A 273,980-nucleotide genomic window follows, 5' to 3' on the forward strand; every position below is an offset into this window, starting at 1 on the left:
AGGAGGCGATCGCTGACCTTGGACCCCCGGCTCTTACGTAAATGTGTCATTGAGTGCTGGAGTCACAGCACTCGTGAGCTCCAACCTTGTCCCATCCTGGGCTTGGTGACCCCCCAGCCCTTTAAACAGTTCATGTCTGGACTTTGGGGATTCCTGGCCCTGATTCAGCCCCTCCCTTAGGCATGTGCTGCACTGAACCCACGAGCTGTCAGCTCTGATGGGAGCTGCAGTTCAGGGGAGGATGGAGATGCTGCAAAGGGATGTTGATCTTTCAGATGGGGAGGGCGGGAAGCTGGATGCTGCAGTTATGTTGCCCCAGAGCCAGGCTGTTCCCCAGGGATTTGTGTTTGCACTGGCTTGGGGTGGCAGCTCTCCTGCTTGAGAGCCTTATTCCACTGAGCCTCCAGCCCACGTGCAAGAAGAAGCTGAGCTGCTGCTCAAAGGATGACAAGACATAGGTTTATTTTTCATCCATGCAAGCAAACAGCTGGGCAGAAGGCAAACCAGGATGTGCTCCATCCCTCCCCAAACTGCCCTCTGTCACTCAAGTCTCCGTGGCTTTGCCCACAGATCAGAATTGGCTGGTGGGTGACCAGGCTGGACTAGCTCCAGCCCTGGGGACAGGGGCAGCTTCTGATGGCTCCGTGCCTGCCGGAGCCTGAACTTCTCTTTCCCCTGATTCAGACATTGACAAATAAATAGCTCTTCTCTGCTCTGGCTCTTGCATAGTGGAAAGGAATGTCTGACCTGATAGGAGAGAGGAATCCTGGGTTGTGGAAACTCATGGCTTCCTTGGCAAGTGTGCCCACGGCATGGCTGCCAGCTTGGCCAAGTGCCCATGCTTGCACCCTGTCTATGTTGCCCTGCTGGTGGCTGCCTTATTTCAGTTCCATTTCTGAGCTGGATTTGAAGGCCTTTCTCCTGGCTGAGAAGAACTTGACACCCAAGAAGATGGTGGTGATCAGGAAGATGAGTGCCAGGGCGAGCAGGACCCAGCCACCTGCTGTGGCTTGACTTTTGGTCAGGAACATTCCCAGGAAATCAGTTTTGCTGGAGTCATCTTGGGCTGGAAAGGAGAGAAGTAAGAGACGTGGTTGTTGCTGGGGGCTCTGGGCTGTGGTATATTGGGTCACCTTTGCTGGTCTCTTGGATGCCCTTTGGCCTGAGCTCCCTGAGGAATCAAGGAGAATCATCCAAAGACCTTGTGGTTTTTGTGATGGCCAAGGGGAACCAAGAGAGCTCCATTTCATTCTGACCCTAGTGAGGGCAGAGCCTTGGCGAATTGTGGACGTGCTGTGCTTTGTGCTTGGCTGAGCCCTGCATACCTGTGTAAGGAGTCCAGCTGTACTCGGGCCAGCCCAGGACCTCCCCGTTCTTCTCGTTCTCTTTCTCCAGCCACGTCATGAGTGGCTCGAAGTAGCTCATAAGGGCCTCTGCTGACATGTTGGGCTGCCCTGTGATGAGCTGCATGGCTTCGGGCCACGGCTTGCTGAAACCCAGCTTCAGGGCATCCCTGTGGCAGGAGAAATCAGCTCCAATGTATTCCCCATCACTCTCTTGGCTGCCAGCCCCTCCCTTTCCCTTGGGACTCTTAGTATCAGCATCCCTGGGTACAGTCTGACACCCCAGAACCACAAGGCTGCCATCCTGGAGCACAGGGAGGGATGGTTGTCTTGGAGGGAAGAGGGGTTTGCATGGATTAAAACCCTCCAGTGAATCCAGCCTGATGCAGAGCAGTCCCTGGGTGAAAGGGTTAATTTTGCAGGTGCTTTTCTCGAAGCAAGGGGGTTGCTTTCCCTAAGGAACTGGGGGCTGGGAGGAGGAGGAGGGAGTCTTCCCCCTGCCAGGGGCCTAGCTACCATCTAGTGGCTGCTTTTGCAATCACAGCGCCCAGCCCAAGGTGTCCCTGCCCCAGGTATGGGATGGGAGGGATGACCAGGGGCTGCATTGCCTCCTGTCATGTTGGGCTGGCTTTAAGGTATTTGGGGATTGGCTTCACCCTGCCCACACACCTACCCCAAGATCTTCCCAGCCTCCTGGGACTGGTAGATGTCACAGGTGTGCAGGGGACCCTTGTGCCCAGCTGCATCACAGAGTGCCTGGTGGAACTGGAACTGGATCACAAAGCTGACGAAGTACCTGGTAGAGAGGGATGAAGAGATGGGACTGGACCTTACTATGCCTATGCAAGAGAGGATGTGGCTCCTTTCATTCTCTGGTTGCACCCGTCCCAGTCTGGGGGAGCATCGCTGGCTACACCTGCTTCAGCTCAGTTCAACCTGCTGAAGCCATTTCTCCCACAATGATTATATGTTTCTTGGAGTGGATGAGCTCATCTTCCTTGGATAGGGAGAAATTCCCCTACATCCAGACTTCTCTGAAGCTCTGTCAGGGTCTCTGGAGCTGCCCAGCCCTCAAAGGATGGTACCACTAGCCATGGAAAAAGGTGTCATCACTGGCCTCTGACCTGGGGATCCTGCTTCTATGTCCAACTGGTGTCACTTGTGCCCCAGCCCTGCTGGCTCACCTAATGTAAGGGACGTTGGCAGGGATATGAAACTTTGCCCCAGGGTCAAAGTCATCTTCAGACCTCAGTGCTGGTGGGCACAAGCCCTGGTACTTCATCCTGGGTGAGAGAGGGAGAGTCAGGCCAGCTTGGGGAGGAGGAGGTGGGGTAGAGTGGGAAGGAACATAGTGGGGTGTGAGGACAGAGGGAAGGGTTGTGTATCTCATCATTCCATTGCAGACAACTGGACCACAAGGGGAAAACACCCAGCGGGATGATGGCCAAGGCCCTTGTCCCAGACAAGGGTCTGAATTCAATCCTACCTGAGGTTCCACCACTCCTTGTTGTACTCATTGTCCTTGATCCGCCCATCAAACACCTTCCACCGCCACTGGTCCATGAGGTACCCAAAGGGCAGGAAGGCGATTTTATCCAGGGCGATGCTCATCAGGTAGTTAATATCACTTTCTGCTCGGGGTGTGAAGATGTGAGCAGGACAGTGCTGTATCCACCTCTCCTCCCTCTGTGTGTCATTCTGCCCCAGAACTGTATATCCCCAGCAGGTCCTGTCCCCTCCATTCATGCAAAGCCACCATGTATAACCCTGAGCCCTTCAATGTTGTCCAGCCCCTCCTGACCATTTGCATTTCCAGCTGTTCCCATTAGCATCCCCACATTTGCTCTTTGTCCCTCCAGCTCACCTTCATTTTCCATGACTTGGTCCAGCAGATTGATGCTATGCAGGTGTTTGGGGGTGGAGACAGACAAGGCCATGACATCCCCAACAGCCTCATGGAAGCCAGGGTTGGCCCCATCACGGAAGGAGACAGGCTGGTCCTTGTACTGCAGGAAGTACTGCACGTGGCCCATCTCGTGATGAACTGTGATGAGGTCATCCATGTTCACCACGGTGCACTGCTTGATCCTGGACCAGGACACAAGGGTTGAGGGAGAAGGAAGGGCAGTGGTGGTGTGAAAACCTCCAGGAACCATCACATCCCCTTGACCTATTTTTCCTTTTTATGTGCCCCCTCCCCACATCTGATGCCAGGCCAGGCTGGCCCTACTCCGCTGGGTTGGTCTCTTCCTCCTCCTGCATCTCCTGCTGTCCATTCCCTGTTCATCAGTTTTTCCTTCCTCCAGGGCAGAGCAGAGCAGAGCAGAGCAGGGCAGGGCAGGCATGGGTTGCCCTCCATCCCCCATGAGGACTCCTGCCAGCATCTTGGGTACTAAGGGAAGTGCCATAGTTGGGGTGCCACAGCCACAGAGCAAGATACACTGTGGTGGCATCAGCCCACGTACCCTTATTCTACAAAGACACTTTCTGCCCCAGCACCACATCAGTGGTGTCCACCATCTGCTCCCCATGGGCACCTGAAATCCTTGCGATTGTAGAAATCCCAGGCCGAGGCATGACACACCACCTCCCGCCCATCTGATGGCTTCTCGATCATGGACTTGTCCCAGAACTCCTGTGGCATGGGGATGAGGCCCAGAGAGGTGAAGAAACGGTCTGACTCTTCAAACATTTTTTTTGGTGTCCAGCCCTGGGGAAAGAGCAGAGAGCTGGTGAGAGGCAGATGGGGTGCTGGGGGCTGTGGAATGATGGGAGGACAGGGGTAGCCTTGTTCTGGGCAGGGGGATCTCCTGGAGTCAGCTAGACCTGGATCCAGGTCTTGGCATATAAAGGTAGGGAGAATACAGATGAGGCATGGATTTTTTTTTTGCAATATTAGAGCATTTGGCTCTAACATGGGTGATGGCAAGAGCCAGCAGTTGCTGAGTCCCAAGGGGTTTCCCCAGAGCAGAATAGAAAAGCACTGACCTGTTTTTTCATGGCTGGGGTGGCATCCACCTTGGTGGCATCTGGGAAAGGTATCACCAGGTCGAAAATGTTGGACCATGACTGAGCCCACATGTTGCCTGGGAAGCACAGAAGGATGGCACATGTCAGGAGGGAGACAGGGAGAGGAGAGCAACCACTTACTCCCTCCTCCTGCACAGGTGGATCACCCTGCCTGGTCCCTGCCTTGCCTGGTCCTGCCATCTGCATAAAGGCAATGTTGGCAGGAGCCTGTCCACGCAAGAGAGGTCAAATCATGCTGAGCGTGCTGCCCTTCCCTGGGGCAGATTGGCCTCTACAGACCCATCCCAGGGGACCTTTTCCCATCATCCAGAGCTGAACAGAGACAAGTTTTAACTCTTGGTATGGCACAGAGACAACCACACCTGATGGGAGACACAGCTTAGCTCAGACAGAGCTCTTACCTAGCAGATGGGCAGGGATGGGACCCTTCAGGTTTATGTGCTCTGCACCATACTTTTTGTAGAGGGCTCGGCGTACATAAGCATGTAGGTTGAGGTACAGGGGCTGCAGCTGCAGATACAGCCTCTCCAGATCTTCCTCAAAGGTGGATGTCTCATACAGGGATCTCCAGTAGGCCCCGTTGTCTTTATAGCCTGTGGTAGGGCAAGAGCAGAAGTTGTCAGACATTGTCCTTCTTGGACAAAACTCTGTCTTGCTGTTCAGACACTCCAGGTCCCTCCATATCTGTGAGACAGTAGATCTCCTGGGAGTTAGTGAGACCTCCACACCCTTAGGATTTTGACCCCCACCTGTATGAAGAGCCCGATCCTCTGCTCACAGGGAGTTAGGGTCGTGGTGGGCTCAAGGGGAGCAGGGCACTGACCATTGAGCACGGCTGCCTTGTTGCTCAGTTCCACGTATCGCTTGTAGTTGTTCCTCATCTTCTTCCCAGAAGCATCCCGCCAGCCCTTCCAGGCAAAGAGGAGCTCATCATAGTCCCGAGAGGTGGCCATGATGTCTGTGAGGTCTAAGAGAGAGTAATGAAGCCACTGTGATGCTGTTGGATGGGCTGAACAGGCGCAATGGTTCTATACCCAATGTGTTGCTTGGGGACCATCACAGAGAAGCTGAAAGAACCTTTCATGGCCATTCTTCATGCCCCAATTAAAAAAAATCCCTTTCTTCTGGGCCAGTGCCAATGCCCTGTGGGACACCCTGCTAGATCTTACCAGGATCCAATGGGTGACAGGTTTTGTTCTCTCTGCAGACCTTGGCCACGCTGTATGTGGTCTCCATATCTGAGAGAAGGGTGTTATACTGCAAAGGAAATCAGAGTATATAAACTGGTTATCCTTGCTCCTGATATTGGAGGATGTCCCAGCCCATCGAGATTTTTGTGTGTTTTACTCTGGTCCCTTCCAAGATCACTCCAAGTGACACTTCCAAGTGTCACTCCCACAGAGGCAACATGGAGTCAATACTAGAGGGCCTGGGGCCAACAAGCATTGTGCCATTGTCACCCAAACATCCAGGCCCCTCTGCAGCCTGGGATAGGCAATGTTTGGGTGGGATACCCTGAAGACAAGGATTTTGGCTTTGTGTAGAATGTACCAAGCTATCACCTTTTTCAAGGCAGATGGTGGCTGCCCAGTGGCATTTCTTAAATTTTGAGAGAAACTTGTGTCTCTCACATAGAGTCATCACTCTCTCACACCCTCTCTTGCTCTGTCCCCTTGCCACTCACCTCCTTCAGCTCATTCTCAGGTAGGGCTGCCCTCTCAATGACACTCAGCTTCTTGAGGATGCGGGTGACACTTTGGTCCTGGAAATCTGAGGTGTCAAACTGCCTGGCCCTCATGCCGTACTCCAGGGTGTGCTTGGACATGGCCAAGTTCTTCTCCAGCTACAATGAGAGAAGAGGAATTACTTCAGGGAGAAGACACAGGCCACCACTAGAAATACCATCTGGCATCCCAGGACTGACACCTTCCCAATAGCTGCCTTTGTGGGTACCTCATTGGATGATGAGGGTTTTCAAGGAAAACACACCTCCTGGGTGAGAATGTTATCCCTCTATGAGGGGCAGAGGCTGCCCTGGTTTTCAGGGCTTCTGTGAAATGTGCTCTGGGTACCAGCTGCCTTCTCTGGCTGTTGGCTCTCCCAGCACAGCCCCAGGGTCATTCCCATACCATGATCTCCTTGTTGTGGTCGGTGATGTTGGTGTTGTAGGCCCAGGATGCCTCGGTGTAGGCATTCCACACTTCCTCAGCTGTGGTGTTGTACTCAGACAAGAACTCTTTAGCTTGTGCCTCATCTGCTATTTTGTCTAGAGGAGGAAATAAGTGGGGGAAGAGACGAGAAAGGTCAGGAGAGTTGCAAGAGCACTATCCCATGGAGAAGCCATAGTTAAGCTCTTCCCAGAATTGCAGGTCCATTGAAGGATGCCACAGCTTGGGAGCAGGCTGAGCTAAGAAATTAGGGAAGAGGTGCCCTGCTGGGGTGTCCCTTCGGACAGAGGAAGGGACAACAGGACAAGTTGCATGCACTAGACTCTCCCACGTGAGCACAAAGGACACAGCTGAGAAGAGAAACTCTTCACACCATGACTGATGACATCATTACACAGCTTCAGACAATGGCACCTGCCTCCTGGGACGCAACACCCTGTGGAATTTCACTGGAGCTGGCTATTTCTCTTTCCTGGTATGGGGACCACCCCACCCACCCCATACACAGCCTGCCTGTGGATTAATGATGTCCCTTGGGGGACCTCTTCCTGTCCCTCCCCGGACCCGGGATGGAGCTGCAGCCTTACCAATGCCTTCAGGGTAGCCTTCAGGGACAGGGGGACGCCAGTCAAACTCAGGCCAGCCCAGGACCTCGTTGGTCTTGTTGTTCTGCTCCTGAAGCCATTTGGTGACAGGGCTGAAATACTCCAGAAGGGGAGCAGCGTCCATCTGACCCATGCCAGTGAGATTCAAGAGGATATCCTGCCATGACTTCGAGGACCCAGCTTTCAACACTTCCCTGTGGAGGAGCAGAAGAGTCAGCATGAAGCCCGGGAATGGATGGGAGTGAAGCAATGATAGTATCTCAGCTTCTTAAGGGTTGAAGATGCTGTTCCTGAGTGGGACATGAACCTGGGAACTGCCTTGGAAGCCACTGCCTGTCCTGCATGTGGGAACTGAGAATTCCCTGTCACACATTCATGCATTTAACACCCAATCAACAGGAGTCAGCTGTGCTTTAGTGACCTCTTGTCTGGGTGGGAGCTCATGATTGGGACAATAGCAATACTCTGGTGAGGACCACTCACCCCACCCCAGTGCTTCCCTGTAGTCCTTCCTCCCTTCCTCCCTTCCTGCCTTCCTTCCTGCCTTTTTCTCCAGTTCACTTTTCCTTTTTTCTTTCCTTCCTTTGCACACCATCGGCTTCCATGCACTCATCTACCCATGATGATTTTCCTCACCCTCCTCCGTCCCCACCTGAGTTTGGCTCCAGCCTCTTTGGACCTGTAGATGTCACAGGTGTGCAAGGAACCGTTGTGGTTGGCTGCCTTGCACAGTGCCTTGTGAAACTGGAACTGGAGGATGAAGCTCACAAAGTACCTGCCAAGGAAGCCCATGAAGGTTAGAACTGGGGACAACGGGAAGCAGACAAGCCAAGAGCTCAACCTCACCATTTGTGGTCCCCAGTGTTGGGAGATCTCTATGTCTATGAGTCCCTGCCCACAGAGGTGATCCCCCACCCACTGCACCCCAAACCTTGGCCCCCTTGCCAACATTTCCTCTACCTGATGTAAGGAGTGTTCCCCGGGATGTGGTACTTTGCTCCAGGGTCAAAGTTGCTTTCATTCCTTGGAACTGGAGCACAGATACCCTGGTATTTGGTTCTGTGGACAGCAGAGAACAACAGCCTGAGCATAGGAATAATAAGGGATCAGAAGAATCTAGTCAAAGAATGGGAAGGCTTGGCACAGTGCTGAAGAAATACACACAATTAGAGCATGATGCCATATATATCCATCCATCCATCCATCCTATTCTACACACCCACCCATCTATCCATTGTTCTTGCAACCATCTCTGTGACTACTTTTACAGTTTTTCTTTCCTTTCTGCTTTCTTGCCTCCCTTCTTTGCACATCCCCAGCTTCCACACCCCCACACACCTTTGGTGACTGTTCCCTACCTCAGATACCACCAGTCATAGTTGTAACGGCTTGGCGGCGTGTGGCCACTGAACACATTCCAGCGCCACTGGTCGATGAGGTAGCCAAAGGGCAGGAAGGCAATCTTCTCCAGGGCCATCTTCAGCAGGTAGTTGATATTGCTCTCTGCATGAAACAGAGCCTGAACCAGGCTGGAAAGGAGTCTGCATAGACAGCACTACAGGCACCGGAATTTTAGTGGGCAAGAAGGTGGACAGATCCGGATGAGAAATGGGGACAGCATTTCAACATGCAACCTTGCTTCTAGAGAAGGCTGTGTAGGACACAGGAGGTTTCTGTAGATACAGTTACTACCTGGGGCAACATGTGCCTGTTACTGAGTGGGGACAGTGATAGTGACAAGTGTGGTGTCCCCTTACCCTTAGCCCAGCTCTCAAAGTTAAAAGGTCTCTGGTGAGTGCAATTCTTCACACTTCCAACCTGGGTCCTCAAGGTGAGGGGGTTTGGGGGAGTTTAGTCTGCAGTCACACCATTGCAAAGGCTCTGATGGTTTAGACTCAGAACCAGAGTAAACTCTAGGACAGTCACCACCGCATCATGAGTAGCAAAGGGGATGGTGACATATGCTTTTTCCCTCAAGGAAGTTTGGGGAAGGAAGTTTGGAGAAAGACCTGCTGGAGATGCAGCTGAAGCTGTGGGGTCAGAGAGTAGTTGGCAGCACTGCCCTGATGGGCTATTGGCTGCCATCACTATGATGGCCTGGCTGCCAAGGGCTGGCAAGTCAGGTAGCAATGGCTTGAGGCAGAGACCATCTGCTTCATTGTATTTATGCAGCACTGGCCCAATGCTCTTGGCTGTTGTGATGTCTTTCTTGTCATAAAACTTATTTAATGACACAGCAGGAGGATCCCAAGACTGTCCCTCCTCCTCCAAGCAGCCGCCTGGGGCAGGTCTGGGAGTGCTCAATTTCCTTTGCTACCATCTGCTTTGATGTGTTGGCTGAGGGATGTCAGGTGGGAGGATGAGGCTCTTGACAAGCTGGGCAGTGCCTACAGCGACAAGTCCTGCCCTGTTGTACCAGCCGGACATGTCACCCACTAACAACCCTCATGACTGTGCATGGAAGTGCTTGGTGCCACCTCCACAGAGCCACACCAGGAGCTGCAGTGGTGGATGCTTCTTGGAGAGGGAGGGAGGAGTGCTGTAAAGGTCAAATCCAATGAAGCACAAAAATGTTGTTTTCCAGTTTGGGCTCTGTTGGTGAAGGGAAAGAGACAGACAAGCTCTAGAGGACATCCCTCCTGCCTCAGGAGTGAAGAGACTAGAGCCAAGAAGGGCTCTACATGGACCCACGGAAACAAGAAAGGGTTGTGCATAGACCCATGGAGACTAAAAGTCCTACCTGAACCATGGAGATGAGAAGGGATTGTGGCAGCTCTGGGCTGTATTGCCAGACTGCAACCCACCCTGGCATGTCTCAAACCCTGCCCAGTGCCACAGGCAGTGTCAGTGCCCTCCAGGTCACCCAGCTGTCATACCTTCATCCTCAGCAGCACTGCTGAGGAGGCCAATTTTCTTGAGGTGGCTGGGAGTGGAGACAGAGAGGGACAGGACATCGCCGATGGCCTCATGGAAGCCAGGATTGGCCCCACTGCGGAAGGACACGGGCTGGTCCTTGTATTGCAGGTAGTACTGGATGTGGCCCATCTCATGGTGCACTGTGAACAGCTGCTCCATGGTCACTGACGTGCATTGCTTGATCCTGCCGTGTGAAAACAGCATTGCCTGAGCCGAGTGAGGGACCCTGGCTGCCTGTACACTCCCTTGACAGGAAGGACTCCCCACAGTCCCAGAGAGGTTGACAACACCCCACAGGGTAAGGGAAAGTGGAGGGGAAGACAGGGTAGCATTGCCAGTCCAGATCTCACCTCAGAAAGCACCATATTGGGCTGCATGGCCAGGCTAGGGGTATCCAAAAGGGTGATCCTCAAGGGGGATAGGGGAGGGTCTCGCCCTGTAGCCCTGAGTCCTTGCATGTCCCCACAGACCTGAAGTCCTTGCGGTTGTAGAAGTCCCAGGCTGAGGCATGACACACCACCTCCCGCCCATCTGTCGGCTTTTCCAGCATGGACTTCTTCCAGAATTCAGTGGGCATCTCCAGAAGCCCCAGGGAGGTGAAGAACTCCTCTGAGACTCGGAACATGTGGGTGGCATTCCAACCCTGGTGGGCAGCAGGCAGTGGGTTATGGCTGAGGAAGGGGCTGCCTGTGCCCTGGGCATTGCCTCCAATGGTCCCCCAGCACTGTGGGAAGGAGGCGAGTTGCTCCCAGGGACTGACGTCCTGCCCCTCTCTCTGTGATGGGGAGGCCCAGCCACAGAACTGGTGTGAACATCCTTAAAAAGTACCAAGCAGTGGTGCTGGAGCTCAGCAAGGGCAGCAGGGAGCAGGACTGATACCCAAGACGTGCTTGGAGCTGTGTGATGGTGTGAATGCAGCAACGCGGCCCCCAGCCTGGGGACTGGCAGCAGTCCCAGTGCACTGCCTGCTTTTGTCCACCTGCTGCCTCTTTGGTCATTGCCAGAGATGGAGTAAGATAACTTCTTTGTCCCTTCCCCTCCCAAACTTGGGTTTTCTGCTGTCCCCTGTACAAGTATGAGAAATTACTCCCATGAGGTCAATGTCATGGGCCAGCCTTGGCAATACCCTCTGCTTTTTCTCCCTGGTCCCCTCAATGAGTCCCTCAGCCCATCACCTGCTGCACCATGCTGCTCGTGACATCAAGGTTAGGCTTCTCAGGGTAGGGGATCATCAGGTCATAGATGTTGTTCCACTGCTGAGCCCACATATTCCCTGAGAAGAGAAAATAGCTAGAGTAGAGCTGGTGGCAGGTCAGAAGAGAAACACAGAGATTTCTGGGACCTCTCTGGCCTTGTGTGTGCCCCTCTGACACCACCAGCACCCCTGGGCACAGGCTGGGGGAGTCTCATCTCTTACCCAGGAGGTGAGCAGGGATGGGACCCTTCAGGTTGATGTATTTGGGCCCATAGTGATCATACAGCTTCCTCCGGACAAAGGCATGCAGGTTGAGGTAGAGTGGCTCCAGCTGGGTGTAGATGCGCTCCAGATCCTTCTCAAAAGAGTCTGAGTCATACCAGGAGCGCCAGTAGCTGCCTGTGTCATTGAATCCTACCAGGGACACAGGGAAGACGTCTGTCTCCAGACCCCGATGGCTGCCCCCACTACCCATCCCCAAAAGGTGGGAGCAGGGATTGACAGCAGGACTTTTCCCCCTTCCCCAGAGTGCTGGTACTTGGGAAATAGAAGTTGGATGCCTGGCTGCATGTGGGGTGGGGAGAGCAGTAGGGCATCCCAGTGTCCCAGTCCCGATTTCCACCCCAGTTCCCTGGGGATCTGCACGATTTGTACCATCCATCTTATAGGCGTCATTGCTCAGCTTCACGAACTCCTCATACTTGGGGCGCAGCGGGTTCCCCGCAGCGTTGTGCCACCCCTCCCAGGCGTACAGCAGCTTCTTGTAGCTGCGAGAGGTGGCCATGACGTCCGAGAGGTCTGGGACAAAGGGGACAGGTAGAACATAAGAAAGCAGCAGGGGAGGGAGGCATATGCCACAGCTCTGCTGAGGTGCCACCACCACCACACCAGACCCAAGTGCCCATCCTCACACTGGGACAATCCTGATTAGTAAGAGTAGCATATGCCAGCCCCAACCCACTAAGGATGTGGGGACAAAGTCATGGTTATGGGATGCTCAGCAGCTGGCAGGATCAAGGGGACAGGGACCATACCTGGCTCCAGATCCCAGCAGGTGCCATTGGGCAGGCACACCTTGGCCGTGGAGTAGATTTTGTCCATGTCACTCAGGATGGTGTTATACTGTAGGAAAGGAAAGGATGTTGAGGCTGCAAGGGGACAGGAACAGCCCTTCACAAAGGATCTACAGGCTTCCCAGCTCTGGAGTGTGTGTGTCCAGATGGATGTGGGGAAAGATTTGTGTGTTTATACAGCACAGTTTTGGTGAGACAAGTGTGTTGTCACTCAGGGTTTTGGCATGGTGGGAGCAGGGAGGCTCTTTGGGGCAGACTATCCTTGCACAGCCAGGCTTCAGAGAGGGGCTGTTTATAAAGCTGTTTGTCAGTGGGGCTGCAGCACAGGCTGTTTATCTAAATGGCTTAAAAAAATAGGAAGAAAAGCAGGAGGATGAGGGGGATTTATTTCTGTGAACTTCAACAACAGCAAACAATAGCAACAGGAGGTTTCCTGGAACATGCCTGGGAAGCCCATTCCCAGGGAAGGAAATTCCTCTGCTCCGTCCCTTTCTCCACTCCCATTCCTCTGCTCCAGCTGTGCAGAGGGGATGGAGATGGGGACAATGGTGGCTGTGGGATAGAGCTGCCCAGGGATGGGCGAGACATGAGTGATGTGCAGGGAGGAGACATGATGTTGTCTGTTATTTGGGAGAAGGCAGGGATGGGTTTCCTGGAAGGAACCGGGGCCGACAGTTCTCCGGAAGGGATTGCATCACTAGACTTTGCCAGGGTTTTGCTGAGAATGGCTGTCAGGGAGCTGTGGCTCAGGATGGAAGTGCCTGTCCCTGTGCTCATGTAGAGCAGAGTGGCTGCCAGCCTCAGCCTGGGCAATATTTTCATGCATGGAAATCAAAATTCAGGTAAACTGCCTTAAAAGCTCAAGAGCATGATGGGGAAGGCTCAGGATGTCCTGATGTCCCTAGTATAGAACTGTGTCACCAAGGCACAGCATTCCTTGTCTGACGGGGGGACCCAGGAGCCAGGCAGCTGCATCAGCCCTTCTTTTCAGGGGGCTGCATACCTGATGAGCCCAGAGGGGTTGAGACAGCTGGCTCCAGCCATGGGCACAGCCTGGCTGGTCTCCAGGTGATGCCCAAGACTGCTCTGTGTAAGCAGGAAATCTCCAGTTCCTACGGGGATAGCTCCAAGATACGGTTAGGGCTGGCTAATAGGGCCAGAAGGCACCCCACATCCCCTGAAGAGAGCACCCCATCTTCTCTATTATTGTGTAGAGGCCTGTGACACCCTCCAAAATGCAACAGGTCAGCAGCAGAGTCTGGATGCTTGCAAAAAATCCCTCTAAGGCATTTCACAGCGCCCCAGACATACTCAGGGCTTTGCCATCACCTTGCCTACCTGCTCTCTCATCTCCAGGGGCAGGTTGGAGGGTCCCAAGGTCTGGATGGATCCAATGATTTTCCTCAGCTGGGGGTCACTGAAGTTATTCCACTTGTCACCATAGAGTTCCTTGGCTTTCTTCCCCCATAACTCTGTGAAGTTCTGCTCCTCCAGTGATGCCTTGACCTGCATGGTGAGAGGGGACATGGGGGCTCAGGACCAGCCCTCGGACATGCCACCACCCAGGCAATGGTTTGGGGGCCAGAGGCAAAATCATGAGGGCTTGTGGGAGTCAGAGGTGACAGGACATGGGGTGACAGGCAGGGCTGTCCCCAGTCCATGGCACCCATGGATAGAAACAGCAGCTTCCATCTGGCACAGCAGTGTCTGCAGCCCCTGCTCACCTGTGGAGCTCCTGACGAGCACCCACGAGGATGTTCTGTGAGGGTGTCCTGGAGGGAGCTCCAGGGTCTCATATGGGATGGGAATGCTGGGATTGGGTGTCCAGGCCATGTGGTCAGGGTGTCTGGGTGCTCCTAGGTTGACTTTGACATCTGCTGGTCCATAGTTTTGGAAGGAGCTCTGAGATCTGGCTTAATTTTATTTCTATTCCTGCTGCTTCTCACTTTCACAGAAGCTCAAGAGATAACTATAGAAGTGCCACATTCACCTTTCTCCTTCCTGTATGTCCTGTAAGTGTGTCTGTACACTTCTGTTTCTATGTTTCTCAATCAGCTACCTGCACCCTGTGACCTGAAAATGACACATCTGGGGTTCACCCATTTGCTCTGAGTCCCCAGTTTGGGGTGTCTCACTGCCACCCAACTCCAGCCAGCCTGTCTCCCTTCCTGGGGCCATGGGCTGGCAGTAAGCTGCTGGCACTATGGGGTGTTATTTAGGCAGCTGCAGCTATGGCTGCGGTTTTGGAACGGGGTGCATTGCAGGTGGTTGTATCCCAGCCTGATACAGTGTCAGCTGTATTTTTGGGAAGCTCTGATCTTTTAAGAGTGTCCTGGCCCAGTACAGGTGGAGTGAGATGGTGCAGAGTGCCTGGTGAGTGTCCATGTGCCATCCTGGTGTGATTTATGGAGCTCATTATCTGTGACTTGTGGCATTTTTAGCCTGGCTCCAACACGCCTGGTTTGTTTTATTTTAATCTTCACATTCCCTCAGCAGGCAGCAGGGAAGGAAGGGAGTTGCGGTGTGGCAGAGTTGGAGGCTGCCCAGGGCAGATACCCATGCAGCTGTGGGACACGGGGGTGGGAATGACATAAGTGCCAGGTGCCCCTGGCTACCCAGCACTGCTCCCACCGCCTCCCCTGGACATCCCAGTGCCCACAGCATCACTGGTATCATCTGGCCCCAGTCCCTCAGCATGCCAGGACATGCCAGCCCCACAGACACCCTGCTCTTGCATCACCCCTCTAAACAGGAGATGCCTTTACCCCTTCCCAGACCCCATGCAGAGCTGGAGGAAGCAGAGTTCAGCTGTGTTTTGTCTTCTCCTTGAACAGGCGTCTGTGCTTAGTCAGGCAAATTGTACCCTAAACTCTCCTGACAGCTCCAGTGGAGTGAGTTGAGGCCAGTGGTGCTGCCTGAGACCCCCTTGCCATGGCCATGCCCACCAGTCCTGGCCCTTCCCCCCCACGCCTGGGATCTCTCTCTGGAGGGGATGCCCCTGCAGGGGGCTCAGATGCCCCTTGACACCCACAGCCTCAAAGACTCCCTACCAAAACCTCCACCCCGTCCCTCCCTGCTTGTGGGTGCACAGTGAAGACTCAGGATGCAGCTCAGGACACGGGGACTGTCTTGGCCCAGGCATCTGCAGTAGTTCTGCACCCAAACATGAGCAGTCCCCAAGCCCCACTGCCAGCCTCTTGCCCAGAATCCCAGCTTGTGAAAGATGGTACATCTGTCTGTCTGTCCAGCATCCCTCTGTACATCCCTGCCCCTGCCTTTGACTTCCTATCTTCATTTCCCTTTGTCCCAGGGTTCCCTTTTGTCCCAAGCCCCAGAGCTGCCCATGCACTGGTGGCCTGACTCAGCCCCTCTTGTGTTACGGATGCATAGGGTTCACCTGGCCCAGTGCTCTCCCAGATTCCCCAAATGCAGCCTTTTGGGTCCTGCTGTTAGTTGTTATTCCTTTAGCAGTCAGTGACTCCCCATCCCACCACACCTCCCTGCTGCCCCATCATAGACTGAGCTCAGGGGTTCAGGTCCCCTCCTCTACCTGTTCTGGCTTAGGAGCTTTGACATTGCAGGGAGCTCCTGGACATGATCTTCATACATTTAATAGCACATCAAAGAGGGGAAAGCTGGTCTGGAAATGCCTTTTGAGAAAAGTCCATGCAAGGTGCTCTCCTGGCCCTAATTTTGGACTCAGTATAGCTAGGATGTTCCTGCTCTGCCCCAGGGTCTCCAGCCCCTCCATATCTGCAGCTGGAGCTGGGTGCCTGCCCAGACACCACATCAGCTCGACAAAAAGGGCTGGAGGGGCACCTAGGCCCTCTTCAGTGTCCTGCCAAATTGGCAGTGGCCGGACCTGGCAGTGATCTTTCCCCTGTGCAGGAAGATGCATTTCCTTCCTGCACAGGGCACACTGTGCTCCCATCCCGGCGGGATCTGTAGGGTTCAGGGCAACGTGTGGCAACTCCTGTGCGATTCTGGGATCGCCGAACACACCACGGTCACGTAGGGGCTGCACTGCCCTTGTGCACCCTCAGCCATCTGACTGGCAGATGTACCCCACGCTGCGTGCAGCGACTTGTCCGTGACACCACGCTGGGGCCACCGGCAGCTCCTCGAGCACTGCTGGGGCCAGGGAACCACCGCAGCCTGCCCAGGCACTGCCATCCCCTGGCCTAGGCTGGGCTGCAGCTCACCCGACCGAAAGCAGACCCGGAGTTGCTCCAGCTCCCTGCTCCACTAAATACAACCCGGACACTAGCAAACCCCTGGGAAGACACAAACGTGCCTGTGCGATGTCTGCCAGGTATGCGTGTACCTGGGCTGATGTCTATTCCCTATAGCCTGGGCTGCTTTCCCACCACTGACCCAGTCCCTGTGGGCTGAGGACACGGGGACAAGAGGTGGCAGCCTCAGTCCTAATGCCACCCAGCTGCTTGTGCACTTTGGGCTCCTGGTGTCTGCCCCGAACTAAAACCCTCAGCACTGGGATGTGGTGACACCAGGCAGGGACGGGGACAATTGACACCTGGCCCAGTTCTGCAAAGGGGGCAAGTGGAAGGTGGTGGGAGGAGGGAATCACCCCTAAAAATAACCTTGACTCTGCTCTGGGACTAGAGCTGTCATTCTTGGGCAGAGTCTCCCTGAAAACCAATTTGGGGCAAAACCCTGCGGCTCCTGGACTACAAGTCCCAGCCCTGGTTTGCCACTCCGAGATGCTGAGACAGGAGCACGCAGGGAGAAAGGGAACCACACCAAGTGTCTCCACCGTGACCCAGCCCCCCAGTCCCCACTGCTGGGGACGCCCCCGTGGTGGCATCGCCCCTGTCCCGCCACCCACCTGCAGAGCAGCATTTTCCGCCGTCAGGTTGGTGGTGTAATTCCAGCTGGCCGAGACGCTCTCGAAGAGGACGAGCTCGGCCGTGCTGTTGTAGTCTCTGGCGAAGCGGGTGGCCCCTTCCTCGGTGGGCTCATGCTGGGGGGGCTCGAGGCCGGGCTGAAGGGCACCTGCCAGGCTCAGCCCGAGCAGCAGCCCCAGCGCCGCGGGCATCGCGGCGGGAGCGCTGCACGGAGGGGGCCCCGCTCGGTGCCTTCCGAGACAGCTTTGCCTCCGCTGCCGGCTGCTTATAAGCCAGCAGCTTTCGCGCAAACCCTGCCCACCGAGCCTGCCTTCCCTCGCAGATAAGACCGGAGTATTCAGTTCTCCCTTCGGCGGCTCCAAGGTTTGCGGGAAGGAGCGGGGAGCGAGCGCTGCCTTGGTGTGCGAAGTCCTTTTGGTTCCTGGCACTGCCGGGAGGGAAAGGGAAGGGGCTGACACAGGAGGGAGGGAAGGAGATAGAGGAGAATCCAGGGAAAGGCAGAAAAAAGAGAAGGCTAGGGTGGATGGGGTGGGCGATGTGCAGCTCCATTCCTGCAGGGTTCCAGACCCCTCCCGACTTGGCGCAGGTGCCTCCAGCTCAGCTGGTCCTTAGCAGACATCTCCAGCGTGCTGCCCCTCGGCAACACCCCGGCCACCTGCGGTGGGCCACGAGGGCAAGCACAGCAGGGAAACTGCTCCTGTGGGACACGGCCAAGGTCTGTCTCACTCTGCTTCCTGCCAAAGTGACCCCCTTCCCGGCATAACCTCATTTTTCAAGAAAACACAGTATTTCTCCTGGCTGTGAAGGAAATAACATCACATTAAACCAAATGTTTTGGACTTGGAGGAATTAGGCTGATGACAAATGAGTAACAAAAAGTTCCTTCAAAATGAAAACCAGACCCATGTTGGTGGGCTTGATAATTCCTTTGTTTTGTTTTGTTTTCTGTTTAATCAACTAAATCCCTTTTCCCCAGGGGCTGGCCTCAGCCCTGGGAATGGTGCCTGGGCTGAACTTAGGCCCTGGGCTGACTGACCTCATTACTCCTTGTTGGAGCAACCACCCCATAGGCACACAGTGAACACGTGCCAAGAAAGAGCTTTTTTGGGGGGTGGGAGAGAGGGAAATCCTCTGGACAACATCATGGCCACTTGGAGTGAGTCAATGGGGTGACTCTATAAGGACAGCGTGGCCACTCAAAAAGGGACAAGTTCTCCTGTCAGCACTGGGGACCCTATGGGGTTTGCACAGCCATTTCCAAAAAAAAAAGAATTGACTTAGAAGACTGCAATCCTCTGATGTCTATTAAACCTCACTCCAAAAATCCCAACTTCACACCCTGTTCTAGCACCCTCCACCTGCATAGGCTGATGTGAGCACATGAAAACCCTTCATCCCCCCGACCCCAAACCCATGGGGGAGTCCCCATGGGGGTAGTGCAACAGCACCACTGAGCCTGGACATCATAGAGCTGGAGGCAAAGTCAGCATCTGCCTTCAGCCCCCCTTGCTGACCCCTTTCCCTAGCCACAGTTCTCTGAAAAGTCCAGTTTACTGGGAACTTGGAAAAAAAATGGTTGGTTTGGGTCCAGTTTGGCTGGAGACCAAGCGCCAGTGAATGGAGATTTCCTGCCCCCCTCCAGTCTCCGTTCCCAGCTGCGCCAGGGAGGGGTTTTCCCAGCTCCAGGTCATGGTGCAGCCTCTGGCACCAGTGGGAGTTTCAGGAGAGCAGTGAGGCTAAAACAGTCTGTGCAATTTCTGGTATACAGAAATCCCAGCATATGAGGCCATTAATAATAATGATGATGATAATAATAATAATAATAATAATAATAATAATAATAATATTGCCTTTTCCAAGGCTGATGTGCCCAATGGATGATCCTGCAGGACAAGGGTAGCGCTCCATCCTTTAACACAAGAGCATCTGCTGAGGTTGGTGCAAGAGGGGCTGCTGCTGCTACTGCTGGACTTTGTGCAGGAAAAGAAGTTCCTCTCGAAGGCTGCATCTCCAAAGATGCCCATGGCTCTGTCACCCTATCCTACAAAACTCCAGCTGCATCAGGCAGAAAAATATCCCACATGAAGGAGAGCACTGGCAGGTTATGTGGCTGTTGGGCCAGGAAGGCAGGTGAGATGTTTGCAAGCTGTCAGATGTTTGTTGCTACTTTTGTGCCGCCCCAAATCCATGCCATGCTCCAGCACCCACCAAGGATGGGTTCAGGGTCACCTGTGGGCATCCTGTGGAGCAGCAGGACCAGTCCCTACTCTCCTTGCCCCTCTCAGGGGTGCTGCGGTGGGTGATGGACATCCATCTGCTTCCAGCCTGCAGGCTACCCGGCACTGCCAGCACCACAGACCAGAGGGGCAGGAGAAACTGAAGAATGTGAAAAATGCGTTGCCACGGAGACGGATGCGGAATTGCTCACAGGGGATGTGGGCTGGGGGACGCTGGGTGAGACGTGATGTGCCCGGCAGCTGCCCTGGGCCAGAGGATGCTTCCCATCGGTTTGCATTGCCATCACCACTCCGTGGAGACTTTGTCCTCCCCCTCCCTGGGGCACGTGGGAGTGGACACGTGTGCAATGGCCAGGCTGTCACCACAGTGCATCATCGGTGGTGACCCCGAGCTGGGGCCTCACACGTGAAGGAGCACGGCTTGTTCTCAGCATTTTGGGTCAGTTCCTTGGCTTGCCAGACCTACAAAATCTCCCTGCCCACAGTCAGCAGTGCTGGAAGGGGCACTCACTGGCACAGCCCAGAATTCCCAAAGGAGTTTTGACAGTAAATATTTCTTAGGGGAGCTGCAAGGTGGCTGTGATGGTGGTGTGATGGGAGATGGTGAGCAGGTGTGGTGGAGCAAAGGAGCAGGAATTTGGGGATGGCCCTGGTGCTGGCTGGAAATATTTGGTGATTTATGTGGGTATATCCCAGCCCTAAGGCCCCTAAAGCTTGGGATGTTCAAGCTTATTTTCCCCTCCTTTTATTATAAACCACATTTTTGGCTTCTCCATCCCACAGTTTCTCAAAGGTTTCAAGGTTGCTTCATAACTTCTACCTGATCCATCTCTCTAAAGAACTAAGGAGTTTCTGGAGGTGAGAGAGAGGATTCCCTTTTGAAGAGAAATAATTCCTTCCTTATTTAAACCCCAAAAGAGCTTTTTTTTTGGTCCAGAATGCAGACCTGTGTGTCACTTTTCCTGGTGGCTGTGGTTTCATGGGCATGATGACTCCTGCACCTGTTGGTACAAACCACTGCATTGAGAATTTTTCCTCCCTCTCCAGACCCTGAGTTTAAAGGTGGCTGCTTTATTTACTGACGAATTCAATCAATTATCATAGTGTATAATTCTCTGAGTTGCTTTCCCAGCTGTGGTGATGCTGTCATGAGGGAAAGGGGAAACACCCCCTCCAGTCTAAATTTTTCATCTAAACAAACAGCATTTTTTCCTCATCCTTCCAAAAAATAAAAGAAACATCCCAAGCAATCAGGCTATTTACCATTTATTTCAGACCTCTGATTGCTAAAATAATTTTCAGCAGTTCCAGTGAGTGTTGAGGCTGGTAGAGCCCCTCAATGTCACCTGGGGCAATGGATCTGGGGACCGTAATGGTAAGAGGGACACAGAAATGCTTGCTCCTGCTGTCTGATTGCAAAAGGTCTCTGCTGAGCAGTTTTGGCAACACTGTGAGGCTCTTTCCAGCTTTTTCCTGGATTTAAGGTGTGTTGAAAGACTGGTGTGTCCCCTCTGAGTGGGGATAGGGGGCAGTGGGCTGTGGGGGAGCTCACCCTGGCCCCATGACAGCAAGTGTTGCTTTATCACTCGAAGTCCACACTCAGTGGAACGCAGCAGAAAGCTCCTTATCATCACAATTTCCACCCCACCCCATAAAAGCTCTTTGTAGCACATACCTGCCCTAGGACAAGGGTTTATTGTCCCGGGAAGACTGGACCTGGTGCAGGTGTGGGCACTCATGTGATTCGGGCTGGCTACACGGGGCAGCCTGAGAGGGACCATGTGTTTCCCCCAGCTGGGTGGCTCAGCAGGGCCCAGGGTGAGTGGGAAGGGCATGGACATGTGGTTTTCACCATCAAATCTCCTCAGCCTCATTCCCAGACTGCCACCAGTGCCAGCAGCCCAGGGGTGTGCCCATTGCAAAGAGAGCCCCGAGGATGAGCCGTGACACTGCAAGGCCCTGAATATGCAGCATGCTGAAGGCACTGGTGGGCTCAGGGCTCCTAAATGATTCCCATGTTTTGAAAGGGTCCTAAATAAATGTAAGACCCCAATAGTCCAGCCCTTGGGGAGACCTCAGCCACAGTGCAGAATATGTGCACAGTCAGGAACATCACAGGGCAAGAAATAAAAACATGGCCAGAAATCACTGCTAGTTCTTCATCCTTCATCTGTCCTCCTTCATGTCTCCTCCCTCCACCTTAATTTCTCATCTTCTATCTCTCATCCTTCATTCTTTGTCCTTCATCCTTCATCACTCCATCCCCCATCTTTGCCACTCAGCTAGAGCTGAACATGATACAGGGTGAGCAAAGAGGCCAACGTGTTCCCTCTGCACCCATCAACCCAATAAAACACGGCAAAGTCCATTATTCCCTTTCCTCCCCCCACTCCTTTAATAAAAGAAAACAATCCCAGCCCTGAGGCGAGCGAGCGTGACTGTTCCGGGAGCATTAATCATCCTCTGGGAGCCCGGCACGGGTTATCGCCACTGTTTATCCAAGCTGCTATTAAAAAATCGCCATAAACGCGCCTGAGCCTCTTCTGAAGGAGATGAAGTGTTTGCAGGGGCTGCGCTGGGCTGATTGTATCACCCACCCCACGCAGCAAAGTTGCGTTCCTGGCAAGGAGGAGGACAGGGTGGCTTAATTGCTGTCAGGAGGAGAACCAGAGTCTTTTCCAGCTGATTTGCAGCCTGGGAAGGGTCCAGGTCCTTGAGGAAGCTTTGGCCCAGCTGGGAATTACCTGTTTTTCAGCCCTCACAGCATCCCAGGGAACCAGAGATCAACCCTTTTGATGTGTGTTTAATCCTAAGCCACCCCTCAGCCACCCTCTTGGCAGCCACTGCACTTTCCAACATGACTGTTATTTTTTCTCTTATATTTAGTGAAAGATGGGTAAATTAGACCCAGGTTTGGGGTTTCACATGGAACAGCAGCAGCTGAGGTTGTTTCAGGCAGCACCTTGTCTCTTCTGAGGCTGCTGGGCTCTTGAATTGCAATCCCCCGGGGAGGCATCTTTCAAATTAGCATTTCTTAGCAATAAAAATTTAATTTAGACAGGAGAAGAAAGAAACCAACCAAAAGAAGTTAGATCAGCAAAATGGTAATTTAATAATCTGTGGTGGAGAGAGGGAAGATGCCCATGCCAAGGTGGGAGGCACAGTTGGGCAAGGACAAGAACTGCTGTTTTTTTCATGAATTATCAGTTGATGCTCTTATTGATCCCTGGATTCTTGACAGCCCAGGACAAACCTGGAAAGGGTTCCAGGCTCAGCCAATAGCTGGGGAGCTGGACCAGCATCTCCAGAGCCACTTCACTCACTGATCTGATGGAAGCTGTGGCAGTCCCAAGCACATCTGAGTATCCTGAAACACCTCTCAGCAGCCCTGAGAAGCCTTGAACATCCCTGAGAGGCCTTGGGCAGCCCTGAGCAGCCCAAGAGGTCCCAAGCATCCCCTCAACCTGCAGGTCTATGCCAGGACAGCAAGCACAGGATCTGGTCCCTGACTGACACATCCCCATCCCAGCAGTGCCAGGAGGATTTCATTACCTCCAGCTCGGGAAAGCTCAGGCAGATTTAATAAAGCCATTATGCCCCTGGCAATGCCTTTAATTAAAGAGCTCATTACAAATGGCTGCTCCTCCCTGGTAAGAGGAACTCGGTAGTGAAGTGGCTCCTTTATCCCTGGACCGACTGGCACTGTTGTCCCTGAGCAAACGCTGCCATTGTCGCTGCTGCATGGATGGGACAAGATCCACCTCCATTTAATTCTGTCTGCTGGAAGTTGAGATAGTTCAGCTGGACGCATGTTTATAAACATTTCTAAACCTGTTTGGTGTTGGGTTATACAGTGCTGTTCTCATCGGGGTGAAGCTTTATGTCTCACCAAGTATCCTAAAGAATGAATCTCCAAATCTCATCCAAATCCCTTTTGCAGATTTTCCAAGGGTCTCAGCTGTGGTGAGGGGGAGTCCTCCTTCTGCTCTGCCCACCCCCCGGCCAGCTCATCCCAGCCATGGCACAGCCTGATGGCTGAAGGTTTTCAGTTTATGGTGGCTTTTATGGCTTTAGCAGATGACTCTGGTAAACCATTTTCCAAGCAGTGTAAAGGCCCAGCACAGGCTGTGTGGTGACAGTGACTCCTCTGGCAGCACCATACCCCATATCTCGTAGCTCACCTCCCTCTGCTTGTGGTGGTGGCTCTGGGACTCTGCCCCGGGCTGCAGCAGGGCCCAGACTTTGGCCCTGCTGTGTCAGGTCTCCGTCAGGCTCTGGGGCTGCAGTGGGGTTTCAGTTCTGCTGAATCACGCCATGGTGGCAGTGGTAGGTCCCCAGCTCCTGGGGTTTGTGCCCCACAGCACAAGTCCCTGCTGGTGGGGGTGGGGGGGAGAAAGGAATGGGATGTTGGTGGGGGGTCTCAGCTGGGACTTCAGGTGCCTTTGCTCAGAGTTTCTGTGTGAGTGAGAGCAGACCTGAGTGCCCAAGGGAAGGGCTGGGGGAGCAGCCCTTATAGATATTATATATAACCCAAATATATTATATATACATTAAAAATATATTATATATAATATTACATGTAACCCCAATAGAGGCTGTTACACCTGATCTTCTGTACCACGGGAGCCCCAGATCCCACCAGCCACTCCAAGTCCCAGGATGCTCCAAGCTCCCATGGGTGGTCCAGGGCAGACGGTGTTGCAAACCCCGCCATGAGTAAGGGTGCGCTGATTCCCAAGGGTGCTCTGGCTCTGGGGGTGCCCCGTGTCCCTCCGGGGGTCCAGCCTTAGGGCTGGCGGCGTTCCCACCCGGGCCGTGCCTGGTCTCTCTATCTCCTCCGGGTGATCCAGGGCCGAGGATGCTCCAGAGCCCTGGGCGGTTCTTCTCTCCCCAGGGCGCTGAGCGCCGCGAGCTCCTGGTGACATCTAGCGGTGTCACACACAGGGACGGGGACACGGACACATAGACACGGCAGGGGGGGCGTGGGTGTGGTGGTCCTGGGGTGCTGCACCCCGGGGGACTCTTTCCCGGCGTCGGCCAGGAAGAGCTGAGATGGGGACACCCCTCCTCTCCACCCAGGTCCCCAGTATTCCCAGTTCCCCAGTATTTCCCCTCATATCCTGTCTCCAGGCTTTTTCTCCCTCAGGAATTTTCCACAGGGAGTGCAGGATGTGCCCAGCGGGGCTGGAAGGGCGGTGGGGCAGCTGGAGGTCGGGGGGTCATGTCACTCCTCTGCTATTCCCCGATTTTTCTGATCCACCGAGGATGGTTCCCAGGATGTCACTCCAGTGCTGCTGGTGGGTGCAGGGATGAACCAGAGCCATGCAAGGCCCAAACACAAATTAAATGGTGACAAAGCCCCTGAGCAGGGGACAGTCGTTAGGGTGGTGCAGGGAACAGTCCTTGGTAGAGCCTGGTGCGTCCTGGCCTGTTTGGGGCTGGGGTGTCACAGAGTGCAACAGGGTGAACAGCTCGGGGGTGGGGGCGGGCAGGGTTGGGCGTCACACACACTGTAAGTGACTGACCTCCTTGGGGACTGTCCCCAGAATACAGACTCCACCAGGCGGTGATTCCCCTCTCATTTCGCAGCCCCCTGCCTCCGCTCCTGCCTGCCGTGATACCTCCTTCTGCAGCGATGCTGGGGGTGCAGCTCCCCCTCGCTTTGTCATCGCTCCGTTGCCTTGCCAACGCGGTGGCCCTGTCCCTGCTCAGACACTGTCACCGCTGGGTCTGGCACAGGCAGCACCACTCGGCACCCACAGGTAGGGCTGGGGGACACGGGGGAGCTGCGTGGGTGTCTGCCTCCAACCACCTTCAATCCATCACTCCTGAGCTATGAACTGGAGAGAATCCCCACCCCCTGCAGAAGCCTATAGCCCCCATCGAGGGCAGAGACAGGCCCTGAGAGCCCACTGGCATTTTGGAGAGCCCCAGTCAGAGGCCACAGTGAGGGGCTGTGAAACGTGCTTTTTAGGGCATCCTCCCCGCCCAGGGCACGCGGGCTAGGCAGATTAACCAGAGAAAACACCCACCATAAGTAAGAAGCACTGGATTTTCCCTGGGAGGGTGAAACTGGGGATGTGCTTGGGGGTCCACGGGGGACAGAGGCGGAGAGGGGATCAGGCAGGACCCTTCAGGTCCTGGTGAAGGGGTCCAGTCACTTCCAGTTTTCCCAGCATTCAGTGGTGACTAATGGGCAACTCAGAAGATCCTGCTCCCAACAGGCACACGCTGTGTCCTGCTGCCAGGTTGTGGGTGTTCATTCCCTGTCCCTGCATCCTCAGTGCTGTTGGGGACTGTGTTTGCCTTGTGTGAGTGCCGTGAGGGCCAGATGCCGGGGCAACTGGTGGGAGGGAAGGACAGGACTACATGGGTCCCCATCTGCAACCTCCAGATGTGCCAGCGGCCCCTGGGTGCGATGAGAATTTGGGGGTGGCTGGTGTGAGGCCGGTGCCTCTCACTGTCCCTCCCCAGCCTGGTCCCCCTGTCCGTCCCACAGAGCACCCCATGGCCCCAGGCAGTGCGGCTGGACACAGGCGGCCTTTGCAGTGAAACTTAATGGGATAAACCAATTCCCTTAACCCACTTATCTGGCTGATCCAATAAAGGTGGCTGGGAACAAAGTGTGCATGTAGTCTTAATGCATTCCCTCTCTCCACGCTCCCCCAGTCCTGACAGCATCGTGGGTCCGTCTGCCACAGCTAGCAGGGGGCTCCTCCTCCTCAGAGGCAGTGCAAAGGGGCCAGGGCAGAGGGGGAACGTTGGACCTGGGGACTAGGACCTGTTGTCTCTAGGTGACAGGGAAGAGGAGAGGTGGCTCTGACAGTGGTGGAGGTGGCTCTGACCCATTGAGGCACAGCCCAGCACAAAGCATAATGCAGGTGAGTTGTAGGGGCCATGGGAAGGGTCTCTGGTGTAGCTGTGGTTGGGTGGCATCATGTGTTTGTCCCCCCCAGCACAGATATTCACTCAGCCCCACGTCCCCAAGGACCATTGATTTTATCATGGAGGGGATCCCTTGCTTGCCCCTGCGCTGCCTTCCTGTCAGGGTTTGGGGGTTGTTGTGGTGGTCTGGGAGTGGGTGGACTGGGGAGGGGCTGAAGGTGGGCCATGGGATGAGCATGGAATGGGAGGGATGGGGATGGAGGGACAGTGTTGGAGGATGGAGATGAAAAGGATGGAAGCAGGGACAAGCACCGGAGGACAAGGATGGAGGGGTATGGACAGAGGGACGGTTGTTGCAGGAGGGTTGGGGCAGGCAGGACATAGGCAGGGGCAGAGGGGTTGGGAAAAAGGACGGAAGCAGGCAGGCAGGGACAGGAGGATTGGACGGGAGTCCAGGAACAGGCAGGAGGTGCAGGAGCACGGGGATGGGTGTGCCGCTGCGGCTCGGAGCCACCTCCAGGTGCGGGTGACGCAGCGGGAGCAGGAAGCGCCCGGCTCCGTGGCAGGTGAGGGTGGAGCAGAGGTGACGGACGCTGCTCGGAGCAGGACCCTAACCCAGGACCGGCCAGCCGGGACCTGCTGTCGCTTGGGGCCACTGTGGTTTCGCTGCCCCCACCCCTCTGTCCCTGCAGGCGTCCATGGATGAGGCCCCGCCGCCCACCAGCCCCACCGGGCTCTCGGTGTACGTGGCCGTGTCGCAGCTGCTGGGCCTGACGCTCCTGGCCACCACAGGTGCCTGGCTGGGCCGCTACCGGGGCGGCGTGGCCTGGCACAGCCCCCTCCAGTTCAACGCCCACCCCCTCTGCATGGTGCTGGGTATGGTGTTCCTCCAAGGTGACGGTGAGCAGGACGGTGGGACACGTGCCCTGTCCCCGCTGCAGCCTCCAAAGCCTGGAGCTGTGGTCGGGCAGGGAATGAAGGGGACAAAGTGGTGACAAATGACATGGGAAAGTTGTGCAAGCATCCCTGAGCGATGCTGGGTGATACCTGTGGGTGTTCATGGCTTCTCTGTGCAGCTCTCCTGGTGTACCGTGTGTTCAGGCACGAAGCCAAGCGCTCCACCAAGGCACTGCATGCGCTGCTCCATGGCCTGGCACTGGTCATTGCCCTTGTGGGTGAGCGCTGGGCTGGGCTGGGCTGGGCTGGGCTGGGCTGGGCTGGGCTGGGCTGGGCTGGGCTGGGATGGGATGGGATGGGATGGGATGGGATGGGATGGGATGGGATGGGATGGGATGGGATGGGATGGGTGGATTGGGCAGGATGTAGCTCTGGTGGTGATGGACTCTTCTCTGCAGGCATCATCGCTGTCTTCGAGTCACACCAGACTAAGGGCATCCCTGACATGTACAGCCTACACTCCTGGTGTGGGATGGCCACCTTTGTGCTCTACCTCCTGCAGGTAAGGGGTGGGGAGCCCCTGTCCCTCTGGGAGGGAAGGGACTCTGCAGCACCTGTGACATCCCTGTGTCCCCACAGTGGTTCCTGGGCTGCAGCTTCTTTCTGTTCCCTGGTGCCTCCTTCTTGCTGAGAGGGTGGTACAAGCCCCAGCACATCTTCTTTGGCATCACCCTCTTTATTCTCTCCATCACCTCCTGCTTGCTGGGCATTACTGAGATGCTCCTCTTCAAACTCAGGTGGGTGTCTGAGCTGGGGTGACGGGGTGGCACCCCAGACCTCCAGCCGAGGGATGCCCCTGTCCCTGCTCAGTCTGCGGCTCTTAAATCTCTCCTTGAGGCCTTAATTTCTGCTGCTGCTGAATCACTTACCAGATGATGTTTAACAAGGGGCTAGAACCTGCAACAGCTTTCTTTGGGAATGTGGATAAAATGCCCAGTGCCACTCCCCTGTGTCCAGGTGTTTGCAGAACCACTCAGGACACTAATGTTCCTGAGGCCTCTGCTCTTGCAGCTGGCGGACACAGTGATGACTCCAGCTGCACACTGGGGTCACCCCCAGCCCCAGCACTGTGGGGACAGGGCTATGGGGCATCCCAGGAGCAACTTCCCTCTAGCAGGGAGGGCACTGGGCTGCCTATAGCCCCAGTAGAGGACTGTGCCACCAGTTTAATCTGCTGTCACCAAGTGTCTCCCAAAAGTGAGCAAAACACCAACACTCCACTCTTGCTCTGATTTGGGGAAAGGAACCTTTCCTATGGTGTGTGCCAGGAGGATGAGGAGAGGGTCCCAGCCAGGACAGGGACAGGCCACGATCCCTTAAAGACTGAGCATTCCTCTCCATCCCCTCAGTGATTCCTACAGCCACTTTGTGCCTGAGGGCATCCTGGCCAACACCCTGGGGGTGCTGCTGGTGGCCTTCGGGCTAGTGGTGGGCTACGTGCTGACACGGGAGGAGTGGAAGCGCCCACCGCTGGCAGAGGAGCTGGCCCTGTCTATGGACTTCAAGACCCTGACAGAAGGAGAGAGCCCTGGTGGTGGCAGCCAGTGACATCCCCAGCTCCTGGTCTCCAGCATGAGCTCCTTGTGATGTCTGAAATGTTCCTGTGCACTGTGTCCCTGGTGGTTTGCATCTCTGCCCAGCCCAGGGTTATGAGGACAGCTGGGGAAGGACATGCTTGGTGTAATGCTTCCCACTGGACTTGGCCTCGCTTGGCCTTAATCATCCTAAGCTCTGCCCTGTCCATCCTTTGGTGGCCCCTGAACTCGTCCCAGCCCTGTGGGAATGGCAGTGCTGGCAGGGGCACAAAGAGGTGTCTCTGGGCTCTTCCCCACTCTAGGGATGGAGTGGGAGCAGAGATTTCTGCACTGTGGGCGGCCAAAACCTACAGCCTGTTCCCAGTGCTGGTGAGCAGAGGGGATGTTTGCCACCACTGGGAAGTCCCACTCACTGGTAGCCCCTGACCCTCCAGCATTGCCACATGTAGGGGACACTCCCCTAAAGGGCTCCCTGGGGATTTGGAGTGACCCTATGCCCATGCAGGTTCAGTAGCTTCATGTCTAAAGTGTTTTCTCCCCATGCTTGATGTGTTTGCTCAGTGGATGCTCCCAACCTAATAAATATTTGCAGCTAACCCTGTTCTCCTCCTGACTCTGCCTCCCAGATCAGTTTTGGGGTACCCTTGAGTTCCCACATGCCTCAGAGAGGAACTGCCTTAGGGGCCAGGGAGGGTGGGTGGGTATTAGGGATGGAATTGTCCTGTCCAGCACTGCAGACCTTGGTGGTTGTGTGAGGGACCCCATGGGGACATCTGCAGGGTCTGGCCATGCACTGGGTGTTATAATTATTAGCCACTCTGTTATTAAATGCCTTTTGCTGGTGGCAGCAGTAGCACTGACTCTGTCGCCTCCTGCTCCTGGTGGTCCCCAGGTCCCTGTCCCCACCCCTATGCAGTCACTGTGAGACCCAACCCTCACACCATCATTTCCACACCAAGAAGCATCAGAATACTCCTTCACTGACCCCAGTGTGGGAAAAACAGCAGACCAGACACCATTTCCAAGTGTTAACCATTTATAAATAAGTACATTTTTTCATACATACAGTTTTCATTGTACAGATTACAATCTGTATACATTGGAGGGGGGGAATGCATTCTTTTGAACTTTTCACATCTATCTCACAGCTCACATGTACAGACAAGATAACTCTGCTCAAGCAAATACAGCAAAGGAAAAAATATGTTTTCTTTTTTCCTTAGAGATGAGAGGCAAAGGCCTCTGCTGTTGGCAGGGGCTGCTCTTCCCACTGCACAATATCACAACTGTGTGGTGTTCAATATATCAGAGAGAATAGAACATGCATTGGATAATATACTGTACAGAGAGGAGTCCTTTACATCAGAATTATAGAAAAGCTAAAGGAAAATTTGAGTGTCTTAAAGATCTTCCCAGCAAGTGTCTCAGAGGACGGCAACCAGGGAGTTGTACAAAGCACAAGGCGGGTGTAGTGGACATGTTTGTACCCAACTCAGATCCTCTTGGATGTGAAGACAGAAAGGAGATGGAACGCTGAATGCAACACTATGGCAAAGAAAAGGCTGGACAGGGATGAGCCCGGCAGTACTGGCAGAGTCCACGGAGTCTCTGGTTATCGGTGTAGCAACACAATGGACTTTATGTAGCACGCAGTGCTGCTCTCAGTGGCTGGCTGAGCAGTGCCCAGTGAGGCAGACCTGTGGGGACCCAGCTCTATGTGCACAAGGCTTTCCCACCTACCCATTCCGACCCTGACTTGCCTCCCCACTGCTGCCTCTGGACAGCATCACGCAAAGGGATGAAGTCTTTTGGCAAAGCAGCCCTCTATTTTCACAACCACGGATGTGATCCCATCAGATGGGACCCATCTGCTGACTCCCCAGTACCGCAACAGCTAGAATATGAGCAGGAGGAAGGATACAGCTGGCAGGTTGGGTGTCTGTTGCCTTTCCCTGTGATGGCCATGCTCGCTGTGATCTCTCGGGTCGGTCTGTACCAGTTGTGGTGAGATCCAGCTGTATAGTCAAGAGTTGGACACGAACGCATCTTGCTAAAGAATTGAGCCCTTAGTGGTTTATATTAGAAAAAAGAGTGATTGAATGAAAATCCAGCAATTATTCACACAAAGCTGAAAAGAACGCAGATTCACTTTCAACCGTTGTGCTTTGTGTCCAACACACCACCCAGCAGCCTGCACAGTGCAGCCAGCATGGGGTGAAGGCATTGATTTGCAGAGGTCCCAGCAGGTACAGCAGCTCTTTCCCTAAGCCCTTGGGTAAACACTGATAACCCTGAAGAGTTACCTTGAATTCCCAAGACTACAGCAAAGTACAACCACCAAGGAGCTCGTGGCAGCTCACTTCGACCCCCGCAGGCAAGGAAGGCGGAGGATGAGCAGGCACGCTGGCTTGCTTGGTTCTCTAGATAAGGCAGAGCTGGCACTTCGGTTTTAGCTAGACTTCTCCTGGGTAGCCCTGAATATACTGCAACATTTGTAAAGGAGACTGAATCGCTCCCAGTTTACTACCCACTCTGGTTCCAGATCTCATCCCAGCATGACTCTGGTGTTTGGCATACGCGTGCTCACATGTTCACACCAGCCACATGGTTTTCTTCACAGCTAGGTTAAAGAAAAATAACCAGAAAGTTCAGTGCTTGGACTGATATAGCTGGGCACTGGTGCCACAGCGGACAGACAGATGGACAGAAACACATCTCAGGTTGCTGGAGCTGTCACAGTCCTCCCAAACAGTGACACAGAGAAAGCAGCTCAGGCTGTGCATCCTTTGGAGATGGATCTCAAAGGATCTGTCTTTGTAAAACCCTCCTTCCTAAGCACTTTGATGCCCACTCAAGACTATGTCCAAAGCCCTCTGATGCCACTCCCAGCCTGACTGGGGGGACACTGCAGAGCCCCCCACCATGTTAGTGTCCCCTCCCCTGGGCCACAGCATCCTCCCGACCTGGGAGAAAAGCAAGAGCCAATGAACCCCCACTGAGGGATGGGGCAGACACCCACACCTGATGCTGGGAGAGAAGATTCCAGCTCTGCGGCGGCACACCTGGGTCTCGGAGCAGCCACAGGTGAGGATGAGAGACACCTGGTGGGAAGGTTGGCTAAAGGAAGAGGTCAGCTTCGCCATCACTTTTGGCATTGCCTTCCCCATGCACCCCAAGAATGAAAACCGGAGTTTCAGTATCAAGAACCTGCTTTGCTCGGTGGACCCAAAATCCTACTTGCTCGAAGATGGGGCTTGCCCGTGGTACCACTGCAGCTGGGAGTGACACCAGCTGGCAGCACTGTCCTGCATCTTAATTACTCAAAAAGCAGTTAAATATGTAGCACAGACATACAGGACAGCTCAGTGTCTGAAACTGAGTGTGATCCCACAATGTGGCCTGTGGTTGTCAGACCTACATCTAAGAGGAGAGGATGAAGGGCCCTCAGGGTGAGTTCTGATCTTGTGCTCCCCCCAAGCACAACGGGGCCATGCTAGCACAACACAGAATGACCTCTTTTTCTCCTCATGCAAAGATTAAATCGTGACTTAGAAGACATAAGAGGCTGAACAAGAACAGCTTTTCCAGGAAGAAATGTGCTTCTCACCCACCTGGTGACCACAGCAGCCATCTTGCCTCGACTGTCCATAAGAGAATTGCCGGGAAAGTGCTTTAAAACCACTGCAAATACTTTTGTATTCAAAAATTACTCAATCTGTTGATGCTTATATACAGGAGTCAGTTCTTGTGCTATAAATGTTGTGATTCATTGCTTCGTTTCTTTTCTCTTCTTTTTTTTTTTTTTTGAAAAATACACTAAGAGACATGAGCTGTTTTGCTATTTTTCTAAGTAAGACACTACTCACGCTTAAATATCCAATATTTATCATAGTAACAAATTCAAACAGTAAAGTGCAGCCATTTACAGAGAGAAGAGATGGAAAACCATTAGTGCAAGAATCTGTGGAAAATGTAACACGTGGAATTGTGAAAAAACCTGCATGCCGCAGTGTTTCAAGCCTTCTTCAGCTTCATGGTTGTGTTAAAAGCGTGAGCTGTTTTCTTTTTCCTGTAAAACATCTTCAGAAACTGAAAAGTTACACACAGGAGTGCTGTAGGGGATGTTTTGAAGGACAGGACTGGGAGCAGAAGGCAGTGAGTGGCGAAAGCAAAGCACGAGCAGTTCTCCTGTCAATGCTCCTGGACCACCCTGTTGGTGTGGCAGAGGCGAGGATCCACCCGCGGTCACAGTGTGTCTCACTCGGCCAGATAGAACAGGGACAGGGCTGAACTGGGTTACTTGTTCCTTTCAAAGAAGCAACTAAAGGTAGGAAGCCACTCACTCAGGCAGAAAACTGGAGGATGAGAAGCACTAAGCAAAGTGACTGATGCTGCTCCAGACCCAGGATACGTCTCCCAGCTATGGGCGTGTGGGATGCGGAGGAGAAATCGGTTATTCCTTACAATACAGAGCATGTTATTTCAAAAATGAGAGGAAGAAAGAAAACCATCACACCCCATTTGCAAGGAGAGAAACCACGCACAGAGCTGAGTGTCCTCACGGGGTACCTGCCCCATCAAAGGGGTCCCAGCCAGCCCCCATTTTACAGAGCCCTGGGATAAAGCAAAAAGTCAGCACTGGGTTTCACCTCAAGGAAGAAAACACCAACCTCAATCCAAATTTGCCTTGACAAAGACCAGATGGCCCAAGAAAGCCCCAAAATTGCCAAAACTCATAGAGGAACCCCGCCTTACAAATGCTTTCCATGTGTCTATAAGACACAAGCCTCCCCTGGCCCAAGGTGTGCATGTCCCAGCTTTCTCTGAGCAAATTAGGCAATGAAACAGCAATGAGATGTGCTGAGCCACAGACAGGGGAAAAAAAAAGCCCCATCAAAGCCAGGGTTTGCTTAGAGTTCGGGACCCTGTACTGAGCTGGTGTGAATGGGTGCAGCTGCAGTGATGTGGTGCTGGGATGTGCTCACTCACACCTGCAGAGGTTGGAGCTTGTGATTTGGTTCAAGAAGTCTTGCAATCGATTCGCAGTAGCCCTTTGGAGGTAACGCTCCCCTGCTCAGCACTGAATCGCTCCCAAGAGTTGATATGAGTGAGGTTTGGCATTGGGCAACAGGCACTAGTTTGCTTTAAAACAAGCTACAGCATTATCGCTCTCCCTCCCGTCATCCCACCCTTCACCCTCAGAACAGAAAAGGCAAATTACAAACCCACCAGGAATAAAGGAATCAGTAAAGGAAATTATTCCCCCCACCTCGAAAGAAATTTTCAGCAAATAACTGAAAAATTATTGAAAATTCTATAAAAAGGATTTTGGAACCGGCCCCTGCTTTTCATGTTGTCTTGATGAGACTTGCATTTGATTAAAAAACTGAAAATAATAGAAAAAACCCAACCCAAACTGGGAAATTTCCTGAAATAGATAACATAAATAAATTATAAATAGGTTTCTCTTAACTACAGCTTCTCAAAAAGGAACACATGGTCTCTACCATGTACAGATATGGAACACGGTGTCCCTTTCCAGGATTTTGGGAACAGAGGATCTTAGAGAAGCATAGCCCTTGCTACAGCCCCTGCTCCCTGGCAGGACTGAGCAGGGAAGGGATGCTGCAGGGCTGGGACTGCAGAAGGACCCTTCCTCTTTTGGGACCATCATGCCATGTTCTATATCCTCATCCTAAAAAAAATGTAAAAAAACACTTAAGAATTGCAATTTTCCTCTTTGAATACCATTTCTTAAGTCATATTTTTGCTCTTACTTGCAAGTGATAAATCCCCCCAGATGAAGTCCCCAATACTAACTTGCCCTGTGCAAATGCTGTGGATGAGGTGTAGTCTGCCAGCAGTATGAAGGAGTTGGTGCAATCCCAGTTCATGCACAAGAGGTTCCTGGCCAATTCCCTTGGCTAATTAAAACAAATAACAAAGGGCCAACCTTAATCCCTCAATGCTTGTAAAATGCCCCAGAGCAAAGAAGTAAGTGTGAGGGTACCTGGTAGATACTTGGAAAGCAGCAAAGTGCCGTCTGATCCCCACCCCTTCTGGCCAATGACAAGTCAAATAAGGAAGGAAAGCGCTGTAAACCAGCAGAATCAGGATGGGTATTGTGGGTGTTGTGCATAGCTACTGGTGTTAAATCAAATCACTGAGGATAATCCTCTCTTTGGGGCAAAGAGCCAAACAACCTGGCTGGCATGGGGACCTGTGAATGCATCCTTGGGAAAGGCTCCTGTGGAATTCCCTAGGAATTCCCATCAGAGCTGAGTAAGAAATCACTGAGACAAAAGAAACCAATTTAAATCCAAGGCAATTGTCTCTTGAAAAAGATCTGGTTACCTCCTTCTGTGTAGGGTTATCTCTGGACCACCCCACATCATGGACTAAGATATCCTGGTTGGAACTTTGCTGGAATTGGGCAAACGATACTGGCTTGGCTGATGTTGGCTTCACAGTCAGCTGGGGAACAAAAGGGCTGGGGCACGTGCATGGCTGTCTGACCACCACACAAAGTACTGGAGAAACTTGATCATGTAGCTATCAAAGAGAAATAAAAATAATAATAATAATAGTAATTATAATTATAAGAGTATGCATGGAAATCAAGCTTGGAAGTGTGTGCTGAAAACATGAGGGTCTCACTCCAACAAGTGTCTTTTACACATTAGACTCCACAAATGGTCTCTTTGGTTTGATTGGGGACGTTTGCCCTTGCCTGGAGTCCCTGGAGAGCTGCCTGTACAGGTTATCCTGGTAGGCCTGCGCCACAGGCAGCGTCCTTGCCACCTTGACATCGGGGTACGAGGAGGCTTGGGTGACTCTCTCCAGGAGGTCTCCCCGGGACCCATTGGCCAGCATCCCATGGGGGCTGTAATAGTCTTCCTCTAGCAAATGGCCATTCTGTGCATTGTTGGTTTTGTTATAAAAGGCAATGTTGCTGATTGAAGAGGGCGGGCTAAAGGATTCTGGCTGGGGCAGATTGCCAGGAGATGTAGGACTAATGACAGTGTCCACTGATGACACAGCCCAGGTCCGGTTCTGTTGATGGAGATGGGGGTACTGCTGAGTCCGAGCAGTTTTATCTATGATTCCCATGAAAGGTGTGGTTCGGGAACGGGCTGGCTCGCTGGGGTAGCCCCCTTGTGTGGGTGAGACTGGAGACAGCTCATCGCACGATCTGTCGTAGGCTGGCTTGAGGGGAATCTCCATTTGCTGAATTGAAGCAGAGGGGCGAAAGTTGGGAGTCAGGTTGGAGGTGGAAGAGATGCTATTGCTGGAAGGGGAGAAGCGGAGGCCAACGCTCTGAGAGTGGAGTAGAGGCCTTGGAGTTGGTGGGTGAGGCTTGATTTCGCTGGGATTGACTGTGATGGGCCTTCTTATGAGATGAGACACATCTGGAGAGCCCAGCTGGTTGGCGGGGTGGGAAGAACGCTCCAGGTCAAGCTTTGAGTGGCACACCGGATAGTAGGAGGCGGACTGGCTTCGCCCAATCTGAGGTGTCTGGTTGTATCTCATGCCCCCTCTGTATGCTGAGGATGGTCTCTGTGGAAGGTCTTCTTTGGCCAGCCCTCCATGCTGACAGATGGCTCCAGCGCTGAGACTTGCCTGTACATGCTGCACGGGCCTGCTGTCACCCACAATGCCCCCGATGGAGCCCTGGTAGACCAGCCGGCTCTGGCTGACCCCCATGTCCCCTGATGACGACTGGTACTTGCTGGCCATCGAGTGGGCAACCTGGCTGTACGCACCTGTTGGGATGACAGTACTGGAATGGACGGCAGAGCTGGGCTGATTGCTCCTCACGATCTGTGCCTTGGCTGGCTGCAGCCTCAGCCCTGGCTGCGGCACAGCCACGGGGAGCTGGGGCATCTGGAAGGATCTCTGCGTCATCTTGGATAGCGGAGACTTGGGTCTGCTGGGGAGCTGGGTGACCCCACTGGGTTCCTGCTGGTAGCGGACTGGGGAGCCGGACTGGGACCGATAAACGCTCATGCTCTCTGCGGGGGGACTGGCACGGTACTGCGGGCCTCTGCGAAGGGGAGATGGTGGCGGGCTCTGATACTCCTTCCCTTGGCTTCCGACAGGAGGGGGGCTGAAGCGGTAAGTGGAGCCCTGGTGAGCTGGGGATGTGTGTGGAGGACTGGGTCTGTAATGTGAGTTTTGGTGTGTCGGAGACAGAGCAGGAGATGTGGACTGGTACCCCTGCCTGGTCGGTGAACCCACAGAGCTGTTGGACCTGAAATCAAAGACTTGATGAGAGCTGAGAGGTGAGCCAGAAATATAGGCTGAATCCCTGTGAGCTGGAGATGGGGGTGGGCTCTGGATGATGGGCAGCCCTTGGTTTGGCCTGGACTCTGTCTGCAAGCCAATGGAAACATTTTCTACATCCTGCTCAAGGTATTCCTCCTCAAAGATATCTTGCACAGTATACAGCTCTTCATGCTGGGCTTCAGGTTCTGGCTCCACCGGGAGTGGCGATGGTGGCTGCTGCTGCTGCTGCTGCTGCTGCTGCTGCTGCTGTTGCTGCTGCTGCTGCTGCTGCTGCTGCTGCTGCTGCTGCTGCTGCTGCTGCTGCACCTGCCTGCACTCCTCCTCCACACGCATCAGCAGCCGCTGGATCTCACGGTTGTTAGGACACAGTTTGATGGCCTCATTCAGGTCCTCCAGGGCTGCTGAAAACTGCCTGCTTGACAAAGGAACAGAAATGAGATCTGAAAGTACTCTGGATTTGGATGGAGCTGTTTTCAGAGATTCCAGGGCAATAAAGTGGCTTGTGCATGTTACTGAGGGGGAGATTTGTGATTGCTACTGCTTGCTGCACTTCTCACACGCTGCCTTATGGACCTCCCTTGGATTTATGTTATCCAAACAGAGGGAAAATTCTGGAGACAAAGGGAACAGAGTCCTGAGATGGCACAACCCACAATAGCAAACATGCCTGCCTCTGCAGCTTACGTTAGGGGCTAATTAATTACTCCCTCCAGCATCACCATGAGCTTCACCTCTGTTTTAGCGAAGGGGACACCAACACATTGATCACTGCAAACCCAGCTCACCTCTGCTGTAAACAAGCTCTGACAGAGCTACAGCCACTTACACCACTGAAAATTTAACTTCTGCCTGATGCCAAGACCACACAGCGTCAGGCCTGGCTTCAGAGCTCAGGGGCTCCCACAGGTCAGTGCTCTGGGCAAGGCTTGTCTCTCCAGTTGTGCAGTGGATTTGGCTAACTTCTTTGGAATGAAGCAATCAAGCAATGTGCCAGAGGCTGTGAGCCCAGGGAAGCCTTTGTGAGGGAAAGGCCAGTCTAGGAGGTGTAACAGGGAGGTGGGGCTTTGGGAAGGGAGTTTTCATTAATAGGGTCACTGTTCACTCTGGAGCAAAACTATGTGTTTGAACATGACTGTGATCTGGGGAAACCCACCCAGATGGGGGAAAAAGTCCCCATCTGTGATTCTCCCCCCAGCACCTCCCATCACTGGCTTAATTTTTTGTACAAGCCATCAAAGATCAGGTGGAATAAGAAAAGGCCTCCTTCTCTACCAGCGTGACTTCAGGGTGTTGCTGAGCATAGACTGGGACAGGGAGAAGCAAAGCCCAAGTGGTGACAGTTTCTGTTGGAGAGACCCAAGGAGAAAAGGACACTGGTATGTGGGAGACTGATATCATCTGGAGAGGAACATAGGTCTTAAGGTTCCTCTTAATGTTTTGGGAACAATGGAGAGGAGACTATTAAAGGAAAGGCATGAGGTGTGTGTACAGCCCAGCTCCTCCTCTGTGGAACAGAACGTTATGGCTTCGCCTTCCACATCAGGACCTGCTGGACCTGCACCAGCTGGGCCAGGGGCCCAGCTCCACCCTTTCCTCCAGCATGGAATGTCACACACTGGTGGTATCTGCTGAGCTGGGATGTTTGCACAGAGGGGCTCACATATCTGCACTGCAACGTGAGATATTCTGGCTGCAAATTAAAGAGATGCAGTGGCAGGGTGCCCATTCCTTGTGAAGAAGAATTCCCAAGGAGCCCTGATGCTCATTAGGAATGACAAATGGATCTAATCTCACATCTCTTAGCCTTCAGGGAGGTAGGTGAACAGGTAGGTCTCCAGGAGCTGGTTGTAGTGCCCTGGGCACAAGTTCTGGCTGGAGGCTCCTTGGACAGTGCCTGCCTGCAGCCACTGCTCAGCTGGTAAGCAGCATCTGCTGGGCAGACACAGGATAGAGATGCACAGATTTTAAGGCTAGAGGAGACCACTGTGATGAATGTGTCTTCCCTCTTACACAACAAAGGCCAGAGTCACATTCTGCTTTGAGTCCAAGCTGTGGTCAAATTAAGTGTACTTTGAAAAAGAACACCCCACTTTGGTGCACAGTGTTATAAGAAGTCCAGGCAAAGTTCCACTGAGACAAACCTCTCAAAACATTTGGACTCAGAAATCACCAAATGAGGGAGGGCATTACTTTGGAGTTCAGGAAGTTTGTGATCTCATTAATGAATGTTCCTTGTCCATTTCCTCCTGCGGGGGCACTGCCTGGCTTTGCAGAGTGGGTGCCCACACTTGATGTGACAAGCTTGCAGAGCCTGGCCCCCTCACACCCTTCTTTCTGTCCCTCCTCACCTGCTGCTGCGTTTGGCCCTTGCTCTTGCATAGTAAGCTTCGTAAGATTTCGGTTTCAGCTCCAGTGCTTTAGTGGCAAATTCTTCTGCCATTCCAAAATCCTGTCATTTGAATAGGTGCGCAGGTAAGTGACTGAATAAATTTATAAATAAAAATACATACAGCATGGGAATAAAAACAACTTAGTATGGATTTTCTTTTTGTATTTCATGGAAAACTTAATGGTATTGGAATATTTCACGTGGATTCAATGTCATTTACAGACAGGGAGCTATGATGGCATTTCCAAAGACTCAGGCATGGTTAACGCAAGTTGCTGTCATCACCCACAGAGGCCAGCAAGTCTCACTGTGTCCCCAACACATGCATGTAAATCTCTCTCTAACAACCTACAGTCTTGAGGAAACATACGGACTTGCAGAGGCTGGAATGTTATCTCATGAACAATTTTTTTCCATAGTTGAAAGCAATAGGAAACCTTTCCCATGCCCTTCTGCTTCCCTGAACACACTGATATTCTTCAAGGGGCTGAAGAAAATTGCCTGTGAAGGACAGAGCTACATTAGCTGCCAACAGGACCTGCCTGGCAAAGGCCTATCAATACCACTGTTCCTCACTTGTTCATGACAGCTCACCTGGGGGGATAGTTTGAGAGCAGGGAGAGGGTGACAGTGTGGGATGGGGCTGCTCTGGGTACTTTCCAGGGGCAGTGCCATGAGAGCAGATTATCAGCTCTGGTTTAGACCCTGTCACCACCCTCCCTTGTCTTATCCTGAATGCTTTGTGTCCCACTAAGCTCAGCTGAAGCTAAGCACTTGAGAAGGAGAACTCCTCCTAGTGGAGAGGATTCCATTTTGCAACCAAACACTACTTTGGATTGCTGCACTGGGCTATGACCTGAGCAGCTCTGGGAGAAAGGAGTGAATAGTGCTGCTCCTGATTTGTTCAAAAACTTGTGAAGCCAACCTTTGCTTTGGGCATGCCCTGCCTGGGGAAGCTTAAACTTCTGTTTGTACCTGCAGTAGCAGTTACTGAGGAGTTACTGTCCAACAAACTGAATTGGGAATGCAGTCATGAGACAGGTACCTATATGGTCTCATCTATAGGTGCAAAACCTGCAAGACCAAATACAACCCTCTAAAATTTTCTATTACAAAACCTGCCATTCCCCAGTCAATGATAAACCAAAAATCTTGTCCTCAAAGTACAGTACAAGGGATGGAGCTGATTAGCTGTGAACTGTCTGATTTAAAGAGAAGGTTCACACTTTTTCTCCAAACTGTGTTTGTTCACCAGCATTAAGATATTATTCCCCTGGTTTTCAATCTTTCTTCCTCATAGAAAAAGAAGTGAAAGCGTCCCAAAAGCTCCTTCCCCTCCAAAAGTGTAACTTTTGCTGACTCACGACCTCAGCGATGTCACTTTTTGAGTTTATGCAGACTTCAGTTTTCGGAAGTGAAAGCCCCTGCACTCCAAGCCAGGGAAGGCTGGCAGAACAGGCATCTATCTGCACGAGCTGGTTGCTGGATGCTGCCAGATTGTAGTGGGGAGAGTGACAGGGATCTGGAAGTTCTGGGACGAGAGGGAGTCTTGTGGAGGTGTTTCTAAATGAGTCACTGCCCTGGGGAAGTGCTAACCTAACCCCCTAAGCATATGCTCCTTCATTTGAAATTAATTAGTATTCAGAGAAGCACATCTCCTGGCTCCTCCTCACTGTTGCCCCAGAAATCTGGAAAATGCCTCCACCCCCATGCGATGATGTGAACATCATCATCAAAAGGGAGTAATAAAAAATTCAAAGAGCTATAAACATAGCAATGAATTTTTAATCATCTGAAACGCATACTAAATCACTACTGCTTTGGAATTATAAAATATCAGTGCTCTGTGAAGGACAACCAGGTTACAGAGAGATCTGAGAGGCTAAAGCACGATTGGGGTGGACATGCCTCTGCAGAGGCACCGAGCTGTGGCATTGTGCTTAAGGCCATGAAAAGAGGGGACACTTACATTCATTTTCCGTCGACACCGGGAGAGGTTGAGAAGCAGCGACACCTTCAGCTCACGGAAGGTTTTCAGGTCTTCTCCAAACCCTTCTCTGGGGAATTTTTTCAGAGCATACTGGTAGCGCTGGGCAGCCTCTTTCACTTTACCTTTCTGTTAAAAGGAAAACACGTCAAAACTCCTTGGGTTGGGTTTACTTCCTGGCAGAGAATTCACTCATCAGCCCCACCAATGTTTTAAGTGTCTAAGGAAATGAAACCTCACTACTTAGCTCTTTCTTAGAAAGGAAGGGCAGAACATTTGATCAAAGGAACATCTGAGCTGGAAAGGCAGATGCCTTGCACAAGCTGAGATCTCCCACTTCATACAGAGCTGTCACATTACAGCAGGAAACATGGAGAAATAGTGTTAACTCGATACAACTCCATCTGGCTCTTGGCTTGATGGTCTTTTGAGCTGGGTGATCAGTTACCCATTCCTGGAAAACACCCTCCACCCAAAGCTTAATAGACATCCCAGGAGGGTAAGGAACACAAATTGTGGGACTTTGGGTGGAGTTCTGGGGCTCAGAGGGCAATAGCAAAGATTAATGTTACAGCACTGCCCTGGCTCTGAACTTGGACAAACAGGATGAGATTCACCTCCCTGGACATCAGATGTTTAAAACTCTACATCTGAGTCTTTTAACTGGGTTCCATTTATAATTATTGGCATACAGCAGTCACATTCAAAGGTGTCTCATCTCTGCTATTTTTGGCAACTAATTTTGGGATGGGACGATGTGTAACCTGAAGGGGGGCAGCTGACAGGCAGGGTGAGAGAACGAGGGCAGGATGGGATCTAGGACACAAACAGTTCCTCATGACCGAGACATAAAAATTTTGCAGCTACAAATAGTGAGTTTTAAAAACTTGTAGATTCAGGTTTCTCAGCTGTATCATGTTTCTCTGGCAGGTAACTCCTATTACAATGCCAGCTTTGTGTATTTTTTGCTTCACCCTTAGAGCCTCACAGTGAAATAACTGTTGTACTTCACATTTTGTAAGTGTGTGTAAATCCCCAGGTTTTAAAGATTGGCTTAAAACAAACAGAAAGGAAAAAAAAGACTCCCTAACTGTAACAGTGGAATGTCTCCCATGCGCTAAAGGACATGACAAAGCCAGCTGTGTCCTCACAATCTCTTTTCACTGCAAGAAGTTTATTCCAGGAGTCTTTCTGGGATATTCTATCCTGTTGCTGCGTTCCCCCAGCAGTGAGCCCACTAGGTAGTGACAAGGCTGCCAGACCTGATGCAGTGGCAGAAGCACTCCCAGCAAACACTTAGGTCCTGCTGTTTTCAATGAGGAAATGAAGTGCTGGCTCAAATCCAGAGTAATTTGGCTTTGTTTCAGCTTTGTTGCAGGTTTGTTGAATCAATCCCCTCTTCTCCAACCCCACTAACCAAAACCAAATGGTTTAGAACACAAGGAACTCTGTGAGCAGGAGCTTTTATATGCCATGGGTTAAGGCACCAGCATTAGAATCACAGAACCATTTAGGCTGGGGAGGACCAAGCACTGACTGAACACAGCCATAACTTCACACCAAGTGATGCTGCAAGCTGCACCTGTTCCATGTTCCAAACCCACCCATCTCACCTTATAAAACATGTCTCCCTCCTCCATCAGCTTGCTCAACAGGATGATCATGATGTCTGGTTTGGAGGTTGCCATTGCCCAAGTTGCTGGACCTGTAGTGTACAGGATGCATGATGGGTAAAGAACTCATACAATGCAAGGGTGGTAGGAAGCTGGGCGGAAAAAAATACCCTGGGGTGGGAATTTCTGCTGGAGAGAACAACTTGGCATGGTCAAAGGGCAGAGTGCTCAAAGGAATGAGCTGACAATTCCTCTGACACTTAAATTAGCATAATCCCCACTGTAATGGTTTTCCTTTGCAGTCATTAAGGATAGTCCCAATGGTCTGGGAAAGGATGGAGCCGTTTCCACAAGAGGGCAGTGCTGAATGTGGAACAGGCTGGGATGGGGGAAACAAACTGTAGTTAAAGGAAAAATCAGAGTAGTTACATAAAAGCGTTTCTAAATTCAAATCTATGGAAGTCTACTAGGGAATCTTCAGTTTCACTGTTGATAGGTGGTTTGTGGTTAAGTGGATTGTGATTTCCAGCTTCACAAGATGTGAAAGACTAGAGTAGAAAATCCCTTAAGGCAGAAAAAATTACAAAGGAAAGGTCGTATATAAGTGCTACTGGTGCCAAAGGTGTCATTGGGCTGGGGACACTGGCTCTGCACAGGGGCCACCCTGCAGACCCAGCTCTTGTCTACTGGGAGGGAAGGGGTGGCAAAAATTTGAGGACAGCTTATTAGTGTGGGTGAAGAATAAGTCAAACAATATTCTATAAGTAGATTCAGTACGTTTTGGGGGAAGGAGGTTAGTTTTTGAGTTCAAGTTATTCTCTGCAACAGTCATTAAAAAAATTATTTGAAGGTGAGGTAAATTAAAAGATTAGAGGTGTTGGGAACGCATGCAGGCTAAATCAAACAGGAGAAAGCAAGGCTGACAAAGCTATCAGATCGAAGCTGATGCTGACAGCAATGAGATATACCTCGTGGGCGACTCGGTAACGTCTGACAACCTTCAAAGAAAGGAGAAAACAAGAAGTTGTAGGAGAGAGGGGGAAAAAAAATGGATGAAGGTGAAAAAAAAAAAAAAAAAGAAAGGAAAAAAGCAGCCGTGAGAGGCAGGCAGCGAGGAAGCCAATGCACCAGCAAAATCCCCTTTCACAGGAAAACGTAACGTGAGCAGCTGTGTGGTGCAGTGCAGGTACACTGAGATCTGGAAGCATACACAGAGCAAGTGAACGCAGCAGCTCACAGCGAGGCATGGACAGAGTACACTTGGCAACTCAGACTATTAAAGATAGAAAAAGCATTACCAGAGGAAAGACCTTGCCAAAGAAACAATTGTTTATTGATTAACTTTAGCTAAGTAATATGACAGGAAAAAAAATAAACTCCCCATTTTACTAAAGAGGACCAAGTAGTCCTGACTTGCCATCTGCTTCAGAGTGTGAAGCAGTGGCTGGGGCTGAGGCTGCCTCTGGGTTATACTTATATTTTTTAGGATGCCAGCCCCACTGCTTGAGTCCTGCCTGAGCACAGAACCAATGGCAGTGTCCCCCTGCTCCTACCTATCTTTGCTCCTTTCTTCAGGAGGGTGACGACAACTGAGGTGTTGCGGCAGCCCACTGCTCTGTCGAGGGGCCGCATCCCACTGTAGTCAACGTGCTCAATCATGGCCCCATGGTCCACCAGGAACTGAACCTGCAATGAGAATGCAAATAGTCAGTTCTGTTCCTGGGTGAGACCCCATACACTGTTGGGAATGTAGGATCAGCAGAAGCTTGTTCTTCTCCACTGTCTGGGCTAAAAGCACCTCCATGGGGTCTGAGGGTACACTGTGGGTAGCAGGTCAAGGGAAGGGATTCTGTCCCTCTACTCCATTCTGGTCTTTGGTGGGACTGGAGGGCTGTGTCCAGCTCTGGGGTCCCAAGCACAGGAAGGACATCAACCTGTTGGAGCAAGTCCAAAGAAGGTCATGGAGATGCTCCAAAGGCTAGAGCGCCTCTGTTAAGGAGGCTGGGAGAATTGGGATTATTCAGTCTGCCTAAAGGGGCTCTAAGGTTGGAGGGACTTTAGACAAGGGCCTGGAATGACAGAACAAGGGGGAATGGCTTTAAATTGAAAAAAAAAGTAGGTTTTGACTGGATATTAGGAAGAAATCCTTCCTGCAATGGCAGTGAGGCCCTGACACAGGGTGCCCAGAGAAGTTGTGGCTGCCCCATTCCTTAAAGTGTTCAAGGCCAGGTTGGAAAGTGCTTGGAGCAATCTGGGATACTGGAAAGTGTCTCTGCCCATGTCACAGGGTGGAATGAGTCAGTACTTAAGCTCCCTTCCAACTCAAACTCTTCTGGGATTTCCTGATCAGCTTCTGTGGAAGCACCTTCCCATACGGAGGGCCAGGACTCCATGTGTTTATTGCTACATCAAGCGGAACTGTATGATTTTACGACTTTTACACCAACTACCCATTTTCTCTGGGTGTACCACAGGCCACTCACCACCTCAGCATCGCCGTAGAACGCTGCCAGGTCCAGTGGCGTGCGGCCATTCTTGTCTGCATGGTCTGTGGCAGCTCCGTTCTCCACCAGGGAACGCACCACGGGCAGGTGGCCCTTCAGGCAGGCCCAGCTCAGGGCTGTCAAGCCCTCTTTGTCCATCAGAGAAATGGAGGCACCTGAAAGAACAAGCAGCAGTTCACTTCAGAGCTCTCCCTTGTTTAACACTGTTTACCACAAACCCTCTGCTCAGCAATGACATTTTGTTTTCACAGAACTCTGTACATAATTATTAATTCCTTTATTAACATTTCTCCCACCACAGATCCCATCTCTGTGGCAACTTCAAATACACTGATGGGAACTGTGGAAGCAAATGAGTTGATTCACACCAAGCTGCAAACTTTTTCACGCATACCTCTGAGGGCTTTCCTGGCAAACATCTGAGCAGCATGGTGGATTTGACTTCCCTCATCTGAGATATCATCTTTTTAACTACTTTTTTTTTTTTTACTTAATCCAACAAGATTCCAGCCTGTGTGAGTCAGAGATTAAGACCATTCTGCTGTTTTGGCAGGTCACCATGGGAAATTAAGTCAATTCAGCTCAGTTCTTCTAAAAAAGCATGTATTTTCCCTTCTTCACTTCCCTCCCCTTTACCCAAAAGCACACAATTTCCAGCAGTACCTCTCCCTGAACATTACCCAGTATAAATACAACATTGTGGGATACACTACTGCCAACCGTAAGCCAAGGAGAGGGGGACTTGACATTTTCTTGGACGAGGAAATGGTGCTGCCATACCAACGGGTCAGTACTGCTCCACACGGCATATGGATATGGATATGAGAGCTGAACAGCAGCTTTAAGTGAACACTCCTCCTCATGGCATGAAGAAAACTCCTGTTGCCATGGCAGGGCGATGGCTCTGGCTCTGGAGTGTGCAGAGATGATCTGTATCAGCTTTGCTCCTCCGAGGAGCTGCAGCTGCAGCAGGAGGGATACTCCTTCCAGCAGCTGGGATGAATTGATGCTGCAGTGCTCTTCTCCTGGAGGCAAACTCTAAGCCTCCCAGCATGAGATTCCCTGCCTCTAGAATGTCCACCAAACGTGGGAGTGATGTGAATTTCCTAAACGTTCCTGTTCATCCCAGCTGACACATCCCTGGTCTACACAGGTTGCTTAGCTGAGAGCAGACTAAGTTCTCCCTGCTGGCACAACCTATTTGTGAGGGAGTACAGCACAGAAATGTTTGCTCCGGGTGTGTTCAGAAACCTCCAGTCAGAGCTTTCAACACAGTGTGGAATGTCAGTGGGGGAGGAGGCAAACAGCATCTCAGGCAATCAGGAATGCCAAGGTGGGACATGGGCTGTGAGATACAGGCTCAGGGATGACAATGTAGAATCACACTCATCTAGGTTGGAAAAGACCTGTAATATCATTGAATCCAACTGCTCCCTCAGCACTGCCAAGCCCTCCACTAACCGTGTCTCCAAGTGCCACGTCTTTTAATCCTTTAAATCCCTCCAGGGATGGGGACTCCACAACTGCCCTCAGCAGCCTCTGTCAGCACTGAACAACCCTTTCAGTGAAATAATTATCTCTCCCCTAAAGCTCCCCTAGAGCAACTTGAGACTCTTTCCTCTAGTCCCTTGTTCTTTGGGAGCAGAGTCTGACCTCCATCTGGCTGCCCGCTCCTGTCAGGGATTTGTGCAGAGCCAGAATGTCCCCACTAAGCCTCCTTTTCTCCAGGCTGAGCCCCCTTCCCAGCTCCCTCAGCCACTTACTGTGCTCCAGACCCTTCCCCACCTCTGCTCTCTTCTTTGGACACACTCCAGCTCCTCAACACATTGTCAGTCTTTTCTCATATTGCCCACACTGCACCCAGGAACCTTCACATTCTGAAGCTGTGGGAAAGCCCCTCTAGATGATCCTGAGCTGACCCAAGCCCAAATTTTGCTCAGGATGAAGCCTCATTTAATTCCTGCTTACTCGAACCAGTTACTTTCTTGCATTCAAAGCATCAACATCTTCTCTTGTGTTTTCCCTCTTAACTCTTCTGGAGCAGGTGAGAAAGCTCCTGCAATAGGAGGGAAGCCTGGAAAGCCATGTCATTCTTCAAATTTCCCACTCATTTCCCATCCAGTGGGAGAGACCATACCACAGGGTGACATGGACAGACTCCAGCAGCAGTGCCAGCTGAAGGTCTAAGCAAGCAAACAACAGTAATGCCAAGAGGCTGGCTTGAAGGCAGGCTGGGCATAACCTCCGTGGAAACAGTCAGCTCCAGAGACAGCTCTGGCTCCCAATACAGCCTCTGCTTGACTCCAAAGGTATCCTACATCCTTCAGGCCTCTCTGACCTATTTAGCATTGAGGCAGTCAGACAGGAAAACAAACAAAAGGTTTTGAGGGCAAGTGGCTTAAGGTGATCTCATGGGACTGATCTATCCTCCAGCAGGAAGGATTTAATCTGGGTAAGCCCAATTTGCTTCTGGGAAGGGCTGGGCTGCTCCCTCCCTAAAAAAAAAATTGACTTCAGGAGTTTCTTATGGAATGGCTTGGGTTGAAATGGACTTTAAATACCATCCAGTCCCACCTCCTGCCATGGGAAGGAACACCTTCCACTACACCAGGGTGCTCCAAGCCCTGTCCAACCCGGCCTTGGACATTGCCAGGAATGAGACAGTCACAGCTTCTCTGGGCAGTCTGTGCCAGGGCCTCACCACTCTAATCATAAAAAAATTCTTGTTCCATCTAGTCTGGTGATTTAATTATCCAGAAGGCACTATGAGCCAGGTCAAGTCAAAAAGAAAAGATTGACATTTGGAGCATCTAAAAACTGCAGGGAGTGGCCAGGATGTGGGATGTGTTCTGAAGAGAGGATGCACCCAAAGCTGCAGTGCCCAGGCAGGCAGGGTGACCCCCCAAGGCATGATGCTCAGGTAGAAAAACATCAAGGGATTGATTTTTACAGGAAAATGAGATTCAGAATCGAACTCCTGCCAAATGGAATGAGCATGAGGAATTATTTTGCTTTGTGTCATGCAGATCTGTGAAAATACCAGCTTTGGCAGAGCTATTACCAGGAAGTTTAATTCTCTGTTCACACACACATTATTTCTGGGTGCTCAGCCACAGGTAACCCCAAAATTCTGGGTTTCAAATAGATTGCTGACTGCAACTTTGCTAATAAAATGTGTTTACAAACAGTGACTGTGTTAATCAAGTACAGTCAAATGAGATTTGCTTTGCAACACATTAACTAATGCTTATGGCTTGTGATTCACACACTTTGGTTTTAATCAAACATTGAACAGGATTGTCAATTCCATTTTAATTAAATGCACCATATATCACTGTACTCTGCTCAGGCTTCAGTTAACTTTTTAGGACCATGTGTTACAGTGTATGCAGTGGAGTTTATTAAGCTATTTAGAGAATGGACCTTTTAAGGTAAAAATTTTCTTATTTTTGACTTTTTTTGCTCTCAGTATCCAAAGAGCCAGAGAAACATTAGGTGCATTTGCTGGTGATCTCACTGCCCAGATCAACTTATCTGGTATTTTCAGCCTCCTCTGAACGAGTTAGTCTCAAGCAGCATGTACAGCTCACAGGTCTGGGAAAAATACCCAAACCCTTATTTTAAGTTTTTTAACACAGATTTATTAGTCAAGCTACAAAAGGGGACACGTTTCATCTCAAAGATGGAGAGTGCTAATTTGAGATTAAAAAATTACAGAAGACCAGAAAAGAATTAATTTAATCAATTCCTAAGAAGCTCAAACTGATCTTTGTCACATCCCTGTGCAGGTTACAGCACTGAGCAGCAAGGATCCCACTGGCTGTGGCTCAGGACAGACAGATGGGCAATAAGAAACCTGTTCTTGTCAATTTAAATTGAAAAAATGTTCTTAACAACTATTACGTAAAATATTCAAGTGTCTCACTTTTCGGCTAAAAGGTCAGACACAGGCAGTTACAAGATGAAGAAAATATCCCTTCCCAAAGAGGGATCTTTCCTGGAATAAAAATATCAAATAAAAACACAACAATTAAATGCTTTCTCTAAAAAAAAACCCAAAAATTAAATATCCAACCAAACCAACATTGGCTATTTGTCCAAAATAAAAGGCAAAGAAGTCTCTGAGGAACTGCAGCAATAAGAACTGATGGTGTTCTCACCAGCAGCAAATTGTTCTAACTCATCTCAATCAGGTACAGCAGGAATGAGCAAAACTGGCCCATGTTCCTGCTGGCTGAGCAACTGTCACTGAAGGAGAGTCATCACTGAAATGACTGAGCACAGAGGAGGCTGTGGGTGCAGAGGAGGCTTATCTTCAAAATAATTCTGATTTATTTTCAGCAAGTTTACCAAATCCTTGCCTGTTCTGTTCTGGGGCCTTATCATCCTGCTGGTGCTGGTGTCAAAAATGTGGGCAACAATAAGAGAGCTAAAAATGGAAGCGTCACCACGTGTCCCCAGTCTCGCCTTGCTGCCCTTCTGCAGCGGTGCCAACAGTTCAGCCACATCCTGTGTTCATTTCTGTCTAAGGGGAAAATTTTTCAGTGTGGTTCAAGGGCACATTCTTAACCCACTGCTCAAAGGATCTGTGGTTATTTGTTAACTCAGATGGGTGGTTTTGAGTCTAAGAGCACCAAGCAGACAACAAAACAGACAGCCAAGATTAAGGCTATGACTATTCCAGCCTTGCTGTCCAATGAGCTGGACATGGTGCTCTCCCAGCTGTGGGATTACAATCCACACCCTGATATCACAAACTCCAGCTGAGCTGGAGCTGGTGTGGTGGGATGTACCACAGCTGGTCCCCAACACGAGCTCTAACCTTGTGCAAGCAGAAACTCCACTGTGCCCAGGTGTCCCTCGGACGCGGCCATCATCAGCGGTGTGCGGCCCTGCTTGTCTGCCATGTTCACGTCAGCCCCGTGCGTGAGCAGGAGATCCACGATCTGCAACACACAATGCCAGGACCCAGATTACACGTGCAGACACAGCCAAGAAGATGCCAGAGCCAAGGAAGAGCAGAGCAGACCCCACATTCTAAAAACTCCCACCCCTCCAGGCAAGGTGCTCTCTGGGATTGCTGAATGGATTATTAAGGATTATTAAAAGGAAGGGATATATATATATATATATATATATATGAGAATCCCATTCCCTGGAACTGTTCAAGGCCACTCTGGATGGGAGAAATCTGGGATAGTAGAAGGTATCCCTGCCCATGGCAGGGGGATGGAATTCGATGGTCTCTTAAGATGTCTTCCAACCCAAACCATTCCATGATTCTATGATAACAAGGGACTTAAGCAAAGCTGTCTGTAGCCAGCCAGAGCTTGGGGTGATAGAAGCATCAGTAACACTTCTTTTTGCTCTGGCCATTCCCCAAAAGAGCTGGGGCTTGTTTTTTCCACGCCTATTCCAGCAAGACAGAAGGGATGGCCTGACCCACCATCTCCAGCCACCCCAGGGTGTGAGGACCCCACTGACCTGCCAGTGGCCCTGTCTGACGGCGCTGAAGAGCGGGACAACTCCGCGGCGGTTGGGCTGCGCCACTGCGGCTCCCTGCTCCAGGAGCAGCCTGCACACCTCCAGCTTCCCGCGCCCCGCCGCCGCCGTCAGAGCTACACGAGAGAGGAAAGCAGTCAGGGGAAGAGCCACATGCTCAGTGGAGTGTTCTCCTATCTGGAAACGGGTCTTTCTGCTGGATACCAAAGTGATGGGGCCTGAAATGCCAAACTTGTCTCATGGCAGGCAAAATGAACAAAGAAAATGGGCTGGATTGGTACACTTTCAACTCTTGTCATTTTAGTTCCCTCAAAGGTCAACTCTTCCATGAAAAGTTTACATAATGTCATGGAATAAGGTTGTTTGATGGTTTTCTGCAAGTCACACTGAAATGGGATGAGAACCCCAATAAGTATAAAATAATCTAAAGGCATTTGTGACTGAGGTTCAAGGGGTGTCTGAGGTTCAAATGTGACTGAAGTTCAGGTTTAGCTGCAAAGAAATGCAATCATGAATCTGTTACTCTTTTCCCCACTGCCAAAGCCATAGGCTGTGAGGCCAAATGTATCTGAGTAGGGGGACAATATCCAGAGAAAATACAGGTCTTCAGGCACATGACAAGACCTTCTGCAACCTGTCATTGCCTCAGCCCACCAGGACTACAAGGGAGCAAGTGGGGGATCAAGCAGGAGGTACTGACAGACCCCGCCAGCCACTGATGTCAGTCACATTTGCGGCTTTCTTTTGTCCAAACAAGCACAGAGCAGTGAGATCCAGATAAACAACTTCTATTTTCCATATCCCACTTTAGCCTGTAGATCTTTGAAACCAGGGAAGCAACTGGAAAGCAAAATAGGATGGATTTGTTCACCTGTTTTCCAAGAAAAACACTATTTCTGGGCTTTGTTTCTGGCCAGGGCTGATCCTACCAGCCAGGATCTTTGTGCAAACCCAAAAATATCTCTCATTTTCATATGCTCATGATATTACAGGTGGGTAGAAGCAACATCTGAGAGTTCCTTCTCTGACAAAATGTGCTCTGTTAACTCAGAGGTGTGGTTGAGTTAGAGAACACGTATTCAATCTGAAAATAGTTCCAAGTTCAGGACCTGCCAGTGACTTATTTCAGCATTAATTTTAGACTTTCTGGTTCCTCCCTCTCCCTAACTTTCTGTGCACTTCAACACAGCTCCACTGGCTCCACGCTCTGCTGCTTCTGGTAGGAGTTGGAGCAGAAGGTGGGAGTCTATTTCTGACTGATGTCGCTTGTTTTTTCTTTGCAGTACATTTCTGTGGGTTGGCTGATTACAAGGTGTTGATGGGTTTCCAACTGCAACACTGTTAATGTTGGGGGATTTAATTAATTCCCAATTCTCTTCCATATTATGGCTGAATTTTCTTCTCTTGGGGTTGAGAGACAACAAGAGTTAAAAGAAAAATCACTTTGCTGCCACAAGCAGAACATTCTGCAAAATCTATAATCAGATCCATGTGGGTTTTAAATGTAAGCTACAAATATAGAAGGAGGCAGAAGGATGGGCATGCAGGACTGCTGGGTTCTACTTCTAAACCTGCCTCCACTTGCAATGCTGCAGGTTAATTTGAGGTATTTTACATCAAAATTACTTATGTTTGCAACAATGAAAACATAAATCACTCCAGTGTCTGGTGTTTGTTAAGAAATGTTCTTTGGAGAAGACTTTACCGAAACAGGATAATTTGATTCACAATTTCTCCACTTTCTCTTGCAATCCCTTCTGCCTGCAGTGACACATCTTTCTGCTTTCCTCGGGGTCCAAGGAACTGGTGGGTACACGGCTCCAGCCTGTCCTTTGCAGCTCCAGCTCAAGGGAAGCTCCTCTGCTATTGAGCAGCCAGACCTTGTTCCTCCAGGAGGAACTAAGGAGGATGAAAATGGGCTGGTTTGAAGTTCTGCTATCTGCTGGAGAGCTCCCACGGCCCAGCACAACCAAGGCAAGTTCATGGAGCCCAGCCAAGGAGCAGCAACCAGGATCTTGCACTGGTAAACAGGAATTTTTGTACATTTTGCAGCTTTTCCATGAGGATGTGCCAGAAGGACTACTCACCATGCAATAACCAAGTCTTGGCATAAACACCATACAACAACTGCTGTGTTTCTCAAAACAGCTCAAACACAGCCTGAGACTGGGTTCAAGTCTGGATGTGCCCATCTCCGTCAGTGAGCAATGTCAAATTATGGCCTCCTACACCAGGGACCTGCAACAGCGTATTCTGCTTCTGCTGCTGTGTTTTCTTGTAGAAAAAACAACTTTACCTGGAGAAGGAATCATTAAACTGCCCCTATCCAGCACGAGTGTCTGTTTCATGGCCTGGCAGCAAGACAAACAGTTTGATAGAGATGTTTTCTGCACCTCCAACTCTGATGGAGATAGCATAAGTGACTCAGACACTTTTCTGCCGGGTTCTGATGTTAGTTTTGTCCCAGGGGGAAATACTCCATCTGGAGTTGGCTTATAGTGTGCTGTCAGCAATTCCTAAACTTATGATGTCACTTGGCACTGCCATTTGGATGATATCAGGCTGATACCATCGAGCCAGGCACTCGGCTCTGCTCTGTGGAAGATGAGATATGAGCAACAAGTGTCAAAACCCAGACAAGCCAATATTCAAATTTCAGAGCAAACTGCTATTTTTAGGTGGAAACCTGCATTTCTTTCCAAATTTATTTAAACTCTCTATTTACTTTTGGGAAAATAGTAATAGTAATAGTAATAGTTATATGAAAGTCTTGAGTTTCATATGAACTTACTGACTTGTTTCATGTGCACAAAAGGCTTCTCAGTTTGGTGGTTGGCTCATTTTTACACATTTTCCCATCTTACCTACTACTAATTTTAGTGTGTAAGTGCATATTCCTTTGAGATGGCTTCCCAGTTTGTGTGTGATTTGTCAATCACAAATCCAAATTCCCAATAGTCCCAGTTACTTAGAAACCCCTCTCTGACTGAGAAACTCCTGGATGTCTGGTTAGTCCAGCTTTTGGCATTTTTGAAGGCAGAGGTGTGGGACAACAGAGATGGAAACAGGCAGGCTGGGAATGTCAGAGCTACCCAGGACATGGGATGGGAAGGGAAGGGAAGGGAAGCTACAGCTTCTACAGAAATCACCTGTCTCTCCCCAAAGACTGTCAAAGCTGTTGATCTGTGCTCTCTCTACCTCCTCTTCATCTTTTTCTGGAAGATCGAGCAGGTAGGAAACGATCTAAAACAAAAAGATGTGTCAGATCATGAACTCAAATGTGTTATACAGGGACTGCAGACACCATCACATGAGCTGCTTTGGAATATACAGAGGGAAGGGAACAGTCTCTGCCTGGCACCCTGAGACCAAGGAAATAATCTTCCTGAGATTAATCACTGAACATGCTTCCCTGTACAAGCAAAAAAACCATCCAAGTGTCTTGATATGATAGCACATGATGAGATTTGGTAGAGTCAGTTCCCTGTAACTGTGTCTGTTCTGTTGGAGATGACCTGGTGTGTGCAGTGGATGCAACTCTTGGAGGATGTGAGGCTGAGAGGAGGTATTTGGTAGGAAATAAACTCATCCTCAAGGAAAGAAGAAGGAACAGGGCTGCCAGGAGTTGCTGGAGCTCTGTGGAGGGGACTAATGGCAGTGGTGGGTTGGCACAGGGTTAATGGTTGGACTCAATGGCCTTAATGGTCTTTTCCAACCTAAATTATTCTATACATCATTTTCCCCATCATAAATCTTTGTCAGGATGGCAGGAGGAAGCTCTCTGTCTCTTCTCTCTCCTGACACACAGTCCAAAGTTACATGTTCTTACACTCCCACACTCCCCACCCATGATGGAGGAGCAGTGTAGGCAACAAGTGTCCAGCCATCTTATCCCTGCTTAGAAGTTTATTCCAGAAGTTTATTCTGACATCTTAAAGGCATGTTACGCTTCCTCTCCTGGATGCCTGCCCAGACCACAGGGTTTGCCAAGGGATCTGTAAACACTGGGACAGGACAGGGAGGAAGAGCAGGACATGAGTACTCTGGATTCCACCTCCAGACGTTCTTTGGTGAGTGGGCAGGAAAGGGCCAAGCCTTAGTTTCCCTCCCTGCAGAAGCAGAGTAGGTCCTACCTCAGTGTAGCCCATGCTGGCAGCGGCAATCAGGGCCTGCTGGATTGCGTGGCTCTTCTTGAACACTCCCTGCTGCTGCCCGGCCATGCTCCAGTCGCACTGGATCAAAAACTTCGCTACCTCCAAGTGTCCCCTGAGAGCAGCGTGGACCAGGGCACACTGCCCATTTTTGTCCAAATGATCCACCTTGAAAAGAGATGACAAAATACAATTAAAATCATGAGCAACACATCTCGCTTCTTCAGAGTTTCCAATCCTGAATTCAAAATAATGCCACATGTGCAAAATGTACATTTTTCTGGTAAACTATTGCTTCCATGACCAGAAAACAAACATTTCCAAAGCAAGGTCCCAGGCTCTGGCATTATCTTGGCCACAAATGTTTGCTTTGGGAAAGATATCATTACTTTTTTTTAGGTTTCTTACATTTTCTTCAGACTTAAAGACTACAAAATATCTTTTCCTTTGTGTCCTGAAGTCCAGCATCCAAATTTTCTTGTGGACTGGAATCATACACACTGGTATTGTCTCCTTTAGTAATATCTACAAAAGGAAAACCAGTTTGTTTTCCAGGTATCAGTTCTTTTGAGAGTCCCAGAAGTGCCTCAGCCTGCAGTCAGACACCGTAACGTGAACCCAGTGCAGGCACAATCAGCAGGAATCAGAAACAGTGCTTGACAGCCCTGGAGGAACTTATTTGATTGTATTATGGGGCATGGTTCCCACTTGATGCCTGAATACATCAGCTGGGATTTCTAGATACTATCCCAACAGGGATACTTGGAGAAAACAAGAAAGGCAGGTCAGTTATCACTCCCCTTCAGGTTAACCTCTTCTGTGTTCCGCACTGTACTATTTATCAGAAAAATAACAAATAATTATTATATTAACATATTTTTTCACAGAATCACAGAATGGTTTGGGTTGGAAGGGACCTTGAACACCATCTCATTCCACTCCACTGCCACAGGCAGGGACACCTCCCACTGTCCCAGGTTGCTCCAAGGTCTGTCCAAACTGGCCTTGGACACTGCCAGGGATGGTGCAGCCACAGCTGCTCTGTGCCAGGGCCTGACCTAAACTGCAGTTATATAATACATATGAGAAATATTTCATATATTATAACACATTCATATTAATCATATATCAGTATTTCTCCTTTCTCAACTCCTGCAGTAATCAGTATTGCAATTTTCTTCAAATATCTGTCTTCAAACTACACCAAACTGTGTTTTGGGCTATTTCCTCAGTACTGTTAGGGATATTCAAGGAAAAGTATGAGCGGCAGGACTTCTGTCACTAAACTCTCTAAAAATATCCAACAAAAGCAAAATTCCTTCTTTCCTTCATACCATCCTCACATTATTACAGACAACACAACCCAACAGTCCCTCAGTCATCCTGACATCCATACCAAAACTACACAAACCCATATTTTGCCTTTTGAACTGAAATGAAAGATATAGAGAAACCACAAATTGTTTCCAGGAGGCTCCACTTCAAAAATCAGTATAATCTTCTTCTTTAACAAAGTATTTCTACTTGACTCATTATATACAATTAAAACTCCAAACACTCATCACAAAGCTAAACAAAGGGGATTTTTCTAGGACAAGTCTGATGAAAATTTTTAGAAAATGTGTCTCAGGGAGGTATTTAAAGAATGTTTTGTGCTGGAAAAGCACTGTTGCCATTTTAACCTTGTGAGGTTCAAGGATTTCACCAGAACATCCTTATACAGGTCACCAGCACAGTGTCACTAGGCAGCTCCTACCTCAGACCTGAATTCCAGACACCAATTACTGACTCTCAGGAGTTGGTGTCAGTGTGGGACTTTTAAACCCACTACATTTTAGCAGAAAAAACAACACCAAAAGCAGCCTCCTGGCCTCATCTGCTGGAGGATGTTCCCTAGAAAGTGTTCCATGTCCTGCTGGCAGCTCCTACCCAACCTTGAACAAACGTGGCACAGGTTAGATCAGCTTTTGAGCGATATGGTTTCTTTACCTTGGCCCGTTTCTTGCACAGCAGCACCACAATGCTCAGGAATCCAGCAGCAGCTGCGTAGCCCAGCGGGGTCAGGCCACTCTCTGAAGCAGCGTCAACGTTGGCCCCAAACTCCAGGAGCAAAGCCACCATCTCTGCGTATCCCAGGTGAGATTGGACACACAAAATGGGGGCGTTGTTCAGAACTTCCGTCCGGTAATTCACATTTGCACCTCCTAAAATCAGCAACCGACTGACCTGCACAGGGAGGGAGAGCTGTTGGCTGAGCTTTATGGAGAGACAGGAGATCATCAGGGCGACACCGCAACAGAAACCAGGGCCCTTGGCACATGTCCAAGCAAACAGCAAAGGACATAAAATGCTGAGTAAAAACATCTGCCCAATAGATGGTCCCATTTGATGCAGATGGAGCAGTTTAATCACTTCCCAAGTGGCTAGGAAATGGTCTGAAGGGTGCAGCCGTCCTTTGTTTTAGAACAAGGTCACTCCAGCCCCATTGCAGCAGCTGGGGACATGGTGGGGATAGGGAATCAAAACACACAGCTACAGAGAGCTGTATTCAGCACCCTTCCCATGGGATTCCTCTCTATGGCTGGTTTGGCTGTCCCACTGAATAGCTCCCTTCGCACTTGGCACAAGTGGAAAAGGCAACACTTGATGCTGGAGATTGACAAGGAAAGGACATGAAGACAGACACTGAACTCACCTTGCCTGCGTGGGAAGGACCTGGAATAAACATCCTTCCATGTGAAAAAACCTGTATCTCTGTCTGCAATCCCTTCTGCTGTAGAGATGGGCTCACCTAAGTCAACACAGTCATCTTACCACTGCAAAAGAAGTGCCTGAACCAGCACATGAGCACTGTTGGATTTGGTGTCACCTCAGTGCTCATGCCTATCTAAGCCAGAGCCCTTTACATGTCAAGTTCCAACATCAGTTGTTGCATTCCACATCTTTGGGAAGGAAAAATCCCATTTTGCACAGGTACAAACTCACTGTATGCTCATTGCAACTAAAAGGAGATCCCTGGTTTAAGTAGCAGAGTTGATGAACTACCCCAAATGGTAAAGAGAATCTCAACTGACTAAAGGCCTCTCCTCAGCTCAGGACAAACACCCAGCAAGCTGCTCAGCCTCAGCCTGGCTAGGACACTGGACATGGCTCCACGGAATAGTCTGCATGGTCACTGCCCACTGCTGGAACTTCTTGTGTGAATTCTGAACCCCTCAGCCCTCCCCCTCCTCCTCCAATACCTTTATGTTTGGTGTGTAGAGGTTTCTCAGAGATGCCAAAGCCATCGAAAGACCTTCAGTACTGTAGGAGATCCAAAGACCTTGCAGGATGGAGGAAGACACCCCAACTTTTTTACTCAGACCCTGAAAAAGAAAGTAACTTAGATCCAAGCTTACAAATCTGCTCAGTTACACTGAGCAGAGCCTTCTGGGTCTCTGGACTTCCAAAGAGTTACAGGGCAATAACGATTACACCCAAGATAATGTGACAATTTGACATATCTGACCTTCACAATCAATTAATAAGCTTGCAGAAAATTACTCATAATGGTAATGCAGCCATCTCCAAGGTCCAGCAAAGTCAGGATTTAACTGTGAGGAACCAGATCCATTCAACACCCTCACAAAATGCCATGTTAAGGAGCAGAGATTGCTGCTTTTTTTCTTTTTTTAATGAAGTACACAGTATCTGCTCACAATCAGATAAATTCAGGAACTTTCAACCACAGTCTGGAGCAGTAAGCCCTGGTATCTTATAGCAGATTGTTCCCAACTTTTCTAGTTGGTGTCCACAATCAGGTTATACATAATATATCAAAGGTCCGACATATTTTCCAGCATCCCTAATTGGCAGAGCATCGTTAAACAGGTTTCTCCCTCCTGTGGAAGGAGCCATAATTTCTCCATCGCCAGCAGATGGGAGAGAACAGCTGGATGGAAGAGCAGACGGATGGGATGGCGACTCCAGCAGGAGCTACGCTGTGAGCATGCCCTGAATGCTGCTGCTCTGCTACTGATTTCCCATGAAAGGCTGGTGACTCCATGGAAACTGCACAGGCATCTTTAAACGCACATGTAATTCTGGTTTACATGCAAACCCTGATTTCTGCTTTCTTGCACTCTGGGTGGTCACTTCCAACCCTGCAAAGCAACAGGGCCTCAGTTCCAGTTTCTGTGACTGGAATGATGCTGATGGAACAAAACCAGCAGCACAAGGTGGGATTTGTTTCCTCTGAAGGAAGATGTGTGGGAATCATCATCCCAACCCATTGCTGAACTTGGCTGCAATCTCTAATTCCTCTGTGTGAAAGATAATCTGCAGCATCGCCCTAAGCATCAACAGATTTCTCATTTGAAACAGTTTAATCACCAAAAGAAGCAATAGATTAGACAGGCTCTAACAAATAACAACTCCATGTACTTATTTCTTTAAAATTCAGAGAACTAAACCAAGAAAAATACCTGTTTGTGCTGTGGGAAAAAGAGCTCAGGAATTTGAGCCGCTGTTAAATGCTGCTTTGAAATGAATGACACAACGCAGGACATTAGAAGTCAATATTAAATTTCATTAACTCAGGATGGTGAAATTGGAAAAGGAAAGCAATTTTACAATAAACAGTTAAAACAATTTAAAAACAGTTGTAACTACTATCAAGCCCATAAATAAGCTGCCTGAATCACCATCAGGATCAAGGAAAAGGGTAGCTAATTTGAGAATAGCCCTCTGAAGATAATCACAGATACTACAGAAATCTCAACTGTTGCATTAGAATACATACACAAACATATATATGTATATATATATATATATATATATATATATATATATATACACACTTAGGTATTAATGCAAGACATAAAAGGTGACATTTATCCTTTAAAGAAAAAGTACATTCAACAGCATTATCATTCAGTTACCATTTAGGCAGAAGCCTGCCCTATTTCTCATTTTACAGCTTGTATCTTCCTTTTCTAATTCCCTCTTCAGAACTGTGGAGCAGAGTGAATCCTTCAGCAAAAACAAATCCCAGCTGCATACAACATCAAACCAAAATACCATCAGTGGTTCCCACTTCATTGGGACCATCCAACATGAGACCAGTGTATGGCCTGATAATTTGAACATTTTTGCCAGCCCCCACAACGCCAGTGTTCAAATAGTTGGTTTTTCCTGTTCTGTCTGTCAGCATCTTTAATTTTCACCTTATCACCTTTTCTGCTATTTGGCCATTGGCACCTTACAGAATCCCAGAATTACAGACTGATTTGGGCTAGAAGGAGCCTTACAGCCCATCTCATTCCATCCCCCTGCCATGGGCACTGACACCTTCCAGTAGACAAGGTTGCTCCAGGCATCACCCACTTCTGTATTACTGACACTTTAAGTCATTTAGGATGAAATTCAAGCTTTCTCTTTGACTGATTTGCAAAACATACAAATACATCAGCCTGAAGTTTGGGTCCGCTTGTGTCACAACTACACATTTCTCTTTGTGCCCTTTTATTCCATGACAGGCTTTTCAAGTTGGCTTCCTGTATGCTCCCGTTAAGATTAGCAACTGGTTTAAAAGACTAAAACATTTCTACTTTTTCTTCCCCCTAAACTGTTTGAGGATGTTTGTGTTTAAAAGAGAATACAAAACCATCAGATCTCAGCCAGCAAGTAAAGATGGGAACGTGAAAATGTCTTCCCACCCACGTGTCAGGTCAGAACTCTGTGCATCACTTACATTTTTTAACACCTGGAAATTACAAGTGTTCCATCATCACCTTGCTAAAGTACCAGTGGATTCAAACTAGGAAGGACCGGAGAAGGATAAATAAATTTTCTGCTCTGTTTTATCAAAGTTTGCCTCTATACCTAGCTCTCAGTACTCCCTGGCTGGTCAAAATGCTTTAGCTCCAGTTTAATACTCTCCTGGCTTCCGGATAGGTACATAAAATGGAATTATAATGCCACCAGACCTCCATAAATACCTTCAAAATTAGGATCTTTGTGTCTGCAGAAAGATCTTTGTGTCTGCTACTGTAACATGGCAACTTGAGGAAAAACACCCTGAACTGATGACCTGACATGCTCCCTACTTGGCAGAAAGCCCAATGCTACACTGGTAATGGCTTCAGCAAAAGATTAGCCAGAATGAAAGGCCTGAATGGGAAAAAATGCTTGTTTAGAAACAAATACAGTTGGTAACAATTTGTAAAGGTCTGTGCATGCACTCTTGGAAATATTTTCTTTAAAGAATGCTTGAACTCTTTAACATGGTCTGCAATATTCCAGCCTAGAGGACCCTCCTTCAGAAACTGCTGCTGCTCTTGTTTCACTCAGTAAACACTCACAAATCCTGAGTAAATACTTGTTAAAATAAGCAATGAAAATAAATATATTCAAGGAAAAGCAAAATACTAAGTTACAATTTTTAAACACCTTCAAAACTTTGTAGTGCTTGCAAACAATGCTCTGTTATGCTTATCAATCACTGTGATGCTGGTCCTCCTGCAATGTTGTAAACCAAAGGATTTTGCTGAGTGATGAGGAACAGAAGGCTGGATTGACATTTGTCATATACTAATTGGCATTTTCTACTATTGTAAATATTGCTCAATTAAACCTGGAATCTATTGGAAACCTGTCTACTTAATGAAAGTTGTCATTTGCTCAGAGTCTGAATCCCTGTTAATGGTTCTCACTATGGACATGTGAAATGAAGAAGGTTTGGAACCAGTTTCAGACGTAAATGCAGCTGAACAGTAAACAGGGCTGAATTTGGCTTTGGGAATGTAACTGAAAATGTGAAATTGATACCCTGAGGGATAATGCACCAATCTGGGGGGTCTTCCCTTTGGCTCCAGCCATCATCTTCCCAAACAAGCAGACTTTGCTGCTACACCTGATGGTAAATTTGGCATAGGGAATACAATAAATGAATCCAAAAGAACTGACACAAAGCAGAAATTACCTATTTGCTCTAGGAGCAGAAGCCAGAGTGGCAAGGCCCTCAAGTCTATAAAATCATATAGAGACCAGATGAAAATACAGCCTTGCTTTTTACTAGTGTTAAGCACCCACAGGTCCTAACAGTTGTAAGAAAATCTGTTATTTCCTGTGACCTTACAAATACACCCTGTCATTCCCACCTTCTGGTGCCTGGGCCAGCAGGAAGAATGATAGTTTATGGGTCATATTGATACTCACATTCAAGTTTGCCTTTCAGTTGCCCAGGTCTTAAATGTCTGTGTGAAGAGTAAGATGGACCAATCAGCCAATTTCAACAACCATCAAATTTTACTGTTACAACCTAAATTTTGCATTAGATTCTCCAAAACCGCTCCTTTTAAAAGATTTCCTTTTTTCTATATGCTGCTACAGGTACTTATCTTTCAGGGCAAGAAGCAACTTTTGGTAGAAGAGCAATTTTAGGTAAGGAGGCTATCTGCTGAACTTACTGTCTGAAGGAGGGTTTAATTTTAAGGATTTCTTAGATACCATGGCCGATTTTCTAAAGCTCACTTCTACGCGTTTCAGCAGCCTCAAGCAATCACACTTCTTACAGCAGCCCCACGACAAGACGAGACCGAGTGCTGCCAGTGCTGTGGATGAGATTGGCATAAACCTTCATTTGAATTTTTGTTACCTTAAAAATATGTGCTTTGAGAATATGATGTCCCAGTTCAATTGTTTGCTGTCTATTTAGTTTTCCTTCTTGCCGGGAAAACCAGAAGGCAAGCAGTGTGTGGCCACTCCTAAAATCAGAAGAAAAAGTATGTTAGTATTCCTTATTACACCAACAAAACAACTTTTGAGGACAAAAATGCTAATCCTTCAATCACATCCAGCTTTGGGAAACGGAGCTCGCTGAATTATCACTTGTAAACCAACAATTAATTGCATCCTTTATTACAGGTGATCACTGACAGCTCAATGCCCCTTAGACATCGGCAGACAGCAAAAAAAAATCCAGTATCTTTTCTATGAGCAGATGTAAATTTAGAAACACCAGAGGTACAATGTCATGAAAGCTGCAGTGTTACTTTTATAGTCATTTTGCAGAGGAGAACCACATTTGAAAAGCATGTAACCAACCTGAAGCCACTAGAAAATGCCACATGTAAAATATCCACACCTTGAATAAAATGTCCTTTAAATTACACCTGCACTCACTACCCTGTGGACAGTCCCATGGAATGAAACAACTTTAGTTCTTTGTAAAACTCCTTCTAAACATATTCTCCAGGTTTACCAGAAATAAAAACCCTTCTGGCAATGCCCTAACAGATTGACAACCACAGCAAATTAACTGAACTGCGCACCAAGTCCTGTTCAAGGCAAAACATAATAAAATAGACATTAACTTCTGTTGCTAAAGGTGATTCTACTGACATTTTTAAACCTTCAGGCATTTATAGATTTCCATATTGTAACTGTGCAAGTTCAGCATGGCTGGGTTTTCTCAAAGATGCGAGAAGACTCTCCACAGAGACACAAAACACACATGATGCAAAAGTAAGAAATTTTAATACCATTTCTGTTTCAGATCAGCAAATACTTGATCCTGCAGGTGCCCCAGGCACATGTGGATGCTACAGCAGGAGATGCAGCGAGCAGGGCAGGAGCCAGAGAGGCTCCATGCTGTGTCAGACTCAGTGGTCTGTGTGATATTCTTTTGGTTTTACCAACAAAATTATATTCTTCCTTAAGCCCCTGGCTGCTCCCAAGGGAGTCCTTTTAAGCCACTTCATTTCTGGAAGTACGTAAAAATGTGACTGCACTAAAAGTAATCAAACCCCTTCCAGCCAAGGAAAATAAAATATGATATCAAACGTGGTTTTAAAAGGGCTTTTAAGGACAGGAAATGTTATTAGCTCATCCCTGCCTGGTAAAGCAAAGAAATACTTTGGATGGCCAAACATCTAGTAAATATTACACAAGATAGAAGCTTTCCACAGCAGTGGGGATTTACCAGCTCATCCCTATTCAGGGTGAATTACTGACCATCTCTAACTCGGAAAAAAAGTGAATGACTTGTTATGCCCTGGCCAGGTTTTTGGCAAGGTGCCCCCCGAGCCTTGCCAATGAATCTCCTTTTCCATCAGCAACACATGGATTTGTGTGAACAGAGCCCAGTGATGCTCTGTCAGCCCTCGTGGTGCTGGGAAGACAGGAATGTGCCTGCTGGAGGAGTGGGATGAAAAACAAATCGTATTTTTCTTATGAGGCAGGACTTGATCCCCAGGTTTGCAAGATGAGAGAGCACCACATCCCATTTACAGGTAATAAACTGTTGCACTGTGTGGACTTCTGTGGTGCTTCGTTCCAAAATGCAGCTCTGTTTATAGAGGCACCATCAACTCAAATAACTTTCCTGAAATGATTTTTTTGACTGATAGTACTTTCACTCTTAGGGTGACTTGGCCATAAAAAGAAATTGAAGAAAACCCCCATTTTTTTGCCAAAAAAAAAAGCTGCTCTCCACACTTTGGCCTGGCACATGGCCTGTGCTGGGATCCATTGCTCCATGCTTCCCATGACTGGAGGAAAAGCCTCTCCAGATGGTGACTCTGCCCATCACAACACAGCTTTGGTGCCTCAGCTGAGGGCTGAAAATCCATCACGATGCCCTAGTGCACAGGGCAGTGCCTCCAATCCCATGCATCTGTGCTGTGAGAATTCTCCATATAGCACCAACAGAAGGGACTACACATAAAAAGCTGGAACAGAAGGGCCCTGAAAATGGTTATAGCACCTTGACTTAACCCCAGCTTGTTGCCTCACCTTCCTTTGGCTCTCCCCCTCTTTGGAATGCAAGGAGAATGTCAGGTCTCCTATTAAAGGAGATGGATAAATGCATTTGCTCATTACACTGGTCAACCTCTGGGAATGCCCATGGGAAAGAAAGAGGAACAGATCAGAAGGAAACAAGTGACTAGGAAACACAGCTTGAGTGTTGCCAGATACTGCTGGAAATCAAGTGGGATGGCAATTGCTGGATTGAACCTGGCCCCATTCAGCCAGATTATGAAAATTATGTAAATGCTGTAATACACTCTGTCCATCCCAGAAAGTCACCAGATTCACAATGTTGCAATGGGTTTTGAGAGGAGCCAAGGTGATCCACCCAAAGGTTGGTGGTGAAAGCTCAAGAACTTGCAGGACAAGGGAGCTGGAGAGAGACTTTGGACAAGGGTCTGGAGTGACAGGTCAAGAGGAAACGGCTTCAAACTGACAGAGAATAAGTATAGATTAGATTTTAGGAAAAAAAATGCTTCCCTGTGAAGGTAGGAAGGCCCTGGCACAGGTTTCCCAGAGCAGCTTGGCTGCCCCATTCCTGGAAATGTCCAAGGCCAGGCTGGCCTGAGTTTGGAGTAACCTGGTCTAGTGGAAAGTGCCCCTGCCCATGGCAGGGGCTTGGACTGAATGGCCTCTAAGGTCCTTTCTAACATAAACCACACTAAGGTTTTATGATTCCATGATTCAGCGCCATCAGCTACTTCTCTTTCTGAAGAGATTCTCAGGAAGGGATCAGAAGCTGCATCTTTCTGCTCCAGACTGTAAGCAGCTGTGCATAGGGACTCTTCAGCCACGCCACTCTGCCTCTGTGTTCCGCATCCCAGGAGAGCAAATAATACCAGGTTTTTGCTTGTTGGTGAAAAACTCTTTGAGAATGTTTAGGAAAGCTCTGAATGGATCTATAACTGCATTAATCCTAAGCATGAATTGAAAATCCAGAAGCTTCTGAGGTGCCTGTTCTTTGCAGCAAGAGCTGAAGTGCAGCTCCCACCTGACACACCAGTCCAGGTTCCTCAGTCAGCTCCTAAATTGCTTTTCAGCTGCAGTTGGAAGGGTATTTACCTGAATTTAATTATAGACATGACTTTGGTGTTATGAATAAGGCATGTACTACTCCAGAATAAAGTACAGTATTCATGAGTAAATACATTACCTCTGCAATGCTTCCCAGACCTTGGCTTTCAGCTGCTTGATAAATACTTGTTCTGTCAACATTAATTGGAAACCAAACCAGACTGCAACAGCACAGGCTTTTTTTTCTTTCATACAACAGAGTGGCAGTAATGATTTCTACATCAAGGAGCTCAGTGAAATGATATGCTTTGAATTTCACAACTGCAGAGTTTATCATCAGAGATTTTTCTATTTTTAATGTAAGATTTATTTCTTTTTAAATTTTTTTTTTAATGAAAAATTAATAGCCCTGCCAGCTCAGCTCCTAAAGCTTTAATCTGCTCTCTGTGCCTGTAACAACTCCTGGAATGGTCAGGAGTCTGCCTAGATGGACACATACGTGTGTGTGTGTGTGTGTGTGTGTACGTATATACATATACAGAGTGTGTTTATACATACATAATTATATATGTCTAAGCATATTTATTTATTTATTTATGTAAAAAAGACATAAAAATGAGTCTCTAATCATTCCAACACTCCAAGTGGTATGAACCAGTGCACACCCACAGCAGATCTAAGGAAAGGAAGAAAAGGCCACACACAAGATTATGTAGAATTATGGAATGCTTTGGGTTGGAGGGGACCTTAAAGTCCATCCAGTGCCACCCCCTGTGATGGGCAGGGACACTTTCACTGTCCCAGACAGCTCCAAGCCCCATCCAACCTGGCCTTGGGCACTGCCAGAGATCCAGAGGCAGCCACAGCTTCTCTGGGCATCCTGTGCCAGGGCCTCACCACCCTCTCAGGAAAGAATATTTTCCTAATATCCAACTTAAACCTACTCTCTGTCAGTTTGAAGCCATCCCCCCTTGTCCTGTCACTCCATACACTTATAAATAGATGCTGGATTTGATCTCTACACAATTGCTCCCTTATCCACCCAAACATGAGTCATGCAACTCCGGGTACAGAGCAAGATGATGCAGGATGTTGGTACCTCAAGCACAGTCCCCAGGTGACCCCATTCCTCATGTCACAGACAGAAAAGGACAAAGTCTCACTGACAAAATACTGGTGTAACCAAAGAGCAGTGAAGGAGAATGATTAAATTATAAAAAAAAAGAAAAAAAAAAAAAAAAAGCAACTTCCAGATCTGTGTGTCATTTGAACGCTTCCAGTTCTCAGGTAAAAAATATTTTAAAGGGTACAAAATTACTCCAGTGTTAAGGCATTGTAGCACCAGAGTGAAAAACAAGCAAAAAATAAATGGGAGTCAATCCTGTTCACTTCTAAACCTACCAAAGTCCAAATTCCCTGATTTACACCCACATCTCCCTTCTTTCAGCTAATCCCATGAAAACATTCCAGAATCAAGAGATCTGACACTGTGCCCAGTGAATCTGGTCTTCAGAAGATGTGTATTCACGTTTTATTCAGCTATGCCAAGTGTAATGTCATAACTGCAGTGCAGAGACTGATGTGTGCTCTGACAAAGCCCAGAGCCTCTTCCTTTGCAGAAGGATATCTGGATGCCTGTCTTGCAGAAAAGCCAAGCTCAGCTCCAAGAGCCACTCTTGAAGGAACAGTTTATCACCTAAATTGATTTATTGATTTTTTTGTAATGTAGTTTCCCTCTGATGTTATAATAGCAAATTAACTTGGAAGGAATTCACAGTATAAAAAAAAAAAAATCAAACAAAACAGTCAAGGCTACTCTCTCAGGCACTGCTAGAGGACGATTTTGCTCTAAAAGTGGGTCTTAATATTTGAGGAACAAAATAACAGGAAGAAATTCAGTAACATTTCTTTCTTCAATCAGTTTCTGGTTAACTCCACTCCTCTCTTCTTGGTGGCTCAGAGCCCACAGGATGGATTATTCTGTGAATATTTTCTTCCATTTAGACGTGAAAATAGCCCAGTAGACAGATGTTTAAAGTCCAAAAGAAAAGAAAAAGAGCAGATTTTATGAGGACAGTAGCTTAAGGTACTAAATATATTCAACCCCCTGCTGCATCCCAATGCTGAGGTTTGCATGCCTAATGAGCCAATTAAAACAAGCTGCTCTACTGATGTCCTTTATGGTGGTAGTGATCACATTGCTCTCAATCTCATCTGTCATCATTTATAATCTGTCTGCCTTTTCTCCTTGTCTCTTCCAACTGACACTGCAGCTGCAGCTCTGACTGCAGTTCAGGAGAAATCCTGCAGAAAACTCACTTCACTGCACTGCTAAATCCCTGTTACAGATACCCAGCTTGCTACCAATGGCTTCAGTAACTTACTTGTGACCTCTGATTTCTGCGTGAGATTAGAAAGGGACTCCAAGACCGCTGGAGAGAGACACTGGATGAAGGTCTGGAGTGACAGGACAATGGGGAATGGCTTCCAATGCCAGAGGGCAGGGGTAGATGGGATATTGGGAAGGAATTGTTCCCTGTGAGGATGGTGAGGTCTTGGCACAGGCTGCCCAGAGCAGCTGTGGCTGCCCCTTCCTTGGAAGTGTCCAAGGCCACTTTGGATGGGATTTGCAGCAACCTGGTGTAGTGGGAAAGTGTCCCTGCCCATGGCAAGGGTGGAGCTGCATGGGCTTTGAAGTCCTTTCAAGAGAAATCACTCCATGATTCTTTGACTAGAGTTAACATCTTGAGATGCTGGAGATGTGAAATTTGCACACAGATTTCCTACACTCATTTTGTTGAGTTATTGCCCATTCTTTTTACATTTCAAAATGTACTGGGCTCCAAGTCATGCAATCAAAAAAATTTTTTTTTGCAAGACATATGGGAAGCCTAAAAGTTTTATTCTCAGAGTCAGCACTCCATACTTGGTGAACAGAGAACAGATTGGGTTTGCCTCTCCAATTTACTGCAGGACATGATGATGGACTCATCTCTGTGAGTCACAAATATGGCACTCACTAAATACGGCTTAAGGGGTAAATTAAAAGAGTGAGAAATGTTGTACTCTCATTCCCATGCAATGGGTGTAGAGGAAGTTCTGCCCTAAACAACAGCTCAGCCACCACTTCTACCAAAATTAGAGCTGTGGAAATGACCTTGAACAACCAGATCCCATGGTTATCTGGTAGCTCATTTCACTAACTGAGTTCAGGCCTTTCACAAGTGTGGATGACGAAGACAGCAGGCTGGGCAAGGAAATAACCTGACCTCATGTATTTTGGTGGCACATGGCATCCATGGCTGGGGATGGCAAAACAACCAACAACATGTCCCTTGTGGCTGCGCTGACGTGGCAAGTACTGCCTGTACCTCTGCCTGGGGCACTCAGAAAGCCCACTGTAAGCTACAGTACTTGCAGAACTACAAAACTGGTGCTCTGGAGCAATGAAAATGACATTAAGAAAGGTAGTGTAAAGCAAAGCTAAATAATGATGGCAGCCCCTTGAGAGCTAGCGCTGCTGCAAACCAGTTTGGAAAACCTAATTATTCCATCTCTGGCCCCACAAGGTACTAGTAGGCACTGCATTCAAATAAATTCTAAACCCATTATTCTGCCTCACCTTGAATTTAAACAATGCCTTTGCTTTGCTGAGTAAAATCCATCCCTCATGGATGTGGAGAAAACAATTAAAACCTACCCTGGGTTTTGGTGAACACTTGATCACTTCAGTTAACAATCAATCTGAGTGTATTTTAAGAGTTTTTGAGAGTCTTATAATAAAAAAGAGAAAGTCAATTAATCTGTGTAATGCAAGGACCAACTCCCCACTTAAAGCTGTTCGTTGTATCCCTGAATTGTTAGAAATATCACTTTCACCAACTTCTTTTTCTCCTAACTTTCTGAATGAATTATCTTTACACTGAGGACTGTTATTTGTCAATCAGATTCAGCATTCCATCAAAATAAAACAAAAACCCCTGATTTTGCTCTAAAGCCTTCACTCTATCATTTTGCTGGGTAACAGATAAAAACATTAATTTTGTGTAGGAAAAGTCTCCACTTGCAATGTGATCCCAAGAGAAAAAGGAGAATGTAAAATACATACAGTGTTGTACTAAAAGATAGCTCTGACAGAAACCATGGCAACTTGGGTGTTAGATGAGAGCTGCATCTTTCTGCCTGGATCCCTGCTGCATGTTTATCCATGCCATGTATCTTGATATAGGGTTTTAGGAACAGATTTGGTTTATGGATGTAGAAGAGGAGGGTAGATGTGAGGAAGTGGCCTTGCTGTGGGTTCATAAAATGCGTGTCCTTCAAAATCCACTGCCCCAGCAACAGCAACCAGGAGCAGACAATGCCAAAGGCACCACCTCTTCTGGTGTCACCTCTGCCAAATTCCAGTCCCACGCAGGTCACTCCCTGGGGCAGCACGTCCATGCCTCACTGACCCGTAGGCCAGTCCAGGGACAGAGGTTTGGGGTTCAGCTCACCTCAGTCAGCAGCTAGAACAGGCCAGATGAACTGCTCCAAAGACTCGAGGACACGGGAGTGACTGCCTGAGCAACAGACACCTGGATGGCAAGCCCCTAAAATTAGGTGAGGTTTGGCTTCACCAAGGTAGACGTGAAGCACTTGAGGTGAAGATCTAAAATGCTTCATTTTGTTATGGTCCTGTGGATGCTGGGACATCCCCATGCACCACAAAGAGCCTCTTCCCTCAGCCACCACTACCAGCACACACAGCATTGGTTGGTCCAGTGCCAAGCTGAAATACAAAAGCCCAAATTGGGATAGTCATACAGGTAACAGCATGGAGAGTATCTTTTTCCCACCTTAGCTTTCCTGAACAAGAAAAGAAAATAAAATCTGTGTATCTGCTTCAAAGCCCTGTGTGGGGTAGAGAACCAGCCTGGAGAGATTCACTTCATCCAGCCCTGTCAATACTGGAGTCGTCTCCTGGGGAGCCCATCATCCTGAGATTCCTCGTAACTCAGCTGGAAGAGATGCTTCCCAGACAATTCTCATTTGACCTAACGCAGCCTTTTTGCTCAGGATGAAATGAATCACTCTAATTTCTCTCCTCTGACTATAAAGCAAGTCTCGACAAGTAACTCAGATGTTTATACTTAAGCCTGGATAAAGTAATTTCACTTCTGGGGTCCCTATCTGACTACAGCTCTCTTACTGCCTTGACAGGGCAAATCACTTCGTTTCTTTCTTGCTCACAGCCCCTTCAGCAGCAGCACAAAGATGAAACATTTTATTAGTGTTATAAAAGCATGGAAAATAATTGCACTGAAGTTTCTGATCAAGTCTGGGCAGAAAGAAGCACTGCATTAGAGCAGAATTTAGGTTTAGAAATACAAGTGTAGGAGGAATGTGCAGTAAGAACCATTTTATCCATGCACCAGTCACAAAGGATTGAGTCTTTCCCTAAAATGTTTTATGTTATTTGTTAAGGAAACCACTTGGTTGATGTGCTGGCCTAACAGGCTGGCGAGGTCATTACTGCAATGCTGGTTAAGTGCTCTGACAAGTGTCTCACTGGAGCCCTGTGCTAAAACACGGAGGGGCTGGGAGGGGTTTCTCTCTGGGGAGACCAGCAGTGAGAACATTACTCTTCAGAGCTAATTAGCCTTTGCTTTGGACAGCAAATGCATGATGAGGGTTCAAAGAAGAGGGTCAGGATCACAACGGGCTAACCAAAACCCCAGAGGGTGGAGATCTGCTGTTTTTCTTCAAAGCATAGAAAAAGACATTCTCAGACATTGTGTTCCTCCTCTCCCCTCCCCTCTTTTCCATGCTTCTGTGAACACAAAAACTCGCTCTCACTAATAAAATCAGGAAAATTATCCCAGCTGCAGTGCTGGGATATGAGTGGACACAAGGCCCATTATCACAATTTCCTTAGTAATGGCCTCACACCTGGACACTCTGTCAGGGTCAGTCAATTAAAAGCAGCTTCACAAACCCACATTTCACTTCAAAGCTCTTCTCGCAGGGAAAAATATCAGCCTCGGTGACCTTACTCTTCACGTACTGACATGGTACGGTCAAACTGTTCCACGTCCGACAATCCTGAGGATGCTCTGTACAGTTGTCATGTCTTCTCAATTCCCAAGCGAACAGAAAGAAATCCATCTGGCTGTGAACAAACCAGATGCAGACAAATTTTCACAGGCTGCTGCTGTGAGCTCTGACAGTGGCCAGCTCTGCTTCTCTTCCAAGAAATAACATGAAAAGTCATTACTTATCTTAATTGTTGCTCAGGGTTTCCCATGCTCTGAGCTCAGTATCAGCTGGACAGGAGGATTTTGAGGAGTCTCATAGCTCAGGGATCTTTCCCTACTAATCTCTGGATTGTATCTGGTTTCATTAGTTACCATTAGAGCATAACACAATTAGTGCACATTATACATCAGAGATACATGTATGTATCCATGTATGTATGGGCTCATGCCCATGGTAGTGAGAGCCTGTTGATGCACTGGAACTTCTTTTTGCCTGTGGGAAGGAGCTAAGCCAGGTCAGCTCTGTGGGGATACCCTGCTTGCACAGAGCATAAGCGGTCCCCGTAAAGTCACCATTAATTTCCTCACATTAATGGCATATATGAGATGGAAAGTGATACCTGAAAATCTTCTAAATGGTCTTGAGAGCAGCATGATGTGCTTGTGATGCTTGGGAAAGGCAACACCAAACCCAAATGTTGAGCAAAAAATCTTTCTGGTGGTTTGTTGAGTGAACACGGTCTGACTTGTGCCTTTGCTGATCACACGCTTTGTTTCAGTGCAAAACCATCTAAAATGCAGCCCATTTGAACTTCCTTCTGAGTCTGGCATTCTGAGAGTGTCCTTTCCCACCACTGTGAGGATGAAGAGAATTTCTGGACCCACAGTCCCCAGGTTACTCAGCCATAGGCACTGCTACCACCCACAGCATCCAATACACACCCCACCCACCAGGGAAGCATCCTGCACCTAGTAGGCGCTATTTTCATGGTAATGATGGAAAGGAATCATTTGGAAAGCAGTGATTTTTCTGAGTTGCTCTTGTTAGGGATCGTTCTGGCAGGTGCTGTGTGATCGGTGAGAATTGCCAGGAGTACTGGCTGCTGTCCCCTCACCCAGCTGATAGCAAGCTCTCTTGCAGCCAGGCCACAAAACCAGTAGCACCAGGTGGGAGTGATTGGGATGGAGGAAGCTCTCAGCTCCACTGGAGCAAGCATCACACAGACACTGCAAACAGGGTAGAACAGCATTACGTGAAGCACTCAGTGACTTCCAAGTCAGGATATTAAATAACTCTTTGATGGATCTGAAGGCACCTGCTGCTGTGAGATGCTTTATCAAGAGCTCACTCAACAGGAATATTGTCAGAACCCACTAAAAACAAGAAGATGCCTAATGAGAGAAGCTATTTGGTATTTTTCTACAGCCCGTTTACCTCAAAATTTAAAGTGGTAAATTACTCTGACACCACTAACAGCCACAGCTGCCTTAATCAGTCAGCAGCTTTCCAGATCCAGCAGATACTATGAGATTGTCCTCAGACTGACCATCAAGTCACTGACACATCCTTGAATCTGTTTCCCTAATTATTATAATCATATTTTAAGAAATGTGCAGAAAAATGGATCAAAACTTACAAACTACAAGAATTAGAATCCGATTGCCCGTTTCCACTTGTCACTAGAAACAAAAGTAAAGCTGATAATTTGGCTTAGAGAATATAAATCTAACTGTGATTAAATTCTGTTCCCTGTGAGCTAAGCCAGGAACTCAGCTTCTGTCAGGATAGATTACAGATGCATTTACAGTCCAATATCACTACAGAACAATTATGCTCTTTATTTTGTTTTCAGCAAAACATTTAGTAGGACTTCAAGAAGCACAACTTGAAATAGAAGCAGCTGAAGAAGATGTATCCACACTACCCGTCTTTCCACTTCTTATCTTCCACTTCCTGTGCTTTTGAAACCTTTGGAGAAAGGGATGATGATTCCCCTTCTCCAGGACTGAGCCATCAGTCAGCTCATCAGACAGCTCATGTCATCCTAAAGATGACTGTTAGGTTTGCCAACTCAGGTGTGTGCCCAGAGATGCTTGTTTCTTTCCATAAACAGCATAAAGAGCTCAGGTGATCAGGACAGAATGTAGAGACCTGTAGTGTACACAGAGCAAAGCTAGCTTTGCCCTTCAGGGCAAGACCACAAAGCTAGCTAGCTAGTTAGTTAGCTAACTGCAGCCACGTGCAACCTTGGAAAATAAAATTATTCACATAACAGTGCAGAGTAACACATTGGTAAGCACCGATTTCTCAGAGCATTTGCTTACCTTGGATCACAAAGAAACTTGGTTTTTTCACCTTCTTCTCTCCAAATAAGCCATTCTCGGAAAGAGGGATGAACAAACATTCGCGTCATGTCTCTACGTTTGATAAGAAACATAGAAAGGTTCTCCATCCTCTGCTGAAAGTCCTCCCACTCCAAAGTGCCCTCAATGTTACCTGCATTAATGGCCTGAAAAATATGTTCATCTGTTAATGGGTGCAGAGAAGCCACTGCTACGTTCAAGAGAGGCATGACCCGATCAAAGGAAGACTGTGTTGGGAACTTCATATTGCACTGCAACAGGTACACTTCGGACAGGGACACCGGGACCACCTTGTAGCTGGAGCTTTTTAGAACTAGGTATCCTTTCTCTATGAGATCAAAAGTAAGTTTCAGGTATAGGTAGGACCCTTGACTCAAGGTCTTGAGGTGAGAACTGAGTTTGCCAAATGTAGTGTTGTCCATTTTGCCGTTGAGCGAGATGTTGTTCTGGATCTCCGAGCTGCTGTGTATCCGATGAAGGATGTATGACTGCAGATCCTGGTCAATGGCTTCATTCTCTTCCAGTCTATCCAAAAATATTCTGTGGAAGGGCAACAGCTTAATTATTTCCTACAAAGAAAGAAAGACAAAAAAGATACTCATGCTGGCAGTGTTTTACTATTCGTTAAGTAAATTAAATTTCTATTACAATAGCACCTTTGAGACTCCTTTAAGACCTTCCATCAGGGCAAGAACACAAACAGTAGTTTGTGCCCACAGGGCCTCACTTTCTCATCTATAATCAGGCAGGTTGTGTGTGAAACATGGCTGAAATAAGTTTTTAACAGTACATCCATGCAAAGGGCTGGTAAATTCAGACAGAGCAGTGTCCTTGTTATTCCTATCCCTCCCAACAGATTCACCTCCCATCCTTTCTGCTGTCCTTTCAGAGGGAATGGACATCCAGATGACAGATCTGAGGCCACAAGAAACTTGCTGAAGCTGAGACCAGGAACCTCCCTGGGAGCATCCTTCTGCATTCCACATCCACAGATGAACGGAAACATCAGGACAGATAATAGTGAGTATTTTCCAGTGCAAAGCAACTGTGTCTGTCTGCTGCAGGATGCTGCGCTCAGGGAACGCTCATCTACTGAACTCCCAGATTCAGCATAAACCAAAGATCATCAAAGGCCTCTCCAAAGAAACTCTTGCCTCATGTGCTCTCAGCTTCTGTGAGGAGAGGAGAAGTGAAGTGATGGAACACATCTGTATAAGGTTAGCTCCAGAAAAGCCATAAACTCTCCAGCAAAATAGAGGGAGAGCAGACTTAAGCAAACTTAAGCTGCAGTGAAGACTTTGGGGATACAAAAGCCCTAATTAAATGAGGAATTCAAGCCATCAGGATGCAATTTACTTAAAATTACAAAAATATTTCCTCCAAATGATATTTAATTTACTCCATTACTGAGCAAAAAAATGGACCCCAGCACTGAACAGCAAATAGACTGTGCTCTCCTGGATCTTGGGAAGGAGCTGTCATTCCCAGTGACAAGGACTATGTGGGGGCTGGCTGCCCTGATGGGGCTGGAACCAGACTCAGCTGCCTGCTGAGCTTCCACACCTGCTCACCACCACAGTCTTGAGCTGAGTAACGTCTTGGCCTAATCAGACTGAAATCATCATGCTTTGGGTCACACTGAAAGGAATGAAGATCCCAATTCCTTTGCCCTTCCACATGGAGCTGAGGATCTTCTTTGGCTGCACAGGCTGACAGACACCAGGCCCTGCCTTCCTAATGAGTTGGGGCTTATTAGCATGTGAGCTGTCTCATGAAATGATCTGAACTGTTTGCTGATGAACATTTTCGGACATGAATAAGTTCTGATGGATTAGACTCTTCCAAAGCTGTAGGGTGAGCCTGGGGACATGGATGTAAATCCAAGAATAAAAAAGCCAAAAGGATAACCTGAAATAAAGGGTCTTGAGAAAATCCAGAATATCCAGTAAGATCTTGTTTACTAAAGTCCATCATGACAATGACACAGTTTATCCCTCTTTTGGGTCTCAACATACCTGTAGACTTGTCCTGACTGTCACTACCAGCTTCAGCCAGGAAGGGAATTTTCCAATCATTTTGCTCAGGAACGATACTATGGTATCTCCATAATCTGGCTTGTGAAACTCAGCCTCATTTAAACCATCAATTAATATAATGAAATCTTCATCAGGGATCTTCCTCTCTGATGGAAAGAGAAAAAGTATTCATTGGAAAGGCTATAGACACTCAACCATAATGTACTGCAACATCACTACAGAGTTTTAAACCATGACCAGGTATTGCCAAAGAAGAAAACACCCACAGTAGCAGCACTTTTTTAATGATGCATTAATTGCATATTGACCTTTACAGGTCATCTTGTTGCATCCTCCAGCTGGGGAAAGGGACATCTTCCACTAGACCAAGGTTGTTCTAACCTGGCCTTGAAAATCCTACAAGAAGTAAATCATGGACTGTTTAAACAGGATTTTTTTGCTGCTGGAGAATATAGTAACCCAGGTGATGCTGACAGTGCAGTCATTTTTTCTATGTCAGACACTGAGAGCTGAGTATGGTGTTACAACTAATGGTAGAGATACTTTTGGACTTGTTTCTTAAGCTCAAGGGGTTTTCTTCTCAAAGGCAATTTTGCCTAAAAAGACCCAAAACCAGGTGTAAAATGTGAAATTTGAGTCTATTGATGGCATATGCTATTCACATACAGCAGTCACACTACAGACTCATAATCTGTAAAGTACCATAGATAAACTCCTGCTTTCAAAAAGCTCAATATTCCCAGCAGCAGGTGAGTTTTTCTCTTTGACTTAAAAATTGCACCAGAAACTTTTCTGTAAAACCCCAGCACAGAATATTCACTGACGATGAGAGCCAGTGGTCCCTGTGGTATTCCAGGGAGAACAGACATGAGCAAACACTGTGTATTTGGGACTGCTGAGCATCTTGTCCTTGCCTTATGTCAACACTGTTGCATTTATTTCCTACTGCACTGTAAACATGACAAAAACGTATTTTGCACTAAAATTACCCTAGCTGCTTTTTCAGTTAACTTCTCAGTAAGATTTTTGGGTACACTAGAAAATATACTTTATTCCTCTCTGAAATCTTGGAGTGAATGTAATGCCTGAATTTTATACCCATATCTCATGTTCCTCATAAAGCCTAAGGGAGAGAGGAGAAAGCAGGGAGTAGGGGAAGAATTAGAACTTTGTTCTCCTACATGTTATTTAGATTCTTTGACATTAAATATGTATTTGAGAAGCATACTTCCTCAGCGATGCTCACCGTTAACACCTGTGCAACAGCGTTGCCCCTGTAGCACGAAAGCTTCAACAGCACCTTGTAAAAGGCCTGCTGATATATTTAGAGAGTCTTAAATATTATATATTTTAGAACCAGTTTCCAGATACTGTTCATCTTGTTAGAAAACACTTGGTGCAAATTAGCTTGCCAGCACTTCAACCAGGAGGTTTGAAATCTGTGAGTCCTGGTCAGTGGCTCTGTTGGAGCTGTGTTGAGTGCAGAACCCAAGAGGAAAGGAAAAAAAAAAGGCTTAATATAAAATTTTTCCACTTCTCAGAACTTAGGGCCAGAGAGGGGTCAAACTCCTTGAGAAGAACTATAAGAATCCTTCGAAACATTCTGAATTCAAGAGCTGAAACATTTCCCAAGGAGCTACTGTAATAAACAGGAATTATTTTCCTTTAGAGCAGTAGTTCCTCAATCCTTTTTCTTTTTGCCAAGAGTGATGATAGTAAAGAGCAACCACACTCTTTCCACAATGACATTTCTCCATGCCAGGAAAACCCACTGCTGTCATGCTGTGCTGGCTTTACATATGCTTTGTGCCTGGTGGAACTGGGCAGGTTGGATCCAGATGCTGCTGCTCAGAGCTTGGACACATTTTTGAAGAGCTGATTTGAACATCAGGGCTTTGAATCTGGCAGAAGTTGCCTCAATTTCATGTTGGATTTTACACTGTAATGTGTAGGGTGGTAACAAAATTATCTGAACTATTTTTGTAGCCAAGATGCAGCAAAGGCACAGTAATAAACATGATTCTGAAGGACAACAGTCTTGAACTCTGCAATGCTCTGACAGTTTTCATGGCAACAAGAAAGATCTTAAATTTAGTGACTGTCACAATGAATTAGTTATAACTTGAAGAGGGGAGAAAGAAAAGAAGACAAAATCAATGCTGTATTAGAAAAAGCTCTACACCTGTTATCAGTATAAGGCTTGTAACCAGCTCCCCCAGAAGCTTTACATAGGGTGTCTATGGACTTTTATGATAGCAGTCATTTGGTGAAAGCTTCCAAAGCTAAATAGTGGCAGGGAAAGGGAAAAAAAGTCACCCCTACACAAATAAATCAGAACATGTTGCTGTAAGGAGTACTGTGAATGGAACTGGTTGCTTGTTTTCACCTTGAGAACTACAAGGACATGTTTGGGATATGAAAGAAGCCAAGTGGCATACTGGGAACAAATTCTTCCCTATGAGGGTGGGCAGGCCCTGGCACAGGGTGCCCAGAGCAGCTGTGGCTGCCCCTGGATCCCTGGCAGTGGTGGCACTAGGTGGGCTTTAAGGTCCTTTCCAACACAAACCATTCCATGATTCTCAGTCTTCTTAGCTTCTCCAGATCCCACCTCTTCTCTTCAGCTCGAGAAGTGATTCAGACAGATTAATCCATTGCTTTGTTTAAACACCCAGATCCAATGTCATTTTTAGAATCACAATAAAAAGAGGTGCATGGGAGGTTGGGGCAAGCACAGGGAACATCAGTACCTTTGTGCAGGTTCTCCAGGGGCTCCAGGACCCCCCTACGGAAGGAGGCCATGGGGTCCTGCACACAGGAGCGGAGGCTGAGCAGACTCTGCAGGTGGGGCTCACGCAGCAGCTGCTCCCGGTACGCGACGAACTGCGGCGAGCGGCAGAGCAGGGCGGCCACGTTGTGCACAAACTCGGGCACCAGGCAGGTGTATGCGTTGTCAGCCTGGCAGTAGTGATAAGCTACAACCTAGAAAAGAGAAAAGAATGAAAAGCTCTGTGTCTTCATCAGAGCCACGTCAGGACAGTTGGGTTTTTCCTTTGGCGAGTTTGATCTGTTCTGGCAGGTGAAATCTTTAAGAGCAATGAGTGTTAACTACCCATGACAAGAATCCAGACAAATCAGTTGGTAAAAACAGGCACTGATCCTGAAAAATGACTGGACCTCCCACTTGAGGAATAAACGGAATTAAGCTGTAGCTGTTTGCAGAGATGGTCAGTGACAGTAGTTAAGGACTTGGTGCCAGTAATAACTTGTGATTGTTTTCTTGAGCTTATTCAGAAAACCAGTGATACCGTCTCAGGCCATGCTGCCAACTTTCATATTTTCTTTTGCAATATAAAAAAGGCCCTCAAAAATCTGTCTCTGCCTGAGATTCCCTTGGAAAGCTGCTCTGGCACCACTCCAGCCCAGCTTCTCCTGCTCCCTTGATACCTTCAGCCTCAGGCACTGCCTGCTCATTTGGAATGAGCCTCTGCCAGGGCACAAAGCTTTTCTCCAGCTCCCATTCTGGACTGCGTTTTCTTTTCAAATATCACAGAGTATCCAAAAATATCCCAGCAAGGCAGGTGGGAGCAGTTCTGTACCAAAACCACCACTGCCCTGGAGCACTGTAGCACAGAATGTTGCAAAACAGCATTTCTGAACTTGAGAAGGACAATATAGCTGAGAACACTGTGCAAAAGAAAAGCTCCTCGGGGCAGCTGGGATGAAATGTGCCCATGGCTTTGGACACAATGAAGGCTTTCTGTCTTTCCACCTGCAATACCTAACCCTTGGATTGGAGGGTGGCCAGGGCAGTGAAGGATGGTACCAAGGAATGAACACACCAGGCTGTGAGGTCCTCACCCATTGCTGGTTCAGCACTGGCTTTTAATTTTCAATTTGAAATTACCAACGGGGTATAATGCAGTAATTTCCTTTCCCAGTCAAAACGAGGTGTGACACATGCAGTGATGAGAAAGCTGGGCTGTTATTTCAAGCATCAAACCCTAATACATGTATTTAAGCTTTAATGGATACCTCTAAATTCCTTAAAGAATTCTTCCTACCAGCCAGTTAAAATATAATGAATTCCCTTAGAGAACAGCACTATGTAAAGCAATTATTAAAAAGGTAATGATTTCTTTTCATCAATTCTATTTATTTGGGGATTATAACTTGTGCATTTCACAGAATGAAGTTGGGAAGGTGCCATTCCTTGGTATCAGGTTCCACTAAAACAAGTTACTCTGATTTCCTATGCAATTGGTGTGTAGACACAAAAATAAAGTCTCTTTTAATGAATAACTCATCCTTAAAATAATACCTCTTGTGTTCATGGCCCATGAACACACCTCTGAGTGGTGTGAAAATGGGAGGAAAACATGATGGCAGAGGTTTTTTTCCAGGTGTCTGTCAGGCATAGAAATGAAAAGTCACAAGAAAACCATTTTTCTTGTGGAGAACTCTCCGTGGAATGACAAGAGAAAACTCCTCTCTCTACAGAGACTGATGAAAAGACTATTGTATAGTTGGTACTGCTTTAACATCTCAAGTTTTGTCTCTATGGTGTCGGTTGGGAAAGGAAAAAAGGTTGGGTGGGAGAAGAAAAGGTTTCTGGAGGTTTTATTCTGGTTTCTTATTCCTGTAGTTCTGTTAATAAACTTTCTTTATTCCTTTTAAGTTTTAAGCCTGCTTTGCCCTTCTCCTAATCCATATCTCACAGCAAAAGATGAGTAAGTACTCTGGTGATTTTTAGCTAGTACTAAAAACCACCACACTCACGTACATGGAGCTGAGTGGGAAACAGGTATCTCATGCTCTAAAACTTTTCAAGGTTTCCAAGCCTGTTCCAGCCTTGGGAATGAGACCAGCTTAATGTGAGAAGTGAGTGCAAGAGCTCCAGGATGGCCAGCGGCTGGTGTGGATGGGACTCACTCCAAACAGGTTCAAACTGTTCTTTCTATCCTGTATTTTCTGAATGCCAGTAATGCTCTGGGAAAGGTCCCTTTCCAATTATTTCACTTTAAATACTTCATTAATCGTTCAAGGTTAATTTCTCTGGGAAGAGGGATGGATTACCAGCTTCACTGCTAAGGATGCTCTTCTAAGATATATGAGACCACATCTAGACTTTGCTCAGCATCTGAAATGACCACTCTCTGCTCTAATCATGATTTGGAGGAAATTTTGATCTCTCCTCCTTTTTCTTGACTGGATAAGCCAAAAACCAAAAAAAAACCCAAAAAAACTCCTTGTATATCCTGGAAATTAACTTTTCACTGGAAAAGGTGTGCTCTCTCTCTCTCAATAAAAGCTTAATTTTCCACAGATCCAACTATTTTGCTTTAAAATAATACTTGAATAAGTTCCAACCATGCCATATTATAAACAAAGCCTTGAGTTAAACATTTATCTAAATAAAATAATAATAATAAAGTAAGTGAAACCACCAGGGAACATCATATGGTTTCAAAAGTATGGGCATGCCTGGATGTTGTGTTCAGCAAATTGTTATTTGTGTCTGATACAATTTAAGACAATTTTTCTAACCACAGTTTCAATTTGATCTTTGTCATCCCATTGCACTAAATTCTATAAACATTAAATTAGACTTCCAAAACTTTTCAACCTTTATTTCAGCTATCAGGCTTGTTAAATGATTTCCTCATTTTGAAGTTTGACTAAATTCAAACCACTGGATTGCAAAGCACAAAAGGCCTGTAAGCAACCCTAAAGCAAGAAGTGGGTTACAACAAAGGATGGGAAAAGTAATACCTACATCCAGTCGAGTGCTCCAAGTACCAGCTCATGTAATTTTTCTAAGGGCTGAAAATGGAGTTGAGTGACTCCATACTGAGAAACCAAGGTGTTATGGTTTTTGTACTGAATATCAAATGTCTGGAAAAATAGTTTCCTCTCTTGCTTGAAAAGGAGCTGCAAAATAGTTAACACTTGTATGATGAGTATTTTACTTCCAAGGACCACCCCCCTCTCCTAAAATGATATGTGAAGTCCAGCTGGATACACTAAAATAGCATATTTATCATGAGCTTCTTGGTAGCTCATTTTTCTAAAAATTAATTATGTGTTACAAGACTTGAGGAACACCAGATGTGGGGACAGAGAGCACAGTGAACGGACCACAGCCAACACGACCCCATTTCCTCCTAAAGTGGGATCAGGGAGCCTCAAAACACTCATTTACTCTGAAAGAACATAAACTTCATCTTTGTAACTGCCAAAGCAGAATGATGAAGACATTATTTATATTCTCTCTAGATGTTTAACCCAGTAGGTCTTCAGGAGTCTCTTCTCCCAGCCCTTCCAACACCAGTCATTGTTACTCTCTCTTTTTTGCCACAATCACATCCCAAGTCTGCCTTCATCCAGCCTCATGTAATCTTCACCTTCCTGCTGTGCAAAGGAAAGAGTTGCTGGATGAAGGACGTTAAAAGCAAAACAGCTATTCCAAGGAAAATGGAAAATGCTGGTGGATGAGTGGGCAAGAGGCACATGAATGGAGCAAGAGGAAGAGGGTGAGAGGGCAAAGGCGAGGGAAAAAATGAGACACAAAAAGGTTTGTGTATCAGTCATCAAGTAAAGAGAGTGAGAAGGGACTGAACTGTGAGGCAGGAAAAGAAAAGAAAGAGATGGGGAACAAGTGGCATGGCAGGAGAGGGAGAAGATGACAGTAATGGGAAAGGCTGGAAGGACAGCATGAATATCAGAAGAGTGGGAGGGTATGGAGATGGCTCAAGAGAAAGAAGTTATTTTTAATTATTAGCATAGGCCAATTTCAAGCAGTTCTCCAGCACTGCTTCTGAAACAGAATCTACTCTATTTAGGCAGCATTCCTTTGCCATCACACCTCCTTTGTGGCTTGTCTTGGCTTCCTTCTAGAAGCATGTTGTGCAAGGACAGCTAACCCCCCTTGGACCAACCTCTCCCGAGCCCACAGCAACACCCCACTTCCTCCAGTGCTCCTAAAGGGCTTCAACATTGTATTTTAACCTTTAACAAGATTTTTTTTTTTAACCCATACAAAATAGCTTCAAATAAATGCAGTGTAACACTTTGACCTGCCACTATGCCACATGCCAGGCACAACGCTGGCTGTGCTAATGGAAATGGCCGTCAGCACTGCACATGACTGTGACCCAGGATGTGGCACATGGTGACCCAGTTTATTGGGAATGTGCATTACTTTTACATAGCTGAGTATGCTGGAAAAAGCCCTTTGAAACTCATTAGTGGCCCAGGGCATCGAGGTTCAGCAGCAATGAATGCCTCCACCTCTGTGTAAGGTAGGAGCACTCTTTTTTTTTGCCTGCAGCAATGCTAGTGATGCTTTGAATATGGCTTGGAGGAATGGGAGAAGAGCCTCTGGTGCCACCAGCTGTGTTCAGCATCAGCAAAATGCACTAATGCAATGGATGTGCAGCTCCTCCACCAGCTGCTCTGCACAGGGTATGACCCATTAGTGCAGCTGAGCTGGGTTTCAGGTCCATTTGTTTAAGTGCTGCTACCACAAGCCACACAGCATCCAGAAACCCAAAGAATAAAGCTGTTCAACATATTAGTTAAAACTGGGTAGCCAATCCATTAAAAATCCTCTGTGAGTAAAGGATAAAGGATAAAGACCTTCAGGGAAAAGGGAAGGTCAGCATGGCAGGACCGAGTTGAGCTCCTGCTTGCCAGTCAGCAGTTCCTTAGCTCTAAAATTAATGATTTGTTCATCTCTGACATTAAGGGCTAAATGCAAACTTTGCCTCCAAGAATTTACTGTACAGAAACCAGGCAGAAAAGTGCAACCCTGAGTAATCCAGAGCAGGAAAAGCAACTGTTTGTTCACCTTTCATTTCTGTCATCATAGATACATAACTTCTGAATACTGGGATAAGTGACATTTGCAGAGGGAAGGGAGTGGGTGAGAGGACAACGAGATTCCCACCAGCATTCTAGAGCTTGTGCCAACCATTACCTAAGACTGTTTGTATATTATTAATCTGCTTTTGTAACGATCTGCAATTCTCTAGCACAGTGACCTCAGCCCAATCTGAGAACATCCTGCTCTGCTCAGTGCAGGCAGAGGTGGAACATCTGCACACAGCTTTATCCAGCTCCTCACATATGGTTCATCTAGCTCCTAAAATAACCCTGACAATTGTGGTTGTCCATCACTGTCAACACTTTCTTCTGTACTTCAATTCTGACTTCAGTGTAAACGTGACTATAAAACACACACATCCAAGAAATACTTTTCCATCCAGATTGACCGAAGGGTTTTTCCCTTCCTTTGGCTCTTTTTCCTTCAGCCAGTTACACAAAACCTATTTAAGGAGAGCATCAGCAACTCTTTTTTTATTCCATAGCTACTGACATAGGAAAATGCTGTTCCTTTCCCCCTCCTCCAGTGCTAAAGGGCATTCCAGTCTTTTTTCTCCTTCTTTTCTTTTTTGTGTTAGACTTTGGAAAGCCTTAAGCTTAACTGCATTACAACACTTATCTATATGAAGGTTTTTCCTAAACTAAACCCATGAACTCCTGTTGGAGAATGTGGCATCAGACATTCATATTTAGAAGCAGAATTATTTTAACCAACTATTTTTACTATTGTCTACTAGCCATTTGGTGGTTTTCCTCAGCTAAGAGTTCAGCATTTTCAATGCCTCAAAATTCCCATGATGCCTCAAAAGGCAAGACAGATATGCGTGATCAAATTTCTGAAGGAGGCGACTGCATGCACAACAAAGAGCTACATGCTGTTATTTTAAGGGATTTCCAATTCTGTTGCCAGGTCAGTAATCCTTTTTCCCCCAGTGTCACTCAGAGACATCGAACCCCACAGCTGTGGAAGGACAGGGAGTGTTCGTTTTATCAAGGAGGACATCACCTGGAACAGCTCTTTCCAAGCCAATCAATTCATCTGGGGTTGACAGCAAGGATGTCGATGTGCGATGCTGAGTTGTGCTACCCAGGAGGCCACTACAAGTGCACTACGCACGTGACTCCCAGCTATCAGTTTGACAAACATCCTTAACCATTTTATTTGTCTTTATTTTTCTTCCTGAGGCTTGATAATCCATCAAACTCTCTGTCTGTTGTGTGCAGCACAGCCCTTCTGGAAAAGGTTTTGATGCAGTAAACCAAACTGCTGTTTATGACAAAGAATAAAAAAGAACATGGAGCTCAAAAAAATTGATTACAAAATTGAACAAAACAAAAAGATCTCATATTTTTTCAGAACAACTTGCATTCAGGGCAGGAAATAAAGCTTTGAGTGAGGATTTAAGCATGTGCTTTATTTCAATGCATGTCTTCATCCAACACACCTGGAAGTCACCCACTCTTCCTAAATAACAAACCACTAACACCTGGTTACATGTCCCTTCCAGCATCATTTATCCAAGGACTATTACCTGCAGAGATCACTTTTCTTTTATGAGCCAGGGAATGGGAGTGAGGCAGATGAGATGCTGGTCTCCAAGGATCCCAGAAAGGGTAACAGCAATGCTAGGAAGAGACCCAAGGCCTCCCAGTGCTGAATCAAGCCGTGCTGCTGCTCTGAGTCATCCCAGGAACTGTTTGCTGAACACCATGGAGCTTTTTGCAAATTCCATGTGCTGTGTCAGCAATTTGGGCATAAGAAGCGATTCCAAGCGCTCTAAGGTCAGCTCATCAGCCTTGGCATTGATCCGTTCATCAAGGCCTGATGTCTGGAAGCTGGGGACTGTTATTTCTAGAATCTGCCTTCATTTACAGTAGTGGAGATTTACTGGGAGATTAACGACCTTGCTCCCAGTGGGTAATCCTGCTGCAGACACAATGGGCAGCACATCTCCCAACCTCAGCTGTTGTGTTCTGGCAGCAACACACTGGATTTACTCTACAAAAAAAAAAAGTGGCTAAAGGATGAGCAGGACCTTAAAATCCTTCCTAAAGAGTCTGCAGTCAAGGTACAACAACCTATTTTTATTTTAATTTTGGCTGTAAGGGTTGTTTTTAGCTCTTTCTCCAGTGATAAGAGATGTCAAAAAACACTTCAGAGAGTGATCTATGTTGTGGATGTGACACAGTGTTTGAAAGATCCATATTCTTTACCTTTTCCAGGAGCTAAAACGGCATCCATTTATCAATTACATACCCAGCAGGATGACTTAAGGACTCAGGGGACGTGATATATGAGGCATTTTAAGCAGAGATAGCACACTTTACTGCCCTTTCTGGTAGTCTGCAGAACTTCAGATTTGCAAAGAATACAATGACTAATGCATTCTGAACAAAAACAGACCTGGGCATTGCATTCCTTTCAAGAACTCCATGTGGAAGGGGAGAGTATCAAATCTTAGTATTTATTTATGCAGCACATGCTCCCTGCTTGGCCATCTGGGTGCAGCAGGAAAGCAGACAGGACAAGACAGTATCTGGCACAAAAAGCTAAGCAAAACACATCCTGGTAATAACTTAAAACAGAGACTTCTCTTGCTATTTTCCTCTCCGAAGTGGGAGCAGGTGACAGGAAAGCATTAACTGCTCCCATCTTCCCAAAAGGTGGAGGAAGAGCAAGACCAAACTCCTTGGATTTCAAAGCAATAGAATGGCACCTTCCCACTACCACAGAGTTAGGGTTAAATCTCAGTAACACAATAAAATTTAAGGTGTAAATCTCATGTACATAATTGACAGTGTTCCATATAAACCTCTCCTGCCATAACAGCAAGTAATTTGTGTATTGTTCCAAAGGCTATGGTCTACTTTGGAGAATTTTCTGAAAAAATCCGAAGTGCACACACAGCATTTACCCTCAGCTTGTGCTTTCCCCAGGTACAGTACCTGCCCTTTTCAAACAAAACACTGGGCAATTTTGTTCTCAGTGTTGAAGAAAAAACACAATTATTTCAGTAATTGTGTCATATCCTAACATTTGTAATGAGAAAGTATGGTGGCTGTGAAAGACAAACCCTCAAGAGTAACAGGGGAGTGTGTTTGATGCACTGGGAGTTTCGCTTTTGAGAAAGAACTTTCCTGGGTAATAAACTCCTTCCAGAAGTCTGTCTCTCTCAGATCCCAAAGTGAGCATTTGAACACACGGATTTTCCAAGTGACATCAAGCAGGAGAACTTCCAAGGACCCCCATTAAAACTGCCATTTTCCCAAGGAAAAGCCCTGAGCTGGGTGTTTGTGTACCTGTGAGGCCAATCTCCGCATGGCCTCCTCCTGGCGCCGGCGCATCTCGGGGGTCCCAGGACAGCTCCCGCTCGTGATGGACGGGTGGGCAGAAGGCGGCTGGGCCAAGGGCAGCTCTCGGTTGGCATCCACATCTGTCCAAGGAAAGAGGTTAGGACGACTGCTAACGTTATTATTACAAACCAGGCAGCTGCTGCTTCCTATGTGTGGCAGTTAAAATACTTCCCACAAATACTGTGGTTGGGATTTCAGGGATATCCAGGCCAGAGGCTTCTCAAGAAACTTCTTTTGGAAGCAGGAAAGGAAGAAAAAAGAAAAAGCCTTGATCCTGTCTTATTCATCTTCCCCACTGTAATTTCACTGACTTCTAAATTATGACAATAATGCAGCAAACTGGGCCCTCTGGCAGGCTCTGTCTTCAGGTCTGGTGGATTTCAGTGCAAAGCTCTCCTGCTCTGCACTTCTGCCCGCAGACCTTCCCTTGTTATGAACAATCGCTGGTAAATTTAGTTCCAAGTCCTCCTTCAGCACAGACAGCACATTTTTCTGAATTACAGGCCTATTTTCTAACATAAATGAATTAAGAGCCCCAGCTAATACAGCCATCTGAAGCCCATTAATTTGATCAGGAGGAGAGGAGCAGGAGCAGCACAAGGATCTGGAAAAGGCTCACAAGCAAATAATAAATTACCCTGGAATCATCTCTGGCAAGTTTACCTGTGTTCTAGCGCATTTTAGCTGCTTCTTTTTCCTGGTAAAGCAGAAATTTCCTTTACCAGCAGATTGCTACAGAAGCTCATCCACCTGGCCTTTGTGGATATCTTTCTCAAAGGATTTTTATTTTCCCTCCTAAGTACTCATATGAAGGATTTTTGAATGACATCACAACATGCAGCACTTGGCGATGTCTAATTATTTATTATTTTAAGAACAGCAGCATTCCAAAGTACAGTCTGTGCTGGCAGAGGATTCTCCTGGACTGGGTTGCTGCAGTGCATGCCTGAGCTTGATGGGAAATAATCATGCAAACAATGACCCATTTAATGGCAAACAACAGAGGAGGATGACTGCTGCCTCCAGAATTAAACCCTGAATGTGTTAGAATGAAGCACACTCTTGATTCTGAGCATAACACCACTGTCACCTGTATTCATTTTCTGAGAGAGGAATTAGAACTATGAGGCTCTATTGAAGCCAGTTTAATTGCACAACCGCTGTACCAGTGTCAGACCACCTGATTAGCACGTATTAATTAGCACAGTTTTAATAAGCAGAATAGATTTTTTTTTTTGGCATGTGGAAAAAAAATGACAAAGAAACTTAGCACAAAATCAGAGATGTATCATAGAATATCCTGAATTGGAAGGGACCCTCAAGGATTTTGCAGAATAGTTATTATCTTCTACAGCTAGACTAGTACTTGTGATCTCTTTAGGAAATCAAGTCAAATTAATTATTGATTCTGAAAGTTTCCATCCTAATAACTAACACTGAGGAATCATTCAGCTTTCAACTCCATGGACACACCACAGTGAACTAAACAAAGTATTAGGTGAGATCAAGGATCTTCATCATCTATGAACTAAGGGTACAGGACACCTCCTATGAGAAATCCAGCTTTTAGTCCAGAAGGAGTTAAGCACAGTCATCTCTTAAATGTTCACTACCACCCTAAGCAGATTGGGGATACACACTCACAGCTGGTGCACTGCAGAGCTCCAGTTAGAATGTAGAAACAAGCCCTGCCTTTCACTACACATTGTTCATTATTACTCTGACAAGTAATACTGTTCAACATGCCAACATTTCAGTTCTTCCAACAAGGCAAGAGCACAGCATTTCAGTAAACAGATTTAACTACACATTCACTGACATACAGTGACCTACACCCTTAAAGATACCTTCAGGTACCTAACTCAGTATTTTCAGTCCTGTCTTACTCACTTACTGAGAGCTGAGTGACTTTAAAATGTTGTCATCTCCACCTGCAAACCTGTCAGCGCGTAGAGATGGGAATTGGATAGGTCCAGAGGAGGTAGAGCAATCTTGGGTCTTGAGCCTACATGGGCTCATGACCTGCATGGAATATTTATACCATTATTCAATGAGATAAACAATCCGTATGGGAAAAAGAATGCAGGGGGCATGGATTCATCATCACAGAATACTAGTTGCCTGATCTGGCTGGAGATGTCATGAGCAGGGGGATTGGACTACATGACCTTTAAAGGTCCCTTCAAACCCAAACCATTCTGTGATTCTGTGATTCTAAAATTAGAGTGTTCCCAGGCAGAGAAAGTTTGTGATGTTTCTAAGCCAGACAAGTCACAGACAGACTACTCTGACTCTTCAAAAGGTAACTTAGGAACAGTAAAAAAGCCGCCTGTAGCAGTAGGTAGAGGGACTCAAAGAGAGCTGAAGAGGGACCTTATACAAGGGTATGGAGTGATAGGACAAGAGGGAAGGGCCTCAAACTGAAGGAAGGTAGATTTAGATTAGGTATCAGGAAGGAATTGTTTCCTGTGAGGGTGGAGATGCCCTGGCACAGGTTGCCCAGGGAAGCCGTGGCTGCCCCATCTCTGGAAGTGTCCAAGGCCAGGCTGGATGAGGCTTAGAGCAACCTGGGATAGTGGAAGGTGTCTCTGCCTTATGGCAGGGAGTTGGAACAAGATAATCTCTGAAGTCCTTTCCAATCCAAACTATTCAGGGCTTCTATGACATATTTCTCAAATGTCCTTCCTTTGCTTGACAACAAAGACTAAGCTGATTTCTTGGACCTGAAGAGAAATGGGGTTATTTCACCCCAGACCACTCTAAAAGCTGACGTAAAAGCTCTCTGAGTTTTGGAGACCCATGTGCTGCTGTGCTTACGTTTTGGAGAGGCGTGGGGGCTATCTGAAGCAATCTGCCTCATCCTCGTGCCATGGCAGCTGAGTGCAACCAGCCTGGAGATGATGGCAGTTTTGCCGAAGCCGATGTTCCCGACGATCACCACCCCACGGTTGACGCTGGCGTTCGAGCTCTGCAGCTGTGCATCGATCTCGTGGAACACCCAGTCGCGGCCCACAAACACAGACTCGGTGGTGATGCTGGGCACCTCAAAGAGCAGCGGCTTCAGGGAGATGTCAGGGGGTCTGTAGGGTGCGAAGCGCACTGGAATGGGAGATGTGGGAAGAACATCAACATCCACGCCATAGGGGAAAGCAGAGTTTGGAAATGGATGTCTATCTCACACAAAAATCTTTCCGTTACGGAAGGTGAAAAGAAAACACAATTCTGGATCACCCACAGGCTCATTGTGAAAGCATCTGTCGCATCCACAGTATTTTCCAACAAAGGCATTGAGGATTTACAGGGAGTAGCTTGGAACTGGGGAAAAATTGTGGCTGGAGAAATTAATTTTCTCTTAAATCCACCACAGTCAAAGGCCCTGGGCAAAATGCTGCACTCTGCACAGCAGCTCCTGGGAGACAGGACTGATGGTTCAAGACAGAGACACACAATGTGTGTTCACTTGTTCAATCCAATGAGCCCACAACAATCTCAGCACCTGTGTTAATTCCATCTAAACAAAGTTATTTCAATTCTTCTGAAGTAAGTTAAATCAGACTGCTGACAGGATATTCCTGTTCAGCAATTAAAACATCTTCTTTTTTCAGAACGAAAAATGATGTTTTAAAGCACCATAAAGTTATCAAGAAGAGTAATAACTACTTCCCCAACAGACCACATGTGCTGGTGCTGATTAAATACTGTGCAATTTCTGTAGAGCCCAAGCAACACATTAAAATACAGAACTGAAACACTGCCCACCATATGCAGCCAGGCTCTGTCCTGTGGCTGAAAACTTCAATTCAAGCAACCCAGATGTGGGTGTATTATGGTAAGCTAAGCAAATATCTGAGTTTATTTCCTTTACTTGCTTTAGACTGCAACTTTTGGATAGTAGGGAGAATTTCTTCACCTAAAGGGGTGTTCAGCCCTGGCACAGGCTGCCCAGGGCAGTGGTGGAATCCCCATCCCTGGAGGGATTTAAAGAAATGTGTCACTTGTGGACATGGGTCAGTGGTAGCCTAAAGCAGTGCTGGGGGAATGGTTGGATTTGATGAACTTACAGGATGCATTTCAAACCTTAATGATCCTGTGATTCTCTCAAGTGTCATCTTAAACATCTATATCCATTGGGATGAAACCAGTTCCTTCTTCTCCCCTTTGTGCCTGAAAAGGCTAAACTATTTTTTAGTGTTTTTAAGAAGCACATGAAACTCTCTTACCCGCAAGGCAACAGTATTGAATACATACTGTGAGGAAAATCCCTTGAAAATTAGAAAAACAGTTTAGGGAAAGCATACCACTGCCTATTACATATAGAGATCCACAATATATTGGGGGAGTGGGAACTATCCTCTCCTTCATCCCAAACCTCACCCAAAAATCTTGGTTCTTCCCATCCTGCAGCACTGCTGACATTTGCTTTTTGGAGAAAAAACCCATGGTACATCATAGCCATCAGTTTATGCCTTGGGTTACAGCAACCTGAACAGCCTTAAATCCCCAGGGATGAAAACAGAGAAAGCAAAAGTTGCCTTCCCCATCCTATTAATAACTTGTTACTGGGATGAATCCTTGTCACACTCAAGCGTTGGGATTCCTCTACTGCTTCCCTGCTTAAAATAATTGATTTAACAAAAACCAGCAGAGACAGTCTTCCATTTAGTCTCTCTCACTATGATTTTGAAACACTGGGAACAGACAGCGGGCTGTAATGTGTCCCCCAGCAGAGGGCCAGGAATGTCTCCGCTATTTCAGCCCAGTGCCAAGACTAGGGCTATTAAAATTAAACACAAGTTTAGGATTTCCAGCTGGAACAAAGAGCTGCTGTTTGTAACAGCCCAGATTGATGCAATTTCACAGCAATAGCTGCAAAATGCATCATTTCAGACAAGAACACCCCCCCTGCCCCTTGCATATGCAATGGCATGAAAATATTTCCGAGTAGTGATGGTTTACTTTTTCACATCTCCCTCTCCTTTTAAAAGCAGCACAGCAACTAAGGTAGGATCAGAAACAAATTTTAAAAAGTTGAAACACTGCTGCTGTTCTCATGCAACTGTCACAAAAAGGGAAAAAAACAAAACAAAACAAAGCACAGGAGGAAATATGTAGTGCTACAAGGGTTTTAAAAGTGTGTCTGGAAAACAATTTGATTCTGTTCCTACAATAAAGTTGAATGTTTTGGATGCAATCACTGCAAATTACACAGCCTTGGCAAGCTGCTGCCTCCGAACATATGGAAATTTGGTCTGTCAAACTTTGTTTTCTTCACTTACTGCCTGCTAATGCACTTCTAGAACTGCCTCAGCAGCCAGGAGGATTTCATTACAGACTGCCATCCAAAGCTCACAAACCCACTCTTTGGGGGCTCATGTGTTTGGTACATAGCCCAGTACCAGGTCGAGTAGGCTGGGTGAAAACCCAGCCTGTGCCTTCAAGCTCCCCATTTCCTCACGCTAAGATGGTGGGCTCTAAAAAACCCCCTAGAGAACAGGAAAGTTTCACGTATGGCCAAAAGTAACCTCTCCTCTATGCACAGAGGAGAATAAACCAGTCTCATGGGCAAAGAAACAGTCTGAAAATATCTCAAATGAGCTTCCTCAGCCATTTACTCATCTGTGCAACAAAAAATGATGGGCTGAAGCATTAGCCTGGTGATCTACTGCAGACTCCGGACTGACACAGTGACATCTTAAGCACGTGGTGGAAGACTGAGCTCAGATTAAAAGTGGGATGTAAATTGAAGGGTGGGCCGAAATCCCAAGGACATGGAACAAGTCAAGCAGGAGCTGCCTGGGAATAAGCAAAACAGTAAAATGTCAGTCCTGGCTACTTTTCTCATTGCTAATGTCTTGTTTGTGTAATTTGCCACAAAGAGCCACAGAAATTTCCCCTCTCAAAAGGCCTTTTAGAAGTCAAAGAGCTGCCTGAATACGGGCATTGTGAGCATCCTTACAAGCGCTGGCTGAGCTGGTGGCCCCGTCACTGCACTAGGCTCCCTCCACACTGGCACACTGCAGAATGCAACGGGAAACTGTAATCCCTGGCCTTGATCAAAAAAAATAAGGCAAAAAAGTAGTAGTCTGTAAAATTTCTCATTTTAAATAACTTATCTAAGTATTAATCCTGAGGAGACCAGGTGAGAGCTGGGGGTACTCATCCTGGAGAAGAGACAAGAGAAGGCTCTGGGATGACCTTATTGAAGCCTTTTGGTGCCTAAAAAGGCTCCAAGAGAGAGGAGAGGGACTTTGGACAAGGGCTTGAAGGGACAGGACAAGGGGGAATGGCCAGAGGGCAGGGTTAGATGAGATACTGGGAAGGAATTGTTCCTGGCAGGGTGGGCAGGCCCTGGCACAGGTGCCCAGAGCAGCTGGGGCTGCCCCTGGATCCCTGGCAGTGCCCAAGGCCAGGCCAGACACTGGGGCTGGAGCAGCCTGGGACAGTGGGAGGTGTCCCTGCCATGGCAGGGGTGGCACTGGCTTTAAGGTTCTTTTCAGCCCAAACCATCCTGGGATTCTGGTTTTCACATGGACATGGATGCGGTGGCTGCTGCCCAAGGGCCCCGCTGTGCTCCTACCTCGCAGGTCCTGCTGTGCCCGGGCGCTGGCCACGCTCTGCCGCGGCATCCGCAGTGATGTGCGCAGGGGAGTGTGTCTCTGCTCATCCAGGTAAGCCAGATCTTCCAGGTGGGCTGAGCTGGTGGCTGCCATGAGAAAGCAAAGAAGTACATCACACCCGGCGTTTGGATCTCACACTCTGGTTATTGCATTTTTCAGTTTTTAATGAAAATACATGGAGATGTAAGTACCTTGAGACAACAGAGCTGACACGAACCAAGTACCATTTCCCCTAGGAAGAAGTACATTGTTTTGGTGACTTTTTCTCATGCCTCACTGGCATTTGCTCTGGTCTGTTCTCCTGTAGGTGTTTCCAAATAAAAGAAGATATATGGAAAATGGAGACATGGACTCTCTTGTACCTGGTCTCAGTTCTGCCAGTCACAAACTCAGTCATGTCTCTGCAAAGCTGACAGAGACAACATTTCCTATACGTTAAAGGCACAACTCACTGGTGCAGTTTATGCTGACGCCTGCCATCTTTTCTTCACTGAAGGGGCAGGGACACCTCCCACTGCCTCAGGCTGCTCCAGCCCCAATGTCCAGCCTGGCCTTGGGCACTGCCAGGGATCCAGGGGCAGCCCCAGCTGCTCTGGGCACCCTGTGCCAGGGCCTGCCCACCCTGCCAGGGGGAGACCGTGTGTAAGAACTGCTCCTAGTTGCAAACTGCTAAGTGACAGCAGGGACACAACACATTCAGTGACTGCACTTTGTAAGCTGCTATAAAAACGGGTATTTTTGTGCTGTTTTGTAAGATACTTGGGGAGAACCTTAAAAAAAAAAAGCCAAAAAGAAAAAAAAGGAGGGAAAAAAAACCCAAACCAGCAGGTATTAAGTGCTGCTATGCTTTGCTTCCCAACCAATCATGTATAAATTCAACTGCATTAAAAAAAAAATAAAATAAGTGAAGAACAGCCTGCTTTAGCAAAGCTGTGAATTCATGATTACCTTAAAATGTGGAATACCATGGAATACCACTAAAAGAAAGGCAGCTTTTTGTCCCACTCCCAGCTACACTGTCTCCACACTTACTGATGACCTTCAGGCTCAAAATTAATATACCTATTTTCTGGTGGGTTAATTTTCAGTTGGATTAGTCAACTAATCTGGTTTATCAAGTGCTTACCCAACCAGTGTGTCACTGGAGCAAGGACATGGAATTGGTAGCTCAGCATTAAGTCTTTGAGCAATGTTACATTTGCAGACAGACTTAAATCAACCCTGAAACTACACTTGGTTTCCCTTTCCCATCATTCAGGCACAACGATAATGAAGTTAAACTGTTTGGGAAAACCACACATATAAATCCATTACCTAAACCCCATAATTTTCAGGTGCCATAAGCATATAGGAGCCAATATGTGATATTTTGATGATAAAACATTAAGCCAAATCTCGAATTCTCATTGTGGTTACTTCCATGATTTAATCTCAGGGATATCTGATTGTTGGGTGAGAACCATGAATTAATGCCCTTGTCTGTATATAATGTATGTGTTGTAGAGTTAGAATATATGTAAATTTTGGTAATAAGTTGATGATATGGGGATAAGGGGTGGAATGTCCTGGGGTGACTTTATGACACTGGTATCCCCAATTGCCTGGTTTATATTACATATTAAGTTCTGCACCTTTAAGACTGGCTCTGAGAGCAAAGCGGGGAAGAAGAAGCTGCAGTTTGTGTTGAAGGAAAACATCACTCCCGCACATCCTCTCCTGGACTGTGGTGTCTGCAGCACGGACAGACAGTGAGACACAGCTTCTCTTTTATGGTTAGTTAGTTTTAGCTAGCTGAGGCAGAGGAGTTCCCTGGACTTTTTTTCCTTTTTCCTTGGATCTGTTCAAACCTGCTCTGGACTGAAAAACACCCAGACAAACCCCTGTGGCCCACCGGGGCCTGGGCCTCGGCACTTTCCGGCACCGGAGGGACTGATAAGAACCTGAACGAGAAAAGCCACACCACATGAAAAGGACTTTTCTTCCTTGATTTGCCATCTCATCGAACAGCAAGAGGTTTTATTGTTTAATATTATTTAATTTCTATTAAAAAACCAGTTTTTTCCACTTCTCTCTAAGGAACCTTTTTCCCCTGAACCAGTTGGGGGCAGGTGCTGTCTGATTTTTTTCTTTTCTGGGGGAATCCCATTTGGAGGTTCTCTCCCAAATTTGCTCTAAACTAGGACATACATGAACTGTGTTAGCTGACACAGCACTTCAAAACAGCAAAATCTCTACTAAAAAATAAACATCCAGAAGGAAAAGTTGTTCCTGAACTTTACTGCATGGTTTCCTCTTGAAATACTATTTGCCTCTAAGTGCACCAAGCAAGTCAACAGCTTCCAAAGACAATTACATCAACACACATGTATTTAAATTTATGGTGCCCAGCCTACTCTGTTTGCTTTGGAAGGTGTTTACATAACGTCATTTATAAGGAATTAATCTAAAGCAAGCAGAGTTTTCAAGTTTTTTTCTCTCCCCTCTCTCCAGTCTGAAATCTCAGGTTTTCAGACTGTGCTGCACCTCCATGCCCTGGAGGTTTACTTCACCATTTGTAAATTTCATTTCTACACCACTTTTAGGTCTGTGACCAGCCGAAGTAAGATTAAAAAGGAAAACTAATCCAGTTATGCAATGCAGCCTGGTTCACCAAGGGATGCTGATTTAACAGAAAACATCCCAGGCTCTATGGGGTATCTCTCAGAATTGTCTCTGGGTTTTCTGGAGCAGCATCCACCAGGACTCAGAATTCTTAGTGTGCATTTCTCCACATGTCTACACAGACACATAGACAACACATTCTACCCCAGAGAAGTTACCCACAAAGGAAAAAAAAAATAAAAATGGGGCAATAAAGGAATGGGGAGTAACTCTAAGCAAGCAGCTTTCCAGCAAAGCTTTAATATTTCTAATCCCATCACTGTTTTTTTGCCCTGCTGTTACCGGATTCAGGGGAATGCTCAGCAGGTAAAAGACATCAATAAGGTATGGCACAGCATCATTTAGAAATGTTTTGAAGAGCAGACATGAATTTAAATGAAAATAATGTTGATTTTATGCCAAGACAAAAAATGTCAGTCACTAGCAAATGCCAGGTGCTGTGAGGTGTGAGATGTCTGGGACACAGTCCACCGGGAGAGACAGGACCCAGAGCAAATCTGTAGACAGGAAGTACCACCATTCTCTTAACTCCAGAGCTCTTAAGCTCTTCAGAGAACATCAGACACTTGATTTTACTTGCAATGAATCCTTTGAAATAGCAGAAATAGCCATTACTTCTTGGCACCTTAAAAGCAAGACATTTGCATTGTAATGACAGTAAAGAATCTGTTTTTTTTTTTTTTCTTTTTAAACATATTTTCCTGTAATCTTGTTGTATAATTTTGTAAGAAGGAGACCATATACTGCTGAAATAACCATTAAACACCATCAGAAACAGGTTTCCACTGAGGAATTTTCCATTTAGAACCAGTAAGTCAAACAAAAAAACAATTTTTGTCATTCTTAGGATGATGACTCCAGGAAGGAGATTCCTGGATAAGGAAACAGTTGTTTCATAACTGTTCATAACTGAAACATAACTGTTTCATCTGTGTGCTGTGTCTGGCTCTGACCTAAAGGCACAAACATTAATTTCTTACCTGCTACTGAATTTGGCCGTGGCATAAGGTAAAGAGGAATTGACTGCACTGACTGGGACAGGACCGTCTCCAGGTTCCTCTCGGGGATTTTGTTGAGGCTGTAGGTTGAGGCTGACATGTTCTCGTCCACGCGGTACAGGCAGGAGTCCATGCTGGATTTCTGGGATTGCCACTGTTTAAGATTTCCCCCAGATCCAAGTTCCTTACTGCTTTCCCCTCCGTATTTAGTACGTTCCACATTCTCAGAGTAACTTGTCAACGTAGCTTGAAGGAAGAAATTATAACAAAATTAGTAACGAAGCAAGAGTGGCTTGAACACATGCTGCTCAATGCCAAGCTGAGACACGCAAGAGCCAAAAATTATCTTCATCATATTTTCCACATTCACATAAATCAGAGATTATGGATTTTAGTTTAATGATAGTGTTTCTGCTTACGACTTCTAAAACAACATTTAAGCTCTAATGTTTTGGCTCATATCGTTAAAAGCCATTTGTAATTACAAAGAGTATTAAAAATTCTGTGCTGCATTGTATTCAAATACACCATTCCAGAAATAATAGAAATTATTTAGGAGGAAACATTGCCATGGCTCCTCATGTCTTTTAATTGGCATCATAGTTTCTACCTTTCCATTTCCAGGAAATGTCTGCAGAACTTTGCAAGGTCTGACACTAAGAAGCCTCCACTGAACCTGCCTGAACAACCAGCTTCCATGGATTAGTTTGGTTCAGAAACCGAAGCCCTTATCTCATTTGACTGACAGTAAGTTTTTATGAACTGTAATCCACTCAGTTTCCCCTATATAATTTTATTTAACAGATGAGGTTACTGTTCTCTACAGCTACCTGAAAGGAGTAGTTGGTACCTGAAAGGTGGGGAACTGGCAAGGCATTGGGTGCGTGGTGGTGAGCAACTGATCTGGCTCAAGAGCTGATGAGAAACTTGAAAAGTTAGCTCCCTTTTCTCCTCCTGAACCATCATCCCCATCACCTAAAATATGAAGGTGCATTAGTGAACAAAAGCTCACTAGTCACTGAGATGAGGCATTTTTCAGGACACTCCTCTTTGGGGAATGAGCCCAACTAGAAGCCATTGAGAGTGAAAAAAAGATCTGTAATTCTCAGAAATGTTATTCATTATTAACAGAGCATTTCATAATACTGATGAGAATGTCAGAATTCGAATGCTTTAACTGTAAGATCACAAAAATATTTAACCTGAGTTAAATTTATCTTGACACGCCTTTTGAGCTGCTCTTTGTTCCCTTCTCAAAGCAGATGAAGTTGGAAATAAATCCATCTTGTTTCATTGTCAGCAGCATCTATTCTGCTTAGCAGCATCTATTTTGCTTATCAGGCGCTTAGGCAAACTTATTAACAAACCTATTTTTAACAAACAAACACATACATGTGTAGAAGGCAGGATCTTGATAAAAGCTCAGGAATAAGAGGAAAAAAATAGCAAAGAAAGAGTAATTCGAAGAAGCTATAGGCCAGGGACTCCCAGTAGGGGATAGAGCTCCTTTATATGTTATCTTCCATCAAATAAATCCACAAAATCTAAGTGAAGACATCTGGTCCATATGGTACAGGACCTGTACAATTCACCACAGCAGGGGGACCAGAGGATGTCCACTGCTCACTGCTTTCCCTTTTAAGCTGCTCTTCCTTCTTACCTGTGTCCCTGCACAGGATGATCCCCTGACAATTCAGCATGGAACAGAGTACAGATCATCCCAGGGAAAAAGTGTGCCCCCATTTCAACTTGGGGTGTATGAACACACTTCTACAGGAAGATGCCACATGGAAAACAGCCCTTCCTTAGGAGATTGCTGCTAATGACAAAGTGCTGCTTGAACATCATTTGGATAAGCTTTGCATACTAGCAAGAAAAGTTTGCTGGTTATTTCAAAGGATTGATAAGACTGGTGGAGGTTTCCCTGTATTCTGCTGCATTCCAGCAGCAAAGCTTCCAAGCTCACATTGGAGGGGCTGTGAGGTCAAAGTTTCCTCAGAGCAGCACATGATTCTTTGACCAGTTTTCTTTTCAGTAGCAGATTTTTTTAACATCAACAGCTGGCTGCTTTTACAGAGTGAGAGCCAAAAAATCCTGGAAGCTATTCAGAGGTTACAGTCAGGTCAGGATTTTCACCAGCCATTCTGTTTTACATGGAAAGGATTCTGTGGCATCCAGAAGAAAGGGCTGACTTGCTCCTACCTCTCCTCTTGGCTCACCTTCTCCCCCATTCCCCATTGCTTTTCTTTTACAAATAAAGAATATCTGAATGTGAAGATCTGGATCTTATAACTTTTTTTTTATCCTTTCAACCTTTGCTCAGCTCTTAGAACCAACTGACAGCTTGGGCAGAGACAGGACCCAGCTGGGATCAAACATCCACTCACTACTCACTGTGACCCTCCAGCCCAGCCGAGCTTTGGGGTTGGATGTGGGAGAAGGTGGAACTCTGATGGTGGGACATGCTGAGCAGGGAGGTGAGGGGGTGGGATTCTGCAGTGACTTTTCCCAGGATTCATTAACCTACTTCGGCACACAGCTCAGAATAGCTCACCCATTTGCATTTTAAGATCATGCAGGCAGAAGTGCTGCAAGGGTTGCTGTGGCATCCAAGAGCTGAATTAAGCCCAGATTCCCTGATCAGCCAAGCAAAATGTTAACCACTAGTGCAACTAACTTCCCTAAATTATCAACCTGCCTTTTTTATTTTTTTTTTAAAGACTACATAAATTGTTGGCAAAATAAAATCTTCTTAAGCTGGGGAAACACTCAACCTAGAACATGTGGCAAAGACACCCAAGTGACGATCATCCTGTTTGATGTCATACAAACAAAAATGTTTTCCCATTGTGACTGCAGAGCTACTGAAAAGAATTAACCTGTATATGTTATTTTCTCCAGATTCCTTACACTTGCAACCCACAGATCACTCAAATGGAAACCTGCTACAGCACCTCCAGAAATTCACTGAAATTTGTGATAATTTAGTTCAGATCCTACCCAAGGCTTTCTCTTGCACAATTTAAACCATTAAAGGTCCAAAAGTAAATTAATTCATGCAAAGTTATCAACTTCATACATCCCAATTTTCACCAACTACTATGTAGTTTTACCTATGAGGAATGGAAGATGGAGGGGCACAGATCACCTTGGACACTGCACTATTAACCTGAATTATGCAAAACCATCCCCCTAATTAGCAAACATAGATAAATAATATTATCTAAATAGAGCACTGCATCCAGCTCTGGGGTTCCCAAGGGACATGAAACAGCTGGGGTGAGTCCAGAGGTAGTCACTGAATTGATGACATGCCTGGAATCCCTCTGCTCTGGAGCCAGGCTGGGAGAGCAGGGCTTATTCAGACTGGAGAACAGAAGGCTCCAGGGAGAGCTCAGAGCCCCTTCAAGTGTCCACAGGGGCTTCAGGAGAACTGGAGAGGGACTTGGGACAAGATCCTGGAGTGACAGGACACAGGGAATGGCTTCCCACTGCCAGAGGGCAGGGATAGATGGGATAGTGGGAAGGAATTGCTCCCTGCACAGGTGGGGAAGCCCTGGCACAGGTGCCCAGAGCAGCTGGGGCTGCCCCTGGATCCCTGGCAGTGCCCAAGGCCAGGCTGGACACTGGGGCTTAGGGTGACGTGTGATAGTGGAAAGTGTCCCTGCCATGGCAAGCAATGGAACAGGATGGTCTTTAAGATCCTTTCCAACTCAAACCATCCTGGGATCCTCTGACGATACACCTACCCTTGTTAGACCAGCCCTGTGCACGGAGGCTCAGCCAGCAGTAGTGAGGAAGAGGAGGAGGAGCAGGAGGAGGAAGAGGAGGAGTATGGCCCAACACTCACCAATGATGCCACTGTCTCTGCTCTCCAGTGTGGATGTGGGGCTGGTGACAGCCCCATAGGTGCAGTCCTTGGCCGTGACGCTGGTGCTGACAGGCGGCAGCGTGGAGCAGGGGCTGCTGGCCGGCGGCGAGGCCGTGCTGCTCGTCAGCGTGGAGCAGGGGCTGATGCGCTGCGTCACCGCCGAGCTCTGGAAAATGGGAAGCAGGAACATATCACTCACCACAGGCACTGCGAGGGGGATGGTCTTTCTATAGCTCACGCTTGAGGATTTGCTTTGCCTGCTGAGGTTAAAAATGAAAAGATCCACTAGGCCACCCCCACTCAGCAGACACTGGGCTCATTTTCTCATTCACACTTTAGAGATCCCAGCTTCCATGTTCAATAGGAGCCACAGGAAACATAAACAGTGGTATTTATCACAACCCTGATTCCATACTTGATCAAGAATTTTGATTGTTTTGTTAGCACTGAACTGAAAGCTTAAAAAAAAAAGCTCAGATATGAAAAAACCATGAGAGAAATGTAAATTCCGTGTCTGTGTTGAAGTGGACAGCTCTGGAGTGGGAAGCACGCAGTGTGATCTCACCTTTACTTACAGCTACAATCATCATATCTAAGAAATCCTACAAAGACCCCTGGGCCATTTTCATCTTCTCAGAATCCTTCTGGGGCTGCAGTTTTTATTTTGCTCTATAAATGCTTCCTCCATTCCAGGAAAACAACAGAAATCTAGATACCAGATGGCCCTTCCCTGCCTAGGCCTGCTTTCCCTACCACATAAAATTTAAACAAACCCTCAATAATATGGAAAATAAAACAGCATAAAGAGGGTGTTGCTTTAGAAGTAATTTTTGGTGAGACTCTATAGGGTACCGTGTACAAGGGACCTGGAGGAGTTTACCCATCTGATCCTGTGCAGGGAGATGGATTTATTCAAAATCCAAAATCATTCTTGAATTCAATTTGATATATGACAGAGCCCTTGTTTTAATCACAGGCTACTGGATACAGAAGCTCCACTGGAAAAAGGTTCCCCCTGCTGAAGACACGTCATGAGGCAACTGCAGGCCAAAACTGCTATGCAGGGTCAAGTGGGTTGGCAGGCACAGCTGGCGTCTTGTGTACCAACTTCATCACCCTTAAAGTGGACTTCAGGTTTTTGTTGTTTTTTGTTGTTGTTTTTTTTTTTTTTTTTTAATAAACAGGCAATTTCAACACTTGCACAGGACTGACCAATGGAACTGGCACCCACTCACAGGTTGGGCACTTGGAGGAGCCACACCCTCGGAGTGTCAGTCCATTACCCCTCGAGGATTGGCAAAAAGTATGCATTAAAAAATGGGAATTTCAGCACGTGATCCTCCCTCAAGTTTACCTTTAGGGTTCTGCAGAGGAAGGTGACCCCACGTCTCCCTGGCTCAGGGGACAGCGCAGTGCACAGCCAGTTCTTCTGCACTGCTGCTGTCGGCTGAAGCTGGGCTCAGCAGACAGCACTTCACTCACTGTCCCAAGGAAGGAACAGCAGAGGTTCATTCCCCATCTGGAATCTGGTTAAATGAGATTTCTTTTATTCTGTGTGAGCATCCCCACATAACTGTGTGGCTTTGTATCCCCTTTTCTGTGACATTTGAAGGAGACCACAGAAAGCATCATACTTGCAAACTGCCTAACAGACTTGACATATAATTTTTTTTTTCCTCCTCCCTATTCCAGATTTGAAACTTAAAAAATGTCTGGGAGGGACTTTTAAAGTTGAACGTTTTATATTAGGAGGCAGCTACCATGTGAAGCTACCAGGAAAAACCTACTTTGTCCAAGTATTCCCATGGGTTTTGTAAAAATCCTTACTCAGAGTGTAACTGCCCTGGTGCTGGAGGCAACAGGACATGGCAGGGGGGATGGGACAGCCCCATGATCACCCCACAGCTCTACTCTCATGCCAGAGGGAGCTGAATTGATCCCAGCCTAATTACAGAATATCCCCAACATGGAACAGCACATCAGCAAAGCAGGGACACAGTGCCAATGTCACAGCTCTGCTGGCAGGTTTGTGTATTAACACAGACAAACCAACACAGCAGAAAATTAACTGTGTGAGTATTTCCATGTTAATTTATAATCTCCCTGTGGTATACACCAGGGTTGGTCTCTTCTTCCAAGCAACACACAACACGATAAGGGGAAATTGCCTGATGTTGGTCCAGGGTAGGTTCAGGTTTGATAACGGAAAATTTCTTGCTGATAGAGTGGTCAGGCATCGGACCTGGCAGGCCCAAGGCAGTGGTGGAGTCACCATCCCTGGAAGCATTCAAACAACAAGCAGATTTTAGAATCCAGTGATTCTAAAATACCCACAGTGTACGTGGTGGCTACTGACACCATGCTCATCTCTCTTGAAATATCTGGGACAAGCAAAGCAATGCTCTCCTCTCTCCATCCAATTTAAAGCACCACTCGTAAATCCCAGTTATTGTTATTTTCCCTTCTTTCACATTCTAGGCACTTACCAGTACATCTCCTTTTTCCCCTTCTAGGGGAAACTTCTAGGAACTGTAGGCAAGCTGACTGCTCTGGTTATTTTGCCTCTCTGAATATTCTGGTTTCACACATTCATCACCTGTCATGCATATTCTCTCTCCATGAACCTTTTCCATGTCCTCATACTGCAAATTTCTCAGATGTGTAAATACACTACTGTATTTTTCTAAATCTGCTTTTAATTTTATAAAATGATTTCTAGCTCATTTATTGTAGTGGCCAAATTAAAAACGACTTGTGTGCCACATTCAATGAAAGTATTCCATTATTTTTTTCCCTTTAAAATTGATGGGGTTTATTATTATTTTTAATATAACCTAATACAGGGCTGTTTTTGGCTTGCTGTTTGGCTTGTGCCACACAGATGTTTTCACTGAGTTACCCGTCCCAGTGGGACTATCTTCTGATTTATCACAGCTGATGGGACTCCGTCAGCACACCTCACACCTGAGCCATTTAATCAGCTTTTCCCAATATTTTCTTTGAACTCACAATCCAATGAACTGCATCAATTTCAAGGTAATATAACTGGGGAGCTACAGACAAGGAGGGCCAGGGGTATCCTGGGCTGCATGTGGAAGAGTCATGCTGGCAGGAGAAGGAGTGATGCTTGTCCTCTGCCCAGCCCTGCTCAGTTTCATGTCTTTTTATGTTGGGGGCACCAGAACTGTATAGAGAATTCCAGGTGGGGAATAACCCAACCCAATCTCAGCTGGCCCTGCTTGAAGAAGAAGGTTGGTTTAGATGATCTCCAGAAGTGCCTGCCAATCTCAAAAGACAACATCTAAAATTCAATCAGCTTACATATGGGATCTTCCAGAATGTAAACCCTTATTACTATTATAAATTCTTTGTGGTGGAGTTTTTCTATGTCTTTAACTATAATTTTAAACAAATTCCCACTGAAACTTATCTCAGTACAAAATAACATCCACTGACTCTAACACAGAAATCATTTCACTTCAAAGCAAATTAAAATTCACTGCAAGGATGGTATACTCATCTTCCCTCCAGCTGATAAAACTATTGTTTCATGAAATGCCAGAAGTGATAGAAGTTCCTTTATTTGCTGTGTTATCAATGCAGCTCCTGAAGAACAAGCTCCTTGCAACTGGAAATTATGAAATAACACAGTATATCAATTGGCATTGATTGACATGTTTTATTTTTGTATTGATATAGAAAAATGTTCCTCTGTGCGAGTTTTAAATATAAATTTCCATTGACAGAACATTCTGTATTATTATTGCTGCTGTTTCATCTGTCACATTTTCACTGAATTTTGAAAAATTACTCTGTTCTGCCAGAGCCTCAATGTCCTTTGTGCTGCTCTGGAAGAAAATACAGTTAGAAAGAATTTCCCAAAAAAGTAGGGGAATAAAGATTTAATCCCCATCATTTGGGATCTCCCATTAAGGAAATCACGATTAAAAGCATAGAAAACAGACTATTTTATTACAATCTAGATTAGAGAATATATCCTTGGATATATTCAAAATAAAGCAACTGGGGGAAAAGGCAACGTAGAGATTGGGCAGTTTCAGTGCAAATGCTCCCATTCCTTATCTTCCTTTCAGCTTAAGCACTGGTGAGATGGCAAATAATTATTGCCTTGCCTGAGAAGGCAAAGCATGGCTGGAATAACAAGCAGCAGCTTTTGATACAAAGAATGTATTCTCTGCTCAGCTCATGTAAATTAACACATTAAAACCTAAAAGACTGTTCTAATTTTTAGATTCAAGTGCAAACTACTGGTCAAAGTCTCAATCAGATTTTAATTAATCAATGATTAATAGAAGAATTAATCTTTGCAAATCCCTTAATGTCTCACTGCATGATTTTCAACGTAACTGTAAGTAGTGTAGCAGAAGAAATTCAGTTTGGGATGGAGATCTGGAGAGGTTTTCTCAAAATTTGCTGCAATTTGGAAGCAGCTTTAGCTTGGACAGGATTTATTTGCTGAGACAGCCAGTAGGAGATGGCAGAGTCAGAGAAGAGCCCCAAAAATGTGAGATGGCTGGGGCTGAGGTGGAGAGGCTGATGGAGAAGGTTGATTCAGCCTATAGAAAGGACAGCTACACTGGATCCAAGGATAGCCGCACCCTTCCACTCTCTGCAGGGCCTGGAGAGAAGACACAGCCACACTCTTCTTGGAAGTGTGGAAAGGGAAAGGACAAGGAGCTACAGTCCCTGGTTCCATTGAGGAAATTTTCTGCTAGGTAGAAGAAAACTATTTTTCACAATTAAAAGTTGGTGAGCCCCAAAACAGCCTGTCTGGAGAGCCCACTGATCTCCATCAGCAGAGATCTTCAAACCCTGCCTGGGGGAGCCCTGAGAACCACAGTCCCTCAGTGAAGCCAGCCCTGCCACCAGGGGTGCATGGATGGGTTGACCTCGAGAGGTCACTTCCAACCTTGAGTATTCCAGGATTCAAGGCAAGTGCTGACATCAGGAGATGCTCACAAAGGAAGGAAAAAATTAACTCGGTAATTGAGGAACCAGCCTCACTCTGTCTTCTCCTGAACATGAATAGCATTCAAAGGCCCTGGAAAAAAATTTTCATGCACACAAATTAGCACACAGCCCAAGACATCAATCTAGTTTAGGAGGACAAGTCTCTAATATTTCTCTTTAGATTTTTTTTCTTCTATTAATTCACCAAAGACATCTTTGGCTTTAGTGAAAAGATGGGATTTTAATTTTTGTCAAAAGGTAACAACAAAAGGAACCATTTATAGTAGAAAGCTCTGCTTGGCCTTGAAGCATTCAGTTGAAATAGGCTCCTGTTAAAAGGACATTTTCTAGCCCAATGTATAGTACAGTCCATTTTAGTGTTAAAAGTGTAACATATGTGTTAAAGGCAAAAACTTTACAGAATCACATTTCTTGGCCTTCACTCAAACTAGCTCATGCTGGAGATCAAAAATGTCTTGTGTCAGTCAGTCAACCCAACCTGGCCTTGGACACTTCCAGGGATCCTGGGACAGCCACATCTTCTCTGGGCACCCTGTGCCAGGGCCTCACCACCCCCACCTGGAGGAATTGCTTCCCAACATCCCATCTAACCCTGCCCTCTGGCAGTGGGAAGCCATTCATGTCACTCCAGGCCCTCATCCAACATCCCTCTCCAGTTCTCCTGGAGCCCCTTTAGGCACTGGAAGGGGCTCTAAGGTCTCCCTAGAGCCTTCTGTTCTCCAGTCTGAACACTCCCAGCCTGGCTGTCCCAGCCTGGCTCCAGAGCAGAGGGACTCAGGCACTTGGACCAACTCCATAGTCTCCTCTGGACTTGCTCCAACGGGTCCACAACCATTCTGTGCTGAGGACAGGCCATTTTTCACTGATTCTCTTTTTAAGGAATTCAGGTTCTCTGAATTACATTTATGTTAAGTATCTGAGTGATTCATGCAGAGTCACCCTATGACAATTAAAAGAACAGAGAATTGGAAATGGCTGCTTAGTTTTGTGCTCTTCTGCTGCAAACTGTCCAACTGTCAATTTAAATACAAAAAGGGGCACGGATGGGGGGACAGGGAAAGCCTCCTATTTTCACTCTCAGCAAAATTGCTAATTGTCCATACCTGAGGAAAAGGAGGGAGAAACTCAGGCTCAGACAGTTTCTATAAAATCTGTATCATAGCCCAAAGCTTTCCAGCCAGCCAGAGGTGTAACAAGTTCCACCAGAATAAAGATTTTATGATTTGCGTTCTTTATGTGTTTTCAAGCATGAAATGACCTTGTTGGGTAAATATGAGCAAGAACTGTGACTATCTGTAAAACCACACTATTACTATTTTCCTCTCCCTTCTGCAGAGACTGTGAGTCTTTATGTAAAACTAATGAATTACTTCAGATATATCACAGAGAAGATGCCAGGCAAATACAGATTCTTTTGGTCACTATAATCTGATTAGAAACACTGCCCACTCCTATACATGCCGAAACAGGAAAACAACAGAAGCTGTCTACATGGCTGACCCCTGAACCACGGCCTGCTGTTCTCTAAGGATGAGTCACTGCATGATGAGGAGATACAACCTTTACCTCAGCACCATTGCATATGCTGCAATGCAAAGGTGTCATCCTTAGGAGACACCTGGTTGCCATGGAATTAGACAATAACCACCCTCTCCCAAACACCACAGTGATCCCAACCCATGCCATTCGGGATCGGGGGGCTCATACCTGGTTCTCGTCCTGCACCTCCATGCTGTACTGGGGCCCTGGCTGAACCTCCGTGACTTTCTCTCCGAGGAGGAAGCCCAGGCGAGTCATGAGTGTGTTTGCTGCCTCATCTACGGATGGAGGGGGTCCCAGCTCTTGCTCAGTATCACCTAAACAGAAGGAAACCAGATTCAGACAGGAATTGTTTACTTTGGCTGCTGCCCAGTGGCTTTACCAACACACTACTACCTGTTGTGTACCCTCAGTATCCGGGTTTTCAGGTTATTCACGTTATTCAAGTCTGTTTCACCATTCCATGCTGGTCATTAATTTTAGGTCATGTAACAGGTATAAGTTTTCTCCAGCGTTAACTGTTGCTTCTCCTCTCACTGCTTGTTATTTTCTCAGCACCTCCCACGGAAGCACAGCTAGGTATCAGAAGCACCAGAGCTACCAGGGAACAAGATTTTCTGCACCAGCATTGGAGAAGAGAGTGTTTGCTCTCCTCCCTCTGTTTCTTGGAGGCACAGAAACTGCCTCCAAGTTACTCACACAGAAGACAACGCTATGAGAGCCATTTGGAAGGTGGACCACGAGCTGCAGAGAAACCAACGTGTGCTACTGAGTAGTTAACAGGAAAGACCAGGACAGAAAATACATATGCAACTTCCACTGTCACTTGCTGTCCCCAACACACTCATCTAGAAATTCAAGTCTCTCCAGATGCAACTCACCTTCTGCATTCACCCTATGGGCCATGCCACAAAGTAACCTGCCTGCCAATTCCTCATCAAGTCTACAAAACAGGCCAAAACCAACATTCCTGAGAATCTGTTCAGTTTTTTTTTCCACCACCTGCAGGGAAAGCAGCACAGACAAGCTTCCAGCTAGCAATGCACGCTGGGAAAAGGCCAGGCATGTTTACTGGCTTTTCTGTATCCTTTTAATTTTGTAACAAGTCTGTGGGGGCTTTTGACTTGTAGTATCACAGATACAATTTGGGTTCTTAAAGTCAAGTTCTTCCTGCTCACACCAGCACCAGGGTTAAAGCTTGAAGGTCAAGTTCTTACCGCATTACACTGAAGTAATACTGTGCTTAGTGCAGTTATAGGAGACTAATCAGGATTTGCAATTAGTCTACAGTTAATTATTCATCTGATAATGTACAATCTGGAAAAGAGCCCATCTCTGTTTCTCAGCTCTGTCCTGGTTTGGGTTCCTCCAGCACTAAGCCTGCAGTAACAGTAAAACAGTAAAAGGATGCTACTTTAAATAAAATATTGCTTTTTGATTACTGTAACTGAAACCCACCGACCACAGAATCTGGAATATGCACAAAACCTCAAGAAATTTAAGCCAGTTGCTTCCAGAAATTCTCATTTAACCTCATAGACTACAGCTCACAGAAGCTTACAGCGATTTTTGGATGTCGCATCTGCACTACTGCAAATTAAAAATCCGGAAGCATCTCCCATGCAACCACAACTGCATTCCTAAGCACTACCAGCTCTGGGAGTTGAGCATCTGGAGCTGTCCTTCCACAATGGCTTCACTGTTATGAAAATGGATGATAGAGTAGGTCCACATAAGCTGTATCAGGGTTAGGTATTCAGTTAGGTACTGAATCCCCACTGTACTGCCTGAACCAAGGCTGACGTGAATCCAGTAGATTTAAGAGAGACAAATTTAGACGGATGGCCCAATTTGTGGAACTGCTGACCACCCACAGTCAATCTGTGGGCATTTACTGGCTCTAGGAGCCCAAGCAAGAACAGAGACATTTATGTAAAACGAAAACTAGAGAGACTTTTATTTCCAAGGATCTTTGTTTCTTTAAAAAGGTAGACTACCTTTTTGAAGTTAGACTTTTTTTGGTAAAAGCCATTCCCTAGATACGGCACTGATGCCTTGAGAGGCTACCCAGAAGAGAGGCTAGACAGTGTAAAGGAATAAAGTAGGTATTAAAGGCCTTCAAAGGATACACCTTGGGCAGTACAAGAGCCTGGCCATGGCTCCACCAAAGATGGATGACGGATCACACGTTTTTACACTTTTATAAGTTTTGGCCTATTTACATACTGGGGTTAATTGTCCAATTACAGCTTCAGGTTATGAAGTCCCATCCTCCCAAGACTGCTCTCCTCAACTTGCTGTTGTTTACACTTTTTGGGCCTGAAACTACAATGGTACTTGGTTCTCAGGCTGGAAAAGGATTGTTGTGTCTGACTACACAGTGAGGAGAACTTGCTGACACTTTATATGAAGTTCAGCGTTATATACGAATGCAGTACAGAATCTGGAAAATATGAAAGCTAAAATTTAAGGCATCAGCTTCACAGCTTATTGTGTATTCCCCTTTCTGTATTTACAACCATGATATTAAAAATATTCAAATGATGCTTACACATCTGGCCAGAAAGGAACAGCTGGATCTACCTCTGCACTGCCCACCTGGGAGGATTTAGGAGGTGAGGCAGATGCAGGGCACCGGGCACAGCCAGTTTCCTTTGGTTTAGTGCTGGGAACAACTCCCAACCAAAATTCACTCCTTGAAGGTTGAGTTTAACCTTGAAGATTAAGAATGGAGCAGCTTCCTACATATGTAACCACCCCTTCACCTATTGTTACAGCTAACAATAATGATAAAATGAATACTACGGGGGTTGCCTCCATAAAGAGGTGAAACAAAATAACGGCATCCCAAAACACTGTAGGAAAAAAAGAAGTAGAATTATTGACCATTTCTTCTAGATTCTAAAGGATTTGGGAATAAATATCTGAGCCAGAAAGAAAAAGAGAGGACTGATTAATCACTCTAGTCACTAATCAGCACAACCATGACCAAGACCTCCAGCAACCATCATCTCCTTCCTTTCTGCCTTGTTTAGCATCCCTGTATTTCCACTTAGGGCAGGCATAAACACAAGGCAAAGGCTAACTTCAAATTAAACCCCACCTAAAGAACTCCTAAAGAACTCAACAGGGAACTAAGAAGGAAAATGAAGTTTGTCTAAAGACATCAAGGATCCCAAACACAATTGGGATGGTGCTAACACTGACAGGTCAGGTTGTCATTGTGCTGGGACCCACTGAGTGCCAACACATACCTAATCCAGCCTGACAGACACTGAGTAGGAACAGAACTATTGCAAGGTGAACAATTATGGATTTGTTTGTTTTATTGAGGGAGCTGCAACATGGATCCAGGGAAGAATCACCCACTGACTGCTAAAATGCCTCAGCACTTTGCAAAAGTTAGCTTCCTTTCTTTCCCCTCTCCTCCAGCTATATTTTTATGGCAAAAACTTCCACTCCTTTAGAGCAGAGCATGGACACTTGCTGGGACTGTGCCTGATAGCACACACACTTCCTAACAGGTCACCCAGAGAACCTGTGGCTGCCTCCAACCCTGCAAGTGTTCAAGGACAGGCTGAATGGAGCTTGGAGTAACCTGTTCTAGCAGAAGGTGACCCTGCCCATGTCAGGGAGTGGGACTGAATGATCTTTAAGGTGCCTTCCAATCCAAACCCTGCTGGGATTCAAGAGCATCAGTGTGGGCTGCTCTTGTTGTCAAAAAATAATACACTACAAGAGGAAACTCCTCTGACAGAGCCACTCAATCAAGGAGAAATCTGCCCCACCTGCTCAAATGTGGAAGAAAACATTTTAGACTGATCCTCACAGGCCCATCACTGGCAGTTTCAAAACCATCAAGGTTGGTTTGCTTATGTACACATTTATTCACTGGCAGAAAGTGATAAATATTCAAAAAGCCAAAGTATTAGCACAAAAATGTTACTGTTTCCCAATAGGCCATTTGAAATCAAGCACTGCTGCTTGCTGAGATGAAACAACTCCTTAGATTCCCTGGGATCATCCAGATGGGCAGCCAGAGGTGCTAGGCTGCTGCTGCTGAAGCATCTGAAGTGAAACACAGCTCAGGAGCCATCTAGGTTACATCTTTGAAAGCAGACACATTTTAAAGTTGGGCAGTCCATCACAAAAACAGAATTTGGATCATTTACAGCCCTAGGCCCTCTTTTTTTCCCTTTTTTTTTTTCTCTTCCAGGTAGATGAACCCAAACCCTAGGTTGTAAGGGTTGATTAGTAATGGACTGCACCAGGAAGCTTCAAGAAAAGCACATTGTCTCACATTATTTAACAGTTAAAACATATGGAAATAATCTATGGGATTCATATTATTTTCACTTCTTAACTTGAACAACTCCGCTTTGGTAAGAAGATTCGATAAACCCTAAACTCTGGACCCAGCCACTATCCTCCAAGTTGCGACTTCCAGTTCAAGCAAACTCAATGACACCTAATGGCAACTGGTCTGTGGCCAATCCCAAATGGATTCCAATTCACACCTAGAACTCTAGCAATGCCTTCAATATTCCCCCCCTCCTATCCAGAATTTCAGACCAGACTGGGACTTGTTTGATAGTACAGGAGTTTATTCTGAAACTGCTTTCATCTCTTTATATGGCAGAAGGAACCAGCAGCATCCTCCCAGGAACAGCATGAGAAAAGTCAATTGCTTCCATAGCAACCAATGTGCCAAATTATGGCTCTACTGCAATTAGGCTGATCACAATCAACTCACATTCCCTTCAGGTCAGTGGGCTTGACAGTGCTGGGACAACCACAAGATTCAACAGTAGAACCATTTGTCAGATCACAGTTGGTTTGATTATTCCCTCTCCTTCCCCCAACTTTATCACTGTTCAATATGATAGAGGCTGGACCAGAATCCTGCTGGCTAAATTTGTTTGGGGTTTTGTATGATTTTTTGGCTTAGTACCTGTATCTTTTCAATGAAAAATCAGAGAGCAGTGCTGGCTCCTGCATTCCCTCTGAAAGGGCTTCATCTAAGATCTGACAAGCATTTTGCTGTGTTTAGAAGAAACACAAAGATAGCATGAAATGAAAAATACACATTTTACATGACAAAAAGAGAGAAGCACCAGCAAGCCAATGTCAAGCTCAATGGTTCTTTAAGCAAAGGAAGAGAAAAAGGAGTGATGAGAACACAAGTGCCGCTGCCATGGTAAATCACTCCCCTCTCTGTCTGTGGTGGGAGCACTGCAGTGATTCCTAAATCAATAAATCAATCAGGGATGAAAACAGATGCCTTCCAGTCTAACGTGCAACAAGCAAACCAGATACTCAAGATTTGTGTCCCAAAATTTCTGAAGAAGGAGTTAATCAAATTAAAAGATAATGTCATAACAGACTTAGCCTTTGGAGCACGACAACAAGGTAATAAATTACATAAGACGCAACTGCAAACATTAATCTGAGGCAAAAGGCCATTACCTGAAAGCACCATCCATCTCTGATAGTTTCCAATAGGTTTTCTGAGCACTTAGAACATGTTTAAGCTATCATGAAAAACCAAAAGCAGCTCAAAGGATTCCCTCATGACCATAACTAAGAACCAGGAAGTCAGGACAGCATTCACCACACAAGAAGCGCCTCTTGGCAGGAGTGAGGTGTGATAAAGTGGGGGAAAACCCCTACATATTACACTGAGTCACCAGAATCACTGCAGAAAAGGTTTGACAGTTGAGCAACAGCGGTCTGAAGGTAAATTCCTGCTATTCTACGTTGTTCTTCTTTAAGAGCAATGATGTATGTGAGGGTGTCATCCCCAGCCTCCTTGTCTTCAGAAGGCTGACTGCAGGGAAAATACAAATGGCTCTGCTGAACAGTGTCTGCAGGATTGGAGCAGAGACAAGGAGGGAAGATGGATCAGAAACCTTATGAGACCCTCCTTAAAAAGTCTCTGCTAAGCCACAGAATGGTCTGGGTTGGAGGAGACCTTATAGCTCATCCCACTCCACCATCCACCTCCCACTAGACCGGGTTGCTCCAAGCCCCATTCAACCTGGCCTTGAACATTTCCGGGGGTGGGAAACCTGTGCTTCACTAGCCACAGAGAAGAGACAGGGAAGAACTCCTCCACCAGGGACACTTCCAAGTCAAGAAGTGCTGGATTGAAATCTGAACAACCTCTGCAACTACAAAACCATCTACAGAAACTTTGATTTGACTCGATGATTCTTGTGGGTCCATTTCAACTCAGGTTATTCTGTGACAATTCCAGTAGAAAGGGGCTTTTCAAAGTCATGGAACAGCTTTTTTTGCTATCATCTTAGCTACAACAACTATAAAATATGGGCCAATTTCTAAATTCATGTAAGAAGATTTAATTATTTTTAAAGTATCTATACTCTTTTTTCTATACAATGAATGTTATAATAATAATAATTTAAAAAAAATAATTATACCAAGCTTAAAACTTTACTATTTTTGCTTGGTATTAGAACTTCCCTCTAAAGACACTCGGTATCGTGATCTTCTTTCTCCCTCCTCGGAGCTGGCACGTCACTCCCCCACACTGACTCACACTGAACATGTCACAAGCAAATCTTCCCCCCAGCAGCATGAGGGGCCAAGCAGTGGCACTGTGGTTGCTCAGGAAACCACCTCCCTGGAATGTGCTGAATTTTGCCTGAAGCCTCAGAATAAACATTTTGATACTGAGCAAAATTTCACCTCTCAGCATCTCAAACTGAAATCATTATTCCTACATATGTAGTATAGCTAACGTTATCTTTTCTTTGCTATACAGTGTTTGGAAGTGCTTTCAGGTGTATAATTAATTACTTTTTTTGCCAGGGATCACATTAAAAAGCACTCCACCTCCCCTCCACTGCCAGGCAGATCATCAGCCTAACTTTTTTCCTTCTTTCAACTCACACCATTATTCTTGGAAATGTTCACGATTTAGCCCTGTGTACTATATCTTTCACAGGATGCACACACTTTAGAAGAGGGTTAATATAAACCTAGTACAGAAGAAAGGAGTTGAATTTCCTTGGAAAACTGAATCCAGACAGTGCCTGAAGCTTTGATCCAGAGTAGGACTCTTCCTCCACCTTCCCATCAGGAGCTGGGTGCTGTATCCCCTTTAATCCTGGTGAGTTGACCACAATTATTTTTTTTTTTTTCTTTTTTTTCTCTTTCTTCTTTCTTTCTTTCCCTATTTACACAAGGATCCTCTCCCAACCACCTACTTCTTCCAAGGTATTGTGTCTTGATCTCCTTCAATCCAGCCTTTCAGACAAGCAAAACCTCCAGCAGCACTAATACTTTCACAGAAGCATCCTCAAATTCTGGCACTTTTTTTCCATGAACAGCTTCAGAAATCCTTCCCCAATGGATTCTGTCCTCCTCTCTTCCTCTGCCTGTCTCAACTGCCAGCATAAACCTGGCCACAGTCCCTGGACCTGGGCACACATGAAGACAGCAGCTCCCCAACAGCACCCTGGGATCACATTTAAGGAAATGGAAACAACCTGAATCCTCAAGCTGCAGTTTCCACCTTGACTCTAAGTCCGTGCTCTTTCCTGGCATGTACTCCTCTGTTCTTATCCTGTTTCCCTGTTCCAAGTATACCAAGATGGCACTTGGGGATATAGTTTCATGGTGGTCTTGGGAAAGCTGGGTTTACATTTGGACTTGATAGCTCTAAAGGTTCTATGATTCCACCGTGACAACTCTGCCATTGTCACATTTTTCCTTCCTTAATGACACTTCTTGTACCTTTAATGATGCTTCAAGGCAGTACAAAACTCTGCTTTTCCTTTCAGATCACTAAACTATCAGCAAAAGAAGATCAAAAACCAGAAAAAGAAATTAAAGAAATTGTAGATCCCATTGTCAGAGCCCAGCCCTGGGCTTGGCAGGAGTCCTGCCCTCCAAAGCTCTGGCAGAGGGGAGGGACATGTCTGGGTGTGGGAATGTGGAATTTAGGTTTCTTCAGTCTTACAGTGCAATGATAATTCTCTGTGGATGCAATCATAACAACTTTATAATTATTAACAATTAGGACAGTTGAAGCCGTTCAGTTAGAAAAACGAGCAGCAGCAGCAAAATTTTCATTATAATTCATGATGATTGAAAAAGGAGAAGCACTTTTCAGGCAACTGTGGTCTCAAATTAGTCATTGCCATGCACAGGAACTGTCTTGATTTTCCAAGATAACTTCTCTTTCAGACACAATACATTCAAGAAAGCCCACATTCAAAATCTGGACAACATTCAATTAATTCCTCCAGTTTTGAGTACAAGCTCTTCTTCATCAAGAAGAGTTCATCAGCCACAGAAATAAACTAATTTCACAGTCATTTATTAATATGACCTTGGCTACTGTAGCTACAGATTTCAGAGGCAGATGTCACACATTTGCACACCATTTCAAACACTCTTTTTTCCATCCAAAGCCTATAGTGAGTATGCATCCCTTTGGTTCATAATCAAGGAAAGCCAAGAGAAGAAACTGCAGAATTCAGCATAAAATCCACCAAAACACTTGCTGCTGCTTTCAGCCTTCTCCCAGCACCTCCAGAGACTCTAGCCCTCCCCAGGTTGCCACATCCAAGTGAGGAAGAATCTGGAAAATGATACTGAGCTGCAGATTCCAGACACTCACATGTGCTGGGTTTGTCGGGGCTTGGGGGATTTAGGTAATGCCTGCCCAAACTGACAGACATGAACAGGACTGAGCCAGGAAGGGTCATGACCCACTCCTATTTATTTTTCAACCAGAGGCCTCAAGCAACATGTATATGTTTCAGAGCAACTACTGCAGAATACATAAATTAGAAGGTATTTCTTTAAAAACTAAATAAAAGTAAACACACCAATGTTCTTGGATGCTGGTAATAAGGTCCCACAGTTTTGCTTTAGCTGATTAAATGATGCTTCTGAGATGTGGTTTTACTGCAGCCTCTCCGCATATCAGCATTAAAAATTAAATTTCAAGAAGTATTTTGAGTTTATTGGCTCATTTTTATTTTCTCAAAAGCAACTCTCTAGACCTTCTAAATTATTCTGAGGGTTTCTGAGGGGAGAGCAGCCACATGCAAAATTGCAAGAAACAAATGTAAATGGGCAATTATGACAAATTAACACTTATTCACATTTCCAAGAGAGCAAAACTTAGCTAGGGAAGGTCCAACCAACCACCTGGCCAAAGGAGCTATATTACACATTTAAAAAATCTTTCTGCCTGTTGCCTCTGCACAGAGTCTTCTCATGCAGCTTACCGGGGCAGAATGCATCAACGTCCAGCTTCTGGGCAGAGAGGGTTGGGGAGCCAAGCTCCGACTCTGGGATTCGAGGGCTCTCAACAAACTTTGCTTTCCTCAGAGGGGCTAAAGGAGAAGAAGTGGGAGAGAAAAAGAGAGGTCATGAGTAAGAGAAATAGCAAGCAACAGATGGAAGCACTTAACTAAACAACACTGTCAGACTCATATCAGGTTACCTTTTTTTTTTTCTTTTTTTCTTTTTGCCAGGAAAACAATTATCTGCATTCTTTACAAAGGAGATGGCTCTTAAACTTTTGAAGTGCACCGGCTGATTTTAAAGAGTGTGAGCACTGAGACACATTCCTGATACACTAAAACTTTGTCTTTTCTCCTACTTCATTAATTTTTTTTTATAGGAAGCAAATGAGCAAATGAGGATTCAGCAACTGTGGAAAAGCAAAGATGATAGATAGGTACACAGAGCCCATCAAGCTTTAAGATATTTAACTGTAAATATCTGAACACATAAATGCTATGTTCAGCAATTGTTTCCTTGAACATAAAATTTCAATTTCAAGACAGTCTCATTGTTGGACCAAACAGGTTTGGTATTCAACACAAAAGAGCAGAGCAAAGCTAACACTCTCCAAGCCCAAAAGAAGCACTCCACTTTTATCCTTGCAAATCCATAAAAGATCAAGAGACTTAACAGAGGATGGGGAAAAGGTAAAAGTGTCTGTAACAAAGCAGCACTGACCACTAATGCCAGAAAAATGGGATTTTCTCCATGTTTTTCCAGTCTGAACTCCAAAAGACAAGAAATTCTGTACAACGTTTGTTTGGAGTAAAATTAATGAAAGTGGCTAAGTAAAAGTCTTTAAATTTATTCCAGACCAGAGAAAGAGAGCTGGAGAATAAGTTACATACAGAGATTGTCATATTGCATTTCCAAGTTAAACTCTCATGCCCATTCCAATGAAAGGCTAATTTGAAAAGCCCCTCAGCACCGATTCCAGGGGTCAGTGCTTCTGCCCTTCCATTTACATAATTTTTATTTATAGTTCCATTGTCTTGCAAATTAAATTTGGGATCTACAACTAAAGATTGGGAGGTTGTTCTTTTGCATCTCCTGTAATAAAAGTTCAACAGGTCAGAGAATGATCTCTGAGGCAGCAACAAATCTCGTGGTTTTAGGGAGCTGCCATGGTGCTGGGAAAGGCTGAGAAGGTCCAAGGACGGGAAGCCTGACAGACAAAGCACAACCAGATCCCTCTAACCAAGCTACACAGTAGTGATTCCAGAGTTCTTTTTAAAAAGAGTATGCCAAACAGAGATGATGACTGGGGTATGTTTTTTCAATAGAGTCCTTGTGAAGCAGAAGAAAGGCAAGGAATCAACCCCCCATCTCTGCACCAAAACAGGTGTGCTAAAAACCCTCCTCTCTACTCCCTCATGATCCATCTTAGGAGATGTGCTGAGGAAAAACAGGAATTATTTCCATTTTACACATGAAACTCCTAGATGAATATGAGACATTGTCAGCACATTCCCTGCAAGCCCATCAGGGCCAGTGTCACAGGAGCGGTGCCAGGCAGGAGGAACGTGAGAGACTCAGGAAGATACAGACAGCCTGGAGCCCCTTCTGTCCCCCATCCCACGATGCTCATGGATGTGCAGCACCACTCAAACACACAATGATTCTAGACGCTAGAAACCAGCAGTCAATTCTATATAATCCCCCCTGGAAAAAATCCAACATGTGCACACACAAAAACCCCACAGCCACAAACTGGCCAACACCTGTGAAAAATCATTCCCAGTAACAATTTTGTGCCAGATCCTGATACAATGAAAACATTTTAATATTGAGAAGATTATTGCTATGACCTGAAAATTGTTTAGAATAATAATTTTGCACTGGTCAGTCCTTTAATATTTCATTTCTAATTGCAGCTTTAATAAATATGTTTTACCACAGTCTCAGTAACAGTCATTTCTATAATACATATTAAAAATAGCCTGTCTTTATAATTTCTGGCTGACACCAGGATCATATATCATCCCGTGCACATGTGGCAGTGCTCACTGTGTTCTAAAATACAACACTAACAGGATTTTCACAGTCCAAGAAATGTTAGTAACTGATGGGACTGTCACTATAAGGTTCTGCACTAAAAGTTATTTTTAAAAAGAGGAAGGAGAATTTTAATAAACACAGAGAGGGCAATGTGATCATCACACCACTTGCTGTGTGGACACACAGGTCTGTGGAAGATGCAGGATCTGCATGTTTTGACAGATCAACACTGAACCGTTTGCCTCTCACCTGTAGGGATGGAATCAATCTCCCATTCCATTGGGCTTTATTTCTACATTTACTGCGGATCTCTTTTACACCTCACTGAGGTGCTCATTCCCCCACTAATTCCTGCCTTCTCTATAGAACTGACTGATGACAGGCAGACGTGATCGGCTCATGGATCGAACAAGCTGATCCACCATTTTTTCTCTTGAGTGCAATAAAGAACATCGTACCATATACTGCAAGTTCCACCACGCACATAATTTTAATGCATTACATAGCATCACAAAATCACTGACTGGGTTGTGTTGGAAGGGAATTCAAAGCTCATTCAGTTCCACTCCCTGCCATGGGAAAGGATACCTTCTACTATACCAGGCTGCTTAGAGCACTGTCCAGCCTGGCCTGGCATCTATTTTATCATGCTTTCGTTTCCTTAAAAGCATGACTTGAGCCTTAAAAACACACTTCCACCAGCCAAGACACACCATGTCACCATGAGTCACACTGTTAAAGTAAACAACAGTTAACTTTAAAAGGCTGAAGTCAATACAAGGCTCTCCATGTAAATACAGGTGGGGAAAAGACACCGAAGGAAGGATTTCTGTTATTACAAATATCCTAAATGTGGAAAAGACAAAAACTCCTCCTAATTCACCCATAACCCAATTACAGGAAAGGAGGATTTTCACATACAAGAATTAAGCACCTCTGACTCATGTTCAAATGAAGATTATCCTGACAGATTGAGATTTGGGCATTAGTCTTCTACTGGACTAAATAACAAATGACAGTGTCATAAACTCTAAAATCTGTTTTGACACTCTACAGCCAAATGTCAATGGCTAACACCGATCATTTTATAAAAGTGGCTTTTCAAGGCACAATGATTTTTCTTGGTCCTGAACTTTGCTCCTGAGAGCAAAGGCAAATCTTATGATCATAATCATGGGATGACTTTCTGGCACAAATTATAAAAACTAACAAAAGCATGAAACAATTATTTGAAGTATTCTGTACCTGCTGAGTCCCTTAGGCCTCTCATTCCTGTAAGGATTTCCTGTATGAAATTGACCAGCTCCAGGCCCTAAACAGCATGAAAATAACCCTTCCTGTTACACAACTGCAGTTCTTTTGAGCAGAGAAAATGACATCTTCCAAGAACACCAGGAAAAAGGATGTCTGCAATAACCAGTTATAAAAATATAATGGATTGAGTAAAGATGGCTGTCACTACAATGCTGGCTTTCTAGAACTGCAAAACTAGCATTTAATTCAGAAAAGCATATTGATTACATAGAACCTAAAGTCACAACCTTGTCCCTGGGGTCCCACCACCTGTCACTGATGACAGCCAGGAGCTGATGGCTGCAGCCCATGATCTATGTCCACCTCACAAGCCAGTCCTGTGCCCAATGGAGTGATGACATCATACAGGCATCATATATTGGCAGCATATATGACTTGCTACTACTGAAGTAGAAACTTCAATTTCAATGGCTGAGATGTTATTTCAAGCCAATATTGCACATTTTTGGGGCCAGTTCTGTAGTTCTTAGTGAGATCAATCCCCACTGGTGCCCAAGCCAGCAGAGCAAAACTGAAAATTCTTCTGTTGATGCAAATAAAAATTCTCATTTGACTTTGCCAGCAACTATTCCTGCACAAGGAAAGTGATGCTTATTCCAGGGTAGGAATTAACCATGTAATGCAAAACACTTAGCCGCTAATCTGCCAGCAATCAGAAAATTTAATTAGCTGGCTCATTTATGACACTTTCTGCAGCAGGTTGTCTGTCTTCCAGTGGGGACCAAGTCTGTTCCCTGTGAGAGCAGGGAGGCCCTGGCACAGGATGCCCAGAGCAGCTGTGGCTGCCCCATCCCTGGAAGTGTCCAAGGCCAGGTTGTACAGGGTTTGGAGCAATCTGGGATAGTGGAAGGTGTCCCTGCCCGTGGCAGGAGATGGGACTGGATGGGCTTTAAGGTCCCTTCCCACCCAAACCAGGTCTGGGATTCTGTGTTAAACTAACAATAGGGGAAGTATTTCATTAGTGACTGCAGCATCAGCAGCCTGACTTTTTAAGACTCTCTTTAAAAACAGGGATTCAGAGCACTTGGAAAGTTCTGTTTCCACCTGGCAAACTGAAACAATCTGCCCCATTCGCAACATCCCTCAAACTTGCATGCCCATAGTAATTACCACTGAGGCTCCCATTCCAGTGTTTGGATGAGCAGTTTGGCAGAGTTGTGACCCCTACTATGACCAGGAGTTGCTGGTGGTTTATCTTTTTGAACCGGCATGTAGTACTGGGACCAATGCAGTGCTGTTTGTGATCAATGCCAAGCATCTACGCCCACATCAAACCAAACCAAAATAAATCTGGATGTGTCTGTTCTTTTGGAATAATCACTGTATCTCTAGTAGCACTACTTTCTCCTTCAGCCTATTGAGTTCCCTAATTCTACTGCATTTTCTATTATGCCATTTAACCATTTATAGGTGAGTTAGTATTTTAATTAAAAAAGGGTTTTCTTTAGATTAAAAGGCATCGATAAAAGAAAATTATCATGGATTAGCAAAAAATTTTAGCTATGAAATTCAGTTTGAGCTCTGAAGGGAATCTTTACTAACAAGGAGTTATTAACACCTAATGACCTGATTGAACAAGGTTTCATTTCAGCAGATCTGAATCCACACCACAATTTGACTACAACACACACACAGATACCTTTGTCTGTGTGTACACCCATAAAGATACACAGATTTATCTATGTCCAAGGAAAATGTTGGAGGAAACAGCAACTCTTTTCCCATTGCATAGATGACGGACTGATCCATCCCAGGGAACCTGGACGCCTCTCTGTGCACCAGTCCCTTACAAGAACTAGGAAAATGAACGTTACTGCCCAAACTGCATCAACACAAACTACTGCTGCTTTTTACTCACAGGCTCACACACACTTCATTGCTATAAAACACAAACACATGTGGCCATGTGCCTGAATTTTCCTTGATCACTCCTATGGCAGGTCCTGAGCAGAGTCTGGCCAAGCAGCTTGGCTCAAAATCAGCGTTTGTGCCTAGTTTTGTGTTCTCCCCATGTTAAACAGTTGGATTTCACCTGTGCTTTGAAACTTCCTCTGTCACAAGAGGATGAAATAATGAAATTTGCTCTCTTTGTGTAAAAATACTTTGTTTATCACAGGCTGATGAGGTGAAAACATGCGAAAAATGATGGGCATGTTCCACAGAATCACAAACTGGTTTAGACTGGAAGGGATCTTGAAGATCACCTAGTTCCAAACCCTTGCCATTGGGTGTTTACCACACACTCATCTCTTCTGAGTAATCCAGCTGAGGTAAAGATGAATTTTGCACATTAATATTGTGTTTTTAACTAGCATAAGCACAATTTTATCACAGAAGGTTAAGGGGTTGGAACGGACCCTAAAGTTCATCTAGTCAAAATCCCTCCTGGATGGGCAGGGACACCTCCGGCTAGACCAAGCTGCTCAAGGCTATATCCAACCTGGCTTTTAACACCTCCAGGAATGAGAAAGCCACAACCTTCATAACCCCCACAGTCTCTTTTGTAACATAAATTTGGTATTTGAATTAAATCCTCAAAATCTTTAAGTTTCACAAAATCCTGCCCAAGCTGCACTGTTTGGGAAGAGCCAGAGCCATGGTTTGAAGAGCAAACTTTGGAAGCTTGGACTTAAACAGAGCAAAAGTGGGTGCTCAGTGCATCTTCCATTCCCATCTTTCACTTATCCCAGCTCATGCCAAAGCCTGACTCATGTTTGGAAGCATCCCAGCAGCTCCACAGTGCTGTGCAGAGATGACTTTATTGAAGCCTCCCTCGAAATAAAATGTTTTTAGTGCTGCAGTTATTGATCCATGGAACTCCTGGAACAAGTAACAGTCACATTCAGCACAGCTGGACAAAACCCAGCACACGGCGGATTAAGCTTTTGTCCTTCCCCTGGCCCAAAGGGCCCTTTATTGGGCTGAGGGAAGAGCCGTAAAGAGGAAATTACGGGCCACGTGATTATTTTTGCTGTGGCACTAATCCTGGAAACCTAGAATGGTTTGGGTTAGAAAGGACCTTAAAAAAATGGTCCAGCCCCACTTCCTGTCACGAGCAGAAACACCTTCCACTAGATCAGCTTGCTCCAAGCTCCATCCAACCAGGCCATGAACATTTCCAGGGATGGGGCAGCCACAGCTTCTCTGGGACACCAGAAGAAATAATATATCAGCTGTGTGTAATCAGACTTTTTAGGTATAATTTTTTAAAAAAAATTAAATCAGTGACAATACATACAATGAAGGTTAACATCCTCTTTATATAATCCAGCATTATTTTACAGAATCCGTTGTGTAACAGTATTTGCCTCTTCTATTATCTGAGACTATAAAAGCTTTTTAAATTCTATTCCCCAGCCTCTCTCCTCTCATCCCACATTATCACAGTAGTGAGGGCAGCAGCACAGAAAAGTGGTGAGAACAATGTGTTGTCTGGAAGCATCATGCTTGTTTCAAAATTTTCAGAAAACATGTTTAGTTTAGATGATAAGGCCCTGAAACAAGAAAATTGAAGGAAATATAGGTGGAAAGAGAAAAGAATAAATAAAAGCAGGAAGATAGTTCAGCAAGCTGGTGATGGCAGGACAGCAATGGGAAAGGAGAGCTCAAAAAAGCAACTACATTAATTTAGAAGTTCTTTAAACCATAGATGTCTGTAATATGAAGGTTTTGCCTGTTACTGCCCCTGAAATTTATTTTTCCCATGAAAAAATGAGGAATAACCTTCTCCAAAGCAGTGGATTCTGCAATCCCATGGGACTGTAGAAACCTCTTGGAACATTCTTTCCTCCTCTCTTGTCTCTCCAGATGAACAAGTGACAAAAAATATCAGCAAGCCACTCCACTAAAGTTACAGAAAGATGTTCAGTGACCTCAAAAAAAAATGAGTTTTCTGAAAAAGTGTAATTAAATCAGATTATTACCTATCTTACCAAAATTATTACAAACCCTCCCAAATAATTGATCAAAATGTTCTTCTGTCTGAATAGACATCCCTACTCAATGTTCAAGGGAGAAAATCACCTGGTTTTGAAAAGGCTTATATGAATTTTAAATATATGTAGAATAAAATAATACAGATTTCTGTCTGAAGTGTTCAATAATGGTAATACAATGATGCTTACAATACCTTCATATATTCAGAGAGAAAATAATTCCTCCTAAAATACTAGTTTGTGCTTCCAAAAGGAATTCAGCTTGATTTCCATTTTGCTTATTATTATAAACAATTTTGTGGCATTCAGAGCAACGGAACACTGATTCTTCTATCAAACTTACCACTGCTGGAGACACTGGCCAGCAAAGTGCCCTCCCCCAGCTCAGCCTGCAGGGTTTAGTTTTGGAGCATCCCACTGTCAATCTCCTGAGCAGATGCTCCCTGGAATACTCTGGCAAGCCTCAGGAAGAAAGTTGCTCCTATTATTGATCCCAGAAATAAAAAAAAAGCCCTCGTTTCCCTTCTAGGTAAGGCTTTTTTCCAGTGTGGGGTGCCAACAAGTCATTGTCCACATAGGGGATAGCTCTGAGGAGAAAGAAGTTCCTATGTTAATTAATATACAGACATGGCAGGAGGAGGAGATGGGACTTTCACCTTTCCATCCAAACTTATCAAGTCCTTGATGCTGTGGGCACACTGTACACTTCTCCATGTCATTCACCATCAAATATTCTTCTTTTCAACGTCTTCTGAAGCCTTTTACAATTGCCTGTTTCAACAGAAATTCCTCATATGTGACTCAAGGTAGAACCCTGTGCATGAGATGAGGAAGATGAAAGCAGAGAAAGGAAGGCAGCACCACCTGCTCCAGCTTTCTAAGTCATCTTGTTATGATAACAAGCAATAAATTTCTGTTGCAGTCAGTTTTCAGGTTTCAGACTTTGCACTTAAAAAACCCTATTTTTAAAGTCATTTCCAATCCAAACCATTCTGTGATGCTGTGATTAATTCTGCCCTTCAAACCTCCTATTAACATGTTCCACATACACACCAGGCCAGCAGGTCTGCAGCTTCCCAGAGCACCCTCCAGGCTCTTTTTAGCACTTGATGCCACAACCACCACCTGCCAGCTGCCTGGTGTTATGTGAGTTATAAACGAGCAGTTATCCAGCAGAGAAGTAATTCAGCACCCTTGACCACCCTCTGCTCTTCATGCTCGTCCCAGTTTGCTTTTATGACCTGCTCTACCTTCGCTGCCATCCCAGACAAAGCTCTGCCATCTTGTCTTTGCAGTGCCTGTACCCACATTCTCCATAATTAGAGCAGTAAAAAAATAAAACCTGCATTAGGGGTTTGGAAAGAAAATGAGAAAGAATAACAAAAATTAATTATTCACTCTACACACCTCCGCAAAAGCACTGCTGAAATATTTTACAAGCAGCCAAGAATGACCAAAGGTAGGTACCAAATTATACCGGCAAATTAAATTAGAACAGGAGTGGCAGGGCAAAGTCCAGCAGCACGTAAGCCTAAGCTGCACGTAAACAAAATCTCATTCCTTCTCCCACCATTTCCTTACGATCGAACCAAGATATTGTAACCATAAAAGAGAGAAGAGTAAATTGTAAAATATCCAACTGTTCACAGCCCAAGTAATCCCAAGGTAGAGCATGTGAGAGACTGGACCCTGTTCACTATATAAACTACTGTTTATGACCAGGACTACACCACTACAAGCCAATATAAATAAAAAGCCTGATATTTTAAAATAAAGGCAAGATATTAAGAATAGATAAGGTAATTTTATTTCTGTGCAAGTCACTTAGATTTTGCTATGCTAAAACTAATTTAGTTGGGTTAGTTGATACCACCGAGCTGTAATTACATTGACACATATGCAAAACTGTTCCATTCATATGAAACTGGATTTAGGATCCCTACTGCTCTGCTGATAGCAGCTTCACAGAATATTCTGTCCTTAAAATGAAGCTGCTTATCTGGCAAGGCACAAGACTGAATTGGCTGAACTTGTTTGTTAACACTTGAAAAACTGCATTATGCTGCATTTTCAAGGTGGGTTTTACCTAAGAAAATTGCTAATTCAGCCACCTGTAGTTTTCAGTAATTCATTTGCTTTTCCAATTCTTCATTTCCTTGCAAAATTAAAAGAGCTGCTAGAACTTTCAGCTTTGAGGAGTGATGACTGCTCATGATCATTTCTTTCCACAGAGGAGCAGGGACAAGGACACATAGCATGCCTCAAGGATTTAATTGAAATATCTGATGTTCATGTGATTATTTGTGTGAAGACAGATGGTTGAAGCAGACTGTCACTGACAAGGGAGTGCCATGCTCCTCATCATGAGGGGATTTAAGACCCAAAACCTCTCTGAGGCTTTGGTGCATACAAATCCTGTGACAGTGCCAATGTCCCAGGACCAGGTCTAGTCCTGTAAAGCGTATATAACAGGAAGGCAGCACTCTCAGGGCCCCTTTCCAAGCTGGAAGAGCAACAGCCATGACACGCAACAGGGCCAGGACCATTTATTGACAGAAACACACCCACATGGTGACTTTCACTTCTACAAACCACTTTCTCACTTACACCTACTCACTTCCATAGCTGAGAAGATAAAAAGAAAAGCATAACAGGGATAAAACCTGTATTGTCCTAATCCTGCTTTCATCTCTGCAGAGAAAATGCTTACAGAAATTTCAAGTTTAATCCTTCCACAACCTGCAAACATCCACAACCAAAGGGCCCCCGATGGCTCTATGGAACACCATCCGCAGGTCTCATCACATGTGGTGGCTATCTGGGCTTACAAAATATAGCCACAGGTGACTCTCTGTGCCTAAGAATCAAGCTCCATTATATACACACTTTTTAAATCAGGGAAGAAGAAATAAAGAAATTAAAAATCAGCCTGCAATCCAAGAGCAACACTCAATCCAATTCTGACAGTGAAGCACTGCTGGAGACCCCAGGCATGGTGGCTGCTCCTCCTTCCACTGCAGAGGCGTTTTCCTCCACACCACAGAAACTCTGGAGCAGAACACTGCAATGGAAGTATAAGACATAAAGGTGCCTGTCTGGGAGCTCCAGAGTGGGCTGTGTTTTGCAAAGGCAATCCTGCAAGACACACTTGTTTCAAAACTGGCCACAGAGCATTGTCGCACCCCAGCTCTCATCTGCCTCGGTTCCTCCTTGCACCCTCAACTCCCCTTCCTCACATTATTATTGTTTATTTCTCTTGTGTGGAACAACAAAAAAAAACACAAAAAAACAAACAAACAAAAAAGAAACAAACAAAAAAACCAAAAAAACCCACCAAAAATGGTTTTAGGAACGTTCCAATCTTCCAGAATATCTTTGTTTCCCTTTGCCATGCCTCTTGCCTGTATAACCAGGCTGATTTGGGACACTAGTCCAAAAGCATCTTTTCTAACTAGGGGGATGGAGAAAGAGGATTAGGAAATTATAACTGGGTGTTTAAAAAATCCTGAAGAATAATTCACTATCGAGACCTAAAGGAGCACCTGGTGAGGGACCAGGCTCAGTGCAATCTGCAGTGGTGTCACACACAGAGCTACAAACAAGCCACAGAAGTCCTTTAAAAATCAGGGTTCAGACCATGACAGACAGTCCAGACCTGTGGGTTCTGTCAGATACGTGACATTCAGTCAAGACACGGCATGTGTCAGGACCCTAAATATTTGATGAAATGAATACTGAGATATTGAACCAAATATTCAAAATGGGGATTCTTTTTTTCCTTTGGTGAAAGCAGTATTTCAAACCAATTTGGGTTAATTTGTTTTCTCACTTCATTTAGTTGTAGGATGTTTCTTCCCTGTTGACACAAAAAAATTCCCATCTTCACCTGCAGCATAAAAACCTCAGGCCATCAGCTGCAGCTCAACAAAGCGGGTGCTTAGAGGGGGATTCTGCCAATTAAAAAAGCTGCTGCTGCTGGAATAAGAAAGCTGGTTGTTTAGAAATGTATACACACTATGTACTTGGAAATGAATTAAGCATCATATTTTGGTAACAAACAATATGCTATTTCTTAGTGAAGCACATGGAAGAGGGATAGATTACACTATTGCATATTTTTAGGTGCAAGAATCATTGGTGAAGGTTTTTGGCAACAGCAGGTCCCAAAGTATACTGGAATACAGCTTGGAGGTTGGGGCAAAGACATCTCTGATAGAACTCCAAATAAGCTTAAAACAGCAATATCTCACAGAATCACTAAACTGTTTTGGTTCGGGGACTCTAAAGCTCATCCAGTCCCAGCCCTGCCATGGGCAGGGACACCTTCCACTGTCCCAGGCTGCTCCAAGCCCCATCCAGTCTGGCCTTGAACACTGCCAGGGATGGGGCAGCCACGGCTTCCCTGGGCACCCTGTGCCAGGGCCTGACCACCCTCACAGGGCAGAGAATTTCTTCCTAATATCCAATCTAAACATGCCCTCTGTCAGTTTAAAGCCACTCCCCCTTATCCTGCCACCACAAGCCCTTGTAAAAACTCCCTCTACCTCTTTCTTGTAGCTCCTTTATCTAGGAATCTAGGAGATTTATCTAGCTCCTAGCTATCTAGGAATTACTGAGCATTAACAGCTACTCCAGGAAAATCACCACAGAGCAAGGAAAGAAAAGACCCAAAGCAATGGTCCAGAGCCAAAGATCGGCTCAATCCTCAGTATCCGGTCTGGTTTGAGCATCGGTCAGGGGATCTGTGATGAAAACTTAGCATGTGGCTCTGCAATGATCCCACCATGATCCTGGTCATGTTGTGCTGGAATGTCTCATGCATGGCATCACCCCAAGCTTGGCGATAAGACCATGAGCTTAATTGAACCCGATCAAGGCTTCCTGCATGGTTAGAGCCAGCCAGGTAGAAATCACATCAGAAATTAACTTCTGCAAAAGTAATGCTCAATCTTTGGGCAAATGACCCAACCCAACACGCCTGTGTGGTCATTCCCTCTTCACACAGGAAGAAGTTTCCAAAACAGGTTGTGACAGAAGTAGGAGAGGACCAGAGAACATGCCCAGCTGGAGATGACGGCTTTTCCTTAGAAAACAAGCAACTCAGGAGGATGCAAGGGCTTATTCCACATGAAAGTATCCTGTGAATGCCTTTCTGCTGTCAAGTGCACAGGACACCTCTGAAGGCACATTCCAGGAGGAGGAGGAACGATGTAGCCAAGGGAAGAGTGATGGCCTGATTTAACTCCACAGGAGGTTTTCTACACCACCTCCTCTTGCTATAGAAACCTCTTAGCTATGTCTAAAAATTAAAAATTCTCACACACCAGAAGTGTAATCGTGACAGATGCTCCATTTTGTGCAGCCCCAATGTGAAATAAGGACAATTTATTTGTCTGAGCCTCTGAAAACTTGTGGAGTTTCAAGGCAATTTTTTTGCCTTTTAAACACTATCTACACTAGAGAAATTTTTGGGGTTCTCCCCCTATTTAAGCATCTACACAATTATCTGAAATGCAGAGCTATTATCACCTTTTCCCAGCTTCAGTGCTGTGATGACATGTTTACCACATCCTCTGCAAGGCTGAGCAGTCCAACAGCCTTCATGCAAATAAAAACATCCTTGGGAAGAGCAAATTCTAAAGGTTCTGCAACAACCTCACACCAGCATCAAGGAGAAAACATGGGATTTTCTGCGAATTTCTACTGCAATTTCAGCTCTGTCAATATGAAAGACAGTTGGGTGTCAAAACAAGATGGACAGGGCTTGTCTTGAAAACAGCACTGAGGAAAATCCATGCTATAGAACTGGTGTCTTTCAAAAGCCAGTAAATATTACATGCCAGTTTTCCCCTTCCCTTTATTTAAGAAAATAAAAGCTACATCCAAACAATCCTGAAATTAATGCAGAAACATCATGAATTTTACACGTCTCCAACAAACAAAAACCCTTCAACACAAGATCTGGTTTAATTCCAAATTACAAACAGACACAAAAATTTATCTGCATAAATTTCAGGGGTAGTTTTGGCGCTCCAAAACATTTATATCAGAAATTTTCCCATTTCACATGAAGAGTTATGTTGGTTTAATAGAGATAAAAGTCCATCTTGTGAGTACATTCATCCACCTGTTTCATCTCTGTAAGCCCAAATGGTTTCCATTTGAGTATGTGCCTGTGAAAACTAATCACAGGTCCCAAAATAACTGATGAAGAATCACAAAAATGTCAGTTAGAACTGACATACCAGGAAAAAAATACTCAGCATATGTTATTGTAACTGAATGATGATTCTCCTTCTCCAGCAGGTTTCACTGATGGAGACAGAATCCCAGAATCACCAGCCCAGAGCACTGAGTGCCACATCCAGTTAATCCTTGGACACCTCCAGGGATGGGGACTCCACCACCAACCTGAGCAGCTCCTTCCAGTGCCTGACCTCCCTTTCCATTAAGAAATTTTCCTGAGACATCAGGTTTACCACATTAAGAGCGTAAAACAGGACTGAAAATCCATATGCCCAAACAACAATGAAATGTTGTGTGTATTTTAGGTCATTTTTAAAAAGGGGCCAACTCAGTAATTCTGACAAAACACAGGTTTTCTACTCATGAAACTTCTAGGCGGACGGAGATTGCAAGGCATCACGGAAACATCAATGGAAAATTCATTCTGCCCAGAAAAAATAAAGTATACATCTGGAACCCCCCAAATCTAATGGCACTTTCCAGGTAACTGCTATGGCACTGCTATGCATTCTGAGACACAGGGTGGGCCTCCACTCCTACACAGGACACAGGAATTTCAGATCAGTGTCATGCTGACAGCATGACAGAGAATTCAATGAAAAGAAATGTAAGCCTACTGCAAACACCATGGTATAAAAATACTTTAAAAGGAACAAAGTCTCCCTGACACCAAAAATTTTAAGCATAATATCTTTCAAAAATTAGATTCAACATGAGCATCATGCACTTCAACACCTTTTCCTCAAATTCTACCTTGGTAATGATTGTTTATTTACTTTCATTTCTAGATGCTCACTCTTTCAGTAAAAAGCAAATATTTACTTCCCTTAGCAAAAAAGGGATTTTATAATCCACTCGAATTTGTGGTCATTTCGGAACATTATCTGAATCCCATTGTTCTAATATTTTGAAAACAAACGTCTTGGTGTCTGTAGCATTTTCAACTCACTCCTCAGCAGTTCTATTTCAGCAATGCTTGGAAATCAAATTTTTTCATTGCACATTTTACGTTTTGTATGAGAAATTCTTCACATCTGAGCAAGGAGGTGACAAACGCAGATTATGTAAAACTATTGCAACAAGTAAAAGACAACCACCAGCATCATCACTCTATCTGACACTGACTCCCTCCTAGTAATGGCTTCCTTACCAACTAGGAGCTCCAGAATCCTTTATTGTACGTTTATTTTCTGCAGCCACAGGAGGCTGAAGAATGCCAAACACAATCCCAATCAAAGACCATGCACAACACATTGTCCAAATACTCACAGGGCTTTGCTTGCTCTCGCCATTCCCTGCACATGCAGCCCAACAGCGCAGTCGGTCGGTCTGGGAATTCAGGGGTACCGCTGCCTGGAGAGCACTCTGGCACAGATCCTCCTCTGATCCCTCCCTCTCCCTAGCGCTGGCTCCATCCTGCTGCTCCCCACATCAGGGTGATGTTACAGGTGACACCTCCTGCTGCTGATGTCAAGTTCTGTTCCCAGAATCACAAGCACCGTCTCCCTGCGGTGCCTGCTGCCCCTACAAGCATCACCTGCACATCCTCTGGGTGCCAGGAAGCAGGCTCCAGGAGGATTCCAGAGAAGTTTAAGGACACACAGCCTTCCGTCTTCATCAAGTCTCCCAGTGCTATAGAGATGCTTTAATTCCTACCAGATCGTTGCAGCAAATGTAGCCTCTACGCCTCCCTTGGGGAGAAAAGGAAGGATTTTTACAGTTTCTTTCTGTGGCGCAGCCTAATTTGCTCTTTTCCTAGAGCAAACTGCTGAAAGAACTGGGAAATAATGGATCAGGAGACCAGAGTGACCGATTCATGGATGGTCTCCCGAACATTTTGGAGTAAGCTGGCGGGCTGGTGATGCAGCCCAGGACCAGAGCCGATGAATGGTGCAGTGCTGCTGTTGTCATGGCAACTAAGAGGAAAAGGAAAAAAAGGCAGCACCATATAAGGAGCTGTGACATGGATTCTGGGAACAATTTATACTAAATGGCTGTAAGCCCTAAGACGCTTTAAAGCTGCAGCACCCCCTTGGCTGGGAACAGGTTTCATTGTTCACAATGAGCAGACGGCACAAATTTCTGACAGGATCACATCCAGCTCAGACACATTTGTGTTGGGAGAACTGCACCAAAACATCATGATTCTGCAGTGTGTGCAAATAACTGGAATTGAAATACTTGAAATTATTAAGGGAAATGGCTGGACACTAATAAGGACCCAAACTAACATCTGTGAAAACAGAGTACCCCCCCCAGGTGTGGGCAGCCCCAAACAGGTGAGAAGCTCTGTCCTTACAGAGCAAGGATGAGATGAGCCAAACTACAGCACCATCAGGTGGCTGAGTGGCACTGACACCAACACAGATCCTTCCAGGCCTCCCAGAGACAGAACATTCCCAAATTAACCCATAACCCAGGCATTGCTGGGCAAGGGAGGCTGGCAGAGCACGCAAAGCATCTTCAGGTACAGCAGAGCAGAGAAAGCCAACTCACACACACCTGCCATCACAAGCTATGAGCAAGGCCAAATTTGTATTCCATGTGCAACACTGGAGAAAAACACATTATTTACCAGAACCATTACCTGGTATAAAACATGTAAGTGCTTTTCACTTAATCCATGTGCCCAAACAGACAATACACAGTGAGGGAGAGAACAGCCACTGTTGCACCCAGCACAACCAGAGCACTGCAGTGCTGGAGCCAGGGCTCAGCAACTGAAACTTCAACAATCAAAAATCCTTCCCATTGATGATTTATTTCATTTTTAAACACAGAATCCCAGAATGGCCTGGGTTGGAAGGGACATTGAAGATCATCCAGTTGCCACTGCCATGCCCATGGGCAGGGTAACCTTCCACTAGACCAGGTTGCTCCAAGCCCCGTCCAGCCCGGCCTTGGACACTTCCACGGATCCAGGGGCAGCCTCAGCTGCCTTAGGAACTTGTGCTAGGGCCTCACCATGCTCACATCACATAATCGTCGTTATGGCTGGAAAAGACCTTGAAGATGATCAAATCCAACCATCATCCCTGCAACACCATCACATTCCACACTAAACGGTGTAGTTAAGTGCCAGAGCCACATATTTTTTGAGCACTTCCAGGAGTAGTGACTTCACCCCTTCCCACATGTGCCAGCACTGACAGCTTCCTCCCAGCACTCCCACCCCTGAAGCTGTGCCTCGTCATCTCTCATGCTCACACCCAGCTGAGCAGGTACAAAAATTTGGAGAGAACAAGCGGTCCTGGGGGCTGAAATTATTAATCTGGGTTTATCACCGCTAAACAAGAAACAATAAAGTTTTCAAGTAAAGAAATTTAAGCTTTTTAGTCCCACAATTACAGTTAACATCAAAGAATACCGAACCATTTGCTGAGGATACAGAGAAGGGAGATGTGACACTCCTCGTGGCTACTCCCAAGAGATGCAAGAGTAGCCCATGAGGGATGGAAGAAAACAAGATGCCAGCACTACAAATGACATGGGTGATGGTGGTACAGGGAATGTTGTGTGTGAGGATCCCAGCCCAGATGGACCTGGAGGGTGTTGAGACCCACGGTGGTGGGTCCTTACTGGCACCACTGGGAAGGGCAAGTCTCCATCCTGCTCAGCCCTGCTCTCACCATCTCTGAAGGATCTAGTGAAAAAATACACATTTTCTTTAGGAATGAGGCTGCTATTAACTGTCTGAACCCACTGATTTATAGGAATAGTCCTACTGATTAATATGAATTTTATTCTTAGGGAAAGTTCCCACATTCCCCAAACACAAGGGAGGAATGCTCTCAAAGAGAGGATCTGCAGTGAAACCAGTCCCCCAGGCCCATGTCTTTGAAGACACTGAAGCAGCTAATTCAGACTAGATACAGCAGGAATCAGGCCTCTGAAAATCCAAACTGAAACATCTAGGCCAGGTTTTTGTTAAAAAAACACATTTTTTTTCCTAAATGTCTTGCTAATCTTCTCCCCATATCACTCTCTTCATAGGCATTCACACACGTGCTCTTTCTGAGAGAATCCCAATGCTTGCAATCTGTCATTCAGTAGAAAAAATAGCAACAGCCAAGTACAGTGATGAATAAAATTATCCCTGCACATATAAATGCACAATATGTAAATGAACACTCATTCCTGAGGAGGAGGAGGAGGAGGAGGAGGAGGAGGAGGAGGAGGAGGAGGAGGAGGAGGAGGAGGAGGAGTGGGATGCAGCACAGGGCTTTGTGCAAAGCCTCTGCACATGGTGGGTTCCATAGGAGTGGAATAAAACATCATCAGCTGAGTCTTTCAGCCCAGTATCTCCTTTATTAACCTAATGCATGTATTTTTGGCACCGATTCCCAAAAGCACTTACATACATTCATTCCTAAGCACCCTTCTGAAAAGTACTGCTGTCCTCAAGGCAGGTATACAGAGCACCTGCATTATTTTCATCACACTTACGGCTTTGAGTCAGCAATAACATATTCCTAATGTACAGTACAGTATTTAAGCCCATTGTTTCAACAGCAGTTGGTGTTTGTGCAGCAAGCACAGTAACTTTTAAGTGCTAATTTTATTGCAGAGACAAACCAAAATGGTGTCTTCCATTACTCATCCTGGGCTGGGAAGGTGGGGAGTTTTCTTTCTCTGTATTACATTATTTTTCACATGATTTTCACGATTACGATAAATGCAAATGTAATTTCACGATTATAAAAAAAATTAAATAACACAAACTGAGGTTGAACATGCTGATTTAAGTATGTTTTCAGCCAGTGCTAAACAAGAGGTGACACAGGCAAGAGGGGGAGAGCTTATTACTTATGCTGACTATTACTTCACCCCTTAGAGCCACAATGATCTTAATTTTTCTTAATCACCAGTCTACTCAGCAGAGTGGAAACTGCACGCATGTGGAATATTTATCAGCCTCTGAATCCAGCCAAGTCTTCATACCCAGCAAACCCAGATACCAACATGTGAGTGAGTGACCTTAGTTCCTCTGGGTAGAAAACTCACTCTGTGGAATGCGTTCCTGAGGCTTTTTACCAAATATGGACATTTTAACTTTTCTGTGGATGAAAAGCTGTCTTGGTTACAAACTAGACAGATTAAGAACATTAAAAGATTATATTATCATAGAATTAAGGAATGGTTTGGGTTGGAAAAGACATTAAAGCCCATCCCCCTGCCATGGCAGGGACACCTTCCACTCTCCCAGGCTGATCAGAGTCCTGTCCAACCTGGCCTGGGACACTCCAGGGATCCAGGGGCAGCCACAGCTACTCTGGGCACCTGTGCCAGGGCCTGTCCACCCGAACAGCCAGGAATTTCTTCCATATATCCAACCTCAATCTCCCCTCTTGCAGACTGAACCCATTTCCCCTTGTCCTGTCACTCCGGTTCCAAACAGAAAGTCCCTTTTTGGATTCCTTGTAGGCTCCTTCAGATACTAGAAGGCTGCTCTGAGTATCTACTAAATGGTCCTAGGATATACATTTTTAGTAAAAAACCCATAAAATTTAAGGAATAAGATTTTTATGTCCCATAAAGGTGAGGGTCCCATCCGCTCACCAACCGCTCTGCAGATACAGAATTATGACAGGAATAGATAGGGTAGTCTCATACAAACATCTGTGTGAAGCAAAGAGCATGAAAAACCCTGACATTTGGATAATTTCTCAACAACCTTCCATGCTCTGAAGGTCAGTTTTAAAAATCCATGTGGCAACTGCCAGTTGGACAAAAGATTCTAACTCAAATTTTCCAAAATCACCTTCATCCCTTTTCCAACAGAAATCTCTGCTGTTACTGTGTATGATTAGCCACCGGACAGTGGAATGAGACAGAGCACAGGAGGAAATCATCACAGAATTATAGAAACATGGAATAAATATTCTGAATAGGAAGGGACCCACAAGGACCTTCACAGCCAGCAAGTGCTGGTAAAACCTCTCTGGCCACTCACTGTCCAGCTCCTGGTGCCTTGGTTTTATGTAAAAGCTCCCACAGTCACAGATTTTTGATTCAGGTCATGTATCAGTTCTGCCAGGTTTTCAGTGTGCTGTGACAGCATTTACAAGGCTTCTGTAAAATCAGAGAGGGTTATTGGGTGAAACTGGGCAGAAATACATCAAAAAATAGCAAAAGGCTGTGAAGCTGTCTTCACAAACCTAGTATTAACACCAATTTGTCTTTGTTTTATAGAACACGGTAGTTTACTAAAGAATTAAAATCAGGAGCTTCTTTACCAACTTTTTGCCAGTCAATATCCCCAAAAAAAAACAGTATCCCAGTGTCTTATTTGCTCATATAGTAAATGGTCATTCATTCCACAGCCACCTTCTCTCACCTGAAGGAACGGCTGGAGCTGGGCCAGGGCAGGCTCAGGCTGGATTTAGGGAAAGGTTCTTCCCCCAGAGGGTGCTGGCACTGCCCAGGCTCCCCAGGGAATGGGCACGGCCCCAAGGCTGCTGGAGCTCCAGCTGCATTTGGCTGCTGCTCCCAGGCAGGGTGGGATTGCTGGGGGTCTGTGCAGGGCCAGGGGCCGGACTGGATGATCCCTGTGGGTCCCTTCAAGCTCAGGATATTGCACACTTTAATGATTTTTTCTGCCACTGAGGGGTATTTTCCCTTTTTAAATCTCTCAGATTAGTACTAAAAGACGGACAACAAGGAATAGTTGAGGAAATGTGATAAATACTGTGAATTGCAAAGAGCAGAAGCACTGCTCTTCCAGCTCCTTTCCATGTCACCTTAATGAAAGTAAACAAATTCCTACCATGATTTCAGGAGGATGCAAAATAAACACCTTCATTTTACAGTATCAACAGTAAATTAAACTAATAATTAAAAAAAATCTCCTTCATCAGTGCATGGAAACACATCCCTAATTCTAAGTGTATTGGGAGCGTCACTGGAGTCGTCGAGACAAGGACGTGCAAAGCACAAGCAGGGGTTTGACTGATGTATGGGACTAGGTCCAGCTGGAACAGGATTTTTAAAGCAGACCGAGAAGGCAAAGTATGCAAGGTCGTGACAAAACAGATGTAGTCACATCCCCAATCCACTTCCAAGAGTTTTGTGCAGCCCCAAAACAAACCTCTGAACAAAACTGGAAGCCTACACATTTCTTCCCCTGCTTCCGTGTAACAACAATTATCAGTATTTTACTGACATCCTGGCTCCTGCCCAACCTGTTCAGGTCTAGATTCCGTGGCATTTCATTTCACAACCACACTGACAGAGGAATATGCATTTTCACTGGGTGAACACCTGCAGTGTGGCTCTTAGCACAGGCTCCAGAGAGCTCCCAACCTCTGAGGTTTGTAGGAATCCCCATCCTTCTCTTTAAATTACCACCTGCAACAGCTACTGCTGCAATTCCAGGGCTTTTGAGGAACTAGTGATATGCTCCAAAGAGCAGCCCTGCCCAATCGTGGAATCGTGACTCTGTCACAACTCAGAATCTCTCCCCCCTACCCCTTCCAAGTTCTCTTTTCACCACAGGGCAGAGGCAACAAAGGGCACCAAGTAGAGTAAAGCTCTCTTTTGTACACATAGATCAGATTATATTTGGTAGAAACTCTTTTTGGAAGTTTCCCTCAGAACAAGCACAAGACCTTGGCTGACCATAAAGCTGGGCACAGAGAGGGGGTCAGATTTTAGGCAAGAAACAAATTTCTCAAAAACTGCTACCAGTAAAATTACTTTTTTCCAGGCTTTTATATGGATGTGCTTTTGAAAACCACACTACTGCACCATCTCTGTGTATTCATACCACCGTCCTGACAGGTTAGATAAACAAAGCAGTATCTAAAAATATGCATGAACCAAATAATTTTGCTACGGAAGTTTGTAATTTCTCAGATGGCCTCTCAACATTCAAAATTTAAGCATTAACTTCTTCAAAATCACTGTAATGCTGCCACTGCGCAGAAACAGCAATACAAAGTGGAACTAAAACACACTCTGATAGAAATTTCTCAAAAACTAGAGAGTATTTGTAAACCAGAGAGACATTTTTCAGCAAAGAAAGATTTCTCTCTCAACACAAAAATCCAATCCATCCCCGGGTTTGACTGAAGCAGATGCTGTAATAAACAAGGGAATGACTTTGATACAGAAACTGTTCAAAGCTTTTTCTTACAGATTTTTGCACCAACGGACCTTAAAAGCCCCAGTGAACTTTATATAAGTCCTTACCAGTTAACTTCTTCACAGGTTGGAGCCGAACACTGATAGACTGATGTGTGAGTAAGGGGGAGGATGGAAGGGAGCGGGACATGCCCTCCATTATCCGAATGTGCTGCATACCTTCGGTCACTGGGAGTGGCGGAATAGCGTAGTCAGGTTCAAAAGCACAGTCGTTCTCTGTGGAGGTGCCTGATGGAAAGAGGAAAATAAAAATTAATTAGTTAGAATACAAGGGAAGGAATCCTGCTTCCATCATTCCAAAAGGGCTGGCTGAAGGGAGCTCTGCACAGAGCTGACTTGCCAACTGCTTGTTCCCTTTGCACACTCATGACACATCCCTTGAAGAAATTTGAAAGAGCATCCAACTCTCCTGAGAGATGCACAAAGTCCGTGTGGGGGTCACATCCCCCATCCATTTCCACGATGGAATACATGGAATAGCTTGAGAACAAGTGAAGACAGAACAGTAGAAGGACTCGTTGCTAATTGTAATCAGTATTAATAAACAGTGAAGGGAAGGTGCTTCAGATCAGCAAGAGTCGGGAGCCGTAAGGTTCTTCCTATTAACTGCAGATAATGGAAACTTTGGGGTCAAGGACACCTAGATCTCCACTCTTGTCAGTAAGATGAACAACCTAACCCAGACAACTAATAATTCACATGCAAAACCAACCCAACCTGTTATCATTAACTTTTCATTAATATTTCAATAATGTGAGAAGGCAGGACTTGTGTCACACTGTTACAAGATGGATTTTAGCTCTTATTGCGTGCTGATGTTTTCCCTCCAAAAAGACATTCCTCACTGGATTTCCAATGGATAGCTGTGCTGTTCTCAGCAGCCTGTGAGAGTGTGTTTAAAAGAGAAAATGTTTGCTGGACAGAAAGGGAGATGGACAAGAGTAGGCATAAGACAGAAGGGTACGAGCCTCAAATGCATGGTACTTCAGAGGAAACAATGGACGAGGAGCTGTATTCCCAATACCGAAAGTACAATGTGAACAACCCAACATATTGCTGAAGATTGGCAGAAAAAACATGTTGAAATAACTGTCAAAATCTTGGACCAGATCCTGAAGGGTTCTAGGAGGCTGCAGCACCGGTGGCGAAAATTCATCCATTCCTGGTGCCAGCATTCAGGAATGTCTCTCAGCAGTTTTGTGTTGCTCTTTACAAGAAAGCCAAATAAGCACTGACACCCTTCACACCTACACTGGTTTTGACAGTTCAAAACACCACTCAATCTCTCCTTGCTCATCACTCACCAGCTACCGTGAGCTCTCTGCAGACTCTGCCAGCCTGGACAGGGCACAGGGACACAGAGAGTGTCAGGGGAGACAAACCACCACCGCTGCCAAAACTAGCATTACAAAAGCCAACTCATGATGGGTTTTTAAAATACATTTGGCACCATGAATGAAAAAAACACCGACAGGTTTTATTCTTAAAAATAATTTCAATTGCCTCAGGCTAACTTTTAGGGAACTATAAGTCATGGGCATCTCCTGCAGCTTAAAGTCTGTGAAAGACAAGTCTACGTGCATTTCACTGGTTATTTTGGTGTAAGTTCCCAATGTCTTTGATCAATCTACTTAAAATCAAGGGCAGTATCTTGTATAGAAATAAAAGTAATTATAGGTTGGCAAAGTTTTTCCTCTTAAAATTCAAGTGCTTTACAATAAAACAGTGAACTCACAAAACATCCATAAGGTACTACCTTCATTTCACACATATCAAAATTTCTCTCTCCTCCTTGGCAGAGTAAATAAACACACAAACAAAACCCCTGAAACGGTCTGAAATTTGTTTTGATGAGAAAGAATATTTGGCTTATCAAATACTGGAATTAGGGCTCATTGATAGCTGAACTGGAACTTTAACAGTTTGCTTATATAATATATTTAAATGAAATGTTACTGTAAAGTGCATATTTGACCTAATAAACTATTTCTTGGAGTTTTACATGATTATCACAGAATCATTCAGGTAGGAAAAGACCTTTAAGATCATTAAGTCCAACCGTCAACCCAGCATAACCACTATGTTCACCACTAAACCATGTCCTGAAGTGTCACATCCACATGTTTTTGGAACACTTCCTAGGATGGTGACTCCACCACAGCCCTGGCCAGTCTGTTCCATGGCTTGACAATTCTTTCAATGAAAAACATTTTCCTTAACCAACCTAACCAAAACCTCCAACCTAAACCTCCCCTGGCACAACTTACAGCTGTTTCCACTTGTCCTGTTGATGAAGCTTTGAAGATACTCGGGAATCACACATGGTAATGAGGAAGGTCAGACAGCAGGAAGGCAACTGCCCCATTTCAGCTGGATGCTTTAACAAAGGTTAATAAATTTCCTTAACCCACCATCATGAAAAAACCCATTATCATGTGCAGTCAGATTTCAAGATGGACACAGAGCTGGGAAAAGTCAGAGATAATGCTTCTACTGAGCACAGAGACTTCTCCTTCCATGCTGCAGAAAGCCTGCCTCTAGAATTGCATTGAATGATTCAAATGGAAATATTTAGCTCAGAACTTTGTTGCTCCAAGAACTTGGAAGCTTTTTTAACTGTTCCCTTTTTATTCCCTCTCACACTGCAACTTCTTGCTGGTTACTTCAGTTCCTTCAGTCGCAGTCATCAAAGTGAAGAGGTACAGATTGGTGATTCTTGGGCAAGGATTTGCAAAAAAAAATCCCAAAACACATGTCTTTCCTATAGCAGCAGAGATCCAGATTAGATGGGTTTAAAAGGAACTTGAGAGAATAGAATGCGTTCAGGTAGCTCCCAGCAGCAGCTGCATCTGAGCTGCTCTGCCCCATGACAAGAAGCCATTAGACACAAGCCAAACACATGCCAGGTTCCCACAGAAGAGCAAAGCTCAGCCTCTAGCACACAGTTACACAGCAACAACAACTTTTGCGCTCAGAGTGGGAAAAAACGGTCACTCTCTCTGAACATCAAAGCACTGCACCTTGTGTGCAACCTGCCATGGGATACTGTACAGTGATAAATTACATGGTTCCTTCCTAATTTTACTTTAACTCTACTTTAAAACAATAAATTTAAATACAATAATTGAAAGATCCTATGTGAAGAGAGCAATTGACACTTCACAGCTTCAGGGTTTTAACTACCAATTCTGATCCCCCCAATTTTGATCAGTTCAATCACTCAAAATCATCTCACCCAGGCAACACTGGAATACTGCCAAAAAAGGACAATACTCTGGAGAAAACATCCCCACAATAAGTCATTAGGACACCATGACAACAACAGGCCTGAGCCTAAATGAAAGAAAAATGATTGCTGCAATCCCAAAGAGAGAGTAAGCTAATGCATATAGAACCTACTAGAGCCCTACTTCCAAAAAATTCGATTCAGTCTCAAAGCTGTGTGAGAATACAGCATTTTCACAACCCTCACAAATAAGAAAATGCTTAAAACTAAGTAAAGCTGCTTCAAAGGACACATAAGCCAGCACAAATCTAAGACCTGCTGCTGTCAGGGACAGAAATGCCCATTATAGGGCTCTGTGTGGTTTTAACCAGCCACTAAACCTACTCTGAAGAGACAGATACTCAACAAAAGAGTCTGTTGGATTGTTATTTAAAGAATATAAACCCTGGTTTTTGTACTTCCTTCCTTGGACCTTTTGTGATTTTCCTGTGAGATGAAACAAACCAAAGTAGACATAATGTGGGGCTGTTCAGCCCCCAGACAGGTACACACAGGTTCTGCTCCATTGCATCCCAGGGCTTGGGGAAGGATAACCTGGTTATGGTGAACCTGACAAGTTCCCCCTTTGACATCAGGGGGAAGGCATGTAGAAACCTGGAAACTGAATGCTGGTTTGGGCTGGTATGTGCTGAAGAATTCCAGCATCACCAGCTCCAACAGCAGAACCCTCTGTGCCTCTGGCTGCATTACGGAGACATCATGCTGCACATGTGCTGCACCAGGTATTAGATTAAACTCCTTCAGCCACTCAAAATCCACTGAAAAAGATTTGTGAATCTCAGTTTGGGTAATAATGATGGGGACAAAGTCTGTCAGGTCACACAGTCTGGCAAGAAACACAACACGTGGGAGGTATCAAAAGTGAATAAATGAGACAAGTGTCCGAGGCAGAACAACACTCAGGTTTTACCTTGCCCAGCTCGGCTCTGACGGGAGTCTACACTTGCCTGTCTTCGGTCTGGTGGCTCCTCGTTCCCTCCATCTGCATGAGAACCAAAACAGCACAAGTAGAACATCATAGTGGACAGGTCAGGCAGATGCAACTTTTCCTTGAGTCCCATCACCTATCTCGGAAGGAACAGCAGGACAAAAGGTCCCTCTGGCAGACTGATACTGGAGAAATTGCTGCTTGACTCTGCTGCTCCTTCCACATTTGCCCCAGCTCACTGCAATGAAATCCATGAGGTCCTCGGGATAGAAGGAAGGTTATACTTGCTCCTATTGATCCCACAGAGAGCTGAATGAGATAAAAACCAAATTGTGCATCTTCAAAGAGTTCCTTCACTTTGGACTGTTACGCCAAAGCATAAAAATACTAAGCATTGGAATAAAGAGATCCAGGAAAAAAAAAAAAAAAGTATTTGAAATATGGAATTTTAAATGGTGTCCCTTTAAAATTATTTGTCTGCTGAAAACCAGCAAGGCTGGGAAGAACACAACTCCTTATTACATCCTCTTGAAACTGTTTAGGAAAGCAGCTACAGTTAACAAATCCCAAATCCATCTGGGTAAAATGCAGAGTGGGACATTGTGTACAATATTATACAATTAATTACAGGCTGCTCTTCATTGATCAACTGACCAGATTAGAAAGAATAGATACACCCATCAATATAGACGCTTGAGCACATGTAGTCTCTGGCAGCTGAGAGCAAAAAGAAGCTCAGCTCTGCAGACTGGGAAAAAACAAACCCAGGGATTTCAAATGCAGGCTGTGTTTTAGCAGTTCTTACCCCCTATGGCAGGGGAAGGCAAAGCTTTTAAAATCATTAAGAATAGTTTTGAAATAACTGAATTCTTAAATAGCTGTTCAAAAACTCAATAGTCAATTTAGCATTGATGTGTTCTGATGATACTAAAAGCAACTGCATTTTGATATATTTGTATCACTGTGTAGCTCTATAAAGGTTATTGGCTGGAGGGGCCTGTTATGCCGTAATTTAACTTTATCAACTCCTGCTACATGTGAGCTGTGTCTGGCTTCTGGATGGGAAGTTGTGAATTGCAGCAGAGGAGCAGAACAAAAATGGGAACTAAAAATTTCAGTCTACCCCCAACCTTAGAAAGAGAGGAACCACAGCCCAGGCCAGGAAGGGTCTTCTGTTCCCTCTTCCCTTGCTGAAATGCTCCCAGCTTTCAGTTTTCCTGAAGTAATGCTCAGGCACCTTGAACAGAAGCCAGCCAGGCCATTTCTGTCACCTTTGCATCCTTCACTGCTGACACAGCAGTTGCATGTGAAGGTCATCTGGCTACAGCAGCCCAGAATCCTGATTTTAAATGAGCTGCACCCTTCCTGATAAGCCAGTTGCCAAGGACACCACAGACCACAACACTTGCCCAGTTCCCTTTTGCATTCTGGTTGCCAGAAGGATGTCACACTGCAAATACAACTACAACTGGGATATGTCAATAGGAGCTTTTATTAGCCCGGAGACGCCTGCTTGGAACTAGCTGTGCTGAACCTTCCTACAGTCAACAGCATTAAAGAGCCCTGGCTGCATTTTTGCTAGTAACACCCAGTGTTGGTTTGGCCATGACTGTGCACAAGGATATCATTATCATCATCATCCCTAATGGCCCCTGGCTATGAGCCCCCACAGACAACCTCTAAGTCATAGATAAAACAAAAACCCTTTTGAGCTGTGAACATAAATCCAAATGCAAGATAATTATAAAGACTAAACATTTCAAAAGACAAAAAGGTCCCAGTATTAAAATCAGGAATAAATCCCTGTATTTATCCCAAGACACGTGATCATCAGCAAAAGACAATCTCCCTCCCTGAAAGTTTCATCACCCTTGCAACTGTTTGACACCAAGCTACATGGGGGTCGGTGGGTGGAACTGGATGAACTTTAAGGTTCCTTCCAACCCAACCCATCCGGAGATCTCTCATTCTATCAATCAATCTCCTTGATCATGTGGAAAGACAACACCTCTGCTGTAGTTACCTAGGTGTATCAAACCCCGCCTTGAGAACAAGCCACGGCCAAGGGAGGGCCTGGGGGCAGCAGATGAGGGGTCCTGCTCCCCAGAATGTTCCAACACTCAAGGGTGGGACACAAAATGGTGACAAGAGGCCGCCAAAGCCCCTGGGCTGGAGAAGGGGAAGAGGAGTTGAGAGTCTGGGATGGATCATCCTGCAAGTTATGCACCATATTAAGGGGGAAAGAAAGCTCACGGTAAATTAATTTCCAAAATGCAATTAGGGTGAGAAAGGAAAAAATAAACCAGATGACTCAGCAGATATCAAATCTTCAGTCAGCACACAACCACTGCTGCACTTGATATGGCTGCAGCAAAGGTGGAGCTTGGGGGAAACCAAGGATGGAAAGGAACAGCCACAGTTAAGAGCTGAATAACTGAACTAGTTCATTCTTTGTCTCTTCACTACAAATCAAAATGTTGAGCACAATCTGCTCCTGGCAGTGGAGGGGCAAGGTTAGCAGGGAACAATACCACACATAATTATGAAGTTATCTCACTGCACACTCAAAAAAGAGGAGATTGCTGTTTCTAAGGGAATATTAATTCTCACATTTTTTGAGCTTCCAAGTGCTTGTATCTACATCCACCTCTGTGTGCGCATCAGGACTCTGTCTTCACAACAACATTCCTAGTTATTTTATTTATGCATGATTTTAGGTAGCTGTTAGTATTTGCTTTAGCATTAGCCATTGTTTATAGACACGACCTACTATTCAGACAACATCTGCGGACAGTATCACTTCTGAAGTTCAATCAACCCAGTTGCTGTAACGATTGCCCGTGTGGTGAAACACCAAAGTTATTGACAAATCCTTCAATGCAACAGCTAAAAGAGGTCACCAGAAATAAATCAGTTGTGAAATCATTGCTAGAGAACACAGCTATCTGTGTTAATTTAAAATAAAGATCAGCACAGACTGAGATGAACCCATTTAAGGAGCTTTACAGAAGTTCTCATGCAAAAGAGAAAACAGTCAAATGCCACAAGGGAAGTGAATAATACAGTAAATATTGACTCAGTAATTCATATTCTCTTGCATCTCTCACTATGAAAGGGAGAAAAATTTTTGTGATCTTTTAAAAAAATCTCAGTGTTAAGAAAATCCCTACATTAACTCTTACATCTTTCCATTAACTCTTACACGTTATTTTAGTTTTTGAAAGCTGCTGTCTTATCAGTGTCCAGCATCTGTCCATCTGGGATGCTGGACACAGGTCAGAAACCCGACAAGGGTTCTGAGTGCCTGATCCTGTGGCAAGAACAAAGTAAACAGTCATGGCTATTAACTCTTTCTCTCAAAAACATAAAAGGGATTAAGGGATCTCAAAGATCGTGATTAGTCACAGGATCAGCAGAGCAGCCTCTCCTGCTGTAGCCAGGTCTGAGAAGCACTGCTGCTTCCTCTCCTCTCCCCATCCCCATTCCACCAGTCCTCCATTTAAAGCAATGACATAACAAATCCTCCCCAACACACACAACGTGATTCCTTGAACTGACTGTTCTGACAGGGAAAGAAAATCTCAAGGCTTCAGCATTCCTAAACAAATGCCCTGCACAAAGCACCACAATTAGTATGAGGGGGCTCCAAACAGGAGCCAGATACATCTGCACCAGCACATCTCATGTCAGTAAATCCCACAGCACCTCTGGCATCACCTCTGTCAGCACCTCCTGCCAGGTCTTCTCATTAAAGGCAAACATAACAAGCTTCATACAAAATCAAATGCCAGCAGCCCAACATTTCCGGCTTCCTATTTAATTAAAAGGCTCTTAAAATTCACACCATGACTAAACATCTCTCAAGATCTCTGATCTGACAAAGCAATTTTTAAGGCAAAAGAATCCAAGGGTGGGTGAGGCTGCTTCCACGCATGCTGGGGAATCTGCGGCAGGAACCGACTGCATTGGATGTGCTGCTGCTCTAACAGCAACTGGCAGTTGCACACTCCACTGTAAGAGCTATAAATCAATAGTTTAAATCCATCAAAATCGTATCAAAATGGTATCTGGAAAAGGAGGAAGACTCACACAAAGCCAGTCAAGCTGTTAGGGACAGATCCGATTCCAGCCCAGCCCAGCATCCCTGCGGAAGCATCCCTGTGTGCACGGCACAGCGTCTGGAGTTGAGGCTCCTAACTGCCATTGTGCTCCCAAAATAGGGAAAAAAAATCCTCAAAATAAATAAATCAAACAGCTCCAGGGGCTAGAGCCCACCACGAGGATCCTGGAGCTGCCAGCACTGCTGCCGCAGGTGCCGGTACTGAGTCCAACCCTGGAACCCGCCGCAGCGATGCCAGCATAGGAGAGGGAGTTGCAAATCTTGTTCTCAGCATTCCTGATAAATTCCAGCCTGGTAAAAAATGACACGTGCCACATGATCTTCCCACTGCTCTCTCCGGATGAGCTGTGCCTGGAAAGGGGAAAAGTGTTCCCCAGCCAGAGTAGGAGAGAAGAGGGAGCCCAGTCTCGTACTGAAAACAATTATTTTAATCAAAAGTCCTTCCTGATTATTTAGTTTGTATTTTTCTGCCTCAGAAAACAATATGCACCACCATCACAAATTCTTATTATGCTATAATTAATTCTATTATAAAATTATTATTATTATTGTCGCTGTTGTTTCTATAAAACTAGTATTGTGGTAAAAGTCGGTGTTATGGTTAGAAATAGCATTATTGCAGTGTTATGATTAAAATCAATATGATACGAATTATTATGATAATTAAAAATTTTAGAGAACTGCATTAAATTACTAACAGAATAAAACATCTACCCCCATGGAAACAACTCCCTGGTGGGAGTATCAGGGTGCAGGGGAGGGATGCAGGAATGTTTGTGGGTGTTGAGGGTGGAATATTTTTACTGATGGAACTATAGTACAGACCTGGGTTATTAAACACCGTATCATGAAAATCCAGCTCCCCAATCACTTTCCAACATGTTGAATCCCTTAGCACAGAATCATTAAGGTTGGGAAAGACCTCCAAGATCAGCAAGTCCAACCTGTGCCCGATGCCCACCTTGTCCCCAGCCCAGAGCACTGAGTGCCACCTCGTTGTTCCTTGGACACCTCCAGCACCCTGGGCAGCTCCTGCCAATGTTTGATAACCCTTCCTGTGAAGAAATTCCTGCTGATGTTTAACCTGAGCCTTCCCTGGCCCAGCCTGAGGCCATTCCTTCTCCTCCTGTACCTGTTTTCCCTGAGAGCAGAGCCCGAGCCCCTCCCTGGCTGTCCCTCCCAGGGAATTGTGCAGAGCCAAAAGGGCCCTCCTGAGCCTCCTTCTCTCCAGGCTGTGCCTCTTTCCCAGCTCCCTCAGCCGCTCCTCGGGCTCCAGAGCCTCCCCCAGCTCCATTTCCTTCCCTGGACATGCTCCAGCCCTGCAATGTCTTGCCATGAGGGGCCCAGAACTGGACATAGTAACTGAGGTGCCTCTCAAGCACCCAGCACTGCTCAGGTCCTGTGGCCACGCTGTGGCTGGTACAAGTAGCAATTTGGCTTAAGAGGCTTTGGCAATTTATAAACATACTGAAGTCCATCCATTTATCGTCCTAGTTCCTCTGTCTTCGAGGAAAGTCATTTGGGTAGAGGAATTATGGATTTGTCTGGTTTATTGAGGCAGCTCTAACACAGATCCAGGGAATCATCAGCGAATGTGATGCTAAAATAACTCAGCACCTTCCAAAAGCTGGCACTATTTTCCTCCACCTCCTCCTGCTACATTTTTATGGCAAAAACTTCCTCTCTTTAGGATCAGAGCATTGTCACTTGCTGGGACTGTGCATGACAACAGACACACTTCCTAACAGACTGCACAGAGCAGCTGGGGCTGCCCCTGGATCCCTGCAAGTGTCCAAGGCCAGGCTGGACACTGGGGCTTGGAGCAGCCTGGGCAGTGGGAGGTGTCCCTGCCCATGGCATGGGGTGGCACTGGATGGGCTTTAAGGTCTCTTCCCAACCCAAACCACTCTGCAATTCAATGATAAATGGACTTCAAAATGCAAAGGTCCATTGTCTTCTTATGGCATATCCTCTATTAGCTCCGCATAAGGCTTAGTAACATGGAAAATCCATAGAAAAAAACCCCAAGAAACAACAAACCAAAAGCAAAAAAAAAACCCCAAACAACCCAGTGGTCAGAGGCCAAAAGATGACTTCATTACAAAAATATATGGAATAAAAAACTGTGTTGCTAATAATATTTACACATGATACACTGTATTTCATTCATTAATTTTAAAACCACCATAACTGTGTAACTAAAATACAGACCACTGGACTGAGAGACAAAAAGGAGCTTCCCACGTCACATTAGGCAAAAACAAATGCCATCAACGAGCCCACAGGTTAGTACCAACAAGCCTATCAATGTTGTCACTGGGTGTCTCCTGCTCAGAGATGCCCTCTGAACTCTCCACAGGGCACATCCATCTGCTCTGCTCAGCTAAGAAGTTCACAGCCAGAACACACAATTCAGCCTTTAGTTACTAATTTTCTACTAAAAATGTTTCTAAGTTATAAAAGCCTCTGGCCTCCATACTTGGGCAGTGTTTCCATCACAGCTCACCTTGGCAAGTGTGCCACAGCTCTGTGGAGTAAAATACATTAAATTCTATATGAACAAGGAAAGCACAATAGTTAGATCATGAGATTTTATATCAAGAATGCGCTGGTAAATTGCTAAATATGAGTATTTTGCTCATACTTAGTAAGAGTACTTAGTAAGAATAAGGACATCAATAGAGAAAGTTAACGTCCACAGTCACCTTAATTACAATTCTGACGCAGACTTGCTGGAAACAACCCACAAAATTTAAAAAATGCGATTTCTTCCAATAACCCAGAAACCAGAGGGAGCCATTCACCTGTTACAGACATTAATTTCAGGAATAAAGCTATAGATTCATAATTAGTTTGTCATGGAAGGGACCTAAAAGTTCATCCCATTCCACTCCCTGCCAGGGACACCTTCCACTTGACCAATTTGTTCAGATTCCTTCCGGCCTGCCATTGAATACGTCCAGGGATGGGGCAGCCACAACTTCCAGGCAACGTGGGCAAGTGAGATTGTGGACTTTTAAATACTTCTTTTTAAATGGCCAACACCCAAAGCATTTATTTATCCCAAATAAAAACTTGATCAATTTGTTACCAAAATGAAAATTACTCTTTTAGCTTAAGCTTGACCAATGACTAAATGAGACACCCATGTTTTTTTAAAATGCGGGTTTAGAAATACAGAACCAAAAGCTCAGAGTCAGTAGATGGTACCTTTCTGCAACTGAACATGACCGTGCTGTGACACTTTGTGTGGGAAACACTTGTCTTAGGAAGACAGAAAGAAAATTCAGAAAATTGGCCTGAATTAATAAGCAAATTATTATATAAAGGCCTGATTCACTGTCATTATGTACTTAGGAACTGGCGTCAGTTTCATTTGATTTTTGTCTCCCTGAGCCCTAATTTCCTTGAAGTGCTTCCAGGTGCAGCTCCTGCCCTTCCCCTGTCCCAGCCTTTCCAGGGCAGGGCCGAAGGGGCAGGAACCCAGAGCACAGCTCCTCTGAGCTGCTTCAGAAAATAAGTTCTATTTTCACCACTTCCCATCTATTTGAAGGGATGATCTGCTCTCTGAGTATGTCAAGGAAAGAGGCAAATGGTGTTGGTTGTACAAAGGGCAACAACATGGACAAACAGCCTCGCGGAAGGACAGGGATGTGTCTTGGACTCACACAGTGACATAAAGTTCTTGCTTCATTTAACTTCATGAGAAGAGAAAGGAGAGAAGAAGGAGAGAAGGAGAGAAGAAGGAGAGAAGAAAAGAAGGAAAGAGAGAGAGAGAGAGATGGATATTCTCTTATAAGGTGGGAGTAGGCTTTTAATCTGCAGGGTAGCTTTCAGAAGACAGTTCCAAACTCAGGATCATCTATCAGCCACTAGGATCACCACAGAGGACTAAGGCAACTGTGATATTTAGATACCCAGAATTCTATCTTTCCTTATATTTTAGCACTGGGATCTCCTGAAGCTTTTCTAGGTGTCTTTAAATAATAACACAGCATTGCTGTAAACTTTGAAACAAGTTTTGTTCATGGAACACGTTAATTAAAAGAATAGATGCAGTTCAAAACTTCAACTTCTAAATGAACAAGGCAGAAACACCACCAAGAATACTTTCCACTGCTTTTTATGCCTCTGAATAAAACAGTGTTGGCACCTCAATGATTAGAGCATTTCACCATGAACAACGTCAAGGAATACTTTAAAAAAGAAGAGTAAAGGGATGACTCGATCATATAAATCAGATAAGAACAATATGATGAAAAAATAATTTAAATGCACTATTAATTCTTGTGGTATCAGGGAAAGAAAGTGGTTTAATATAAGTTGAAAGCAAACTATATTTAGTATACAATTAAACTGTGTCACTTGAAATCATAACAAAAGAAACCCCCATATAAAAATTAAAAAAAGTGATTTTGATGCGATTAAAATGCGATCTTTTTAAATCTGTATGTTGGAATCATGAGATGATTTATGATCTTTACTTTTTTACTCTAAAAATGGTCCAAAGGTCCAGTTCAAGAGATTAGTTTTGTCTATCAGCAAATCAGTAACAGAGCCTCAGAGGATAAGTGATGGCTGATAATCGTTCTGAATTCACCTGAAGAAGATTTTCAAACCTATTTAGATGGCAAAAAGTATGTTCTGCTGAGATCTAGACACCTTATCAAAGCTTCTGATAAAATCATGTCCATAACTTGCTTAGGTTTTGAGGGTTTTTTGTATGCTTAGAGAATATGGGTTGGTTGCTACATTGATCTCATTCTCAAAAAGAAAATTATATAAAAGGAAATATAAATCCTCCCACTCCAGAAGATCTTGCAGCAAAAATTTCCAGAATTCCTTCAAATAGGTCAGTTATAGATGGAAGCTCTAGCAAAAATTATCCATGAGCTGTCTAAAAATATATCTGATACTAAAAAAAACCAGTCCTCATAGACATGCTGAGAGGAGAAGTTTGTGCGAGCAGTAGAAGAGGCTGAAGGGAAGAAACTCCTGAAAAGGTGCGGCTTAAAAGTCAATCCTCTCACAAAGCAGAACTTGGATTTTCCATTAAAAGTATTAGAAAGTTATAGACATTTACTATTCCTGAAGGAAAAAAAGGAAAAAGGAAGGGCAACTGCAACTCCAAAAAGAGAACTTAATGATGGAATTCCAGAGTCATCCCTTACACCTGGCACGGGTACTTCTTGCAGCCAAGAAATGCTTTATGTGAACCAAGTGGAATGCATGTCTTGGAAAAGCACTTCACATATACAGTGCTGATTGTAAAAATCCCTCAAAAATAAAAACATTAGTCATACCTGAAATAAAATCCTAAAATGGATCAATATGGATTCGACACCTGTCAATATAATAAACAACTGTAAGAATCTGCACTAACACTTCCCAGGGACAAGTAACACTGAATATAATTAATATTTATCTTTAGAAACTGGGGAAAAATGCGATATGGAAAAAATCTCACATCTTGGGCAGAGATTTAAGTAAAGGCACGTCAAGACTAACGGGGATCAATTACATCGAGGAGAGTGTGATGAAAATGGAACTGGGTAACAGACACTAAGTACGGTAGGGTTTGTTTCATTTCGTCTGGGAATGCTCCTACCACACTATATGAGTGAACACGAGAACATCTGCAGCAGGTACTCAACTGTTTAAATCCAAAAGTGTTCTGCTCAAGGAGCACAGAACCAGTATTCAGCCTCACAAAGAGGCTCCGTAAGATCCCTTCCTTCTTGTGAGAACTTAGGAAACTGCAGTGTGCGAGGAGGCCCTGGCACAGGTGCCCAGAGCAGCTGTGGCTGTCCCTGGATCCCTGGCAGTGTCCAAGGCCAGGCGGGATGGGGCTGAGAGCAGCCTGGGACAGTGGGAGGTGTCCCTGCCATGGCAGGGGATGGCACTGGACGGGCATTAAGGTCCCTTACAACCCAAACCATTTTGGCATTCTCTGATGCTATATTTAGCTTAGACTTTTCTCCATTTTAATTCTCTTTCCTGCACATGAAGATGTTGCTTATTTTTGTAACAGGTCAAGGTCTGATGACAAGAAAACATATTATATATTCAACACACTGAGGTAAAATGGCAAAATCAACATGCATATGTTGAATATTTCTAGAACAATTTATTCAGTTAGAAACATTCAATCCTTAGTAAGTTTCTAAAATTGTGTGAAACATTACTTTAGATTGCTTGTATAAAAACAAAAAATCCTTTTTAATAGATAACAGATTTTGTTTAAATCCTGCTTTAAGGGAAAGAATCCAAGCTTGTTCCCAGAGCCAGGCCTCTTCCAGCAGAGAATCCCCACGTTATTATATATCTCAATGATTTCTTACTGATTTTCCAGATGAAAATGTTGAATTCACTGAAATAAACCTTATTTTCTTAAAATATTTGATTGGATTTTTAAACTATTACAGATATGCAAATCCTTAAGGTTTCCTCAGACATTCTGGAAAGCACGCTCCACTTTACAACAGTTTGGCTGAACAAATCCCTCAAATTGATATTATTTCCTTTTGAAGCTAGTGAATTGTATATGAGAATACCTTTTTTATGCTGAATAAGAGAACACAAGGTCATTTGATGTGGGAAGATGCAACTTCATCTCCTTTGCACATCAGCATCAGGAATTTCGGTGGGATTTGATGGAAAACGCCTACTCCATCTACTGGCTCAGCCCCAGTAAAGCACCAATATTTCAGCACAAATCTGTCAGTAAATGGGAGTAACACCACAAAATCCCACTTGTTTTTGTATCCAAAATACGAGTCCTGTGTCCTGAGTTCTGGGGCCCTTACTACAAGAAAGATCACGTCCAGGGAAGGGAATGGAGCTGGGGAAGGGTCTGGAGCACCAGGAGCAGCTGAGGGAGCTGGTAAAGGGGCTCAGCCTGAAGAAAAGGAGGCTCAGGGGGGACCTTCTGGCTCTGCGTATGTTCTCAGAGTTGGTGATGGTCACACATGGGAAAAGCTTGTCTGATATTTGTGAATCAGAAGGAAATAAATACATATTATTCCAATATAGGCTGCTAAAATTCCCTCTACAATAGTAGTGCAGGAGAGAAGCAGAAGCTTCATTGTCCAAACATCTTCTGTTTGTCTGAGAAGAGTCTGGTACATGAACAAGACATATTTTGATCAAATAAATCTGATTGCTAGGAAGCAAACAGCATGCCTGTGTACATATAAATCTTCCTGATATACTGCCTTCTTCAGAAGGAGAACACCGCATTACATAAATGCAAAACAAACTTTCAGGAAAGGTCAGTTCATACTTAAACAAACTGAAGGACAAACTTTACTCTGGTGAGAGGCTTTGTCAACATACTCGCGCGTTGTTTAAAAATGGATTTATGAAAAACCTGCCATTTTTGTGGAAGAACAGGATACGCATTTTTTTTTGGATGGAATACCTTGAACGTGTGGATACAGCCAGTATTCAGGACCATAATACATGATGGGTCTTTTAATACCTCACTTCTAACACTTTCTTAAATTAAGCTACCTGACATCTATAGGACCCATTGACTGGATCTCATCACTCAGCAATTTATTTCAGAAATGAAACTGAAAAAAATAATTGTGACCCTGAAACTTCAGAGTTAAAAGTTATCCTCAGACTTCCACAAGAGATCAGATAGATCAGAAACTGCACAGAGACCTGGTCAAGCAGAAATGAGACCTTCATGGAAATGCCTTTTATCTTTGAAAGGCAGGAATCAAAGGAGAAGAGCATTTGACAGGGGCCTTTTCAGTCTGGAATTAAAATATGAAGTGGCAGATTCCAAAAAACCCTATAAATATGTTGGAAGTGAGAAGTAATTGGGTCTTCTGTGAACCAGGAAAGAAGAAGAAATTTTTTAAAACCCTGCACCAAAAATATTCTGAATGACAGGAAGGCTCCTGGCTGGGAAGCTCCAGATAAAAATCATGCATTTTATAGTTAAGAACAAGCAAGATGTAATTCCTAACTAACTCAGAAGGGAAAAGAAGACCCTTTGGGCTAAGGATTGCATGCCTCAGATACTCAGATTTTAGAGTACTTGCCTTGTTTTGGGGTTTTTTTTCTCTGTGTGTGGGGGGAGTGTTGTTCGTTCATTTGGGGTTTTTCTGTGGTGGTTTGCTGGTTTGGGGTCTCCCCCCCCCCCCCCCATTTTTTTTCTTTTGCTTAAGGCTACATTTATCTGTGTCAGAAATAAACAGCACAAATTCTTGGGCTTCTCCTCACAAAGCAAAGGGAAATACAAAGCCAAACAAAATGTGCAGTTTTGCAGCTGAATTTTACCAGGTTCTAGAGGGAATCCAAACTCTTAGAGCAGCGTTAATTTAATGTGATAACGTAAGAGGGAAATAGTCCATCTGCTTGGAAAAGAACAAGGAAAACTGTAATAGGTGGAATGACTGGATCCATTACATGGAATCAGTTCCCTAACAGGATACTGGAATGAATACAAGTGCACTGATTTGATATGCACTACTTCAGTATACACCCAGACCAAGGAATGATTAATAAAGCAAGTAAACTGCAGATAAGTATGAGACAGGTCCTTGATAAAAACGAGTGAAAACAACAGAAAACCTCAGTCTCTGGATTCAGAGAACAGAACTGCCCTGGAAGAACTGAATTAGTGGGGAAGAAGCCACAAACATCTCTTAGAAGAAGCAGCAGCAGGTTTGCCTATCTGCAGATTATTACACCTGCTTGCCCTGGCCATAGGGCTCTGGCCACAACAATCCTGCTGGATCTTCACCCAGAAGGAATAACAGGATGGAGAAAAACACAGTCCTTTTGCATTTTGAAAGAAACACATCTTACATAATATAGCTACGGATATAAATGAATCAGAAAGCTTGTACGTCTCTGCATCTCTAAGTTAATTTACACTGGAAATCCCATTTCAGCACCAGAGATGCTGCTATCTGGCAGCTTTGTGGAACATCCATTTATATCAGAAAAAAACCCAACCTAATCAAAACACTGTTGCAGGCATATTGGGTCCTCAAGGCATTAACGTAAACCATCCTGAGTGCTCTTGAGTCACGGGTGAATTTTTCTTAAGACAAGACATTAAGTGTGTGCACACACATGTGCACTGAGCACTCTGTGTCCAGGGCACATACCTTGAAATCCCAGCACTGGAGCTCTGAAAGGACACCCAGACACCCAGAATTAATCACAGGAGATTACTCAGCCCGATGCTGTAGTAGAAATTAATTTATTTTAATTTGGCAGTAGTGTACATAACTATACATTCAGATGCTTGTAATTGTATTCTTCTTTTATAAATATTTTGTGTGTTCCTGAATCACAACACCATCAAGCACCAAAGGGGAAAACCCACCCCGGCTGAGGTAAAATAAATGTTAACCACGGTTCTCAGAGAAGTCGCTCAGCAGTTTCTAAAGAAGGAAAATTAAGAAAGCTTTTTACTGCTATCGCTACCAGTTTTCTTTTAATCAAGAGGCGTTATCAAAACCACATCACTTCTAGGAATCATTACCCTGACTCCACTGCTCCTGTTCGTCGAGTGCTGCTGCAAATCAAAGACACAGCAAAGCACAGGAATTGCAAAGGCCAGTGTGCTCCTTTGGATTCCCCAAGAAAACAATGAAATACCTTTAACCCTGCTTCAAAGGTTTATTCCCACACTGGAATGCAAGATGACTAGAATGTAGGAAATGAAGGCACAGTGCAATTTCAGAGACATCTGGGTGGACTGTCATCAGTCCACGAGACTCAGACGCAGTACACGGCACACCTGAAGCCAACAGATGATTTACCCAACACGGACCTTAGGATGTAGAGCTTGTTAACAGTTCTCAGAGATGGGTGTTGCTCTAAGGTCATGCAGCAAATCAGAGCACCAAAACCATCAGGGAAGCTTAATTTTCATCTAATTAGCATTTTAAATCATGTTAATGAGGGAAAAAAATTAAAATTTCAATAAACACATAATCTTTTTAGAGCACTTGAATGAGAAAAAATCCAAAAACTGCAGTGTCCCACCTATGTCTCTATAGAAACTGCCAAGACAAAACCCACCAGTGAAGACAACATTGTTGGAGGGACCTGAAGGACAGCACTGACCGTGTGAAAATGTTCAAAAGAATGCAACACCTGGACCCAGCTGCCGAAAGACAGTTGCATTTACTGTGAGGGTGGTCAGGCCCTGGCACAGGTTGCCCAGAGAAGCTGTGGCTGCCCCTGGATCTCTGGAGTATCCAAGGCCAGGCTGGATGGGGCTTGGAGCCACCTGGAATAGTGGAAGGTGTCCCTGCCCACAGCAGGACGATGGGACTAAACATTTAAATTCCTTCCCTATTAAATTCCACCCCAAAGCATTCTGGGATTTATTCAAGGGGATGGGAGGATTCATCAAGATCCTGCCAGTGACAGGGTGACAAATCCCTTTCGTATATTATTAGGTAAATTCTGTCCTTTTTAATCTGCTTTTAAAGTATCAAAACTGTAGTTTGCCAGAACTGCAAAGCACATAAATATAGCAAGTTTCAGGCTTACAGTACTGCTTGTGACACAGAAATGTACACAGAAGATTTACTGATTCTCTTCCTTAGTGTGTTGCAAAGAAATACAGACTTAAATACACTTGTCTTAAAAAAATCTAGGCAGCAAGAAATTAATCTATTATCATGTAAGAGTTTGGAAGATTAACAACTATCTGAAAAATTGTTATGCAGTGCAGGGATGTTTGCCGCTTAGTCACAAACAATATAACAAACCTGAGCATCTCATTTTCCCATTCCCTCTCTTGCCCTGAAGAATGCCAAACAGAGCTTCTCAAAAAAGCAACTTCTTTCAAGGGCAGAATTGCAGTAAATTAAACATACAGTACAGCCACTAGGCATTAGAGAGAACCTTATCAATTCAATTCTGTCATATTATTTTTTCAATACATGAATAAGAAAAACCATCTCTTCTTCTGCTTTGCCCAAAACCAGAATGTCAAATCTCAGTACTTCAGAACTGACATTTTTCATTCACAAAAGAAGAAACACGTATTTGCAGAGCTTGGCATGTACAAAATCTTTAATATTGCTTCTGGGAGATAAGCCAAAAGGAGTACTACGGCCTGTTAGCAGCACATCTGACAAAGAGAGGGCTTTGTACAGAAATCACAACTTAAGGTGATCTGTCTGTGTACGGTTTCCTAAAGGTATCATCAAAGGATTTATACTTTCAAACAGTAAATGTGACACAAATCACAGGAGGATGGAGCTATCTGCTCCCATGTCTTCCCCAAACCTGTCTTTTCATGCAGGTATCTCCCTCACACTAACCTCTCCTACCACAAGACACTGAGAAGTTCCTATGGTAAGGAAATCTTCTCCATAAAAGCAATGAACAGCCACCACCTCAGGCCTGAATTCATACGGTGCCTTTGCAAAACAGACTTTTACCTGCTTTGAGATCCACACCAACTACAATACCACGATGCACTCCTGAACTTCCCAGGGCAAGTGCCTTCAGGATAGACCAACACCCCGCAACTATCACCAGACACTGGAATAAGAGATCACTGATGCCTAAGGCATCAGTGCTACCCCACAGCAAAGCCCCACAATTCTCCCTCCCCAAATACAACACAGGCAGGAAGACAATAATAATGGCCAAATTCTAGCACCGTGAGAAACACTGAACAACTTGCTTAAACCGAGGGAAAACAGCCCATTTTCCCACTGCCTTTACCACCACTGCGCCTCCTCACATCCTCACCTGCAGTTCCTCAAAGAACATCCATATAAACATCCATAACATAAATATCCACACTAACACAGATGCACGAGCACAAATAGACACCGTATCCCAAAATATTTAAGGTGTGCTGCCAGATGGCTTTAAAATTCAAAATGAAAGATCTAATTAAAAGCTCTTATCCTGCCAACACTCAGTTTTTGGAAAAAACTATGAAAGTTAAATAAAAATGTTTTTAAAGCCTATCAATATTTCTGTAATGCTTTGTCTTACAATTACTATCTCCCAAAATCTCTGTCATGGATGAAACAGGCCAAGCCACATGAACCAATACTAACTGTAAACTCCTTTCCTGACATGGTGGAAAAACAAAATTGACATAAATTATTAAACTTGGGCAATTTCTCCTTCAGTTTCAACTATTCTCATTCCTCTTTCTCCCTCCTCGTTAACAATAAAAGCTCAAAAGAAATTGCCGCTGCTCTCAGAAATTTTGGCTGCAATTAAGCAGGTTTTACTGCCACAAGTTATCACAGACATTTCAGAAGAAAAAAAAATTATTACTTCCCATAAATGAAATGTGAACCTTGATTCTTGTTTACTACAAGATTACATAGAACTCTTATTTGGTTTTCCTTGCATCTCATCTCCACAATAAAACCTGATGATGGTTTACATGCATTTTAAAATAAATATAAATACAGTTTCAAATTAAAAGCACATCACAATATTAAAATTAAGTATAATGATGTTTGGAGTCTACAAGATCGTCAGCTAAGTACATCTGCTCATTAACAAGAAGAAAGTCCTGCTAAGACCAAAACACATATAAAAGGAATGGTTTCAAAAGTGCCCATATTCTACAAGCATGACGAGGTGACAATTACTTACCGCTGGACCTGTTTTTGCGGTTTGACTTCCCTCCTGTAAGAAGCATTTTGAGACTGTTTCGAAACATGGCGATCCTGTTCCACTTGGTTTATTGCAAACACTACGGAAAGCAGAACAACAGACATAAAAAATCAATGGTCCCATTTGGACAACAGGAAGCTATTATGGAGAAGAGGTAAAGAAGTGCTAAAACCAAGATAAAATGATGAAAAACTATTTTGCCAATACAATTCCTAACAACAACATCCACATAAAGCCTACCGTTTAGTTTGCTTTCAAGTTATCCAGGCTTTATTTCCAGGACAACACAATTCCAGAGCTGCTGGTAGAGCCAACCTATTTGACCAAATAATTTATTAACACACAGAAGTGGGAAAGCCATAGCATTTAGCAAACTGCCTCCGTTTCCCATCACTATTAAAACCAAACCCATCAGAAGGAGCTGCTGCCCTTCCTGTTGCTTAGAAAATCAATCCTGCTGACACCAACCATGACTCCAGATGCTCTGTGGCTCTTGGGCTGGTTGACTGTCAAACTCTCCTGCAAATTGAATAAATTGTCATGAGGAGACAAATCACTCAATCCCAGAGTAACTGATGCAAAAAATCAAACATAAACATTACCCCTATATTTTCCTTGCTGTATATTTCTTGGTGGGGAAAAAGAAAAGCTGTCTGAGTATTGCTGAAGATTAGAGTGTCTGGGATCAACAGGCACACTGAGAACCGGTGCTGGGGAACAGCCTCTTATTAAAGCACGTAAAGCATCAAAACACCTACAACAAAAGCAGTTCAAACCAGACCAAAATAATTGTAAAGAGTCTTTGATCAGTACATAAAATAAATCAATTTTCTTTCTATTGGACATATGATATTCCATAGTCACAAGGTAACACATTCATCTTGTAAAAATAATGAATTTTTTTCCCATAACAATATTTGGTTTCTCTTGGAGGATGCTCAGTAAATGCCATCTTGCATTTCTTCACATTTGTTTGATACTTTCAATTCTGATGATACAATAGCGAACAGTTCAAAGAGCTTTGTATGTATTTTTAAAGCCACTGAAAGTCCTTCTAATACGATTTACTCACTTACCAAGAAACACCAGCATTCCAAGGCAGCAGCTCAGAGTACACACATCCCAAGCCCCAGTAAGCACACAGGGATGACAGCAACTGAAGCCTTTCCTGACACAAGTTCCCACTCACTTGCCAAATTGCACAAACAGATCTCGGAGTCTGTAAGCACGCATGAATGAGTATTAAATTCATAAATCCTTTGCATTTATGAATCACTTGAGCATGCCCGGCACCTTTCTGCCACCAAAACACAAGGAGCTGGCGTTCAGGCTCATTCCCAAGGCTCCTAAATGAGGCTTAGGTCCCCTTCAGAGCATCCCACTGTTACATGACTATCAAAAAAAATTCCATCTGGGTACACAGACAATTGTTTAGAGACTTTCCCCATGCTGGCTTGCACTGTGGAGAGAACTGAGCAGAGCTAAGCCACCAGTGCTGAGCTACAACTGAATTCAACCAAATTCTGTCAAAGAAGTCACCTAGCCTGGGCCTAGGCTATGCCAAAGGTGAGCCTGATAGTTTGCTAATAATTATACTTACCCGCATCTTGCACGTGGCCAACAGGGCCAGGAAGTGCTGTGCTGGTACTAGGGCTGAATTAAGGCTCTGTGTAGGGCACAGCCAGGGTCTCCATGAATTTGCTCCTAAGAACCCCAGACAAGAGAGAGAACTGATGTCTTGCATAAAGACCCTGCATTACCAGCCAAGGGACATCCCAAGGACTAATTCCATACTCTCAGGGGACTGCTAGACTACAGGAAGATGACTCTGCCCATGGTTGGAACTAGATGGTCTTTAAGGTTCCTTCAACCCGAACCACTCAGTAATTCTGTGACTCTACTTTAGCTGCATTTCCTGGCATGGTTCCTCATTGTAGCTTACACACAATATTGATGTATTCTAAGCTAAGCACTCTTAACCCTTATCCTTATATCCTGATTAGTTAAGGTGTTCACAACACAGAGGAGCAGGTGACCAAAATCAGCTGCTAGTTTTCATTTTCACGCACAACTGTGTCTCTCTGTGGCTTTGAGCAAACATGGTCACTGCTCTTCCACTGTTCAGACAACACCACTAAGCCAGAAGTAATATTTAAGAATAAGCACTCTAAATTAAAAATCCTGTTGGTCGTATTAGTTCATGGAATTAGAAGCATTAAACAGCAAACAAAATTACAGTATTAGGGGGAGCTGGATCAGACAGTTTTTCATCCTACCCTGTGAACTCCTTAATGTACCTCACAGCCCAGGTTAATGCCTTTCTTCAGGATCAGCAGCAGCTCTGTCAGAATGTCCTAGTTGTCCTAGGGCAAATTAGGGAGGAAAACTCCAAATGGGGGATAAAAGGGTTTTCTGGAAGTTTATTCTGGTGTTCTTATTCTTGTAGTTTTGTTAATAAATTTTCTTTATTTCCTTTTAAGTTTTAAGCCTGTTTTGCTCTTGTTCTAATCCATATCTCACAGCAAGAAGTAATTTTTTTAGTTACTGCCTTAAAACCACGACATTTATTTGGTGCGTTGGCTGGGAAAATGAAATTAGCAAATCTAAACCACTACACAGAAGCAAAAGCTGCAGAAATGTGATGGGGATCCTTCACACCCCCACTGACACAGGATGTCTGTGGCAAGAATCTGGACAACCAAGAGACAACACTTGATTTTCCCTTTATCTTGTCATTTTTAAGTTTACCAAAAAAAATGAAGACACTGCATGAGCACAAGTCTCCAAAGCGTATCAACAGATGACTAAAAAAGGTATAATTTCCTACACAGCATTTTTAGAAAAAAACAGCTCAGAAGTCAGTTTTGCTTCTTTTTACAGAGATATTGCGTGTCAGACACAGAATTACGAAACCAAAGCAAATTTTTCTGCCTATATACCACCAGTAGAACAACCAGACCCCTGTACTCTCCTCCTCTCTGATCACCATACTAAAAATATAATTTTATTTTCTATAAAGCTGATTAGCAAAGCTAAGCTCTTGTTCAAAAGAGTGTTTGATGTCCAGTGAGTCGTACAAACATTGCTGCCAAATTTCAAGCACATCAGTGTGAGGAGTTATTAAATCTATATCTTAATATTAGAATTCTGTGCTTTCTCCAATAAGACAAATTTCTAACTACAAAAGGAGGAAGGGAATGCATCCTAAGTCATGCGTGCAATGCACATCTCTTAAGAATTTCATTTCCCCTTTTCAGTTCCTTCCTCACCTCTGCAATAAAGCTACCTATGCAGAGGGACGAGCATTGCAACAACTTGTTGTAGAAAATAAAATTACTGTAAACATTTTGGTCTTACAAACAAACACATTAATAGAAACAGAGTTCTTTATCCATGTACCCAATCTCAGCCAGGAGATAGCCCTGTGCAGCAGTCAGGCTTGCTGTGCAGCACATGATGCACACAGGTATCAGCAGCATAGCCAGAGTGTGGCAACAGCAGAGCTTTAACTGAATGGCTGAAAAAGACAACCCCCTCCTCCCACCCCCCCCTCCAAAAAAAATAGAAAAAAAGAAAAATACCATCTTGCCAAATTGGAATTGGAGGTGGGTCAACCATTCTGTCAGCTGCCTCTTAGGATATGAATTTGTAGTTGAAAAGTGAAGTACAAGCCTGTGCCAGCCCATGAGATCCCATTACCTCACTCTCTGGGTCAGGCAGCAGCAAATTAAGACAGAATTTACTTCCAGAACCTTCTTAATATTCAGCAGAATACACTATGGAGTGTTCAAAAACTCTCAATACATTATGTTAATAGATTAAACATAATATTATAAATAATAATAATAATAATAATAATAATAATAATAATAATGTTATAAACATTTAGCATGTTATAAAGCAGAAGTATTTGTAAACTTCAATTAAAGCACATTTTTCAATGAGAATCTCAGTGCTTATTCCTTTATTTATCAGCTTCTGTCCATCTCAGACAATCCTGAGGCACCACATTCCTTCAGTATACCTTCCCTGAATTCCCCAAAGGAACAAAGGAAAGAAAATTGTTTTTAAAGGGTCACTTTAAAAATAAAACCCAAAAAACAAACCAAAAGTCCATTGATGGAAAATATATGCAGTTGCGCAATGTAATGGAAAAGCTTGGTACTCGTAAAATATTCTATTTCAAAGGTTCCTGGTAGCACAAGATGAGCTGATTTCATGAGGGAAGCTGAACTCACTACAGTAGAAATTAAGAAGTGTGTGTAACAAGGATCTTATATTAAGATGCCAGAAAAAGGAACCTTTCTGAATATTAGTTTTCAGGATTTACCAACATGTAAAGCCCAAATGAGCATTTTGTGAACAAAAAAAACCCCTAACTTTTCATAAATTAGTGAACTGTTTTCAAAGAGCATTCAAGCTTCAGGAAGGAAGAGATAACAAGGGCTTTTTTACACAAGTGATAGATTAATAAAACTAATTATCACACAATGAAATAAATTGAAAAATGCAAACAAAACACACAACGGGGCTTGACTTTCAAGCATTTACTCCATGTATAATGGGTATTGCAAACAGACGTGTTCCACATTTGCCTCTAACTGCTGCCAAGCTGAAACTTTTCATGCTCCTCAAATTAATTATTCAAAGTTTAACTTGAACTCTTATTTTTAAATTGCCCTGAAATTCCAGAGCGTGTTTTGAGAGACAGCCTGATGACGAGGACTAAAGAAGGCTTAAGCTGTACTTTGATGCTCACAGGAGGACTGGGATGGCCACAGTCTTCACTGAGAAGTGTCAGGAAGTGGCAGAAGCTCCATGAACTTCATGACGATCAAATCCATTAAATTCTGCCTCCCAGAACACTCTGACTCACCACAGCGGCGGGAATAACTGATTACAATAACTCTGAAGTCAAAGGAAATGTATATTTACGAGCTTGGTCTGTGCACATTTGAACACACGGGAGCACAATTTGGAGATTAAATTTAGAGATTAAATATTTCCAGGAACTTTAGGAATGAAAAAAGTACTGTTGAGACCTAGCAAGCTTGCCAAGAACTTCTAGGATTATTTGGAAATAGGAAAACAACAAAGGTATTAAAAACACTAAACCCTGCCAATTGGAGGTCTTTAAGCAATTAAAAATTTATTAAACAGAGTTCTCTAACAGGCTTTAGAACAACAAAATTAATTGTTTGATGTTATGTTTCCTCACAAATGCCTGACCAGTAATAACTATCATGGGGGGGCCTGATGTGAAGGCCCATCTGCTGTTTCACTCTTAAACAAAATATTTGGAGATCTCTGGACTGCCTTTCCTACAGATCCTGCACTGACTCATACAATCCCAGAGCCCCTGCACTTGTTTGCTCACCTGTCCTCCTGGTATGACCCCACTGTCTTTGCTTCTCCAACTGTCTTTGATAGAAATACATAAAAATCACCCATAAAACACCTAACAGTATTTCCACTGGAAAAACATTTGCAGCAGATCAGCGCAGCATTTCACAAGGAAGCAGGAGGTTGACCTCAATCCCTGCTTTTATTTTATCAAATGAAGCAGCTGTTAATTCTCCTGTTAAAAAGCAGTTCTGAGAACATAACGAAGTAATATTTCCATGGTTGTGAAGTTTCCAACAACACCCCTAAGGTGACTGTGGCCATACAAATTTATTGAGTCTGTGGCGATTATGTTCAGAGGTAATTTTTATACCATTACAGCCTGGGAGGAAGGAAACAAGCACTGTATTCTTACGGAAACCCACACAATTTAGCAGAGGAACAGCTCATTTTGGTGCTATGCTTGGAAAACAGCGCTTCCAGAGGGTGAAGCTGTTTGTACCTGGAGCTGAGAGGTAAAAGTACACCACACTCAATCCCTCAACACACGCGGGCTCTGGGCAGGCTCAAGCTTCCCGCTCTTCGCTAACAGGAGATTGTTTTTCCTTTTGTCTGGAGCACAGTCGCACTTCAAGTAAGGACAAAGGAGAATAAAATCACGACTGCTCTCAGAGAAAGACTGCACTGACAGACAGCTTATTGCTCGCTCTGAATCCAGAGAAACTCGCTACTCTCAAACAATAACAATCCTCATCAGATAACCTGCCTGCCACATAATACCCAATTAACAGACTTTGTAACCGTAACTTTTCAGTCAAAATTTGAATTTACTTTTCTGGTAAAAAGATTTCTCCAGTAATACTTTTTATTTAAGTGTTGACATTTAACACCTATTTAAAACGAGACCAGAAACATTGCAGAAAGAATGCAATCACTCACTAGGAGAAAGTCAAAAAGTTCTCTCCCCAGCATGAAAACGTGGTGACCTTGAAATGCAGGAAATTTAATTTTGAACCAGGCTTTGTCATTTTGCATAACCTAATTTCTAATTCTAGATTAGGGTTGTACCTAGATTAATGATACACACTGAATTCCCAAAGAACACTTCCATTCTCTATATACAATGTCATAATTATCCAGCCTCGGAGTAAAATGATAACTAAACAGAAATTAGAAATTCCATCACCTCACTTTCATCAATTCACTCCTGGTGCTTTTAGTGTCTTCTGTGTTGCTCATAACAGTTAAAATTATTGCTTTGGTTTTAAATATTACTACTAGCTGCCTCCATCAACAACCACGTGAATAGGTATTTAAGCTTGAAATAAAATGTGTGGTACAGTTCTGCACAAGCCGAGTCTTGCTAAACTGCCTTGAAAGAAGTTTCAGGGCACTTCCTACAGCTGGAATCATAGAATGGCCAAGGCTGGAATGGACCTTGAAGTTCACCTGGTCCCACCCCCTGCCATGGGCAGGGACACCTTCCACTGTCCCAGGTTGCTCCAAGCCCCAGTGTCCAGCCTGGCCTTGGACACTGTCAGGGATCCAGGGGCAGCCACAGTTTCTCTGGGCACCTGTGCCAAGACCTGCCCATCCTCACAGGCAACAATTTCTTTCTCATATCTAATCAAACCTACTCTCTGTCACTGAAGCCATTCTTCCTTGTCCTACTGCTCCAGGCCCTTGTAAATAATCTCTATCTTTGTTGCAGGCTCCTTTCAGGTGTTCAAAGGGTGTAAGATCACCCCGGAGTTCTCTGCTTTCTGAACAATCCCAGCTGTCCCAGCCTTTCCTCACAGCAGAGCTGCTCCATCCCTATGATCATTTTAGTGCTCCTCTGGACTTATTTCAACAGCTCCACGTCCTTCCTGTGCTGAATCAACAAGCCTCACTGTGCCAGGATCCACCATTCTGATTCTTCCCCAAACCATCACAAGACTGAAATGCAGAGAGTTTCTTGCATTTCAACTTTTGGCTGTGACATGGAGCATCCAAAAATTTGTCCCTCAAAATCACACCAGCCCCACGCTGGACACTCTGCTCGAGCCACTTATCAATCTGAAGTTACTTTTGAAGATTAACTGGTACAAGAGAAAATGAAGACAAAAAAATGGGCAATGTACAAAGATAGAAAATGTTATAGTACTCGTCTATTCCAAGAAATTGTAAAGGAAATTGTAATTATTGTTCTTAAATTATCAAAATACATCTTCAAACACAAACCTAATTAAGGAGCTGCTGTAAGCCTGTTCTGCCAATTTGCTCAAGTCTTAATAATATTTAATATGAAACTGGAATTGAATCCATTGGCAAGCACTGGAGATTTTTTCACAACATGGGATATTTTGAATTTTATATTATTAAAAAAAAAAATTGAAAAATTGAAACACCAAAGTACATTTTTACATAATGCAGTGTCACTATTACACATTGCATTTACAAAATATAATCAGAATTTTATATAGTAGTTAGAATGAACTCAAGAAATAACATGAAAGCCCACATATTGCTTTATTACATCCATTCTTCTACCTTTCCTACCTCCAGTAGGAAAAGAGAGTGATCAAACACTAATATGTGAAAGCTCTTACATCTTTTTCTCTAATACAATCGGGTTGAGGGCTGGTAAAACTGTTATACAAAAACAGCAGACTTATTCCAATTTCAGGCCTTGTTCCAATTTCAGGCGATCACACATTGACAATGAAACGAGAGAAGACAACTGTAACTCTATTTAAACAATTAAATCATGCCTGCAAAGAACGCATAGGATTGTAGGAAGAAAAAATTCTCATACCTTGATATCTTTAGACAAGTTAAATCTCTAGCAAAAAGTGTCCTCCTCCATTCACTGCAAGTCCTGGAAGACATAAAGAAATACAACAGAATTTAGTAGCATCTTCTCAGCACCCTCTGTGCCCCGCCCTGTCCAGATGTGGGCAGAGCTACAATAATCCCATGCCAAGAATAAACCCACAACTTTTCCAGAGTATTACTGTGTAAGCATCGGGAGATCCCCCTCTTCATTTTTACATTTAAAAAGCAAATGTTCCTGCTTTTAAATTACTGTTAATCAATACTAACTTTGGTCACTTGCCTCTTCCTTCTAACCACCTTTCAAATGAGAGAAGAAAAGCAGATATACTGCTCTTTGACACACATCATACAGCACGTGGTTTAACAAGTGTATTTCCCTTCATCCTATCAAGTTCTGCTAAAATCCTTTAACCCTCCCCACTGTGGTTTTTAGAGAACTCAATCCTTACATAAACATAACTTCCAAGAGGGATCCGGCACTAAATCAAGAGTTCAGTACTTGGCCCTTCACTTTGTCATCGTGTACGTGAAGTTCATCAACGAAAAGCCACAAGAACTGTATCTTGCAACTTACTGAAAAAGATGAGAGCAGCAATTTTATTCCCAGCCTGTGTTTTATTTGTGCTGATGATACTGCATTATAGCTTTCACCAATCTATTGTTTTAGAAATCTCATTTGAGAATCAGCAAGTAGAAGGAAATACAGACACATCTCATTTGTCATCCAACAAACAAACAAAAAGAATCCAAGTAAATTGAGGCCACCTTGTATTTGTAAGTTTAAAGCAAAGTAGAATACGTGTTCAACCGCATCAGTCAGGTTTTTTGTTCTCCTGCGAGAGGACACTGAGAAGCAATTGACAGCTTTACTTGGGATTCATGGTGCTCCCAGAACCGTAACAGTGACTCCTCCTATGGTCTTAGATTTATAATTTTGTATGTAAAACTGTAGGACATTCCATAAATTGATCAAAAACCCTATTTTATTTCTCAGGCCCGCCAATTACCTCCTCGCTTTCAATTTTTCATTTCTCTGGAAAAACAGCTACAGAGCCAGTAATCGGCAGAGCCCTTCCATGGGAGCAGGGAGGTTTTGTTCAGTCAAGCAAGGAAATCTCTAAAGGCAGCTCATCCTGCAGCACTAATGGGGATCCCCACGACAGGAGGAATGTCCCACAGCCTCTCTCAGAGACCCGAGCTCCCACACAGTCCTGCCCCGGACTCTGCCCCAGAAGCTGAGCATTCTCTTGCTCTTCGAGAGGATGTTCCTTCTTCAAAGTCTCTTCCTGACTTGTGGAAGCTGCCTGTGCCCCAAATCACCGGAATGCACGAGCATTTAGCCTTTGGCAGAAACCGCTCAAATCGGCTCAAATTTCTCAGTGTCCAACCACACAGAACACAAGATCAGCAGGGAACCTAAACCCAAACAGGCTCAGATCAAGCAAGACTTTTATTAGATATTACTTCACATGATTTAAGTTCCTAGAGTGGGAGTTTTCGTAAGGGCATGGAGTGAGAGGACAAGGGGAGAATGGCCTTGAACTGAAAGAGGGCAGGATTAGATCAGATATTGGACAGAAATTGCTCCCTGTGAGGGTGGTGAGACCCTGGCACAGGTTTCCCAGCTGTGGCTGCCCCATCCCTCGAAATAGTCAAAGGCCAGGATGGACGGGGCTCAGAGCAACCTGGTCTAGTGTAAAGTGTCCCCATCTACGGTAGGGTGTGGAACTGCATGAACTTTAAGATCCATTTCACCTCAAACCATTCTGGTATTCTGTGAATCTAAAAAAACCCTCTATTCTTTAGACCCCAAATAGACAAAAGAAAGAACAGATCTGAAAATGTGTATTTGGCATTTTCCACAATTCTTTTAAACAGTTCAAATGTGAGTACCTGCAAACACCTCGGGTGAGTGAATAATTTTTTCTTTCAAAAGCAGCAATGTTACAATTTTTGGAAAACAGGAAACATTAATGTAATAACTAAAAACAACTCCTTATAAATGTTTCAGTTTGCTGCCATCTATCTTCTAATACAGCTCTTAATGTGATACCCTGTAAAACAAAGAGCAGGAATGGCCTGTGCTTGTGTGAGCTGCAGACAAGCACTTGCAACCCATCATCTGCTCAGGAACCGTCCGTCAGCATTCCATGAGCAGATCCAATGAAATCTGCTTTGTGTTAAGCTTTTAAACAGCAGAGCTTTAATCTGCTCACAGGATTACATTAGAAATCTTTATGTAATGCAGCAGATATTAGTGGGTTGTCAATAAAAATTGAATGTCATTAAAGTGCTTTTATTCTTTAAATGCCTTTAAACTTCTAATTATACTTGTAAATTCTGCTTTTGAACTGTAGGAAAGGTATAAATTCTGACATGTTGTACCACAACAAATATATTTAGAGACTAATATACAAACAGATTTGGTGACAGAGAATCACTTTTAAAATCATTCCCTCTTGAGTAAATACACAAATCACCGACTGGCATGTTTCAATCAGAAGCAACATTCAGTCAGGGTTTGTGAAGATAATGAAAAGTTTGGAGGGTTAAAACCTCTGGCCTGTGACATGGCTGTTAGTCTTAATATTAAAAAAAAAAAAAAAATAATAATTATAAAGCTACTCCTTTCTTTTTTTATGGTACCACCATTGTTTTTGCAAGTTCTGTTAGACTTGGCGGGGAGAAGGGAACAGTCCAACACACCTTGCAATATCAGCAATAACTGACCGGTTACCACTTTGCTCTGCTGGTTTCCTTCCCAGGTACAAGGTGGGTATTGGGTAACACAATCCCTGCTGGGCACTGTCCTGACAGCTGCTGAACCACGGCAGTCTTCAGACTTCTTCTGCCTTTGCCCATGGAGCCAGTTGCTGGCAATTGGGATTTTTGCCCATAAAATCCATCTAGGAATTGCCACCTATCGACTCCAAATTGCCATCCAGGTTTGCAAATGTAAAACTTCACCATGGAATAGGAATATTCCCAAGTTCCACCATGAAGACAATAGTATAATGAATGCTTTTTGCCAACTAGGTCGCGTAATTTCCATCAGAAACAACACAAACAGAAACAAAACCCTCTGAGAGTGTCACAAGGCCCTCCTGTGATACAAAACAGCAGGAAAACACACTTCGCCCATAGATCCTCCCACTGACTTTGCAATCAACTGCAGATTCCTTTTATTCTGAACAATCCTCAGCCCAGAACGGAATCAATTCAACTATACATTTCTTACAGCATGTTTACGGATCCAATATATCCATCACTTTGTTTGCAGCCATCGCTATAACAGAAAGTATCCAATTTAAACAGTTTTTGATAATTCTCTGTGTTTGGGACCTATTCACTGCTTCAGACAATTTCTGAATTGACAGAGCTGCTCAAACAGTTGAGAATGAACAGACATTGTACAATTTCCAGAGTAAGAGAACAAATAAATGCTATTAGAAAGTACAAGTTGGTAATAATGTCACAAAGCCAAGTTAGCAAACACTTAAAAATTGCACATTCAGAAGAGGAGATACTTAAGTAACTGAGACACAAACTAGTCATCCTGCAGTCCCAAATAATTTCTTGCTTATATACCTCCGGCAGTTAACAACCACTGAGTTCTTCTGCAGAAAAATGTGTTAAAAACAACTGAAGTGTAAAACAGCAAAAAGCTGCACATTCACCACCCCTCTAACATCCTTCATATCCATCTTCAAATATTTCTTGAAAAGAACTTTTCATATATTCTGTTAAATCCACAAGTATATGGCACACAAATTAACTCAATTTTTAAACATCCCAGTGTATGAATGTACCAAAAATAAGCATAAAATCAGAGCCAGCTGAGCGACCGTCCAAGAGAACGGCTCCTAGCAAATGTAGCAATTAATAAAACAGGTAAGCATGGTTTGTGAAAAAAAAAAATCCCAATATTGTCAACACTTTTAGCTGACAGAATTAAGCACCTTCCTGTCACCCTAATACAGAAAGCTGCCTATATAAAGAATGAATACTTTCAGGTATAGCAACACACGCTGTAGCTGCAATATTTTCAAGTCAGGCTAAAATCCACAAAGAAAAAAAAAGATTCGAGATGGAAACCAAAAAAGCTGCAATCCATGGCTACTTGACTACCTAATCTGAAATCATACCAGAATGTCTGATTTCACAGCAACAAGTTTGAGAAGTCTCTTGAGACATCTTGAACAGAATACCACCAATCCTACATTTGAAAATATTGAACATTAGTACTGACAAACATCCGAATAAAAGGCTGAAATAAGACTAGTTTTCTATTCATCCTAGAGTAAACAAAGGAACCTTTTTTCCCCTCAATCCAAGCAAGCAGGTAAAAATGCAGAGCAATTTTGCAAAGCTAATTGGATCTGATGCCTCTGGACCAAACATAGCACAGGTCACATGTATCCTGATCTCAACAGTTTAATTGTATTTTCCCAGAGAAATTAGCAACTTACTCGTACTTTTATCAATAGAACATTAATACACAGACATTAAACACAATGACCATCTGTCTTTGAAAACCAAAACTACCCCAATGATCAGAACATGCTGCTCAACCAGTCCTGCTGGAAAGCAAAGGCCCTGAAATGGTCTCATGAATAGGGATTTCCATCTTTAAATGAGGTTATTTTTCTAGTTTTGGCTGTCAGATGCACCAGCTGGTATTCATTTGACAAATTGAGTAAGCTTGGATAGTATTCTAAAATCAAATCAAATCACAGTTTAAATTCTTTGCACATATATACATGTTGGAAACAAAATACATACTGACTAAAAATAATCTTGATTTCAGTTCTAACTTGCCTACATTAATTTTTAAGGAAAATGTGTGTTTTAATGATGTCTGTCACCTAACAAATGAAAGATCAGGAAAATGACAACATTCCTTAAGTTACCGTCATGTAACTATACTGACCTAATTTTACTGGGAACTAACCTGGAAAACAAGTCTCATGTTTCCATCTTGACAAAGAGTTTGCCTAATGAACCTCGTATTCTGTAATTTATTCTCCAATTAAAAGTAAGATTAGAATCATGTTACCATACATAGTGACTGTACTGTCTTGGTTTCGGAAGACAGGTGTCTGCTAGGGAGGGCAGGAGCCTCCCTTGGAATGAAAATGTAGACCCCCCCTCCATCCTAATTATTCTAATTTTGAAATCAATTTTGCTCTCAGACAAAGATAAGAAGATAGGAATAACAGTTCTTTACTAGTGCGTATAACGAGGCACACAAACAACAATAACTACAGCGTTAACAACAAAACAGAACCAGGGACCCCGTGACAGCCTTCTCGGCCGAGATGGGAAAGGATGGAGGAGAGGCTTTGCTTCACAAACCCCCTCGGGCGGGCAGTCCCGGTGCTCCTGGCAGGGCTCTGAGGAACACTCAGCTGGAACAGCAGAGATGAGCTGAGATCCCAGGCCAGTGGCTGAGGTGGAACAGCAGCTCCGTGGTGGTGCCTGGCACTGCCACACGTCCCGGCAGGACAGGGGGTGCGAGGCCACCAATGAAGAGGGAAGAAGGAGAAGAAGAAGCAACAGCTCTGTCTGGGTGATGGCAATTTCCCTTCTCCCCGCAGCAACAGCTCCCAGCAAAATGTCCTTCTCCGAAGCAGAAGAAGCCACCAAACTGTGTCCGCCCTCCCCTTTTCCTGCCCCCCTTCCCCCCTGGGCCCGGCAGAACTCTTGGTGTTTTTTTAGCACCCACTGAGTACCCACAGCCAGGTTTTCCTCACAACTAATGGGTAAAAATTCCATAGGTGAGCCAGAACTAGAAAGACACCTAACCCCCAACACTGTTCTTACAGAGGAACGTAGACCATTGATAAATCAAGAATTCCACAAATAAAACCATATAATGTAACACTCCAGTCCAGAATTAGATACGTCTTGGCTGATTTTCAACAGTATTAAACAAGCATCCACTCTATCATATTTTAAATTGGCAACAGTTTCTTCATGATCATCCCTCTAAATAACTATGGGAAAGCATCCAGGCCTCAATGGAATTATGAAAAAAAATCAGAAAACTGACCACGCTTTAAATTAAGATATTTTTTGCTTATCTTGTGTGCCTTAAAAAAACCCCACCATGCCTGTAAAATCTAGATGACATACAAATTCTGCTCTTAACAATTGACAATAACAATTCTGCTCTTCTGCTCTTGTGTTCCTGTGTTTATATGAAAATTATAAGGAGATACATTTTTTTTTTTCTGCTCACAAATAGTTTCAACCTCTTCATGGAGGATCTTATTTTTCAGTATTTTAATCATGTTTATAAAATTTACAAACTTACCTATTTACCACCTTTCCCCCATTAGTCTGGGGGCAGAAGCTGTTACTGTCTTGTTTTTACGGTATCTGGTGGTCCCCAGCCCTCATCTCTCTCACGTCTTCACACTAATTACCATCCTATGTTTAATAACTCTGAATACAACCTGTCTGTTCGCCCTCCCTCCCTCCTCTATCTCAGATCAGTTGTTGTTTGTTAGCCAGCTGGTTTGGGTCCTGCACTCCCCATGCCCATATGACTAGGAAATGATGGGGTATGGTCAGGATGCACCAAGAAAAATACTTTCTTTCCAGAGTAATTCAAAGCTAGAGGACTTACTGTAATTTTCTGACTTTTAACAGATGCCAGCAAATACCTACACGGGGAGACTTAATGGTCCAGAGACACCATGACACTGAAAAGACATCTAACACAGCAGGCCTCTGGAATAACCCAATCCCAAGCCTACTCCCATCCCCTCAAGGCTGCTGTTAGCTTTGCCAGGGATTTCAGTAAGAACCAAAGAAAAAAGTCTGACAACACTGCTCAAATATATGCAACCCAATCTGGTCTAGTCTAGTGGATCAAACATGATCTTGAGGAAGTCCACCCTGCCCACTGCAGGCAGAGATGAACTTTAAGGTCCCTTTCCACCTAAACCATCCTGGGATTCTAACAATTTAAAGGATAAAATTGCTAAAATTCAAGAGTGTAATTTACAGCGCAGCTTTATCCCAAGCGCCACATTTACATCCCTGTGTCCACACACCACCGTCATGGCTAATGCTGTGAGACTGAGAATGTATGAATGTATGAGTATATTTGGAATTACAGCACATAGCAGGCTTCAAAAGAATTCAGTGCTGTAGACACAAGCTCCACTCCATACTGTCCTCCTCAGTCAGCAGCTGGAAGAGCCAGAGCCTGCTGGAAATGACTCCAGAATGGACTGGTAAAGATTCCCTCTTCTCCCTGCTGTCCTTTTGGTTTATTTTAATTTTTGCTAGAAACTGAGCTCATGTTTCACAAGTCTCATTTAATTTGTCTCATTTAACTTTCCTCTGAAAGGACACATGCATAGGACCTGTCCCACAGGGAACTTCTGTTGCTCCAACCTGAGGCGGTATCTCAACCGCTGGCACTGTGCTGCTTTAGCTCAGAACCCTCTGAGGAGATAAAATAACCCCTGAGGATATAAAAAATCTACTTCAAACCTCCTTAATCAGCTTCCACAGAAGAAACCAAGAACGTCAAAATATTTTCTCCGTTCCTTCAGAAAGCCCAACCTGAACTCAAACACTACTCTTCCCAGTCTGTTTTCCTCTTTGTAAATACACCATGTGGAAATAAACTGGAAATACTTGAAGTTAAAAACACTAGTCAGGAGCAAGAAGTGCACACAGGGGAAGAAACTGGAAAAATAAACAGGATTGAGGAGGAGAAGAAATGAATCTTTAAAGGAAAGACAGGGTAAAACAGAGGTCTTGCTTTTTGGTTTGTTTTGTTTTTTTTTTTTACAGAAGTATTACAAGTATGTTGAATACTTTATTTGAATTAGTTTGTTCTCTTATTGCCAGAGGAAATAATTATCCACAGTTGACTGAAACAAAAGTAACATCCTACTGACAGCTGTCCCAGGTAAGTAAGTACATATCCCTATAAAAAGTCCATCAAACATATTGTCTTGTTGCAGTTATCTTTCAAGCATTTTCTTGTATTCGGCAAAATCCGAAGTGCTAAGGTTTAATATATACAAACAACTGGGGCTTTGGGTTAAAACAAGAGGGAAAGACAGAAAGAAAGAACATACCTTACAAAGGATTTTTCATCTGTGAATCCACACTTACAGTAAAAGAACAGTTTTTTTGTGTAGTTAACAGCCTGGTAACACTACAGACCAGATCTTAGATTCTGAGTGAAATGCAGCAAAGGGGATTTAAATGAGAGCATTTCACTTGACTCTCATTTATTTGATAGCTGGCTACCTGTTCCATGCAGGAAAACTGGGACTCGGCAGAAGTGCATATTCTGCTTTAAGTCACTTCTTCAAACCTTCCAACAGGGGAACACACAGTTGAGTAAGTACTTGAAGGACAGGGCTTATTTATATACCTTTTATCTTTCATGGCATATATAAGCGATATTTAACATAAGCCTGACTACTTCAGATGATGTGTTTCAACTATGAGTTATAAATTAAGCCATTGTATGAGTATATTTGGAATTACAGCACACAGCAGGCTTCAAAAGAATTCAGTGTTGTAGACACAAGCTCCACTCCATACTGTCCTCCTCAGTTAACAACAATCAGGAGTTTCTGGCTTCATCCCACAACCGGCAGCAAAAACGGAGATATATAGAATTACACTTCTGGCCAAAACAACTGTGGTTCCTCATCCTGATGCAAGTGAAGATTCTTTTTAACAGGAGAAACCATATAACCTTAAAGCAAGCTGCCAGGGGTTCACAAAGGGAATCACAAAGAGCAAAGTCCTCAAAGCCTTGAAGAGATAAACAGTAGCATGCAGAAAACACTCTCACTCTGAGAGCCCCAGAGTAAGCTGAACGCTTCCCCCTATACACTGCTCAATCTTATTTTTAGTCACATCCTGCTGTTTACACCACAACCAGCCACAACGCATTATTTCTTACACGTAATGTTTATTCAAATTTTCTTGCAAAACTTACCTAGATATCAGTCAGTCAACAACTTGTCGTGCTTTATGGCTGTTTTTTTTCTTCCTGACTCTTCACAAAGAGCCTGAGCTCAGAATATGGAATAGCAGGCCTGCTGCCAGCAGACTTCCTGCGCTCCAAGCCTGAAGCATATGGGTAAGCTCTTAATACAATACAGAAAGACACTTCTTGAATGTAAGCAGGCAGGATTGGCTTTACACAGAAGTTCAGCACAAGTGTCTAGACTACGAACAAGGTGCCAGCAGATATAAATCTGGGGATTTATAGTATAGACAGTTGACAGGAAAGGTTTAAGCTGCCCAAATTCCAGAACTGCACATTGCAGCCAGCACTTGTGTCCATCAGACACAAGAGCACAGGTGGCAGAATGTGACATCTGAGAAGGGTAAATAAATCTACACATCCACACTCAGCTCTACTGCATTCACAGCTAAACAGGTAATCGTTAATACTACAAGATTATTCTTATATTGCATTACTCGTAAACTGAGGAAAACCAGCTCAGAGCACACGGTAGATAAAGAGACAGACTCATCACTTGAAAGGTTTGTACGGTTGCTCGGTTTCCAGATAACGATGAACAGCTAAGTAACCTTATGTTAAATGACTTAATCTTCCTTTAACGATGGTTTTATCCAGACTTGGAAAGGTTTTTCATTTGCCTCCATTTATGAAGAACGTTTATTTACATCTGATTTTTAGCAGTTGTGCTGGAGTCAAAAACCTTGTCTACACGAAAACACATGCACATGTCATCAGTAAAGGTGATGGCCAGCTCCTCAGCCATCAGCTGATGGCCTGATCTGCTTTTTCAGCTGCCTGTCTGTGAGGACAAAAGCAATGCAAAAGTTTATCATAATGGCTTTCTTAGTGCAAAATTTTAATTGTAACCAGGCAACATTAGAGAACACATCAGGTACCTACGAGCCATACCATGGACTTGGTTTACGTGAGTGCTGAAGCTTGTCACAGAAAGTTAACTAATTGAGGGGATTATTCCAAAATGGTGCCTTCATATCTGACTTAAACTATATTTCTTAAGAGAAATAATTTGGTAAAAAGATTAAACAACTACATGTACACACTTACAAAATAACATTTGTTAACTCGCTTAAGAAATCTGCACATGTATCCACCAATTTCAACTCTGATTTCTACTCCCAAAGATCCAAACTACAGTAACACAACAAGAAAAATTAATTCAGTGCAAGGACTAGGGGTGTATTCAGTAGGCTTGGACAGAATCTTTATTGCCCAGATTTGGTAAACTGGGCCTCTGGACATTTACAAGAGCAGAAGCAGTTAAAAAAAAAAACCAAACAAAAAATAGAACACCACGTTCACCACACAAAGAAATCGGCAAAATCAGAGTCCAAAGCAAAGCTTAGACACGCTATGAGGATTCCTACAGCTACGGCTATGCGGGGGCTGGAAAGATCCTGGCAAAGTCTCTGTGGCGAGACAACGTACACTGACAGGAAAGCAGCTACATCTGCCCAGAAAATGTGATAAAGACCAAAGCCCTCTTTGAAAGCCTGTCTGTGTCTGAGCAGAAATTTTCTCCACACTGATGCATAATATTGACAGTCTGAGCAAGTCTGCAACAAGAGCCTAGGTCTGAAAAAGGGTACAAATTCACAATTCCCCCTAAATTTCCCTTGCTCTGTGCAAATGCAAATGATATTTTTCAATTTTCATTTCAGATGTTTTACAGCACTTCGTGCTGCTCCTGTTTCTCTGTATTTATAGTGCCAACCATTTTTATTCAGAATAAATGCTGAGAAAATAAACTTGTTCACACTCTAAGCTTCCAATTTTTCAAGATCCATTTGAATCTAATCCTTTGCTCCTATCCCTGCAACACCTTGAAAGCTAATGCCATCCACAGGTTTTACCAGTACACTCTCAGTTCCTCCATCCGGGTTACTAAGCAACCTGTTAACCAGCTCTGCAGCCACTGTACAGCACTTCTGATTATGCCACATCCAACTTTTCTGACAAAAATACCACAGGCCACCGTATTGAAGCGCTTCTAAAAGCAAGAGGGAGAGTTTTTCACCTCATTAAGAATTTTTTCTTATCATTTTAGAGCAGCAATTTGCTCAAGACTAGTTAGTAGTGCTAAAGATAAGGACTGAGATCTTCAGTCCCCATTTCATGGGGCAAAGTCTAAATCGAACTAACAGAGCACTCCATTACATAGCCTCTAAAAAAAAAGTCCTCAATTTCATGGATGAATCAAGTTGAGGCTTACATAATTCAAAAAGCTGACTTTTTTACTGCCTAGAAGCTGGTCTAGCAGGCATCACAGCAATACTCCTCTGACTTACTCCCCTCACACATTCTCTGAAATGCCAGCAACTAAAACCCCAGCAGAGCCCCCCATGACTGAAAATACTTCTCAAGTTGGCAAAAATAAATACTTGCATCTCTTTATCTTTGAAAACGTACACTGATTTAGAATGACACCATTTGGCCTGTGATCACAACTTGTAACTGGCAAGAACTCCCACTGTTATTACTTTTTGGGATAACTGCTACCCACATAGTGCCAGATGGTCCTTTCCACCTCTGCTGAGGAGGTGGAGCAGCACTGCCTGCTGTCAGCATTACGGCTTCTTCATTTTCTCTGAATCAAGACAGAGATGGTATTACCGGACTGAAGAGAAAGCGGGTGGGCACACGTATCTCCATTACAGTTTCAGCCTTCAAAGAACAGCAGTCTTTTCTTTCACGGTGCCTGTTACACTAAATCCCCACTCCTGAAGACATGGAACCAAGGGATGTCATGGCCCCCATGCAGGTATTACCCAAAGGCTGGTGCCAGTGAAAAGCTGCTCAGAAGGATTTCAATGAAACACAGATGTTCTAACTGTGAAGCTGAGTATCTCATACTAACAACTGTGTGAAGCAGCAGGAAACTGAGCTGGGGTCCTCTAATCAAATCTTAGACTGAAAATTAAATAGGAAAATCATTTGAGTAAGAAGAGAAAAATCCATTAAGTAAGAAAATGGGGGATTTGTCCCTCCATAAAATATAAATTATCTACTAAGCAAAGATTATGCAGAACTGCAAAAGCTGCTGGGAAAGATAATCAGCATTAGAGCCCAACTCGCACAGAAAGCAACAGATCAAGCAGCACACAGCTACACACACGCAGAATACCTGCCATAACCCAGATCATTTTGCAAATATCCTCAAATACAAAGTCACATGAAGAACACCAGGGCCTGCAAGCTGGGATAAATCAGCAAAATCTGCAGGCACAAGCATTTACTTTGACCATTCAAATCACACTATCCACCTCTCCACAGGCCCAGTTTAACAACTCTCATGAAAGTCACACACACCCCCCCACACACCCACCCTTTTGTCTTTCTTCTCCAAGCATCACTTATTTCTAAAAATCTATCCTCACTATTTTACTTTGGTTTTCCCTCTCTCAGAACCCTTCCATATTCTATGCCGTAACATCTCTGAAGGATAGAAAGTTGTTTATCTGTTTGCCTGCTAAACTGCCTTTAGCTGAAGACTTTCCTCTAGAGCACTTGCAAGGACAGCCTAGCTTAAACCATTCCTGTTATCTACTCAGTCACCGACCCCTTCTGCTCCCAGATCTTCTTCTGCTCAGTCAGACACTGAGCAGAGCTGAGACAGGAAACCAGGAATGTGTCTGCTCTGAAGGAGCCTGGAAAAACATGAGCACAAGGGTCTTAGGTCCAAAAAGACAACACTTTTTGACCAATTTCAAATTTCAAGCACCCTAAATGAATAAATAAATGAATAAATGCTCCCAGTCCTGGTGAACTACAGAGCATACAGGCTTTCCCACTGATACTTCTCAGCATTAAAAACATGAAACTAATTTCTACAAAATCACTTTGTACCTTTATCTCCTTGTTACTAGGCCCTTCACGCCGCTATCTGGAACATTAAGGGCACCTTAATATAAATAATTAATATTAAATAATTTCTAGACAGAGAATAATCCTATGCTAAACAATGGAAGATAGGACAAAAGGGAAAATCACCTCTTACTAAACAGGTAAATAAAAGGACCGACCACAGGAATACTCTCATTTCACTGTTCAGCACACTCTGGTTACACATTGTTCCTTCACTTTGTTATATTTCTTCATTTAAAATGCCAACTTTAGGAGACCCAACCCAAGAAGTTAAAATAGCAGAAGCTCACTTTTACCAATGGAGATAGTCTGCACCCAAATCTCCTGTACCAGACTGGTGGGGCAAACAGGACTGCTAACTCCTCTTGGTCAACTCTACCAGTAAGCAATTTCAGGCCAAGAACACCAGAAGGCAGCAAAATGCAATTATTCTTTTTACCTCACACCCAGATACTTGGTTCAGCACAGCTGAGAAACCAGCAGCTTTAAGCAGGAATCACCAGCCGGATGATGGGACAGGGCAGGCAAAACTTCCTCAACGAGCAATAAAGACCTTTATTTTCTTTTGTGCCGCTTCTCTAAAATAATAAAGCCACTAAGCAATATTCCATCTAACAAATGCAGAAATAATCTAAATCCTCCAACATACCTCCAGATACAGGACCAGGAATCAATTAGCATTTTTTCCTTTCCAGTGTCTTCTCACAGTTTTCTTTGTATTTTCTCCTTGACTTCATTGAAAATAGTATTTCATAACCTCAGCCAGAGGCAGACCACTGGAAATGCTGAGCATGGCATCAAAGCCCATCAATAGAATATTTATATTATTACCAGTATTTAAGCCAATGTCGAAACACTGACAGGATCCAACTCAATGAGCTTCACGCTCCACAATTCAAGGAAAGAAAATTCACCTCCAGGGAAGTCCGGATTGCTAACAAGGTGTCTGGCAGGAACAGAAGAGACCATTACTGTTTCCACATTAAAGATACTTAAGACACTTTCAAGAATATCAGTTAATGCTTTTCAGCCTATTAAAGGCAATGCACAACTGCTTTCTGAACCACTAACGCTACAAATATTCAAACTCCCATCCTGAAAGATTTTTTACACTTCTTTAATTTTGCACTGATGGCTTCTCTGTTTCATATGTGTTCATCAAGGTTCTCATCCAAACTAGGAAGGAAACACGAAGATTTAAGAAAGACACCTAAAGAGAACACAAAAAAAAGGAGGAAACCATTCACACCTATATACAAGGCTTACTTATTAAGGCATATAAAAAACATAAATTGCAGCAGAGGTGTTTCCTACTGACTGCGTTATAAATGCATTAAATAATCTGAATACAGAAAAATAGCAGCTATCTGTCAAATATTATTGTACCTGCCATGGAAATTGTACAGGCATGAAAGGGTAAAATCAAATAAATACCCAACATATTTAAAAAGAAAGTAAGTAAACAAGAAGGGCCCATCATAAAATACAAATCAATCATCTGTTTTCTCACACTTCTTAATTAAGAACAAATATTCAGTGTGACTTGCAAGTAACAATTCACCTATCCACAATACTTCCTCCTTCCATTAATGAGATTGTTACAAATCATGAGATCACTACAATTCAACCATAATTATCGATTACAGCTGATGTAAGCAAAAATAATTGAATATTCACCAATAAAGTGAGGAACTCAGAGAAGAGCGATGCATTTACCTTATTCATTGTTATTTGGCATTTTTTCCTCAACTGTCAAGCTATTCTGTATTTTAATCTTAAAAATATTCCCTGCAGATGACGGTATATGGTGTAGTTCAACTAGTGAGCTGAATTTCATGAGTGGTGTGATACGAGCTTCAGCTTTTACACACTGGAAATCTGCAAAGGGAAATCAGCAAATCTGATCTCTGGAAACCAAGTCAGATAATTCCAATGGCAGAGAACCAGAACATATGGAAATCTGGATGTAAAGACAAATCATTTCAAAACACAAGCAGACCTCTGCTATTTCACATGCAACCTACTCTAAAAGAAATGATCACAAATTTACAAATTAAGAACTCCAGGACAGAGCAGCAAGAAGGCTTGTCTCCATTCTTCCAAGCTCTGGGAAGGCCGGGATAATGTCAGACACCCTTTTGATACTTGCATACACTTCCAGCACAGCGAGGAACAAACACAGCTTTGAGCTTGCTCCGCTTTGATCGGCACAGTAACGTCACAAATGCTCATCAGATGACTTTTCAGTAACTTCTGTGAAACGAGGCGCCATGAATGGAACCACTTGTGGTGCAAGAAAGGATCGTTCATCTACTCCAGGACCTCCACTCCGGACATACCACTCCATTCTTTCTCATTAAGTACAAGCGAACAACTAATGAGCAACAAGTTGCCCCAAGATTCTGAAATTACATCTCTCTTACAACAAATCCCTCCGCAGCCAAACAGCAAAATTAACAGCAAACATGCCCTTACTCTGCAGAGCTCCCAGTCTGCCCAGGAAGATGCTCCTCCAGTCACAAATATGTTATTTTCATAAATGACAAATAAATAACAAATGCTGGTAAGAGCTGAAATGTCAACACGCATGATTCATCACTCTCTTCATTAGTGATGCCAGCTCAAGAGACAACAGCACTCTCCCAGATTATTTCCCTGCCTTCCATTCCCTAGCTCACACAACATCACTCCTCAGCAGCACCAGGGCTCTGGCGGCGTGCAGAGACCTGCCCGTATAGGAATAGTAACATGAACTCACCCAGATCCTGTGTGTTCCTCAAGTATCTGCATGCGCCTCTGCCAAATTGGCTCTTAAAGGATTCCTACCTCAGGTTACTTCTTCAGTAAAGCTAAATAATCCTCTTCTTTACAATGCAACAGGACAGACAGACGGGAGAGGAAAGGGAAAAGAAAGCTACTCAAATTTTAAGTTCAAGAAAAGCAACATTTTTAGTAAATAAGCCCTCCACTCAGAGCAGGAAAAAACTTCATCAAAATCTTACAAAAATTGCTGAGGAAGCGAAACTTGGATCAAAGTTTTCTTTATGCAGAATACATAGAAACCCAACTATTGCATACATTTTATAAAAGCCGTGAATAAGTAATGATTCCTTCAAATCAAATAATGACACAACATGGCACAAACCCAAAGCTGAGTCAAATAAGCACATGGTACTTTTAATGTTTTATCATTACTAATTGATGTTCTCTCACAGAGTATTTTTCAATATAGAGTTTCTCATGCCACAGTATAAATTCTGTTATTTGATGAATTCTGGAAAGACAGGGAATAAATGCTACGCAGGAAGAAAGCCAGGCTGCTCAGGGAACTCAACAGATTATTCAAAGATTTCTCTTCCTGAGGAACTGAAACACCATAGTCCCATTACCACAGCACCCAGAACACAGAGCATTTTTATTCACAACCTAGCAAAGTAACTTCTGCACTCTCATCAGAATCCAGGTAATTCCACGCTGAATTCCTTTCCAATGTGTCCAGCATCCTTGCTAAACTAGATCCTTTCATGATAGGCTGCGGAAGCAGAAACTCGAGGTACCCTGAGATGGGACATCTTCGCAAGGGATAATTCCAAGGCTGGGCTCTAAATAACCTTTCTAATGCAAGTCCACAAAACAAGTGCTATTTCCTCTAAGTAATGTAAGGTTTGTATTTAAAGTAATTACTTTTTAAATTAATGTAAAACAAACAATTGCATTTTAGACCCATACAGTAATGGGACTGGAACAATTCTAAGTAACATAATTAGAATTTGGTTTTTCCAAGCTCATAAAATCCAGCTGGCAAATAAACCAGAGACAAATAACTCAGTTCACTGGATAAAGTACTTGTAGGTAGGTGTAGTGAGCTTCAAACACTAATTTATCTCCAGTGAGTGCAACGGGCGCATTCTCCACCTTCAAGTTAAAATGAAGGTGCCATTCTGGGCTGGGCTAATTTTCTTCGCAGTAGCTCACGCAGGGCCATGTTTCAGTTGAAGACTTGAACTACAAGATTCAAAAACAACCAGCGGGCTCAGTTCTGTTATCACCAATGACCACGGTAACCTCCCAAAGCCCTTACTGGCAATGTCACCGTGTCCTACGTCACCACAGGGCTTCACATGTCCTAAGGAAGCTGAAAGAATTCCTAGAGGTGGGCACATATTTTATCACATTGGAAACAAAGTGCAAAACAACCCGATTACCAATCAGGCTGACTGCGAGGGTTATAACCAATGACATAACAAAGGCCGCAAGACTGTGAGTATTTGTGGAGTATTAAACATAAACCATTCACTTTCTGTACACCAAAAGGTGCCGTTTTAAGGCTTTGTGCAATACTCCAGACACAAGTTCCCAACTGGCATCAACCACGCAGAGAGCTCACAGCTGCCATAAAGGATAAACCCAGCTGGTCTATTTCCTACTCCTGCATCCTCCTCCTGTCACTTCCACGTTCTACAGGTCAATTTCAGTTTGTTGATCCAGCAAGAAATGAACTCCACAAAATAAATAGTTGTCAGAGGGTCCACGACGCTGCAGGTGGGAGAACGGGGGTGAGAGGTTACCAGTTCGGCGCTACTGAAAATCTGCCTAACCTCATAAAGAAACAACACTCAAAGCCATTTGCTTGTCTGGATGTCAAAGGAAATAACCATTGTTTTCTAAAGAAAATTCACTCTCAAAAGCTGAAACAATCAATGCTTATACAACAAAGAGACAAGAAATAAGGCTTTTGCTTTTGAAAGAATTTCAAAGCAGAATTTTTTTTTTAATAGTGCGAAACATGGATTACAGGTGTTACCAGGCTCTCACGTTTAACCACCTCCAGAAAAGGCACACCTTGATAAAACATAAGGAAGGACATAATCCTTCTCTTTTTCTAATGAGAAAAACCATGCACAAATTTGGGAGGGTCACAAGTCAACTTTTTTGTTTTTAATGTACTAAGGGGTTGCTTTAGTTTTCTGGCTTCCTTCTTATTGTTTTCTTTTGCAGTCTAACAAAAAAGTAAGAAACGCTACTTTGAATTTTAACAAGCATCCTGAAATTAAACAAAATACCAGACTATAAACTAATGAATACTTAGTATAAATAACTTAAATGTGTCACAAGAAGGTCTGGCAGCAAAGCGTTCTTCTGGAAATATACATTATCCCATACTCGCAAAACTCAGAGTACAGAGTGCATAATGCTGTGTGTGATACATATTTGGGCCTTAAACCATTTGCATTTATGGTCATTAATATTAATAAGTGAGAATTTGCAAGCAGAAGTTAGGAATGCTTGTCTGCAATGTTATTAATTCATCTTGTAAAAATTCCCTGCACATAACAGATATACTCATGGATTTCTCAACATCAACGTATATACCACTGGTATTTCTAAAGGTTTAACCGAATGTACATCTAGGGCACGCAACCTGAAATTTATCTAGCATATCCAACCCGGAAGCTCACACAGGATCCTGGGAAAACCAATGGAAAAGACAGAAAGATGAGAACAAGAGAGGAATTGCTATGAGGCAATGAATACTGATAAGGAGTTTATTTTATAAAATTATATTAGCCATCCTGTTACCGTGAACATGTAACCAGTATTCACACAGTGATTACAAGTCTACGTTGCAGGCCAGGATGCTACAATATTCTATGGCCACAGCAGAGATCCAAACAGGATACGAACTTGCCACGCAAACAAAACTGGGGTAAATTTGGAGGACATTTGGTCTTTGACTGTGTAGGATGCCCTTAGGATGAGTCACTACAAAAAAGAAGCACAATTCTAAGTGGTTTGCTTATTTTCTTAGAAGCCCAAGAGTCATAAAAGCCACAGACCCCAAACTGGCCAAGGCAGTCTTTGCCTAAGCATTACCGCTCTCTATCCACCAATAGTTTGTTTGCAGAGCAAAAAAAATGAGATTTTGATTATGGCAAGTGGCAATATATTGTACTTTCTGCAGTCAACCACAGGACTATCACACATTTCCTACATAAACATTCCTCCACACCAACTGCCCATAATCTAAAGTGTCTCTCACCACACAAAGTAAAAAGCTTCACGGGACTGTAGCCAGCAAATCCTCTTCAAAACACTCTCACCAAAAGGCACTTATCGCACCAGTTCCTTTTTCCTTTTTAATACATGCCTTAGGAATGGATGTTTCCAGGCGCAGGTTTGGAAATTAAGTTCTAAGGATTGAATAAGGAAAATAGACAACACCCAACCTTTAGCATTTTCCAGGAATCTTTCCACACTCCAGCCTGAGCTGCAAGGGTCTCCCAGCCATGTTATTGCTTTCCAAAGCACGTCTGCCGTATTTCTTCTTCTCCCAATCCAACACCGATTTGCCTTCGTTCCTATACCGAAGCTATGTTGCACTCCCCTGCGGTATTAATTGGCCTCCATAATTTATTTCAATTCTCCAGATATTTAATTTTCCTTGCACTATTTTCACCTTTATAAAAGCCTAAAACCCACGCTGGTTCATCATTGTCTAAACCAGCTCACCGACACTAGCTCCGGAACTTCCCAACAAAAACGGGGATGAGAATCTGCCTTTTTCTTCCAAAATACCCATCTGAGCGCCGTCTGCCTCATCATCTCGCATAGCTTTTTTGCATTTTAGCCCCCACCGACCAACCCACGCCTGTAACAGAGAAATACAGTGTGTCATTAGACTCCACACGCCTTACTCACCCCTCCGCGGGCGCAGAGGGAGGGGGCTTAACCCTCCCGGTGTCCGCTGCAGCGGGGGCGAGGGCGGTGTGCGCTCGCATCACGTGTGCGGTACCTGCGGCACCTCCCGCTAAACGCGGCGTGAGAAAAACGGCCTCCCTGCAGCCTCCCCCGGGCCCGAGGGGTCGGATCGGCAGTCCGCAGGGCGGAATAAACAGCGATAACTCGCTGCTCGCGTCGACCCCGCCTTTCCCAGCGCTCGCCGCCGCCGCCGCCGCATCCCAGTCGAATTAGCGAGGCACGGACGGCGCCGGCTCCCCCTGCCTGGGAGTCGCGGGGAGGAGCCCCCCACCCCAGCCCCGCTGTTGCGGTCCCCTCGGCCCCGTCCCCCGCCCGCGGGAGGGACGTGGCGGGGGTCGCGATCTCTCCCCCCTCCCCCCCCACCGCCGGGCGTTGCCCCCTCGCGGTGTGTCCCTGTCGTGTCCCACCCTCCCCTCTGTAGCCGCCGGGCTCCACCAGCACCCTCGCGCCCGGCGCTCTGCTGCTCCTTACCTAGCGCGGGAGGCTGCCGGCGGCCCCTTTCAGAGCGCGGCGGAGCCTTCCTCTCGCCGCATCGCCGGGAAGCGCCGCCGCCGCGGCGAGCGCGCGCCCGAAGGGGAGGGGACGGGGGTGGCCGGTCTCGCCCCTCCTCGGCGGCTCCTTCACTGCCCGCCGGCCACAGCGCCCCCTCCGCCCGTTCGCCCGGGCCCGCCGCGGCCTCCCCGGGGAGCCGCCCCTCCTCCCCTGCCCTTTCCTCTTCCCTGCCCTGCTTCCTTCGCTCGGTCGCTCCGAGCTCGCCGCCGTCTCCCGGGAGCCCGCAGAGGGCGGGGAAGGGAAACGGCGCACGGGCGCGCGCGCTCCCGGGGCTCCCTACCCACCACCCCCCATGAACGCACGGAGGGGCGCGGCCAAGCGCGGATTCATGACGAGGGCACGGCTATACAAAACAGGCGCGCCACGGTCCTCTGGAGCGCAGCCTGCGCTGCGGGCGATTGCTCTCGGGTCCGCGCTGCGGGCATTGCCTTTCCTTCCTTTCCTTTTCCTCCCCACCCCTTCCTCTCCGGCCGTACCTGGCGCGGCTGCGGTAGGCGGCGGAGGATGCGCCTCGCCGACACTTTGCCGCCTGTATTCGGCCCCGGCCGGGAGCGAAGGAGCAGCGCCCGCGCCCGGCGAGCGACGGAAGCTTTGGCGGGAGGCGGGCGGGGTGCCGTGGGCGGGGGGCAGCGCACTGGCGGCGGCGGGTGGGGGCCGGGGCTTTGGCTGAGAAGAGGGACGTGCTCCAGCCACGTGCGCTGGCAGGTCGGAAAGCCGATCGTATACCGGGTTGCCTCCCCACCCCTGTGGGCAGCAGGTCCAGGGCCCCTCCGCCCCGCTCAGGTGAGACCCCACCTGCAGAGCTGCATCGAGCCCTGGGATCCCAGCGCAGGAAGGACATGGACTTGATGGAGGGAATCCGGAGGAGGCACCAAGATGATTAGAGGGGTGGAGCAGCTCTGCTCTGAGGCAAGGCTGAGAGAATTGGAATTCTTCGGCCTGGAGAAGAAACCTCGGGTGATCTAATTGCCCCTTCCACTACCTGAAGGCAGCCTACAAGAAGGATGGAGAGAGACTATTTACAAGGGCCTGGAGTGACAGGACAAGGGGGTATATCTTCAAACTGGATGGTCTTCAAGGTCCTGTCCAACCCAAACCATTGTATGATTCTGTGAGCTGCAGGGAGGGTCGTCCACAAGGGAGGGAGTAGGAAACACCTTCCAGAGCAGCTCCACGGGCCAGGAACAGACCTCTGTCAGCTTCAGGCTCTGTCAGCACCTGTGCAGGGCCAAGTCAGCAAAGGGTAGAACCTGTTCCTGCAGGTACTGCTCGGCCAGGGCTGCCAGAGGGACGTTTGGGTGCTGACATGTCATGATGCGATGGAACACGATGGCCCTGGTGCCTGTGACCACCTCCAGGTACCTACCTCTAGGTGTGTGGCAGCACCGCCACTGACTTCCATTGGTTCTTCGTGACAAATGAGACTTCTGGGAATAATACCTGGAAACTGAAATGTTTTACTCGTCATCACATACAGTTGAAGACCAGAAGCACAAGGAACATCCAGGAAATGCTGCATTACCTGTTAAAGCTAATATAAACACTTACTTAAATTCCCTAAATAGTGTAAGGTACCCACTGAAACCACCAATCCAGTTAGCATCTTGGCATTGCCTAATTGTCCATATGAATGAAATGTAACTGACAGAAAATAGGGGTTCTCATAAAAATGAAAAACATTATTTTTTCACAATAAAATTGTATGGTAAACTGAATACTGTGTTTTCACTGGGTATTTCCCTTTAAGAAAACTAATATTTATGTCTTAGTCAACAAAATAATCTTTTTAGTCCAGTACAAAATGTTCCCTTTAATTAAATTATCTCCACTCCCTTGGGATGGATGCCTCATTAAATCTCCTGGGTGCAGATCGCTTGCCTCCATCTCACCCTGGAATGGTTAAGAGCTTTACATCACATCTGCCCACAGTGCCAAATTAATCACCAAATAAATTAAGCAATAGGATAATCTTCAGTTGTGAGTCAAGAAAACAACTCTTACAAGGAATAAACCGCAATAGAAAGAATCCTGCCTCTGAAATGTTAATGAAACCCAAAGAGAGCTGTGCTTTGGGTTTTACGTGTATTTCTAGCAGAATTGACGAACAAGATGCCAAGTTTCTGGAATTAAGTTGGGATCAGAGCGAATGCAGACTTGTCATCCACATCGGCTGTTAGTGCAGTCGCTGGGTTTTGCCTTCACGGGACAGCAGCATCACAGGAGGCAGTGCAGTGAGCACTGCAACAACAAATTACAGTAGAGAAACCTTCCAGGAACGTTTTCCTCTAAATCCGTACTCTCCTGCCTCCCTCGTTACTTCCTGCGTAAGTACTGCGCAAGTACTTTCCAGAACTGCTTATCATCTGCTGCCCTTTGGTCCTTTTTAACCACCTGTACTGAGGGGAATACAAAGCCATAATAATTCCCATTTTTCTTTCAGCAACTTTTTAGCATAGCAAATCACTGGCTGTGCATAGTTACAGTTTCAAGGAGGAATAACAGTTCCACCTACAAGAAAATACTCTCAGGACTGATGTCAACTGCTTATATCTGTATCGATATCACTCCTAAGAAAACAGATTTCAAAGCAAGTTTTTGCTGGAGTTTTAAATATTTTTTCAGTTATTACACTTTTGAGCATAAGGCAGATCATCCCACACGTTGGGGAAAGGGCACATCTATCCTAATGACCGGGGCCTAAGCTAACACATAGAAGAACTGACTCGAGAAGTTCAGGATTTAGGTACATTTTCTGCACAGCAAAAACTTACACTTCAAAATTTTAATGTTGCCTTCCAAAAGCATTACTAACGGAGACCTTCCAATTATCATCCTTTACCTTCAACCTCCCTGGAAACAGCCATCCTGCAGACACTCAGGCTTAACAATGGCTTAAGAAAATAAATGTCCATTTCTTTCCTTACAGCCAAGTTTCAAAAATTAGGGTCATCTCTACAAAGTTCTCAGACACACATTTACAAGTGACCATAAAAGCCTAGAGGTAATTTTCCTGGGACAGAGATTACGTGCACCAAGGCGCGGCACCCGGTAAGGGCAACGCCACATGACCTGCTCCTCACCACGTGCCCCCAGCTATGCCGACTGTGCTCTAACTGTCCTGCATTCACACTGCCTCTTTTATATTCTCTTTTAATACAGGAAAAATCCATAGCCTGACAAATGCTGATAGTACAATCCCAAATCTCCATATTGACATACCTGAGTGGTGACACTGTTATTGACAGAACCCTTCTCCAGTGGCTGCCATCAAACCAGTCATTTATTCAGCCAACACTATTTAAACAGATTGTTTATTCAGTTACTGCTGACATTTTCTGTAGTTTGTTTAATCCACCACAGGGACCCCGATAGGAGAGAGAGGGCATATATTCAACCCCGGTGGGAGATCCCGCTGCCTGTCAGGGTTCCCCCAGCCATTCCCACTCGGTTATAAAACAAGAGATTATTTTAGCAGCATTCCTTTTGTTTTTTTCTCCGTTTAGACAACAAAAGCGAAAACTTCTGAGGAAGCTTTGAGAGCTCACTTGCCACTGATGCCTGCAGAGCCTCATCCATCCCTGGGATCCGAGCGTAGGAAGGACAGGGACCTGTCGGAGTGAGTCCAGAGGAGGCACCGAGATGATCAGAAGGATGGAGCAGCTCTGCTGCTTGGAAAAGCCGAAAGAATTGGGATTGTTCCACCTGGAGAAGAGACCAAGGGTGACCTAATTGTGACCTTCCACTATCTGAAAGGAGCCTACGAGATAGATGGAGAGAGACTATTTGCAAGGGTCTGGAGTGCCAAGACAAGGGGAAAAGGTTTTAAACTGCCAGAGGGCAGGGTGAGATGGGATACCGGGAAGAAATTGTTCCCTCTAAGGGTGGCGATGCCTGACACGGAGTGCCCAGAAAAGCTGTGGCTGCCCCAGCCCCAGAAGCATCCAAGGCCAGGTAGGTCAGACAGGGCTCAGAGCGCCTAGTCTAGCGGAAGGTCTCTCTGCCCACGGACCAGATGATCTTTAAGGTCCTTCCAACTCAAACCATTCTGACTCTGTGATACCATGAGCGATACATTGGCCTCAGCAGCAGCAACAACTAAAATCTTGGATTCTGGATCAGAATGCTGAGCTGTTGGGACACTTGCTGAGGGCAGGAGCTGCCCATCTAGGAGATATTTACCTTTCAGCCAACACTTTTGTTCACATGCAGGAAAGGTTTTTCCCCTTTTTGATTGCTTCCCACTGGCTTTCCAGATGCCATTTGGCTGAGTGTTTGCCACAGATCTGTTCAGAACCGTGAAAAAGCCAAAGGTTTCTAAACCGGCCATTGAACCACGTCTGCCACAGCTCCACTGGAAGTATCCATGCAGGTTACAGGAATAATGAACAGAAAACAGCTGGAGACGTGAGTCCAGTACAGTGTTACCTCTGCTTTACTCACCGAGTTATTCCTGTGCAGTCAGGCCATGGAATTCCTACAGCAGTAAAATGCATGCGGTCGGTGCATACTTGGCCCTATGTCAATAACAACCCAACTGGTGACAGAAAACAAAAGGAGGCATGTAGCAAGGACAGCTAAGGCCTAAATGACAAATGAAATCCAACAGGAGCCTCAATTCCTTCATTTCCTAAGCTTAAATCCTTGGCTTTGCAATTCTAACATCATTTTCATTTAATGCTTAATGTCATTTCCCAGAGTCTCTTGGTTTGTTTCTTAGAGGAATGAGAAAAGCAAATGCTCCATCCCATACAGGAGAATTTGAATGTATCAGAAAATGTTGACAAAAGTATTATTATTAAGAAAATAAGATTTAATTTGATTGCCACTTTTTTAGAAAAGATTTAAATTAATTTAGTTTTATTTAATTTCAACTGTACTTGGAAGAAAGATTGCTTCCAAACACGTTTCCAGGCTTTCACAGGGCGAGCTTTCCCTCCAGACATACGCGCATACTTCCCTACTATTTTCCAAATTTTTCCGGTTGGAAGGCAGTGAAAATATGTGGGAAACACTGTCAAGCTTTGGAACACTTTTCCAATTAAAATAACTTTCAGTTTTGAAAGTAACACCAGGTGTTAAGTGTTCGATGGGTTCATTTCTAAAATGTCTGTATAACTCTGAGGTGGCTTTTAGGCTATTTGGGTATAGAATGTCAGGTTCCTGCTCCAAAGAAGCTCCAGAGCTGTTCAAGACAAACAGCCGCATTCCTAGAAAAGCAAAAGAGGAGACCGTTCGCAGGAGGGGACATCAACACCTTCCAGTGTCAGCTGGATCACAGGGTTGGAGAAAACCCACCTCTGCAACACACAGATATGGGTTCTATTGCTCCAGGGGAGGTTCAGGCTAGACATCATGAGTAATTTATTTGGAGAAAACGGTTGTCAGAAGGAACTGCCCAGGAAGGTGGTGGAGTTCCCACCCCTGGAGGGGTCCAGGGAATGACTGGATTATCACCCATCCTTCTCCACAAGCAGATTGTTATCAAAACCCTTCTAACTACTGGGGAGATAAACAGAAGGAATGAGAATCAGAGCAGAAACTAGGAGAAACTTCCAAAGAGCATTTCAACACCTGCATTTTGGGAGGCTTATCCTGGAACACGATACCGGATCGGATGCACACCTGGGCAGTAAAGGATGCAGCTCTTTCCACCGAGGCCGATGGTCTGCCTTTAATTATTCTTCAGCAGCATCTGTTAAGTGCACTTTTTTTTTTTTTTTTGTAAATAAATGGAATGTTGTCTTTGCCTTCCTATGAATGTTCCCACACCGAACATTCCTGTGAGAGAAACCGTGGAGGGGGAGGTCCCCACAAAACAGGGATCTTTCTGTAATACTCCACAGCGATTACTTCACATCAAAAGGACCAAAGTTGACAAAATGAACATAAGATCAAAAACCTGGGCAATATTAACAAGCACTGTCTGTGTTTCCTAGTCATGGGAGCATAGGAGTGGGTTGCTTGGTAACAGCTCCTGACACAATCTGCTCGGAAATCAGCCACAGAAACAACTCCCATGCCATTGCAGCGTTGCTACGGCAACATGCGCAAGCGATGGATCCCAAGTTAGAGACACGCCTTAAGCAAAAATATGTTTCCTGTGATTTTAAACACTTTCCAAGCCATAAATACATAGCGTCTGCCATTCTGAGGGCAGCTCTCAGCAAGGCTGGCTCCCCGGGGGTTTGTCAGCATTTGCACCGGTTGAGAATTTGTACATGTGGGAAAGCAGTAAGGGGAAAAAGCCCCAAACCGTGACGTCTGCAGCCCTGGATTACAGCACTTCATCAACCACTGAGGTGCTGGCATAGCAGCTGTGTCAGTGCAGGCCCACAGGGCATTCAGGAACGGAGGAGAGGTTTCTCCCTGTAGGTGTGAGCTGCATTGAGGCTGCAGTCGGGACCACGTGCCGGTGGGGCTGTGGCTTGAAAAGCCCTTCAGGGACTCACCAGTGATACTGAAGGTCCACCCGTGCCTCACACGATACCCACATCACAGGTGGGATCTTTGGCCCGCAAGAGACGTCTGCAGCAGACCACGTGCCTGCTGCCTCTCAGCCCGCAAGTAGATTCCTCATGGGCTAGAAGCGAAGACTGAGATAACTGACCAAGCAGGGAGGACCTATTTTGCAGGGCGGAAAATCACGACTTGGATGACTGACCACAGACTTTCTGCCACCCTGAGCCACACTGGATAAACGCTCAGATGGAGCAACCTGGGTACGAGACACCCACTTTGATCTAAGAACCTGCCCTACCGCTCTCTCCTCACCCCTCTGTGCACAGCTGTAACGCAGTTATAGACAATCATGGAAAATCCAGTGTGGATTTGCAAGGGGGGACTTTTTCTTCTTCCCCTTTTTGATTTCATTTTGGCATTCTCTCCCCGGTCGCCTAAAAAAAAAAAAAAATAGGGTCTATCAGGATAAAAGGAGATAAAACTGAGGGAAGAAACTGCTCCTCCATTATTGTCTGTGTTTAAACTGGGGGGAGTCCCCTTTCACCTGTGATTTTGAGGGTACAGATAGGAGGAAAACCTGCCTTTTTACGGGTGTTAGGTATACCAGATGACAGGGAATCCCTTTGGTCGATTTTAATTGGAAGGGGAAAAATATTGATGCCGTATAATGGGTTTGATTTGAGGGTACCTCCCTCATTGTCATCATCCTGCGGTTTAAACTGAGGAGGAAGCCCTGTTGTCTGCCCTTTATAAGGGTTTGGATTGTGGTAAAAATCCCCCTTTTCCCGTCATTTGAGCGATTTAATTCGAGGAAAATCCCTCCTTTTCTGCTGTTGTAGGGGATTAAATTGAAGGGTGGAGCACACACTTATCAGCGGCTTGACATCGGGCTGTGCCGCCGCATTGGAGGGCGCTTCTGCCCCCTGGCACCAAACGTCTCGCACGGGAGCGCTCCTGGCATTCCCGGGGGAATTGCTGAGGGGCAACGGGAATTTGGCGGCCGGGCAGCCCCCGGGGAGCGGCAGAGCCGCGCTGATGCGGGGCGGGCTGTGCCGGGCCGGCAGGCGGGAGCGGCGGAGCTGTGTCGGTCCCGGCCGCTCTGTCCGCTCCGGGCGCGGGGCTCGGGCACGGCCGGGGAGCGGCAGAGCCGTGCTGAGGCGAGCCGAGCTGTGCCGGGCCGGCAGGCGGGAGCCGGGGAGCGGAGCTGTGTCGGTCCCGGCCGCTCTGTCCGCTCCGGGCGGAGTACTGCAGCTGTGCCCCGAGCCGGGCCGAGCCGAGGCGAGCCGAGCCGAAGCGGCCGGGCGGAGCCGACCCAAGCCGAAGCGGGCCGGCCGGGCCGGGCCGGGCCGAGCTGAAGCGGGCCGGGCAGAAGCGGACCGGGCGGACCGGGCCGAGCCGAGCCGAGCCGAAGCGGGCCGCCTGGGCTGGGCGGAGCCGGGCCAAGCGGAGCCGGGCCGAAGCGGGCCGGGCCGGGCTGGGCCGAGCCGAAGCGGGCCGGCCGGGCCGGGCGGAACCGAGCCGAAGCGGGCCGGGAGGAGCCGACCCGAGCCGAAGCGGGCCGGCCGGGCCGGGCCGGGTCGAGCCGAAGCGGGCCGGGCAGAGGCTGAGCGCCTTCCACAAGGTCCTGAATCCGTCCCGAGGGTCCTGAGCGCTTTCCAGAAAATGCTGGATCCGTCCCGAGGGTGCTGAGCGCCTTCCAGAAGGTCCTGGATCCGTCCCGAGGGGTTCTAGACTATCCTGCCTGGTGCTGAGGTTCTAGATCACCGGGCGGGGTTCTAGACTATCCTGCCTGGTGCTGAGGTTCTAGATCTCCCTGTGGGTGCTGAGCGCCTTCCAGAGGGTGCAGGATGCGTCCCGAGGGTCCTGAGCACCTTCCAGAATGTCCCGGATTGTTCCCAAGGGTGCTGAGCGCCTTCCAGAAGGTGCTGAGCGCCTTCCAGAAGTTGCGGAGAGCCTTCCAGAGGGTGCTGGATCCGTCACGATGGTGCTGAGTGCATTCCAAAAGGTGCAGGATCCGTCCCGAGGGTTATGAGCGCCTTCCAGAAGGTGCTGAGCCGAGCCGAGCCATGCTGAGCCGAGCTGAGCCGAAGTGGGCCGGGCCGAGCCGAAGCGGGCCGGGCGGGCCGGGCCGAGCCGAAGCGGGCCGGGCCGGGCCGAGCCGAAGCGGGCCGGGGCGAGACGAGCCAAAGCGAGCCGGGCCGTGCAGCACCCTGCCGTGCCGAGCCGTTCCTGTGTCCTCTTTGCCACCACTCCCTCCTTCTGCCTCTGGCCTGTGCCTGGGGTTTCGGCGAGGGATTTCTGGGACCTGTCCCCCTTTCTTTTTGCAGCAGAGCTCCTTATTGGGAGGGGTCTATACCTGGACAGAGTTCCGATAAAGCAAGGTGCTGCTGTCCAGGGCAGTTGGAGTTGTTCTCTGCCTTCTTTGGGGGGGAAGAGCAAAGGCTGGGGACGGGATGGAGACTGGGGGGCTCCCGTGTCCCTTGGGTCACGCCGAGGTCCCCGCCAGAGGGAGGGACACGCTGCGCTGGAGGAGCAAGGTGAGCGGGGAATGGGGAGGGCTGGTGCTGGGTACCCTTCCCCAGAGGGGACCCCGAGCTGCCAGGAAATTCCCTGGGAGGGCTGGGTGCAGAAACCAAAAGCCTGTGGAGTTGTTCTGGTTTTTACGGTAGGTATTGGCAAGGGACCAGAATTGATCTTTGGAATATGATTTTTGGCCCATAGTTTATGAATTGTGTAAGCCATTATATAATCAAGTATATAATTGAGATGTGTCTAGTAGATGTATTACGGTTATATTGTGTGTGTGTATATGTGATGATTTCATTATTGTTATAAATGCAACGGCAAAATATGATTAATATAGACAGCGATTTATTATAAAACAATTTCAATCACAAATGGGAGAAAAAAACCACAATAAAATAGATCAGCGCAGCGCTGGGTGGACAGGGGTCTATACCCAGAGGTACAGATTTACCCAAATCCACACGAAGGGTAGAATGTCCAGGGTTTTTATAGGGGTTTTGTGCCCTGAGGCCAAAACTCCGAGCAGTCACTGTTCAACAAAGCGTCTTGATAGTCAGTTGAATGGATTTCCTGGAACCGGCAAACTGAATCAATAGACAGTGGGGCAGAGTCTCCTCATATGTAAAAAGGTCTTGGGTGTTCCTTGATTTCATCTTGGTTTGGGCCATCAGGACGGAGCGGTTGGCTCCGGTGTTGGAGCCGAAGAATATCTCGGCTGGTCTTTTTCTTTGTCCAGCCTGATGGCCCGTGACCTGCTTATTCTTTTAGGTTGATGGGCACCGGCTAGGATCATTATCCCGGTGCCGGCTAGAATTGTTATCTCTAAAATGGATGTTTGCGGCTGGACCTAGGGAGGAATCTTTGGCCACACTATATTTTATATTCTCTCATGTTATTATAACTACAGATATATTTATTTAGGTCTTTACGAATTTTTATTCATAACTATATTTATTACAGTATCATACCATTTCACTGAACAGTGAAGTTCATTGGAGTGAAATCTGATTACCTGCATTTTAAAAACTCACCACCCCCCCCCCCCCCAACTATTTTTGATTTTTTTTCACAGGTATTTTATAGGCATATTTCAACATTTTCCTTCCTAATCCACGAGTAAAGGGAGATGTTGGGATTTGATCCAAAACATCTTACAACCAATTTTGTGGTGAAACAGAGAAAAACCATGAGCAGCCAACTCATTGGAAAACTGTATGTTAAACGCAGAGAAGCACAAAGTGTTTGATGATGTTAGAGTTCAAAATAACAAGGAAAAATGATGGGGAATTTACCTGCCTTGGAACAAAGTATGACCCCATCCCATACTCTCAGCTCCCGCTCCCCTTCCAGCGTGGCTGTGACCCGGGCTGGCCGTACCGCTCGGTGTCTCTGGACCTCACAGCATATCTACGTGGCTGCTGCACCCGGGTCCCCAGTACGTCCTGCTCTGGCCGCCTTCCCCGAGCGGTCCCATGTGCACCAAGCGGGTGCTACAGACCACAGGGGCCTCTTGGCTGCAGAGCTGGGTGATGGGAGACAACAAAGCAATGCCCAGGATGCAGCTGTTCAAGCCAGCCTCGCCTCACGGAGCATTTCTTTCTCACCCGTCCATGGTTCTCTCTCTGCGTGTCTGTGGTCCTTTTTAAACTGCAGGGCTGGGAGGCCTGGCCATTCCACCGGGACTGCTCACCCTGGGAGCACCAGTCTCTACCTTGGGATTAAGCAAGCTGCCACCAGAATAAAAGCAGGGTGGAGCTGCTCCCACTCCAAGGCAAGAGCCTGCAAGGCCCATCCTTTGGGGACTCGTCTTTTGTGTGAAGGCACATTGTCTAGCAGAGGAAGAGGTTGGTACCTGGTGGAGCAGGGCCAAGATTCCATTTTCCCCAGGCAGCTCCCCCTGCATGCTGTAGCGCTGGCCAGGACTGGGAGAGGAGGGGGAGTGTGTTCAGCACTGCTGCTGGAATGGAGTGGCTCTCTCAGGAGGATCCCGGTTGCTTCAGGGCCTTGCTTTTCCAGTGGTTTGTGTCCACAAAGGAAAGGCATGCAGAAGGCAGCACCATCACCCCAGCCCTGCAGTCAGGAGTCCATCAGCTTTCCCCACAGTGAACGTGGTTAAGGTCTCCTTAACCAAAGGAAAACTCAGCACCACTACAGATGTACAGAACAGCAATTTATCCACTCCGACACACTTTGCCCATTATGTGTCCAGAAGACTCCAAGTACTGACTTTACATGTCCACAAGCGTGGCCAAAGCCACACATACAGAGCAACACCAAGTTCTCACGGTGTACCAAGAGAAACAAATATTTAATAACATTATTTCTTAGACAACTGCTGGGGATGAAGTCAAATGTAAAGAAAAAATGGAAATGTAAAAAATCATGGATGTTAGTGCACACAGATACAGAGTTTCTGCTTTTGAGCTCCGCAGATGTTTTTTTCTTTCCTCTTTCCCTTCTTGTGTGAGCTGCCATTGAGTCAGTTATGTTATGTTGAGCTCTTGTAGGCACAGAGCGGTACTGCGGCTGTGCCCCGACCGGGGCCCTGCCCCGCTCCGCTGGGTGACGGGGGGGAGGCGACAGCGGGAGCTACGGCAGTTCCGCGGCTGCCGAGCCTGGGGAGGGAGTGAGCGGGGCGGTGTCTGTAAATAGCAGGGAGGGGTGAAATAGCGTTAAGTGTGTCAAGTGACACGGCTGGGAGCGGGGACACTGCGCTAAAAGGAGCGGCGGCCGTGCAGGCCGGCGGCTAAGAATAGCAGCAGTGGCGGGCGGCAGATCAGTTTCAGCTTCGCGGACGGACTGCGGGGAGAAGGACGGTGAGCAGCGGACCCGCAGCAGGAGAGGGGCGGGCACTTAGGTATTTTGCTAAGGTGTTTACCTCGGCCAGCACCTAATCGGGCAGTCCAAGTCCCCGCAGAAGAGGAACCGCTGCGAGGGAAGAGGCGCTCAGAGCCCGCAGCGAGCTGTGCACGCCCTCCCCACGGCCGCTCCCTGCTCCGCGCTGCCATCGCAGCTTTGCGAGCTGGCACCACACCCGGGCGAGCTGGCGGCTACGCCCCTCCCCGCCCCCTGCCCCGAGTGCCGCTGGGGCCCTCCGATAGAGGCTCTGCGGGGGCCTTTTAGGCGGGACCTGGGCAATAGCGAGGGCCGGACAAGGGGACGGGAGTCTGGCGAGCGGGGCCCAGGGCATCCGCGGACCCTGCGAGCACCCCTGGCTCCGCCCAACTGAGCGCCTCGCGCTCCCATGGGCCGCAGCCTCAAAGCTTCCGCCAATCCCGGCCCGCCTTGCTCCGCGCTGGCCAATCACAGCCACCCTTTGAATCCAGGCGCGGTCCCGCCAAGCTCAGCCCGCTCAGTCGCGGCCCGGTCCCGCTCCCCCGTTTTGCTGGTGCGCCGCTCCGGCCGCTGTCGCTTTGGGAGCCGGCGGAGCCGAGCTGCCGCAGCTCCGAGAGGTGCTGCTGGGTCCCGGGAAGGGTGGGCGGGGGCTCCCCGTTCAGTTCCCGGCCGTAATTTCGCCCAAAGAAACGGGGAGAAGGGGGGGGAGCGGGGGGGATCGCGGGAGCGGAGCCTGAGGGGACAGCGGGGGGTCGCGGAGGCGAGCGCGGCGGGAACGGGCGGGCTGGGATTGGCGGGCCCGGCGCTGCCTCGGGCTGTGATTGGCTGGGCTGGGCGGCCGTGGGCTATAAATAGCGTGAGCTGGAGAGGGGCGGGCATTAGTTCGGCGGCGCGGCGGCAAGCGGCAGGGAGGCGGCGGCGGCGGTGCGGCGGCGGTGCGGCGGCGGTGCGGCGGCGGCGCGGCGGCGGCGGCGGCGGTGCGGCGGCGGCGGCGGGAGCTGCGCGGGCGCGATCCAGGGAGCGCCGGTGCGCCAGGACGGAAGCCCTGCGCCGGTGAGGTCGGGCGCCATGCCCGCGTCTGCCGCGGCCAGCATCTGGGGGCCGGCGGGGCTGGTCGTGGCCAATTCTTTCTGCCACGTCCTGGGCTTTTCGGGCGGCCGGAGGCGGGTGCGGGGTCTGGAGTGGCACAGGGAGACGAGCTGCTGCTTCTACGGAACAGAGAGGAGCGGTTTTGTAGTTTCTGGATTGAAGATAATGTTTAAAATATCGGAAATAAAGCTGGGATTTTTTGGTTTTTATTATTTTAGTTTGACTTTATTTAAAATAATAACGGTTTTCTTTATTACATTGCTTAGCTTTGCTCGTTTTATTAAAATAAAAAAATTATTATTAATTATAATTACTTTTAACAAGATATATTGTTATCTTTATATGTATTAGTTTAACTAAGTATTAATAATGATTAAATATTATCTACTATTATTAAATACTATTTGTTAATCATTATTTAATTAAATATTCATTATTTATAAGTTTATTATTTACTAATTATTATTTAATAATATTAAATAGTATCTATCAATAATTAATTAAACATTTATTATTTATTCGTTAGCTAATATTTATTATTTATTGATTATTAATTAAATATTAATTAAATATCTGTTAATTATTAATTAAATATTGAGTAATTATTTATTAGTTCATTATTATTTCTTATTATTAATTAAACGTTAATTAACTATTAATTAATTATTAGAATTAATTACTATAGGGGCTTTTTTGCTGGATAGCTGATGTTAATTCAGTAGAGATTGTGGGGCTGGGGCTGAAACACCTGTTGTGGGACCAGTGGAGACATAAAGCCCCAGGGTGTGGAATAAAGACCTTGGCACTGGAATCATGCTTAAACCAATGTGAAGCAATGGAAATACTGAGGCTGGAGCTGGATAAATGCCATGGGGGAAGGGGATGGAGCTGCAGCTCAGGGCCTGCAGGAGGTGCCTGGGGGATTAGCAGCCCCTGTCTGCTGGTACCAAGGAGAGTCTGAGGGTCTGGGGCCTGGGAGGGCTCCAGGGCCTGAGAACCAGCCCAAGGGCACCTTTTGGGATGGGGGAGCAGGGGCCCAATGGCTATTCCCAGCCCCTGGTAATGCCTGGGGGGGGTGAGGGGGGGCCTTTGGGCAAGTGCTGGGCTGAGACCCAGGGGGAGGGGGAAGGTACCTGTTGGGCTTGAGGCTTCAAGTGTCCCCAAAGTTGGGCTCCCATTAGGGTGGGTAGGACAATATCTAGAGACATTGAAGTGACAATAATAACTGACTTGTGGCCTTATCAACAGCCCTGGGTTGCAGTGAGAAGCAGGAGCAGCTTTCAGCCACCAGTAGTGGGAAGCTGAAGAGCAGGAACTGAGGAAGCAGAGCTGGAGCAGACAGAAACATGGTAGGGTTTAGGGTAAAACTGTTGTGGGGCTGGGATAAGGAATATGGAGCTGGGATGCGAACTGCATGGCTGGAGCTGAAATCAGTGTAAGGGCTGGGATAGGGCCTTGAAGAGCTGTTCCTCCAGTAAGGATGGTCAGGTTGGGGTTGGAATGTGGGTTCAAGAGCTAAACTCAAACCACAGAGCTAGAGCTAAAACAGAAATCCTGCCTGGAGAGCCAGAAAGCCGCATGATGTGGCAATGCTGGGAAGATGAGGAGGCAGAAGTGCAACACAAGAGCTGGCAGTCAAATAAAGCTTGTGGGCCAAGAGCTGAAATCACTGGGGCAGGGAAAGGGCTCTCCAGGGCAAGAGCTGAAATCACTGTGGGCTGGGATAGGGACTGATAATGGGATTGCCACTGTAGGATCTGTGTGCTGGAATCACTGTAGGCCTGTGATATGGATGTTGGGGCTGGGTCCTGTGATTGGAAATAGAACAAGATGGGTAGGGGCAAAATAATGGGACCGTAACAGGGGAGCTGAAACGGGTTAGAGATTTTGCCTGCGTCTTTGATAGCCACTGTAGCGCTGGTGCTGAATTCACAATGAAGCGGGGACATTGACTGTGGGGTGGGCTTCTAGGCCCTAGGGTGGGAGCTGAAATGTTGCCGAGCTGGAAACAGGCGGAAGATCCTGCGCCTTCTACCTGGAGAAGTTTCTGCCAGCAGCATTGAAGAAACACGCATCTGGAGCCGGAAGAAGAGAGCTTGCAGTGAAATAAAGCTTGTGGGCCAAGAGCTGAAATCACTGGGGCTGGGAAGAGCTCTCCAGGGCTAGAGCTGAAATCACTGTGGGGCTGGGATAGGGACTGACAATGGGATTGCCACTGTAGGATCTGTGTGCTGGAATCACTGTAGGCTGTGATATGGATGTTGGGGCTGGGTCCTGTGATTGGAAATAGAACAAGATGGGTAGGGGCAGAATAATGGCACCGTAGCAGGGGAGCTGAAATGGGTTAGGGATTTTGCCTGCGTCTTTGATAGCCACTGTAGCGCTGGTGCTGAATTCACAATGGGGCGGGAACATTGACTGTGGGGTGGGCTTCTAGACCCTAGGGTGGGAGCTGAAATGTTGCAGAGCTGGAGACGGGAGGAAGATCCTGCGCCTTTTACCTGGAGAAGTTTCAGCCAGCAGCATTGAAGAAATACGCATCTGGAGCAGGAAGAAGAGCTTGCAGTGAAATAAAGCTTGTGGGCCAAGAGCTGAAATCACTGGGGCTGGGAAAGGGCTCTCCAGGGCTAGAGCTGAAATCACTGTGGGGCTGGGATAGGGACTGATAATGGGATTGCCACTGTAGGATCTGTGTGCTGGAATCACTGTAGGCCTGTGATATGGATGTTGGGGCTGGGTCTTGGGACTGAAAATAGAACAAGATGGGTAGGGGCAATATAATGGGACAGTAACATGGGACCTGAAATGGTGGCAGTACCGTGATTTTGCCTGCGTCTTTGATAGCCAATGTAAAACTGGTGCTGAAATCACCGTGGGGCTGGGATAGGGACTACTATTGGGATTGCCACTGTAGGATCTGTGTGCAGGAATCACTGTAGGCTGTGATATGGATGTTGGGGCTGGGTCTTGGGACTGAAAATAGATCAAGATGGGTAGGGGCAAAATAATGGGACCGTAACAGGGGAGCAGAAACGGGTTAGGGATTTTGCCTGCGTCTTTGATAGCCACTGTAGCGCTGGTGCTGAATTCACAATGGGGCGGGGACATTGACTGTGGGGTGGGCTTCTAGGCCCTAGGGTGGGAGCTGAAATGTTGCCGAGCTGGAAACAGGCGGAAGATCCTGCGCCTTGTACCTGGAGAAGTTTCTGCCAGCAGCATTGAAGAAACACGCATCTGGAGCCGGAAGAAGAGAGCTTGCAGTGAAATAAAGCTTGTGGGCCAAGAGCTGAAATCACTGTGGGGCTGGGATAGGGACTGAAAATGGGATTGCCACTGTAGGATCTGTGTGCTGGAATCACTGTAGGCTGTGATATGGATGTTGGGGCTGGGTCCTGTGATTGGAAATAGAACAAGATGGGTAAGGGCAAAATAATGGGACTGTGACACGGGAGCTGAAATGAGTTCGGGTTAGGGATTTTGTCTGCGTCTTTGATAGCCACTGTGGGGCTGGAGCTGAATTCACTGTGGGGCTGGGATAGGGACTGATAATGGGATTGCCACTGTAGGATCTGTGTGCAGGAATCACTGTAGGCCTGTGATATGGATGTTGGGGCTGGGTCCTGTGACTGGAAATAGAACAAGATGGGTAGGGGCAAAATAATGGGACTGTAACACGGGAATTGAAATGGGTGCGGGTTCGGGTTAGGGATTTCGCCTGCGTCTTTGATAGCCACTGTAGCTCTGGTGCTGAATTCACAGTGGGGCGGGGACATTGACTGTGGGGTGGGCTTCTAGGCCCTAGGGTGGGAGCTGAAATGTTGCCGAGCTGGAGACAGGAGGAAGATCCTGCGCCTTGTACCCGGAGAAGTTTCTGCCAGCAGCATTGAAGAAACACACATCTGGAGCTGGAAGAAGAGAGCATGCAGTGAAATAAAGCTTGTGGGCCGAGAGCTGAAATCACTGGGGCTGGGAAGGGCTCTCCAGGGCTAGAGCTGAAATCACTGTGGGGCTGGGATAGGGACTGACAATGACATAGCCACTGTAGGATCTGTGTGCTGGAATCACTGTAGGCCTGTGATATGGATGTTGGGGCTGGGTCCTGTGATTGGAAATAGAACAAGATGCATAGGGGCAAAATAATGGGACTGTAACATGGGACCTGAAATGGAGGCAGTACCGTGATTTTGCCTGCGTCTTTGATAGCCATTGTAAAACTGGTGCTGAAATCACTGTGGGGCTGGGATAGGGACTGACAATGACATAGCCACTGTAGGATCTGTGTGCAGGAATCACTGTAGGCCTGTGATATGGATGTTGGGGTTGGGTCCTGTGATTGGAAATAGAACAAGATGGGTAGGGGCAAAATAATGGGACTGTAACACGGGAGGTGAAATGGGTTTGGGTTAGGGATTTGTCTGCGTCTTTGATAGCCACTGTGGGGCTGGGATAGGGACTGATAATGGGATTGCCACTGTAGGATCTGTGTGCTGGAATCACTGTAGGCCTGTGATATGGGTGTTGGTGCTGGGTCCTGTGATTGGAAATAGAACAAGATGGGTAGGGGCAAAATAATGGGACCGTAGCAGGGGAGCTGAAATGCTGGCAGTGCCAAGGTTTTGCCTGCGTCTTTGATAGGCACTGTAGCGCTGCGGATGAAATCACTGTGGGGCTGGGACATTGACTGTGGGGTGGGCTTCTAGGCCCTAGGGTGGGAGCTGAAATGTTGCCGAGCTGGAGACAGGAGGAAGTTCCTGCACCTTGTACCTGGAGAAGTTTCTGCCAGCAGCATTGAAGAAACACGCATCTGGTGCTGGAAGAAGAGAGCTTGCAGTGAAATAAAGCTTGTGGGCCAAGAGCTGAAATCACTGGGGCTGGGAAGGGCTCTCCAGGGCTAGAGCTGAAATCACTGTGGGCTGGGATAGGGACTGATAATGGGATTGCCACTGTAGGATCTGTGTGCAGGAATCACTGTAGGCTGTGATATGGATGTTGGGGCTGGGTCCTGTGATTGGAAATAGAACAAAATGGGTAGGGGCAAAATAATGGGACTGTAACACGGGAGCTGAAATGGGTTCGGGTTAGGGATTTTGTCTGCGTCTTTGATAGCCACTGTAGCGCTGCGGCTGAAATCACTGTGGGGCTGGGACATGGACTGTGGGGTGGGCTTCTAGGCCCTAGGGTGGGAGCTGAAATGTTGCCGAGCTGGAGACAGGAGGAAGTTCCTGCGCCTTGTACCTGGAGAAGTTTCTGGCAGCAGCATTGAAGAAACACGCATCTGGAGCTGGAAGAAGAGAGCATGCAGTGAAATAAAGCTTGTGGGCCGAGAGCTGAAATCACTGGGGCTGGGAAAGGGCTTTCCAAAGCTAGAGCTGAAATCACTGTGGGGCTGGGATAGGGACTGACAATGACATAGCCACTGTAGGATCTGTGTGCTGGAATCACTGTAGGCCTGTGATATGGATGTTGGGGCTGGGTCCTGTGATTGGAAATAGAACAAGATGCGTAGGGGCAAAATAATGGGACTGTAACATGGGACCTGAAATGGTGGCAGTACCGTGATTTTGCCTGCGTCTTTGATAGCCATTGTAGGACTGGTGCTGAAATCACTGTGGGGCTGGGATAGGGTCTGCTAATGGGATTGCCACTGTAGGATCTGTGTGCTGGAATCACTGTAGGCCTGTGATATGGATGTTGGGGCTGGGTCTTGGGACTGAAAATAGATCAAGATGGGTAGGGGCAAAATAATGGGACCATAACAGGGGAGCTGAAACGGGTTAGGGATTTTGCCTGCGTCTTTGATAGCCACTGTAGCGCTGGTGCTGAATTCACAATGGGGCGGGGACATTGACTGTGGGGTGGGCTTCTAGGCCCTAGGGTGGGAGCTGAAATGTTGCCGAGCTGGAAACAGGCGGAAGATCCTGCGCCTTGTACCTGGAGAAGTTTCTGCCAGCAGCATTGAAGAAACACGCATCTGGAGCCGGAAGAAGAGAGCTTGCAGTGAAATAAAGCTTGTGGGCCAAGAGCTGAAATCACTGGGGCTGGGAAGGGCTCTCCAGGGCTAGAGCTGAAATCACTGTGGGGCTGGGATAGAGACTGACAATGGGATTGCCACTGTAGGATCTGTGTGCTGGAATCACTGTAGGCTGTGATATGGATGTTGGGGCTGGGTCCTGTGATTGGAAATAGAACAAGATGGGTAGGGGCAAAATAATGGCACTGTAGCAGGGGAGCTGAAACGGGTTAGGGACTTTGCCTGCGTCTTTGATAGCCACTGTAGCGCTGGTGCTGAATTCACAGTGGGGCGGGGACATTGGCTGTGGGGTGGGCTTCTAGGCCCTAGGGTGGGAGCTGAAATGTTGCCGAGCTGGAAACAGGCGGAAGATCCTGCGCCTTGTACCTGGAGAAGTTTCAGCCAGCACCATTGAAGAAACATGCATCTGGAGCCGGAAGAAGAGCTTGCAGTGAAATAAAGCTTGTGGGCCAAGAGCTGAAATCACTGGGGCTGGGAAAGGGCTCTCCAGGGCTAGAGCTGAAATCACTGTGGGCTGGGATAGGGACTGATAATGGGATTGCCACTGTAGGATTTGTGTGCAGGAATCACTGTAGGCTGTGATATGGATGTTGGGGCTGGGTCCTGTGATTGGAAATAGAACAAGATGGGTAGGGGCAAAATAATGGGACTGTAACATGGGACCTGAAATGGTGGCAGTACAGTGATTTTGCCTGCGTCTTTGATAGCCATTGTAAAACTGGTGCTGAAATCACTGTGGGGCTGGGATAGGGACTGATAATGGGATTGCCACTGTAGGATCTGTGTGCTGGAATCACTGTAGGCCTGTGATATGGATGTTGGGGCTGGGTCCTGTGATTGGAAATAGAACAAGATGGGTAGGGGCAAAATAATGGGACCGTAGCAGGGGAGCTGAAACGCGTTAGGGATTTTGCCTGCGTCTTTGATAGCCACTGTAGCACTGGTGCTGAATTCACAGTGGGGCGAGGACATTGACTGTGGGGTGGGCTTCTAGGCCCTAGGGTGGGAGCTGAAATGTTGCCGAGCTGGAGACAGGAGGAAGATCCTGCGCCTTGTACCTGGAGAAGTTTCTGCCAGCAGCATTGAAGAAACACGCATCTGGAGCTGGAAGAAGAGAGCATGCAGTTAAATAAAGCTTGTGGGCCAAGAGCTGAAATCACTGGGGCTGGGAAGGGCTCTCCAGGGCTAGAGCTGAAATCACTGTGGGGCTGGGATAGGGACTGACAATGACATAGCCACTGTAGGATCTGTGTGCTGGAATCACTGTAGGTCTGTGATATGGATGTTGGGGCTGGGTCCTGTGACTGGAAATAGAACAAGATGGGTAGGGGCAAAATAATGGGACCGTAGCAGGGGAGCTGAAACGGGTTAGGGATTTTGTCTGCGTCTTTGATAGCCACTGTAGCGCTGGTGCTGAATTCACAATGGGGCGGGGACATTGACTGTGGGGTGGGCTTCTAGGCCCTAGGGTGGGAGCTGAAATGTTGCAGAGCTGGAGACGGGAGGAAGATCCTGCGCCTTTTACCTGGAGAAGTTTCAGCCAGCAGCATTGAAGAAACACGCATCTGGAGCAGGAAGAAGAGCTTGCAGTGAAATAAAGCTTGTGGGCCAAGAGCTGAAATCACTGGGGCTGGGAAGGGCTCTCCAGGGCTAGAGCTGAAATCACTGTGGGGCTGGGATAGGGACTGATAATGGGATTGCCACTGTAGGATCTGTGTGCTGGAATCACTGTAGGCCTGTGATATGGATGTTGGGGCTGGGTCTTGGGACTGAAAATAGAACAAGATGGGTAGGGGCAAAATAATGGCACCGTAACAGGGGAGCTGAAACGGGTTAGGGATTTTGCCTGCGTCTTTGATAGCCACTGTAGCACTGGTGCTGAATTCACAATAGGGCGGGGACATTGACTGTGGGGTGGGCTTCTAGGCCCTAGGGTGGGAGCTGAAATGTTGCCGAGCTGGAGACGGGAGGAAGATCCTGCGCCTTTTACCTGGAGAAGTTTCAGCCAGCAGCATTGAAGAAACACGCATCTGGAGCCGGAAGAAGAGCTTGCAGTGAAATAAAGCTTGTGGGCCAAGAGCTGAAATCACTGGGGCTGGGAAAGGGCTCTCCAGGGCTAGAGCTGAAATCACTGTGGGCTGGGATAGGGACTGATAATGGGATTGCCACTGTAGGATCTGTGTGCAGGAATCACTGTAGGCTGTGATATGGATGTTGGGGCTGGGTCCTGTGATTGGAAATAGGACAAGATGGGTAGGGGCAAAATAATGGTACTGTATCACGGGAGCTGAAATGGGTTCGGGTTAGGGATTTTGTCTGCATCTTTGATAGCCACTGTAGCGCTGGTGCTGAATTCACAGTGGGGCGGGGACATTGACTGTGGGGTGGGCTTCTAAACCCTAGGGTGGGAGCTGAAATGTTGCCGAGCTGGAGACAGGAGGAAGTTCCTGCGCCTTGTACCTGGAGAAGTTTCTGCCAGCAGCATTGAAGAAACACGCATCTGGAGCTGGAAGAAGAGAGCATGCAGTGAAATAAAGCTTGTGGGCCAAGAGCTGAAATCACTGGGGCTGGGAAGGGCTCTCCAGGGCTAGAGCTGAAACCACTGTGGGGCTGGGATAGGGACTGATAATGGGATTGCCACTGTAGGATCTGTGTGCTGGAATCACTGTAGGCCTGTGATATGGATGTTGGGGCTGGGTCCTGTGACTGAAAATAGAACAAGATGGGTAGGGGCAAAATAATGGGACCATAACATGGGAGCTGAAATGCTGGCAGTGCCGGGATTTTGTCTGTGTCTTTGATAGCCACTGTAGGGCTGCTGCTGAATTCACAGTGGGGCGGGGACATTGACTCTGGGGTGGGCTTCTAGGCCCTAGGGTGGGAGCTGAAATGTTGCCGAGCTGGAGACAGGAGGAAGTTCCTGCGCCTTGTACCTGGAGAAGTTTCTGCCAGCAGCATTGAAGAAACACGCATCTGGAGCTGGAAGAAGAGAGCAGGCAGTGAAATAAAGCTTGTGGGCCAAGAGCTGAAATCACTGGGGCTGGGAAGGGCTCTCCAGGGCTAGAGCTGAAACCACTGTGGGGCTGGGATAGGGACTGATAATGGGATTGCCACTGTAGGATCTGTGTGCTGGAATCACTGTAGGCTGTGATATGGATGTCGGGGCTGGGTCCTGTGATTGGAAATAGAACAAGATGGGTAGGGGCAAAATAATGGCACCGTAGCAGGGGAGCTGAAACGGGTTAGGGACTTTGCCTGCGTCTTTGATAGCCACTGTAGCGCTGGTGCTGAATTCACAGTGGAGCTGGGACATTGACTGTGGGGTGGGCTTCTAGGCCCTAGGGTGGGAGCTGAAATGTTGCAGAGCTGGAGACGGGAGGAAGATCCTGCGCCTTTTACCTGGAGAAGTTTCAGCCAGCAGCATTGAAGAAACACGCATCTGGAGCCGGAAGAAGAGAGCTTGCAGTGAAATAAAGCTTGTGGGCCAAGAGCTGAAATCACTGGGGCTGGGAAGGGCTCTCCAGGGCTAGAGCTGAAATCACTGTGGGGCTGGGATAGGGACTGATAATGGGATTGCCACTGTAGGATCTGTGTGCTGGAATCACTGTAGGCCTGTGATATGGATGTTGGGGCTGGGTCTTGGGACTGAAAATTGAACAAGATGGGTGGGGGCAAAATAATGGGACCGTAACACGGGAGCTGAAACGGGTTAGGGATTTTGCCTGCGTCTTTGATAGCCACTGTAGTGCTGGTGCTGAATTCACAATGGGGCGGGGACATTGACTGTGGGGTGGGCTTCTAGGCCCTAGGGTGTGAGCTGAAATGTTGCAGAGCTGGAGACGGGAGGAAGATCCTGCGCCTTTTACCTGGAGAAGTTTCAGCCAGCAGCATTGAAGAAACACGCATCTGGAGCAGGAAGAAGAGCTTGCAGTGAAATAAAGCTTGTGGGCCAAGAGCTGAAATCACTGGGGCTGGGAAGGGCTCTCCAGGGCTAGAGCTGAAATCACTGTGGGGCTGGGATAGGGACTGATAATGGGATTGCCACTGTAGGATCTGTGTGCTGGAATCACTTTAGGCTGTGATATGGATGTTGGGGCTGGGTCCTGTGATTGGAAATAGAACAAGATGGGTAGGGGCAAAATAATGGGACTGTAGCAGGGGAGCTGAAACGGGTTAGGGACTTTGCCTGCGTCTTTGATAGCCACTGTAGCGCTGGTGCTGAATTCACAGTGGGGCGGGGACATTGACTGTGGGGTGGACTTCTAGGCCCTAGGGTGGGAGCTGAAATGTTGCCGAGCTGGAAACAGGCGGAAGATCCTGCGCCTTGTACCTGGAGAAGTTTCAGCCAGCAGCATTGAAGAAACACGCATCTGGAGCCGGAAGAAGAGCTTGCAGTGAAATAAAGCTTGTGGGCCAAGAGCTGAAATCACTGGGGCTGGGAAGGGCTCTCCAGGGCTAGAGCTGAAATCACTGTGGGGCTGGGATAGGGACTGATAATGGGATTGCCACTGTAGGATCTGTGTGCTGGAATCACTGTAGGCCTGTGATATGGATGTTGGGGCTGGGTCTTGGGACTGAAAATAGAACAAGATGGGTAGGGGCAAAATAATGGCACCGTAACAGGGGAGCTGAAACGGGTTAGGGATTTTGCCTGCGTCTTTGATAGCCACTGTAGCACTGGTTCTGAATTCACAATGGGGCGGGGACATTGACTGTGGGGTGGGCTTCTAGGCCCTAGGGTGGGAGCTGAAATGTTGCCGAGCTGGAGACAGGAGGAAGTTCCTGCGCCTTGTACCTGGAGAAGTTTCTGCCAGCAGCATTGAAGAAACACGCATCTGGAGCTGGAAGAAGAGAGCAGGCAGTGAAATAAAGCTTGTGGGCCAAGAGCTGAAATCACTGGGGCTGGGAAGGGCTCTCCAGGGCTAGAGCTGAAATCACTGTGGGGCTGGGATAGGGACTGATAATGGGATTGCCACTGTAGGATCTGTGTGCTGGAATCACTGTAGGCTGTGATATGGATGTCGGGGCTGGGTCCTGTGATTGGAAATAGAACAAGATGGGTAGGGGCAAAATAATGGCACCGTAGCAGGGGAGCTGAAACGGGTTAGGGACTTTGCCTGCGTCTTTGATAGCCACTGTAGCGCTGGTGCTGAATTCACAGTGGAGCTGGGACACTGACTGTGGGGTGGGCTTCTAGGCCCTAGGGTGGGAGCTGAAATGTTGCAGAGCTGGAGACGGGAGGAAGATCCTGCGCCTTTTACCTGGAGAAGTTTCAGCCAGCAGCATTGAAGAAACACGCATCTGGAGCCGGAAGAAGAGAGCTTGCAGTGAAATAAAGCTTGTGGGCCAAGAGCTGAAATCACTGGGGCTGGGAAGGGCTCTCCAGGGCTAGAGCTGAAATCACTGTGGGGCTGGGATAGGGACTGATAATGGGATTGCCACTGTAGGATCTGTGTGCTGGAATCACTGTAGGCCTGTGATATGGATGTTGGGGCTGGGTCTTGGGACTGAAAATTGAACAAGATGGGTGGGGGCAAAATAATGGGACCGTAACAGGGGAGCTGAAATGGTTTAGGGATTTTGCCTGCGTCTTTGATAGCCACTGTAGCGCTGGTGCTGAATTCACAATGGGGCGGGGACATTGACTGTGGGGTGGGCTTCTAGGCCCTAGGGTGTGAGCTGAAATGTTGCAGAGCTGGAGACGGGAGGAAGATCCTGCGCCTTTTACCTGGAGAAGTTTCAGCCAGCAGCATTGAAGAAACACGCATCTGGAGCAGGAAGAAGAGCTTGCAGTGAAATAAAGCTTGTGGGCCAAGAGCTGAAATCACTGGGGCTGGGAAGGGCTCTCCAGGGCTAGAGCTGAAATCACTGTGGGGCTGGGATAGGGACTGATAATGGGATTGCCACTGTAGGATCTGTGTGCTGGAATCACTGTAGGCCTGTGATATGGATGTTGGGGCTGGGTCTTGGGACTGAAAATAGAACAAGATGGGTAGGGGCAAAATAATGGGACCGTAACAGGGGAGCTGAAACGGGTTAGGGATTTTGCCTGCGTCTTTGATAGCCACTGTAGCGCTGGTGCTGAATTCACAATGGGGCGGGGACATTGACTGTGGGGTGGGCTTCTAGGCCCTAGGGTGGGAGCTGAAATGTTGCCGAGCTGGAAACAGGTGGAAGATCCTGCGCCTTGTACCTGGAGAAGTTTCAGCCAGCAGCATTGAAGAAACACGCATCTGGAGCCGGAAGAAGAGCTTGCAGTGAAATAAAGCTTGTGGGCCAAGAGCTGAAATCACTGGGGCTGGGAAGGGGCTCTCCAGGGCTAGAGCTGAAATCACTGTGGGGCTGGGATAGGGACTGATAATGGGATTGCCACTGTAGGATCTGTGTGCTGGAATCACTTTAGGCTGTGATATGGATGTTGGGGCTGGGTCCTGTGATTGGAAATAGAACAAGATGGGTAGGGGCAAAATAATGGGACCGTAGCAGGGGAGCTGAAACGGGTTAGGGACTTTGCCTGCGTCTTTGATAGCCACTGTAGCGCTGGTGCTGAATTCACAGTGGGGCGGGGACATTGACTGTGGGGTGGACTTCTAGGCCTTAGGGTGGGAGCTGAAATGTTGCCGAGCTGGAAACAGGCGGAAGATCCTGCGCCTTGTACCTGGAGAAGTTTCAGCCAGCAGCATTGAAGAAACACGCATCTGGAGCCGGAAGAAGAGCTTGCAGTGAAATAAAGCTTGTGGGCCAAGAGCTGAAATCACTGGGGCTGGGAAGGGCTCTCCAGGGCTAGAGCTGAAATCACTGTGGGGCTGGGATAGGGATTGATAATGGGATTGCCACTGTAGGATCTGTGTGCTGGAATCACTGTAGGCCTGTGATATGGATGTTGGGGCTGGGTCTTGGGACTGAAAATAGAACAAGATGGGTAGGGGCAAAATAATGGCACCGTAACAGGGGAGCTGAAACGGGTTAGGGATTTTGCCTGCGTCTTTGATAGCCACTGTAGCACTGGTGCTGAATTCACAATGGGGCGGGGACATTGACTGTGAGGTGGGCTTCTAGGCCCTAGGGTGGGAGCTGAAATGTTGCCGAGCTGGAGACAGGAGGAAGATCCTGCGCCTTTTACCTGGAGAAGTTTCTGCCAGCAGCATTGAAGAAACACGCATCTGGAGCCGGAAGAAGAGCTTGCAGTGAAATAAAGCTTGTGGGCCAAGAGCTGAAATCACTGGGGCTGGGAAAGGGCTCTCCAGGGCTAGAGCTGAAATCACTGTGGGCTGGGATAGGGACTGATAATGGGATTGCCACTGTAGGATCTGTGTGCAGGAATCACTGTAGGCTGTGATATGGATGTTGGGGCTGGGTCCTGTGATTGGAAATAGGACAAGATGGGTAGGGGCAAAATAATGGTACTGTATCACGGGAGCTGAAATGGGTTCGGGTTAGGGATTTTGTCTGCGTCTTTGATAGCCACTGTAGCGCTGGTGCTGAATTCACAGTGGGGCGGGGACATTGACTGTGGGGTGGGCTTCTAGGCCCTAGGGTGGGAGCTGAAATGTTACCGAGCTGGAGACAGGAGGAAGTTCCTGCGCCTTGTACCTGGAGAAGTTTCTGCCAGCAGCATTGAAGAAACACGCATCTGGAGCTGGAAGAAGAGAGCTTGCAGTGAAATAAAGCTTGTGGGCCAAGAGCTGAAATCACTGGGGCTGGGAAGGGCTCTCCAGGGCTAGAGCTGAAACCACTGTGGGGCTGGGATAGGGACTGATAATGGGATTGCCACTGTAGGATCTGTGTGCTGGAATCACTGTAGGCCTGTGATATGGATGTTGGGGCTGGGTCCTGTGACTGAAAATAGAACAAGATGGGTAGGGGCAAAATAATGGGACCATAACATGGGAGCTGAAATGCTGGCAGTGCCAAGGTTTTGCCTGCGTCTTTGATAGCCACTGTAGCGCTGCGGCTGAATTCACAGTGGGGCTGGGACATTGACTGTGGGGTGGGCTTCTAGGCCCTAGGGTGGGAGCTGAAATGTTGCCGAGCTGGAGACAGGAGGAAGTTCCTGCGCCTTGTACCTGGAGAAGTTTCTGCCAGCAGCATTGAAGAAACACGCATCTGGAGCTGGAAGAAGAGAGCAGCCAGTGAAATAAAGCTTGTGGGCCAAGAGCTATAATCACTTGGGCTGGGAAGGGCTCTCCAGGGCTAGAGCTGAAACCACTGTGGGGCTGGGATAGGGACTGATAATGGGATTGCCACTGTAGGATCTGTGTGCTGGAATCACTGTAGGCTGTGATATGGATGTCGGGGCTGGGTCCTGTGATTGGAAATAGAACAAGATGGGTAGGGGCAAAATAATGGCACCGTCGCAGGGGAGCTGAAACGCGTTAGGGACTTTGCCTGCGTCTTTGATAGCCACTGTAGCGCTGGTGCTGAATTCACAGTGGAGCTGGGACATTGACTGTGGGGTGGGCTTCTAGGCCCTAGGGTGGGAGCTGAAATGTTGCCGAGCTGGAGACGGGAGGAAGATCCTGCGCCTTTTACCTGGAGAAGTTTCAGCCAGCAGCATTGAAGAAACACGCATCTGGAGCCGGAAGAAGAGAGCTTGCAGTGAAATAAAGCTTGTGGGCCAAGAGCTGAAATCACTGGGGCTGGGAAGGGCTCTCCAGGGCTAGAGCTGAAATCACTGTGGGGCTGGGATAGGGACTGACAATGGGATTGCCACTGTAGAATCTGTGTGCTGGAATCACTGTAGGCCTGTGATATGGATGTTGGGGCTGGGTCTTGGGACTGAAAATAGAACAAGATGGGTAGGGGCAAAATAATGGGACCGTAACAGGGGAGCTGAAACGGGTTAGGGATTTTGCCTGCGTCTTTGATAGCCACTGTAGCGCTGGTGCTGAATTCACAATGGGGCGGGGACATTGACTGTGGGGTGGGCTTCTAGGCCCTAGGGTGGGAGCTGAAATGTTGCCGAGCTGGAGACGGGAGGAAGATCCTGCGCCTTTTACCTGGAGAAGTTTCAGCCAGCAGCATTGAAGAAACACGCATCTGGAGCAGGAAGAAGAGCTTGCAGTGAAATAAAGCTTGTGGGCCAAGAGCTGAAATCACTGGGGCTGGGAAGGGCTCTCCAGGGCTAGAGCTGAAATCACTGTGGGGCTGGGATAGGGACTGATAATGGGATTGCCACTGTAGGATCTGTGTGCTGGAATCACTGTAGGCCTGTGATATGGATGTTGGGGCTGGGTCTTGGGACTGAAAATAGAACAAGATGGGTAGGGGCAAAATAATGGGACCGTAACAGGGGAGCTGAAACGGGTTAGGGATTTTGCCTGCGTCTTTGATAGCCACTGTAGCGCTGGTGCTGAATTCACAATGGGGCGGGGACATTGACTGTGGGGTGGGCTTCTAGGCCCTAGGGTGGGAGCTGAAATGTTGCCGAGCTGGAGACAGGAGGAAGATCCTGCGCCTTTTACCTGGAGAAGTTTCAGCCAGCAGCATTGAAGAAACACGCATCTGGAGCCGGAAGAAGAGCTTGCAGTGAAATAAAGCTTGTGGGCCAAGAGCTGAAATCACTGGGGCTGGGAAAGGGCTCTCCAGGGCTAGAGCTGAAATCACTGTGGGCTGGGATAGGGACTGATAATGGGATTGCCACTGTAGGATCTGTGTGCTGGAATCACTGTAGGCTGTGATATGGATGTCGGGGCTGGGTCCTGTGATTGGAAATAGAACAAGATGGGTAGGGGCAAAATAATGGGACCGTAGCAGGGGAGCTGAAACGGGTTAGGGACTTTGCCTGCGTCTTTGATAGCCACTGTAGCGCTGCGGATGAAATCACTGTGGGGCGGGGACATTGACTGTGGGGTGGGCTTCTAGGCCCTAGGGTGGGAGCTGAAATGTTGCCGAGCTGGAAACAGGCGGAAGATCCTGCGCCTTGTACCTGGAGAAGTTTCAGCCAGCAGCATTGAAGAAACACGCATCTGGAGCCGGAAGAAGAGCTTGCAGTGAAATAAAGCTTGTGGGCTAAGAGCTGAAATCACTGGGGCTGGGAAGGGCTCTCCAGGGCTAGAGCTGAAATCACTGTGGGGCTGGGATAGGGACTGATAATGGGATTGCCACTGTAGGATCTGTGTGCTGGAATCACTGTAGGCTGTGATATGAATGTTGGGGCTGGGTCTTGGGACTGAAAATAGAACAAGATGGGTAGGGGCAAAATAATGGGACCGTAACAGGGGAGCTGAAACGGGTTAGGGATTTTGCCTGCGTCTTTGATAGCCACTGTAGCGCTGGTGCTGAATTCACCATGGGGCGGGGACATTGACTGTGGGGTGGGCTTCTAGGCCCTAGGGTGGGAGCTGAAATGTTGCCGAGCTGGAAACAGGCGGAAGATCCTGCGCCTTGTACCTGGAGAAGTTTCAGCCAGCAGCATTGAAGAAACACGCATCTGGAGCCGGAAGAAGAGCTTGCAGTGAAATAAAGCTTGTGGGCCAAGAGCTGAAATCACTGGGGCTGGGAAAGGGCTCTCCAGGGCTAGAGCTGAAATCACTGTGGGCTGGGATAGGGACTGATAATGGGATTGCCACTGTAGGATCTGTGTGCAGGAATCACTGTAGGCTGTGATATGGATGTTGGGGCTGGGTCCTGTGATTGGAAATAGGACAAGATGGGTAGGGGCAAAATAATGGTACTGTATCACGGGAGCTGAAATGGGTTCGGGTTAGGGATTTTGTCTGCGTCTTTGATAGCCACTGTAGCGCTGGTGCTGAATTCACAGTGGGGCGGGGACATTGACTGTGGGGTGGGCTTCTAGGCCCTAGGGTGGGAGCTGAAATGTTGCCGAGCTGGAGACAGGAGGAAGTTCCTGCGCCTTGTACCTGGAGAAGTTTCTGCCAGCAGCATTGAAGAAACACGCATCTGGAGCTGGAAGAAGAGAGCATGCAGTGAAATAAAGCTTGTGGGCCAAGAGCTGAAATCACTGGGGCTGGGAAGAGCTCTCCAGGGCTAGAGCTGAAACCACTGTGGGGCTGGGATAGGGACTGATAATGGGATTGCCACTGTAGGATCTGTGTGCTGGAATCACTGTAGGCCTGTGATATGGATGTTGGGGCTGGGTCCTGTGACTGAAAATAGAACAAGATGGGTAGGGGCAAAATAATGGGACCATAACATGGGAGCTGAAATGCTGGCAGTGCCGGGATTTTGTCTGTGTCTTTGATAGCCACTGTAGGGCTGCTGCTGAATTCACAGTGGGGCGGGGACATTGACTCTGGGGTGGGCTTCTAGGCCCTAGGGTGGGAGCTGAAATGTTGCCGAGCTGGAGATAGGAGGAAGTTCCTGCGTCTTGTACCTGGAGAAGTTTCTGCCAGCAGCATTGAAGAAACACGCATCTGGAGCTGGAAGAAGAGAGCATGCAGTGAAATAAAGCTTGTGGGCCAAGAGCTGAAATCACTGGGGCTGGGAAGGGCTCTCCAGGGCTAGAGCTGAAACCACTGTGGGGCTGGGATAGGGACTGATAATGGGATTGCCACTGTAGGATCTGTGTGCTGGAATCACTGTAGGCCTGTGATATGGATGTTGGGGCTGGGTCCTGTGACTGAAAATAGAACAAGATGGGTAGGGGCAAAATAATGGGACCATAACATGGGAGCTGAAATGCTGGCAGTGCCAAGGTTTTGCCTGCGTCTTTGATAGGCACTGTAGCGCTGTGGCTGAAATCACTGTGGGGCTGGGACATTGACTGTGGGTTGAGCTTCTAGGCCCTAGGGTGGGAGCTGAAATGTTGGAGAGCTGGAGACGGGAGAAAGATCCTGCGCCTTTTACCTGGAGAAGTTTCAGCCAGCAGCATTGAAGAAACACGCATCTGGAGCCGGAAGAAGAGCTTGCAGTGAAATAAAGCTTGTGGGCCAAGAGCTGAAATCACTGGGGCTGGGAAGGGCTCTCCAGGGCTAGAGCTGAAATCACTGTGGGCTGGGATAGGGACTGCTAATGGGATTGCCACTGTAGGATCTGTGTGCAGGAATCACTGTAGGCTGTGATATGGATGTTGGGGCTGGGTCCTGTGATTGGAAATAGAACAAGATGGGTAGGGGCAAAATAATGGGACTGTATCACGGGAGCTGAAATGGGTTCGGGTTAGGGATTTTGTCTGCGTCTTTGATAGCCACTGTAAGACTGGTGCTGAAATCACTGTGGGGCTGGGATAGGGACTGATAATGGGATTGCCACTGTAGGATCTGTGTTCTGGAATCACTGTAGGCCTGTGATATGGGTGTTGGTGCTGGGTCCTGTGATTGGAAATAGAACAAGATGGGTAGGGGCAAAATAATGGGACCGTAGCAGGGGAGCTGAAACGCGTTAGGGATTTTGCCTGCGTCTTTGATAGCCACTGTAGCGCTGGTGCTGAATTCACAGTGGGGCGGGGACATTGACTGTGGGGTGGGCTTCTAGGCCCTAGGGTGGGAGCTGAAATGTTGCCGAGCTGGAGACAGGAGGAAGATCCTGCGCCTTGTACCTGGAGAAGTTTCAGCCAGCAGCATTGAAGAAACACGCATCTGGAGCCGGAAGAAGAGCTTGCAGTGAAATAAAGCTTGTGGGCCAAGAGCTGAAATCACTGGGGCTGGGAAGGGCTCTCCAGGGCTAGAGCTGAAATCACTGTGGGGCTGGGATAGGGACTGATAATGGGATTGCCACTGTAGGATCTGTGTGCTGGAATCACTGTAGGCTGTGATATGGATGTCGGGGCTGGGTCCTGTGATTGGAAATAGAACAAGATGGGTAGGGGCAAAATAATGGGACCGTAGCAGGGGAGCTGAAACGGGTTAGGGACTTTGCCTGCGTCTTTGATAGGCACTGTAGCGCTGCGGCTGAAATCACTGTGGGGCGGGGACATTGACTGTGGGGTGGGCTTCTAGGCCCTAGGGTGGGAGCTGAAATGTTGCCGAGCTGGAAACAGGCGGAAGATCCTGCGCCTTGTACCTGGAGAAGTTTCAGCCAGCAGCATTGAAGAAACACGCATCTGGAGCCGGAAGAAGAGCTTGCAGTGAAATAAAGCTTGTGGGCTAAGAGCTGAAATCACTGGGGCTGGGAAGGGCTCTCCAGGGCTAGAGCTGAAATCACTGTGGGGCTGGGATAGGGACTGCTAATGGGATTGCCACTGTAGGATCTGTGTGCTGGAATCACTGTAGGCTGTGATATGAATGTTGGGGCTGGGTCTTGGGACTGAAAATAGAACAAGATGGGTAGGGGCAAAATAATGGGACCGTAACAGGGGAGCTGAAACGGGTTAGGGATTTTGCCTGCGTCTTTGATAGCCACTGTAGCGCTGGTGCTGAATTCACCATGGGGCGGGGACATTGACTGTGGGGTGGGCTTCTAGGCCCTAGGGTGGGAGCTGAAATGTTGCCGAGCTGGAAACAGGCGGAAGATCCTGCGCCTTGTACCTGGAGAAGTTTCAGCCAGCAGCATTGAAGAAACACGCATCTGGAGCCGGAAGAAGAGCTTGCAGTGAAATAAAGCTTGTGGGCCAAGAGCTGAAATCACTGGGGCTGGGAAAGGGCTCTCCAGGGCTAGAGCTGAAATCACTGTGGGCTGGGATAGGGACTGATAATGGGATTGCCACTGTAGGATCTGTGTGCAGGAATCACTGTAGGCTGTGATATGGATGTTGGGGCTGGGTCCTGTGATTGGAAATAGGACAAGATGGGTAGGGGCAAAATAATGGTACTGTATCACGGGAGCTGAAATGGGTTCGGGTTAGGGATTTTGTCTGCGTCTTTGATAGCCACTGTAGCGCTGGTGCTGAATTCACAGTGGGGCGGGGACATTGACTGTGGCGTGGGCTTCTAGGCCCTAGGGTGGGAGCTGAAATGTTGCCGAGCTGGAGACAGGAGGAAGTTCCTGCGCCTTGTACCTGGAGAAGTTTCTGCCAGCAGCATTGAAGAAACACGCATCTGGAGCTGGAAGAAGAGAGCATGCAGTGAAATAAAGCTTGTGGGCCAAGAGCTGAAATCACTGGGGCTGGGAAGAGCTCTCCAGGGCTAGAGCTGAAACCACTGTGGGGCTGGGATAGGGACTGCTAATGGGATTGCCACTGTAGGATCTGTGTGCTGGAATCACTGTAGGCCTGTGATATGGATGTTGGGGCTGGGTCCTGTGACTGAAAATAGAACAAGATGGGTAGGGGCAAAATAATGGGACCATAACATGGGAGCTGAAATGCTGGCAGTGCCAAGGTTTTGCCTGCGTCTTTGATAGCCACTGTAGCGCTGCGGCTGAAATCACTGTGGGGCTGGGACATTGACTGTGGGGTGGGCTTCTAGGCCCTAGGGTGGGAGCTGAAATGTTGCCGAGCTGGAGACAGGAGGAAGTTCCTGCGCCTTGTACCTGGAGAAGTTTCTGCCAGCAGCATTGAAGAAACACGCATCTGGAGCTGGAAGAAGAGAGCAGGCAGTGAAATAAAGCTTGTGGGCCAAGAGCTGAAATCACTGGGGCTGGGAAGGGCTCTCCAGGGCTAGAGCTGAAACCACTGTGGGGCTGGGATAGGGACTGATAATGGGATTGCCACTGTAGGATCTGTGTGCAGGAATCACTGTAGGCCTGTGATATGGATGTTGGGGCTGGGTCTTGGGACTGAAAATTGAACAAGATGGGTGGGGGCAAAATAATGGGACCGTAACAGGGGAGCTGAAACGGGTTAGGGATTTTGCCTGCGTCTTTGATAGCCACTGTAGCGCTGGTGCTGAATTCACAATGGGGCGGGGACATTGACTGTGGGGTGGGCTTCTAGGCCCTAGGGTGTGAGCTGAAATGTTGCAGAGCTGGAGACGGGAGGAAGATCCTGCGCCTTTTACCTGGAGAAGTTTCAGCCAGCAGCATTGAAGAAACACGCATCTGGAGCAGGAAGAAGAGCTTGCAGTGAAATAAAGCTTGTGGGCCAAGAGCTGAAATCACTGGGGCTGGGAAGGGCTCTCCAGGGCTAGAGCTGAAATCACTGTGGGGCTGGGATAGGGACTGATAATGGGATTGCCACTGTAGGATCTGTGTGCTGGAATCACTGTAGGCCTGTGATATGGATGTTGGGGCTGGGTCTTGGGACTGAAAATAGAACAAGATGGGTAGGGGCAAAATAATGGGACCGTAACAGGGGAGCTGAAACGGGTTAGGGATTTTGCCTGCGTCTTTGATAGCCACTGTAGCGCTGGTGCTGAATTCACAATGGGGCGGGGACATTGACTGTGGGGTGGGCTTCTAGGCCCTAGGGTGGGAGCTGAAATGTTGCCGAGCTGGAAACAGGCGGAAGATCCTGCGCCTTGTACCTGGAGAAGTTTCAGCCAGCAGCATTGAAGAAACACGCATCTGGAGCCGGAAGAAGAGCTTGCAGTGAAATAAAGCTTGTGGGCCAAGAGCTGAAATCACTGGGGCTGGGAAGGGGCTCTCCAGGGCTAGAGCTGAAATCACTGTGGGGCTGGGATAGGGACTGATAATGGGATTGCCACTGTAGGATCTGTGTGCTGGAATCACTTTAGGCTGTGATATGGATGTTGGGGCTGGGTCCTGTGATTGGAAATAGAACAAGATGGGTAGGGGCAAAATAATGGGACCGTAGCAGGGGAGCTGAAACGGGTTAGGGACTTTGCCTGCGTCTTTGATAGCCACTGTAGCGCTGGTGCTGAATTCACAGTGGGGCGGGGACATTGACTGTGGGGTGGACTTCTAGGCCCTAGGGTGGGAGCTGAAATGTTGCCGAGCTGGAAACAGGCGGAAGATCCTGCGCCTTGTACCTGGAGAAGTTTCAGCCAGCAGCATTGAAGAAACACGCATCTGGAGCCGGAAGAAGAGCTTGCAGTGAAATAAAGCTTGTGGGCCAAGAGCTGAAATCACTGGGGCTGGGAAGGGCTCTCCAGGGCTAGAGCTGAAATCACTGTGGGGCTGGGATAGGGACTGCTAATGGGATTGCCACTGTAGGATCTGTGTGCTGGAATCACTGTAGGCTGTGATATGGATGTTGGGGCTGGGTCCTGTGATTGGAAATAGAACAAGATGGGTAGGGGCAAAATAATGGGACTGTATCACGGGAGCTGAAATGGGTTCGGGTTAGGGATTTTGTCTGCGTCTTTGATAGCCACTGTAAGACTGGTGCTGAAATCACTGTGGGGCTGGGATAGGGACTGATAATGGGATTGCCACTGTAGGATCTGTGTGCTGGAATCACTGTAGGCCTGTGATATGGGTGTTGGTGCTGGGTCCTGTGATTGGAAATAGAACAAGATGGGTAGGGGCAAAATAATGGGACCGTAGCAGGGGAGCTGAAACGCGTTAGGGATTTTGCCTGCGTCTTTGATAGCCACTGTAGCGCTGGTGCTGAATTCACAGTGGGGCGGGGACATTGACTGTGGGGTGGGCTTCTAGGCCCTAGGGTGGGAGCTGAAATGTTGCCGAGCTGGAGACAGGAGGAAGATCCTGCGCCTTGTACCTGGAGAAGTTTCAGCCAGCAGCATTGAAGAAACACGCATCTGGAGCTGGAAGAAGAGAGCTTGCAGTGAAATAAAGCTTGTGGGCCAAGAGCTGAAATCACTGGGGCTGGGAAAGGGCTCTCCAGGGCTAGAGCTGAAATCACTGTGGGCTGGGATAGGGACTGATAATGGGATTGCCACTGTAGGATCTGTGTGCAGGAATCACTGTAGGCTGTGATATGGATGTTGGGGCTGGGTCCTGTGATTGGAAATAGGACAAGATGGGTAGGGGCAAAATAATGGTACTGTATCACGGGAGCTGAAATGGGTTCGGGTTAGGGATTTTGTCTGCGTCTTTGATAGCCACTGTAGCGCTGGTGCTGAATTCACAGTGGGGCGGGGACATTGACTGTGGGGTGGGCTTCTAGGCCCTAGGGTGGGAGCTGAAATGTTGCCGAGCTGGAGACAGGAGGAAGTTCCTGCGCCTTGTACCTGGAGAAGTTTCTGCCAGCAGCATTGAAGAAACACGCATCTGGAGCTGGAAGAAGAGAGCATGCAGTGAAATAAAGCTTGTGGGCCAAGAGCTGAAATCACTGGGGCTGGGAAGAGCTCTCCAGGGCTAGAGCTGAAACCACTGTGGGGCTGGGATAGGGACTGATAATGGGATTGCCACTGTAGGATCTGTGTGCTGGAATCACTGTAGGCCTGTGATATGGATGTTGGGGCTGGGTCCTGTGACTGAAAATAGAACAAGATGGGTAGGGGCAAAATAATGGGACCATAACATGGGAGCTGAAATGCTGGCAGTGCCGGGATTTTGTCTGTGTCTTTGATAGCCACTGTAGGGCTGCTGCTGAATTCACAGTGGGGCGGGGACATTGACTCTGGGGTGGGCTTCTAGGCCCTAGGGTGGGAGCTGAAATGTTGCCGAGCTGGAGATAGGAGGAAGTTCCTGCGTCTTGTACCTGGAGAAGTTTCTGCCAGCAGCATTGAAGAAACACGCATCTGGAGCTGGAAGAAGAGAGCATGCAGTGAAATAAAGCTTGTGGGCCAAGAGCTGAAATCACTGGGGCTGGGAAGGGCTCTCCAGGGCTAGAGCTGAAACCACTGTGGGGCTGGGATAGGGACTGATAATGGGATTGCCACTGTAGGATCTGTGTGCTGGAATCACTGTAGGCCTGTGATATGGATGTTGGGGCTGGGTCCTGTGACTGAAAATAGAACAAGATGGGTAGGGGCAAAATAATGGGACCATAACATGGGAGCTGAAATGCTGGCAGTGCCAAGGTTTTGCCTGCGTCTTTGATAGGCACTGTAGCGCTGTGGCTGAAATCACTGTGGGGCTGGGACATTGACTGTGGGTTGAGCTTCTAGGCCCTAGGGTGGGAGCTGAAATGTTGGAGAGCTGGAGACGGGAGAAAGATCCTGCGCCTTTTACCTGGAGAAGTTTCAGCCAGCAGCATTGAAGAAACACGCATCTGGAGCCGGAAGAAGAGCTTGCAGTGAAATAAAGCTTGTGGGCCAAGAGCTGAAATCACTGGGGCTGGGAAGGGCTCTCCAGGGCTAGAGCTGAAATCACTGTGGGCTGGGATAGGGACTGCTAATGGGATTGCCACTGTAGGATCTGTGTGCAGGAATCACTGTAGGCTGTGATATGGATGTTGGGGCTGGGTCCTGTGATTGGAAATAGAACAAGATGGGTAGGGGCAAAATAATGGGACTGTATCACGGGAGCTGAAATGGGTTCGGGTTAGGGATTTTGTCTGCGTCTTTGATAGCCACTGTAAGACTGGTGCTGAAATCACTGTGGGGCTGGGATAGGGACTGATAATGGGATTGCCACTGTAGGATCTGTGTTCTGGAATCACTGTAGGCCTGTGATATGGGTGTTGGTGCTGGGTCCTGTGATTGGAAATAGAACAAGATGGGTAGGGGCAAAATAATGGGACCGTAGCAGGGGAGCTGAAACGCGTTAGGGATTTTGCCTGCGTCTTTGATAGCCACTGTAGCGCTGGTGCTGAATTCACAGTGGGGCGGGGACATTGACTGTGGGGTGGGCTTCTAGGCCCTAGGGTGGGAGCTGAAATGTTGCCGAGCTGGAGACAGGAGGAAGATCCTGCGCCTTGTACCTGGAGAAGTTTCAGCCAGCAGCATTGAAGAAACACGCATCTGGAGCCGGAAGAAGAGCTTGCAGTGAAATAAAGCTTGTGGGCCAAGAGCTGAAATCACTGGGGCTGGGAAGGGCTCTCCAGGGCTAGAGCTGAAATCACTGTGGGGCTGGGATAGGGACTGATAATGGGATTGCCACTGTAGGATCTGTGTGCTGGAATCACTGTAGGCTGTGATATGGATGTCGGGGCTGGGTCCTGTGATTGGAAATAGAACAAGATGGGTAGGGGCAAAATAATGGGACCGTAGCAGGGGAGCTGAAACGGGTTAGGGACTTTGCCTGCGTCTTTGATAGGCACTGTAGCGCTGCGGCTGAAATCACTGTGGGGCGGGGACATTGACTGTGGGGTGGGCTTCTAGGCCCTAGGGTGGGAGCTGAAATGTTGCCGAGCTGGAAACAGGCGGAAGATCCTGCGCCTTGTACCTGGAGAAGTTTCAGCCAGCAGCATTGAAGAAACACGCATCTGGAGCCGGAAGAAGAGCTTGCAGTGAAATAAAGCTTGTGGGCTAAGAGCTGAAATCACTGGGGCTGGGAAGGGCTCTCCAGGGCTAGAGCTGAAATCACTGTGGGGCTGGGATAGGGACTGATAATGGGATTGCCACTGTAGGATCTGTGTGCTGGAATCACTGTAGGCTGTGATATGAATGTTGGGGCTGGGTCTTGGGACTGAAAATAGAACAAGATGGGTAGGGGCAAAATAATGGGACCGTAACAGGGGAGCTGAAACGGGTTAGGGATTTTGCCTGCGTCTTTGATAGCCACTGTAGCGCTGGTGCTGAATTCACCATGGGGCGGGGACATTGACTGTGGGGTGGGCTTCTAGGCCCTAGGGTGGGAGCTGAAATGTTGCCGAGCTGGAAACAGGCGGAAGATCCTGCGCCTTGTACCTGGAGAAGTTTCAGCCAGCAGCATTGAAGAAACACGCATCTGGAGCCGGAAGAAGAGCTTGCAGTGAAATAAAGCTTGTGGGCCAAGAGCTGAAATCACTGGGGCTGGGAAAGGGCTCTCCAGGGCTAGAGCTGAAATCACTGTGGGCTGGGATAGGGACTGATAATGGGATTGCCACTGTAGGATCTGTGTGCAGGAATCACTGTAGGCTGTGATATGGATGTTGGGGCTGGGTCCTGTGATTGGAAATAGGACAAGATGGGTAGGGGCAAAATAATGGTACTGTATCACGGGAGCTGAAATGGGTTCGGGTTAGGGATTTTGTCTGCGTCTTTGATAGCCACTGTAGCGCTGGTGCTGAATTCACAGTGGGGCGGGGACATTGACTGTGGCGTGGGCTTCTAGGCCCTAGGGTGGGAGCTGAAATGTTGCCGAGCTGGAGACAGGAGGAAGTTCCTGCGCCTTGTACCTGGAGAAGTTTCTGCCAGCAGCATTGAAGAAACACGCATCTGGAGCTGGAAGAAGAGAGCATGCAGTGAAATAAAGCTTGTGGGCCAAGAGCTGAAATCACTGGGGCTGGGAAGAGCTCTCCAGGGCTAGAGCTGAAACCACTGTGGGGCTGGGATAGGGACTGCTAATGGGATTGCCACTGTAGGATCTGTGTGCTGGAATCACTGTAGGCCTGTGATATGGATGTTGGGGCTGGGTCCTGTGACTGAAAATAGAACAAGATGGGTAGGGGCAAAATAATGGGACCATAACATGGGAGCTGAAATGCTGGCAGTGCCAAGGTTTTGCCTGCGTCTTTGATAGCCACTGTAGCGCTGCGGCTGAAATCACTGTGGGGCTGGGACATTGACTGTGGGGTGGGCTTCTAGGCCCTAGGGTGGGAGCTGAAATGTTGCCGAGCTGGAGACAGGAGGAAGTTCCTGCGCCTTGTACCTGGAGAAGTTTCTGCCAGCAGCATTGAAGAAACACGCATCTGGAGCTGGAAGAAGAGAGCAGGCAGTGAAATAAAGCTTGTGGGCCAAGAGCTGAAATCACTGGGGCTGGGAAGGGCTCTCCAGGGCTAGAGCTGAAACCACTGTGGGGCTGGGATAGGGACTGATAATGGGATTGCCACTGTAGGATCTGTGTGCTGGAATCACTGTAGGCTGTGATATGGATGTCGGGGCTGGGTCCTGTGATTGGAAATAGAACAAGATGGGTAGGGGCAAAATAATGGCACCGTAGCAGGGGAGCTGAAACGGGTTAGGGACTTTGCCTGCGTCTTTGATAGCCACTGTAGCGCTGGTGCTGAATTCACAGTGGAGCTGGGACATTGACTGTGGGGTGGGCTTCTAGGCCCTAGGGTGGGAGCTGAAATGTTGCAGAGCTGGAGACGGGAGGAAGATCCTGCGCCTTTTACCTGGAGAAGTTTCAGCCAGCAGCATTGAAGAAACACGCATCTGGAGCCGGAAGAAGAGAGCTTGCAGTGAAATAAAGCTTGTGGGCCAAGAGCTGAAATCACTGGGGCTGGGAAGGGCTCTCCAGGGCTAGAGCTGAAATCACTGTGGGGCTGGGATAGGGACTGATAATGGGATTGCCACTGTAGGATCTGTGTGCAGGAATCACTGTAGGCCTGTGATATGGATGTTGGGGCTGGGTCTTGGGACTGAAAATTGAACAAGATGGGTGGGGGCAAAATAATGGGACCGTAACAGGGGAGCTGAAACGGGTTAGGGATTTTGCCTGCGTCTTTGATAGCCACTGTAGCGCTGGTGCTGAATTCACAATGGGGCGGGGACATTGACTGTGGGGTGGGCTTCTAGGCCCTAGGGTGTGAGCTGAAATGTTGCAGAGCTGGAGACGGGAGGAAGATCCTGCGCCTTTTACCTGGAGAAGTTTCAGCCAGCAGCATTGAAGAAACACGCATCTGGAGCAGGAAGAAGAGCTTGCAGTGAAATAAAGCTTGTGGGCCAAGAGCTGAAATCACTGGGGCTGGGAAGGGCTCTCCAGGGCTAGAGCTGAAATCACTGTGGGGCTGGGATAGGGACTGATAATGGGATTGCCACTGTAGGATCTGTGTGCTGGAATCACTGTAGGCCTGTGATATGGATGTTGGGGCTGGGTCTTGGGACTGAAAATAGAACAAGATGGGTAGGGGCAAAATAATGGGACCGTAACAGGGGAGCTGAAACGGGTTAGGGATTTTGCCTGCGTCTTTGATAGCCACTGTAGCGCTGGTGCTGAATTCACAATGGGGCGGGGACATTGACTGTGGGGTGGGCTTCTAGGCCCTAGGGTGGGAGCTGAAATGTTGCCGAGCTGGAAACAGGCGGAAGATCCTGCGCCTTGTACCTGGAGAAGTTTCAGCCAGCAGCATTGAAGAAACACGCATCTGGAGCCGGAAGAAGAGCTTGCAGTGAAATAAAGCTTGTGGGCCAAGAGCTGAAATCACTGGGGCTGGGAAGGGGCTCTCCAGGGCTAGAGCTGAAATCACTGTGGGGCTGGGATAGGGACTGATAATGGGATTGCCACTGTAGGATCTGTGTGCTGGAATCACTTTAGGCTGTGATATGGATGTTGGGGCTGGGTCCTGTGATTGGAAATAGAACAAGATGGGTAGGGGCAAAATAATGGGACCGTAGCAGGGGAGCTGAAACGGGTTAGGGACTTTGCCTGCGTCTTTGATAGCCACTGTAGCGCTGGTGCTGAATTCACAGTGGGGCGGGGACATTGACTGTGGGGTGGACTTCTAGGCCCTAGGGTGGGAGCTGAAATGTTGCCGAGCTGGAAACAGGCGGAAGATCCTGCGCCTTGTACCTGGAGAAGTTTCAGCCAGCAGCATTGAAGAAACACGCATCTGGAGCCGGAAGAAGAGCTTGCAGTGAAATAAAGCTTGTGGGCCAAGAGCTGAAATCACTGGGGCTGGGAAGGGCTCTCCAGGGCTAGAGCTGAAATCACTGTGGGGCTGGGATAGGGACTGCTAATGGGATTGCCACTGTAGGATCTGTGTGCTGGAATCACTGTAGGCTGTGATATGGATGTTGGGGCTGGGTCCTGTGATTGGAAATAGAACAAGATGGGTAGGGGCAAAATAATGGGACTGTATCACGGGAGCTGAAATGGGTTCGGGTTAGGGATTTTGTCTGCGTCTTTGATAGCCACTGTAAGACTGGTGCTGAAATCACTGTGGGGCTGGGATAGGGACTGATAATGGGATTGCCACTGTAGGATCTGTGTGCTGGAATCACTGTAGGCCTGTGATATGGGTGTTGGTGCTGGGTCCTGTGATTGGAAATAGAACAAGATGGGTAGGGGCAAAATAATGGGACCGTAGCAGGGGAGCTGAAACGCGTTAGGGATTTTGCCTGCGTCTTTGATAGCCACTGTAGCGCTGGTGCTGAATTCACAGTGGGGCGGGGACATTGACTGTGGGGTGGGCTTCTAGGCCCTAGGGTGGGAGCTGAAATGTTGCCGAGCTGGAGACAGGAGGAAGATCCTGCGCCTTGTACCTGGAGAAGTTTCAGCCAGCAGCATTGAAGAAACACGCATCTGGAGCTGGAAGAAGAGAGCTTGCAGTGAAATAAAGCTTGTGGGCCAAGAGCTGAAATCACTGGGGCTGGGAAAGGGCTCTCCAGGGCTAGAGCTGAAATCACTGTGGGCTGGGATAGGGACTGATAATGGGATTGCCACTGTAGGATCTGTGTGCAGGAATCACTGTAGGCTGTGATATGGATGTTGGGGCTGGGTCCTGTGATTGGAAATAGGACAAGATGGGTAGGGGCAAAATAATGGTACTGTATCACGGGAGCTGAAATGGGTTCGGGTTAGGGATTTTGTCTGCGTCTTTGATAGCCACTGTAGCGCTGGTGCTGAATTCACAGTGGGGCGGGGACATTGACTGTGGGGTGGGCTTCTAGGCCCTAGGGTGGGAGCTGAAATGTTGCCGAGCTGGAGACAGGAGGAAGTTCCTGCGCCTTGTACCTGGAGAAGTTTCTGCCAGCAGCATTGAAGAAACACGCATCTGGAGCTGGAAGAAGAGAGCATGCAGTGAAATAAAGCTTGTGGGCCAAGAGCTGAAATCACTGGGGCTGGGAAGAGCTCTCCAGGGCTAGAGCTGAAACCACTGTGGGGCTGGGATAGGGACTGATAATGGGATTGCCACTGTAGGATCTGTGTGCTGGAATCACTGTAGGCCTGTGATATGGATGTTGGGGCTGGGTCCTGTGACTGAAAATAGAACAAGATGGGTAGGGGCAAAATAATGGGACCATAACATGGGAGCTGAAATGCTGGCAGTGCCGGGATTTTGTCTGTGTCTTTGATAGCCACTGTAGGGCTGCTGCTGAATTCACAGTGGGGCGGGGACATTGACTCTGGGGTGGGCTTCTAGGCCCTAGGGTGGGAGCTGAAATGTTGCCGAGCTGGAGATAGGAGGAAGTTCCTGCGTCTTGTACCTGGAGAAGTTTCTGCCAGCAGCATTGAAGAAACACGCATCTGGAGCTGGAAGAAGAGAGCATGCAGTGAAATAAAGCTTGTGGGCCAAGAGCTGAAATCACTGGGGCTGGGAAGGGCTCTCCAGGGCTAGAGCTGAAACCACTGTGGGGCTGGGATAGGGACTGATAATGGGATTGCCACTGTAGGATCTGTGTGCTGGAATCACTGTAGGCCTGTGATATGGATGTTGGGGCTGGGTCCTGTGACTGAAAATAGAACAAGATGGGTAGGGGCAAAATAATGGGACCATAACATGGGAGCTGAAATGCTGGCAGTGCCAAGGTTTTGCCTGCGTCTTTGATAGGCACTGTAGCGCTGTGGCTGAAATCACTGTGGGGCTGGGACATTGACTGTGGGTTGAGCTTCTAGGCCCTAGGGTGGGAGCTGAAATGTTGGAGAGCTGGAGACGGGAGAAAGATCCTGCGCCTTTTACCTGGAGAAGTTTCAGCCAGCAGCATTGAAGAAACACGCATCTGGAGCCGGAAGAAGAGCTTGCAGTGAAATAAAGCTTGTGGGCCAAGAGCTGAAATCACTGGGGCTGGGAAGGGCTCTCCAGGGCTAGAGCTGAAATCACTGTGGGCTGGGATAGGGACTGCTAATGGGATTGCCACTGTAGGATCTGTGTGCAGGAATCACTGTAGGCTGTGATATGGATGTTGGGGCTGGGTCCTGTGATTGGAAATAGAACAAGATGGGTAGGGGCAAAATAATGGGACTGTATCACGGGAGCTGAAATGGGTTCGGGTTAGGGATTTTGTCTGCGTCTTTGATAGCCACTGTAAGACTGGTGCTGAAATCACTGTGGGGCTGGGATAGGGACTGATAATGGGATTGCCACTGTAGGATCTGTGTTCTGGAATCACTGTAGGCCTGTGATATGGGTGTTGGTGCTGGGTCCTGTGATTGGAAATAGAACAAGATGGGTAGGGGCAAAATAATGGGACCGTAGCAGGGGAGCTGAAACGCGTTAGGGATTTTGCCTGCGTCTTTGATAGCCACTGTAGCGCTGGTGCTGAATTCACAGTGGGGCGGGGACATTGACTGTGGGGTGGGCTTCTAGGCCCTAGGGTGGGAGCTGAAATGTTGCCGAGCTGGAGACAGGAGGAAGATCCTGCGCCTTGTACCTGGAGAAGTTTCAGCCAGCAGCATTGAAGAAACACGCATCTGGAGCCGGAAGAAGAGCTTGCAGTGAAATAAAGCTTGTGGGCCAAGAGCTGAAATCACTGGGGATGGGAAGGGCTCTCCAGGGCTAGAGCTGAAATCACTGTGGGGCTGGGATAGGGACTGATAATGGGATTGCCACTGTAGGATCTGTGTGCTGGAATCACTGTAGGCTGTGATATGGATGTCGGGGCTGGGTCCTGTGATTGGAAATAGAACAAGATGGGTAGGGGCAAAATAATGGGACCGTAGCAGGGGAGCTGAAACGGGTTAGGGACTTTGCCTGCGTCTTTGATAGGCACTGTAGCGCTGCGGCTGAAATCACTGTGGGGCGGGGACATTGACTGTGGGGTGGGCTTCTAGGCCCTAGGGTGGGAGCTGAAATGTTGCCGAGCTGGAAACAGGCGGAAGATCCTGCGCCTTGTACCTGGAGAAGTTTCAGCCAGCAGCATTGAAGAAACACGCATCTGGAGCCGGAAGAAGAGCTTGCAGTGAAATAAAGCTTGTGGGCTAAGAGCTGAAATCACTGGGGCTGGGAAGGGCTCTCCAGGGCTAGAGCTGAAATCACTGTGGGGCTGGGATAGGGACTGATAATGGGATTGCCACTGTAGGATCTGTGTGCTGGAATCACTGTAGGCTGTGATATGAATGTTGGGGCTGGGTCTTGGGACTGAAAATAGAACAAGATGGGTAGGGGCAAAATAATGGGACCGTAACAGGGGAGCTGAAACGGGTTAGGGATTTTGCCTGCGTCTTTGATAGCCACTGTAGCGCTGGTGCTGAATTCACCATGGGGCGGGGACATTGACTGTGGGGTGGGCTTCTAGGCCCTAGGGTGGGAGCTGAAATGTTGCCGAGCTGGAAACAGGCGGAAGATCCTGCGCCTTGTACCTGGAGAAGTTTCAGCCAGCAGCATTGAAGAAACACGCATCTGGAGCCGGAAGAAGAGCTTGCAGTGAAATAAAGCTTGTGGGCCAAGAGCTGAAATCACTGGGGCTGGGAAAGGGCTCTCCAGGGCTAGAGCTGAAATCACTGTGGGCTGGGATAGGGACTGATAATGGGATTGCCACTGTAGGATCTGTGTGCAGGAATCACTGTAGGCTGTGATATGGATGTTGGGGCTGGGTCCTGTGATTGGAAATAGGACAAGATGGGTAGGGGCAAAATAATGGTACTGTATCACGGGAGCTGAAATGGGTTCGGGTTAGGGATTTTGTCTGCGTCTTTGATAGCCACTGTAGCGCTGGTGCTGAATTCACAGTGGGGCGGGGACATTGACTGTGGCGTGGGCTTCTAGGCCCTAGGGTGGGAGCTGAAATGTTGCCGAGCTGGAGACAGGAGGAAGTTCCTGCGCCTTGTACCTGGAGAAGTTTCTGCCAGCAGCATTGAAGAAACACGCATCTGGAGCTGGAAGAAGAGAGCATGCAGTGAAATAAAGCTTGTGGGCCAAGAGCTGAAATCACTGGGGCTGGGAAGAGCTCTCCAGGGCTAGAGCTGAAACCACTGTGGGGCTGGGATAGGGACTGCTAATGGGATTGCCACTGTAGGATCTGTGTGCTGGAATCACTGTAGGCCTGTGATATGGATGTTGGGGCTGGGTCCTGTGACTGAAAATAGAACAAGATGGGTAGGGGCAAAATAATGGGACCATAACATGGGAGCTGAAATGCTGGCAGTGCCAAGGTTTTGCCTGCGTCTTTGATAGCCACTGTAGCGCTGCGGCTGAAATCACTGTGGGGCTGGGACATTGACTGTGGGGTGGGCTTCTAGGCCCTAGGGTGGGAGCTGAAATGTTGCCGAGCTGGAGACAGGAGGAAGTTCCTGCGCCTTGTACCTGGAGAAGTTTCTGCCAGCAGCATTGAAGAAACACGCATCTGGAGCTGGAAGAAGAGAGCAGGCAGTGAAATAAAGCTTGTGGGCCAAGAGCTGAAATCACTGGGGCTGGGAAGGGCTCTCCAGGGCTAGAGCTGAAACCACTGTGGGGCTGGGATAGGGACTGATAATGGGATTGCCACTGTAGGATCTGTGTGCTGGAATCACTGTAGGCTGTGATATGGATGTCGGGGCTGGGTCCTGTGATTGGAAATAGAACAAGATGGGTAGGGGCAAAATAATGGCACCGTAGCAGGGGAGCTGAAACGGGTTAGGGACTTTGCCTGCGTCTTTGATAGCCACTGTAGCGCTGGTGCTGAATTCACAGTGGAGCTGGGACATTGACTGTGGGGTGGGCTTCTAGGCCCTAGGGTGGGAGCTGAAATGTTGCAGAGCTGGAGACGGGAGGAAGATCCTGCGCCTTTTACCTGGAGAAGTTTCAGCCAGCAGCATTGAAGAAACACGCATCTGGAGCCGGAAGAAGAGAGCTTGCAGTGAAATAAAGCTTGTGGGCCAAGAGCTGAAATCACTGGGGCTGGGAAGGGCTCTCCAGGGCTAGAGCTGAAATCACTGTGGGGCTGGGATAGGGACTGATAATGGGATTGCCACTGTAGGATCTGTGTGCAGGAATCACTGTAGGCCTGTGATATGGATGTTGGGGCTGGGTCTTGGGACTGAAAATTGAACAAGATGGGTGGGGGCAAAATAATGGGACCGTAACAGGGGAGCTGAAACGGGTTAGGGATTTTGCCTGCGTCTTTGATAGCCACTGTAGCGCTGGTGCTGAATTCACAATGGGGCGGGGACATTGACTGTGGGGTGGGCTTCTAGGCCCTAGGGTGTGAGCTGAAATGTTGCAGAGCTGGAGACGGGAGGAAGATCCTGCGCCTTTTACCTGGAGAAGTTTCAGCCAGCAGCATTGAAGAAACACGCATCTGGAGCAGGAAGAAGAGCTTGCAGTGAAATAAAGCTTGTGGGCCAAGAGCTGAAATCACTGGGGCTGGGAAGGGCTCTCCAGGGCTAGAGCTGAAATCACTGTGGGGCTGGGATAGGGACTGATAATGGGATTGCCACTGTAGGATCTGTGTGCTGGAATCACTGTAGGCCTGTGATATGGATGTTGGGGCTGGGTCTTGGGACTGAAAATAGAACAAGATGGGTAGGGGCAAAATAATGGGACCGTAACAGGGGAGCTGAAACGGGTTAGGGATTTTGCCTGCGTCTTTGATAGCCACTGTAGCGCTGGTGCTGAATTCACAATGGGGCGGGGACATTGACTGTGGGGTGGGCTTCTAGGCCCTAGGGTGGGAGCTGAAATGTTGCCGAGCTGGAAACAGGCGGAAGATCCTGCGCCTTGTACCTGGAGAAGTTTCAGCCAGCAGCATTGAAGAAACACGCATCTGGAGCCGGAAGAAGAGCTTGCAGTGAAATAAAGCTTGTGGGCCAAGAGCTGAAATCACTGGGGCTGGGAAGGGGCTCTCCAGGGCTAGAGCTGAAATCACTGTGGGGCTGGGATAGGGACTGATAATGGGATTGCCACTGTAGGATCTGTGTGCTGGAATCACTTTAGGCTGTGATATGGATGTTGGGGCTGGGTCCTGTGATTGGAAATAGAACAAGATGGGTAGGGGCAAAATAATGGGACCGTAGCAGGGGAGCTGAAACGGGTTAGGGACTTTGCCTGCGTCTTTGATAGCCACTGTAGCGCTGGTGCTGAATTCACAGTGGGGCGGGGACATTGACTGTGGGGTGGACTTCTAGGCCCTAGGGTGGGAGCTGAAATGTTGCCGAGCTGGAAACAGGCGGAAGATCCTGCGCCTTGTACCTGGAGAAGTTTCAGCCAGCAGCATTGAAGAAACACGCATCTGGAGCCGGAAGAAGAGCTTGCAGTGAAATAAAGCTTGTGGGCCAAGAGCTGAAATCACTGGGGCTGGGAAGGGCTCTCCAGGGCTAGAGCTGAAATCACTGTGGGGCTGGGATAGGGACTGCTAATGGGATTGCCACTGTAGGATCTGTGTGCTGGAATCACTGTAGGCTGTGATATGGATGTTGGGGCTGGGTCCTGTGATTGGAAATAGAACAAGATGGGTAGGGGCAAAATAATGGGACTGTATCACGGGAGCTGAAATGGGTTCGGGTTAGGGATTTTGTCTGCGTCTTTGATAGCCACTGTAAGACTGGTGCTGAAATCACTGTGGGGCTGGGATAGGGACTGATAATGGGATTGCCACTGTAGGATCTGTGTGCTGGAATCACTGTAGGCCTGTGATATGGGTGTTGGTGCTGGGTCCTGTGATTGGAAATAGAACAAGATGGGTAGGGGCAAAATAATGGGACCGTAGCAGGGGAGCTGAAACGCGTTAGGGATTTTGCCTGCGTCTTTGATAGCCACTGTAGCGCTGGTGCTGAATTCACAGTGGGGCGGGGACATTGACTGTGGGGTGGGCTTCTAGGCCCTAGGGTGGGAGCTGAAATGTTGCCGAGCTGGAGACAGGAGGAAGATCCTGCGCCTTGTACCTGGAGAAGTTTCAGCCAGCAGCATTGAAGAAACACGCATCTGGAGCTGGAAGAAGAGAGCATGCAGTGAAATAAAGCTTGTGGGCCAAGAGCTGAAATCACTGGGGCTGGGAAGGGCTCTCCAGGGCTAGAGCTGAAATCACTGTGGGGCTGGGATAGGGATTGATACTGGGATTGCCACTGTAGGATCTGTGTGCTGGAATCACTGTAGGCCTGTGATATGGGTGTTGGTGCTGGGTCCTGTGATTGGAAATAGGACAAGATGGGTAGGGGCAAAATAATGGGACCATAACATGGGAGCTGAAATGCTGGCAGTGCCAAGGTTTTGCCTGCGTCTTTGATAGCCACTGTAGCGCTGCGGCTGAAATCACTGTGGGGCTGGAACATTGACTGTTGGGTGGGCTTCTAGGCGCTAGGGTGGGAGCTGAAATGTTGCCAAGCTGGAGACAGGAGGAAAAACCTGCGCCTTGTACCCGGAGAAGTTTCAGCCGGAAGCATTGAAGAAACACACATCTGGTGCTGGAAGAAGAGCTTGCAGTGAAATAAAGCTTGTGGGCCAAGAGCTGAAATCACTGGGGCGGGGAAGGGCTCTCCAGGGCAACAGCTGAAAACACTGTGGGCTGGGATAGGGACTGATAATGGGATTGCCACTGTAGGATCTGTGTGCAGGAATCACTGTAGGCCTGTGATATGGATGTTCGGGCTGCGTCCTGTGATTGGAAATAAAACAAGAGGGGTAGGGGCAAAATAATGGGACTGTAACACAGGAGCTGAAATTGGTTCGGGTTCGGGATTTTGCCTGCGTCTTTGATAGCCACTGTAGCGCTGGTGCTGAATTCACAGTGGGGCGGGGACATTGACTGTGGGGTGGGCTTCTAGACCCTAGGGTGGGAGTTGAAATGTTGCCAAGCTGGAGAAAGGAGGAAGATCCTGCGCCTTGTACCTGGAGAAGTTTCTGCCAGCAGCATTGAAGAAACAAGCATCTGGAGCTGGAAGAAGGGAGCATGCAGTGAAATAAAGCTTGTGGGCCAAGAGCTGAAATCACTGGGGCGGGGAAGGGCTCTCCAGGGCTAGAGCTAAAATCACTGTGGGGCTGGGATAGGGACTGACAATGACATAGCCACTGTAGGATCTGTGTGCTGGAATCACTGTAGGCCTGTGATATGGATGTTCGGGCTGGGTTCTGTGATTGGAAATAGAACAAGATGGGTAGGGGCAAAATAATGGGACTGTAACACGGGAGCTGAAATGTGTTCGGGTTCGGGTTAGGGACTTTGCCTGCGTCTTTGATAGCCACTGTAGCGCTGGTGCTGAAATCACTGTGGGGCTGGGATAGGGACTGATAATGGGATTGCCACTGTAGGATCTGTGTGCTGGAATCACTGTAGGCCTGTGATATGGATGTTGGGGCTGGGTCCTGTGATTGGAAATAGAACAAGATGGGTAGGGGCAAAATAATGGGACTGTAACATGGGACCTGAAATGGTGGCAGTACCGTGATTTTGCCTGCGTCTTTGATAGTCATTGTAAAACTGGTGCTGAAATCACTGTGGGGCTGGGATAGGGACTACTAATGGGATTGTCACTGTCGGATCTGTGTGCAGGAATCACTGTAGGCCTGTGATATGGATGTTGGGGCTGGGTCCTGTGATTGGAAATGGAACAAGATGGGTAGGGGCAGAATAATGGCACCGTAGCAGGGGAGCTGAAACGGGTTAGGGATTTTGCCTGCGTCTTTGATAGCCACTGTAGCGCTGCGGCTGAAATCACTGTGGGGCTGGGACATGGACTGTGGGGTGGGCTTCTAGGCCCTAGGGTGGGAGCTGAAATGTTGCCGAGCTGGAGACGGGAGGAAGTTCCTGCGCCTTGTACCTGGAGAAGTTTCAGCCAGCAGCATTGAAGAAACACGCATCTGGAGCAGGAAGAAGAGCTTGCAGTGAAATAAAGCTTGTGGGCCAAGAGCTGAAATCACTGGGGCTGGGAAGGGCTCTCCAGGGCTAGAGCTGAAATCACTGTGGGGCTGGGATAGGGACTGATAATGGGATTGCCACTGTAGGATCTGTGTGCTGGAATCACTGTAGGCCTGTGATATGGATGTTGGGGCTGGGTCTTGGGACTGAAAATAGAACAAGATGGGTAGGGGCAAAATAATGGGACCGTAACAGGGGAGCTGAAACGGGTTAGGGATTTTGCCTGCGTCTTTGATAGCCACTGTAGCGCTGGTGCTGAATTCACAATGGGGCGGGGACATTGACTGTGGGGTGGGCTTCTAGGCCCTAGGGTGGGAGCTGAAATCTTGCCGAGCTGGAGACAGGAGGAAGATCCTGCGCCTTTTACCTGGAGAAGTTTCAGCCAGCAGCATTGAAGAAACACGCATCTGGAGCCGGAAGAAGAGCTTGCAGTGAAATAAAGCTTGTGGGCCAAGAGCTGAAATCACTGGGGCTGGGAAGGGCTCTCCAGGGCTAGAGCTGAAATCACTGTGGGGCTGGTATAGGGACTGATAATGGGATTGCCACTGTAGGATCTGTGTGCTGGAATCACTGTAGGCCTGTGATATGGGTGTTGGTGCTGGGTCCTGTGATTGGAAATAGAACAAGATGGGTAGGGGCAAAATAATGGGACCGTAGCAGGGGAGCTGAAATGCTGGCAGTGCCAAGGTTTTGCCTGCGTCTTTGATAGGCACTGTAGCGCTGCGGATGAAATCACTGTGGGGCTGGGACATTGACTGTGGGGTGGGCTTCTAGGCCCTAGGGTGGGAGCTGAAATGTTGCCGAGCTGGAGACAGGAGGAAGTTCCTGCGCCTTGTACCTGGAGAAGTTTCTGCCAGCAGCATTGAAGAAACACGCATCTGGAGCTGGAAGAAGAGAGCAGGCAGTGAAATAAAGCTTGTGGGCCAAGAGCTGAAATCACTGGGGCTGGGAAAGGGCTCTCCAGGGCTAGAGCTGAAATCACTGTGGGGCTGGGATAGGGACTGATAATGGGATTGCCACTGTAGGATCTGTGTGCTGGAATCACTGTAGGCCTGTGATATGGATGTTGGGGCTGAGTCCTGTGATTGGAAATAGAACAAGATGCGTAGGGGCAAAATAATGGGACTGTAACATGGGACCTGAAATGGTGGCAGTACCGTGATTTTGACTGCGTCTTTGATAGCCATTGTAGGACTGGTGCTGAAATCACTGTGGGGCTGGGATAGGGACTGCTAATGGGATTGCCACTGTAGGATCTGTGTGCTGGAATCACTGTAGGCCTGTGATATGGATGTTGGGGCTGGGTCTTGGGACTGAAAATAGATCAAGATGGGTAGGGGCAAAATAATGGGACCGTAACAGGGGAGCTGAAACGGGTTAGAGATTTTGTCTGTGTCTTTGATAGCCACTGTAGCGCTGGTGCTGAATTCACAATGGGGCGGGGACATTGACTGTGGGGTGGGCTTCTAGGCCCTAGGGTGGGAGCTGAAATGTTGCCGAGCTGGAAACAGGCGGAAGATCCTGCGCCTTGTACCTGGAGAAGTTTCAGCCAGCAGCATTGAAGAAACACGCATCTGGAGCCGGAAGAAGAGCTTGCAGTGAAATAAAGCTTGTGGGCCAAGAGCTGAAATCACTGGGGCTGGGAAAGGGCTCTCCAGGGCTAGAGCTGAAATCACTGTGGGGCTGGGATAGGGACTGATAATGGGATTGCCACTGTAGGATCTGTGTGCTGGAATCACTGTAGGCCTGTGATATGGATGTTGGGGCTGGGTCCTGTTATTGGAAATAGAACAAGATGGGTAGGGGCAAAATAATGGGACCGTAGCAGGGGAGCTGAAACGCGTTAGGGATTTTGCCTGCGTCTTTGATAGCCACTGTAGGGCTGGTGCTGAATTCACAGTGGGGCGGGGACATTGACTCTGGGGTGGGCTTCTAGGCCCTAGGGTGGGAGCTGAAATGTTGCCGAGCTGGAGACAGGAGGAAGATCCTGCGCCTTGTACCTGGAGAAGTTTCAGCCAGCAGCATTGCAGAAACACGCATCTGGTGCTGGAAGAAGAGAGCATGCAGTGAAATAAAGCTTGTGGGCCAAGAGCTGAAATCACTGGGGATGGGAAGGGCTCTCCAGGGCTAGAGCTAAAATCACTGTGGGCTGGGATAGGGACTGACAATGACATAGCCACTGTAGGATCTGTGTGCTGGAATCACTGTAGGCCTGTGATATGGATGTTGTGGCTGGGTCCTGTGACTGGAAATAGAACAAGATGGGTAGGGGCAAAATAATGGGACCGTAGCAGGGGAGCTGAAATGCGTTAGGGATTTTGCCTGTGTCTTTGATAGCCACTGTAGGGCTGGTGCTGAATTCACAGTGGGGCGGGGACATTGACTGTGGGGTGGGCTTCTAGGCCCAAGGGTGGGAGCTGAAATGTTGCCGAGCTGGAGACAGGAGGAAGACCCTGCGCCTTGAATCTGGAGAAGTTTCAGCCAGCAGCATTGAAGAAACACGCATCTGGAGCTGGAAGAAGAGCTTGCAGTGAAATAAAGCTTGTGGGCCAAGAGCTGAAATCACTGGGGCTGGGAAGCGCTCTCCAGGGCAACAGCTGAAAACACTGTGGGGTGGGATAGGGACTGACAATATCATAGCCACTGTAGGATCTGTGTGCTGGAATCAATGTAGGCCTGTGGTATGGATGTTGGGGCTGGGTCCTGTGATTGGAAATAGAACAAGATGGGTAGGGGCAAAATTATGGGACTGTAACACGGGAGCTGAAATGGGTTCGGCTTAGGGACTTTGTCTGCGTCTTTGATAGCCACTGTAGGACTGGTGCTGAAATCACTGTGGGGCTGGGATAGGGACTGATAATGGGATTGCCACTGTTGGATCTGTGTGCTGGAATCACTGTAGGCCTGTGATATGGATGTTGGGGCTGGGTCCTGTGACTGGAAATAGAACAAGATGGGCAGGGCCAAAATAATGGGACCGTAACATGGGAGCTGAAATGGCTGGCAGAGCCGGGATTTTGCCTGCGTCTGTGATAGCCACTGTGGAGTGGGAATTGCAGCCTGTCTACTGAGAAGACACCTAATCGGGCAGTCCAAGTCCCCGCAGAAGAGGAACCGCTGCGAGGGAAGAGGCGCTCAGAGCCCGCAGCGAGCTGTGCACGCCCTCCCCACGGCCGCTCCCTGCTCCGCGCTGCCATCGCAGCTTTGCGAGCTGGCACCACACCCGGGCGAGCTGGTGGCTACACCCCTCCCCGCCCCCTGCCCCGAGTGCCGCTGGGGCGCTCCCATAGAGGCTCTGCGGGGGCCTTTTAGGCGGGACTAGGGCAATAGAGAGGGCCGGAGAAGGGGACGGGAGTCTGGCGAGCGGGGCCCAGGGCGATCGCGGACCCTGCGAGCACCCCTGGCTTTGCCTAACTGAGCACCTCGCGCTCCCATGGGCCGCAGCCTCAAAGCTTCCGCCAATCCTGGTGGATTGGTTCTAGGTCAGGGTTCTAGGTTATGGTTCTAGGTCAGGGTTCTAGGTTACGGTTCTAGGTCAGGGTTCTAGGTTATGGTTCTAGGTTATGGTTCTAGGTCAGGGTTCTAGGTTATGGTTCTAGGTTATGGTTCTAGGTCAGGGTTCTAGGTTATGGTTCTAGGTCAGGGCTCTAGATCATGGTTCTAGGTTATGGTTCTAGGTCAGGGTTCTAGGTCAGGGTTCTAGGTTATGGTTCTAGGTCAGGGTTCTAGGTTACGGTTCTAGGTCAGGGTTCTAGGTTATGGTTCTAGGTTATGGTTCTAGGTCAGGGTTCTAGGTTATGGTTCTAGGTCAGGGTTCTAGGTCAGGGTTGTAGGTCAGGGTTCTAGGTGGCCAATCACAGCCGCCCTTTGAATCCAGGCGCGGTCCCGCCAAGCTCAGCCCGCTCAGTCGTGGCCCGTTCCCGCTCCCCCGTTTTGCTGGGGTGCCGCTCCGGCCGCTGTCGCTTTGGGAGCCGGCGGAGCCGAGCTGCCGCAGCCCCGAGAGGTGCTGCTGGGTCCCGGGAAGGGTGGGCGGGGGCTCCCCGTTCAGGTCCCGGCCGTAACTTCGCCCAAAGAAACGGGGAGAAGGGGGGGAGCGGGCGGGATCGCGGGAGCGGGAGCGGGGCCTGAGGGGACAGCGGGGGGTCGCGGAGGCGAGCGCGGCGGGAACGGGCGGGCTGGGATTGGCGGGCCCGGCGCTGCCTCAGGCTGTGATTGGCTGGGCTGGCCGGCCGTGGGCTATAAATAGCGTGAGCTGGAGGGGTGTGGGCGTTAGTTCGGCGGTGAGCGGTGGAGAGGCGGTGGCGGAGAGGCGGCAGCGGGCGGCGGCGGCGGCGAGCGGCGGCGTGAGCGATCCAGGGAGCGCCGGTGCGCCAGGACGGGAGCCCTGCGCTCACTGAACTGGGGAGAGCCGGTGAGGTCGGGCGCCATGCCCGCGTCTGCTGGGGCCAGCATCTGGGGGCCGGCGGTGTCTTGCGGCGGCGGGGCCAGTCGTGGCCAATTCTTTCTGCCACGTCCTGGGCTTTTCGGGCGGCCGGAGGCGGGTGCGGGGTCTGGAGTGGCACAGGGAGACGAGCTGCTGCTTCTGCGGGACAGAGAGGAGCTGTTTTGTAGTTTCTGGATTGAAGATAATGTTTAAAATATCGAGAATAAAGCTGGGTTTTTTTCGTTTTTATTATTTTAGTTTGATTTTATTTAAAATAATAATGATGTTCTTTATTACGTTGCTTTGTTTTGCTCGTTTTATTAAAATAATAAAATTATTATTGATTATAATTACTTTTAACAAGATATATTGTTATCCTTATATGTATTAGTTTAACTAAGTATTAATAAATAATGATTAAATATTATCTACTATTATTAAATACTATTTGTTAATCATTACTTAATTAAATATTTGTTATTTATTAGTTTGTTATTTACTAATTATTTAATACTATTAAATATTAATTAAATATTCACTAATAATTATTTAATTAAATATTTATTATTTATTAGTTAGCTAATATTTCTTAATTATTATTTATTGATTATTAATTGAATCTTAAATAAATATATATTATAAATTAATAAAATATTGATTATTTATTAGTTCATTATTATTATTTATGATTTAATTATTAATTAAATATTATTTATTGATTAATTATTAAAATTAATTACTTTAGGGGCTTTTTTGCTGGATAGCTGATGTTAATTCAGTAGAGATTGTGGGGCTGGGGCTGAAACACCCATTGTGGGACCAGTGGAGACATAAAGCCCCAGGGTGTGGAATAAAGACCTTGACACTGGAATCATGCCTAAGCCAATGTGGGGCAATGGAAATACTGAGGCTGGAGCTGGATAAATGCCATGGGGGAAGGGGATGGAGCTGCAGCTCAGGGCCTGCAGGAGGTGCCTGGGGGATTAGCAGCCCCTGTCTGCTGGTACCAAGGAGAGTCTGAGGGTCTGGGGGCTGGGAGGGCTCAAGGGCACCTTTTGGGATGGGGGAGCAGGGGCCCAATGGCTATTCCCAGCCCCTGGTTCTGCCTGGGTGGGGTGAGGGGGGGGCCTTTGGGCAAGTGCTGGGCTGAGACCCAGGGGGAAGGGGAAGGTACCTGTTGGGCTTGAGGCCTCAAGTGGCCCCAAAGTTGGGCTCCCATTAGGGTGGGTAGGACAGTATCTAGAGACATTGAAGTGATAATAATAACTGATTTGTGGCCTTATCAACAGCTCTGGGCTGCAGTGAGAAGCAGGAGCAGCTTTCAGCCACCAGTAGTGGGAAGCTGAGGAGCTGGAACTGAGGAAGCAGAGCTGGAGCAGACAGAAACATGGTAGGGTTTAGAATAAAACTGTTGTGGGGCTGGGATAAGGAATATGGAGCTGGGATGCAAACTGCGTGGCTGGAGCTGAAGTCAGAGTAAGGGCTGGGATAGGGCCTTGCAAAGCTGTTCCTGCAGTAAGGATGGTCAGGTTGGGGCTGGAATGTGGGTTCAAGAGCTAAACTCAAACCACAGAGAGCTAGAGCTAAAACAGAGATCCTGCCTGGAGAGCCAGAAAGCAGCATGATGTGTCACTGCTGGGAAGATGAGGAGGCAGAAGCGCAGCACAAGAGCTGGCAGTCAAATAAAGCTTGTGGGACTGAAGCTGAAATCACTGGGGCTGGTATGGGGACTGCTGCAAACACTGTTCTGAGGGGATAGTGACTGTACATGTGGGAAGCAAGCATAGAATGGTACACAACGGGGCAGGCTGTAAATACAGTAAAGATTGCTTTGGGGTTGGGATGGGGTGGGAGTGGCATTTCTCAGCCTGGAGGTAGAACCTCAGAGCTGGAACCAAGAAAAAAGACCCTTTATCTCAAACTGGAGCAGCTTCACCTACAGAGAGGGGGAAAAAGAAGCGGATGTGGAGCTGGAAGAAGAGAGCTTCCAGTGAAATAAAGCTTGTGGGCCAAGAGCTGAAATCACTGGGGCTGGGAAGGGCTCTCCAGGGCTAGAGCTGAATTCACTGTGGGGCTGGGATAGGGACTGATAATGCGATTGCCACTGTAGGATCTGTGTGCTGGAATCACTGTAGGCCTGTGATATGGATGTTGTGGCTGGGTCCTGTGACTAGCACTGGAACAAGATGGGTAGGGCCAAAAAAGGGCACTGTAACAGGGGACCTGTAAAGCTGCCAATGCCGGGATTTTGCCTGCGTCTGTGATAGCCACTGTAGGGCTGGTGCTGAAATCAATGTGGGGCTGGGATATGGATTGATAATACGATTGCTATTGTAGGATCTGTGTGCTGGAATCACTGTAGGCCTGTGGTATGGATGTTGGGGCTGGGTCCTGTGACTGGAAATAGAACAAGATGGGCAGGGGCAAAATAATGGGACCGTAACATGGGAGCTGAAATGGCTGGCAGTGCCGGGATTTTGCCTGCGTCTTTGATAGCCACTGTAGGGCTGCTGCTGAATTCACTGTGGGGCTGGGACATTGACTGTGGGGTGGGCTTCTAGGCCCTAGGGTGGGAGCTGAAATGTTGCCGAGCTGGAGACAGGAGGAAGATCCTGCGCCTTCAATCTGGAGAAGTTTCAGCCAGCAGCATTGAAGAAACACGCATCTGGAGCTGGAAGAAGAGCTTGCAGTGAAATAAAGCTTGTGGGCCAAGAGCTGAAATCACTGGGGCTGGGAAGGGCTGTCCAGGGCTAGAGCTGAAATCACTGTGGGGCTGGGATAGGGACTGATAATGGGATTGCCACTGTAGGATCTGTGTGCTGGAATCACTGTAGGCCTGTGATATGGATGTTGGGGCTGGGTCCTGTGATTGGAAATAGAACAAGATGGGCAGGGGCAAAATAATGGGACCGTAACATGGGAGCTGAAATGCTGGCAGTGCTGGGATTTTGTCTGCGTCTTTGATAGCCAATGTAGGGCTGCTGCTGAATTCACTGTGGGGCTGGGACATTGACTCTGGGGTGGGCTTATAGGCCCTAGGGTGGGTGCAGGGTCTGGAGTGGCACAGGGAGACGAGCTGCTGTTTCTGCGGGACAGAGAGGAGCTGTTTTGTAGTTTCTGGATTGAAGATAATGTTTAAAGTATGGGGAATAAAGCTGGGTTTTTTTCGTTTTTATTATTTTAGTTTGATTTTATTTAAAATAATAACAATTTTCTTTATTACATTGCTTTGTTTTGCTCGTTTTATTAAAATAATAAAATTATTATTAATTACAATTACTTTTAACAAGATATATTGTTATCTTTATATGTATTAGTTTAACTAAATATTAATAAATAATGATTAAATATTATCTACTATTATTAAATACTATTTGTTAATCATTATTTAATTCAATATTTATTATTTATTAGATTGTTATTATTTACTAATGATTATTTAATACTATTAAATATTAATTAAATATTACTTATCAATAATTATCTAATTAAATATTTAATATTTATTTGTTAGTTGGCTAACATTTATTAATTATTATTTATTGATTATTAATTAAATATTAATTAAATATTATTAATTATTAAGTAAATATTGTTTAATTATTTATTTGCACGTTATTATTTATTATTTAATTATTAATTAAAACTCTAGGTGATTTCCAGGAGCAAACAAAAGGCGATAGTCAAGGTGCTTGTGAACTGGTGTTAAAAGACAAATTCTTCATTGTCAATCCAGCTACTATCCTTGTTCAGTTAAACTCTGCAACAGATCTCCCACAAAGGTAATTTTCTGCTTCTCTGGCTTAATTCTATCCATCTTTTAGAGAGTAATTAGCACCGCTTGGTGTTCTTTTAAGCCCAACTAATTGCACCTTGTTTTAGGAGAGAAAGTTAATGCCTCTCCAAGTAGGTTAGTGCAGCAATTTATGATGAGAGCTGGGACCAGGCAGAGGTGTGGGCCAGGGGCACCATTGCTGCTGCTGCTGCTGCTGCCGCCACCAGAAGCCTGGTGCTTGCTCCATTGCAAAGGTTTCCCAGTTTTAATTTGAGCTGTTTTCTGGATGCTGTGGCTAGCAGCAGTGAGCCCACATTGCCAGCGGCTGCCTCTGCTACTCAGCAATGGTCAGAGGGGTGCAGGACAGACTCGATTGCGCCTGGAAGTGTGTGGCAGCAGAAGGATGCCCACAGCACACCATGGTCACATGGTTATAGAGTCATAGGGGATGGTGACAGGGCCACCACCTGCCACACAGTCAGAGGGGCTCAGCCAGGACCAGCTCTAGTGCCACCAGGGAGGCAGAAGGGGCTGGATGTGGCTGTGAGGCAGTGGTGTGACCCTTACAGGGAAGTCCTCCTCTGGGATAGTCACTTTGTAGTGATATTTGTAGGTCAAGACTCCTGCTACAGTAGCATTTACCAAATTGTTCTTTGCTCAGTTGTGTCCTGCTGTTGCTGCTTCTGAAGGATCATGGAATCACAGAATGGTTTGAGTTGGAAGTGACTTTAAAGCTGATCTCATTCCACCCTTGCCATGAGCAGGGACACCTTCACTAGACCAGGTTGCTTCGCCCTGGCCTTGAACACTTCCAGGGATGGAGCACTTCCACGATGGCTGTTTGACTTCCTTTGCAATGGCAAATGCCTTTGCTGGGGTTCCTCTGCTGAAATCACACCCTGACCAAATGCAACACCAACAAAAATCTGGACTTGTGCCAGACTGCCATCATCAGAGCTCAGCCAGCAAACAGTGCTCAGCAAAAGGCAACTAGACATCGTGTTTGGAGGCCTCATTTATGGAGCTGCTGATGAGGCATCAGTGACTTTGATAATGTCAAGGACTAGAAAGCAAATGCTTCCACGATAAATCTTGTCTACTTTAAAAGTAGGTTATACTTTGAAAGCGCTTTAGTTCTTAGGAATTTAATATTTCTATGTCAATTGTAAGACAAGTAATTGGATGGGGAGAAGGTTGTTACCGGAACCTGAGATCAAAGGCAGGATTTGAAATGATGTGCAGGTGGGTGTCTTTGTTCACTGCAAATGTGACTCTGGAGGTTTTGCAGGCACCACTTGTGTTTGAAATCATGGAAGCACAGAATATTCTGAGCTGGAAGGGATCTGCATGGATCAACTCCTGGCCCTGCACAGAACACCAAAATCCACCCTGTGCCTGAGAGCGTTGTCCAGATGCTTCTTGAGCTCTAGCAGCCTTGGGGCCATGACCATTTCCTGGGGACCCTGTTCAAGTGTTCAACCACCTGCTGTGGGAATACCCTTTACCTAATATCCAGGCTAAACCTCTCTGCACGCATGGCAGAGAAGACCACTGTCCCAGCACCTGCCATGCCCAGGGTACTCATCCACAGACTGGTGTGTCCATGGAGGGAGGGGCTCCAGACCTGGGCTTAATCCTCCCTGGGAGGATTGTTTTCCCTTCCATGAGAGCTGGTTGTTTTAATCGCACTAAGCAGTTTATATTGAGGTTATCGAAAACTCTTTCTGCCCATGCTGGGAGATACTTGGGTTGTTTCTAGAAAAAACTCTGCCTCCTCCTGCCCTCACTCACCCCTTCCTCTCTAGGGAAGGAGTTTCCCACATCCCATATGCAACATTTCCCTGATCTGTCCCTTTCCAAATTGCAAGCTGCACAACTGTGAGCTGGCATCAAGACTCTGAGGTAAGCACAAACTGCCTGAATCCAAGCCCTCCCTGTGGGGCCGCAACCCCAGAGCCCCCGGACATGGAGCATAGCTGCAACACCATAGCCGTGGATTTCCCTGAAAGGATGAAGCAGCACGGTGGAAGTCCCGGGGCACTGTCTGAGGAATTGCCCTCCCTGTGCCGTGCTCTCACCTGGGGAGAGCAAGAATTGTACAGCCCTGTCCCAGAGCTCTATGCCCAGCCTGCCTGAGCAGTGAGCAAAATGGGATCAGTTTAATTATAATTTGATATTCCAGCCTTAAACTTTCTGTAAACCAGTGGCTGCTGGACAGGTGAGCTGGACTCCTGTGCCTAATGTAGATTGATAGCAGATCAGCTTTTCTGTCTCAATTTGCTTATGACCTAGAGAATTAGCAGAGAGGATCTGTTATCCTGCCAGTGCACTAATGGCTTTGGCAAGAGAAGAGCTCCCGAGGGAAGCAGCGGTATTTGCTAACCTTTCCGCAATTTGCTTTACATAATAACACACTCCTCCGAACGTCCTCAGCGTGACTGGCCATTCCCCTTCGCCTGCACATGCCTTGATATTTCACTTTTTAAATTTCACAACTAGCGCACAGTAAGAAAAGGTGCTGAATGCCTCATGTCATTCATCTTCCCTCTCCCTTCAGAGGCTATTCTTAGCCATGCCATCGGTTTAGCAATTCAGAGGGAAGTACTTTTCCTTTTCAAGGTCTCTAAAGATTTCCTATTTCCATATGTCCAGCTAGAAAAGAAAAACAATCTGAATCTGCCTGCCAATCTGCCTTTCAGCTCACTGGTTTTCTCCAAAATGTGTTGCAAGGCTGGGAGCATAGCAGAAACCCTCTCTGGGGGCACTTCTAAAGGCAGTAGGACAACCGAGCACACAGTGTGCTGAGGATCAGGCAGGACACTCCAATGACACACCATCCTAATGAGCGTCTGAAAATTAGTTTTTCAGGCACAGGCAATGGGAGTGGAAGCAGGAGCCCAAAAGGGGGAATGAAATTGCTAGTGGTGAACCAGAGAAAATGCAAGTTAATTCTCCTTCTCCACATACCCTTGTGGAGTGGGAATTGCAGCCTGTCTACTGAGAAGCAGAGATCAGCACCTCTCCTTTGCTTGGAAATGGCTTTGCCTAATATCCCAGTGCCCACGGACTGAGCTCAGTGCCCTGTGAGGAGGCACATGCTGCAGGAGGTAGCTGCTTGGACCCTGTGGCTGTGGGATCTTCTGCCCCAAGCACTGTCATACTCATTAGTGGAAGGGGCAGCTGATAGGCCTTTCTCAGAGCCGGTCCATGGCAAACATTTCTCCAGGGATGCAGCAGTCACAGCTGTGCCTCACCCAGGTAGGACAAAACAATGGAAAACTGATCAACTAACTAAATTAATTAACTAATTAAAATTAATTAACTGAGTACACATGCACCAGCCCGGTCTCCTTCTCTTCCCACTCGCAAGCAACTCTCCCCCACGTGCAGTACTCAGGGGTGGGAGCTATACAACTGGGGATGATAAATGCAGTTAGTCCAAGCTGCCACCATCACTTCATGTGACAGCTATGTTCAGACACTGTTCTCAGCCCTACAGTCTCCCTGCACACCCACCACCCACCATGCCCTCCCCAGGAATCACATCATTCCTCACCCTGACAGCCCAGTCCAAGTGCCAGCAGCTGCAGCTATTGTTGTTACATGCTGCCATTTATGAGTGCTTTTATTTCAGATTATTACGATTTTTAATTTTATTTAGATTATTTTATTCAGATTATTATATTAATTATTCAGATTATTATTATTATTCAGATTCTTGACGTTAAAAGCCCATAATTAAGATAATTAGAACAAAGACATTTGCCTTGTAATCAGCATATATTTCAATAAGATGTTTTAATTTACAGGTGAAAGTTCTGAGCTTATTATTTAAATAATGTTATCTATATTGACAACATGCTATATAGATCTGATTGTTTAGGGTGTTTATGATACTCCTTTATTTTTAAATCCTTTTTCAATTTGATGAACACACATCAAACCTCCAGGACATGAGAGAGAGTAGCTCCTCAGGGAAGCCAGGCAGACCTGTGATAGTGGTTGCTGGGATTGCCATGGGGAGGCACTATACAGAGCCACAGCTTGGTCGAGGCACTGCAGTGATCCTGGAATCATGCAGTGCAGAACTGGAAGGTATCCACAAGAATCAGTGAGTTCAACTCCTGGCCCTGCACAGGACAATTCCCAAAATCCCACCATCTGCTTGAGAGCATTTTCCAAATGCTTCTTTGACTTCTGTCAGGCTTCAGGCTGTGACCACTTCCCTGGGGAGCCACTTCCAGAGTCCATGATACTCTACAGCATGAGTTTGGGTGGCCTCAGACCTCTCCAAAACACTCAAAAGAGAGATTCTGGCTCTGGGAAATTATTTCTCACTCTACTGTGTCAGAGGCTGTTGAAAATTGCTGCTGTCAGCATCCAGGAGTTCCTGTGTGTCAGCAGTGGGGTGAGAGATTGTAAGGGGTTGGCTGTTCACCTTGCCAAAGGAGCTGGAGTATCTCTGATGTTCTCTGATTTGCTCTCCATCCCTGGTTCCTGGGGCAGCCTCACAAGCAGCTATCCTTCCTCTGTTCCAACAGGGGCAGGGTACTCCTGGCTGCTTGTGCCTCCATTCCATCTGTGCCTCCGTCCTGCCCACGCCTTCATCCCGCGCATGCCCTCATCCTGCCCACGTCTCCATACCGCCAAACACGGTCTTACAGAACAGGCAGCAGCAACAGCAGACCTTGCTCCTCCTCTACACCTAGAGATTGCCTTTTCCACCCAGCAATATCTTTTGGAAGGTTTTTCACAGTGACATTGTCCCCGTGAATGTTGGTGTCAGCCCAGTAGCAGGTGCGCAGTTCACTTACCAGGACAGTGCCTGCAGCCAGACTTCTGCCAAGGAGAGGGATGGGGAGGGTGGTGTCATCGATGTCCCTGTGCTGGCTGCTGGGTAACAAGTATCTGCTCTGTTCACCTGACAGTGCTCCAGAATACAATGCACCTTCCCTCAGCTGCAGCTGGCAGCCCTTCATTTCTCAGGCTTAAAAATAGTCACAGGCATTATAAACAGCCCTGCATGGAGCACAACAGAAAACTTGTTTTTCATCCTCTCTACGTTCCTTGTGGGAACAAATGCTCTTATCTCCCTTCTGTGCTCGGTTGACTGCTCTGTGCAGGACAGAGACGTGGAATATACAGCACATCCAGCACCATGCCTTGTATAGAGGAAATTATCTGTTTGTTTATTTCTGCTTCTATGATGTTCCAAGTTCTTCAGCGGAAACAGGATGAAGCAGCAGCCACTGGAGAATCATTTGGAGACTGGTGCCCACCAGCCTCTGAGCTTTCAAAAAAAATCTGCTCACAGAGGACAGACTTTGGCTCTTTCTCAAGAGCGCCTTCCAAATCCAAGGGCTGTCTGGCATACTCACATTAATGAACACTCGCACATTAACAGTTATGAAGTTTTTACCTTCTGCTAAAAAGGTATGAATTATGCGTCAGGGAAATACAAGAGTTAGCGGTGTGTAAAGAGCTTGGAGCGGCCCACGGATCCGGTGTGCGGAGGCGGCACAAGCCCTGGGGTTTTCCTATCTCTGCCAGCCCCATTCTGGCTGTCGGCAAGTCAGCGCACGGCCTCCCGTCCCAGTTTGGTGCATTATTGGAGATGCAAAAACACTCGCTCGCGGTGAGAGACTTCTCCAGGGTCAAGCTGTTCAAGTATAAGCAATGTATTACAAGGGTACAAGGAGGGGAGACCCGTGTCCGCCACCAGCCTCGGCGTCCACGTGGTCAGGGGGAGGGGAGAGAGAGCAGGTAGAGCAGGGGAGGTGAGGTTGGAAGGGGGAGGGAGGGAGTAAGAGAGCAACAGAGGGAAAGAGCAGGGAAGGCGAGAGGGGTAGGAGCAGGGAGAGGGGGCTGAGAGTTAAGAGGGGGGAGAGGGGAGAGGGGTAAAGGGAGGAGGGAAGAGAGAAGAGTAAAGAGGCAAGAGGTAAGAGTAAAGAGAGCGAAGTTCTTGTTACAATCCAATATATCTTTTTCTATCGTGAATATTCTAATTACCAGAAACCAATCACCATGAGACACACACACTAAAAAATTTACATACAACCTATGGGCTTCCCTGTATTAACATACAGTGTTGCATTTTATACTCTACAGAGCTTTACAAGTTCTTTCCTTGCTTCTTTACTTTTGGACTCTTTTTATCAGCAGAAGGACATTGTTTTATCAACAGGGATTCTCCTCTAGCTGGCTAGGCTATTGTTCTTTGGTTAACCAGTACTCAGTATCCTATAACTCAAAGCAGGCTTTCATTTCTACTTTGATTCTAGCCTTCATATTTTCACAATCTAGTGCCAAACAATCACATTCATAAGGTTTCCCTGTTTCACCTTCCCCAACATCTCCCCTGTCTCGATGAACTATTTAAGATAATAGAAACTGTCTTGTTAGTTTTTGCACACACTGAAGTATAATGGGTACTGCTGCTAAGACTACAATTAACACTTACTAAAACAATTAAGCTTATTTTACAGAGTTCTCTTAGCCAAGGTGCAAAGCTTAAACCTTTAAACAAATTGTCCAGCTTCTCTAACTTTTGACGGTCAGATTGATTCACTTTAGAATTATCAATGAGTTTGGTTGGCTAAATTTTTCAAATTTTGCAGCTGTGTATGAATGGGAACAGTATGATCAGACAAACAGATGGTATCAAAGCTTGCAGTCTTTGGCTAAGGCAACCCAGGTATTTATCTTGGACTGATTTACAGGTAAAGTTTTACTACAAAAATTAAAGCAAAAGGGTAAAAACAACACGCATTCATGCAAATAACGGGATTTTGTTTTTTTGGGGTTTGTTTTTTTTTTTTTTTTTTTCTTGAACCGTCTCTGGTAGATCACTTTCTCTCAAAGTCTTTCTAAGTTCCTTTGCTTGAACTGTCACTGTTTGTCCTACAGTATCTGCATGTGAATAATCTTTCTTTATTTCCCTCCATTTCTCGCTCCCGTTCTCCCCCGTGTTTCGTGGCTGCTGCTGGTGGTGCAGGGGATTCAAGAGTCGCGCGCGCTGTTTTGTCAGGGGCTGTGACGGTGGCCGCGTAGGTGAACCCGGAAGTGGCAGCACATCGGTGCGAGGTGGCCGTGGCTGTCGCTGTGTCACATTGTCGGGGAGAGTTGTTGGCGCAGCAGATACAGAAGGGATCTGTGCCGGTGTTAGCAGTGGGGCAGACAGGCGGGGGCCGTGTTCCGCCTTCGGACGGCTTCGGTGGTGGACGCGGGGGCGTGAAGGCGCATGGCGGGGACTCGACAGTGGCTGGGCTGGGCGGTGGCAGAGGCAACCCGGGTGTCAGCAGTTGTAGAGCCGGGGTCCCGTGCCTGTTCTCTTTCTCCCCCTCCGCAGTTTGAGAGGCTGGCACAGGGGGGTGGCGCGGGGGGCCCGGGGGCGGCGGCGGCAGGAGCATCGGCGCTAGAAGCGGTGACTGCGCATGCGTGCATGACGTCAGCGCCGCAGGGCTGCATGGGGGAGTGGTGGGCGGCAGCGCGAATTTCGGATCGGCGCGCGCCGCACCGCACAGAACGGTGTCGCTGGACGGCGGCGGGGCCGGGGCCCGCGGCCCCACGGACGCCGGGAAGGAAGGCGGAGCCCGCGGGGCACCAAGGCAGCGCGGGCAGCACGGAGGGGGTGTAGGGGAGCTGAGCTGCAGGAACCGCGATGCCGAGGGCGGGCGGGGTGGCGCAGCTGGGAACCACGGTGTCGGCGGGGGAAGGCGGGACCGCGGGTATCGCGCCGCCGAGGATCGGCGGAGCCGCAGCGGTGGCAGGGCCCATAGCCGCGGGGACGGTGGAACGGGGCGGGACCGCAGCATCGGGGGAAGCTGGGACGGCAGGAGGGGGGCAAAAGCGGGGGGGCGGTGGGACGGGGAAGGCGGGGAGACGGGTGAGAACGGAGCGTGCCGGAACTGGGGTAGGGGGAACGGGGGCCGCGTGGTCGGGGGGCGGGGGCACACAGGTCCGAGCGGGCAGGAAGGGAGGGGGGCCGGCGGGGAGAGAGGGTACGGGGGCCGCATGGTCGGGGGGAGGGGGCACACAGGTCTGAGCGGGCAGGAAGGGAGGGGGGCCGGCGGGGAGAGAGGGTACGGGGGCCGCGTGGTCGGGGGGAGGAGTAGGAGAGACGGAGGTCACCGGGTACGGGGGGCTGGTCGCGCCTTGTGTATTCGCAGCACACATTTCTACCAGTGCTCTGCAGGCTGGGAGGAGTTTAGCGGCTGCCATATCTCGGCGGGAAATGTTATTGAAAAGCTTATTACCAACTGTGTCCCAGAAATCTCTGGTAAAAAAATCTGAGTGTTTTGCGTTTGGGAAATTAACTAGAGTCCAGGTTAGGAGGGTTTTTAGTTCTCGTTTAGGCAAATTACTTTGGCTGGCTTTCAGTAAGAATTTTAGTTGCTTATACAGCTTTTTGTCTGGGGTTGAACAGTTCTGACCCATGATAGACTGGTTTGTGACTCACCTCTTATTTAAATGATGTTGGCTCATCTCTCAGAGCTCGGGCGATGGGTGCTAGCCAGGCACCTCCCATCCGTTCTCGGGTGTCACTTAGTAATACTCGCACATAATCACGCTGCCGAGTCGTCTAAAAGCTACGTTTGGACACTGCAGCGGAAAAACTTTTAGAGAGATCAGGGTGCAGATGCTGTGGCAGCGTTTTCCCCTCGCTCGACCACGTAGAGGCTTTCCCCGCCCAGCCCAGGTGGGACGTCGCCTTGCAACGCCCCCCTGAGCTCCACGGGGGCTCCACGGAAACCAGGGGTTCAGACGCTGCTTGGCAAGCTTCACCTCGAATAAACCACGCAGGGGGGGTGTCCCGTGTAGCACAGAAGAGACGTGGCTTCGCCACACCTCTCAGTGCCACAGAGCCCTGCGGAAACCAGGGGTGCAGACGCTGCTCGGCGACGTCCACCCCGAAAAACCCTCGCAGGGGGGGTGTCCCGTGTAGCCCAGGAGAGGCGTGGTTTTCCCACCCTCTCTCGTGTCACAGGGCCCTGCGGAAACCAGGGGTTCAAACGCTGCTCTGCAACGTGCACCCCGAAAAACCCACGCAGGGGGGGTATCCCGTGTAGCACAGAAGAGATGTGGCTTCGCCACACTTCTCAGTGCCACGGGGCCCTGCGGAAACCTATGGGCTTCCCTGTATTAACATACAGTGTTGCATTTTATACTCTACAGAGCTTTACAAGTTCTTTCCTTGCTTCTTTACTTTTGGACTCTTCTTATCAGCAGAAGGACATTGTTTTATCAACAGGGATTCTCCTCTAGCTGGCTAGGCTATTGTTCTTTGGTTAACCAGTACTCAGTATCCTATAACTCAAAGCAGGCTTTCATTTCTACTTTGATTCTAGCCTTCATATTTTCACAATCTAGTGCCAAACAATCACATTCATAAGGTTTCCCTGTTTCACCTTCCCCAACAGTGCATGCCCAAAGGCTGGCCTGGGAAGTCTGTGAGCATGTCTGGCTCTGCTCTCCCTGGGAAAGAAACAGCTGCTGCTGCTGGCCCTGCCCTTGATACGCCACCAGCTTCACCACATTGGACTTTCCCCACAGAGTGAAAATAATGAAAACCAGAGCCACGTCATTTTGTTGTAATAAGGCATTTTCTGCAATCCTTCACAGCCTGCCCTTCACTGCCACAGGGACTAGCTCTCGGTGGTGCCTTTAAGCCTGGCAGTAGGTTTGGTTTTTGGGAACCGCTACGTATGTTTGCTTCCCGGGGTGGGGAGGGCTCATTGGAGGTTTTCTCCCAAATTTGCCCTAAACCATGACAGGGGACCTGACTACATGGGGCTGGGTGTTCATCCCACTCGTGTGCTGCAGCTATGGCAACATTGCCTTCCCAACCGTGTTCCCTAAATTAGCTGCTATTTAGGCTTTGTTTATAGCTCTGCTTAAGAAACAGAGTGTTGCATGTAAAGGTTCTTATTTATTATTTGGCAGATGGGGATCTGTTAAATTCCAGTTGGAAATGAGTTGTGGGAAGATCAGGCTCTTTGCAGAAACTTCCTTCTAAAACAATGGAACAGGACCAGGGACACGGAACTCACGCACCTATGGCACTGCCCTGGGAATGAGGGACAGCAATTAACAAAATTAACTTCACAGAATCATAAAATGGTTTGGATTGGAAGGGCCCTTAAAGCTCATTACCTCAGCCCTGCCGTGGGCAGGGACTCCTTTCCCAGGCCAGGTTGCTCAGCACCATACAGGATTCTGTGCCACAGCTCCCAGGTCCTGTTGTGCCACTCATGCCCATGATGGTCTCCTGCTTTATGTATGCAGCAAATCTTGTAAGATTTCCTGTCTTTTTTCTCTTCCTTCTCTCCATGCACAGTCCATGAACAGCCACCTCTCTGCCTGCTGCTCCGTATGGAATTTTTACAGGTGCAATGTACATTTTGACAAGGATTGTGAAGGCCCGAGGGCAACAGAGATATTAATTGCACACTGAATATTCCACTCATTACTAGGACAAAGCTTCCCATTAAATAATTCACAAGTGGAAGACATGCTGAGGAAACTACCTCTCCAGAATAGTGTCCAGGCTCCCATGAGCTGAAGGAGAGTTGCAAACAAGCAACAGGCAAACGGTTTGACATAGTTTTATTTTCTCCCAGTACCACTATGATCTATAAGCCATAACAGGCAGATCTTTCCAAAGAAGCTATAAGAACTCGTTAATATTCATGCTTTTAAATAACGAGGCAGCAACGGCTCAGCAGCGATTATACCCAGTAAATTTTGATGCACTCAGCTCACATCCCTAGAGGCTCCAGCTCTGTCAGCTGGGATGCTAGGTGAAGGACAAGATGCTCTGCTCCTCTCGTCTTGCTCTGGCTTGTCTCCCACCAATCCAGCCGCTGCTGTTTTCCATCAGTCTGCATCTCTCAGCTAGTGGCTGTGCTCTAGGTAAAACCCCACTGCTGTGTTTACCCATGTAAGCCAATCCTCGAAATCTGGCACCAGGCAGCATTCAACATGAACCTGCAGTTAATTACACCTTCTTGCTAAAATAATTGAGTAGCCTACATTCTGATTGCAGTAATTGCATCCTAATGAACTTACGTGTCAGCTTGTTGCACACAACTTTGGTGCTCCATAATATATATAAACATATAAAAATATATATAAATACCAAGTTAAGTTCATAGTTCAATCTCGAGGCACCTGAGGCACAAGGAGTCCAGAACCAACCTCCTGAATGGAGAAGGCTGGACTTGATGTTCTTGGAGGTCTTTTCCAAATTTAATGATTCTATGATTCTATTCTATAGTCACTCCAGGAGCTCAGCTGGGGGACGGCTCTGTTCCAGACCTTGTCAGGTCCCGAGGGTGCTCAGCACCATCCCAGGGGTGCAGGATGAATGCCGAGGGTGCTCAGCACCATCCCGAAGGCGCTCAGCACCATCCCGAGGGTGCAGGATGAGTGCCGAGGGTGCTCAGCACCATCCCGAGAGTGCTCAGCACCATCCCAAGGTACCTCTTCTACCTCACCACTCCCTCTTCAGAGCCCCAAAAAAGGGATGGGTTATCAGGAAAAAAGGGGTTTAAGCTGAGGGAAAAAGCTTCCTTTTCCACAATTGCCTGTGTTCAAATTGAAGAGGAATCCACTTTCCCTGCAATTTTAATAGTCTCAATGGGAGGTAACTGTGCTTTTTCTGTGCTGTTAGAGGTATCAACTGACAGAGACTGTCCATTTTCTATTTTTTCCCACTTTAAGTGGAACGGGAAAGCATGGATGATGCTTCCTTATGGATCTGAATTAAGGGGAAAATGCCCCCTTTTCCATCACCAGAGAGATTTAAAGTGAGGAAAACCACTCTTTTCCCCAATATCTGAGGGGTTTAAATTAAAGGGGAGAAGCCATTTATTTACCACTGTATTTGTTTAAATGGAGTTAGCTGTCCCGTTTGCTCATTTTAAGCGTTGCCTTTTCCAGCATTTCAAGGGTTTAAAGCTGCATTTCAGGGCACTTCTACCCACACCCTGGCACCAAATATCTCCAATGGGAGCGAGGCCAGCAGCATGTAATGGTAATGCCACCTGGGAGTCCATTCTTTTTCTTATTTTCATTTAGAATGTAGACAGCCCTGATTAAAGGTCCCTATGAGACACCATTCAAATCAATACTATTCTTCTCCACCCTAATTAATCACAGGTGGAGTGCTACTTAGTAATCACTGAAAAATAATTATGGAAGTCCATAAATTATCCAACTTAGCTGGCAACACTGCTGAAACACAAAGTGTTTCTTCTTACCTTTTTTTTGTTCCTTTGCTCCACTGTCCTGAGTAATTGCAGCAGAAAAGAAAACATTGTTTTTTTCCCAAAGAGTTTTCTTCTACGCAGAACTCCTTACCTCAAATTTAACTCAGAGGAGCCAAACAGCTACGGTCCCTCTGAGGGCTTTTATACCCGGTGGGATTTGCCGCCTCCCCTTTCCCAGGCATCGTGGGAAAAAGAGGCGGGCCCAATTAGGGGTATATTAACCCCAGGCTGTGCTAAGGGGCATTATTCCTTCCAGGGGAATCAGCAGGGGTAAAGAGCTCCTCTCTCATTTCAGTGAAGAGGCTCTTTCAATTTGCTTCAGCCTGCTAAGAGCAGGCATCTTTTTGGGCATTTGAAGCAGCACAAGTTTTGAAAACACCTCAAAGAAAACAATATTGAATACAGGGAGTATTTAAGTTCATGGTTTTGTGTTGGGGGTTCAGGGGCAATAAGATGCTTTTATAATGACTCTTCTTCTTGGCTTTTTTTTTTTTTTTTTTTTTTAGGAGAATTTCCAGAAGTTCTAGGTCACATCAAGTGCGATACTTCAGATTCTCTCAGCAGATTCATCGTAACACAAAAGGGAACCACCCCCGCAGCAGCTTTCCTTAGCAGCGGATCGTCCCCTCGCACAGATTCACTTCAGAGAGATAAGACGAGGGCTGTGGTCACAGAGAGGATAAAAACAGGGCGGTGGGGTAGGATTCACACCGGTTAGGGGTTTTGAGTCAGCTGTGCGGGGGGGAAGGTTTGAGAAATGGCCTCTGGGGCCACAGTGCGGGAAAGGCTCACTTTAGCTAACAATGCTGAGGGGGGCAGGGCAGAGCAGTCCCAGGGTGTGTTGTCACTTGTCTCTTGTGCTTTCTGTATCTTCTGTACATCTCGTGTAGCATATCTCTTGTCTTAGCCCTCCCAGGAGCTTATAAGAAACCCCAGCTCCTTCCGTTCATCTCCCATCTTTGCGTTCCTCGGCCCGGCACCGGCGAAGCTTCTATGCGGGAGTTCGGACAGGCGTCAGAATCGCATCTGTCTTTAGAAGCGTGCGATCGGATGTTTTTTTAGGTCTCGTTCTCAGCTGTGTCAACAGCTATATGCAGCAGTGTTTCTTTACAGTGGATAAGGACTTGTGCCGATTCAAAGGCAGGCAGAGGCTTCCAGCCACAGGATTCTCAGGCATCTGTCTCTGCGGTTCCTGGAAAATAGTTGTTCCGTTAGCATCTTTTCCCTCCAGGGTCATCTGATCCCGGCAGGCTCGCCTCGGGTCCCTCCTCGGTCATCTCGTTCAGCATTCTCTCGGTCCTCGTCAGGACTTTCTTGTCTCAGAGAGTTTTCTCTCCCTGTCACGTCCCCTCGTGTCACGGGTGTCTGGGGGTATTTGGTCCGGAGCTGCTCTGCCCTGGCGCCCAGCCCGGTTGTAGGTGTTTAAGGACAAGTCCCGGGCACTTGTAATTGGAGATTTGTAATACGGGCTGTAGTTGGAGTCTAGCTGGTATTCTTATGTTGGCAGCAGGTGTCTGGAGCTGTGAAGTTACCCTGCAGCACTTTGACTTTTTTCCTAACTTTCTTTCAGATTCAGACAGATTGACCTCCTGGCAGAACACCTGTCCCAGATGAGGGGGTCCCCCTGAGAAGGTTGGTCACGGTTTTACTTTGCAGCGGGGCTGGAACCGGTCACTGTGTTACAGCTCTGCTCTTTGTATTTATTTCTAGGAAGTAAAGCTGGAAAGCAGCGGGGAAGGCGAAGCAGGTGGGAGGTGAGCCTCGGTTGGTGGAGAGAAGCCGTTGTTCTTGCTGGGGTCGCAGTTTCTGGTGCAACTCCAAGCATCCCTGCTTGTTGGTGTGTTTTAGGCTGCCTCCTGATGCTGTGCTGAGGCCCCCTCACTGACCTGCCAAGAGACCCGGTTTGCTTCTCTGGTGAGCCCCAGCAAATATTACCGGAGTCCGTGACGAAGCCTCGACCTCGTCCACGTGTCGGTGCGGTCCTGGTACCCTTTAGGCGTGGCCGAGGAGTCGCGGCAAGTCGGGGGCTTTGGAAGGAGCGGCGAGGGCGCGCTCAACTTTCAGCGACGCTACATCGCCTGCTCTCCGTTTATCCTAGGCGTACCCTGCGACGACGGCATCCGCCTAGGAGCGTGGCCGAAGCGTGCGGCCGGAGGACCCGGGAGTTCCTAAGAGATGGTGAGTAGGAGTCTCTTAGGTGAATATGCCTCTAAGATTGTGCACTTATATTTGGTTTTCTTTATCATAGGTGATGACACTTGTCTGAGACAACAGCCCGGTGAGAGAAGAAGTTCCCAGACAGCGAGGTGGCTTTGTTTGGCTCCCGACCGGCCTCTCGCCGTGACTCACATCTTCAGCCCTCTGAGAGATAAGTGGAGCCCACAGAGGGGATCAAAGCAGGGCGGCGGTCGGGACTGAGATCGGTTTGGGTTTTTGAGTGAGCTTTGGGGATGGGGAGGTTCTGGAAATGACCCCATAGGCCCCAGTGAGGGAAAGCCTCACTTTGGTTTGCAATGCTGAGGCAGGCAGGGCAGAGCAGTCCCAGGGTGTGTTGTCACTTGTCTCTCATGCCTTCTGTGTCTTCTGTGCATCTCGTGTAATGTGTCTCTTGCCTTAGTCCTCCCAGGGGCATATGAGAAACCCCGGGGTTTTTCCGTTCATCTCCCATCTTTGCGTTCCTCGGCCCGGCGCCGGCGAAGCTTCGATTCGGGAGGTCAGACACGTGTCAGAATCGCATCTGTCTTCAGAAGCACGTGATCTTTTTAGGTCTCGTTCTCAGCTGTGTCGACAGCTATGTGCAGCAATGTTTCTTTACAGTGGATAAGGACTTGTGCCGATTCAAAGGCAGGCAGAGGCTTCCAGCCACAGGATTCTCGGGCATCCGTCTCTGCGGTTCTTGGAAAAAGTTGTTCCGTTAGCATCTTTTTCCTCCGGGGTCACCCGAGCCCGGCAGGCTCACCTCGGGTCCCTCCTCAGTCATCTCGTTCAGCATTCTCTCGGTCCTCGTGAGAACTTTCTCTCCCTGTCATGTCCCCTCGTGTCACGGGTGTCTGGGGGTATTTGGTCCGGAGCTGCTCTGCCCTGGCGCCCAGCCCGGTTGTAGGTGTTTAAGGACAAGTCCCGGGCACTTGTAATTGGAGATTTGTAATACGGGCTGTAGTTGGAGTCTAGCTGGTATTCTTATGTTGGCAGCAGGTGTCTGGAGCTGTGAAGTTACCCTGCAGCACTTTGACTTTTTTCCTAACTTTCTTTCAGATGCAGATGGATTGACCTCCTGGCAGAACACCTGTCCCAGATGAGGGGGTCCCCCTGAGAAGGTCGGTCACGGTTTTACTTTGCAGCGGGGCTGGAACCGGTCACTGTGTTACAGCTCTTCTGTTTGTATTTATTTCTAGGAAGTAAAGCCAGATAGCAGCGGGGAAGGCGAAGCAGGTGGAAGGTGAGCCTCGGTTGGTGGAGAGCAGCCGTTGTTCTTGCTGGGGTCTCAGTTTCTGGTGCAACTCCAAGCATCCCTGCTTGTTGGTGTGTTTTAGGCTGCCTCCTGATGCTGTGCTGAGGCCCCCTCACTGACCTGCCAAGAGACCCGGTTTGCTTCTCTGGTGAGCCTCAGCAAATATTACCGGAGTCCGTGACAAAGCCTCGACCTCGTCCACGTGTCGGTGCGGTCCTGGTACCCTTTAGGCGTGGCCGAGGAGTCGCGGCAAGTCGGGGGCTTTGGAAGGAGCGGCGAGGGCGCGCTCAACTTTCAGCGACGCTACATCGCCTTCTCTCCGTTTATCCTAGGCGTACCCTGCGACGACGGCATCCGCCTAGGAGCGTGGCCGAAACGTGCGGCCGGAGGACCCGGGAGTTCCTAAGAGCTGGTGAGTAGGAGTTGGGTTTTGGTGGATATGCCTCTAAGATTGTGCACTTATATTTGGTTTTCTTTATCATAGGTGATGATACTTGTCTGAGACAACAGCCCGGTGAGAGAAGAAGTTCCCAGACAGCGAGGTGGCTTTGTTTGGCTCCCGACCGGCCTCTCGCCGTGACTCACATCTTCAGCCCTCTGAGAGATAAGTGGAGCCCACAGAGGGGATCAAAGCAGGGCGGTGGGTCAGGACTCAGATCGGTTTGGGTTTTTGAGTGAGCTTTGGGGATGGGGAGGTTCTGGAAATGACCCCATAGGCCCCAGTGAGGGAAAGCCTCACTTTGGTTTGCAATGCTGAGGCAGGCAGGGCAGAGCAGTCCCAGGGTGTGTTGTCACTTGTCTCTCATGCCTTCTGTGTCTTCTGTGCATCTCGTGTAATGTGTCTCTTGCCTTAGTCCTCCCAGGGGCATATGAGAAACCCCGGGGTTTTTCCGTTCATCTCCCATCTTTGCGTTCCTCGGCCCGGCGCCGGCGAAGCTTCGATTCGGGAGGTCAGACACGTGTCAGAATCGCATCTGTCTTCAGAAGCACGTGATCTTTTTAGGTCTCGTTCTCAGCTGTGTCGACAGCTATGTGCAGCAATGTTTCTTTACAGTGGATAAGGACTTGTGCCGATTCAAAGGCAGGCAGAGGCTTCCAGCCACAGGATTCTCGGGCATCCGTCTCTGCGGTTCTTGGAAAATAGTTGTTCCGTTAGCGTCTTTTCCCTCCGGGGTCATCGGATCCCGGCAGGCTCGCCTCGGGTCCCTCCTCGGTCATCTCGTTCAGCATTCTCTCGGTCCTCATGAGGACTTTCTTGTCTCAGAGAGTTTTCTCTCCTTGTCATGTCCCCTTGTCTCACGTGTCACGGGTGTCTGGTGGTATTTGGTCCGGAGCTGCTCTGCCCTGGCGCCCAGCCCGGTTGTAGGTGTTTAAGGACAAGTCCCGGGCACTTGTAATTGGAGATTTGTAATACGGGCTGTAGTTGGAGTCTAGCTGGTATTCTTATGTTGGCAGCAGGTGTCTGGAGCTGTGAAGTTACCCTGCAGCACTTTGACTTTTTTCCTAACTTTCTTTCAGATGCAGATGGATTGACCTCCTGGCAGAACACCTGTCCCAGATGAGGGGGTCCCCCTGAGAAGGTCGGTCACGGTTTTACTTTGCGGCGGGGCTGGAACCGGTCACTGTGTTACAGCTCTGCTCTTTGTGTTTATTTCTAGGAAGTAAAGCCGGATAGCAGCGGGGAAGGCGAAGCAGGTGGAAGGTGAGCCTCGGTTGGTGGAGAGAAGCAGTTGTTCTTGCTGGGGTCTCAGTTTCTGCTACAACTTTAATCCCTTGGTTTTTTTTTATTTTAGGTGGTCTACTTGCAAGATATCCCAGCTCAGGATGCTGGAGGACAGGTGCGTGCAAGCTCTGTGTGTGTTTTGGTGTTTAAGTCCCTGGTTTGCTGCTAATCTCTAGTTCTTGAAGATAGAATGAAAGAACCACATCACAAATCCCACCTTGTGGATCCTGACACACATTGGTGTCACGGACAGGATTCTGAGACAGAAGGGGTTGCAGGTTTATCGTGCAGTCAGTATCAGGGGAAAGACGTTTCGCCTCAGCCGCCCCTAGCCTGCCACGTCGGTGAGCAGTGTCTAGAAAGCAAGGGAGGTGACTCGAATTTGTTAAAAACAGCACATGCCTCAGGGCAAAGCACCCCACACTCGTTTGAGGGCTCTGTCTTCAGAACTTTACAGGCGATCTTTGAGTACGATAAGTGGGACTGAGAGGTTTTTCTGTTTAAAGTCCCTGGTTTGCTGCTAATCTTTAGTTCTCTAAGATAGAAGGAAAGAACCACATCACAAATCCCACCTTGTGGATCCTGACACGAATTGGTGTCACGGACAGGATTCTGAGAGACAGAAGGGGTTGCAGGTTTATCGTGCAGTCATTATCAAAGGAAAGACGTTTCGCCTCAGCCGCCCCTAGCCTGCCACGCTGGTGAGCAGTGTCTAGAAAGCAAGGGAGGTGACTCGAATTTGTTAAAAACAGCACATGCCTCAGGGCAAAGCACCCCACACTCGTTTGAGGGCTCTGTCTTCAGAACTTTACAGGGGATCTTTGAGTACGAGAGGTGGGACTGAGTGGTTTTTCTTCTGTTTCAGTCCCTGGTTGGCTGACAAGCTTTTGTAGTCCAAGATGGAATAAAGGAACCACATTGGGAATTCCACCTTGTGCATTGTGACAGTAACTCAGTGCTTTTTTCTTTTCTGTCTTTGCAGGAGTTGGTGTTGCCCCGAGCACGGCAAGGAGCAGAGATGAGCAGGTGAGTTGGCATTTTGAAGTTAAGTTAGAGGACAGGGCTGTAGTGGGATGGGCCCCTCTGAAGCCAAGGGAGAGGGTTTCCTTGCAAGCTCGCCAGAGCTTTTGCCGGGCAGGGCAGTTCCAATCCATCTTCCCATTGTCTCGTGTTTCATGTCATCGGCCATCTCAGCCTCTCGACGTCATCGTGGATTTTTTCGTCTGAGGAACCGGCCTTCGCATCCACAGCTATCGCCGCGTTCACCCGGCAGACATCGCCTGCGACTGCCTTGTACCGTGCCTGCGTCTGTAAAACTAACTGCATTGTGCCTGCCTCTGTAAAACTAACTGCATTGTGCCTGCCTCTGTAACTTAACTTAACTGCATTGTGCCTGCCTCTGTAACTTAGCTTAACTGCATTGTGCCTGCCTCTGTAACTTAACTTAACTGCACTGTGCCTGCCTCTGTAAAACTAACTGCACTGTTCCTGCCTCTGTAAAACTAACTGCACTGTGCCTGCCTCTGTAAAACTAACTGCACTGTGCCTGCCTCTGTAACTTAACTTAACTGCATTGTGCCTGCCTCTGTAACTTAGCTTAACTGCATTGTGCCTGCCTCTGTAACTTAGCTTAACTGCATTGTGCCTGCCTCTGTAACTTAGCTTAACTGCATTGTGCCTGCCTCTGTAACTTAACTTAACTGCACTGTGCCTGCCTCTGTAAAACTAACTGCACTGTGCCTGCCTCTGTAAAACTAACTGCACTGTGCCTGCCTCTGTAAAACTAACTGCACTGTGCCTGCCTCTGTACCTTAACTTGACTTTAACTGCACTGTGCCTGCCTCTGTACCTTAACTTGACTTTAACTGCACTGTGCCTGCCTCTGTACCTTAACTTGACTTTAACTGCACTGTGCCTGCCTCTGTACCTTAACTTGACTTTAACTGCACTGTGCCTGCCTCTGTACCTTAACTTGACTTTAACTGCACTGTGCCTGCCTCTGTACCTTAACTTGACTTTAACTGCACTGTGCCTGCCTCTGTACCTTAACTTGACTTTAACTGCACTGTGCCTGCCTCTGTACCTTAACTTGACTTTAACTGCACTGTGCCTGCCTCTGTACCTTAACTTGACTTTAACTGCACTGTGCCTGCCTCTGTAACTTAACTGCATTGGTTTGGAGCTGCCCTGCCCTGGCACATAGTTAGAGTTAGGTGGAACAATTATAAAAGGTTACAGTTCCTCTTTTCTATGAGGTTTTTGTGTAGAAAATATGTGGGCCTAGAGGGTGGCTGAGTCATAGCTACCATAGAATTCCTCACTGACCACCTTGTGTTGTCTTGCAGGTCTCTGATGCCTATTTTCTGAGGATCTACCGTTTGATGTTGAGAAGCAGCAGTGAGAAGATATCTCAGGGCATTTTGTTCAGCAGAGTGTTTCAAATAAGGGTTGCGGTCACTGCGAGTAGGTCTCCTGCTGCGTGTCAGAGCGTGTCTGTCTGTGAGAGTCGGTGGGTCAGGGTCTGCTTGTGTGCATGTGTGTCGAGTGGTTCTAACCTGGTATGTATGGCTTTTGCTTTTCAGGAATTACTATTCACTTTTAAATTTAGAATAAAAAATCCCCAGCTGGGGGGGTTTTTTTTTTTTCCCTCCCAGCTGGGGTTTTTTTTCCTCGGTCCCGGCCGGTCTGCGAGGCGACAGTCATCGCCAAAGTTTGGGCACGGGCCGGCCCCGGATCGAGGTTTTCGTCAGGCAGGCTGAGTTTGAGGCCCCCCGGGAACCGAGTTCCCGTGGGGTAGGAGGGGGGTGTGTGTTTGTGTCGAGTGGTTCTAACCTGGTATGTATGGCTTTTGCTTTCCAGGACTTGCAATTCACTTTTAAATTTAGAATAAAAAATCCCCAGCTGGGGGGGTTTTTTTTTTTTCCCTCCCAGCTGGGGTTTTTTTTCCTCGGTCCCGGCCGGTCTGCGAGGCGACAGTCATCGCCAAAGTTTGGGCACGGGCCGGCCCCGGACCGAGGTTTTCGTCAGGCAGGCTGAGTTTGAGGCCCCCCGGGAACCGAGTTCCCGTGGGGTAGGAGGGGGGTGTGTGTTTGTGTCGAGTGGTTCTAACCTGGTATGTATGGCTTTTGCTTTCCAGGACTTGCAATTCACTTTTAAATTTAGAATAAAAAATCCCCAGCTGGGGGGGTTTTTTTTTTTTTCCCTCCCAGCTGGGGTTTTTTTTCCTCGGTCCCGGCCGGTCTGCGAGGCGACAGTCATCGCCAAAGTTTGGGCACGGGCCGGCCCCGGACCGAGGTTTTCGTCAGGCAGGCTGAATTTGAGGCCCCCCCGGGAACCGAGTTCCCGTGGGGTAGGAGGGGGGTGTGTGTGTGTGTCGAGTGGTTCTAACCTGGTATGTATGGCTTTTGCTTTCCAGGACTTGCAATTCACTTTTAAATTTAGAATAAAAAATCCCCAGCTGGGGGGGTTTTTTTTTTTTCCCTCCCAGCTGGGGTTTTTTTTCCTCGGTCCCGGCCGGTCTGCGAGGCGACAGTCATCGCCAAAGTTTGGGCACGGGCCGGCCCCGGACCGAGGTTTTCGTCAGGCAGGCTGATTTTCAGGCTCCCGGGAACCACGTTCCCGAGGACCAACGACAGCAGGATTATAACGGGGTGGTGGAGAGGAGAGTGAAGGTGAGTACGTGTGTGAGCTGAAGCCGGCTTCTGTGGCGAATGAGTATTCTGTTTTCTGTGTGCTCCTTGTGGTTTGGCATAGCAGTAATAATGAAACAGCATGTATTGACCTTTCCAGAACTGTAGAAATAGTTATATTCTGTTAATATGTATTTGGCTTGTATTGTTCTGTATTTGCATTTGCTGCTGCGTTTTGCTGTATTACTCTGTATGTGAATTAGGAATTTTTCAGTGTGTACATGGATTGTATTGTAATGCATTTGTCTCCAGTTTCTCTGTGTTTTGCTGTAGTGTAAATAAATTCATTAAATAAAGGTGAATAAACCTTCATCCCCCTCCCCCCTCTCCCCCCTGGCTCTTGTGTTTTTGGTGTGGTGTAGTCATTATTTTCATTCTATTTCTTGCTTTTCAATCTCTTTCTAACTTTCTCTAAGTCTCTGTCACTGTTGCTCACTCTATTTTTCTGTTTCTTTTCTCTCCAACTCTGTTTCCTTTCCCTCTAGCTCCGAGTTAGACAGAAAGCAACTGGACTTGCTTCCTTTCCACCATAACTCTGAGTTACGGTGAACAGGAATTGTCTCAGTTTCCTTTCTCTCTGCCTCTGAGTTAGAAAGAAAAGAAATAGAGTCGGTTTCTCTCCACTCTCCCTCGGTTTCTTTTCTCTCCAACTCTGTTTCCTTTCCCTCTAGCTCCGAGTTAGACAGAAAGCAACTGGACTCGATTCCTTTCCACCGTAACTCCGAGTTACGGTGAACAGGGATTGTCTCCGTTTCCTTTCTCTCTGCCTCTGAGTTAGATGGAAAGGAAGTAGAGTTGGTTTCTCTCCACTGTCCCTCTCTTTCTTTTCACTTTGACTCTGTTTCCCTTTTCTCTGTACCTCTGACTTAGACTTAGTTTCTTTTTGCTCTCACTCTGTTTCCCTTTTCTCTGTGACTGTGACTCTGACTCAGTTTCTTTTTGCTCCCCCTCTGTTTCCCTTTTCTCTCTGACTTGGACTTAGTTTCTTTTTGCTCTCACTCTGTTTCCCTTTTCTCTGTAACTCTGACTCTGACTTTGACTTGGACTTAGTTTCTTTTTGCTCCCCCTCTCTTTCCCTTTTCTCTGTGACTGTGACTCTGACTCAGTTTCTTTTTGCTCCCCCTCTGTTTCCCTTTTCTCTCTGGCTTGGATTTAGTTTCTTTTTGCTCTCACTCTGTTTCCCTTTTCTGTGTGACTCTGACTTGGACTTAGTTTCTTTTCACTTTGACTCTGTTTCCCTTTTCTCTGTACCTTTGACTTTGTTTCTCTTCAGTCTCTCTTTTTTCTTTCCCTCAAACTTAAACTCATTTCTCTTCTCTCTAACTTCTTCTTTTGCTTTCTAGCTTAAACTTTAAACTTAGAAAAAGCAGCAGTAGAACCTTTCGTGCTCCCGGGGAGTAAAAAAACAAATTAAAAATTATAAAGTACATACCACTTACTCCCCGGGAGCACGAAACCTTCTACTGCTGCACCAGACTTATAGTTTTTATTCTTTTTCTTTATAGTATATATACCATATAGGGGGCCCCGCCCCCTCCCACCTACATCATACCTAGTCCCCACCCCTATCCCACTCTCACTCACTCCTGACACACCAATGACCCTCCCCTAGCACTCACCCAAGCCCTTCACCCACCCCTCCTGCACACCCCCCATCCCCAAGCACTCACCGTCACTATACACCCCCCATCCCCTAGCACCCACCCCCTATACAGCCCCCACCCCTACTGCACACCCCCCATGCCCTAGCACCCACCCCCCTATACACCCCCCATCCTCTAGCACCCACCCCTCCTGCACACCCGCCCATCCCCAAGCACCCACTCCCCCTATACACCCCCCATTCCCAAGCACCCACTCCCCCTATGCACCCCCCAGTCCCAAGCACCCACTCCCCCTATGCACCCCCCCATTCCCAAGCACCCACCCCTACTGCACACCCCCCCATCCCCTAGCCCCCACCCCTACTGTACACCCCCCATCCCCAAGCACCCACCCTAACTATACACCCCCCCATCCCCTAGCACCCACCCCCCAAGCACACCCCATCCTCTAGCACCCACCCGTCCTGCACACCCGCCCATCCCCAAGCACCCACCCCTACTGCACACCCCCCCCATTCCCAAGCACCCACTCCCCCTATACACCCCCCATTCCCAAGCACCCACTCCCCCTATGCACCCCCCAGTCCCAAGCACCCACTCCCCCTATGCACCCCCCAGTCCCAAGCACCCACCCCTACTGCACACCCCCCCCCATTCCCAAGCACCCACTCCCCCTATACACCCCCCATTCCCAAGCACCCACTCCCCCTATGCACCCCCCAGTCCCAAGCACCCACTCCCCCTATGCACCCCCCAGTCCCAAGCACCCACTCCCCCTATGCACCCCCCATTCCCAAGCACCCACCCCTACTGCACACCCCCCCATCCCCTAGCCCCCACCCCTACTGTACACCCCCCATCCCCAAGCACCCACCCTAACTATACACCCCCCCATCCCCTAGCACCCACCCCCCAAGCACACCCCAGCCCAAAACACAGCCCCCCACCCCAGCACCCCCACACCCAACACGGCAGCAACAAGGGGAGCCCCCCCCAATCAACACAACACCCACCAAAACACCACCCCTCAACCCCAGCAGAGCCCCCGAGCTGCCCGTCACGCCACACCACCCCCCGGCGCCGCTCCGCCCCTCGGGACCGCCCCAGAACCGTCGATCACGCCGCCCCACCCCCGGCACCGCCCCCCAGAACCGCCCCCACACCGTCCGTCACGCAGCCCCGCCCCGCGACCCCGCCCCGGCACCACGCCCGCGCCGTCCGTCACGCGGCCCCGCCCCTCGGGACCGCCCCGCGCGTGTCAGTCACCGAGCCCCGCCCCCGGCACCGCCCCCGAGCCGCCCGTCACGCCTCCCCGCCCCGCGGCACCGCCCCCGAGCCGCCCGTCACGCCTCCCCGCCCCCCGGCACCGCCCCCGAGCCGCCCGTCACGCCTCCCCGCCCCCCGGCACCGCCCCCGAGCCGCCCGTCAACGCGCTCCGCCCCGATGACATCACACGGCCGCCATTTTGTAAAAAAATATCAACATTCATATTTTTAATGAAATACATAGAAAAACACGACAAAACGACACGATAACACAACCACCCCACCCCGCACACACCCCGCCGACCGCGCCACGGCAAAAAATCGGTCCCGAAGCCGCAGAAAAAGTCGCGATCACGGTCGCCCCCCCCCAGCCCCGCGCCGCCGCGGGAGCGCCCCGAGCCGACCCGGAACGACCCTCCGGCACGCGCCAGCGCGCCAGAGAGTCGTTCCGGGCCGGCCCGGGCCGCTCCCGCGGCGGCGCGGCGCCGGTAAAACCCTCGGCACGGGCGCCGCCATCTTGACCGGAAGTGCGTCACCGGCACCACGGCAACCGCCCGGAACTGCCCTCCTGGCCGCCCCGCCCACCGGTACCGCCCCCGAGCCGTCCATCACGCCGCCCCGCCCCCCGGCACCGCCCCCCCGCCTGCCCGTCAAGGCGCTCCGCCCCGATGACATCAGACGGCCGCCATTTTGTAAAAAAATATAAACATTAACATTTTTAATAAAATAAACCCAGAAACAAGACAAAAAAGCACCGTAACACAAGCACCACACCCCGAACACATCCCGCCGCCCTCCCCACGCCAAAAAACCCGTCCCGAAGCCCCTGAAACAATCCCGACCATCGTCACACACCCAAGCGCCGCGCGGCCGCGGGAGCGCCCCGCGCCGACCCGAAACGACCCTCCGGCGCGCGCCAGCGCGCCGGAGGGTCGTTTCGGGTCGGCGCGGGGCGCTCCCGCGGCCGCGCGGCTCAGGTAAACCCCCCGGCACGGGCGCCGCCATCTTGACCGGAAGCGCGTCACCGGCGCGACGGCACCCGCCCGGAAGCCCCCACGGCGCATGCGCGGCGCCATTTTGTCCCGGAAAAAAATCAAATCGAGAATCCCAAATCCCGGCGCCGAGAAGCGCGAGAAAAACGGCACCGAATGCCGCGCGGCAGCGCGGCATTCGGTGCCGTTTTTCTCGCGCTTCTCGGCGCCGCGTTTTAAAGCCACACAGAAGCACGACACTATAATTAAGCATAACCACATGGGCGCGGCCATTTTGAACCGGAAATATAGGGCGCCGCCATGTTTTTCCCGGAAATATAGGGCGCGGCCATTTTGAACCGGAAATATAGGGCGCGGCCATGTTTTTGCCGGAAATACAGGGCGCGGCCATTTTGAACCGGAAATACATGGGCGCCGCCATATTTTTACCGGAAATACAGGGCGCAGCCATGTTTTTGCCGGAAATACAGGGCGCGGCCATTTTGAACCGGAAATTGATGGGCGCCGCCATGTTTTTGCCGGAAATACAGGGCGCGGCCATTTTAAGCCGGAAATACATGGGCGCCGCCATATTTTTACCGGAAATACAGGGCGCAGCCATGTTTTTGCCGGAAATACAGGGCGCGGCCATTTTGAACCGGAAATTGATGGGCGCCGCCATGTTTTTGCCGGAAATACAGGGCGCGGCCATTTTAAACCGGAAATACATGGGGGCGGCCATGTTTTTGCCGGAAATACTTAGCAGCCGCCATATTTAATCTGAAATTCAAAGCTACAGCTCCAGACTCGAGTTCCAGGTTGCAATTCCAGGCTCAAGTTCCAGGTTATGGTTCTAAATCAGGGTTCTAGGTCAGGGTTCTAGGTCAGGTTCTAGATCAGGTTCTAGATCAGGTTCTAGATCAGGTTCTAGATCGGGTTCTAGATCGCGTTCTAGATCAGGTTCTAGATCAGGTTCTAGATCGGGTTCTAGATCGCGTTCTAGATCAGGTTCTAGATCAGGTTCTAGATCAGGTTCTAGATTTCAGTTTCACTTTCGGTTTCACTTTCGGTTTCGGTTTCACTTTCGGTTTCGGTTTCACTTTCGGTTTCACTTTCACTTTCAGTTTCACTTTCACTTTCGGTTTCAGTTTCACTTTCAGTTTCACTTTCGGTTTCACTTTCACTTTCGGTTTCACTTTCAGTTTCAGTTTCACTTTCGGTTTCACTTTCACTTTCGGTTTCACTTTCAGTTTCGGTTTCACTTTCACTTTCACTTTCACTTTCGGTTTCAGTTTCACTTTCGGTTTCAGTTTCAGTTTCACTTTCGGTTTCACTTTCACTTTCAGTTTCGGTTTCACTTTCAGTTTCACTTTCAGTTTCACTTTCACTTTCGGTTTCGGTTTCACTTTCAGTTTCAGTTTCACTTTCGGTTTCACTTTCACTTTCGGTTTCACTTTCAGTTTCGGTTTCACTTTCACTTTCACTTTCACTTTCGGTTTCAGTTTCACTTTCGGTTTCAGTTTCACTTTCAGTTTCACTTTCACTTTCGGTTTCACTTTCAGTTTCACTTTCAGTTTCGGTTAGGGTTAGGGTTAGGGTTAGGGTTAGGGTTAGGGTTAGGGTTAGGGTTAGGGTTAGGGTTAGGGTTAGGGTTAGGGTTAGGGTTAGGGTTAGGGTTAGGGTTAGGGTTAGGGTTAGGGTTAGG

The 273,980-nt window shown here is 47.1% G+C and overlaps 3 protein-coding genes and 1 long non-coding RNA gene across 36 annotated transcripts; 2 read left to right on the forward strand and 2 right to left on the reverse strand.

Annotated features, from left to right (window-relative positions):
* Window positions 1-437: 437 nt before the first annotated feature.
* Window positions 438-17,946, reverse strand: ACE (angiotensin I converting enzyme). Its single transcript, XM_023942661.2, has 25 exons — window positions 17,177-17,946; window positions 13,669-13,836; window positions 12,292-12,379; window positions 11,912-12,055; window positions 11,480-11,671; window positions 11,238-11,335; window positions 10,533-10,705; window positions 10,023-10,246; window positions 8,505-8,649; window positions 8,107-8,205; window positions 7,799-7,921; window positions 7,129-7,340; window positions 6,503-6,639; window positions 6,058-6,216; window positions 5,543-5,630; window positions 5,197-5,340; window positions 4,775-4,966; window positions 4,332-4,429; window positions 3,881-4,053; window positions 3,208-3,431; window positions 2,830-2,974; window positions 2,528-2,626; window positions 2,017-2,139; window positions 1,326-1,513; window positions 438-1,066 (listed from the first exon to the last, which is right to left on the reverse strand). The coding sequence occupies exons 1-25, from the start codon at window positions 17,384-17,386 to the stop codon at window positions 879-881; spliced, it is 3,834 nt and encodes a 1,277-aa protein (XP_023798429.1). The 5' UTR covers window positions 17,387-17,946; the 3' UTR covers window positions 438-878.
* A 7,000-nt stretch (window positions 17,947-24,946) lies between these two features.
* Window positions 24,947-29,405, forward strand: CYB561 (cytochrome b561). Of its 4 annotated transcripts, XM_086864229.1 has the most exons (7): window positions 24,947-25,194; window positions 26,227-26,313; window positions 27,010-27,217; window positions 27,394-27,492; window positions 27,673-27,776; window positions 27,854-28,011; window positions 28,624-29,405. In XM_086864229.1, exons 2-7 carry the CDS (start codon window positions 26,308-26,310, stop codon window positions 28,820-28,822), a joined length of 774 nt encoding a protein of 257 aa, XP_086720355.1. In that variant the 5' UTR covers window positions 24,947-25,194; window positions 26,227-26,307; the 3' UTR covers window positions 28,823-29,405. The 4 variants fall into 4 exon arrangements, with proteins under 4 accessions (XP_086720355.1, XP_086720357.1, XP_086720358.1 ...); XM_086864231.1 differs by lacking the exon at window positions 24,947-25,194 and having other exon boundaries at window positions 26,064-26,313; window positions 27,010-27,193; XM_086864232.1 differs by lacking the exon at window positions 24,947-25,194 and having other exon boundaries at window positions 26,157-26,313; window positions 27,010-27,109.
* A 422-nt stretch (window positions 29,406-29,827) lies between these two features.
* On the reverse strand, window positions 29,828-189,547 carry TANC2 (tetratricopeptide repeat, ankyrin repeat and coiled-coil containing 2). 18 transcript variants are annotated; one of them, XM_023942386.2, is made up of 32 exons: window positions 187,583-188,057; window positions 168,441-168,503; window positions 160,903-161,054; window positions 160,769-160,819; window positions 160,541-160,615; window positions 160,280-160,379; window positions 143,530-143,601; window positions 139,382-139,561; window positions 117,638-117,745; window positions 108,543-108,691; window positions 101,823-102,009; window positions 97,955-98,218; window positions 94,274-94,399; window positions 90,514-90,795; window positions 87,643-87,776; window positions 79,209-79,440; window positions 76,441-76,607; window positions 74,387-74,994; window positions 62,878-62,986; window positions 58,484-58,606; window positions 57,231-57,467; window positions 55,224-55,409; window positions 54,240-54,333; window positions 51,073-51,206; window positions 50,411-50,534; window positions 45,568-45,743; window positions 44,638-44,770; window positions 44,053-44,082; window positions 43,085-43,176; window positions 41,454-41,600; window positions 39,444-39,544; window positions 29,828-37,507 (listed from the first exon to the last, which is right to left on the reverse strand). In XM_023942386.2, exons 6-32 carry the CDS (start codon window positions 160,344-160,346, stop codon window positions 35,482-35,484), a joined length of 6,288 nt encoding a protein of 2,095 aa, XP_023798154.2. In that variant the 5' UTR covers window positions 160,347-160,379; window positions 160,541-160,615; window positions 160,769-160,819; window positions 160,903-161,054; window positions 168,441-168,503; window positions 187,583-188,057; the 3' UTR covers window positions 29,828-35,481. The 18 variants fall into 18 exon arrangements, with proteins under 18 accessions (XP_023798154.2, XP_086720376.1, XP_086720370.1 ...); XM_086864250.1 differs by lacking the exons at window positions 160,541-160,615; window positions 160,769-160,819; window positions 160,903-161,054; window positions 187,583-188,057 and adding an exon at window positions 189,143-189,547 and having other exon boundaries at window positions 139,493-139,561; XM_086864244.1 differs by lacking the exons at window positions 160,541-160,615; window positions 160,769-160,819; window positions 160,903-161,054; window positions 187,583-188,057 and adding an exon at window positions 189,143-189,513.
* Window positions 189,548-259,781: 70,234 nt separating this feature from the next.
* On the forward strand, window positions 259,782-267,327 carry LOC147649237 (uncharacterized). 13 transcript variants are annotated; one of them, XR_015279495.1, is made up of 17 exons: window positions 259,782-259,842; window positions 260,079-260,270; window positions 261,143-261,204; window positions 261,283-261,326; window positions 261,421-261,486; window positions 261,671-261,750; window positions 261,821-261,944; window positions 262,828-262,889; window positions 262,968-263,011; window positions 263,106-263,171; window positions 263,356-263,435; window positions 263,508-263,663; window positions 264,542-264,603; window positions 264,682-264,725; window positions 264,817-264,861; window positions 265,729-265,772; window positions 267,092-267,327. It is a non-coding gene; the product is annotated as an uncharacterized LOC147649237 (long non-coding RNA). The 13 variants fall into 13 exon arrangements; XR_015279487.1 differs by having other exon boundaries at window positions 259,818-259,842; window positions 261,421-261,587; window positions 261,821-261,976; XR_015279489.1 differs by having other exon boundaries at window positions 259,818-259,842; window positions 261,821-261,976; window positions 267,092-267,305.
* The last annotated feature ends 6,653 nt before the right edge of the window (window positions 267,328-273,980 follow it).

Source organism: Cyanistes caeruleus, chromosome 27 (genome assembly GCF_971803275.1).
Source record: "Cyanistes caeruleus chromosome 27, bCyaCae1.hap1.1, whole genome shotgun sequence".
Lineage (NCBI taxonomy): Eukaryota > Metazoa > Chordata > Aves > Passeriformes > Paridae > Cyanistes > Cyanistes caeruleus.

Bases quoted from the DNA above. Each gene is read 5' to 3' on its own strand.
- ACE (XM_023942661.2), bottom strand. From the start codon at position 17,386: ATGCCCGCGGCGCTGGGGCTGCTGCTCGGGCTGAGCCTGGCAGGTGCC. The intron at 10,247-10,532 runs GTCTGTGGGGAC...TTCACACGGCAG, and splicing joins TACAACCGCAAGGACTTCAG to GATCAAGCAATGCACGTCAG. The intron at 7,922-8,106 runs GTAGAGGAAATG...CTTCCTTGGCAG, and splicing joins GGGAACACTCCTTACATCAG to GTACTTTGTGAGCTTCATCC.
- CYB561 (XM_086864229.1), top strand. The intron at 27,218-27,393 runs GTGAGCAGGACG...TTCTCTGTGCAG, and splicing joins GGTGTTCCTCCAAGGTGACG to CTCTCCTGGTGTACCGTGTG. The intron at 27,777-27,853 runs GTAAGGGGTGGG...GTGTCCCCACAG, and splicing joins TTGTGCTCTACCTCCTGCAG to TGGTTCCTGGGCTGCAGCTT.
- TANC2 (XM_086864244.1), bottom strand. From the start codon at position 160,346: ATGTTTCGAAACAGTCTCAAAATGCTTCTTACAGGAGGGAAGTCAAAC. The intron at 139,562-143,529 runs GTAAAACCTGAG...TCTTTCCATCAG, and splicing joins TCAGAGCCGAGCTGGGCAAG to GCACCTCCACAGAGAACGAC. The intron at 44,771-45,567 runs GTGAGTGGCCTG...TTCTCATTGCAG, and splicing joins TCTACGGCGATGCTGAGGTG to GTTCAGTTCCTGGTGGACCA.